The sequence below is a fragment of the Sinohyriopsis cumingii genome, chromosome 17 (assembly GCF_028554795.1).
Source record: "Sinohyriopsis cumingii isolate HCF-2022 chromosome 17, ASM2855479v2, whole genome shotgun sequence".
Classification (NCBI taxonomy): Eukaryota; Metazoa; Mollusca; class Bivalvia; order Unionida; family Unionidae; genus Sinohyriopsis; species Sinohyriopsis cumingii.
The window spans coordinates 5,748,281-6,036,638 of NC_142977.1; the positions used below are offsets into that span (position 1 = coordinate 5,748,281).

General features: G+C 36.3%; 2 protein-coding genes across 5 annotated transcripts; both read left to right on the forward strand.

The window, feature by feature from the left end:
* The first annotated feature begins 5,763 nt into the window (after positions 1-5,763).
* On the forward strand, positions 5,764-9,321 carry LOC149777686 (uncharacterized). Its single transcript, XM_089938237.1, has one exon. The coding sequence runs from the start codon at positions 6,227-6,229 to the stop codon at positions 8,249-8,251; it is 2,025 nt and encodes a 674-aa protein (XP_089794363.1). The 5' UTR covers positions 5,764-6,226; the 3' UTR covers positions 8,252-9,321.
* An 8,748-nt stretch (positions 9,322-18,069) lies between these two features.
* Positions 18,070-137,318, forward strand: LOC149777687 (ubiquitin carboxyl-terminal hydrolase 20-like). 4 transcript variants are annotated; one of them, XM_089938737.1, is made up of 23 exons: positions 18,070-18,236; positions 18,904-19,057; positions 44,074-44,168; positions 47,746-47,865; positions 53,917-54,017; positions 60,902-61,029; positions 61,986-62,055; positions 65,139-65,252; positions 74,023-74,101; positions 76,097-76,763; positions 77,352-77,443; positions 78,869-79,050; positions 82,419-82,523; positions 90,358-90,403; positions 93,252-93,363; positions 93,791-93,901; positions 95,634-95,760; positions 100,448-100,511; positions 106,226-106,331; positions 111,330-111,411; positions 114,916-115,024; positions 126,372-126,474; positions 132,409-137,318. In XM_089938737.1, exons 3-23 carry the CDS (start codon positions 44,085-44,087, stop codon positions 132,858-132,860), a joined length of 3,054 nt encoding a protein of 1,017 aa, XP_089794863.1. In that variant the 5' UTR covers positions 18,070-18,236; positions 18,904-19,057; positions 44,074-44,084; the 3' UTR covers positions 132,861-137,318. The 4 variants fall into 4 exon arrangements, with proteins under 4 accessions (XP_089794863.1, XP_089794860.1, XP_089794864.1 ...); XM_089938734.1 differs by lacking the exon at positions 18,904-19,057 and having other exon boundaries at positions 18,070-18,254; XM_089938738.1 differs by lacking the exon at positions 18,904-19,057 and having other exon boundaries at positions 18,070-18,254; positions 93,791-93,856.
* Positions 137,319-288,358: the final 151,040 nt, after the last annotated feature.

The window sequence follows — 288,358 nt, forward strand, 5'->3', positions numbered from 1 at the left end:
ACGAAAAATTTTCCCCATAATTGTGCTAAAAGAGGAAAAAATTAAATTGGCTATTTCATAGTGTTAATGATTTCTTGCCCGTCTCAGATCATACCTAACATAAAACTGTATTCATAAATGGTCCCGGTGCCTACTTGTACCCACCCTAATTCGTTGTAAATATGTAAACAGTGGCATGACCTCAAGCGATTACTCGACCTGCCCGAACATTATTGAGTCGCCAGATCACATGAAGTAACGAAGTTAGGAAAGGGCTGGTCCGGAAGAATCGATTAGTACATACATGGACTATATCTAATACGTATGCTTGTCTAAGATACAGCTTTGCTACAATTTATAATAAACCTTTGAAATGTGGATTTTATAGCACTATTTAAATTGACTAACAATCGAATTACACATACGCCGATTTTTTAAAGTCGGTCATACTGATGTGTCATGTACAATACGTATTAAACGGTATTTAGTATTTATTACTACACAGCGTTCTAAGTATTATCATCATTGACATCATTCACGTACCTGAAGCATTTAACAGTGGCGGATTTATAGGAGACCTTGTGGAGTTCGGTTGAAACGCCATTTTAGAGTTATTTAATAATTATTCAACTAAACTGAAGAGAAATCTAGCAATTATAAGTAAAACAAATCACCCCTTTTAAAACCGACCCCACCCCTTTCGCAGAATCCACATCAGATTCATATCTTGTGATTAGAGTCGCAAGTTTTGCTTTGAATCTTCGTTATTTCTAACGCTACATAAGATGCTGCTGCTGCTGATGATGATGATATTACAACTGTCGTAATCAAAATAATAATAATAATAATAATAATAATAATAATAATAATAATAATAATAATGATAATAATAACACATTATTTATGCGGATGATTATGATGACTAAAATTTCATCATCATCATCATCATCATTGTGAAGGGGCAAATTTCTGCCGATCTACGAAAAGCACATTAGTTTGGGCCAGAGAACAATTAATTAGATTTATGGAGACAGGCGCTTGTTAAATCGCTATACTGCAATGATTTCTAATGTCTGGTCGGTAGAGGTAGAGATTTTTAAATTAAGCATCCGTTTACTTAACCACGAGACGGACCATTAGGGACACGGCTAATTTCGATTTCATAGTGGAACTGTCAAAATTGAAATTTTCCAGAAACCCTTAGTCGAAACCTAGAAGGTCAAACTGACCCCAGATTTCGCGCCTTGTTATAAAAGGCAGTAAACATATTTAATCCTGATTGGTTACGCTAAAATAGGTGCGTGTTTCCCACACGAAATTTCCTAGTTTTAAATATCGCCTCATCGAAAAATCTAATTAGTCTAAGCTTTGCTGCAAGACTAAAGGTACAGGGGACTTCAAGAGTCAATTTGAAAGAAATTTTCTGGTAAAAGATTTGTCCAAACGACCGGATGTCTGGAAGGTCGACGGACACAATTTTGGCGGTAGAAGCGAGAAACGCTGGAAAGCACAAAAGGTATTTGCATCAACTTCATGAAATTTGCTGATACTAATGTAATGTTTTGGTTGAATTATTTGATAATATGTGCATGAATTTAGTTGTTTAAATTCGTAGATAAATTATCTTGATATGAGTATAAATGTGTTGAGTTTATATATGAATTCGTACAATAATCTTCTTTATATAAGGTTGTCGAATTGTTTGAATTAGTTTGAAATAGTCGTCTTGTTTTTACAGGAATTAGGTTCTAAGAATTTCATGTATTACTTTAGTTAATATGAGTTACGAGAATCCGTGTGAGTTCACCGACCTTAGGTAATTTCACGTATGATAAAAACTTGAGTACATATTGACTGAAATTAACGTTGTTTAGCCATGCAGTGTGATTTCATGTATGCTAAAGACTCGAATGTGTGTATTCGCTGAACATGACTTTAAGCCATGTAGTGAATTTCATTCATTCATTTGTGTAATTGGGACGAGAGCGGAACTGTTATATCTTGTGTGTGTGTTAATGCAAAGTGATTAACTTGCCATTAGGAAGTACATTAATCTTGTGAAACTAGGTTTGTTTTGATTTGCCAAGCTTGGGCCGACATAAACTTTGGTATCTGTTCAATGCCTATAGTAAGATCTGATAACGAGAGGGGAGTAATGATCTATCCCCATTATAATAACCGACAGCAAAGTTAGGTTGTTCTCTGTTTATTTTAAAAGGGGAAAATAGCTCTTCAGATGTATTCTCAGACGCATCCTCAGATGTACCTACGCACTGACATATCCAAATATCTGAGTATCTACATGCTTACCTATCTACCTACCCACACAAAGTTTCAGGGCCGAAGGGAGGCGAAACAGTAGGAAGGTTGGAGAGAAAAAGGAAAAGGAAAAGCGAAAGGACAGATAACAGCTACAGTGAAATTGGAGTGAACCAAAGATAAGCAGGTTAGACAGTTGTACAAGGCAAGGACATCGATTGTTCACTTGATCGTATGATGAACTAATTCTATCAGTAAACCAGATCGGCTATTTTTATAAATATAATTGTGTTTTGAAATTCAGTGAAAGATGTATTCCAAAAAGAAGTGTGTCTTCCTAATGAATTGCATTATCACCATTGTTTATATAATTGATTAAATTTTTATTTTTATGTACGGGGGCTCGAGTCTTTCTGTTATATGTATCTGCTCAGATCTCTATTTATTCTACCTATACGTTTACTCCATCCGGACAATAACACCGAGGGAGATCATCTCCTAGATAACGAGAAGCGAATAAAGCGGACACCTTGAAAGAAGGTACAATCTGCCAATCAACCCACACCCTTTACAAAGTGTGGTGCGTTAAGATCATCATCATCATCATCATCATGTATGACATTTGACACCAAGCACGTTATGGTTTTATGATGCTGTATATCTCGACATAGCTTGTAACGAAAAACTTGCGTTTGAGTAAACGTAAAAGCGTTTTCTCGCTGACGTTTGACGTCAGCCCCACTTAATTCTCAAACTGGGTCGCTTTCAAATAAGATGGCCAACATATAGAATACTTATCTAAAATATTTCTTTGTATTTTAGGATAAGAAAATCTTTTTTAAATGACTGAGCTGGTAAGAAGTCGGTGTCTGATTAAGATGTACACCAAGATAAGTGTTTGTTTTTTATTTATGAATTGAACTTAATAACCTAGTCTAATGATTAATGTGTGTAAACATACATGACCACGGAAGGTCGTGCGAAGCGGACTCCCACCTCTGATATCACACGCATTCAGTTTCCAGGTGGTAACAGACAATTTTCGTAGAAAGCGGGCCTGTTGTTCACCTTATGAAATATAAAGCAGGGTTTCAATGATTGAACTTTTTGCACTTGGTTTTATATCTTTGAAAATTTAAAATTCAAGAGTATGATAAAAATGTAATAAGGAGTATTTTAAAAAACATCGCAGGAAACCGTTTAAATCAACAAACGCACCTGTTTAATCGGACAGTAAATATAATTTCTGCTAAGTCAGAATTAAATGCTTTTGAAGAAGGCTCATCAATGTTTGTTATTATTCAACAACTTTTCAAATACGATTAGACTCAGTACATTTCTAACTAAACATTTCACAATACACGTTTGAAACCATACAAATACCTTTTACAGTTTTATGATCAGTGACTTTGAAAGCGGTGATTATTTTGCCAGTCACTGAAATCTTAACTATACAATGCCTTACATATCATTTGGCACGTATGCAGTTACACTGTTAATAATAACATTGACTATCAATCAGTAAAAGTTAGTCATTGGAACCATAAACTACTGTTACCTGTCGTACTCAAACGTGTGTGAGAACTCGGTAGGTACAAGCTAGAAGTGTGTGCGTGTGTGTGTGTGTGCTATTTGGATTTTTAACGTAGCTTTAACAATTAGTCATATCGATACGATGCCTGCAGTGTTACAATATACAGTGATGTCTAGCACTGGGGCATCATGCCGCAAACACGCAACATCATGTCACATTATCCTGACACCAGGCCGACCAGCCCTAACACTAACTTCTTAATGCTGAGCGCCAAGCGAGGCAGGTGCTGGTACTATTTTAATAAGTCTTTGGTATTACTCATCCGGTGTTCGAACCTGCGACTTCCCGCATCCGAAGCGGGCACTTTGGCCCCTGGGAGTGGTCACAAACTTAAAGGGCAAATAGCAATAAGACTCAAGTCGGTTGTGAAAACTCTTTTAATTGCCTCTGTATTACTTGGTGGATGCAGCTTCCTGCTGTAATACCATTGTATTATACCGATACCGATTTCCGCTCTAACAAGATTAAATTACGTCGATACGGATTCCTGTTGATAAACGGTTTTATTACACCAATATAGATTTCCGCAGTTACAGTACACTGATATAATTTCAGTTATTACAGTGATCCCGATTCCCCATGTGTCACGATTATATAACGTCCATACAGATTTCCGCAATATCATGACTATATTACATCGATACGGACTATCGCTCTATTCCTATACCGGTTTCATCTTTAACATAATTCGATTACACCGGTACTAAAGTCTGCTGTATCACGATTAAATTACACCGATACCGAAACCCATTGTAATGCTATTATATTACACCGGCGCGCCACTATATCTTATTATAACAATTATATCACGGTAGATAACTTGCTATAGGATTATTTTGATTTGTATGAACTACGTATCTGTTAAATACCCCTCAATCAATCAAGCCAAAGCAAACTCCGATATCTGTATCACGTCTACTGAATGCCTTTACATAAAGATAATCATAGAGGTAAACATCACTAACACGCACGCACGCACGCACGCACACACACACACACTCTCTCTCTCTCTCTCTCTCTCTCTCATCGATACATATCGATATATCCAGGGCCGGCGCTACCATATAGGCAAACTAGGCAGCCGCCTAGGGCGCTGATTTCAGGGGGCGCATATTTAAAAAAACAAATATTGTTTGTAAAGTTTGAAATTGATATTTTCCGGGGGGGGGGGGGCGCCAGAATCTAACTTTGTCTAGGGCGCCAGATAGTCTGACCGGGTCTGGCGCCGGCCCTGGATATATCCCATGAAGCCTCATAGTTTTGCCATTTATCCTCTAATTTATAATTTCAGTGACAAACACAACTATGTTAAATGAAATCACGTTGATTCTTTATTATACGAATTCCGATATGCTATAAATATACGCCTCCTTGAACCTGCTTATATTTTTGTAATTATTATAGTCGATGGTTGGTGTTCAGTGGGTGAATTAGTTGTGCATTTGTACTTGCAATACACAGTATAATGCTTTACGATTGGAATTAAATATAATTAAACGAGTGTGGTCTTCAATAGATACGGCTTGTTAGTCAATTTAATACCACTTAGTCTGTCAATCTTTAAAGTACATTGACTCTTTTTATCGTGTGATTGCAATGGAACTTTTATAAAGTAATGCTATTTTACAATCAATGACAATTTCTTCTTTATTAATTTTTCCAAACTAATGAGGTATAATCATTAATATAAGGCACTGAAAATTTCATTATAACTTTGTCCAGAGACCAATGCATTGTACATGAGAATTAGACTAATTATGTAGACTATACAGTGAGGTACGGCCTGTTTTTAAATCGCTGCATTGACAAAACCATTTGATCTTAAGTACCCAAACAGCTACAACGTGCTCAATGTTCTGCAATTGTGACCACAAAGAGATATTTAAAAATCTATTGGATCTAACACATTTCGAATGGAAAGCGATGACAATATGAAATGAAAATATCTCTATATGGGAACAATTTGATACGAGTATGATCGCACGGATAATTATATAATTTTGTAACCATTCATTCCAACGTGTTATGGCAGTCAGGTTTCAAAAGTTTCAAGTGGCCATTCATTCCAACGTGTTATGGCAGCCAGGTATCAACAGTTTTAAAGTGACCGTTCATTCGTATGTGATCTAACCGTCACGTATCCACAGTGTCCAGACAACTGTTTTTGGATACATTGCATTTAATTTAATTAATGGAAACAAAAGACACTGCTACTGTAACTAATTAGGCTATATTTTAGTAATACTGAGGATCTTGACACTATGTAAACAAAGTAGACTGGTCACGAGTTACGACGACAAAGTATTATTTATCGTCTGAATGTTATGGGACAAAATTAGTATACCGTGATAACGCTACGTGTTGCTGTGGACAGGTCTTCAGTTGAAAGAGAAAATGGAGTCTAGGTCCACGTACAGAGCGGACACATTGGAGTGCCCACTTTGCCTGGAAGAGTTCTCTGTACCAAGGACCCTGCCGTGCCTTCACTCCTACTGCCAGAGTTGCCTGCAATCCTACATCAACGACCTGCGTCAGAAGAACGAAGACCAGCTGACATTGTTTCCCTGCCCAGTGTGTACCAAAGAGACTAGCTCCCCATCGATAGGGAAGATGATAGATGAATGGGCATCATCGTTTCCCCAGAATTGCTTGCTTGTGTCCCTGTTGTCCGATAAGGCGGTCAGAGGGACCCCAGAGAGGGCGTGCGATCCTTGTATGTCCGCGGACAGTAATAACATACCCGCCACGGGCTTCTGCGCCACGTGTAACGAGTCCTTGTGTCCGGACTGCATCAAGGCTCACAAGAAAAACACACTTCTGAAAGCACACACCATCGTTGGACTCGATGACGTTTCTAGAAATCCTCATATGGCGGCGATGATGTCGAGTAAAATGAGCTGTACGGTCCACGTGGATAAGGAAATAGAGTTCTACTGCAAGGACCACTATGAGTTATCGTGTAATACATGCGCATTCCTTTTTCACAGAGGATGTGCAAATATACTGGAGCTGAAAGTGCATGCGCAGAGAATCATTCAGGACCATACCCCCGCCGACGTTATTGACAAAATGAAGGGGCTGGAGAGTCACCTGGGGCGTGTGATGAAAGCCAACGAGGGAAACCTAGAAGATATGGATAAACAGGTAAACCAGCTTCCTAAACAGATCCGCGGACTTCGCCAAAAGCTTGACAAATTGTTTGAAGACTTGGAATACAAATTGTGGATGCGGGGAGAGAAGCTGCACCGCGAAGAATCTGCCCTGAGAAAGGGGGACAACAAATGTATACAGTCTTTGCTCGCCGCCATCAAAAACTCGTACAGACTCCTGGAACGGATGATGCAGCACGGCAGCGACTCTCAGATCTTCATCACGCTACACAAAGTTGAGGAACAGCTGGCGTTCTACGAGAGAGAGGTCCGTCAGCACTTCTCTGAAACACATTCGTTGGATATCCAACTGCGCGTTAATGATATGGTGGAAAAAATTGCTGCGATGGAATCGTCGACAATAGCTCAACTAGAAGTTACTGAGAAGAGAATTAAGGTTCCTTCTGAATCTCTAAAGAATATCCAAGAACAACCACCCACCCCAAGGGGACAGGTTCAGTTTTCGTCAGAAGTGAAGTTGAAAACCCCAGACGGTCGTTTGCCTCTGTTTACAGGCGCCGCTTACCTTCCCGAAAACAAACTCATGCTCGTCGACAGCTGGAATCATCGAATATATATGTTTAGCTCTGCGCATGCGTACATCACGGATTACAAATTGCCGTCTCCTCCTACGGACGTTTGCCTACTGAACACACACGAGATAGCGGTGGCACTGCCTAAAGAAAACAAAATTCAATTTGCCTCGGTGGCTGGGGACCGGATTAAGTACACTATGACGCTCACAACACAGTATCCATGCTTTAGCCTAGCCCAATTGTCGGTCGAAGAACTGGTGGTCGCGGGCATGAATAAGGACAGGTACTACTGGGCCATACTGACCAGCAGTGGAATAGAGAAGTCCTACGTGGGGATTGAGAACCGGCCCGCCTGGTCCGACATTTCCTACCTAGCGCTAAACAAAAATAAAACCCGTCTACTCGTCTCGTGCTATGGATATAACGCTCTTTATTGTTTTAATCTGGACTCCAAGTTAAAACGACGGTTCATCTACAAGACGAAAGAGCTTGAGGGTCCCACGGGGGTGGGCGTGGACAGTGATGACACAATCTACGTGGCGGGTTTCATCTCCAGAAACATCCACCAGCTCACCGAAGAGGGAATCATGTTGAAGATTCTGTCATCAGACTCTGGGGTTCCCAGCAAACCTCGAGAACTTTGTTTTAACGAGAGCGGAGATGAATTCTTGGTCACTAACAGTGGAGAGACGGAAAAGGGTCACATCTTCAAGATCATCTGGCCAGATAATTGAACAGAGTACCGTGTATGCCTTTAATTTATAACTGTGTGCAACATAAGCCACTATAGACTACGTTAAGTTAATTATTTTGTTGTTGCCTCTAATTGATAGATGTTCGTCCAGTATTCAACCCACCACATTTGTTTTTGGAAATGTGACGCAGAAATAACAACTTTCTTGTTATAAGTGTTTTACCAAATCTTAAAGAACGGCGATGTAAGTAAAAAGGTTTAACATATTCACTAGAATCAATGAATTCAATTTATTTCGCCAGAAGAAAGAAAAACCTCACGTGATAAATCACACTTACGATGGGATTTTGATGTGCAATTTTGTTTGCCCTGGAAAGCAAACTTATTAAGTGCAAGCGTGTTCAAATTTAAAACAGAACGATCACCATTCTACAGGAAGTAGGAGCATAAAGCGTGATTTGATCAGATTAATTTTGTTTTCATCTTTCCTTTACATCGACCCAGACATTTCGCATCTTCTCATCTTATTACCATGAGGATATCAGTTTATTAATGCCATTAGCAGAATTAATACCAATTTAATTATATATTTCTGTACGTTCCTTGTATTAGTTCTTCGCTTTTATTATCCGTTATCATTGATATTGATGGAACCGAATTAGTGTTGAGAGGCACGATGAAGATACCATCTCTTGGGTGCCAGTTAACGACAACAAATTATATTCAAATGCACTCGACTCTCCAGAGGAACAGCCGTTTTGTGTGCAGTTATTTGTGACTGGTTTAGGGTTAGTAAATATTGCAGTATTGTTTAGAATGTTTAAATCCGTTTTTATGTCCATAATCAACACTTTTTGAGGTTTACAGGTTTTCACTGATATAGTAGAATAATATAACGTGTGTGTGTGTGTGTGTGTGTGTGTGTGTGAGAGAGAGAGAGAGAGAGAGAGAGATAGATTTTAAAAATAACAAATAATGACATTTGTTTTATGTATCCTTCAAAATGGCAGCCAAAGTCTATGCTTTGAACACTATATTTGTTTTTAAAACACACCTTTGTGTCCGAAAGAAAGATATGCAAAGAGAAAAATAAATCTGAAATATAATGAAGGGGACCTTACATCCTATTTAAATTATAGTAGAACTTGATTGCATCAACAACAGCAACAAAAAATGCTTTATTTCTTTCAAACCTAGTTTTTATTTAATTAAATTTTATTAAAGGAATTAGATTTACCTATAGAACACCTGTATATCTCGCCTGTATATCAGTAATTAGATTTACCTATATAACACCTATATAACTCACCTGTATATCACTAATTAGATTTACCTATAGAACACCTGTATATCTCACCTGTATATCACTAATTAGATTTACCTATAGAACACCTGTATATCTCCATGACTTCATTTTATAGCATATCACACAACGTAGATACCGTCAAGTACGCACGCAACGCTCTCAGTGGATTGACGTTTTCTTGCTACCCCCGTTATAACGAAAAAAAAAAAATCACAATTCTTTGTAACTATTTGATCTGACAAATAATTGACACACGATCGGTACAAATTTGTTGAGATGAAAAGGAAATAATAATGTATGACATGGATTATGGTAGTCCGAATCCGCAGTAATGTCAATGAGTTTAGGTTCAAAGAATTCAATTGTACTATAGACACATAAATTTTATTTAGTAATAAGAAAATAAAGTACAGGTATTCCTTGGTGATGAAACGTCGATCAGGTGGTTAATGACGTTAATGTGAATCATATACTTAGGTCATGCCGTCCTTATGTAAGACCGGTCATCCTGGAAAACAAAATATAAACTTAACAATAGGGGTGACAAAATCTCTCTATCTTTGCCTCTCTGTCTCTGCTAAAAGTTTACATACATACATACATACATGCATACATACATACATACCCTAAGATCTTAATCTAAGTAACAGTAAAATTCAACAAATAATTTACTTCTCTAAAAATACAAAGTCAGTTTTAAAAAGGACTTACAGTACTGTGAATCAAATCTCAAATATTCCTAAAAGTTTGACCATAAATCCAATGAAAGCAGTATTCCGAATGAATTCCAGTGGTTTTCCGAATGAATGCCGGTTTGAATATGCTGATGTGCACGTAGCCTCGACTGTGCTAATGTGTCAACAGTCTTGATGTATCACAATGATATAATCAAACTGTCCTTGAATGATTGTGCTAATTTGCCAACAGTCTTGACGTATCACAATGATATAGTCCACAATTTCCTTGAATGAGTCCAAAATAATCCCAAAATTGTGATTTAATCCGAAAATCAAAGAGTACTTTGTAATTCCAGTGAATAATTTAAATAAACGAACCATCTCATGCTTGGAATGAATTTTAAGTAAACAACATTAATATAAAAAGCTAAGTCATTACAACAGTGCTAGGATGAGGGTCAACTTCCCATTAGATTTGTAAACAACATGCTTCTAGAACATTCTTAATGTCTAAAAAAAATGTAAAAAAATAGAACCCCGACCGAGTCATACCAAAGACTTATAAAAATGGAATTAGCAACTGCCTCGCTTGGCGCTCAGCATTATGAGGTTAGCGTTAGGACGGGTCGGACTGGTGTCATGATAATGTGATTGAGTGGGACATGGTGCTACACATCTGCGGTCTAATGTGACAGTGCTAGACATCACTATAAACTGCCACAGTGCAAACATCATAGCTATATGACTGAATGTTGTTTAAGCTACGTCAAGAATCCAAATCACACACACACACACACACACTGATTTACTTATAACAAGCTACATTGTCTTTCAGACAGTTATTAGCTGAGCGACTGAAAATAAATATAATGTAATAACGAATGGGTAAGCGAGTCATAGTATAATTAATTACGGACATTTAAATGAAATATCTAGCTTAGCAAAATGAACATGAACAGAGCGGTCACCTAGGAGACTTGGTTGACAATTCTGGCGCAGGCAGGCAGACCTGCGCCGATGCCGAAGTGAAGATGTAAGTTGTCAGGACAGGAACACACGCTGTTATCTATCTGCACCGTTTGGCCGGCCGGCACAATCTGGCCATGAATCAGGCAGTTCGGACCTGTGTACAGAGATAGTCGTAGTCGTTTTTCATGTTATCTTAACAGCATGCAAGTTATTACGGTGTGGTGAGAACAATTTCAGGGAGCTGTTATTTCATTATGTTATAGGACATGTTCTTTTCATTTCTAATCTTGCTTCACGTACGGGCGAGTAAGTCTGCGTGCATCAGAATCGTATTGTCTTACATGAAATGTCTATAATCGGCACACTGTGGTGGAAGTCCGAAAACTTCCGAGAATTTCCGTCGCGTGTTTGTATAAGTCTGCGACGGAGGACATATATTCGTTACGTTACGTATGTCACAACATTCGTTTCTGCTAAAAAAAAAAATTGATAACTTTTGAGGGATTTCATAAATTGAAACGAAATTTGGTATCAGGTTTCACATTTAGCAGAACTAGTTCAAGTTTGATGTTGGCCATTTTCAAACAGTGGTTCACATAGTTATAGCCTCTGTTTCACTTAGAATGTTGCTCTTAAATTGTATTATATCACCGGGGCCATCACAATCGATTTTACACATTTAGTTGTCCTTTCTTTTATAATTAAACCATGGAAGCTGGATTCTATTCCGGACTCGTGAAAGAAAGCTTCCACCTGGCTGGAAGCCTATTGAAAGAAAGCTTTCACCTGGCTGGACACCTATCTAAGCACTATCTCAGATATATAACAGAGTACATTGCAGTAATGGTGAATAGCAGCTCAGACATGAAAAGATTTTACGTGGGACTGACAAACATGATATATGCTATGTCTACAATATTCCATTCAGTTATTAACGTACTTATTCTATATTCCCAACTGTGCCGTGCAGCAAAGAAAGCGAGAGAGAGAGAGAGAGAGAGAGAGAGAGAACATCGACATGATTTGTGTCGACACAGTAAAGCAATAAAGCCCCCTTTTGTAATGTATTTATATTTTGTCACTAGTATTAACCAAAGTTTTCAATCCAATATAAATGTGAAAACATAACAAATGGTTGCTGTAGAATATGGAGGGAAAAAAGGATATACTGTTAAGGAAGGCAAACGAACACTGACGTAATACAAACTTATACAGAACTCATAAATGCATAAAGATAGCACGAGTAAGGTGTGTTAGGTCACTGAAGCTGCTAAATATCTCTATGTTAGATATGTACCAAAATTCAGCGTCAGTGTGACAATGAATGTCCTTTTGAGAAAAAACGCTTTTAAAGTTTCTCTACGGTGTTAGTGTGAATTGATCTTTGTTCCGTTAATCATCGGTCACTGACAATCTGATTAAAAAAAAAAAAGATCAACTTATAATAAAATTGCAGTCACTCACATTAATTTTGTTTCTGTAACAGTAGTTTTCATTCTGCCTTAAGTATTTTTTTTTATAAATTTAGCCAAGAGCGCTCGTTACCGTTAGGACAAACCGGGCAGCATTTGGTTGGATCGTGGACAGCATCAACACACGGCGTTATAAAACAATCGGCGATAGCGCAGAACACTTCGCCTGAAGGGCTGCACGTGCAGTGTTCACAAGGACTCGGCTGGAAGGACTCATGCACAGCATAATGTTTCCCATCTCTTACACATCCTGGCGGTACTGTAGTAGGCACCGACAACACGAAATGAAACAAGGTACAACAAAGTACCGCTATCTTTCCACACGTATGCATACTCTTGTAATGGTCGTCAGAAGGGACAGCTGTGTGACTGGAATCCGCCTTTATATTATAATCATTACTAACATCTGGCAAATCTTATCGCGTTCACAAGGTCAGCTATGGCCATTTGCATCTACTGCCCTTACCCACCCCCACCCACCCCATATGAATACGAAATAACTGGACCGTTTCCTGTGGCAAGTTTTCTTTATAGTTACATTATTAAAATTATGTCTTAGAAACTCGTTAAATGCATTCTTTTTTTTTTCGGGGGGGGGGGGGGGCTTTGCTCTCTGTGCTTCCGACAGGTGGCCGTCCCACAGGCTCCTTGCCTACTTGTATACTGTCCTTCACCCTCGCCCTTTCCACCCTGCAAATATATTTTGGATCCCTTCCACGCCAGTTGTGTGTGTGTGTGTGTGTGTGTGTGTGAGAGAGAGAGAGAGAGAGAGAGAGAGATTTTATTTGTTCTGAGAGTATCTTCAGTTGCGCAAAAATAAGGAAGTACTTAGCAGACATTGTTCTGGTTGCTTGCCCACGTGACAATAGTCTAATACTATCCTATACATCTTGTGTTGTTACTTGCAAGATCACGTACAACGGCTTAGTACTGTGTATAATTATCTGCACGTGATTGATTTCATCGTGTTCGCACAGATAAGACATACCATGATGCCTGCTTTGTGGGGTGGGGGTGGGAGCGCGGGATTAACATCTTTTAACCTATTTAAGCCCATCATACATACATACATACATACCGTTACGAATCTATGTTCTTAAAATAAATAAAAGAATAGAGTGAAAGGCAACAAGCTTTGTAAAATTCAATAAATAATTTATTTGCTCTGGATACAAAGTGAAAATGAGAAGAAGAAAAAAAGAACTTACGGAATTAAATCCCAAAATAATCCAAGAATTACAGACACAAGTCCTAGTAAGTTGAAGTCCTGAACAAAGTTAAGTACAAGTCCAGAATAAATTTAAAAAAACTGACGGCGATGATGTGTAGCTTGTAGAGTGATGATGTGTCTGTTATAACTGTGTTTTTTTTAAAATCACAGTAATATAATTTCAGGTTTGAATTCACTATAATGTTCCAGCGAATGTTTCTGTTCAAGAATGTTATCAGAGCACTTTTGGATTTCAAGAGAAAATAATCACTTTAATAATTTGAAGAAATATATTTTTCAGCCCAAAAATAAAATAATGATCACAATATATAATACATTAAAAGTTCTAGGTCTTAAAGTACAACTGAAGAAAAAAAACTCTCAGTTACAAGATTATGTAGTTCTCTATTTGACCTCAGGTCAAAATTGGCATTAAAAAAATTATCCAATGGAAAATAACCTTCTAGAATGATCTTGATGTTTACAAAATAAAAACCATAACCTCGATTATACTTAGGAAATTCCAAAACATAGATCTAGACCCCAAAAAACATATTTACTTCTATTAATAATAATAATGATGATTTTAATCCTATACACAGATAATAATTTAGCTTTGTATTAGTTGTTTACACAGAATAAAATTTTAAAAAATCAATTTGGGTCAAACAGAATTGAACTCAGTTTTGGACAAGGTCAGGTTCAACATACAATACTACATTACAATAGCATATAATGAAATAAAAACTTAAAATAAAACTAACAACAAAGCAAATTAAATATGCATAACAGGACATACATACACGCATGCATGCATGCGTACGTACGTACGTACATGCATGCATACATACATACATATACACACACACAAACATACATACATACATACATACATACATACATACATACATACATAGGGTATGTGCTATTTGTATTTACACCTGTTTAAGCTTTGTTAGATTGTGTAGATTTTAGTGAGTGTTTGTTTGATTATGGGGAATCGGTGCTGGGAGATATTTCACAAACTGATTAATTAGAAAATTGCTTGGAGCACGCGGCATACTATATATTATTCAGTAGACTTTATGATAGCGCGGAATAGTTTCGTAAAATGGCCCCTCGCTACCTTAAGACCTCACTGGATAGTTTCGTACTTTTACGTCTCCAACCCTACTTTTTAAGGTAGAGGGCATGCGCCTAAGTATGAGTTTATAAATTCAGACAGAAGATAAATCTGCTGTTTGGGTTATATTTGCTCTGAGTTTGGCTTGCATGATGGGATTGTTTGGTGACTATCTTGGACATTTAGTCTAGAAAAGGAGATCAAATGCGTAACATGGGTTTCAAATGAACGCTCAGCATGGTTTACATGTTTATGTATGTTTGCTATAGATGTAAATCTCAAAACTGAGATGGTTGACGGGTAATTTATTAAAATGACTGAACTTCAATCATGCAGTCCGTGACTGTCGGAAATTAACACTATGAAGGAGGGGAGGGGGTAGTGTTGGTTCAGTGTAAAACACTATCGTTTTTACAAGTAATGCTAAAATAAGAAAGATGACATTATCAGTCAAGAAAAAAAACCAGTATGTCCCGTAGTCCTGGGCAACTAGTCTATTACACTGGCAGTTGTTACGAATATATGGTCTTAAGCTATTTAACAGAAAAAAATCAGACCAAGTTAAGTAAAATCGACAAATAATTTATTTCCGTAGAAAACATTGTGAAAATTAAAAATACACTATCAGTGTTGTGAACTGAATCACAAATAATCCCAGATGTTCTATCACAAATTCGAAAGTGTAAAATGTTCCGAATGAACCCCAATAATCTTGAATTTCCTGATGTTCCAAGAGTCTTGAATGTCTTGATGTTTCACTATGGTATAATCCATAATGTCTTTGAATGATATCTCAGTAATCCCAAAGTATTCTTTTAGTCCGAAAAGGCAATGAGCACTGTAATTCTAATGAATAATTTAAAAAAACAATTCCTCTCAAATTATAGCTGAACATAAGTATAAGCTCTGATAATAGATTCATAAAGACTGAAATTAAGCGGGAATGAAGACATTGCTTACAAAACTTCTACTTATAAACAAACTGTTCCCTGACCTATGACACAGCAGACTGTTCTGGAAAACTAATAATTTCACTTAGTCATAAACAAGACCATGTCTTGAACTTAATTCAAGTAGCATCTTTTATATAGCTGGAAATGACAAAAATCAGGTTGGCATTACATGACAAAATTGAGGTACACAGTACACGATATAAATTAAATAGACACAATACAACAATTCCTGGTTATGCCTGCCGTTGCCTTTTTATAGATAGTTGACAAGATTTTTCATGCCGAGTTCTTACATTGTCAGGAAATTAGTAGATACCATATTTTCTGCTACCACAACCGCCAGCATGTTCCTCCACCACCACCTATTACACATTTTACTAAATTTTGCAATATACACAAAAATAGTTGATATGGTCACACCTATAGCTGCAATACTGGTGGACACCGCAACCTCACTCTTTAAAGTAACGTTTCAAGTTTTCACATGATGGGTAATTTTTCTCTTCCCTATGAATCGATCTTTAATTTCAATTTGTTATGTGGCCTATTTGGTTAGAGCATCCGCCTCAGATGCCGGAGGTCGCGGGTTCGAACCTCGGCAGAGTCATACCAGAGACTTATAAAATGATACTAGCAGCTGCCTCGATTGGCTCTCAGCATTGAGAGGTAAGTGTTAGGACTGGTCGGCCTGGTGTCACGATAATGTGACTGGGTGGGGCATGATGTTGCATGTCTCGGGCGTGATGCCACGGTGTTAGACATCATATATAAACAACCACACTGTAGACATCGTAACAATATTACTAAATTTGTTAAAGCTACGTTAAAAAAATAATAATCGCACACACTCAACGCGCTTCCTGCGATAGAAGGCAAAAGCTGGATTGGAAAGCTGTGAAGAGCGTTAATACAATACAGTATGAAGACGGAGGAAAGTGTGTGTGTGTGTGTGTGTGTGTGTGTGTGTGATTTGGATTTTTAACGTAGCTTTAACAATTTTTCAGTCATATCGCTACGATGTCTGCAGTATAAAGTGTTAAGTGTCTCTTGTCGCACAGATATGTTTACAACTGTGTCATAGTGTAGGTTTAATCATGACATTTTGGAAAATTGCGTATTTTCTACTGATGTATTCCATCTTATCCGCTGTTAGAATACCATCTGCATTCAGGAAAGGGCGATTTTATATAGTGCATGAATGAGCTAATATACTCATATTGCCCCGGGGGTACTTCTTACATGAATGAGCTAATATACTCATATTGCCCCGGGGGTACTTCTTACATGAATGAGCTAATATACTCATATTGCCCCGGGGGTACTTCTTACATGAATGAGCTAATATACTCATATTGCCCCGGGGATACTTCTTACATGAATGAGCTAATATACTCATATTGCCCCGGGGGTACTTCTTACATGAATGAGCTAATATACTCATATTGCCCCGGGGGTACTTCTTACATGAATGAGCTAATATACTCATATTGCCCCGGGGATACTTCTTATCGGAAATAATTTGTTAAGCATCTATGTAATTTTAATAGTCATTGCCATACACTTCTTGCCATAAAGATGGGACAATTTTACCACGAAATATTGCTGATTTGTCTGAACTACCTTCCTTACACCAGCAGTCCGTGTAGAACCAGTTTCCTTACACCAGCAGTCCGTGATTTCTTTATGCTCTAAAAATGCATGTTGTTTTTGCCATCGTTTCTGATATTTTTATGATCATAAAATTAAGATTATCGCAACTCTATTCTTACTATTTTGCCTTTAATATTAACCCATAATAAGTATTCTTTCAAGCTGTTTTGTTTACAACAAGTGTTTCGCATAAGTTTTGAATAAACAGTGAAACAATTTTTATTTTAAAACTGTTTCTTCAGTTTTCTTTTTTTTTTTTCTCCGAAGAAAAATGGGGCAGTTTCATTTGCGTCTTAAATATGTTCAAGACAGCGTTCGAGGAAGATTGATTTGCTTAAATGTCGGTTAAAATAATAAGAAAATTAGTTGTATACTTATCTACAAAGTTTCGGAGTGTTCACGGCACAAACAATTGGTGGGATTAAATTAATAGAGGACATTCTAGTTTTACACCGGTTTTTGGGAATTATTCGGTCATTTTCGGCATTTTTCCCTACATCGAATTAGATGTAATGAAGTTGGAATTTTGACCAATTTAGTCTGTACGAGGTTTGGAAAACTGTTCATTGGTTTTCAAAGTCCCATTGAAGAAGTTTGTAAATAATTATACAGGGCTGCATAAAGCAGACAATTGACGTGTTTGTTGGCCAACTCTTGTGACATTGGTAATCCATGTGCCTACGGTATGGTTAATTAAATTGCATGCGAAACGTGTAGTCTTGCAACGTAAGACACATCACCCGATATTTTTTAGCACTAAAACAAAAGCAACACGTGCTATATCTTACATTGTAGGATTAGCGAAACGTGAAGATAACTGCAAACATTTCTGGGCAGAACTTTTGAATTATTTAGTGAATCATTTCGCCAGCAGCAGTACTGGCCTAATGTGTAATTCAAATTATTTGACAAAACCTAGTCTTACATAAGACCTGGACGCTAATATTTATGTTGTGGGCGTCGAGGTCTTACAGCCTAACTAACAGCGCTGTGTAGCGTGTTTTATGTCGACTAACATCGTTACGAAAGTTAAATTTTGAGGAATATTTCACACATCTGACAGCTAAAATAACGACGCTTTTCTACAAAGTAAAGTCATAATGTTTTAGCCAGACTTTACTTACTCTGATGTCTTTTCTCTAATAATTTAAAAATTCTCACAAAAGAAATGGACCTGTTTTCAAGTTTTGTTGACCTACATTTCAGTTGGCTGGAAAGCGATGAAAGCCAGAAATGCCGAAATATGGTTAAGTTGAAATATTAATCTTTAACAAAAAGAATAAAAATATATTATGCCTATTGGAACTGTATGCAATGTTTCTTTTCATTCAGGAAACATATCCCCAACATGTACCTACTTGAACTTACTTCGGCATACCTGGACTACTGCCACATTGCAACAAATTCAAATGTATATCAGTGAAACATGAAAATGCGTCCATTTGCTAGTATCATATTTTCTTTCCACCAGGATAAAGACAGCACAGTAAGTATATTAATTACACATAAATTAGTGGAAGAGTGTCTAAATAAGCTGCCAAGTGTGTGAGATGTTCCTGAAACTTTGATTACTCATTCCAATGTTAACGACATCGGAACGCGCTTTACAAGGCCATTATTTAGATAGTAAGACATAGCACCTAAACAAAATCAACATGTGCTAGTGTGCAATAGCAAGTAATAAATCAATCTTGTTGCTGCTGAAAGTTGTTGATAAATGTCGATTCATTCTTATGCTAATATATAGATGGCTTAGTCCTACATGTAAGACCTCGACGCTGATATTTATGTTTTGGGCGTTAGGGACGTAGTACTAAAATATATATATAATGGAGTATTTATCTTTGGATTGTGATAAGCATTTTTTTCTGTTCTCTAAGGTCTTAGCAAGTTCCATAGTCCGACATTGCGGACTATTCATTTTTTGAAGTTCAGCAAAGTAAAATTTTCAAATCACTAGTCTGAGACAAGTGCTTAGTTCCTATTTTAAAAGATTGTTGGCTTATTTTCATGCCATAATCACTTTTTGTCTACCTTTGTTTGCCCAGTCATGCCCTCTGGACATCACACTTGCTATTGGTCATTGTTGCATGAGCACATTTTATTACCGCTTGACTGCATATTGAGATAAGCAACTGATTTACTGGCCTGTTCAAATATGTACACCAGCAGCAGAGGGGCTGTACAGACCGAAACTTTTTGCACAATAAACCCCTCCAGGAAACTATTCCTCGATAGAGGGCTTATTTCGACGAAATAAACCCTTCTATTCAGAATACAGGACAAAAAAAAATGTCCCCCGAAAACTCGAAGAGTTTCCAGGGACAAACTCGTTGAGTTTGCACTGACAACTTGGGTTACTTCAATAAATCTGAAACAGTTTCCGTGGCGGGGTCGTTATTGAAAAATCCATGGGTCGGGTCCATCCCCTCTGCTGCTCTACGAAATGAGTTTCCAAGGAAAAACATTTTTATGTTGCAAATAGTGTATCAAGTCCAATACGGTATCTTGTTCTGGGATCGTGTAAATTTATTGTCACAAATCCGTGAGGTTTTCTTTGAGCATGACTGAAGAAATTTTTAAATTTATTTAAATCCATATCGCCACCACACCAGGTTTGATGAATATTTCTCAGTGTATGTGTATCAACTCCATTGAATATCGCAAGAAGATTACAATTATCCCTGATTACTTTAGGAATTTGTGTATAACGCTGAGTAACATAAATCACATCAGTGTTTTTGTGACGTCCCCGGGAAAATATTCTTGCGGGATTTTTTTGCTTGTCCAACATAACATCATCATACACTACTAGGTTGTTAATTGATTCATCAAGATCCTCGACGCTGGGGGCTTCTTCGATATCAGTGATAAATTCAACAACATCCTCACCGTCTTTACTCAGCGCGCTTGCACTCTCATTAAAATCTTTTATAACGTTATAGCATCGTTGATCATCTACAGATGGAGCTATCAAATACAGTTTATCCCATTTCATCCACTTCATTATCAAGTTCAGCAACAGCTGTGTTTTACCTGAACCGGATGGCCCAATTATAATCGCGCGGATAGAGTTTGGTAGCACTGAATTATGCTTAACTGGCTCTTTCTTTTTTGTCGCAGAAAAATCTGTAATTTCCATTTGTATATAAAGAATAATAATTATGGATCTATATTGTGTGAAGTGTAAGGCACGAACCCCTACGAATGATCTAACAACCATTACAACAAAAAATAACAGACAAGCACTTTCTGGTAAGTGTACGCGATGTGGCACAAAAAAATTTAGATTTCAAAAAAAAAGCGAGAATTTAGCGGAGGTGACATTGCAGCCAAACTTGGAAAGCTCCCCGGAACTCCCTGGGCAAAGTATCCCGGAGAAAAACATCTCCCAGGATACAATTACTGCGGTCCAGGGACCCGACTAGATATCAGACTTGATGAACAATCTAAACCAAAACCGGGAGAGTATCCGATAAACGCTATCGACGCAGCGTGTCACATACATGATGTTGCTTATCGAAGTAAAGATCTACAAGACAGGCATATCGCGGATGTGAAATTAATTCATGCACTAAGCGCCATAAAAAATAAATCATTTAAGGAGTCACTCGCTAATTGGTTAGTAAGATCAGCGATGAAATCTAAATTAGTATTAGGCGCTGGATAATTAAATAAAAATGCAAGCGATTTATTATTCCCCAATCGGATACTGGAGAGGTAACTCAGCAATTAATAAACTCGCCAACGCGGCATCAGTAACACGCGAGGTTGCCAAAAACTGGCTATCAAAACAAGCAATATGGCAAATCTACTTACCACCACCTCGACAAATCAACTTTGCACATTTTGATGTTAGTGTGCCCAATGAAGTTCATCAGGCTGACATACTATTCCTGCCTCATGATACTGTCCGTAGAAAAATATACAAATACGCGCTAACAGTAGTTGATGTTGCCAGTAGATACAAAGAAGCAGAACCGTTAGCGACTAAAACAGCGTCCGAAGTCGCCTCTGCGTTTAAACGAATTTATCAACGAGGACCTCTAAACTGGCCACGATTATTACAAGTTGATCCTGGCAAGGAATTTCAGGGCGCGGTGTCATCACTGACAAAGCAGCATAACGTTACCATACGACGAGGACATACTGAAATTCATCGGGATCAGGCAATTGTTGAGCGATTTAATAGAACACTCGCTGAGAGATTATTCGGATACCAGTACGCGAGGGAATTCATTTACGATACGAGATCTCGTGAATGGGTTGCAAGACTGCCAAACGTGATAGCCGCACTGAATAATGAAATTACCAGAACAACAAACATGAGACCTGTAAATGCAATCACAAAAAAATATATACCCCGCGTCAGTGAACGCGGACAACAGCAACAAAATGTTTCAACGCAGCCAGGGACGCTAGCGTCCCCACTGCTGGGTAATGTCACCGTTAGGTATTTATACGAACCAGGCGAACTAGAAGGAGGAAAAAAAAGAGCAACCGATCCCACATGGAGTGTTACTACACATAAGATATCCAGCATAACCAGATCAACTGGGAGAAACGCAATCTACAGATTAGATTCGACTGCTCCTCAACGCGGATTTAAACGCGAGCAACTTCAGGTGATTCCCGAGGATACACAATTACCACCCCGATCACTAAAGTGATCCGCACTGAAGTGATTCAATCATTTAAATAACTGCAGCAACACCTCTGCGTCGGTTACACTCAAGACAGGTCAACATCACATTTTCACGTGTATGACCGCGACTGCTATCTATTCTATCTACGGTGAATTGCCTTGGGTCGTTTTTCGAATACTGCCACAGCAATAAACAATTACAACTCGCACAGTGATTATTCTGCTGTTGTTGTAATTGTATTACAAATTCAACATCCAAACTTTGTTTGGGATCAAACTCTCTACCATTTTTTTTGTCGCTCTGTTTGTAACCGGCTAATTTCTTTCTTATTGTATCATCAGCGATTGATCTGTTGATGCTGTCGTTGATAACATCATCTAATACAATTCTTTGTAACTGAGCTATCCTTCTTACTCTTGACACGGCTAAATAAACTAAATTTGACCACTCGATGCGATCATCAACAATCCAAACTGTTGTATCTGAAATAGTTAGTCCTTGCGAACTGTGGATGGTCATAGCGTATCCTAGCGTCCACGGGGATTTGCTCATTTTCAGTGCCTGTTCGACAGCATCAACATCAACGATAACAATATCATTTAATACTAAATTTTGTTTTTCCGTCCCTGACGCAGTCAGGCGTCCTGGAATATCAACATCAATATTCTGCAATCGCGTATCAGCTGGTCTATAACACAACGGCACTGGCAACATGGGAAATTTCTTCTGATGTAACTGAAATAACCGCTGCTGAAGTGTGTCCCTGACTATCTTTCTACTTGCCACAATTAAATCACCTGGTTTCCACGTTTCCCAAAAGTCGCTCAGCGAAGTCTCTGGAATTATTTCACGCATTATCTCACACTGGACTTTATTGGTTTGTAGCCTGATCAGTGTCTTAAACTCTTTCAGCGTTTCATCGAGTGCTCTAACATCGTTAGTTATTTCCTCATAATAATCTACAAAAGTTTTCAGCCACTCGTGTGGAGATTCACCTGTAAATGGCGGTGGTTGACCATGATCGCCGCACATCACCACTGCGGTATTTTTCTTTAGCAACCAATCCAGAAACTGTTTTAATATATCTAACGGCACAGTGTCTATCTCATCCCAGATTATTTTCTCGGGAATATATTTCGTTCCCATTCGTTCAGGTGTCCACGTGCCGCCGCTGTATTTGAAAAAACTGTGATACGTGCACGCGTTAACATCCCGTTGTCTCATCTCCCTGGCAAGTCTGTGTGTGGGAGTCAGCACGACCAAGTCAGAACCGCGAAATAATTCAATCGCCCGAGTTGTCTTACCAGAACCACCAGGGCCGTTTAGATAAACTGTTTTGTGTCTTGTAACAGGATCGTGCACCGGCGGAGACAACGAAACCGTCGAAGACATTTCTGCGCTGCGATACTCATCCACGATTTCAACGTCAGCTGATTCACAATATCCTTGTAACATTTCATTCTTTATTCTCCACGAGCCCCACGATGGATCATCCGATATAACATTATCCAACAGCGCTGAGTATTTTTTATTAATATAAAATGAATCCGTTGCAACTCTCACTGCGACAACAGGGAATCTATTAATCATCGACAACAAATTTATGGATACATAAGCTAGCATCGAAGATCTCAAATGTGTGTACTGAGATGATTCTCCGTCGATATAACTAAAAACAGTCCCTAGTTTTTCCCCGTTTGACAGAAACACATCTTCGCGGTTACAGAACATGTTGTTCGTGGCTGCATCAGCGACAACAAGATCCAATTCAGTCTTGTCCATGATTAATCGACTGTGATGTTGTTTATGATCATACGCTCCACCTTGAGTGAATTTCCCTATTATTCTTCGTCCTAGATCTTTTGCTGTGCTTTCGTCATTTCTGAGTTTGTTTTTAAGTACTTCAGGAGCTTTCTTGATGATAGCGTCGATAGAAGTTTCTGGATATTCTCGTGACCAATCTTCGATGACTTCTTCTAACGTAACCGGCGTTGGAGTTGGCAACCAAACTTCGGTTTGACGACAATAACATATAATCGCTTCGCTGACCGTCAGCGACAACAGTATTCGACTGTCAAGCATGTATCGCAATAACACTATCGGTGCCCATCGCTTCTCAACGAAATGTCTGCCAAACCAAACATAACACACAGGATGTAAATCCTTAGCGAATTTAAACGACGACACACAAGCAAATCCGGTCAAGTCAAAATCAGGCAATGGTCCGTTTACAGCAACTCTTGTCATCGAGTTTGTAACGTGGCCAAATCGTTTAAAATATTCGCTGCATTCTCCACGCCCAAGGAAACTTCCTGGATAACACGCCGTCATGTCGACGGATATCATACCGCGGTGATCATATCGAGTATTCCACAAACCGCCGTGTCCGTATTCAACACAGCTCTGTTGGATATCCGCAAGAAAACTTTTCGGAGTTGGTCTCCATGAATTTCGTTCCCGGGCTACATGCGCGACAACACCCGGGACAGTAAAACAGTGTGTCAGTAACGTATCAGTGTTGCCAGCATGATATTTTTCTGCGAGTTTTTTCATTTCCTGCTGTAACGCCATTGTTCTGTATATTTCCCCGTTGGGTCTCACAAACTGATCATATTCTCCATCTTCGCTACTTCTGAATAACCACACAGACACTGGATCGGTTTTACTTATCTGATAAATAAAATCAAACATGCTCCCAGAATTGCTTTGCAATTCCGGATAATACTTCACAACACGGTCTTGCGGAAATATCCTAACCGAGTCAGTCCAGGCGTGACTGTTATGATCGATAATAGTTATTGGTGTTCCACGGGAATTGTATTTACACTCATACAATACCTCACCGGTTAACGATGAAACCGTTATAGGAAATTTTAGTAATCGCTCTAGCTCAGCAACATCATTTATTGACGCTCCTTTATCCGCTACTCGTGTCGCCCACGCTGTTATTTTAGTTTGTCTTAGCGGTGTTAGGCCGTTTCCTCGCATTGCATTTTTAAAATGTTCCATTACTCGCTCAGCTACACAATTCATCCTTGACTCTGTCAACGGCGACACCTTCATCGGTTTGAGTTTATCAACGCGTGGTTTCTTCATCGGATAAATTCCATAAACAACTGCGGTCACAGGATACGCTCTGGCATAATATGGTATATCAATCCCAACAAGTACTCCCGGTTTTGAGTCTTTACTTAACAGAACGGTTTTTCCACGAACGCCTCTGGCATCAAGAACAGGGTCTAGTTTGTCTCTGATAATCCACGTTCCCTCGCCGACTCCAACAATAAATTTTATCTGTACGAAATATCTTCTATCGTCGAGATACCCAATTATGTTACGCGCGATTGTATCGTTCATGGTAGCATCAATGATACGGTCACGAGAAATGCTCGCGTTTCCGAGGATAATTTTATACGAAGACCACGTGTGTGCGGCACCATCACGACGAAACTCTTCTTTGGCATTCTTGATAACACCAATTACCTCTGCTAACTCTCTTCGTCGTGGATCAGCGGTTAACCGGTCAAGATCGAATCTAGAACCTGATATGGGTTTTATTCTGGATAGTCTTTCAAAACCCATTATTATAATTAAGACAAATATTTAAATAGACAAAAATATTATATATAATGAACGGAAACTCAAAGAGTTTCTCATGCAAGTGGATCAAACTAAATTCATCAGCGCCGTGTAGCAAACCCTGCAGAGGCGAATACTGTGGACAACATGCTCAACAGGTCCGCGGTGGGAGTCTAGGACCGATACCGTGTATCAGATGCGGCATTGGAGTACGAGGAAAAACGCAATTATGTTCAGCGTGTGGGGGAAAACGCTATCGAGAACTAAAACGGTATTATGATAAAAAAAATCCAGACTGTGATAACGCTCTCTCGGAGCGTGATTACATAAATAAGTTTTCAGACAAATTATGAATTAGACAAATGATTTGCTTATAGTATAATGAATCAAGAATTCGTCCGACATCCAACTATTCCAAATTATGAGGCAAACCGAGATGGCATAGTACGACACTGCACGCGAAGACGACCAGTTGGTGGAGTTGATAATGGTGGTTATTCAAGATTTACTGCCACGTGCGGAAAGAGGTATTTATGTCATCGTTTTATTTACGAATGTTTCTTTGGAGTGATCCCTAAGGGTTTTGTCATTGATCACATTAACGGTAACATACTTGATAACTCTATAAACAATCTTCGCGTGGTCACTCAGAGCAAGAACTGCCTACTGGGTAACACAGGGCGTTGTAAAACAGTTGCAAGAAGAGCTATTAAATCTATAAACGCAATTACAGGTGAAGAAATTGTATTCCAGTCAATAAACGCCGCCGGTAGGTATTTCGGTATTTGTCCACCTTCTGTACAGCATGTCGCAGATGGGATCTACAAAACAGCATTTTCAAAGAAGCTCAAACAGAAGATTTCATTCTGTTATATAACTCTTATCGTTGACACAAACGACGATAACTCCTCCGAGAGTGTGTAACGCTTTGCAGAGTTGTCGTTGCTGGTCAGAGGATTTGCTCCCCCTAACAAAGCCACCTTGATAAAATATTTTATCGAGTTCATAACATGTAATCATTTATTTACCGTAGAATATATATTTTTTTACAAACAATATCCTCGTTTTACTGAATATATCCGACTGTTTTGCTCTTCTGTGCTTGTTATATGACCGCGCTTAAGAAAACATACAATTAAAATATTTTAAACAAGTCCCGCCCACTGCTAGAGCGAATTTCCAACTCGCAAGTAACAGTTGGGTTATATACGAAATCGCTCCCTAAGACCTTTGGGTCGATCGAAAGTCAGCACGCGCAAGCAAAACCATAAATTTAATCCGCCAATGGCGGGTGTCTTTTGTGCACCATCCAATGGTCGATTCAATGGATGGTTTTGCTCTGCTGCTGACCGTAGAAAATGACCCACCTGTGTATGTTTGTGTCGTCATAGGATAAGGTCTTAGGATAAGTTAGGATAAGATTACATGTTCATTGTGCCTTTACTTGCTGTCATACTCGAATCAGAGGTAAAGGTTGTCTGTTCTGTACCGTCTCTTAGGATAAGATTACATGTTCATTGTACCTTTGCTTGCTGTGATACTCGAATCAGAGGTAAAGGTTGTTTGTGTTGTCAAATAAATGTTTGCCGGGCCTGCTAGAGAACTCGATCCTAGAAGCCAGGGCTGTCTCGTCTTGTAAATAAATGTGCCTCTGAGTCACTTGGCAGTCAGAGGGGTCCGTCCTTAGGATAAGTTACGTGTTATATGTTTGTCCTTGTCAATTCACTAAACACGTCTTCTTGAGCCTATAGAACGTTATTTGACGATCTAGAGGCTTGCAGGGGATAAAGTGTTTCGTGTTACATGTTGTATTGTCATGTCGGAAGCAGTCCTCGTGGGGTTCTAGAACGTTATTTGACGATCTAGGCCCTTGCAGGGGATAAATGTTTCCGACTGTCTCGTTTTGTTTTGGAAAGCTAGCGTTTTTTATGCAAAGTGTTTGTATTAAAAATATAAAAATATATAATAATATGAATCACGAAAATATAAATACCATACTTGTTGAAATTAAAGAATTACAACAGCGAGGTTTTAATATTTTACTAGACACTGAAACAATTATGTCAGATTTTGAATCCTTGAATGAGCTATCACGCTTGGGGAAGAACAATCTCCCTGCTCGTTATAGGTTCATTAAGGGTTTGCAAGATCGTGTTTACAGATCACTTGCCGGGATAACTGAAAATCAGGTATCTGAATTTATTCCACTGTGCCGTGCAGTTGAGAAGATTCGTCTTGGATTGTCACAAGAGTATGAGACTCGAAAATTAATTAGCACCAGGGTGAGACGGTTAAAAGGTTATATAAAGAATCTAGACACGGAAATGCCTTGCATTTCTGACAAAAATACTAGTGTTTCTGACTACGAGGCCGACAAGGAAGTATAAACCTAGCATAGCGTGTGACTCACAGCACAAAGTGAAAGTAGAACCTGAGAACGCTAGCGCCCCCCCCCCCCCCCCCCCCCCCGCTTGGAGTGTAAAGCACATTTCCACGGGTAAAAAAAAAAGTGTATTATTTTTTTTGCCCTTGGAAACTCAAAGAGTTTCTCAAGTGAAGGGCGCTTTCAGATTTTCAGGATTTGCTTAAGCGTTTCAACATCAATACAGGAATGAGAATAGTTCATAATCTGTTCTCGTTGACACCAAACTATGATCATATGATTTTGCTGTAGCTCTGTTAATTGTGACGGAGTTAACAAGAAGTCTTCGTCACCATACACGTCAATAACTATTTTAACGGGGAAATACTGTTCTGGGAATGTCTGTATTTGAAATGCGGTTTTTATTGCCTCGTAAAGAATTTGCTTATCATGAATATGAACTCGTGCATGAATGTACTCGGGTTGATACATTATACACAACCGTTTTTTTTTAAATGCGTGCTAGCACTTTCAACGATAACTTATGCTGGTTTTGATAGGGTATTTGCACGATAAAATGACGAAAATGGATCAGTGCAGAAAAAAAAAAACTATTATAAATATTATGGATCCCTTGACTTAGGACTTCACCAGTAAGTTTATACTAACAGTCTCGTCACGCAGGTCCAACAAATTCCCCCTCTGGTCGGTGAGTTTGAAATTTATCGTTGACAACCACGGGTTATGACACCGTAGATAGACCGGATTGATTGGTTCTTGCACAATCAGAAAACCAGGGGGGTCTCTTGGTGTGAACGTATACAGGATAAACCCCTGTTGTGCCGTCGTAGTATCTGATGCGCTGTAACTGCCATCGATGACGTCACATACAAGATTGACCGCAATAACATCTGTGATATTTACGATCCCGGGTGAGATGTGTCTGCCATCGGATGCTGTACTGTTGTCGTGCTTGAGAATAACAGGTTGTGGTTTTATTCGTTCGTACGCGGCAAGAATATCTTCGAAAGATTGATCGATGAGATCAGAGACTGATTTTCTCAGCTCGGGCACGTTATATCCAGGAAATTTAAAATCTGAAATATCATTCACTTGAATACCATATTTAATTGCAAAATCTGCTCTGGCTATCTGTCTATAATTATCATCGATATAGTCTTTAAGATCCAGTAAAGCCTGAATTATTCTTAGATTTATAGTTTCCATGGCCGATGCGAGTTTGTTTAGTTTTTCTATGGTTGTGATAATATTATCACGCGGACTTGTTAAGTCAGAAATATAATCTTGGAAATATACTCGCAGGAGTTGTAGCTGTTGTTTATGTACTAGATTGATCGGAATAAATAATTCAGATTCTATATCATCTAGACGGTAAACACGGAGCTCCTGCCCCCCCTTAACACGTGGAGCTTCTATACTCCAAGTATCGGGCATTAAAGTACTTTTTCTTGCTAGTAATTGATCTGCAAGGAGTAAATAATAATTGTACTCGAGGTCGTGTAGTGCTTCTTTATAGGTCATAAAATCCGATTTTTCAGGTTTTGGTGGACGAGGTTTAACCTCGGGGGCCTTTGGCCATCCTAATAATGTTCGGATTGAGCTGTTATAAATATCCACGGCGTATCCTGGCGTTGAGATTTCAATGACCGCAGACAGCGTTGGTTCATGAGCTGTTATAGATATTTTGGCTTCCTTGCCGGTGATTCGTTTTATTTGGCGTTGTATCTCATTATTGATTTCTTCGATCTGATAACTCCCAGTGGGAAGTGTAATTGTATTCCAGTCAAGTTCACCCTGTTCGCCGGAGTCGGCTTTGCTTTTCCCGAACACGAATGAATTATTTGGCTGCAGACCACCAAATGATGCCGACCTAACATTGGGCCAGCTGTGATACACACTGAGCTTTGCTAACGCGATTTCACTCACTGGAATTGGAGTTCGAAAATTAATACCGAATTCTGGTGTCGTCGAGGACACTGAGATCATTGTGGTCCTTACCGGTGTTGTGTTTGTGACTATTTGTTGAAGCAGTTCTATTGACATTATTTATTTGTTTAGTTTTCAAATAGTCATTGTACGCATCTGACATTAGTTTGAATTCAGAATCTGATATCGTAGCGTCGCTACTTTGCACGTCTAACGATGATGATATCAGCGATGATAATTTCTGATATGCGGTCGTGGCTGTATTTAATTTTGTCGTGTAATCGTGTAATTTTGTGTTAGCACATGATGATATTTTTTTTGCTATGATGCCGAAAACTCCAGCTGTTGTTGTGGCCGCGGAAACACAGATCGTGGCGGCGACTGCTGCAGTTACCGGAGTGACCGCTGATAGTATTGCTCCGGCAGATGCAACAACGGCAGATACTGAATAAACCATAATATCCAGCACTGTTATGCGGCGCTTGTATTTTTTTACTTTTTGACTAGTTACTTCGATGACAGTTTTTAACTCAGATTGCCACTCACGGACTTGATTGTATCGATATTGTTGAGCATCTGGCGTCGTTGACATTATTCAATTACGCGGTAACCAATTGAGGCGTTGCAGCGACGAATTCCAAACAAAACCAGTAAGATGTTGCTGTTAAACTATCGTCCTCGGCTTCAAGCATAAATGTTTCCTCGGTTCCGCTGTTTAGTATTACAGTGCAAACCCCGGAATACTTATCGGTGGAATGTCTCCAAGGATATGTTGTGAAGATTTCAAATTTAGCGGCTGAAAACACAGACAACCTGTAAACACCGGTGGCTGTTGCTGTATATTTGATAGTGTTATTTTGTCGTGACCATGTTGCGAATCCCGATGATACCGTGAATACGATGTTGGTGATATGCCCCGGAGTAACTCCAGTGGGAACTTTAATCAAACTGGTTTTGTTAACGATATCAGGAATACCCGATACGATATCCTGCTGTGTTTGTTTGATCGTGTTAATGTCGGTCTTTACATCAGCGAGTTTTACATCGACGACTGGAGGAGTCCCAAAGAACTTATCCACGACCTCATCAGTTTTTACGAAGTTTCTTCGAAATCTTGTAAACGCGCCCACGTGAACATCATGCTCTGCACGCAGCGTATTTAGTTTACCGTTGACGATGTCCACGTATTGTTTGTTTGACGCATCCTGGTCGGATTCGGGATTCGCTAACGCGGTTATTTTGTTGCCGCTCATGCTGAGTTCGCCTGTCATCGTGTCACCGGCTTTTTTCACACATTTATCAACACCTTTATCAATACTGTCTTTGATGCTTGCGATTGATATATTCGAGTCCTTGATCCGGCCGCCATCACTAAATGCAACGAAGTTATCCTTGGTAGCTCCAAGAACTCTGCGAATTATATCATTCCACTTAATGTTGCTCGTTCTTAGTTTTCCTTGCCTGTCTTGGAAAATAGCAACTTCATCTGGGTCAACTCCAGCTATATTCAAAAGAATATCGACTTCATCTTTGGTCGCATATTTTGAGAGATCAGCATCTGTGCTTGGTTTACCTCCTCGTGTGAAAGGTCTTCCGTAAATATCCACCATTATTCTTATTGCTGTTTTTCAAATGCTAGCATTTCTCGATGCGGTATATTCATACACTACTTTATGAGGAGGAGTTGCTGGATTTCTTGAGATTGCATCAAGAACATTTAAAACCTCCCTCCCACAAATGGGCGGATCAATTAATGTTTGTGTTGGTAACGTCGACTGCCACACTGGAACATTAGAAAATCTGCTGACATACTTGAGAAACTCAACTGGCGGTGCTAAACCGTACGAATCAAAATAGATAATTCCACGTGGATCGATCGCGTAAGCAACCCAGTGAGTTCCCGGACCATCTTTGTTGTCGAGATTGATAATGCCAGTTTCTGGATTATTCGGTCGTTGCGGTAATTGATCTCGCATAAATACGCCTCTGAAATGTTTTACACGCAATTTTTTAACAGCATCGAGTAAATCAAAATTGCTCAACGGCGTTAGAATTTTTTTGGATACCATGATGGTGGAGTTCCTGGTAGTCTTAGACCGCGTCCCTTTTTTTTCTTGTATCCTTTTCCCGTTGCCTTTTTTAGTGCCATTCCAGCTGCAGTTCCAACTGCACCGAGTGCTGCGGCTTTTGCTACGGCTGGTGCTGCCGCGGCAATCAACGCCGGTATTGCTGCGAGAAGAGGAAATATTCCACCGGTTTTAGTCATGTCCTTGATAGCTGCAGCAGAGAAATCAAGTCGGACACCGGTTTTTGCTGTTAGTGCCTTATTAAAATGTTTAAGCTGAGTATTAGTCAACGACAATTTGTTTGGACCACCAGTAATCTGATCTCGTTTTAGTGTTATTGATGTCCCGCACGTGCTTGCGTTCTTTGATTGCAATTTCTTCGTTTGACCGGAAGTCAAGGTGACATTAACATGACTGTATGACATTATATCCTAAGTTTGATTTTAATTGCGTTACATATTCTCGATTGGAGCGTCGATGACCCTCATTCGTCCGCCAACACCTTCAAGCAGCATTGCTTTATCGGAGAGTATGACAGCAATCGCTCTGTAACCACCAGCAGGAACACCTACACGAGCTCGGAAATGTAGGTCGACAACAGATTGTTTAACCAGATCAAGATGTTCCAGCGAAAAGTAATAAATCGGATATAAACTCATAAAGTCTCGCTGTGATATTTGCAGGCCAGTGTCTACATTAAGGTCGCGCCCCATAAATGACATCAGACGATGATACGCGCGTGCGACACGATGATGTTCGAAATCTATTAATATATCCTCAGATGGCTCCTGATGCCCATTTATTCTCAACGAAACTTCAGAAACTCCAAGTGTATCAAATACCATTGGATTTCTTTCCTGGCTATCTGTTCTAGCACGGTATTGAAATGCAATGAAAATATGTCGTGGTGCTGATACTCCTTGTTGCGATGATATATGCCATGTAAACAACCCACCATTATCACCCTGAATAACGTCTGTGGTTGTTGTTTTCCAGGATAGCAGTGATTTACCGCCCGTGTCCATGAAAGACAACAGTCGTTGTTCTTCGGTGATTGACGGAGACAACACTGGCATCCACAACCACAGTTTAGTTAGTATTACCTGACCAGGGGCAACAGCAGCATCTCGCCAGATAGCGTCATTATCATCAGGTTTTCGCACAAGTACAACTGTGTGTTTGGCACCGAATATGACCTTGTGGACATCTCTGCAGAATCCAAAGATGTGAGACAATGGAATCACACCTGAGAACTCTTCATCTCCACTTAACATCGATCTACGTGTTGCAAAACCCAAATTAAAATTTTCGTTCATCGATGCAACTGCGTCACCGGCATTATTCATTGTTACATTCCTGTTCTCGGGGCTGTCGGTTATATCCTTTGCAAACATCATTGATGGTCCGGCTGATCTGGTGTAATCATCCGAGTATCTCGCCAACCCGAGAATTGTTGTGGCAACGTCGACGTTATCATGAATTGTTTCAATTTCTTTTCCATCTATCATGTAAATAGCGGATTTAAATAACGCCATGATGCCGTTGTTAACAAATCCAACTCGGTCGCCGATTCCGTAGTTAGTGTTATCATTCTTTAAAAGCCTACCTTCAACTTCGATGAAGGCCTCAGCGGGCAAGAAGTATCTACTTGTATCCTGGACCTGTAGTTCAATTCTTCCGCGTTGGTTAGGATCACGTGCTTCATAAGAATAATATTGAAAATCACGTACAGAATCATCTTTAAGTACTGGTTTGGACATATCAAACGCGTCATTGGATTTTCGTGCAAACATTATTATTATTTGTGATGATCTAATTAAAATGTTATCGTCACCGGAAACCACTACCAGCTATCAAATTAGCAGTTACACTATCTTGCAACGCTTTGGAGGTAATTCCTGCTGTTGCGATCTCAGCTAATTTCTGATTTACGGCCTTATTTACTACGCTACTAACATTTGCCGGCATAGCTTCAGTGGATGGTAGTTTTACTGGCACCAACCTCTCGACTGGGTTTTTTTTTCGTATCAGCTGTGCTAGTCGATCCTTGATTGATTGAAATGCTTTCCCGGCAAGACTACCAACAGTGCCAATGGCTTTATCCTTGACAACATCAGCGGCTTTCATCGCGAATTGTTTTGCTAACGGTCCAGCTTTCGGAGCGATTCTTGTGACTAAATCCCTAACAACATCACCGACTCCATCTCCGTAAACAACCTCGTATACTGGTAATCGTGAGTTTACTACTCTGACACTTCTTGGTCTGCGAAAAGAATCGTGTAGTATCATTTTATTTAATTATTGTTTATCTAACTGAATTTGCTAGCAAATTTAATTATTAGTCGCTGTGGTAACCGTCTGCGAGTTCATCAATGAGCCCCCGGTAGATGCTGATATCCATGATGCCACGCTGAAATAGTCTCTGACAGATATCTGCGGCTTCATTTATAATTTCCGGAGAATTGTTTCCGGCACGTCTTCCTCCGATGAGAACTTCCAACCGTGATACATCATCGATGATATTATTAGGGCAGGCAATAAAACCGGATCCTAAACCCTCCCCTGTTGATGGTACAATTCTTGGGGATAAAATGTCTTGAGGCAAACTTTCAGAAGATGTTGTTAAGCTAATTATCGGCGACCTAGTTTGTTTGAATTTTTGGCCCCGCGGACTTCCTTCAGATGCAGCCTCGTATTCACTTAACGGAGTTAGGTCAGGATCTATTGCTCTTCGCCGTGAAGGATATTGTTGTCGTTCTGTGTGTTGCAACGGTGATTTTTCTTCTTGAGGTTGCGATGGTGGAATTTCAAGTTTACGTATAGCATCTACAAGTCTATCGTATTTTGTATCGTCCCTGCTGATTTGTTTTTTATTTTCACGTATACGATACGAATATTTGATAAAATTATCATCTGTCATAGAACCGTGTTCTGGGTTTAAAGACACATCTCTTCTAATCAATCCTAACAGTATTGTCTCAGGTAATTTCTCTTCTGGTACATTTTTAAGAAGTTCAATATAATCCGGCGTAAATCTTTTGGCGGGGTCAGTAATTCTCCCTGTTACTCGCTTACCAGCAGGTACTGACACAACAACTTCATCGGGTGGAGGCGGGGGTTTAAGTCCAGCTGAAATATCCTGTAAAATTTTCCTTTGCTCTATTAAAGCCTCTTTGGTAACAGCTGCGGATTTTTCAGTAGCTTTGGTCACGGGTTTAAATAATTCCTCCGTAGTCTCTGCAAAGCCTTCCCGTGCTTGCTGTCTTAGTTGTAATTTTTGTCTGACACTATCACGGACAGGAAGAAATTTCTGAATTGCTTCGAGACGTTCTCGAGCTAATCTAGTCGTATGTGCTTCTCCAATATTTGCCATTATTTATTTGTCAATGATTTAATTCCGCTAACATAAAAATGTTTTTCCTTGGAAACTCATTTCGTAGAGCAGCAGAGGGGATGGACCCGACCCATGGATTTTTCAATAACGACCCCGCCACGGAAACTGTTTCAGATTTATTGAAGTAACCCAAGTTGTCAGTGCAAACTCAACGAGTTTGTCCCTGGAAACTCTTCGAGTTTTCGGGGGACATTTTTTTTTGTCCTGTATTCTGAATAGAAGGGTTTATTTCGTCGAAATAAGCCCTCTATCGAGGAATAGTTTCCTGGAGGGGTTTATTGTGCAAAAAGTTTCGGTCTGTACAGCCCCTCTGCTGCTACACCAAACAATGTCAGTATGGTTAATTATCAATCCTTTAATTGGCTTTGATGTATTGTTTACTCAAACCAGATGACTTACCCTTCAGTTGTAATCAAGGGAGTCAATGCACCTGGATAAATGAAAGACACTTTACCAACATTACTGTCAGAGTCCTTTATGAAATGGCAGTTTTGATTCTTTAATATTAGTTTGATTACATAGAGGATTAACTTTAACATCTGATTTCGTGTTTGAAGTGAAATAGTTACACTAATTAATGAACTGTCTCTGCTCATATTTAAAGGACAAAATACATGTTATGATGACTTTAAAAGTAGCTATCAAGTAAGGTGATATTTATTATGTGGATACATTGATTTGACTAAAAATTATTTTTGCAAGTAAGTAAATATGGAAGTTCAGAGAAGGAAAATTCATCTGAAATTGGTAGGGTAAAATGTAAGACTACCAATAATTGTGGTAACTATCCAAAAAGACTTAAGCCAGACTCAGTGGCAACAAGAAAAAATGTCAAATATAACAGTACTAAGAGACAGAAAATTTCAGCTGCATTGGACTGATAATTAACCATAGGCTTGATTTCCATGTTTTGCATTTATTGCAGGCAGTATCTCAGACTTGCACAGGTTGGAAATTCATTGGGCATGTTTGTGTTGTTGTTGTAGGGTTTAATGCCATTTTTTTAGCACACGATATGCTATACATGGCAGCCAGTATCAGTGGTGGAGGAAGAATCTGGGAAATCTCTAGAGAACCTACAAACCCACGAGGAGCTACTGGCAGGCTCTCTCACATACTCACATTGGCTAAACCTGAGACTCAAACCCATACAGGCAATGGTGAGATGGCCGTGATCTGTAATGGTGAGGGCTTTAGACCATTTGGCCACTAAGGGCCCCAGTATGTTTTTTGAATGGATCTGATAAATTCAAGATTGCTCCAATCAAGTCTGATGACATTTTTGGACCTCACAAGGCCTGCGTTCTGGCAGTACAATATACATGTAAATGCATGACACTAGACAGCATATACAGAATACCCCTCCTCCTTGAAGTTTGGTTTGCTAGTAGCAAGGGCCCTTTCAGAAGTAAATGAGTCTGAAGTGGGGAAAAAATAGAAGTTCAGTTTAACAATACATAGAGACTAGAACATCATGGAAAATCATTTTTTAGATGGAAATTCTCTGTGTGCTCCAGGAGGAGAATGGTTGTTGAATGTTGTGCAAATTATAAGAACCGATTCATGGCAAGAGACTTCATTCAATCTGTTGATCAAGTCTTCAGAGAAGAAGCTAGGGAAAGTCTGAATTCCAGTAAATTTGTTTCCGTTGTTGCTGAGGCCACTGCATTGGACCAAGAAAAACAATAGAAAACAGAAAATCTCTGAAGTACTAAAATATTGTTATATTAGTCTTTATTTCTGAAGCATTCATTTCAATAAAAATATATATTATACATTGTTTTATTTGTTCCTTGTATGGCTTAAACTGTATACATGTCATCAGATCCTGACAAATGCTTGAAATGTTTGGACATGTGAAAAGGTAGGTTGAAAGAGTGAAATTTCTGAAACCACTTGTCCTGGACAAGACAGTGAAAAAGAATTTGCTCATCTGTGTTTTCTTACATCCCATGAGAGGAGAACACCACTGCCACATTATGTAAATGGTGGCAGATTTTTACCTGGAGAAAACTGTGCTTTGATAATTGTATGACATTCAGTTTAGCTTATATTTTTGCTCCAGTGCAGAATTGAAGATTTGGCCAAATAGGAAAAAGTTGATTTATAATGAATGAAAGCATCAGTGTATATGTGTTCTCAAGTGCAAAATTAAGAGAGCTTTTTTTAATATGTAAAGAAAACTTAGCAGAACAACATGTAATGAAAACTTAGCAGAACAACATGTAATGAAAACTTAGCAGAACAGCATGTTTTCCTTCCAAGAATGAGTAAAAGGAACTTTTATTATTGTGAATTAAATCCCAAATAATCCTAAAAGTTATGTCACAAGTCCAAAAGTAACAAATATTTTAATTAATTTGAGTGGTGTTCCAAGTGAATTCCAGTCTTTAATATGCTTAGGTACCAGTAGTCTTGAAATATCACAATGATATAATCCAGAAGTTCTTGGTATGAGTCCTCAGTAATCCCAAAGTACATGTAGTGTTTTAGTCAAATTGTGAATGTGCATTTTGTAACTTCAATGAATAATTTAAATAAATAATCCATTTCAGATTATAACTTAATATAACTTAAAGTGATTCCACAAAGACTGATAATAAAAATATAAATTGTTTACTTGTTCTTATTTATATATACCGGTAGAATGACTTATGACCCAGGTAATTTCCATTAGAAATCGCCATCAGATTTGTAAACAAGGTCAGGTCTGTTTACTTAACAATAGAGTGGTTTAATGGGTCAGTTGGGAGGTATCTTTACTTGATGAGTATACCACCTACGTATCCTTGGCACTTAAAAAGTTTTCCCTTGTTGGACTCTGTGGCAGGTGGGTGAACATGGGTGAGACTATAAAACAAGACATAATGGAAAACAAAAACAAAAACCAAAACCAACTAAAATGATCTAAAGCTTTATCTGACTTGGATGATGAGCCATGTAGCATGGAATCATTCCCACACAAGATTCAACAAAACTGATTGCTTCACTGTCACCACTTATAGTTGGAAAAACTATACTTGGCCTAGTCGGCATGCCTTAAAGTGTGAAGAAACTCAAATCCATTAGCTTGCTCATTTAATGAGGATGCAAAATACAAACAGAAAATATTCAGACTTTCTATGATATTCCAGTTACTTCTTTTGCTCATTCAACACTTAACTCTTCCAAAGGTGTCATTCGATGCCGTGACCTCGCCCGGGTCAGCAACACTGAAATCATTAAGGGAATGAAGAATCATCGAATTCATATCAAAAGCGGTGCACAATTGCAGGACACCAATACCATCATACTTACCTTTACCACACCAACACTACCTTTGGTAGTAAAAGTTGGCTTTTTTCAGGTTAAAGTTGAAGTGTATATTCCAAATCCTCTCTGTTTTTTGAAGTGTCAGAAGTATGGTCACTACGAAGAGAGATGCTCCAGAAGCCCTGTATGTGGTCGATGCTGCGAAACCAGCCATCGAGAAGCAGATTGCAACGTGAATCCCCATTATGCAAATTGTGGCAAAGGTCACCATATGAATTCTAAAGACTGCGAGACCTGGAAACTAGAGGAGATCCAGAGTGTAAAATATACATCAAACATCCCCTTCAAACATTCCCAGAGGCCAGAAAGATGGTCGAATCCTGAACCCATCTACCTTCTCAACTGTTGTAACCTGATACAACAGCAACTACTAATGTTCCACATTACAAGGCAGAAAGAAATACAATCTCCATGCAGACGACTTTCAACACCCCCAATTACCTAAATCTCTGTTTTTACAAAGAAACAACAAACAAACAGGCAGTCTCATGACTCATGACCCCATAAAGCTGCACAATAGATTTGGCAACTTTGAGGACAATGGTGCAGATGAAACTGTTCCATATTCTCAGGGTGGCTCCAAACCTACTCCCTTTTTAACACCTACTTTAAAAGTGTTGATAGGGCCTCAGGAGGAGTTTCTGTTGTGAACAGTAGGGCCCCTTTTAACGTCATCCCGTTAAACACAAATTTGCAAGACATTGCTGTAAGTGTCACTGTACAAAAAAGTGATCACCTTTTATTCTATTTATATACCACAAAACACCAATCTAGTACCAAGCAAATTAGACTTGTTCAACAGGTTCCAGCACCATTTGTTTTGCTCGGGGATTTAAATGCCCATAAAAATCACATAAGTGACGGAGGCCACAAAGTAGAAGACTTCATTCCTAGACACAATTTGTGTCTATATAAAAACTAAATCGCCGACATATTTACACCCAGGAACAGGGTACATACATGTGTATCACTTTGACAATTTGTTCTCCTTCACTGCTTTTGGACTGTGATTGGAAGGATGCTGATGACCTTCACAGCAGTGATCAATTTCCAATCTCCCCTGAAAATATTAACTCTACAATTGATGACACAATTCCACAGTGGAATACAAAGAAAGCCGACTGGGCCAAGTTTGAAACACTCTGTAAAACTATGCTGAATGAAGATACCCTTTTCAACGTTAATGACCCTATTCAGCATTTTACTTCTGTTTTAATCGAGATAACAGAAGAATCCATTCCTAAGTCCTCACTGATCTGTAAAAGAACCAAAAACCTTGGGTCACTAAAGAATGTAAAGAGGCCATTAGACTGCTGAGAAGCAGAGAAAATTTAACAATTGTCTGATGCCCAAAAATTTAAGTAAGTACTGCATTCTCTGGGCTAAAGCTCGCCACTCAATCAAAGAAAGCAAATGAGCATCATTGAAGAAATGTTTCTTCTTTTAACTCCGTTCCTCTATTAAAAAAGTTTGGGACACAATCCCCAAAATAAATGGAAAGAGAAAACAATTCTTTCCGACATCTGAAATCGAAAAGTAACAATTTTAGCTCAAAACGTGACATAGCAAATATTCTTGCTTACAGTTTCTCGAAAAATTCCTCATCATCTAATTTTTCAGAAGCCTTAAGAAGATTGAAAAATCAAAAAGAAAATTCACAAATTCACATCCAGCAACTTGGAAGGTTATAACCACTGCTGGAGACACTGCTGGAGCTTATGCAGGCTTTAAACAAGGCCCATGATACAACCCCTGCACCTGACGAAATACATTTTTTAAACATCTTCCAGAATCATCATTAATATCTCTCTTGAAAATCTTCAATGATTTATGGATTACTGGTAATGTGCCTATGATTTGGAAAGAAGCAACAGTAATATCTGTTCCCAAACCAGGTAAAGATAGCACTGATCCTACCAACTATCAACCTATTGCACTGATGAGTTGTGTGTGCAAAACAGTGGAACGAATAATCAATTCTGGGCTTGTATGGTACTTGGAGACCTATAATAATTTAATATCTCCTTTCCAAAGTGGCTTTTGTTATGGCCGCAACACGAATGACCGTATGGTTAGACTGGAAACATTTATTCACGACACTTTTATCAAGAAGGAACATTTAGTAGCGGTTTTCTTTGATTTAGAAAAGGCATATGACAAGACATAGAAGTACGGGATACTAAATGACCTGCACGATCTCGGTCTAAAAGGCCGTCTGCCCTCTTTGAATAGCATCACCAAGTATTTGGATCCTTGTGTGGATTGCTCGCTATACGTTGATCATTTTCTATGTTATCGATCAAAGCACATGCATACAATTGAAAGACAACTACAACAAAATATAGACAAGATTCAAAATTGGACCAATACCAACGGTTTCAAATTTTCAAAGTAAAAAACAGTTACGAAGACATGATGACGAACCTAAACTCATGCTGGATGGAACAGCTATACCAGTTGTTGAGGAAACAAAATTTCTAGGTATTCGACAAAAAACCGACCTTCATTCCACACATAAAGAACTTGAAAGCTATAATCTCTAGATTACTTAAAGTAGTAGCACACACAGGGTGGGGTGCTGATAGAAAAGTCATCCTCAATTTATATAGAACATTTATTCGCTCCAAACTTGACCATGGTTGAATTGTTTATGGTTCAGCCAGAACGTCATGTTTGAAGATGCTTGACCCAATTCATCATCAAGGAATAAGACTCGCTCTGGGAGCATTTAAGACATCCCCATGTGAGAGCATTCTCGCTGAAGCAAACAAACCACCTTTAGCACATCGTAGAGAAATGCTTTCCATGCATTATGCTCTCAAATTAAGATCAAACATTCTGAATCCTGCTTTTTCAGCTGTTTTTCAATCCAAATACAAAACCTTATGCGAAAATAAACCAAACGCCATACCTTCCTTTGGCATTAGAATAACACCCAGCCATGACCATATAAAATTTGATCTAACATTCAGAAAACATCCATCTCTGAAACACCTCCCTGGCTACTTAAGCAACCAAATGTACTTTTTATAGTACACGATGGAATAAAATCGGAGACAAACCCTTCCATCTCCCATAGCTCTTATCATGAGATCCTCACCGAATTTAAAAACTACACAATAGTTTATACTGACAGATCAAAGGATGAGGAAAAGGCTGTTGTAGCCTTTGTTAGTGGGAAACAACAAAAGTTCGCTTACCAAATGATACATTGATTTCTTTATAGCTGAAATCAGAGCATAGACCTTGCTCTGCAATATATCAAAAGCATACATATTTTAAACAGCATTATCTATTCCAACTTGGCTATCAGTACTTCAGTCACTACACAATAGAAAACTGGAAAATCCATTATTAACCAATATCCTCATAAAAAATACTGAGCTGAGTACCTCCTACAATATAATATACTGTTACCCAGCCATATTGGTATTAAAGGCAATGAAAAAGCAGATTGCACTGCTAAAATGGCCCTATCCCTGGAACCATCTGATTTTAAAATACTGATTTATTCTGATTTTAAACCTAGTATCAAAGAGTCTTTATGTCAGAAGTGGCAGGCATCATGGAATGAAGCAGTGAATAACAAACTTCATGCAATCAAGCCAACCCTCGGAGAATGGACTCCTTCCTACAGAACCATTGCAAGAATCAAAATTGGTCATACTTATATAACCCACTGAAACATGCTAAAGGCAACCCCCCCCCAGTCAATTGCTTGAAATGAACCACTTAATGTTAAGTACTTTATGACAGAGTGTTTCGACCTACAACCTCTGCGCAATCAGTACTACAATGTACATGACTTTTTGATACAATAAAAGTCTCTTCTATTTTGGAATTTTTGAAAGAAGTAAACATTTATTCTAAGATATGACTTTTATGCTATCACTTGAGTATTTTTACGTAATATATATATATATATACCGTCCTTGATACTCAATACCCTCTCATCTAAATCTTCATTAACACACACCATTTACATTCCCCATTCAACGAAAAGCTTTATATATTACCCTTACCATCTTATCGTTTTACTTTGTAACTGTTTTATATTTCTATCGCTGGTCAATAAGAAACCTTTTATCTCTTTTAAATAATCCTACATATAACCTTTTGTATGGCGCCAAATAGCCTAACAATTCTGATACCCCGTAAAAATACAATCAATCAATCAATCAATCACTAAACTCATAAACATCCTATTTATAAACTACAATCATGGAAAAAAGTTAGCTATGTAAACATGTTTACAAATGACCATTATCTTGAAGTACAATCTACAGTCATGGACAGAAGTTAAGCACACAAAGTTAATTCATTAAGTTCACAAAGCTAAACAAGGTTGAATGCATGACTGTGAAATTGATAAGGCTGCTAAATAGTTCATACAGAAGCATCAAAAAGATTGAACTAATACATTTTTTTTTACCATTACATTGATAAAGTTTTGTTTCAACAACAATTAAAAATTGCTATCAGTTGCTCTAAAATATATAGTTGACGTTGATTTTATTGTTTTGTCGAAAGAAGTGGCACCATCTTGTATTGCATCCATTATTCAATTTTAAATTCAGTTTTGCTTTTAGCCATGACTCCACCTGAGTGGATGGATTCCACCTGTGAGCATGCTGTTTTCATGATTATATTAACTGTATGGAGAAAAATGACATCCATAAAAATACATCCTTTAATTTGGTTTGATATTTGAATAAAATTTGAGATTATATTAAGAAAGACTATGATCAGAGACTCATTTTGAAATGACTTGGAGAAGAAATTAAATAAGTAAATATGGTTGTGTACTGCAGGCTTTATGTCAAGCAGAATGTTTGCCGACAATTACAGTTACTGAGGCTGTATGGAATGAATGCTAATTTTATTAATGGTATATTGATTTGCTTTGTCTAAAGAGAAGTTGCACTGTTTTATGGGGATTGATTAATTAACCTAAATGTCAGTTGGAAAGATCATATGATTTTGTGTAAGAAAGAACCTAATTGAACAGCTGAAAAAATTGATAATTCTTATTGTAAAACTTCACCACAGCATCAGTCAGGAGTAAAGTTTCAATACAACTTTTTTTGTAAGGATACAAGATGAATGTTTTATTGTGTGTATTTTTGTAAACATTTAGAGTACCAAGGAAAAACATGTTATTTGAGTATTTGAAAAAGATCCATTTGTTTTCTTCAGTTGGCTAGAAAATGTCTGGTAAAATGTCTCGCTGTGCCCATGTGACAGCCATCGGTTCCCATGTATCATGGGAAGATCTGAAAGAAAAGCAGGAGGTAAGTTAATAACAGAAAATTTAATTTGATATAGAAAGGAAAATTCAATTTGATATAAAATGGAAAATTTAATTTGGTATAAAATGGAAAATTTATTTTGATATAAATTGAAGGAAGTTAATGGCATGCTATAGTTGAACTGAATTGGAACTGGTTTCTGAATCGAATCAAATTTGAAGTATGGGGGAAGTCAACTGCCCAGTTGTATGGCTAAAATAAATATTAACATTTTTGCATTGATAAGAAACCTGATGCACAATCGATACAGACACATACAGGAAAGCTAATGTTGTTTTTTATATATAAAAAATGGGTACATTGTTATTTACAGTATAGCCATAAATGGATATAAGAAGATTACACACATTTTAAATGGATATAAGACAATTACACACACTTTAATTGGATATGAGATGATTACACACACTTTAATTGGATATAAGAAGATTACACACACTTTAAATGGATATAAGAGGATTACACACACTTTAAATGGATATAAGACGATTACACACACTTTAAATGGAGCATAGCCTAGTTCTAATTATATACATTTATATTTAATTTAACAACAGTATGTTCTGTGCTTATATCTTTATGATGTTTGTACAAACATAACTGTTATGATTACTATCATGTTATTCATATGTCACAAAATAATTTTAAAAAGAAGCTTACAAAGAACATATCTGTTGGAGATTATTTTCATTCAGTTATCCTGAAAACAGTAAAAACCCAAGTTTTGAAAAGTTAATAAAGATTAAAAAATCCTTCAGTTGTTTTCATCAACATAATTTTTCATTCTCATTGAGAAATGTGTTTATTTGAAGATCGATGTTAATTTAAATTTTCTGTATATACATGCGTACAAGTGAGATCCAGTTCCAAACTGCATAGACCCTGATCTACCATTACATAATACACCATCCGGTCCATGCAGTTGTTAGAAGTGATCTGTAGAACTAATAACATAGACCCTAATCTACCATCACATAATACACCATCCAGTCCATGCAGTTGTTAGAAGTGATCTCTACAACTAATAACATAGACCCTGATCTACCATCACATAATACACCATCCGGTCCATGGAGTTGTTAGAAGTGATCTGTACAACTAATAACATAGACTCTGATCTACCATCACATAATACACCATCCAGTCCATGGAGTTGTTAGAAGTGATCTCTACAACTAATAACATAGACCCTGATCTACTGTCACATAATGCATCATCCAGTTCATGCAGTTGTTAGAAGTGATCTCTACAACTAATAGCATAGACCCTGATCTACCATCACATAATGCATCATCCAGTCGATGCAGTTGTTAGAAGTGATCTGTACAACTAATAACATAGACCCTGATCTACCATCACATAATATACCATCCAGTCCATGCAGTTGTTAGAAGTGATCTGTACAACTAATAACATAGACCCTGATCTACCATCACCTAATACACCATCCAGTCCATGCAGTTGTTAGAAGTGATCTCTACAACTAATAACATAGACCCTGATCTACTGTCACATAATGCATCATCCAGTTCATGCAGTTGTTAGAAGTGATCTCTACAACTAATAGCATAGACCCTGATCTACCATCACTTAATGCATCATCCAGTCGATGCAGTTGTTAGAAGTGATCTGTAGAACTAATAACATAGACCCTGATCTACCATCACATAATACACCATCCAGTCCATGCAGTTTTTAGAAGTGATCTCTACAACTAATAACATAGACCCTGATCTGCCATCACATAATGCTTCATCTAGTCCATGCAGTTGTTAGAAGTGATCTCTACAACTAATAACATAGACCCTGATCTACTGTCACATAATACACCATCCGGTTCATGGAGTTGTTAGAAGTGATCTCTACAACTAATAACATAGACCCTGATCTACCATCACATAATACACCATCCAGTCCATGGAGTTGTTAGAAGTGATCTCTACAACTAATAGCATAGACCCTGATCTACCATCACACAATGCACCATCCAGTCCATGCAGTTGTTAGAAGTGATCTCTACAACTAATAACATAGACCCTGATCTACTGTCACATAATACACCATCCGGTTCATGGAGTTGTTAGAAGTGATCTCTACAACTAATAACATTGACCCTGATCTACCATCACATAAACACCATCTAGTCCATGCAGTTGTTAGAAGTGATCTCTACAACTAATAACATAGACCCTGATCTACCATCACATAATACACCATCCAGTCCATGCAGTTTTTAGAAGTGATCTCTGCAACTAATAACATTGACCCTAATCTACCATCACATAATATACCATCCAGTCCATGGAGTTGTTAGAAGTGATCTCTACAACTAATAACATAGACCCTGATCTACCATCACTTAATGCATCATCCAGTCGATGCAGTTGTTAGAAGTGATCTGTAGAACTAATAACATAGACCCTGATCTACTGTCACATAATGCACCATCCAGTCCATGGAGTTGTTAGAAGTGATCTGTAGAAGTAATAACATAGACCCTGATCTACTGTCACATAATGCACCATCCAGTCGATGCAGTTGTTAGAAGTGATCTGTAGAAGTAATAACATAGACCCTGATCTACCATCACATAATGCATCATCCAGTCGATGCAGTTGTTAGAAGTGATCTCTACAACTAATAACATAGACCCTGATCTGCCATCACATAATACACCATCCAGTCCATGGAGTTGTTAGAAGTGATCTGTAGAAGTAATAACATAGACCTTGATCTACTGTCACATAATGCACCATCCGGTTCATGGAGTTGTTAGAAGTGATCTCTACAACTAATAGCATAGACCCTAATCTACCATCACATAATATACCATCCAGTCCATGGAGTTGTTAGAAGTGATCTCTACAACTAATAACATCGACCCTGATCTACTGTCACATAATGTACCATCCATTTCATTTAGTTGTTAGAAGTGATCTCTACAACTAATAGCATAGACCCTAATCTACCATCACATAATATACCATCCAGTCCATGGAGTTGTTAGAAGTGATCTCTACAACTAATAACATCGACCCTGATCTACTGTCACATAATGTACCATCCGGTTCATGGAGTTGTTAGAAGTGATCTCTACAACTAATAGCATAGACCCTAATCTACCATCACATAATACACCATCCAGTCCATGCAGTTGTTAGAAGTGATCTGTGCAACTAATAACATAGACCCTGATTTACCATCACATAATACACCATCCAGTCCATGCAGTTGTTTGAAGTGATCTGTACAACTAGTAACATTGACCCTGATCTGCTGGTGCATTATGTGGTAGTAAATCACAGTCTGTTTTGTTTGCAGTTGGACCAGACTTTTAAGTGAGTATATATTGTTCTTTTAAAAATAATTAGTTAATTACTTTAAGAATATACCAGTTATTTTTAATTGGCTTTCCTTATGTGCTTTGCATCAAAGTCAGGAAAAATTAATAATTTTGTGTCGAGTAACCACTGTAAAAAGTTGTAAGATATTCATAATTTTAAAACTACTTGACAGATTATGCATATGTTAAGCCTTTTCCTTTCACTGATTGCTTTAGAACCAGCAGTGCCACACATGCAAGATCAGTTCAGCAAACCTGTGGTTGTGTCTTGTGGGGCGATGTCATTATGTGGGCTGTGGGGAGTCAGTGGATGATCACAGCTCTCAACATGCAGAGGTAGGGACTTGTATGGGGGTGGGAGTGTGGTCTGAAGTGCTCATTGTTACATACTGCTGAAACCATGCCTCTGACTGTGGGTTTGAGTCTAAGGCTTGACCGGTGTGGGTATGTGAGAAAGCTTGCCAGTAGTTTTATGTGGGCAGTGGTTTTTCCCGGGGTTTTCGGGGTTCTTCCTCCACCAGCTGTACTGGCCACCATGTATAGCCTATTGTGTGCTGAAAAATGGCTATAATATGGTGGCATCATGTTTTTTAACGTATCATGTAACATGGAGATAGGCCAGTTAACTTATGAAAATGATGCACATGTACCCTCTACAAAAAGGTGATGATGAGGATGGGGACAATACAAATATCAGCCACAGGTACGATTTTTAGTTAATGAATATTATATGAGAAGTCATGTCAACATAGCATAGTAATTATATATTTAATGCATAATTTTCGGAAGCGAATCATGTATTTGTACATCTGTATTCATGTTGCCATAAAAATAGCATGAGTAGTTAAATTGCATGACTTTCATCATCCCAAGATAGATCATGATGAATTCAGAGTCAAAATTGTGTCAAAGAATCACAGAAGAAAAGATGTAATTATGTTCCAGTTTGCATATATGTACAGTGTAACTGAGCCATGGCAACCTTTCATTATAACATGAAATTGGATGTAACATGATTTGTATATTTGTTCATTTCTGAAAAGACTATTTTTCTTTTTTCAAACTACAAAAATCAATGTGTAAAAAGTTAATTATCATTTTTGGGGAAAAAATTGTGTACAAATCTGGATGTAACACAATCATAGTGTGGCTGAGGAGATTTAACAATAATTTATCCAATTTCTTGAAGAAATGCAAAGTTTTGTGCCAAAATAAGCCAGTTTGAGTTAAGAGTTTGGTTAGATGTGATGTATTCTTGAAAAAAAAATTGTCTTATGATTTCTTCTTTCTTTATATGAAAACAATGTTGAGAGTCTGCTGTTTGTTAATATTCACTTTAGATGTGTAATTAGTCAGATGTGTAAGTAATCAGATGTGTAAGTAGTCGATCACTGCCCTTTCAGCTTAGCTTAGGTTCGAAAGAAGTCAGCTTATTAAAAACTTGATTATTGTTAATCTTATTGTTATTGAACTATGAACAACAAAAGCCAGTAAATCTTTTCCTTTTACTTCACTAGGTTCTGTGTACAGTTTTTGCTCAAGTAATGTAAAGATTCCTTAACCAAATTTATAAATCAGTTAATTTACCAACCATTAGAATATTGATGCCTGCTCAATAAAGTTGTCATAAATTCCCACTTATGGACCAAATTATCAGCAGTTTTGGTCATTGCCACACACATGTAAAACAACCCCCACCCCTATCACATGTAAAACAACCCCACCCTCATCACGTGTAAAACAACCCCACCCCTATCACATGTAAAACACCCCCACCTCTATCACATGTAAAACAACAACTCCCCTATTGCATTTAAAACAACCCCCACCTCTATCACATGTTAAACAACCCCTCCCCCTATCACATGTAAAACAACCCCCACCCCCATCACATGTAAAACAACCCCTCCCCCATCACATGTAAAACAACCCCCACGACCTATCATGTTAACCCTTATTTTCTGGCTTCAGATCATTTGCATGTACACAGGAGACTGACCTTCCAGTGTCACCACTGATTTGAACACGGCTATTTAAGTTATATGGGTGGAGAGATTGGTAAATATAATCAAATATTCTACTCCCTGATTCTCAGCAGTGAAGCAAAGTCATAGTTAGAAAACAAATGTGTCAGTAAATGCTGAGTTTGTTTATTTCATTTTTTTGTATGTCCTTTAGAGAATGACTCAAGATTTTTGTAAGGAACTTGCTATTAATCCATTGAATAGTTTACTACCAAACTGGTTTCAAGCAGTTTACATGTACATACACCTGTTAACTTCCCATAGCATGAGCATTACCAGGTCAATGACTTTGACCTTTTTCAACTGAAGTACATGTACTATTCAAGCCAAACATTTTTCTTTTAATAACTCTTTGTCTGAATTATGCATTCTTTTGTTGGTCAGAAATCAAGACACTTTGGACTTGTCCAGCAGATATAAATGTGAAAGAAAAAATGCACCCTTTTCAATTTTTTCATAGTGAAGCATATTAATGCAGAATTTCCCACTAGTTATACAAAAAGCATGTTATAGGAAGCTTTCCCACTAGTTGCACAAAAAGCATAGTATAGCAGAGTTTCCCACTAGTTACACAAAAAGCATAGTATAGCAGGGTTTCCCACTAGTTACACAAAAAGCATAGTATAGCAGGGTTTCCCACTAGTTGCACAAAAAGCATAGTATAGCAGGGTTTCCCACTAGTTGCACAAAAAGCATAGTATAGCAAGGTTTCCCCACTAGTTGCACAAAAAGCATAGTATAGCAAGGTTTCCCACTAGTTGCACAAAAAGCACCATATAGCAGGGTTTCCCACTAGTTACATAAAAAGCATAGTATAGCAGGGTTTCCTACTAGTTACACAAAAACCACAGTATAGCAGAATTTCCCACTAGTTACACAAAAAGCATAGTATAGCAGGGTTACCCACTAGTTACACAAAAAGCATAGTATAGCAGGGTTTCCCACTAGTTACACAAAAACCATAGTATAGCAGGGTTTCCCACTGGTTACACAAAAACCATAGTATAGGAAGCTTTCCTGCTAGTTACACAAAAACATAGTATAGCAGGATTACCCACTAGTTGCACAAAAAGCATAGTATAGCAGGGTTTCCCACTAGTTATACTAAAAGCATAGTATAGCAGGGTTTCCCACTAGTTACACATAAGCATAGTATAGCAGGGTTTCCCACTAGTTACACAAAAAGCATAATATAGCAGGGTTTCCCGTGAGTTATGCAAAAAGCATAGTATAGCAGGGTTTCCCACTAGTTACACAAAAGCATAGTATAGCAGGGTTTCCCACTAGTGACACAAAAACATTATAGCATGGTTTCCCACGTCTTATACAAAATGCATAGTATAGGAAGCTTTCCTGCTAGTTACACAAAAACATAGTATAGCAGGGTTTCCCACTAGTTACACAAAAAGCATAGTATAGCAGGGTTTCCCACTAGTTACATAAAAAGCATAGTATAGCAGGGTTTCCCACTAGTTACACAAAAAGCATAGTATAGCAGGGTTTCCCACTAGTTACATAAAAAGCATAGTATAGCAGGGTTTTCCACTAGTTACACAAAAAGTATAGTATAGCAGGGTTTCCCACTAGTTACATAAAAAGCATAGTATAGCAGGGTTTCCCACTAGTTACATAAAAAGCATAGTATAGCAAGGTTTACCACTAGTTACACAAAAAGTATAGTATAGCAGGGTTTCCCACTACTTATATAAAAAGCATAGTATAGCACGGTTTCCCACTAGTTATACAAAGAGCACAGTATATCAGGGTTTCCACTAGTTACACAGTCTTTAGGGAGTGCCTGTTTACAATCATAGGTCATAATATATGGAGGTTGTATGTCATACTTATAAAGTCTTTAGAGATTCTATTGATGATCTTTAGAGATTCTATTGATGATCACAGCTCTTACCATGCAGAGGTAGGACATGTATTGCTTACTATTACTAAAGTTGTACAGTCTTTCAGGAAAGGCTATTGATAAGCTATTAAAATTCAGGTGTAGATTTGTACTTCTTTCTGGTACCTATAATTGTACAGTCTCATGGGAGAGTCTGTTGATGATCACAGCTTTTAAAATTTGGAGGTAAGGACTTGTGTGCCTCACTTAAAACTGTAGTTATAGTCTGTTAGGAGAGACCAGGGCCAATTAAAAAACTGGAATGGAGTCATCCTACTGTCCTTACCTAGCAAAATGCTGACCGTCATCTTCGGAAGGCTACATAGGCCAGTTGACCAGAAACTCTGCCCAGAACAATCTGGATTTAGAGAAGGCAGATCTGCACAGTCCTGGTAGCTACTCTCAGGATCCTCCCTGAACAGTCCCTAGAATAGCAGTCTCCCTTGTACTTGAACTTTATAGTCTTCTAAAAAGCCTTTGACATTGTAGACAGGGAGGACATATCATTTGTGTTCACCAACCTCATTCAGCAGTTTTACGATGATGAACCTGTTCAGTCATCCATAATGGAAACCTAACAAATGCTTTCCAAGTAAAAGCTGGAGTGTGACAAGACTGCCTCTTGCCTATGTTTTTCTCCATGGTAATTGATTGGATCATGTAAGAAACATTAAGCAAAACAAGACCAGCATCCAGTGGTCACTCACAAGCATCTTGGAAGACCTGGACTTTGCAGATGACCTTTGCCTGCTGTTACACAAAAGCCAACATATGCAGACAAAAACAAGTTAACTAATAGAGAAAACAGGAAAAACTGGACTCAAAATAAAAAGTTGGAAAACCCAGGTTAAGGATAATAATAAAAACGGAAAACCCAGGTTATGGATACTAAAAAAATAGCAAAATGAGGCAATCAAACTGTAGGGGAGAGTAGTGATGATCATAGCTCTCACAGACTTGATGTAGAGAGAGTATTGATGATCATAGTTCTCAGGCTTGATGTAGGGAGAGTATCGATGATTATAGCTCTCAGGCTTGATGTAGGGAGAGTATTGATGATCATAGCTCTCACAGGCTTGATGTAGGGAGAGTATCGATGATCATAGCTCTCACAGGCTTGATGTAGGGAGAGTATCGATGATTATAGCTCTCAGGCTTGATGTAGGGAGAGTATTGATGATCATAGCTCTCACAGGCTTGATGTAGGGAGAGTGTTCATGATCATAGCTCTCAGGCTTGTTGTAGGGAGAGTATTGATGATCATAGCTCTCACAGACTTGATGTAGAGAGAGTATTGATGATCATAGTTCTCAGGCTTGATGTAGGGAGAGTATCGATGATTATAGCTCTCAGGCTTGATGTAGGGAGAGTATCGATGATTATAGCTCTCAGGCTTGATGTAGGGAGAGTATTGATGATCATAGCTCTCACAGACTTGATGTAGAGAGAGTATTGATGATCATAGTTCTCAGGCTTGATGTAGGGAGAGTATCGATGATTATAGCTCTCAGGCTTGATGTAGGGAGAGTATTGATGATCATAGCTCTCATAGGCTTGATGTCGGGAGAGTATCGATGATCATAGCTCTCACAGGCTTGATGTTGGGGAGAGTATTGATGATCATAGCTCTCACATGCTTGATGTAGGGAGTATTGATGATCATAGCTCTCAGGCTTGATGTAGGGAGAGTATTGATTTTTATTGCTCTTAATATACATTTGGGGTAGATTTGTATACCTTTCTTATAAAAGTAGTTTAAAGTTTGTCGGAGAGTCTTCTGGTAATCACAAGTCTCCACACGAAGAGTTGGGACTTGTATAACTTACATAGAACTATAGCAATAAAGTCTGTAGTGAATGTCTGTCAAAAATTACAGCTTTCCAGACATGAAATAGGAACTTGTATGTAACTGATGACAATATTTGTTCAGTCTGTGAAAAGGAGAGTCGATTAACAATCATAGCTCTAAGCAAGCAAAGCAGGAACTTCTTATTTGTTCATGTGAGTACTTAGGGTGGTGGATTGGATATGCAAGAAACAGCATGTGGATTTGCAATGGAAACCATCTGAGTTGCCTTCATTATAGTGACATTGTTTTACAAGATTGAAATCCTATAATTTGGTGAGAAGTCTTGAAAACTTAATTTTCAAGTTCAACAAACTTGGTTTTGTCCTTTTAATGTCCTCATATTTGCCAAATTTATCAAAAGGCAGAATGGTAAAGCTGAATAAAACAAATGGCCATTTAAATTCAAAGGTTTTGTTATTTGTGCATTTTCCAAATATGATTAGTAAATAAATGAAATGACATGAAATTGGGTGGATACATATGATATTGCTAGTAAATAGTGTATTGGGAATGTTAAATTTCCATAAGACTATAGAAATCTTGAAAACTTCTGGAAGTTCCTTGAGGAAGAATTCTCCAGGGCTGAATGAATTAGCATTCACAAATTTCTGTTGAAGGAATACAAGCACTGCCTGACAGTGAACTTGACAACATTGCGGATATGGTGTTACAATTGTGAATCTGAGGTATACCCAGAGAAGAATGATCCACCATTTATGTAAGTAGTATGGGTGAATGTTGTATGTGTCTACCCAGGTAGGAATAATTAATTGTTTTATGTTAGTGGGATGGGTGAATGTTGTACGTGTCTACCCATATTATTATTATTACCTGACTGTAATCCATGTCTGTAGATTAAGAATATAAGATAATAAGCCCTGACTTCAGCTGTAATATCACCCATTCTCTGTATTATTCAGCTTCTTGAATGATATCTCTTTATGATTCAGCCTGTTGAACAATCTCTCTTAAGATTCAGTCTGTTTAATGATATATCTTTATAATTTGGACTGTTGTATATCTCTATAATTCAACCTGTTGAATGATATACCTTTGTAATTCATCCTGTTGAATGATATCTCTTTATGATTCAGCCTGTTGAACAATCTCTCTTAAGATTCATTCTGTCTAATGATATATCTTTATAATTTGGACTGTTGTATATCTCTATAATTCAACCTGTTGAATGATATACCTTTGTAATTCATCCTATTGAATGATATCTCTTTATGATTTAGCCTGTTGAACAATCTCTCTTAAGATTCAGTCTGTTTAATGATATATCTTTATAATTTGGACTGTTGTATATCTCTATAATTCAACCTGTTGAATGATATACCTTTGTAATTCATCCTGTTGAATGATATCTCTTTATGATTCAGCCTGTTGAACAATCTCTCTTAAGATTCATTCTGTCTAATGATATATCTTTATAATTTGGACTGTTGTATATCTCTATAATTCAACCTGTTGAATGATATACCTTTGTAATTCATCCTATTGAATGATATCTCTTTATGATTTAGCCTGTTGAACAATCTCTCTTAAGATTCAGTCTGTTTAATGATATATCTTTATAATTTGGACTGTTGTATATCTCTATAATTCAACCTGTTGAATGATATACCTTTGTAATTATCCTGTTGGATGATATCTCTTTATGATTCAGCCTGTTGAACAATCTCTCTTAAGATTCAGTCTGTTTAATGATATATCTTTATAATTTGGACCGTTGTATATCTCTATAATTCAGCCTGTTGAATGATATACCTTTGTAATTATCCTATTGGATGATATCTCTTTATGATTCAGCTTGTTGGATGATATCTCTTTATGATTCAGCATGTTGAATGATATCTCTTTGCGACTCATCCTGTTGAATGATATATCTTTATGATTCAGCCTGTTTGAATGACATCTTTTAAGATTCATTCTGTTTAATGATATATCTTTATAATTTGGACTGTTGTTTGATATCTCTTTAATTCAGCCTATTGAATGATAAACCTTTGTGATTCATCCTGTTTAATGATCTCTTTACGATTCAGCCTATTGGATGATATCTATTTATGATTCATCCTGTTTAACGATATTGCTTAACATTGTGACTATTGAATGATAATCCTTTGTGAGTCAGCTTATTGATTGATATCTCTTTATAATTCAGACTGTGGATTGATATCTATTTATAACTCAGACTGTTGAATGAAAACTCATGATGATTAAACTTGTTGAATGCTATCTGTTAAAAGTCTGCTTGTTGAAAGATATATCTGAATCAGCCTTTGAATGATACCTCTCTATGATTTAATCTTAAGATTATGCCAGTTGATGTTTTTGTTGTAGGGTTTAACGCCATTTTTCAGCACAAGATAGGTTATATATGGCGGCCAGTATAAATATTGCAGGATGAATGCAGGAAAACATCAGAAAGAACCACCGACTGATGAGAAGCTACTGGCAAGCTTTCTCACATACCCACATTGGCTGAACCCATATGCCAGTTGAATTATACCTCTTTATGATTCAATCTGTTGAATGACATCTCTTTATGGTTCAATCTGTTGAATGATATCTCCTTATGGTTCAGTCTGTTGAATGATATCTCTTTATGGTTCAGTCTGTTGAATGATACCTCTTTATGGTTCAATCTGTTGAATGATATCTCTTTATGGTTCAATCTGTTGAATTACATCTCTTTACGGTTCAGTCTGTTGAATGATGTCTCTTTATGGTTCAGTCTGTTGAATGATATCTCTTTATGGTTCAATCTGTTGAATTATATCTCTTTATGGTTCAATCTGTTGAATGATATCTCTTTATGGTTCAGTCTGTTGAATGATGTCTCTTTATGGTTCAGTCTGTTGAATGACATCTCTGTGATTCAGTCTGTTGAATGATGTCTCTTTATGGTTCAATCTGTTGAATGATATCTCTTTATGGTTCAGTCTGTTGAATGATGTCTCTTTATGGTTCAATCTGTTGAATGACATCTCTGTGATTCAGTCTGTAGAATGATATCTCTTTATGGTTCAGTCTGTTGAATGATACCTCTTTATGGTTCAGTCTGTTGAATAATATCTCTTTATGATTCAATCTGTTGAATGATATCTCTTTATGGTTCAGTCTGTTGAATGACATCTCTTTATGGTTCAATCTGTTGAATGATATCACTTTATGGTTCAGTCTGTTGAATGATATCTCTTTATGGTTCAGTCTGTTGAATGATATCTCTTTATGGTTCAGTCTGTTGAATGGTACCACTTTATGGTTCAGTCTGTTGATGACATCTCTTTATGATTCAATCTGTTGAATGACATCTCTTTATGATTCAATCTGTTGAATGATATCTCTTTATGATTCAATCTGTTGAATGACATCTCTGTGATTCAATCTGTTGAATGATATCTCTTTATGATTCAGTCTGTTGAATGATATCTCTGTGATTCAATCTGTTGAACAATGTCTCTTTATGATTCAATCTCTTGAATGATATCTCTTTATGGTTCAGTCTGTTGAATGATATCACTTTATGGTTCAATCTGTTGAATGACATCTCTTTATGGTTCAATCTGTTGAATGATATCTCCTTATGGTTCAGTCTGTTGAATGATATCTCTTTATGGTTCAGTCTGTTGAATGATACCTCTTTATGGTTCAATCTGTTGAATGATATCTCTTTATGGTTCAATCTGTTGAATTACATCTCTTTACGGTTCAGTCTGTTGAATGATGTCTCTTTATGGTTCAGTCTGTTGAATGATATCTCTTTATGGTTCAATCTGTTGAATTATATCTCTTTATGGTTCAATCTGTTGAATGATATCTCTTTATGGTTCAGTCTGTTGAATGATGTCTCTTTATGGTTCAGTCTGTTGAATGACATCTCTGTGATTCAGTCTGTTGAATGATGTCTCTTTATGGTTCAATCTGTTGAATGATATCTCTTTATGGTTCAGTCTGTTGAATGATGTCTCTTTATGGTTCAATCTGTTGAATGACATCTCTGTGATTCAGTCTGTAGAATGATATCTCTTTATGGTTCAGTCTGTTGAATGATACCTCTTTATGGTTCAGTCTGTTGAATAATATCTCTTTATGATTCAATCTGTTGAATGATATCTCTTTATGGTTCAGTCTGTTGAATGACATCTCTTTATGGTTCAATCTGTTGAATGATATCACTTTATGGTTCAGTCTGTTGAATGATATCTCTTTATGGTTCAGTCTGTTGAATGATATCTCTTTATGGTTCAGTCTGTTGAATGGTACCACTTTATGGTTCAGTCTGTTGATGACATCTCTTTATGATTCAATCTGTTGAATGACATCTCTTTATGATTCAATCTGTTGAATGATATCTCTTTATGATTCAATCTGTTGAATGACATCTCTGTGATTCAATCTGTTGAATGATATCTCTTTATGATTCAGTCTGTTGAATGATATCTCTGTGATTCAATCTGTTGAACAATGTCTCTTTATGATTCAATCTCTTGAATGATATCTCTTTATGGTTCAGTCTGTTGAATGATATCACTTTATGGTTCAATCTGTTGAATGATATCTCTTTATGGTTCAGTCTGTTGAATGATGACATCTCTTTATGGTTCAATCTGTTGAATAATATCTCTTTATGGTTTAATCTGTTGAATTACATCTCTTTATGGTTCAGTCTGTTGAATGATGTCTCTTTATGATTCAATCTGTTGAATGATATCTCTTTATGGTTCAGTCTGTTGAATGATATCTCTTTATGGTTCAATCTGTTGAATGATATCTCTTTATGGTTCAGTCTGTTGAATGATGTCTCTTTATGGTTCAGTCTATTGAATGACATCTCTCTGTCTCAGTCTGTTGAATGATGTTTCTTTATGGTTCAATCTGTAGAATGATATCTCTTTATGGTTCAATCTGTTGAATGATACCTCTTTATGATTCAGTCTGTTGAATGATATCTCTTTATGATTCAATCTGTTGAATGATATCTCTTTATGATTCAATCTCTTTAATGATATCTCTTTATGATTCAGTCTGTTGAATGATATCTCTTTATGGTTCAATCTGTTGAATAATATCTCTTTATGGTTCAATCTGTTGAATGATATCTCTTTATGGTTCAATCTGTTGAATGATATCTCTTTATGGTTCAGTCTGTTGAATGATGTCTCTTTATGGTTCAGTCTATTGAATGACATCTCTCTGTCTCAGTCTGTTGAATGATGTTTCTTTATGGTTCAATCTGTAGAATGATATCTCTTTATGGTTCAATCTGTTGAATGATACCTCTTTATGATTCAGTCTGTTGAATGATATCTCTTTATGATTCAATCTGTTGAATGATATCTCTTTATGATTCAATCTCTTTAATGATATCTCTTTATGATTCAGTCTGTTGAATGATATCTCTTTATGATTCAATCTGTTGAATGATATCTCTTTATGATTCAATCTGTTGAATGACATCTCTGTGATTCAATCTCTTGAATGATATCTCTTTATGGTTCAGTCTGTTGAATGATATCACTTTATGGTTCAATCTGTTGAATGATATCTCTTTATGGTTCAATCTGTTGAATGATGACATCTCTTTATGGTTCAATCTGTTGAATAATATCTCTTTATGGTTTAATCTGTTGAATTACATCTCTGTATGGTTCAGTCTGTTGAATGATGTCTCTTTATGATTCAATCTGTTGAATGATATCTCTTTATGGTTCAGTCTGTTGAATGATATCTCTTTATGGTTCAATCTGTTGAATGATGTCTCTTTATGGTTCAGTCTATTGAATGACATCTCTCTGTCTCAGTCTGTTGAATGATGTTTCTTTATGGTTCAATCTGTAGAATGATATCTCTTTATGGTTCAATCTGTTGAATGATACCTCTTTATGATTCAGTCTGTTGAATGATATCTCTTTATGATTCAATCTGTTGAATGATATCTCTTTATGATTCAATCTCTTTAATGATATCTCTTTATGATTCAGTCTGTTGAATGATATCTCTTTATGGTTCAATCTGTTGAATAATATCTCTTTATGGTTCAATCTGTTGAATGATATCTCTTTATGGTTCAATCTGTTGAATGATATCTCTTTATGGTTCAGTCTGTTGAATGATGTCTCTTTATGGTTCAGTCTATTGAATGACATCTCTCTGTCTCAGTCTGTTGAATGATGTTTCTTTATGGTTCAATCTGTAGAATGATATCTCTTTATGGTTCAATCTGTTGAATGATACCTCTTTATGATTCAGTCTGTTGAATGATATCTCTTTATGATTCAATCTGTTGAATGATATCTCTTTATGATTCAATCTCTTTAATGATATCTCTTTATGATTCAGTCTGTTGAATGATATCTCTTTATGGTTCAATCTGTTGAATGATATCTCTTTATGATTCAATCTGTTGAATGATATCTCTTTATGGTTCAGTCTGTTGAATGATATCTCTTTATGGTTCAGTCTGTAGAATGATACCTCTTTATGGTTCAATCTGTTGAATGATATCAATTTATGGTTCAATCTGTTGAATGACATCTCTTTATGGTTCAATCTGTTGAATGATATCTCTTTATGATTCATCCTGTTGAATAATATCTTTTTTTATTTCGTGTTGTTTTAATACTTTATAATATCAGTATTGTTTTAATACTATACAATGTTGATATTTGGTTAATAATTTACAATACTGATATTATTTTTAATGCATTGAAACATCAGTATTATTTTTAATACTTTACTATGTATTGTTTTTAATACTTTACAATGTAAGTATTGTTTTAATACTTTATAATGTCAGTATTGTGATTTTATACTTTGCAATGTCAGTGTTGTTTTTAATACTTTACAGTGTTGAAGGGTCCCTGAGTGGCTGAGTGGTCTAAAGCGCTCACCGTTATGGATCACTGCCATCTCACCTCTGTCTGCCTGAGTTTGAGTCTCGGATTCGGCTAATGTGGATGTGTGAGAAAGCTTGCTTGTAGCTTCATTTGGGTCGTTGGTTCTTTCTTGGGTTTTCCCGGGTTCTTCCTCCACCATTTATACTGGCCGCCATGTATAGCCTATCTTGTGCTGAAAAATGGCTTTAAACCCTACAACAACAACTACAGCAACAACAGTGTTGATATTGTTTTTAACACTTTACAATGTTGATGTTGATTTTAATACTTTACAGTGTCAGTATTGGTTTAATAGTTTACAGTGTTAGTTTTATTGGTTGTTTCTAAACAGTTGAATAGATTTCTGAGTGAAAGGGATTCACTATTTTCACATGTTTATTTTATGTCCAGGAATAATGGTCCTTGTGATATTTTATTGAAAATGGTACTGATATGGTTTTTGGGTATATTGAATGCCTTAAAATGGTACTGATATGGTTTTTGGGTATATTGAATGCCTTAAAATGGTACTGATATGGTTTTGGGGTATATTGAATGCCTTAAAATGGTACTGATATGGTTTTTGGGTATATTGAATGCCTTAAAATCATACTGATATGGTTTTTGGGTATATAGAATGCCTTAAAATGGTACTGATATGGTTTTTGGGTTTATTGAATGCCAGCCTTACAAACATCATTTATGTTCTTAATTGCAGAATCCCTGAGAGAAGAACCAGGCCAGTTCCTATTAGTGGAGACTCTTCTAATAGTTCTCCACGGAGGAGCGTATCAGGCGGGGAAGATTCAGAATCAGATCGGGATGATGAACACATTAAACCTAGAGGTGAACAATGCTATTTAGTGCGGATACAGTTGGCTCTTTTATTATTCTGGAATTTTCCATACAAAATGTCATTTAATTTGACCAATATGCATATAATTCTAATGCCATTTACAAGATGTGTTTTCTTTACATGGTGTGCTAGATATATATATATATATATATATATATATATATATATATGGACCTTTCGCTGACAGCAGGGCTTTGTTTCAAAAGTCCCACTTACACAAATGAGAAATATTTTGTCATTCCATAAAACTAAGAAAGAGAGATATTTAGCAAAGTAAACAATATTTGCATGGAGAAATGGAAAATTGCATGAGCCGCACTAGTCATAAAAAAATGTTGATGTCATTTTCTGTTAGTTATTATTCTTAAGGTCACTAGTTGATAAGTTTCACTCGCCAATTCTGAATATTTAGTTGCAGCATGACCCTTTTCCTTACAGCTTGGAGCACTACTGCTGAATGGCATTATGTCAACTGACCTATTTGTCTTTGTGGATGGAAACTTCAAAGCTTGATTTATGATTTACCTCAGCATTAAACTGTATTGATAAAAACATCATTTATGTGTGTGTGAGTATGTGATTTGGATTTTTAACGTAGCTTTAGCAATTTTTCAGTCATATTGCTACGATGTCTGCAGTGTGACAGTTTATAGTGATGTCTAGCACTGGGGCATCATGCCGCAGACATATAGCATGATGTCCCACCCAGTCACATTATCCTGACACCAGGCCGACCAGTCCTAACACTAACCTCTTAATGCTGAACGCAAATCAAGGCAGCTGTTAGTACCATTTTTGTAAGTCTTTGGTATGACTTGGCTGGGGATCGAACCCATGACCTTCCGTTTCCGAGGCAGATGCTCTAACCACTAGGCCATCATTTATACCATATAATAATGTCAGTTACCTTTGTGACTATCTCATTTCTCTTTCTATTCCTGACTAGGTCTGACAGGGCTCCAGAATTTAGGGAACACATGCTATATGAATGCTGCTTTACAGGCCCTGTCCAACTGGTAAGTTTACTTTTTCTAACCAGATATTGGGTAAAGCAGGATGATTCATTCTCATGAGATTCTACCATTTTATTTCATACTTTAGTTTCTTTGTTGAAATTCGGTGTTGACATCAGTGTCTGCACACATCTGTATTTCATACTTTAGTTTCTGTGTTGAAATTTGGTGTTGACATCAGTGCCTGAACACATCTGTATTTCATACTTTAGTTTCTTTGTTGAAATTCGGTGTTGACATCAGTGTCTGCACACATCTGTATTTCATACTTTAGTTTCTTTGTCAGTGTATCCCCCAGGGGTGTAAAATTGAGGGTACAAAAAAACCCTAGGTGTCAAAACTGGGGGTCAAATAAAAAATGTGGGGGTCAAAAATGTACTGACAAATTTTCATATGACTCGTCCTTTTTCAGCTTGAAATAGGATATTGCAACTTGCACAACATACTCTCTTTCTCTCTCTAAACATACAAATACACCAACATGCACAGTTAACAAACAAATGCATTGTCCATTCAAAGGATAATTTTATTAGTTCCATTTTTCTTTTAAAGTCGTACTTTTAACAGTCTCCTCAACAATATTATAGCCCAACACATTACATATAAAACAATACAAAAAGCCAAATAAATCTTTTTAACCAAATGGGAGTTAATTTACTGCCTTTCATCAAATGTGTACTATCATAAGTTTCATTGTACTTCATCCTAGAACACATTTATCCAGATATCAAGGAGGATACTGATTCATCTTCTTTCTAATAAGTTGCACTTGAACTTTAAGATCTTTCTTTTATTGCAGTAAAAGTTAAAAACCAACAAAATCTCCAATGACCTGCTGACTTTGTAATCCAAATAACGCATTTGTCTCTGCAAGTTTACTGATTTCTTTGTTGTTTTATATGTTCCCTGCGTTGCACTTTGCTATACGAATAGAGGAGCGCAAGGCAGGGAGCAAACAAAGCGGCGAACCAGTCAATGCCTATACGCGAAGTATATACAGTGCCATCCATCGTCCAATGCATTAGGTATTAAATAAATCATTATGAAAATCCTTTGCGTCAAAAAACACACGGTAACAAAATGTGTGCGTCAATTTTCTCCAGCGTGCGTCCCTGACGCACAAATGTGCGTAAAGGGAAACACTGCTTTGTTGAAATTCGGTGTTGACATCAGTGTCTGCTCACATCTGTATTTCATACTTTAGTTTCTTTGTTGAAATTCAGTGTTGACATCAGTGTCTGCACACATCTGTATTTCATACTTTAGTTTCTTTGTTGAAATTTGGTGTTGACATCAGTGTCTTCACATATCTGTATTTCATACTTTAGTGACTTTGTTGATTTTTGGATAAAATCATGTTTATTGGGTGTTGTTTTAATTATGAAACTTGAATGCCACTCTTACTACTGCACTAAGAGATGGTCACTGTGACCCACTTTGTAAGTTTTTATAAGATAAATACAAATACCAGCATAGTGAAATGCCTTAATTCCGAAATTGAGTGCTTATTTTACATTGAAGACTTTTTAATTTACTATAGCTCAAAAAGTTATGTATACAGTTGAATGTCAGCTACAGATGTGTCCGAACATACTATTTATGCTTATTAGACAACTCAACTGTAAGTTACCCCTTCCGCCTTTACTTAGAGCTGCAAAAGTACAATTGTACTTCAGACTCCAGTATGACAGATAGTCTGATGCATTGACTGTAGACACTCAAACATCAAGAGCCTCAGGGACAAATGTACTTCAGAGTCTAGTATGACAGATAGTCTGATGCATTGACTGTAGACACTCAGACATCAAGAGCCTCAGGGACAAATGTACTTCAGACTCCAGTATCACAGATAATCTGATGCATTGACTGTAGATCAGTTAAACATCAAGAGCCTCAGGGACAAATGTACTTCAGACTCCAGTATGACAGATAGTCTGATGCATTGACTGTAGACCAGTTAAACATCAAGAGCCTCAGGGACAAATGTACTTCAGAGTCTAGTATGACAGATAGTCTGATGCATTGACTGTAGACACTCAGACATCAAGAGCCTCAGGGACAAATGTAATTCAGACTCCAGTATCACAGATAATCTGATGCATTGACTGTAGATCAGTTAAACATCAAGAGCCTCAGGGACAAATGTACTTCAGACTCCAGTATGACAGATAGTCTGATGCATTGACTGTAGACCAGTTAAACATCAAGAGCCTCAGGGACAAATGTACTTCAGACTCCAGTATCACAGATAATCTGATGCACTGACTGTAGACACTCAAACATCAAGAGCCTCAGTGACAAATTTACTTCAGACTCCAGTATGACAGATAGTCTAATACATTGACTTTATAAAAAACAGTATGTGCATGACAAGAAACTAGTTAATTAAACTGTAAAAACTTGGAAATGGCAGCTGAAATGAAGAGAATTAAAAATGCCAATAATTTATCTCATGATGTTAGTGTGGCGAAATATGTTGTAGGAATTCAAGGTTTCTAGAATGGGAGAAATTTATTAAATAGTCCTTGTCATTGCACTTTCATACAGTCTAAAGGAGTATCATCATCAATCCCATAACCCAAGAGAGGTTGTTGGGTCACCAGAGATGACTTCACAATCAGTTCTCTCCATCTTTGCCTATCCACTCTTTAATCTTGTCCTCCTTTTCTGTCTGCCTCTTCTTTCACACCCCCACTCTGTACATTGCAAGATTGTTTTTGCAAGTCCAGATGATCTTGAATCATGACCGTACCACTTTACTTTACGTTTGTTCACAGTGTTCAAGAGGTCTTCATAAAAAGGTCAGATGGCTCATTGGAGTGTATAGGTACATAGAAAGATGATGGATGGGTTTCTTACTTTTATTTTTTCTGTTATCTTTTAAACGTGTTGTTTAGATTCCGTTATGTTGATTCTTTTTGAGCATGTTCAGGTAGGCATCTTTGCATGTGAGGTATGGCTCTACATCCATAGTGCCTACATTATTTCACTTTACAATTTTAAATGAACACTTATTTAAGACATTTTATTTCCTGTTATCTTTTAGAACCATCTAAATGCCGTTATTGCAATGTGATCTTTTTCAGCCCTCCATTGACAAGGTTTTTCTTGGACTGTGGAGGCTTTGTCCACACAGAGAAGAACCCAATGCTCTCCAGAAGTTACAAGAAACTTGTGTCTGAGATGTGGCACAAAAAGAGGTAGGTGTCCAAGATTTTTTTATAATTTAGAGTGACATTTTCATTGGATATAAACTTATTTTATCATACATTTCTCTAAGATGTTGATTAATTTTGTCCTGCCTGATACAAGTGTAACTTTCATCCAATAAGTTGTTGATGTTGGTGGAGATGACAACATTACTGTTACCTGTAGTCATGAAATTTGATTGGTGTATTAATTGCAAAGGTGTGACCTACTTTAAATGTTCCAGAAATTTGCTGGTGATTTGAAAAGTACCATGGAAAAGGAAACACTCTAGCATTCTTTAGAGATCTGTTATTTTCTCTAAAGATGTTACTCAAACTTAATACCTTACTGCCTACTGCCTACTACTTGAACTTAAACCAGTATTGGAGACCACTGCCTACTACTTGAACTTACACCTGTATTAATGACCACTGCCTACTACTTCTGATTGAACTTAACACCCGTATTGGAGACCACTGCCTACTACTTCAACTTACACCTGTATTGGAGACCACTGCCTACTACTTGAACTTACACCTGTATTAATGACCACTGCCTACTACTTCTGATTGAACTTAACACCTGTATTGGAGACCACTGCCTACTACTTCAGCTTACACCTGTATTGGAGACCACTGCCTACTATTTGAACTTACACCTGTATTATAGACCACTGCCTACTACTTGAACTTAAACCTGTATTGGAGACCACTGCCTACTACTTGAACTTACACCTGTATTGGAGACCACTGCCTAATACTTCTGATTGAATTTACACCAGTATTGGAGACCACTGCCTACTACTTGAACTTACACCTGTATTGGAGACCACTGCCTACTACTTCAACTTACACCTGTATTAATGACCACTGCCTACTACTTGAACTTACACCTGTATTGGAGACCACTGCCTACTACCTCTGCTTGAACTTAACACCTGTATTGGAGACCACTGCCTACTACTTGAACTTACACCTGTATTGGAGACCACTGCCTACTACTTGAACTTACACCTGTATTGGAGACCACTGCCTACTACTTGAACTTACACCTGTATTGGAGACCACTGCCTACTACTTGAACTTACACCTGTATTGGAGACCACTACCTACTACTTGAACTTACACCTTTATTAATGACCACTGCCTAATGCTCGAACTTACACCAGTATTGGAGACCACTGCCTAATACTTGAACTTACACCTGTATTGGAGACCACTGCCTACTACTTGAACTTACATCTGTATTGGAGACCACTGCCTGCTACTTGAACTTACACCTGTATTGGAGACCACTGCCTACTACTTGAACTTACACCTGTATTGGAGACCACTGCCTAATACTTGAACTTACATCTGTATTGGAGACCACTGCCTACTACTTGAACTTACACCTGTATTGGAGACCACTGCCTACTACTTGAACTTACACCTGTATTGGAGACCACTGCCTACTACTTGAACTTACACCTGTATTGGAGACCACTGCCTAATACTTGAACTTACATCTGTATTGGAGACCACTGCCTACTACTTGAACTTACACCTTTATTAATGACCACTGCCTAATACTTGAACTTACACCTGTATTGGAGACCTGGCATATTTGTGCCTTTTTCACATTTGGGGTGATTCTGAGAAGTTTCTCTTAGGAGAGTATACTTTATTTATAATTCTGTCCTATTCGAGTTGAAGAATTTATGCTTTATTAGGCCAACTTCGTCTTGCAAGATACATGTAGGTGCCATTTTGGTGACCTCTTTGGTTGCTAGTAGATTTAGTCGACATAGCATATAAATTCTGTTAATAACTATTCTGGTATTCCATTTTGTACACTTGTTCACGTAATTGTTGTGGGCATTTGTATTTATCACCAGCGGCTTCTTTACAGCATGTTCTTGCGATACTGGACTGATATCACCTGCATCGAATATCATTCTGCTCCTTACATACAGGTGACAGGACAATGCAAGATGCAAATAGTGCAAATGCTTTAATTGAAGAAAGATAACCGTGCTACATTCCTGAATTGTTTAAATCGGAATCTGGCAGTTTAAAGAAAATCAAATGGGCCATATGATCACGAGCATACAGCTCCAGCCTTGTCGCAAGATTAGAACAGATTTTATGTTGATACTGATAGATCTGCCAACCCTTACAATTGCCATAGGTCTTATGAAAACGGCATTTAAAATACGAACTTACGGAATAAAAGCAAACACTTTAGGAATATTATTGTTTTCGAAAAATTCCATGGTAATAAAAATCTGCCTATCAGATATCTCATACAGCACTGGAGAAGCTCAATTATATAATGCCTTACCAGTCCTTGTGAAGCCGCTTTCCTCATTGGACCCTTGACCTTAGGGGTATTACAGGACCCTATAATGGCTTTGAAGTGATTCCTGAAACTAAATAAACTGAAATAATACCTAACCAGTTTTAACATAGGCCGATCCTTTCAGCTGCCCAGCACTTACATTATAAACTGACAACATGCATATCTGAAGTATCAATGGGATTTAGTGGCAATTCCAATATCAAGGGGAGATCACTCCTGTCTGACTCAAGTTTGTGGGCAGACTACTTTTTGCTTTTATATAAACTTTAAAGGGTTGGATTTACAAGTTATCATACTCTGTATGAATTATGACTGGATAAGTATTATCAAAGAAAGATATTTTTCTTTCTTTGCAAGACACTACATGCTTTTTATTTACTTTAATTATAAATGCCATGTAAGACATGCATAAACAGTCCATTTGAGATGTTGTTGTTGTTGGGTTTAATGCCATTTTTCAGCACACGATAGGCTATGCATGGCAGCCAGTATTAATGGTGGAGGAAGAACCTGGTAAAAACCCGGGAAGAACTACCGACCCACGAGAAGCTACTGGCAAGCTTTCTCACATACCCACATTGGCCGAATCCTAGACTCGAACCCACGCAGACAGAGTGAGATGGCAGTGATCCGTAACAGAGAGCACTTCAGACCACTCGGCCACTCGGAGCCCCCCATCTGAGATGTAAATGAACAGTCCCTTGGAATTGAGTTCAGTGGGTCTAGTTTTTAATAGAATAAGAAAGATTTTTGTTCAGAGCAAAATTTAAGAAGAAATGGATAATGGAGACTGATCTTGACATCACCTTGACCTTCAAAAGAGGTTTTTAATGTTCTGATGTCATTAAAATAAATATTCTCCAATAAGACTAACTTTGGATAGACAAGTACGATTGGCAGGAAGTTTAGGAACGGTCTGCAGACTGTTATAAGAATGATATCCTTATAAACACTTAGACCGACATAAGAATGATATCCTTGTAAACACTTAGACTGACATAAGAATGATATCCTTGTAAACACTTAAACAGACTCGTATAAGAATGATATCCTTGTAAACACTTAAACACTCTTCTAAGAATGATATCCTTGTAAACACTTAAACATACTCTTATAAGAATGATATCCTTGTAAACACTTAAACAGGCTCTTATAAAAATGATATCCTTGTAAACACTTAAACAGACTCTTCTAAGAATGATATCCTTGTAAACACTTAAACAGACTCTTCTAAGAATGATATCCTTGTAAACACTTAAACAGACTCTTCTAAGAATATCCTTGTAAACACTTAAACACTCTTCTAAGAATGATATCCTTGTAAACACTTAAACACTCTTCTAAGAATGATATCCTTGTAAACACTTAAACAGACTCTTCTAAGAATGATATCCTTGTAAACACTTAAACAGACTCTTCTAAGAATGATATCCTTGTAAACACTTAAACAGACTCTTCTAAGAATGATATCCTTGTAAACACTTAAACACTCTTCTAAGAATGATATCCTTGTAAACACTTAAACACTCTTCTAAGAATGATATCCTTGTAAACACTTAAACAGACTCTTCTAAGAATGATATCCTTGTAAAAACTTAAACACTCTTCTAAGAATGATATCCTTGTAAACACTTAAACAGACTTATTAGAATGATATCCTTGTAAAAACTTAGACTGACATAAGAATGATATCCTTGTAAACACTTAAACAGACTCTTATAAGAATGATATCCTTGTAAACACTTAAACAGACTCTTCTAAGAATGATATCCTTGTAAAAACTTAAACACTCTTCTAAGAATGATATCCTTGTAAACACTTAAACAGACTCTTCTAAGAATGATATCCTTGTAAACACTTAAACATACTCTTATAAGAATGATATCCTTGTAAACACTTAAACAGACTCTTATAAGAATGATATCCTTGTAAACACTTAAACATACTCTTATAAGAATGATATCCTTGTAAACACTTAAACAGACTCTTATATGAATAATATCCTTATAAACACTTAAACTGACTTCTTGTAGCAATATCTTTACCTTGAAATGCAAATTATGTTCAGACCTTATGTCATTTAAGTGCTCAAAGCAATATAAGATGGGAATAAGTGAATCGAAGATAAAATGCATGCTTATGGGAATGTCTAAAAAATTTGCAAAGTGTAGGTCCCTTCCATCTAAATTTTCATAGCATAGTAAAATAAAAAGATCACTCTGGTGGCCTAAGGGGTTAGAGCTTCCACCTTTGATGCAGGAGTTGCAAGTTGGAACCCGGTGGAATCATACCAAAAACTTGTAAAAATGGTACTAGCAGATGCCTTGCTTGATGTTCAGCATTTGGAGTTTAGTGTTGGGATTGGTCTGCCTGGTGTCAGGATAATGTGACTGGGTGGGACATGATGTCACATGTCTGCGACATGATGCCACAGTGCCTGACATCACTATAAATTGCCACACTGCAAGCATCAAAGCAACATGTCTCAGATTGTTAAAGCTGAGTTAAAATTTAAAAAACAACACAAACACAAACATGCACAGAATAAAAGAAGTACCTGACACAAGACTCCCGAATTCTTCACTATAATGCTTATAGACTTCCAGTGATTGTCAGCATAGGGATATCGTGCTATCACAAGGACCGCAATTGAATCTTGATGCCCCTTTCGATGCCCAATCATGATAAGACTTATTCACAGAATTAAAATGTTTAAGAATAGAGAAACTAATAAATTTTCCAAAAGAAGTTTTGGTTTGTAAATGTTTCTAAGGACTAAATTATTTCACAGAATGCCTTCTGCCTGTAATCTAAGAATGAATTTTAACAACAATTTAGAATTACCAAAAATGAATTTTAGCAACAATTTAGAATTCCAAAAAATGAATTTTAGCAACAATATAGAATTACCAAAAATGAATTTTGGCAACAATTTAGAATTACCAAAAATGAATTTTAGCAACAATTTAGAATTGCCAAAAATGAGTTTTAGCAACAATTTAGAATTACCAAAAATGAATTTTAACAACAATTTAGAATTACCAGAAACCATGCATTGGGCAAGTCAAAAGAAGTCCATTGTATTCAGGGGCTAAAATAAGGAACTCACATCTTGCTCACATTCAATCTACCGATTTAGTTAAATCCTTTGAAAAAGTGTCCATGCAATATTTGAAACCTACATGTTAACAAAATATCGAGAAAATTGAGTAAAGTTCAAGACTGAGTTGTGGGATTTATTGCAACATTAGATTTATCGCTAGCTTGTTTTGTGTCTTTCATATTAGTATATTTATTAAAGTACACCACTCCCTCAATAATTTCAGGATAAATTACAGTATATTGAGGCGATCATCGAAAACATTATTCCACGTGGTTTCTGTTCGCTTAACATGTGTACCACTTCACACATTGTGTACTACATCACTAATTTTTATGTTGAATTGGATACATTCTAGTTTTATTGTTTGATCCAAATTAGACATTTTTTTTATATACAAAAGATCGACTCTTTTCGAGAAACAGTGTCGATCGAACGATGGATAGATAGATAGATTTGAATGCGATAGAAGTAAAATGGAAAACAAAAAAACAAGGGTTGATCAGTACTAACATATTTAATTGGTCTACAAATGTAAATTAGAACAAGTTAATACTTGCCATTTGTGCCACGCTTGACAAATATCAATTCACCTTTTTGAAAAAATCAGTAAAAAAAATATTTTTGTTACTCCTTGGTTTCTCTCCCGCCGAGCAAAATCCCTCAGATTTCTCAACTGCATGAGCTTTATGTAGTCAACATTTTGGGTCTCCAGCCACCTTATGGCAATATCAAAAGATTTGATTGCTTCCTGTGCAGAGGGGGGAGGTGGTGCAACATCTGCGCCTGCATCACTTTCAACACTTGTGGTACTCCAGTTAGAATCGTCTTCTGCTGAAAATTTGTTCGTTATAGAATTAATTATTGTTTCATCTGACGTATTCGGCTGGGAGGCAATCATTGTCAGCACAAATCCACTCCTCCATATCATCAAGAGAAATGCCCATCTCAGGACCATGAGTATGTACAAATTTTTCCCAAACAGCCTCGGCATTAATGACATCAGTTTCACTGAAACCGTCGAAGTCACTCTCATCGTCGCTGTCTCTGTTACTGTTTTGCTTTACGTCAAAGGCAGCTCCAAGACCCTTAATCCAGCACCCCCGATCTCCTGTAATTGATTTTTTAATGCAACAAACACTTTCCCAAGTTGTTGATCAAAACAAAGCCGGCATGTAATTAGGTTCTCACAGAAGTACTCACAGGTTTCGATGTGACGGTTGATTGACTCTTCATGTTTTCAATGAACAGAATATGTTGTGATTATAATGTTTACACTGAAACGGAATTAAAGGATTATAACGTGACTTTCACACAGGAAGACGTTTAACTGGTGTTTATTTCATTCTCTGTTGCCACCTGTTAGCATTTACCAGAAGTTTTAATTGATTGCTATTTCACCAGACTGTTTATTTACAGTATAATGACAACTATTTATCATAAAAACTTACATAATATATGATATCTTTAAACAGAGGTCTCACTAGGATTTTAAAACTGGGTCTTTCTGCCTCTGAATTCAATCACTAAAGCCTAAATATCAGTACATTTTCTCACCCGGCCGCCAGTCAAATCCTTTGAACTAGCCGCCTAGCTATTGCATTATGTTCTTTTTTTATGTACTCTTATAAAATGGCAACATGTATGTACATCAAAGAGTTTTTCAGTCACTGAATTCTGTCGTTGTAAATATCAGCACGGTTAACTGATCAACACATTTACTCATAAAGCAGGTGGCTGAAACAGGACCAGCAAATCTTTGAATTTTCCCGCGTACCTATTACATGCGTACGGAGGACTCCTGCCTCAGTGATTTTCTGCGACCCAGACCAAATACGCGTAATTAAGCATTTTCGAGATCTCTGAAATTAATTCTTATTTAGAACTTGCAAATTTCAAAATATGGATTATACTTTTATGGGCATTAATCACCATTTTCGATGATAAAACAAGCAATGTATCAAGGTTTAATTTATCAATTCTTATCGTAATTTTTTCATGTTTAGCATATTTTAAAGATATTTTAGATACATTTTCTCTGGAAAAAAATCGGGAGCCAAGACAGACACCACATTATAAGCGGGATCGCGAGTTAGGGCACGAGTTATCGAGGGAGCGGTGTATATATAAGGGTATAAACCTCTCAATTTTTGTATTTGATAATGTTTAATGACAAGTTATAGGATTTGTAATGTAACTTTAACAATTTAAGTCATATTGCTATGATATCTCCAATGTGGCAGTTTATGGTCATAAATAGCACTGTGGCGTCATGTCCCACCTAGTCACATTATTCTGACACCAGGCCGTCTTTATCCTGACACCAGGCTGGATATATCCTGACACCAAGCCATTAATATCCTGACACCAGGCTGGCTATATCCTGACACCAGGCTGGCTATATCCTGACATCAGGCCGACCAGTTCCAACACTAACCTCATAATGCTGAGTGCTTAAAGAGGCAGCTGCTATAAACATTTTTATAAAAAAATTATACTACTCTGTTGGGGTTTGAACCCATGACCTCCCGCATCCAAGCTGGATGTTTGTGCCACTTAGACAAGTTTTATGATGAAGTATAAAACTGATATAAATGCCACATTTTGTAGAATAGCCTAAACATTTATCTAAGTGATCATTAACTGTTATATATACATGAAGATCTTGCTTAAAGTGGGGGCCCCGAGTGGCCGAGTGGTCTAAAGCGCTCTCCGTCACGCATCACTGCCATCTCACCTCTGTCTTCTTGGGTTCAAGTCTCGGGCCCGGGCAATGTGGGTATGTGAGAAACCCTGCTGGTAGCTTCTCGTGGGTCGGTGGTTCTTTCCGGGGTTTTCCCGGGTTCTTCCTTCACCATTAATACTGGCCGCCATGTATAGCCTATCTTGTGCTGAAAATGGCATTGAACCCTACAACAACAACTTGCTTAAAGTCAATTACAGAACATAGTTATTGGAGAGACAAACCTAAAATTTATAACTAAATCCTACTTAATATGTTTTAGTATGGATTTGTTCATGTATTTGCTTGTACATAGATAGAGAGAGAAAAATGCAGGACAATGCTTTGCCCTAATACGACTGATAATTCTTTGTACTTGTTTTGTTTTTGTTTTTTCCTTCAGTAGAAGGCATCAAGGGAGATTACTTGTATTTAACTAATTGAGTTTCTCTCTTTAAATATTATTATTAGTAGTAATAGTAGTATTAGTATTATTAGTATTATTTTTATTGTTATCATTATTATTATTATTAGTAGTAGTAGTAGTAGTAGTATCATTATTATTATTATTATTATTATTATTATTATTATTTTTTGGCCTTAATTTTGTATATTACAGACCCAGCTATGTGGTGCCAAGTAATGTTGTAAATGGAGTCAAGGTGGTACATCCCATGTTTAGGGGATACTCACAGCAGGTGAGTGAATGTGGGGGTGGGGTTTTTAAAGTTTTTTCTGTCTACTTTACCCTTTGGGTGGGGTAGAGCTTAGATGCTGGGCACAATTCAGGCTTTATTCGGTTCTTAGTGTTGGGTTAGAAGTTAGAAGTTGGGCACACTCTACTTTTTAGTATCTGTTGTTAAACATAAGCAGGAAGAGCTGGTGAATGTCTATTTTAGCATGGGGGACCTGGAAGATCTGGTAAGTGTCCGTTTTAGCAAGGGAGACCTGGAAGATCTGGTAAGTGTCTGTTTTAGCATGGGAGGCCTGGAAGATCTGGTGAATGTCTATTTTAGCATGGGAGACCTGGAAGATCTGGTGAATGTCTGTTTTAGCATGGGAGACCTGGAAGATATGGTAAGTGTCTGTTTTAGCATGGGAGGCCTGGAAGATCTGGTGAATGTCTATTTTAGCATGGGAGGCCTGGAAGATCTGGTGAATGTCTGTTTTAGCATGGGAGTCCTGGAAGATCTGGTAAATGTCTATTTTAGAATGGGAGGCCTGGAAGATCTGGTAAATGTCTATTTTAGCATGGGAGTCCTGGAAGATCTGGTAAATGTCTATTTTAGCATGGGAGACCTGGAAGGTCTGGTAAATGTCTGTTTTAGCATGGGAGGCCTGGAAGATCTGGTAAATGTCTATTTTAGCATGGGAGACCTGGAAGATCTGGTAAATGTCTGTTTTAGCATGGGAGGCCTGGAAGATCTGGTGAATGTCTGTTTTAGCATGGGAGTCCTGGAAGATCTGGTAAATGTCTATTTTAGAATGGGAGGCCTGGAAGATCTGGTGAATGTCTATTTTAGAATGGGAGGCCTGGAAGATCTGGTAAATGTCTATTTTAGCATGGGAGTCCTGGAAGATCTGGTAAATGTCTATTTTAGAATGGGAGTCCTGGAAGATCTGGTGAATCTCAATTTTAGCATGGGAGGCCTGGAAGATCTGGTGAATGTCTATTTTAGCATGGGAGCCCTGGAAGATCTGGTGAATGTCTATTTTAGAATGGGAGGCCTGGAAGATCTGGTGAATCTCAATTTTAGCATGGGAGGCCTGGAAGATCTGGTAAATGTCTATTTTAGCATGGGAGTCCTGGAAGATCTGGTAAATGTCTATTTTAGAATGGGAGGCCTGGAAGATCTGGTGAATGTCTGTTTTAGCATGGGAGTCCTGGAAGATCTGGTGAATGTCTATTTTAGAATGGGAGGCCTGGAAGATCTGGTAAATGTCTATTTTAGCATGGGAGTCCTGGAAGATCTGGTGAATGTCTATTTTAGAATGGGAGGCCTGGAAGATCTGGTGAATCTCAATTTTAGCATGGGAGGCCTGGAAGATCTGGTGAATGTCTATTTTAGCATGGGAGTCCTGGAAGATCTGGTCAATGTCTATTTTAGAATGGGAGGCCTGGAAGATCTGGTGAATCTCAGTTTTAGCATGGGTGTACTAGGTAACTGATGTATTCATAAAGTATGATGTTTAGGTAATTATTATCAAAAGCAAAATGTCTCCCCAGACTTTGTATGATCAGATTGCCAATTGGTTTGCACTAGCCATTGCAGTCTGGAGAAAGTCTCATGCTGCTTGTTATTGATAACAGTGTCTATGTTACCTGTTTCACCTGTTGGAATCATGGCTCACCTGTTAGAGTAATGTCAGTGTTACATGTTTCACCTGGTGGAATAAAACAAAATGTCCACCTGTTAGAATCTTGTTTCACGTGTTAGTGTGTGTGTGTTACATGTTTCATCAGTTTGAATCACATGTCCACCTGTTAGAATCTTGTTTTGCCTGCTAGAGTAGAGTTACATGTTTCACCTGTTGGAATCACGTGTCCACCTGTTAGAATCATGTTTCACATTGAGAGAATCATGTGTCACTTGTTAAAATCACATATCCACCTGTTAGAATCATGTTTCACATTGATGGATTCATCAGTCCACCTGTTAAGTGGTTCCGACATGACTCTTATCAATTTGCAGGATACCCAAGAGTTCTTGCGCTGCTTCATGGATCAGTTACACGAGGAGTTGAAACAGCCATACTTGGACCATGACACAGAATTGGATATTAAGGAGAATCACATGATTGCTTCAGCATTGAGTCCAGTCAGTCCAGTGAATCCCGAGCACCAGCCATCATTGGATTCAATCAGCACAGCCAGCAGTCAGTCTGATGGGGAGTACGACACCTGTGACTCAGGTCTCAGCAGTGACAAAAATTCTTATGTTGGGGTGGACGATGTCAGTGAGAGAACCAGGCTTACACCAAAGTCAGTAAATAACTTTTCAAATTCGTCTCCAGTTGCAGTACACAGTCCAAGGCTGCAGTCCTCAGAGGTAGGAACACATAAAAGTATGGGTAACCTGCCAGGAACGAGGTCATCTGAGATGGGAACTCGGGCTGGAAGCCCCAACACGCCAGCGCAGTCTGATGAGGGTTGCGTTAGTGGAGATCAGGTAGGGGATGGGTCATCAGGTGAGTATTTGGATGCTATGTCAGAGATGGAGCCATTGTGCAATCCACGGTCTCGAAGAAAAGTGAAGTCACCCCCCAGGACTACTCCAACAGAGGCAGAGAGAGTAAGGACAGGACAGAGAACATTGTCTTCATCATCAGCATCAGTAAAATCCCATGTGGACACAACAGGTAACTTACAGCTTGGTCAGAAATGGATGTTGTCATCAGACTTAAGTTTGCATTTGCAGGAAATGGTGCTGCTTTGAATACATGTTTGGCTCATATTTATGTACCTGTTCAGAATGGACATAAAGCTTAACAAATATTTTTATCGATACGGGAAGCAGAATAGCTTGTGAATTGAATAATTATCCTTAGGTTTGATTTTGGAACAAAAATTTACAAGGAAATAACATTTTTAACTGTGTGCATGCTTGTGTTGAACGTTAAGTAAAAGCAGGGTTAGGTCACAACATTATCGAGTCCTCCACATTGTGTGTAGCAGAGAAACGTTTAAAAATGTTGTATTCTTCATTCTAACCATGCCATGAGTGCACCTCTTGTTAACTTGTATTCTATAATGTTGAAGTATTGATGACAGAATGACTTAGAATGAAAGAGATATTGCTTTAGTTCAGATTGCACTGATCTGCAAAAGATAATGGCCAAGAAATAACTGTTTTCTGGGTACAAATTTAAATATTTGTTTGTTTTCATGGAACAGTGGTACCTGACTTTACCCTGCTTTATATTTGAGAGTGTTTTCTTACTTTTCAGCTGTGAAGAAGAATACTTCATACCGCAGTGTGATATCCGATGTATTTGATGGCAAGATACTGAGTTCTGTACAATGTTTGACTTGTGAAAGGGTGCGTAAAAAATTTACATTATACTACAAGCTTTTAAGATGAAATTACAAACTAAAGAAGGTTTTTTATTTTATCTTCATCACAAAAGAAGTTGCAGTTTTATCTGTAATTGCATGTCATCAAGATGCAGGCTTGTCATAACCACATCAATCATTATTACACATTTCTCATGACCATGTCAATCATTATTACATAGTTGTCATAACCGTGTCAATTATTATTATAGATTTGTCATAGCCATGTCAATCATTATTACAGACTTGTCATAACCAAGTCGATCATTATTATAGACTTTTCATAACCACATCAATCATTATTATAGACTTGTTATAACCACTTCAGTCATTATTATAGATGTGTCACTACCAAGTCAGTCGTTATTACAGACTTGTCATAAACAAGTCATTCATTAATACAGACTTGTCATAACCAAGCAAATCATTATGATAGACTTGTCATGACCAGATCAATCATTAATACAGACTTGTCATAACCTGTCAATATGATTATAAAGATCAGAAACACAGTTATAGTCAAACCTGTCTAGTAGCATCTCAGTGAGACGAGGGGGTTACTTGTTTAACAGTTCATCTTTATGGTATGTTTAACTGTACATTTCTTTTTTGAAAACACAAAACTTTGCATTGAAACAGATTTTTGTTGAATCGTTTGTAGTAAGTTATCAGCTGGTGAAATAAATTTTGTTAAGGTTCTGGTGAAAGTTTTTTTATTTATCATTTCCTAAACCCCATGATTTTGTTAAGGTTCTGGTGGAAAAAAAATTATTTGTCATTTCCTAAACCCCATGATAGATTCAGGTCATATATTGTACAAATTATTCTGAATTTAAGACCATTAATTCTATGACATGCTTATTTACCTATTATATATTTGGGTCAAGGTTTGAGTCATAGAAATTTTTCATTAAAGCGTTTTCTTCTGTTAATATTTCATAAACCCCTTTGATAATAGTCTCATCATATTAACAGTATTTACGATAAGCTAAGATAATTCATTCTGTGACATGATTGCTCTTCCCAGTGACCAGGAGCTCAAAGTAGGAGTAAGAAAAATTGCCAGTGTTTTTTTTTTTTAAAATTTGCTTATAATTCCAAAACCCCTTGATGAATTTTATTGTATGATTTATTATATAGCTAAGACAGTTCTTTCTCTGACGTGCTTGTTCATCCTTTGTATCTTGGTGTGAAGGTCTCAATGTTTACCACAATGCTTGATTGTGTTTGATTTGTGTTCTTGGGCCATTTTGTTGAGTAATTTATATTTATTTCAGATCAGTGTTGCCTGTTGTTTTGCAACCATACACATGGATTCTTGTATTCAGATGTTCACTACAACAGGTTTGACTATATATTATGACTATATATTATACACGTTTAACAGGAAACATGACTATTTTTGCTGTAGGTTTCAACGACAAATGAGACATTTCAGGACCTGTCCCTGCCCATCCCAAGTAAGGACCATCTTCACATGATTCATTCTTCCCAGCATGCTGTGGCCACCACAGTTGTTGTGGGGTCCAAAGGGGGCACATGTAGCGAGGTTCATCAAACATGGCTTTCCTGGATGTTTACTTGGATGAAGAGGTATATTGGTTCCAGTCTAGGCACTCTGTTTTCCGAACATCAAAAAAAGCAATAAAGCTCAGGGTCAAAGTCCCTGAATTTGTTTTATTGAAAATAAGAATAAATTCAAGAAAATGATCATATCCAAGCTTAGGGACTCGGAGATTTAGTCTAAATATTATAGACATGGAATCTGCTATGCAACTTTTGAACTGTTACCTTGAGAAGAGTTACAGTGCTAAAACTAAAAATCTTTGGAACTTAAATTCCTTTTTAAGCATTCAAAAGTTTATTAGCATAAAATTAATTTAGGCCTCATAATCATGAAACTACTCAAGCTAAAAAAATTAAACTAGAACTAAAAACTCCAAAATTCAGAATAATACATGCAGTTGCTCAAAAACATTGACATGTAACCTGCACTAATCCCTAATGTTGTACCTTTCTTGGATTGACACGTAGCCTGCACTAATCCCTAATGTTGTACCTTTCTTGGAGTGACACGTAGCCTGCACTAATCCATAATGTTGTACCTTTCTTGGAGTGACACGTAGCCTGCACTAATCCCTAATGTTGTACCTTTCTTGGAGTGACACGTAGCCTGCACTAATCCCTAATGTTGTACCTTTCTTGGAGTGACATGTAACCTGCACTAATCCCTAATGTTGTACCTTTCTTGGAGTGACACGTAGCCTGCACTAATTCCTAATGTTGTACCTTTCTTGGAGTGACATGTAACCTGACTAATTCCTAATGTTGTACCTTTCTTGGAGTGACATGTAACCTACACTAATCCCTAATGTTGTACCTTTCTTGGAGTGACATGTAACCTACACTAATCCCTAATGTTGTACCTTTCTTGGAGTGACACGTAACCTGCACTAACTAATCCCTAATGTTGTACCTTTCTTGGAGTCTTACATATATCTGATTTAATTCCTATTTATTTTAATTGTTTGTCAGTTTTAAAGTTTTATTCTCTTATATGCTATTATAATGTAAATTTATTCACTGGAGATGATATTTTTCCAGAAAATCAGTTGACCTGAATCATTCTTTCGCAAACACCAGGTGTTGATCTAAATATTTACCTTTTTTCAGAATTGGTAGCAACCTTCATAAACAAGTTCTATTTTATTTTAAAATGATTGGTTTTTTGTCAGGGTCATTTTTGGTTTACTTGACATAAACATGATCACCTGACTCCCCCCCCCCCCCTTTCGATTTTGCAATTCCGGTTTTTCCATTACTGCGCATTTGTTAGTTTTAATAGAGATGCATAGAGATTTTTTTGTAGCCAGATTTTGAGTTATAATTTTCTTCAGATCAGTTGGATTTCAAAAGGATTAATTCTTTTTTCTCTGGAAATCTTTTGAGGAGTGCTCACACAGAAATTTTGGAAAGACATTGCTTACAAATTTAATTTGGATTTCCAACACCAGTGTCATTATTTGTATTTCTACTAGGAACTGTAGTTAAGTACGGTACTGACTACAGCATACATCATCATCATCCATCTTGGATTTTCCATCAGGATTCGAACTTGAAATTATTAGAACATTTATTACTAGGATTTTTGCAATTTAATTCGTGGATGATTCTTGAATTATTTTTGGATTTGATTCTTGAAACCATAAGTTCTTCTTCTTTTTTCATTTTTACAGAATTTTTCCAGGGAAATAAATTATTTGTTACATTTAAAAGGCTTGTTGTTTTCGCTCTTTCTTTGTTACTGTTTATTCAAGCCAAAACATGTACCAGGAGTGACATGTAACCTGCATTAATCCCTAATGTTGTACCTTTCTTGGAGTGACACGTAACCTGCACTAATCCCTAATGTTGTACCTTTCTTGGAGTGACATGTAACCTGTACTAATTCCTAATGTTGTACCTTCCTTGGAGTGACATGTAACCTGCACTAATTCCTAATGTTGTACCTTTCTTGGAGTGACATGTAACCTGCACTAATTCCTAATGTTGTACCTTTCTTGGAGTGACATGTAACCTGTACTAATTCCTAATGTTGTACCTTCCTTGGAGTGACATGTAACCTGCACTAATTCCTAATGTTGTACCTTTCTTGGAGTGACATGTAACCTGCACTAATCCATAATGTTGTACCTTTCTTGGAGTGACATGTAACCTGTACTAATTCCTAATGTTGTACCTTTCTTGGAGTGACATGTAACCTACACTAATCCATAATGTTGTACCTTTCTTGGAGTGACATGTAACCTGTACTAATTCCTAATGTTGTACCTTTCTTGGAGTGACATGTAACCTACACTAATTCCTAATGTTGTACCTTTCTTGGAGTGACATGTAACCTGCACTAATCCATAATGTTGTACCTTTCTTGGAGTGACATGTAACCTGCACTAATTCCTAATGTTGTTCCTTTCTTAGAGTGAAGTTTTGTAAGATCACAATTTCAGAGTTCAGATTTTATCATCCAATATGGCCACTGTTACTAAAAATAAAAAAACTTTATAAACAACTTTTCCTTTAAAGTCATTGAACAAAATTTGACCAGAAAATGTCATTGTATGAAGGGCTTCAGAATAATGTTCTGTCTTCAAAATACTTTCACTCTTAGTAAAACTAACAGCTTTTACAAAACTTCAGTAAAATATTTGATGGAAATCATCCTTGCTTACAAGGCTTTGTAGTTTTATGCAAATAATGTTGGGGGCCCTGAGTGGCCGAGTGGTCTAAAGCGCTCTCCATTACAGATCACTGCCATCTCACCTCTGTCTGCGTGGGTTTGAGTCTTGGATTTGGCCAATGTGGGTATGTGAGAAAGCTTGTCAGTAGCTTCTCGAGGGTCAGTGGTTCTTTCTGGGGATTTCCCAGGTTCTTCCTCCACCATTAATACTGGCCGCCATGTATAGCCTATCGTGTGCTGAAAAATGGCGTTAAACCCTACAACAACAACAACGACAAATAATGTCGGTTCACCTTTATGTGTGGCCAAGTGAGTTATGATATTATGCTGAGTCCATTGTGCATTTTGCATCATTCATAACCTGTTGTACATAGCCGTTGCTATTTCATCTTCTCACAATCTAAAATCAGTTTCAACCAAATTTGACAGGAGAATCTTTCAGGTATGGCTACCATTTCTAAGACTGGAAATACTTTGAATGGCGTGTCAAAAAATAATTTGACCAGATTTATAGAAACGTACTTGGTCTTTAATATTTATACAGATAATCCTCGTCTGAAATCAAATATCAAACGGCCACCGATATTTAATTAAAATATTGCCACTGTCACTAAATTTAAAACCTTTAAATCACTTTTTTAAAGAAAACATCTTAACTGAATTTGAATAAATTTGTATGGACGAAATTGAAATCAACTGTAATTATCCTGACTTTGTCTTTCAGCTGGTTTATGGGTCCCACCATTACACTCCAGGACTGTCTAGCTGCATTCTTCTCTGCTGATGAACTGAAGGGCGATAACATGTACAGCTGTGAGAAATGTAAAAAGTAAGGAGATGTGACATTGACTGCAGTCTCGTAAAGCATAATTTGACTTCTTTCCAGTTAGAGGAAATATATGGAAGTGTTTGCTACAAAGGGTACTTCATGAAGTGTGATAGAGATTGTGGTATGATTGGAAGGGCACTTCATGAAGTGTTGTAGAGATTGTGGTATGATTCATAGAAAAGGTGTTTGCTAGAAAGGGTACTTCATGAAGTGTGGTAGAGACTGTGGTATGACTGGGAAGGGCACTTCATGAAGTTTGATAGAGATTGTGGTATGATTCATAGAAAAGGTGTTTGCTAGAAAGGGTACTTCATGAAGTGTGCTAGAGATTGTGGTATGATTCATAGAAAAGGTGTTTGCTAGAAAGGGTACTTCATGAAGTGTGCTAGAGATTGTGGTATGATTCATAGAAAAGGTGTTTGCTAGAAAGGGTACTTAATGAAGTGTGGTAGAGACTGTGGTATGACTGGGAAGGGCACTTCATGAAGTTTGATAGAGATTGTGGTATGATTCATAGAAATGGTGTTTGCTAGAGAGGGTACTTCATGAAGTGTGGTAGAGAATGTGGTATGACTGGGAAGGGCACTTCATGAAGTGTGATAGAGATTGTGGTATGATTCATAGAAAAGGTGTTTGCTAGAAAGGGTACTTCATGAAGTGTGCTAGAGATTGTGGTATGATTCATAGAAAAGGTGTTTGCTAGAAAGGGTACTTCATGAAGTGTGATAGAGATTGTGGTATGATTCATAGAAATGGTGTTTGCTAGAGAGGGTACTTCATGAAGTGTGGTAGAGAATGTGGTATGACTGGGAAGGGCACTTCATGAAGTGTGATAGAGATTGTGGTATGATTCATAGAAAAGGTGTTTGCTAGAAAGGGTACTTCATGAAGTGTGCTAGAGATTGTGGTATGATGTATAGTATTACAGTGGAACCCCGCTATAACGCGCCCCGCCATAACGCGAATTCGGATATAACGCAGTCGTAGCATGGCTCCCGAAATTTCGTATATTCATTCACACATGGAGAAAAAAAATTTGGAGAAAAGTAAAAAAAACAAAACAAGAAATTAACTTCATTTTGTGCATGAGATTAGTTGTGACTTTTAAAATAATATGATCGTGGCATGGTTCCTGAAATTTGAAATTCATTTACACATCATTGGCATTACTCAACTTAAAAGAAGTATGTCACCTTGGAGGTAAAGCCTGGGATGCTATCACTGCACGCTGCATTGAACGATGCTGGATAAAGGGTCTTGGGCCAGCTTTTATGCCCTCGACACAAAATGATAGTGACGATGAGCCTGAATTTACAGGATTCACTGAAGATGACGTACGTTTAGCAGAAGAAGCACTCAGAGAATACGAGCACAGTCATCATGATATCCTTAACTGGTATTCAGTAGATGACATCTGCCCTATATACGAACACATATCAGATGACGAAATTGTTACAGATGTCAGCAGGAAGAATGAAGCTGCACAATCAGAACCTGAAACCAGTGACGATAATGATAACGATGACGATGGCACCCCAACTCCCCACCAAAAGTGTCTGAAGCAGTAGTACATTTAGAAGCAAGTTTAAGGTGGCTGGAAACACAAGATGTTGACAGCGTCAAAGTCCTTCAATTAAGAAACATTCTTGCCTTTGCTAGAACCCAACAGTTCGCAGCAAAGAAGCAAACGTCATTGGATATATTTTTCAAGAAATGATGAAATTTAAATTTGGAACCACACTGACTTTGCACTTTGCGCAACGATTAATTTAGCAGTTTTCACATGTTTCTTTTGATGTTCACAAAATCTGAAATAAAAGTTATTTGCACGCTGAAATCATGCGTTGATTGTTAATTATTCTTGCAGTTGTCGCATGATAAAATTTTAGCGGTATGAAATTTGTACCGACACCGTATGTAGACCCGGGAATAGCTGCATGCAATGACCGTACGATATCAGACGGCAAGTAAATGGTTTCAATATTTTGTTCATCCTATATTTTACACGACGAATTCAGACTATTACAAAATTATTGAATATTTTAAATCTGTACGATTTTCAATGAAATTACATCCATTATGGATGAACTGCATGCCACGACGGCACGGTAGCATACGGTGTTGATACCCTTTTCATGATATAGCGATAGTCTGGTATTATCGGTCAATCTGTATTATCGTTCAAACAAATAAAAATTAGTAAATTCTTTTAATGCACAGTAATAACCTATAAATATATTAGCCATCGATTATTTTGAATATATCTTAATTAATGCATTCCAGTTAATATTCATCTGATGATAAGCCGACTTTTGATCATTGTACATGTATACATGTATATGTTCTCAGAAAAAAAGTTAAATTTTGTAAAACCCCGCATTAACGCGACCCCGCTTTTAACGCGATCCGATTTTATGGACCCTGATCATCGTGTTATAGTGGGGTTCCACTGTATAACTATATCGTGTTAAACTAAGAATAGAAAAGAGTGATAAGCAACAAGCTTTGTAAAATTCAACATTAAATTATTTCCCTAGAATACAGAGGGAAAAATTTAAAACAAAACTTATGGTATTTAATAATAAATCCCAAATATTCCTAGAATATCCAACACAAGTCCTAATGATTAAAGTTCTGAACAAACAGTGGGTATGTGAGAAAGCTTGCCAGTAGCTTCTCGAGTGTCGATGGTTCTTTCCGGGGATTTCCCATGTTCTTCCTTCACCGTTAATACTGGCCGCCATGTATAGCCTATCGTGTGCTGAAAAATGGCGTTAAACCCTACAACAACTACAACTGAACAGACGTTGTTGGTATTCGAAAATAAATAATTCAATGCTGGAAGTGCTTGTGGTAGTATGTGTTGTAGTGATCTGCCAACAGTCTGATGTTCAATCACAATAATACAATCCAAGAATATATCCTTATCAAGTTTTCATAATTAATCCAAGTCTCTATTTCCAAGAATGGCTTTTTTTTTTTTTTAGCACTTTGTATTTCCTGAGAAGAATAACTCAAATAATTGGAATAAATAAATTCCAGCCCAAATGAAATAATACAAACGAGTCAGCTCAGATCTTACAGCATGAATAAATAACGTCTAGATAAACAAGATTTTATGCTCCACTATCTGACCTAAGTCACAATTAGCATTTTATATATATAAAAAATACCTAATGGAAAATTTCATTCAGCAAGGTTCCAAATGTTTACCAGATAAAATATTGGGTATAATGTATCTAAAATTATAATATAAGATGTAGTAAACAGCAGATAAACCCAGCATTTGATGGAGAATTTCCAATTCCTTGGACTTAGATTGAGATGAACATATTGTTTATAAAACTAAAATCAATGATTCAGGTCAGGTAGAAAATGAACTTGATTTTGGACATGGTCAAATCCAAATTACATGTATCCTTAGCAGATAATGAATAAAAAAAACTTAGAAAGAAACAATGCAAATCAAATATATATAACAATACAAAAGGTGTTTGTTGGGAAGGGCAGTTCATGAAGTGCGGTGGAGATTGTTGTATAATGCATGGAAAATGTACTTGTTGGGAGGGTGGAATACGAGTTCCATCATTCTTAATAAGACCACTCATGGGACTTTATAAAGAGTCTTGCTGCCAGGTTGGTTTTAGTTGCAAGATCTATTGGTGATTGAATATTTTGCTTTTAGCTCTACCAGTCATAGGGCAGAGGAGCTTTTCAGATGGCCTGTTGTGTAAAAATAAATTTATTATTGTAACTTCCACTAAACCACTTTGTGGATGGCTGCATTCATCCCTAAATCTGGTTGGTTCTGAATGAAAATATTGCCACTTTGACAGCCGAATATTGCCACTTTGACAGCTGAATATTGCCAGTTTGACAGCCGAATATTGTCACTTTGACAGCCAAATATTGCCACTTTGACAGCTGAATATTGCCGCTTTGACAGCTGAATATTGCCACTTTGACAGTCGAATATTGCCACTTTGACAGCCGAATATTGCCACTTTGACAGCCGAATATTGCCACTTTGACAGCTGAATATTGCCACCAGTTTTGAACTTGACAATCTTATCACCACTCCTTCGGAACATAAAATTATGATATTTACTCTGTCTAGTTGGCTCTAAATGAAAATTTTGCCACTTTGACTTCCAGTGTGGCTATCACATGAACCATCTTGAAAGTCTTGTTATCACTACTATTAAACAGAAATTTAAATCGATGAGAGTCGACCTCCAGTATGGCTGTTGAACAGAAATTTAAATCAGTGAGAGATGACCTCCAATATGGGCACCATGGCAGACATTTAAAATTGTTTGTCCTAAATGAATATGATGCAGATCTAACGTTCAGCATCGCCAGTCACCATAAGACTTGTTATGATGTCTGCTTCATCCTAAATGTCTGGTTAGTTTCTCAGGAATATTGAAGATGGTTTCAAAAGACAGCAGTTAAAAAGAAGATACGTCTCATTTCCTGGAAATTAGTAATGACCTGTTGAGCATCAGTCATGTCAATGGACTTGTGTTTGAGTTTTTGATAATTTTATTGGATTTGTCTTAAAACTGGTGTTCTTTAAGCAGGATTTTACTGCCATTGTTCTAATACAAGCATCACTGGCCAGTTTTAACAGTGTTTGGGATAGCCATCTGCCTGCTATCGCATGGCCACTGATTTGTTTATTGGGCTGGGCATTTTTGTTCTGTATTCCATCTGGTTATTTAAGTTTTGAGGATCATAAAATATTTTCTGTTTTATTTATATGTGATTTTTGAGTAAAAATCCACCAAAAGTTAATATCAGTTTCTTTCTAGTTTGTACATGTGACGGTTTTTGTGTGTATATGTGATATCATTAAATCTGGATTTACTTTTAAGAGTGATGCAAGCAGCAATGTTATAACTTAAAATGAACCAATCCAATTACGTTTTCTGATGTCATTTTTTACTGGACTTTCTTGATCATCTTTAGAATGTCAAATGTGGATCTGCCAATGTCATATGTGGATGTGCCATTAAATGGATCTGCCAATGTTAAATGTTGATATGCCAATGTCAAATGTGGATATGCCAATGTCAAATGTGGATCTGCCAATGTCAGATGTGGATCTGCCAATGTCAAATATGGATCTGCCGATGTCAAATGTGGATATGCCAATGTCAAATGTGGATCTGCCAGTGTCAAATATCAAATATGGATCTGCCAGTCCAAAATAAACCTGTTTCTTACAAATGCCCCACATTTTTAAATCAGAGAGAAAATTGAATGGCAATAGCATTTTTCTTGGCTTATATCAAATAATATTGCACAAATTCCTAAATGTAATAAATTACAAATCAACAATAAGTGCTTCATGTTTTAAATAAAATCATTTATTTTGAAGTATGTTACAGTAATTCAATTACATTGACACATGGGAAAATGACTTTCGAGACAGATCAGTAACCTTAGTAACTATCTGGCCTGTCTGGCTATCTGAATATCAAACATTAATAAAAAATTGGTTTTAACTTAACTGAATAAAGCAAAAATAGAATTTGTACTGAAAATCAGTTAGGATTTAGTGTTTCTGAATGCTGATGTTTGTAACTGTTCTACAGATCACTGCGTTCATAGTGAGTACTTAGAGTATAATTGTCCATATTGAGTACTTACAGTATACTTGTCCATTCATTGTGAGTACTTACAGTATACTTGTCCATTCATTGTGAGTACTTACAGTATACTTATCCATTCATTGTCAGTAATTACAGTATACTTGACCATTCATAGTGAGTACTTAGAGTATAATTGTCCATAGTGAGTACTTACAGTATACTTGTCCATTCATAGTGAGTACTTACAATATACTTGACCATTCATAGTGAGTACTTACAGTATACTTATCCATTCATTGTCAGTAATTACAGTATACTTGACCATTCATAGTGAGTACTTACAGTATACTTGTCCATTCATAGTGAGTACTTACAATATACTTGACCATTCATAGTGAGTACTTACAGTATACTTGTCCATAGTGAGTACATGCAGTGTACTTGTCCATTCATAGTGAGTACTTACAATATACTTGACCATTCATAGTGAGTACATACCGTATACTTGTCCATTCATAGTGAGTAGATACAGTGTACTTGTCCATTCATAGCATAGTGAGTACTTACAGTATACTTGTCCATGCATAGTGAGTACTTACAGTATACTTGTCCATTCATATTGAGTACTTACAGTATACTTGTCCATGCATAGTGAGTACTTACAGTATACTTGTCCATGCATAGTGAGTACTTATAATGTACTTGTCTATTCACAGTGAATACTTAGTGTACTTGTCCATTTACAGTGAGTATTTACATTATACTAGTCTTGTATAGTCATAGAGAGTACTTGCAGTATACTTGTCCATTCATAGTGAATACTTACAGTATACTAGTCATTTGTAATGTTACTTACATTTTATATGTCTAAAAATTATTGGATTACTACATGTAATTGGACATGATAATCAGAAAGAAATCAGGTATGTGTGTGTGTGTGTGATTTCGACTTTTAATGTAGTTTTAACAATTTTTCAGTCATATCGCTATGATGTCTGCAGTGTGGCGGTTTAGTGATGTCTAGCACTGGGACATCATTCCACAGACATGTAGCATGATGTCCCACCCAATCACATTATCCTGACACCAGTCCTAACACTACCCTCTTAATGCTGAATGCCTAGCAAGGTAGCTGCTAGTACCATTTTTATAAGTCATGTATTCGTCTTTGGTGACATTTACGGGACATGCAAGACAGAAGTGTTATCTGTGGTGACATTTTTAAACATGCAAGACAGAAGTGTTATCTTAGGTGACTTTATTAGAACATGCAAGACAGAAATGTTATCTGTGATGACTTTATTGGGACATGCAAGTCAGAAGTGTCATCTGTGATGACTTTATTGGATCATGCAAAACAAATGTTATCTGTGATGACTTTATTGGAATATGCAAAACAGAAGTGTTATCTGTGATGACTTTATTGGAACATGCAAGACAGAAGTGTTTACTGTGATGACTTTATTGGAACATGCAAGACAGAAGTGTTATCTATGATGACTTTATTGGAACATGCAAGACAACTATTATCTGTGATGACTTTATTGGAGCATGCAAGACAACTATTATCTGTGATGACTTTATTGGAACATGCAAGACAGAAGTGTTATCTATGGTGACGTTATTGGAACATGCAAGACAGAAGTGTTATCTTGATGACTTTATTGGAACATGCAAGACAGAAGTTATCTGTGATGACTTCATTGGAGCATGCAAGACAACTATTATCTGTGATGACTTTATTGGAACATGCAAGACAGAACTATTATATGTGATGACTTTATTGGAACATGCAAGACAGAAGTGTTATCTATGATGACGTTATTGGAACATGCAAGTCAGAAGTGTTATCTGTGATGACTTTATTGGAACATGCAAGACAGAAGTGTTATCTATGATGATGTTATTGGAACATGCAAGACAGAAATATTATCTGTGATGACTATTGGAACATGCAAGAAAGAACTATTATCTGTGATGACTTTATTGGAACATGCAAGACAGAAGTGTTATCTGTGATGACTTTATTGGAACATGCAAGACAGAAGTGTTATCTATGATGACTTTATTGGATCATGCAAGACAGAAATGTTATCTATGATGACTAATTTAAAATTTTGACATTTAATCCTTATGTACATTTTAGATAAACTAATTCAAAGCTACAAAAATGAATCACAAAATATCCTTTGTCCTAGATTATCAAATGCTAATTGGAGCTTAAATTTGTATTTTAGGCTGAGAAATGGGATCAAATATTCAAAAGTTATGCAGCTACCAGAGGTAAGGCCTTTTTCTTAGTTTGAATTGATATTTATGTAATGTGCATTAGTGCTTGTAATGTGTGTAGAAATGGGTATTTTTTCTTCAAAAAAAGAAACTTTTATAGTTATAGCCACATATTAAAGAAGTCTTGGTGTGAACATAAATGTAGTTAGTATTGAATGATAGTATAGTTCTTTTTTAATTATTGGACCCAGATTTGATATTCTTAGTTTTCACTGACACTCAAAGCTGAGATTTAAGTGGTTGCATTTGTGACAAAAAACTGAGAATTCGTGAGTGATAATTGTGCAGAGATTGTCCTTTTGTGACCTTTAAAATCACAATTCAATGCAGCAAATAAAAAAATGACATTGGCACTTAAAAATTACAAGTATATACCATGTCTTTTGACAAAAACATTCAGTGGATGAAATTTAATTCACAACTTACTCTTTTTAATTGTGAGACTAGTATATTAAGTCATCAGTCTTACATGTGACTTGTTCTTGCAGTCTATAAGTGTCAAATCTAACACATGACCCATGACTTGTCATGGTTACAGCCTATAAATGACAAGTCTAAGACATGACCCATGACTTGTCATGGTTACAGCCTATAAATGACAAGTCTAAGACATGACCCATGACTTGTCATGCCTACAGCCTGCAAATGACAAGTCTAAGACATGACCCATGACTTGTCATGCCTACAGCCTGCAAATGACAAGTCTAAGACATGATCAATGACTTGTCATGCTCATAGCCTATAAGTGACAAGTCTAAGACAGGATCCATGATTTGTCATGGTTACAGCCTATAAGTGAGAAGTCAGACACACGATCATTGACTTGTCTGCTCACAGCCTATGAGTGACAAGGAGACAAATGTGAAAAATATAATCAGCAGTAAAATTACTGTCAGTCAAACTTCATAAACAAAAATGTGACTAAGGTTTTAATAATAATAATAATAATAATAATAAATATGATGTTGATATTAATAATAATAATAATAATAATGTCAATAATAATAACTTTATTGGGTATACTTAACCAAATTCTTGGCTAATCTCACACGATGTCTTTGGGGGCAGACAACATTCTGTACCTGTACCTAATATTTAAGAACGAAAAAAATGAACATATTAATTACAGGTTAATATTTCACAAACAAGCATGTGTGGGGCTAGACTCGAAGAAAATTTTATAACGGACATGTGTGGGGCTAGACTCGAAGAAAATTTTATAACGGACGTGTGTGGGGCTAGACTCCAAGAAAATTTTGTTAACAGAAATGTGGTGCTAGACTTCAAGGAAAAATCATAATGTTCTAATTACACAACAGGCTCGTGTGATGGTAGACTCCAAGGAAATCATGATATTTTAATTAGACAATAGGTATGTGTGATGGTAGACTCCAAGAAAATCATGATGTTCCAAGTAGACAATAGGTATGTGTGATGGTAGACTCCAAGAAAATCATGTTCTAATTAGACAATAGGTATGTTTGTTGGTAGACTCCAAAGAAATCATGATGTTCTAATTAGACAATAGGTATGTGTGATGGTAGACTCCAAGGAAATTATGATGTTCTAATTAGACAATAGGTATGTGTGATGGTAGACTCCAAAGAAATCATGATGTTCTAATTAGACAATAGGTATGTGTGATGGTAGACTCCAAAGAAATCATGATGTTCTAATTAGACAATAGGTGTGTGTGATGGTAGACTCCAAAGAAATCATGATGTTCTAATTAGACAATAGGTATGTGTGATGGTAGTCTCCAAGGAAATCATGATGTTCTAATTAGACAATAGGTATGTGTGATGGTAGACTCCAAGGAAATCATGATGTTCTAATTTGACAATAGGTATGTGTTATGGTAGACTCCAAAGAAATCATGATGTTCTAATTAGACAACATTCATGTGTGATGGTGTTCTAGGCATATTTTAGCAGCTTCTTCCTTCCCACATAACATGCTAAGACCAAAACAGGTGTGTTTAGAAATTAATGGTTACAGATTGTGACAAAGAGATGGGTGTATGTTTGTAAGACATGTTAGGACCAAGACAGGTGTGTGTTAGAAATGGATATATTTTATATGAGTTGTGACAGAGAGAGGAAAGTTTGTTTGTAAGATATGCTAGTACAAAGACAGGTATGTCTAGAAATTGATAATTTTTACATGCATTATGACAAAGAGAGGGGGTTGCTTGTAAGACATACTAAGACCAAGAGATTTGTGTTTTGAAATGGATAGTTTTTATGTATGTTGTAACAGAATGAAAGCTGTGCACATATAGGACGTGATAGGGCTTAGACAGGTGTGTTTACAAATGGGTCACTTTTATGAGTTGTGACCGAATTACAAATGAGTGCCTGAATCAAGATAAAGGTTTTATTGTTGTTGTTGTTCAAGGGTTTAATGCCATTTTTCAGCACAAGATAGGTTATACATAGTGGCCAGTATAACTGGTGGAGGAAGAACCCTGGAAAACCCAGGGAAGAACCACCGACCCACGAGAAGCTACTGGCAGACTTTCCCATGCACCTCACTAGTCAAGCATTGGACTCAAACCCACACAGACAGAGGTGAGATGGCAGTGATCCGGAATGGTGAGTGCTTTAGACCACTCGGCCACTCGGGGCCCCGATAAAGGTTTTAAGAAATGGATAATATTTGTGCTAGTTGTAACTAGAAGTAGAGGTGTTTGTTCTTATAAGGCATGGCTGAATCAAGACAGATGTGTTTGTAAATGCATAGATTTTATGTAATTTGTAACAAAATGGAGGGATGTGCACTTATAAAGCATGCGTTTGTATTCTGATGAATAGTTCACTGCATATTTTGTTATCCTTCACAGATTCTGACGGTCCACCTGAAGAGGTTTCGTCATGAGTTTTATTCATCTAAAATCAGTACCTATGTGTCCTTCCCATTGAAGAATCTCGATATGAGAACATACTTACATAAAGGTAGTACCTGTATGTCCTCTGTACGTTTGCCATTAGATGTAAATTTTGGTTGAGTTACTTATGTTAACAACAGCAAGAAACTGTTGAAGGTGATTATTATTGTTCATTACTTTTTCGCGAAATAGGTGATTTGGGATGACTTGTCCACAGTTGACTTTAATCTGTAGAGATGTAGCTTTGGTATACCTTTTGCTTAGCTTTCCTTTAAACAGTTATATTGTTAAAACTAGTATGTTTCTGTCTATTTAATATATAGGAATTTCACAAGTACATCTTTAAAACAAAACTTTTTAATGATGTCAGTTATTGTCATTATGATACAAGGATGTTTGATGTGAAGATTTTTTTGGGGTGAGGGTTTCAGGTTGGGTGGTTGAATGTTCATAATCCCATCTTTCTTTTCATATACATTTTCTACCTCTTTCAGATCATAACTCCAAGATTACATCCTATGATTTGATAGCTGTCATTTGTCACCATGGGACTGCTGGAGGTGGGTCACAAGTATCATCTGATCACATATCAGTTACAAATATATGCAAGTATAAGGTTATTACTTACATATGGCACGGGCTTTACACTAATCCATGTGCAACTTTATGCTATTATCAGGTTATTTGATACAACTGGGGCTTTGCACCAATCCATGTGCAACTTTATGCAATTATCAGGTTATCACTTTGATACAACTTGGGCTTTACACTAATCCACGTGCAATTTTATGCTGTTATCAGGTTATCACTTTGATACAACTCGGGCTTTACACTAATCCATGTGCAACTTTATGCTGTTATCAGGTCATTACTTTGATACAACTCAGGCTTTACACTAATCCATGTGCAACTTTATGCTATTATCAGGTCATTACTTTGATACAACTTGGGCTTTACACTAATCCATGTGCAACTTTATGCTATTATCAGGTCATTACTTTGATACAACTCAGGCTTTACACTAATCCATGTGCAACTTTATGCTGTTATCAGGTCATTACTTTGATACAACTCAGGCTTTACACTAATCCATGTGCAACTTTATGCTGTTATCAGGTTATCACTTTGATACAACTCGGGCTTTACACTAATCCACGTGCAATTTTATGCTATTATCAGGTCATTACTTTGATACAACTCAGGCTTTACACTAATCCATGTGCAACTTTATGCTGTTATCAGGTCATTACTTTGATACAACTCAGGCTTTACACTAATCCATGTGCAACTTTATGCTGTTATCAGGTCATTACTTTGATACAACTCAGGCTTTACACTAATCCATGTGCAACTTTATGCTGTTATCAGGTTATCACTTTGATACAACTCAGGCTTTACACTAATCCATGTGCAACTTTATGCTGTTATCAGGTCATTACTTTGATACAACTCAGGCTTTACACTAATCCATGTGCAACTTTATGCTGTTATCAGGTTATCACTTTGATACAACTCAGGCTTTACACTAATCCATGTGCAACTTTATGCTATTATCAGGTCATTACTTTGATACAACTCAGGCTTTACACTAATCCATGTGCAACTTTATGCTATTATTGGGTCATTACTTTTATACAACTTGGGCTTTACACTAATTCATGTGCAACTTCATGTTGCTAAAATCTGGCAGGAGTTAGATTGCCAGTGTTTTACATTTTACAGATTTCTGGCCCTTTAAAAAGCTGGTTCTTTTTGCACCCATTCATAACAGCTCTTGTATATCTCTTGAATCCTAAAATTAATTTTGATATATTTGTGACTAGAAAAGTTTTGGTTGCCACTATGAAATATTTTGTGTGAAGAACTTGTAAATTTCTCAATTACTAATCCCTCTGGCTACAAAGAAATTTATCTTAAATTCTAGGTCTGCATGAAAAGTGGTTGCTCTGACACCATATTTGTATCACCTTTATCTCAAAGACCACACATATCCAATATATCTTGAAAGTGATGTGTTTGCAAAGCTAGAGGGAGGTATTGCCATAGTCTTTCATCTGGTATTGTATCCGACATATTTCATACATTCAGCAATGTTGAGTAATATTATGCTGTAGATAATAGGAGGAATACTTCATTCCAAGTCTATTTTCCTACCATTCCTAATCCTACATGTAGCACCTTTAGAATTGTGTTTGTCCTGCTGATTGTGCTAGGGATCTGGCTGTTTCTGACAGTTCATATTTACTATGGAGTCATGCTCATCTGTAATTCTTTTAAACCGAGTAAATGCTGTGCTAAAAATGTCTACCAAGCTTGATCGTGACATTGTTCTTTCAGGTGGCCACTACACCGCATATTGCCAAAACCACCTGACTGAACAGTGGTACGAATTTGATGACCAGTACGTGACAGAAGTGGATGTCAGCCAGGTTCTTAATTGTGAAGCATATGTTCTTTTCTACAGGTTAGTGCCCAACTTGCAGGATATACTGTTGGTATGCATGTCATTATTCACCACTAAACCAGGTCCTAAGTCATTTCTGTAAATGTAACAAGAGTTCCTTGGAAGACTGTCTTACAAAAGAAATCTGTGACATTGTTTTGACAGTGCAGTAACTAACATCAGCATTACTTTGTCTTGCATTTTTCTCCCATAAAGCAAGATAAAAACTGGTACATTGAGTATCCTACTTTCATGGATTATGCTGCTTACACACAGTATCCTACTTTTGTACTGACCACCATACCTTGATATGTACATTATATTGACATACAGAATTCTGTCTGCACATCATTTGGCTATGTGATGGTGTATGCATTGTATGTGTCAGTCTCTGTTTTGAAATCAGTAAATAATTTTGAAACTTTCTTTTGGTGAGATTTGTGGATCTTTGATCCTATAGCTATGTTGTACAGAGAAATGCTTTGTTACCATGGCCTGTGATGTTTTCCTCAGGGTCATTAGCTTCAGGCACTAAATTTCAATCTTATATTTAATATGTATTTTTATCGACCTGAAATGATAAGTAAACTTACATACTCATCTATGGCTACAAGGTATCAAGTGAAAAAATGTATAGATAGTTTTAGCTTTTACCACTGTCACCAAGAAATTATTATTAGGGCTCTGCATTGAGATGTCTACTCGTAATCGTCTTGTCCATCTGTCTATCTGTCTGCTCATACTTTTTGTAAAACACCAAACATGTGCAACCCTTTGACATAATTGAATGAATTGCCTATTACATGTAAGGTTCTGTAACATGTTTCCTCTTTTCAGGTTCATATTTGACAGAGTTATGGTCCTTACTCCATTAGTCTGAAATATCCACTAGAGCAGAACCTTGCTATCAGCGTAGCTCAGAAACAATTCAACATATTCTGTCTAATACAGTTTTGGTTTTTGCCTTGTCTTCTAGACCTTGCTATGCCTTTTATGGGTTTTGTCTTATCAACTCAACCTTGTATAGAGTTATGTCCCTTGACAATTAACTTCATGTTTTCACATAGGATGATTCTTACAATCAGCATAGCTCAAGAACCATGCAAAATATTCTGATGCCATTTGGTCTGTTAGACTTACATGCACCTTTTCAGGGCTTGTGTTTTGAGTAGTGTGATTGCCCTCTCATGCCATTGTGCTCCTTAAATTGCTTCCATTAGAGTGATCCATTGCTTTCCATAATCTTATTGTTAAAAAAAGATTCACAGATGTTTTCTGAGTGAACTTATCAATTTTTGCCCCCAGATTTCATGGCACTTGCCTTTCACAAATACTGATATGTTTAAAGGTTACGACATTTGGATATATGATGTCATGTGACATAAACGATGATATTGTAAACATTTTAGTGGCAGGAAAGTCTTTAAAATCTTAATTAATTTAGTTTAAAAATAAATTGACAGTGAAGAAATGTGACTTTAAATTTAATGGAATTATGTATCTTAGATCTAGATGTGCCTTTTATGGTCTTTGTTGATCAGCTTCATACCTTGACATGGATACTGCTTGCATTGTTGGAATTATGTATCTTGGATCTAGATGTGCCTTTTATGGTCTTTGTTGATCAGCTTCATACCTTGACATGGATACTGCTTGCATTGATGGAATTATGTATCTTGGATCTAGATGTGCCTTTTATGGCCTTTGTTGATCAACTTCATACCTTGACATGGATACTGCTTGCATTGATGGAATTATGTATCTTGGATCTAGATGTGCCTTTTATGGTCTTTGTTGATCAACTTCATACCTTGATATGGATACTGCTTGCATTGATGGAATTTTGTATCTATACATCTAGATGTGCCTTTTATGGCCTTTGTTGATCAACTTCATACCTTGACATGGATACTGCTTGCATTGATGGAATTATGTATCTTAGATCTAGATGTGCCTTTTATGGTCTTTGTTGATCTACTTCATACCTTGACAAGGATACTGCTTGCATTGATGGAATTATGTATCTTAGATCTAGATGTGCCTTTTATGGCCTTTGTTGATCAACTTCATACCTTGACATGGATACTGCTTGCATTGATGGAATTGTGTATCTATACATCTAGATGTGCCTTTTATGTCCTTTATTGATCAACTTCATACCTTGACAAGGATACTGCTTGCATTGATGGAATTGTGTATCTTAGTTCTAGATGTGCCTTTTATGGTCTTTGTTGATCAACTTCATACCATGACAAGGATACTGCTTGCATTGATGGAATTATGTCTCTTAGATCTAGATGTGCCTTTTATGGTCTTTGTTGATCAACTTCATACCTTGACATGGATACTGCTTGCATTGATGGAATTATGTATCTTAGATCTAGATGTGCCTTTTGTGGTCTTTGTTGAATTTACTTAATACCTTGACATGGATACTGCTTGCATTGATGAGATGATAAAGGGTTTCAAACTTTCCCTCTCTTAGTTGCAGGAGTTATGGCCTCTAATTGCCCTTTTACTCCCAACTTTGATATCCCAACACAGATTGCTCTGTTTTAGGCCCTAAGGACCAAATTGTAGTGAGAGGAGCCCTTTGCAGTGCACCCATCTCTAATAGTTCTAGTTCAGACACCCAACTCTAATAGTTCCAGTTCAGTCACCCATCTCTAATAGTTCCATTTCAGTCATCCATGTCTAATAGTTCCAGTTCAGTCATCCATCTCTAATAGTTCCATTTCAGTAATCCATCTCTAATAGTTCCATTTCAGTCATCCATCTCTAATAGTTTCAGTTCAGTCATGCATCTCTAATAGTTTTAGTTCAGTCATGCATCTCTAATAGTTTTAGTTCAGTCATCCATCTCTAATAGTTCCAGTTCAGTCATCCATGTCTAATAGTTCCAGTTCAGTCATCCGTCTCTGATAGTTCCAGTTCAGTCATCCATCTCTAATAGTTCCATTTCAGTAATCCATCTCTAATAGTTCCATTTTAGTCATCCATCTCTAATAGTTTTAGTTCAGTCATCCATCTCTAATAGTTCCAGTTCAGTCATCCATGTCTAATAGTTTCAGTTCAGTCATGCATCTCTAATAGTTCCAGTTCAGTCATTAATGTCTAATAGTTCCAGTTCAGTCATCCATCTCTAATAGTTCCATTTCAGTCATCCATCTCTAATAGTTCCATTTCAGTCATCCATCTCTAATAGTTTCAGTTCAGTCATGCATCTCTAATAGTTTTAGTTCAGTCATCCATCTCTAATAGTTCCAGTTCAGTCATCCATCTCTAATAGTTCCAGTTGAGTCATGCATCTCTAATAGTTTTAGTTCAGTCATGCATCTCTAATAGTTTTAGTTCAGTCATCCATCTCTAATAGTTCCATTTCAGTAATCCATCTCTAATAGTTCCATTTCAGTCATCCATCTCTAATAGTTTAGTTCAGTCATCCATCTCTAATAGTTCCAGTTCAGTCATCCATGTCTAATAGTTCCAGTTCAGTCATCCATCTCTAATAGTTCCATTTCAGTAATCCATCTCTAATAGTTCCATTTCAGTCATCCATCTCTAATAGTTTCAGTTCAGTCATGCATCTCTAATAGTTTTAGTTCAGTCATCCATCTCTAATAGTTCCATTTCAGTAATCCATCTCTAATAGTTCCATTTCAGTCATCCATCTCTAATAGTTTAGTTCAGTCATCCATCTCTAATAGTTCCAGTTCAGTCATCCATGTCTAATAGTTCCAGTTCAGTCATCCATCTCCAATAGTTCCATTTCAGTAATCCATGTCTAATAGTTCCATTTCAGTCATCCATCTCTAATAGTTCCAGTTGAGTCATGCATCTCTGATAGTTTTAGTTCAGTCATCCATCTCTAATAGTTCCAGTTCAGTCATCCATCTCTAATAGTTCCAGTTCAGTCATGCATCTCTAATAGTTTTAGTTCAGTCATCCATCTCTAATAGTTTCAGTTCAGTCATGCATCTCTAATAGTTCCAGTTCAGTCATCCATCTCTAATAGTTCCATTTCAGTCATCCATCTCTAATAGTTCTAGTTCAGTCATCCATCTCTAATAGTTCTAGTTCAGTCATCCATCTCTAATAGTTCCATTTCAGTCATCCATCTCTAATAGTTTAGTTCAGTCATGCATCTCTAATAGTTTAGTTCAGTCATCCATCTCTAATAGTTAGTTCAGTCATCCATCTCTAATAGTTCCAGTTCAGTCACCCATCTCTAATAGCTTTAGTTCAGTCATCCATCTCTAATAGTTTAGTTCAGTCATCCATCTCTAATAGTTTTTGTTCAGTCATCCATCTCTGATAGTTCCATTTCAGTCATCCATCTCTAATATTTCCATTTCAGTCATCCATCTCTAATAGTTCTAGTTCAGTCACCCATCTCTAATTGTTCTATTTCAATCACTCATCTCTAAAATTCCAGTTCAGTCACCTATCTCTAATAGTTATAACTCACTCACCCATCTTTAATAGTTCTAGTTCAGTCACCCATTCTAATAGTTCTATTTCAGTCTGGAAATGGGGATAAATGGTTGCTTCTTTATTTAAATTTTCTAGACAAGCATGTTACCCTTTGGAAAGGAATATCTGCACAAGCTGTGGATTAAGTTCTAATACTGTTAAGATATAATTAAGATATTTTAAGCAGAGAAATGTCTCTCCTACAGGATCTAAGTTACTTAATTGTTTGTTTCAGGAAGCAGAATGATCACATGATCTCTCTACGACAAAAAGCCGTGGAGATGATGGAGGCAAGAGAGGTAATTTTAGAAGGAAAATGTTCTTGTAAAAACTTGCAATAGAGTGTTTTCATCTTTTATGATAAGTAATAAATGTTTTAAAAGGTTTAAAACTTCATGGTTGATGGTTGTCTTGTCCAAGGTGTTGCCACTAATTATATAGCAGTTTCATAAGAATTGAAAATTTACATCTGATTTTGAACAAATAAATTGGTAATGCTTAGAATTACTTTAAATAAAATAAAAGTTGCAATTAAGAGAAAAAAATTGTTCATTTTATCTCAGTCGTAGCTTGTGTATAGTTTGTAAATGTAATAATCACCACAGTTACTTATTTTAGCATATTTAGTTTGTCATAATTATTTCAGATTCAAGTACCAGATATGTAAAGCATAGAATTAAACTTGCTGGAGAAAAAAACAAAACATTTTTTGAATCGATAAGTAAAGTTGTTGCATTTCCATTATTGTATGAAACTAGATGTTTCATTGATCACATGGAAATGTGTGCTTAGTTTAGTATAAGAGACAAGCGGCAATATGTGGGTGATACTTGGCTGATGGTGGCTTGAATGTAACCTGCATGGCAGTCTTATTTCTTCATGAGTGAACATTATATTTGGCATTACTATTTATACAAAGAAATTTCAAAACTCCATGTTTCATCCCTTAATTTGATATTAAGGGATGAAACTTCATACATTGACAAGTCATTAATAGAAGTTTTGTTTCATACCACATTTACGGTCCTATGATCAAGACCAAGGTCATGGCTCAGTAATTCACATTCACATCACACTTTCCCTTCCACTTAATAATTTAAGGGCTTATGAGATTGAGGATTGAAGCCTGTTTTTCTTAAACATCATAACTAGAATGTTGTTGTTGTTGTAGGGTTTAACGCCATTTTTCAGCACAAGATAGGCCATACATGGCAGCCAGTATAACTGGTGGAGGAAGAACCCTGAAAAACCCCGGGAAGAACCACCGACCCACAAGAAGCTACTGGCAAGCTTTCTCACATACCAACGTTAGCCGAGCCTGAGACTCGAACTCATGCAGACAGAGGTGAGATGGCAGTGATTCGTAACAGTGAGCGCTTTACACCACTTGGCCACTCGGGGCTTCCATAACTAGAATGTATGTTTTATATCACATATGGTGTTCTGTCTTCAAGGACCAGGTAACAATCTAGTATTTGATGTTTTCCATCACTCTTGCCATTCTGATTTTTAACTTTAAAGCCCTTTCCAATTAAAGGATGAAACTTGGTTGTGTCACATTGTGGACCACTCTTCAAGGTGGAGTTCACAGCTTAGTATTGTATTTTTTTCTGTCGAACTTTCTTTTTCACTATATAACTTTGGAGCTGTTTTGAGATTAAGCGATACAACTTGGTGAAACCAATTTACAAGATCAAGGCTGAGCATATCATGTTTTCTGACACTTTTTTTTTCCATTCCATAACATTGAAGCTGTTGAGATTGAAAGGTGTGGCTTGGAATAGATATATGTCTGTACTTGAACTGCTTCAGTGGCCTAGTGGTTAGAGCATCTGCCTCAGATGTGGGAGGTCGTGGGTTCGATCCCTGGCCGAACGATACCAAAAACTTACAAAAATGGTACTAACAGCTGCCTCGCTTGGCACTCAGCATTAAGAGGTTAGTGTTAGGACTGGTCGGCCCAGTGTCAGGATAATGTTACTGGGTGGGACATCATGCTACATGTCTGTGGCATGATGCCCCAGTGCTAGACATCACTAAAAACTGCCACTCTGCAGACATCGTAGCGATATGACTGAAAAATTGTTAAAAGCTAAGTTAAAAATCCAAATCACACACACACACACGTCTGTATTTGCAGGTATGTTTTTTGGCATATTTTGGGGTCTTAGCTTCAGGACTAGTGGCCTAGTGGTTAGAGCATATGCCTCGGATGCGGTAGGTCGTGGGTTAAATCCCCGGCTGAGTCATACCAAAGACCAAAAAAATGGTACTAACAGCTGCCTCGCTTGGTGCTCAGCATTAAGAGGTTAGTGTTAGGACTGGGTGGGACATCATGCTACATGTCTGCGGCATGATGCCCCAGTGATAGACATCACTATAAACTGTCACACTGCATACATCATAGTAATATGACTGAAAAATTGTTAAAACTACGTTAAAAATCCAGATCACACACACTTACCTTCAAGGCCAGTGTCATATTGTATGGCACATTATTGGTCTTAGCTTAAAGACCAGTGTCATATTGTGTGGCACATTTGTGATCTTTCCTTTAAGATGAGTGTCATGTGTGCCATATTGGGGGTCATACCTTCAAAACCAGTGTCATGTTGTGTGGCGTATTAGAGGTCATACCTTCAAGACCACTGTCATGTTGTATGGCACATTTGGGGTCTTAGCTTCAAAACCAGTGTCATGTTGTGTGGGGTATTAGAGGTCATACCTTCAAGACCACTGTCATGTTGTATGGCACATTTGGGGTCTTACCTTCAAAATCAGTGTCATGTTTGTGTGGCACATTTGAGGTGTTACCTTCAAGACTGGTGTTTTATTGTGTGGCACAATAGAGGTCATATATTTAAGACCACTGTCGGGGTCCCAAGTGGCCAAGTGGTCTAAAGCACTCTTCGTTACAGATCACTGCCATCTTACCTCTGTCTGCGCTGGTTTTAGTCTTGGATTCAGCCAATGTGGGTATGTGAGAAAGCTTGCCAGTAGCTTCTCATGGGTCAGTGGTTCTTTCTGGGGTTTTCCCGGGTTCTTACTCCACCATTAATACTGGCTGCCATGTATAGCCTATCTTATGCTGAAAAATGACGTTAAACCCCACAACAGCAACATCAACAAGACCACTGTCATGTTATGTGGCACATTTGGGGTCTTACATTCAAGACTGGTGTCATGTTTTGTAGCACATTAGAGGTCTTACATTCAAGACCGATGTCATGTTGTGTGGCATATTAGAAGTCGTACCTTCAAGATTAGTGTCATATTATGTGGCATATTAGGGGTTTTCCCTTCAAGATTAGTGTTTTGTTATGTGGCATATTAGGGGTCTTACCTTCAAGACTCGTGCCATGTTGTGTGGCATATTAGGGGTCTTACATTCAAAATTAGTGTCATATTGTGTTACACATTTATGATCTTATTGTCTAGACCAGTGTCATGTTGTATGGCATATTAGGGGTCTTACCTTAAAACAAGTTTCATGTTAAGTGTCACATTAGAGGTCTTACCTTCACAACCAGTGTCTTTGTGTGGCACATAAGGGGTCTTAACCTTTAAGACCAGTGTCATATTGTGTGGCACATGCATGTTAGGCGTGTAATCTTCAAGACCGACCAGTGTCATGCATTATATATATTGAATTTTTCTAAAACACTTTTCTATTTCCTTTCCACACTATAATCTTAGATCCGAATAAGATGAAGGGGTAAAGTTTAGTATATAACTTCACTAAATGGTCAGTTATATTTGCCCTTGTGATTTTTAGCTTGGCATCTGTTTAAAATGTAATGACGAAGCTCGGCATACGTATATATTGTCATTTGAATATGCGTCGCATTTTGCATGTTCAGAGTCTTATCCTCGGAGTCAAGATCAATATTTTAAGGTTTCTTTTGTTTCTACTTCATATTATAAAGATGTTTCTGGTAAAAGGATGAAATAGTACAAGTATATAATATCACAGCACAGCCAATATATATCACAGCACAGCCAGTATATATCACAGCACAGTCAGTATTTCATATCACTGCACAGTCAGTATATAATATCACAGCCAGTATATAATATCACAGCACAGTCAGTATTTCATATCACAGCACAGTCAGTATATAATAGCACAGCCAGTATGAAATATCACAGCACAATCAGTATTTCATGTCACAGCAGTCAGTATATATAGTACAGCCAGTATATAATATCACTGCACAATCAGTATTTCATATCACAGCACAGTCAGTATATAACAGCACAGCCACTATATAATATCATAGCACAGTTAGTATTTCATATAATAGCACAGCCAGTATATAATATCACTGCACAGTCAATATTTCATATCACAGCAAGTCAGTATATAACAGTCATTATATAATATCAAAGCAGTTAGTGTATAATATCACAGCAAAGTACATATCATCACAGCACAGTATATAATATCACAGCACAGTATATAATATCACAGCAAAGTACATATCATCACAGCACAGTATATAATATCACAGCACAGTATATAATATCACAGCACAGTATATAATATCACAGCAAAGTACATATCATCACAGCACAGTATATAATATCACAGCACAGTCACTGTATAATAATAAAGCACAGTCAGTATACAATATGACCTCGGTGATTAATAGTTTCTTTGGTGTAAATTATACTTTTGATGAGTCATATCGGTCAGCAGCCAGAATAGATATGGCAGAATTAGGAAGCTTTGCTAGCTGCTTGGGAAGATTTAGCAGAGTTCGGAGGCCATGAAAATGTTTAGCAGTGTTAAGGGGCCATGTTAGGAAACTGAGAAGGTTTAACAGGGTTAGGGGGCCATGTTAGGAGCCCTGGAAGGTTTAGTAGGATTGGTAGGCTGTGTTTTGAGCCTGAGAAGTAGTATGCTATGTTAATATCATGAGAAGGCTTAACAGGGTTAGTGTGCTGTGTTAATATCATGAGAAGGCTTAACAGGGTTAGTGTGCTGTGTTAATATCATGAGAAGGCTTAACAGGGTTAGTGTGCTGTGTTAATATCATGAGATGGTTTAATAGGGTTAGTGTGCTGTGTTAATATCATGAGAAGGCTTAACAGGGTTAGTGTGCTGTGTTAATATCATGAGAAGGCTTAACAGGGTTAGTGTGCTGTGTTAATATCATGAGAAGGCTTAACAGGGTTAGTGTGCTGTGTTAATATCATGAGATGGTTTAATAGGGTTAGTGTGCTGTGTTAATATCATGAGAAGGCTTAACAGGGTTAGTGTGCTGTGTTAATATCATGAGATGGTTTAATAGGGTTAGTGTGCTATGTTAATATCATGAGAAGGCTTAACAGGGTTAGTGTGCTGTGTTAATATCCTGAGATGGTTTAATAGGGGTAAGTAGACCATGTTAACAGTCTGAAAAGGCTAGGACACAGGTATTATATAGCAGGGTTAGTAGGCTGTATTAGGAGTCTGAGAAGGTTTAGCAGGGTTAGTAAGCCATGCTAGCACTCTTTAATAGGGTAGAATGCAGGGAAGGTCTAGCAGGGTTAGTAGGCTGTATTATTAACCTGAAAAGGTTAAGTAGGGTAAGTAGGCCATGTTAGCCTCCAGAGTTTTAGTGTGTTGGAAGGCTGAAAATGTTTAGCCAGGCAGGTGAACTGTGTTAGCAGCCTGAGAAGGTTTAGCATGGTTAGGGGGCCATGTTAGCAGCCTGAGAAGGTTTAGCAGGGTTAGGGGGCCATGAAAATGTTTAGCAGGGTTAGGGGGCCATGAAAATGTTTAGCAGGGTTAGGGGGCCATGTTAGCAGCCTGAGAAGGTTTAGAAAGGTTAGGGGGCTATGTTAGGAGCCTGAAAAGTTTGGCATTGTTATTATGCTGTATTAAATGCATGTGAGGGTTAAGCAGTGTTTGAAGGTCATATTACTGCCAAGGGGATCTGGTGCCACAGGACTGTACAGCTGTTAAGTTGGACTGTGGTGATCTCTGCTCTGCCACTGATCTTAGCCAGATTTGTGGTTTTCTTTCCAGCCCAGCTTGATGCAGTTCTTTGTTTCAAAGCAGTGGATAAACCGGTTTAACACGTTTGCAGAACCCGGTCCAGTCACAAATGAGGACTTCTGCTGTAGACATGGAGGTATGGAGAGAATTTAGAAATGAGTAGCATGGCATACAGTGTGTTGCAGTTTGTGTTGAATTCAAATGCAATTGGGTTTAAACCATCAAAGGTCTAGGTTAGTGTGACTGAAAGAAGAAAGATTGTTTCTGCAGAAAATTTAAGTTTTCTACATAAAATACCTTTTAACACAGGGTGGGCGTATGCTGTACCATTCATGGTATGCCTATCCGTCAGTAACCTGAAAATCTGTTTATGGTGCATGTTAATACCAGCTAGGTATTCACTTTTACTATGATGCAACTACCAAGTAGGAATTTACCTTTACTAAGATGGCTAAAGCAATTAGGAATTTACCTTTACTAAGATGGTAATAGCAATTAGGAATTTACCTTTACTAAGATGGTAAATGCAATTATGAATTTACCTTTAGTAAGATGGTAGTAGCAGCTAAGAATTTACCTTTATTAAGATGGCAATAGCAGATAGGAATTAACTTTACTGTGATGGTAATAGTAGTTAGGAATTTACCTTTACTAAGATGGTAAAAGCAATTATGAATTTACCTTTGCTAAGATGGTAATAGCAGATATGAATGAACTTTACTAAAATGGTAAAAGCAATTATGAGTTTACCTTTACTAAGATGGTAATAGCAAGTAGGAATTTACCTTACTAAGATGGTAAAAGCAATTAGGAATTTACCCTTAGATGGTAATAGCAGTTAGAAATTTGCCTTTACTAAGATGGTAAATGCAATTATGAATTCACCTTTACTAAGATGATAATAGCAATTAGGAATTTACCTTTACTAAAATGGTAATAGCAGTTAAGAATTTACCTTTACTAAGATGGTAATAGCAATTATGAATTTACCTTTACCAAGATGTACCTTTACTAAGATGGTAATAGCAGTAAGGAACTTACTTTTACTGAGATGATAATAGCAATTAGGATTTTACCTTTACTAAGATGGTAATAAGAATTATGAATTTACCTTTACTAAGATGGTAATAGCAGTTAGGAATTTACCTTTACTAAGATGGTAATAGCAATTATGAATTTACCTTTACTAAGATGTTAATACCAAGTAGGAATTTACCTTTACTAAGATGGTAATAGCAATTATGAATTTACCTTTACTAAGATGGTAAAAGCAATTAGGAATTTACCTTTACTTAGATGGTAATAGCAGTTAGGAATTTACCTTTACTAAGATGGTAAATGCAATTATGAATTTACCTTTACTAAGATAGTATTAGCAATTAGGAATTTGTCTTTACTAAAATGGTAATACAGTTAAGAATTTACCTTTATTAAGATGGAAATAGCAGATAGGAATTAACTTTACTGTGATGGTAATAGCAGTTAGGAGTTTACCTTTACTAAAGCGATAAAAGCAATTAGGAATTTACCTTTACTAAGGTGGTAATAGCAGTTAGGAATTTACCTTTACTAAAATGATAATAGCAATTAGGAGTTTACCTTTACTAAGATGGCAGTATAATTTTACCTTTGCTAAGATGGCAGTAGCAATTAGGAATTTACCTTTACTTAGATGATAATAGCAATTAGGAATTTACCTTTACTAAGATTACAGTAGCAATTAGGAATTTACCTTTACTAAGATGGCAATAGCAATTAGGAATTTACCTTTACTAAGATGGCAATAGCAATTAGGAATTTACCTTTACTAAGATGGCAATAGCATTAGGAATTTACCTTTACTAAAATGGCAATATCATTTAAGACTTTACCTTTACTAAGATGGTTAGAGCAATTAGGAATTTACTTTTACTAAGATGGCAATTAGGAGTTTACCTTTACTAAGATGCTAATACCAATTTGGAATAAGATGTTAGTACCAATTAAGAATATATCATTTGATGGGTGTATAATTTTGACAGTAATCAGGTTCAGTCCATGTATATAACCTATGAATGGAACTTATATTACATTAATGCACACAGCCTATGCAACATTCACAGTATAAATAAACCTGAATCTTCGTGTAAGTCTTATAAAGCTGGACTATAAATAAAGAGTGAAATGCTTCATATTTAAATCCTTTATAGAGCATAAGCATCAGATCAATAATTCTAGATTCGATTCCAGGTATTGAAATTATTCTGTATTGTCAGATATCTTTTAAAGTCAGCACTTGACTTTTTTAATTATTATTGAGCCCATCAGCAACCAAGGCATGCATGTCATCTCTTGAATACAGATGTTCTCCTAGGATCATGTGATGTTATTACATGACCTCCATTCAACCATTTTATGGCATACTTTGTTTTAATTGGTTGTTGATATGAACTTGGCAATAACCATGATTTATGAATGGAGAAAGTAGATACATGTACTCTTATAGTACAGGCCAGCCACAGAATTAAAGAATTAATGTTCTTGTTGTTCTAGGGTTTAACGCCATTTCTCAGCACAGGATAGGCTATACATGGCAGCCAGTATAACTGGTGGAGGAAGAACCCTGGAAAAATCCAGGGAAGAACCACCGACCCATGAGAAGCTACTGGCAGGCTTTCCCACGTACCCATGCTAGCCGAGTCTTGGACTCGAACCCACGCAGAATTAAAGAATTAAAAAAATGTCATTAAACAAATGACTCAAATCAAACTATCTTATAAAAATAATTTGATATGGATATCTGTAACAAATATTCTTAATTAATGTGCTACCACTCACTGATTGTTATGACTGATTTGTATATTAGTTGGTCATCAACATGTATCTTTTATTGGGTGGTAGCAAGACCATAACATAATTTTTGTTGTTGCATTTAACAGAACTTTTAAGACATTATTGGCTGTATCATGACATTATTGGCTGTATCACGACATTATTGGCTGTATCACGACATTATTGGCTGTATCATGCCAAAGGAATGTGAACTAAGTGTCCTTCTGAAATAAACACGGAAGCACCTGACCCAGGCTGTCCTGTCCTAGGTGGGTGTTGAACCTGCTACCCTTGGATTATTAGTCACCTTATAATGAGTACTGTGAAATTTGCATTATATTGAAGCTGAAATTGTACCTTTTTTTTGTCTGTGACATCCAGAGTGTAGACAAGTCATTTCATACATGCAGAATTTGGCATTTCGGTTGCATTCATAGTTGCTTATTGAGTTAATGACTGCCATTAAGTTTAAAACAATGTGATACAATACAGAACAGTGTGATCCAATACGGAACAATGTGTTACAATACTGAACAATGTGGTACAATACAGAACAATGTGATACAGTGTGATACAACACTAAACAACATGATACAATACTTAATGTGATATAATACCGAACAATGTGATACAATATTGAACAATGTGATACAATATTGACCAATGTGATACAATACGGAACTGAGGAGTATTTAGCTTTTTATTTGAACTCAGTTTAAGAAACTTAATGATTTTCCAACTTTATGATTTTCCATGGGAGAAACTCTTGGGACTTTTTCAGAGAATCCATTTTATATAAAAAATTTGACCCAGTATTTTAAAGTTTCATTTATTTTGTGTCCTGATTTTTTTGGTTATGTACCTTTTTCAGAATTTAATTTTTTTTTACATTTTATCTTGTAGTGCTTTATGTGATTGTTTATTTGGAAGGATTTATTCTCCTAATCGTTTTCCATTTTTTTATTTGCATTTTCATAATGTATCTTGTTTTTATTGGCACCATATAGCCAGTATTGAACCGACATGCCATTAAACATATACACAATGCCATTAAACATACACACAATACCATTAAACATATACACAATGCCATTAAACATATACACAATGCCATCAAACATATACACAATGCCAGTAAACATACACACAATGCCATTAAACATATACACAATGCCATTAAACATGAAAATGGTGCTGTTCTAACATCCAATCTGGCCAACAGTAGCCATCTTGAAATCTTCTTACTGCTGCTCCACCTCAATCAATGGTCATATTAACATGCGGGTTTTCATTAAAAGACATCTTTTGCTCCCAAGTTGATCCTAAATAAAACGGTGCCAATCTGATGTCAAACATGGCCAACATGGCAGTCATCTTGAAAATCTTGTTATCGCTACTTCTTCTAATTGAAAGTCTTCTTATAAACTCTACTAGGGCCTAAAACAAAATGGTGTTGGTCTGATGTCTAGTTACCAATATGGCCAACACAGTGTCCTTCTTGAAAATACTGTTATCACTACTCCTCCCAGACGGATGCTAATATCAGGATGGGATCCTAACCAAAACGACTGTGATACCTAATAGGACCCAAATGAATGAGGTGCCAACCTGACATCCAATATGGTGACCATAGCTGCTATCTTAGAAATCTTGACACTGCTACTCCTCAACACGGGGTTTTCACCTGAATGTGGTTGGTTCTAAATTAAAATGGTCTGACCTTGACCTTGACCACCAATATATCCAACATTGTGACCATCTGAAAATTGTTGTTGCTACTCCTCCTAATTAGATCGATGGTTGCATGATGTTTTCATAAGATGTCTAGCCGACATGCCATTAAACATATACACAATGCCATTAAACATACACACAATACCATTAAACATATACACAATGCCATTAAACAAACACACAGTGCCATTAAACATATACACAATGCCATCAAACATACACAATGCCATTAAACATACACACAATGCCATTAAACATACACACAATGCCATTAAACATATACACAATGCCATTAAACATACACACAATGCCATTAAATATACACACAATGCCATCAAACATACACACAATGCCATTAAACAGACACACAGTGCTGAACAGCATTCCACTTTGCAGTCCTTGACCTTACTGGAACAAATACAGTAATATCCCACAGTATGCAAATGTCATTTGATGTTCAATGATATTAGTATTCAGGTTTTACAATAAATGGTCAGAAAAAGATGTGCATGAATTCAGGTGTACTACTTGCAGGTGTCCCCCTTGCAAAAATAGATGTGCATGTAATCAAATCTTGTGTTCCTTGCAGGTGTTCCCCCACAGAAAGTGAACTTTATATATGAACTGGTGGAATCTTTCTCCCAGCCTCTTTGGGAGTTCCTACATGGAGAGTAAGTCTTAATCCTTATTTTCTAATTCTAGAACTTGTGTAAATTGATAGCAATTTAATGTAGCAATTTTTTTCATTCTGCACAGCAACACAAATGATACCTGCCACTATAGTTCAGTGAATTTTCAGGTCAGCATTATTAAATGTTGCTAAAAGTACTTCATTCATTTTGCGCACAAACTATTTCAACATCATTCAATTCTGTATACAGTGCAGCACATCTCATTAAATAAGTGCTAAAATAGGTGGTCTGTTTGCATCAAATTCTTCAATGCCATCATAGACCCGTGGAAGAGTTGATTTGTTTATTAGACCGCTCTGGTGGCCTAGTGGTTAGAAAATTCACCTCGGAAGCAGGAGGTCATGGGTTTAAACCCCGGCCAAGTCATACCAAAGACTTACAAAAATGGTGCTAACAGCTGCCTTGCTAGGCATTCAGTATTAAGAGGTTAGTGTTAGGACTGGTCAGCCTGGTGTCAGGATAATGTGACTGGGTGAGACATCATGCTACATGTCTGTGGCATGATGCCCCAGTGCTAGACATCACTATAAACTGCCACACTGCGGACATCATCACTATATGACTGAAAAATTGTTAAAGCTACATGAAAAATCCTAATCACACACACACATTTGTTTATTAAGGAGTAATCAGGTTTCAATTTGGCTATCTTTAATCATAAAATGCAGTTGCCTCCCTTGTGATTTCTTTGCATATGCATCCCAGTGCATGTATATGTGTGTAAATTATGTCAAACAACATGCTTCCAGCAGAAAGTCTTTTTATTCTTATAGAAATTAAGATTTTATTGTTCATAAGCCAAATCACAGTATACACAGACATTATATACAAATTTTAAAATGTTTATTCTTTTAAGGAAATACTTCATTTCAAATCAACATTCACAAGCAGTTACCTGTTTTCGAGGAAATGCATTACTATGGCATCCTTTATAGAAGTATTTAGATAGTACAGTAATTTAGCATTAAGACAACTTATTACAGAATTGCTAATTCATAGCATCATAATGAAAAATTTGTTTTAAAACAAATCATTATAACTGATATCAGCTTTAATGTATATTATTTTCCTTCTGAAGTTTTTTGGCAGAGACTATAATGTAAACAAATACAGCTGAAAAATCAATCAGAACTGGGACAGAGACCATGCAGATTCATTATATATATATATATATATATATATATATATATATATATATATATATATATATATATATATATATATATAGACATGCAAACACACATAAACCTGTCTACATCAGCAACCCATGGAAAAAACAAACTTGGCCTTCATAGACAGGTGACCTCTGAAGGCAGGTATAGCTTTCAATATGAACCGATTGGCATTATTATTAGTTGCATTATCCATAGCAGTTGATACATGTATTTATTTTAGCTTTTAGCAAAAAGAAAAATAACAAAAATGTAATAAAATTAGTCCCAGACAAGGATGCTTTATCCTCCATTTTCTTTTACCAGCCAATGACAATTGTGTTTAAGGGGCCCCCAATTAGCCGAATGGTCTAAAGTGCTCTCCGTTATGGATCACTGCCGTCTCATCTCTGTCTGCGTGGGTTCAAGTCTCGGATTCAGCCAATGTGGGTATGCGAGAAAGCTTACCAGTAGCTTCTCGTGGGTCGGTGGTTCTTTCTGGGCTTTTCCCAGGTTCTTCCTCCGCCATTAATACTGGCCACCATTTATAGCCTATCGTGTGCTGAAAAATGGCGTTAAACCCTACAACAACAACAACAGCTACAGCGACATTTGTGTTATCTTCACTATGAAGCTACTTTCCTTCTTGAGAAGTTGTGGCCTTATAAGTGGTTATGGCCTTATAAGAGCTTGTGGCCTTATAAGAGCTTGTGGCCTTATAAGAGCTTGTGGCCTTATAAGAGCTTGTGGCCTTATAAGAGCTTGTGGCCTTGTAAGAGAAGAGGTTATGGCCTTACAAGAGCTTGTGGCCTTATAAGAGAAGAGGTTATGGCCTTATAAGTGGTTATGGCCTTATAAGAGCTTGTAGCCTTATAAGAGCTTGTGGCCTTGTAAGAGAAGAGGTTATGGCCTTACAAGAGCTTGTGGCCTTATAAGAGAAGAGGTTGTGGCCTTATAAGAGGTTGATACTGCAAATAAATAAAAGTCTAAAGTCTGCAAACATAATTGTACACATAATCAATACACTAGGACTTGTACACAAGACTTATTGACTTGTCAGTGTAAGCAAATGCCACTTGTTTGATGGTGGTAGTCATTTTCAAGACTGTTCATATTTTTTCATTTAAGATTCTAACAGCCTTGTGACATGTACATTGCTTGCTGTAAAATCCTTATTGTAATATTACATTTAGATTAGTGTCGTTAGTGTGTTATTACTACATTAGTAAGGTCCTTAGTGTAATATTACCACATGATTAAGGTCCTTAGTGTAATATTACCACATTATTAAGGTCGTTAGTGTAATATTACCACATGATTAAGGTCCTTAGTGTAATATTACCACATTATTAAGGTCTTTAATGTAATATTACCACATGATTAAGGTCGTTAGTGTAATATTACCACATGATTAAGGTCCTTAGTGTAATATTACCACATGATTAAGGTCCTTAGTGTAATATTACCACATTATTAAGGTCGTTAGTGTAATATTACCACATGAGTAAGGTCCTTAGTGTAATATTACCACATGAGTAAGGTCCTTAGTGTAATATTACCACATGATTAAGGTCGTTATTATTATACTACCAAAATGATTAAGGTCCTTAGTGTAATATTAAAATATTAAGGTCCTTAGTGTATAGTATTACCACATGATTAAGGTCCTTAGTGTAATATTAGCATATAATAAAGGTCCTTAGTGTAATGTTACCATATGATTAAGGTCCTTAATGTAATATTACCATATGATTAAAGTTCTTAGTGTTATATTACCTGTATGATTAAAGTCCTTTGTTTAATATTACCATGTGATTTAGTTCCTTAGTATAATATTAAAGTATGATTAAGTTTAACACCCTGATTAATTGGACTTCAGTCTTAACACATTGATTTATTGGACTAAAGTCTTAACACCCTGATTTATTGGACTTCAGTCTTAACACACTGATTTATTGGACTTCAGTCTAAGGCAAGATGAATCTGACTTGAGCTCAAGGTTAACATTAATTTAAACCATGATAGCTAACAAATTTCTCCACAGTTATTGAAGTTCATGAAACTATACATGCTCCATGAGTAGTGCAATACATTCCTGGTAAAAGTAGGTCACCGTGTCCTTCCTTTTACAAAAGACTATGCTAAGCATTTACGTTTATCTTATTTATCTGTTTTATTTCTCTTGTGGAAGATAGAGTTGGAGTGACAAGATGGGTATTCATCTTATGAAATACAATCATTACTGGATAATGAAGTTAACAGTAGCCTGTGTTTTGCCTTCCACTAATAGCATTTCTCTCATGTCTGTATTTTTATATTGTTATTTTGCTAGGTTTGAAGGAGGTCCAACCTGTAACCACCTTTTCTCCTGTCCCACATGCTCATTAGAGTTAGAACAGCTGAGAAAACGACAAAAGGAGGAGATGGAAACCTTTGTACAGGTAACAAGCCTGGGGGGAGATGGGTTTAAAGATAGACTCACTCAGAAATGAGTTCTGTGAAGGGACTGATGTTCTACTGGCCAAAAGGAATTTCCAGATGTTCTGGATAAGACCATTTCTTCTTTTAAACTGCCGAGTGTTGAAACCATAGCCAATGTTTTTGACCAGTAATAGTGTGTTTTTAATTTAGCTACTATGGCAGTCATGTTGGATACAAGGTTGATGCTATTTTCATTTAGGACTATGAAGTCTTTGTTGAAGTCTTTTGGAGCAAAAACCATGTGAATATGGTCATCCGTTCAGGAGGAGTAGCGATTACAAGAATTTCAAAATGGCTGCCATGGTGGCTGTCTTGGGTGTTAGATCACTTTTATTTAGGACTCAGCTAGACATCTTATGAAAACATCATGCGACCATCGATCTAATTAGGAGGAGTAGCAACAACAATTTTCAGATGGTCACAATGTTGGATATATTGGTGGTCAAGGTCAAGGTCAGACCATTTTAATTTAGAACCAACCACATTCAGGTGAAAACCCCATGTTGAGGAGTAGCAGTGTCAAGATTTCTAAGATAGCTATGGTCACCATATTGGATGTCAGGTTGGTACCTCATTCATTTGGGTCCTATTAGGTATCACAGTCTTTTTGGTTAAGACCCCATCTTGATATTAGCAGCCATCTGGAAGGAGTAGTGATAATATTATTTTCAAGAAGGACACTGTGTTGGCCATATTGGTAACTAGACATCAGACCATCACCATTTTGTTTTAGGCCCTAGTAGAGTTTATAAGAAGACTTTCGATTAAGAAGAAGTAGCGATAACAAGATTTTCAAGATGACTGCCATGTTGGCCATGTTTGACATCAGATTGGCACCGTTTTATTTAGGATCAACTTGGGAGCAAAAGATGTCTTTTAATGAAAACCCGCATGTTAATATGACCATTGATTGAGGTGGAGCAGCAGTAAGAAGATTTCAAGATGGCCACTGTTGGCCAGATTGGATGTTAGAACAGCACCATTTTCATTGCAGACCAACTAGATCATGGGATGAATATATATATATATATATATATCAAGTTTCATGGCAATCCTCCAAGTAGTTTAGGATGAGTAGTAACAACAAAAATAAACTGGATGATGAATGGACAACTGACAATGGGTCATCCCATAAGCTCTTGTGGTCTGTGACCAGTAACGTTTATAAAAAAAATTGAGATACTTCCATGATATGATTTTGTGCCTTTCCCAGTGAATAATGTTGAAATTATTTTGATTAAAGGAAAAATGGGAGAATCCAAGCTGGCACCTAAAATATTGAGCAGACAATTGAACATTTAAATAAGGTGGGACGCTTCCCAGTAAATTGTCACTCACTTGTATCCCAGTATAACAAATTAGGTAACAAAATCATCTCTACACATGATGTCTCTCTGGCATATTCATCTGTACACAGTTGTCTCTGTGGCATATTCATCTCTATACAATCACTGTCTCTGAGACATATTTATCTGTATACAATCACTGTCTCTGTGGCATATTCTTCTGTATACATTCACTATCTCTGTGGCATATTCTTCTGTATACAATCACTATCTCTGTGGCATATTCATATGTATACAATCATTATCTCTGAGACATATTCATCTGTATACAATCACTATCTCTGAGATATATTCATCTGTATACAGTCACTGTCTCTGTGGCATATTCTTCTATATACAATCACTATCTCTGTGGCATATTCATATGTATACAATCACTATCTCTGAGACATATTCATCTGTATACAATCACTATCTCTGAGACATATTCATCTGTATACAATCACTGTCTCTGTGGCATATTCTTCTGTATACAATCACTATCTCTGTGGCATATTCATATGTATACAATCACTATCTCTGAGACACATTCATCTGTATACAATCATAGTCTCTATGGAATATTCATCTATATACAATCACAGTCTCTGTGGCATATTCATCTCTATACAATCACTGTCTCTGTGGCATATTCATCTGTATACAATCACTGTCTCTGAGGCATATTCATCTGTATACAATCACAGTCTCTGAGGCATATTCATCTGTATACAATCACAGTCTCTGTGGCAAATTTATCTGCATACAATCACTGTCTCTGAGGCATATTCATCTGTATACAGTCACTATCTCTGAGGCATATTCATCTGTATCCAGCCAACCTATAATTATCTTGAAGCCATGGCAAAGCAAAAGATACAGAGCATGTGCTGTTACTGTCCATGTGTGCCCAGATTGAAAAACCTGATCTGCATACACAGCCAACATCTCTGTGGCATATTCATCTGTACATAGTTGTCTCTGTGGTATATTCATCTGTACACAATCATTGTCTATGTGGCATATTCATCAATACACAGTTGTCTCTGTGGCATATTCATCTGTACACAATCATTGTCTCTGTGGCATATTCATCTTTACACAGTTGTCTCTGTGGCATATTCATCAGTACAAAGCCAAGGTAGCAAATTAAAGTGCAAACAGCATGTGCTCTTACTACCCAAGGATTACTACGAGAAGACAGTGGGTGCCAATCTAAAAAACCAGACCTGACTTCAAAAATGCAGTTGACCCTGTCCGAAATCAAGACAATAATTTGAACCCACTACATGTTTACAGTGTGGGACCAATATTTTTGTTACCAAAATCAACATGTAACCGAACTGGACAATAAAGGCAGATTTTGGTTGTAAGACTTATTAAACACCCTTATATGACGAACACAGTTTAATACTTAGTTCAGAATTTATTTTCTGAAGGAATGCATCTTTAATACCAGTCGGTGTGACTGCCATTAGAGAGGCAGGTTCATACCAGGCATAGCAGATTTATAACTTGTCCTTTGCTCATGGCAAGGCCATCATTATCATCATCAGAGAGATACTTCAATATGTACAAAAAGTATGATCAAAATTTGATATAATATTTAAATAAACCCCATTGTGTAGATTTTCTTCAGTTAATATGCTTTTATTAGCAGATATCACATACAGAAGCGATTGTTAATTAATTTTAATGAATGTCAAGTTGTATTTATATACTATAATGAAACTTGATGGGTACAATCATCCATGACGGTACTACTTATCACAGATAACAGTGACCTACTTTTCATGTTCCATTGACTTTTGCTGGGTATTTGGAATATAATGTAATGAAACTTGATGGGTACAGTCATACCTACTTTTCATGCTCAGTTGACTTTTGCTGGATATCTGAAATATAACTCTTTGTTTCAGGGCAAGACATAGCATTCTCTGAAATTCTTGTTAGAAGCATGAATTTCCCTACCACCACTTAGATCCAATTTATGACCAGTCTATCATGCTCATTTTTGTGGCTTATAGAAAGTGTCATATATAATGAATTAATCATATTGGTTTGGAGAATAAAAACAACCCAAAAGTTTCTTTTCATATTATATAATCATACAAAATAAAAAATATATATGTATTATATTTAATTGACAGGAGGCAAATCCATCAGTACCAGACTATCTTCTATTGAGACATTAATATACAATATTAATCTACACATATATACATTCAGTATTAATGTTCACATATATACATTCAGTATTAATGTTCACATATATACATTCAGTATTAATGTTCACATATATACATTCAGTATTAATGTTCACATATATACATTCAGTATTAATCTACACATATATACATTCGATATTAACCTACACATATATACATTCAGTATTAACCTACACATATATACATTCAGTATTAACCTACACATATATACATTCAGTATTAACCTACACATATATACATTCAGTATTAATGTTCACATATATACATTCAGTATTAATGTTCACATATATACATTCAGTATTAATCTACACATATATACATTCGATATTAATCTACACATATATACATTCGATATTAACCTACACATATATACATTCAGTATTAACCTACACATATATACATTCAGTATTAACCTACACATATATACATTCAGTATTAACCTACACTTATATACATTCAATATTAACCTACACATATATACATTCAGTATTAATCTACACATATATACATTCAGTATTAATGTTCACATATATACATTCAATATTAACCTACACATATATACATTCGATATTAACCTACACATATATACATTCAGTATTAACCTACACATATATACATTCAGTATTAATCTACACATATGTACATTCAGTATTAACCTACACTTATATACATTCAGTATTAATCTACACATATATACATTCAGTATTAATCTACACATATATACATTCAGTATTAATCTACACATATATACATTCAATATTAACCTACACATATATACATTCAGTATTAATCTACACATATATACATTCAATATTAACCTACACATATATACATTCAGTATTAATCTACACATATATACATTCAGTATTAATGTTCACATATATACATTCAGTATTAATGTTCACATATATACATTCAGTATTGATCTACACATATATACATTCAATATTAATCTACACATATATACATTCAATATTAACCTACACATATATACATTCAGTATTAACCTACACATATATACATTCAGTATTAATCTACACATATGTACATTCAGTATTAACCTACACTTATATACATTCAGTATTAATCTACACATATATACATTCAGTATTAATCTACACATATATACATTCAGTATTAATCTACACATATATACATTCAATATTAACCTACACATATATACATTCAGTATTAATCTACACATATATACATTCAATATTAACCTACACATATATACATTCAGTATTAATCTACACATATATACATTCAGTATTAATCTACACATATATACATTCAGTATTAACCTACACATATATACATTCAGTATTAATCTACACATATGTACATTCAGTATTAACCTACACTTATATACATTCAATATTAACCTACACATATATACATTCAGTATTAACCTACACATATATACATTCAGTGTTAACCTACACATATATACATTCAGTATTCATCTACACATATGTACATTCAGTATTAATCTACACTTATATACATTCAGTATTAATCTACACATATATACATTCAGTATTAATGTTCACATATATACATTCAGTATTAATGTTCACATATATACATTCAGTATTAATGTTCACATATATACATTCAATATTAACCTACACATATATACATTCAGTATTAATCTACACATATATACATTCAGTATTAATGTTCACATATATACATTCAATATTAACCTACACATATATACATTCAGTATTAATCTACACTTATATACATTCAGTATTAATCTACACTTATATACATTCAGTATTAATCTACACATATGTACATTCAGTATTAACCTACACTTATATACATTCAGTATTAATCTACACATATATACATTCAGTATTAATCTACACATATATACATTCAGTATTAATCTACACATATATACATTCAGTATTAATCTACACATATATACATTCAGTATTAACCTACACATATATACATTCAGTATTAACCTACACATATATACATTCAGTATTAACCTACACTTATATACATTCAGTATTAATCTACACATATATACATTCAGTATTAATCTACACATATATACATTCAGTATTAATGTTCACATATATACATTCAGTATTAATCTACACATATATACATTCAGTATTAATGTTCACATATATACATTCAGTATTAATCTACACATATATACATTCAGTATTAACCTACACTTATATACATTCAGTGTTAATCTACACATATATACATTCAGTGTTAATCTACACATATATACATTCAGTATTAATGTTCACATATATACATTCAGTATTAATCTACACATATATACATTCAGTATTAATGTTCACATATATGCATTCAGTATTAATCTACACATATACGCATTCAGTATTAATCTACACATATATACATTCAGTATTAATCTACACATATATACATTCAGTATTAATCTACACATATATACATTCAGTATTAATCTACACTTATATACATTCAATATTAACCTACACATATGTACATTCAATATTAACCTACACATATATACATTCAGTATTAACCTACACATATGTACATTCAATATTAACCTACACATATATACATTCAGTATTAACCTACACATATGTGCATTCAGTATTAACCTACACATATATGCATTCAGTATTAATCTACACATATATGCATTCAGTATTAACCTACACATATATGCATTCAGTATTAATCTACACATATATGCATTCAGTATTAACCTACACATATATGCATTCAGTATTAATCTACACATATACGCATTCAGTATTAACCTACACATATATACATTCAGTATTAATCTACACATATACACATTCAGTATTGATCTACACATATATACATTCAGTATTAATCTACACATATATACATTCAGTATTAATCTACACATATATACATTCAGTATTGATCTACACATATATACATTCAGTATTGATCTACACATATATACATTCAATATTAATCTACACATATATACATTCAGTATTGACCTACACATATATACATTCAGTATTGATCTACACATATATACATTCAGTATTAATCTACACATATATACATTCAGTATTGATCTACACATATATACATTCAGTATTAACCTACACATATATACATTCAGTATTAACCTACACTTATATACATTCAGTATTAATCTACACATATATACATTCAGTATTGATCTACACATATATACATTCAGTATTGATCTACACATATATACATTCAATATTAATCTACACATATATACATTCAGTATTGACCTACACATATATACATTCAGTATTGATCTACACATATATACATTCAGTATTAATCTACACATATACATTCAGTATTGATCTACACATATATACATTCAGTATTAATCTACACATATATACATTCAGTATTGATCTACACATATATACATTCAGTATTAATCTACACATATATACATTCAGTATTCATCTACACATATATACATTCAGTATTGATCTACACATATATACATTCAGTATTGATCTACACATATATACATTCAGTATTGATCTACACATATATACATTCAGTATTAACCTACACATATATACATTCAGTATTAACCTACACATATATACATTCAGTATTAACCTACACATATATACATTCAGTATTAACCTACACTTATCTACATTCAATATTAATCTACACATATATACATTCAGTATTGATCTACACATATATACATTCAGTATTAATCTACACATATATACATTCAGTTTTAATCTACACATATATACATTCAGTATTAATCTACACTTATATACATTCAGTATTAATCTACACATATATACATTCAGTATTAACGTTCACATATATACATTCAGTATTAACCTACACATATATACATTCAGTATTAACCTACACATATATTCATTCAGTATTAACCTACACATATATACATTCAGTATTAACCTACACATATATACATTCAATATTAATCTACACATATACATTCAGTATTGATCTACACATATATACATTCAGTATTAATCTACACATATATACATTCAGTATTGATCTACACATATAGACATTCAGTATTAACCTACACATATATACATTCAATATTAATCTACACATATATACATTCAATATTAATCTACACATATATACATTCAGTATTGATCTACACATATATACATTCAGTATTGATCTACACATATATACATTCAATATTAATCTACACATATATACATTCAGTATTGACCTACACATATATACATTCAGTATTGATCTACACATATATACATTCAGTATTAATCTACACATATATACATTCAGTATTGATCTACACATATATACATTCAGTATTAACCTACACATATATACATTCAGTATTAACCTACACTTATATACATTCAGTATTAATCTACACATATATACATTCAGTATTGATCTACACATATATACATTCAGTATTGATCTACACATATATACATTCAATATTAATCTACACATATATACATTCAGTATTGACCTACACATATATACATTCAGTATTGATCTACACATATATACATTCAGTATTAATCTACACATATACATTCAGTATTGATCTACACATATATACATTCAGTATTAATCTACACATATATACATTCAGTATTGATCTACACATATATACATTCAGTATTAATCTACACATATATACATTCAGTATTGATCTACACATATATACATTCAGTATTAACCTACACATATATACATTCAGTATTAACCTACACTTATATACATTCAGTATTAATCTACACATATAGACATTCAGTATTGATCTACACATATATACATTCAGTATTGATCTACACATATATACATTCAATATTAATCTACACATATATACATTCAGTATTGACCTACACATATATACATTCAGTATTGATCTACACATATATACATTCAGTATTAATCTACACATATATACATTCAGTATTGATCTACACATATATACATTCAGTATTAATCTACACATATATACATTCAGTATTGATCTACACATATATACATTCAGTATTAACCTACACATATATACATTCAGTATTAACCTACACATATATACATTCAGTATTAACCTACACATATATACATTCAGTATTAACCTACACTTATCTACATTCAATATTAATCTACACATATATACATTCAGTATTGATCTACACATATATACATTCAGTATTAATCTACACATATATACATTCAGTTTTAATCTACACATATATACATTCAGTATTAATCTACACTTATATACATTCAGTATTAATCTACACATATATACATTCAGTATTAATGTTCACATATATACATTCAGTATTAATGTTCACATATATACATTCAGTATTGATCTACACATATATACATTCAGTATTAATCTACACATATATACATTCAGTATTGATCTACACATATATACATTCAGTATTAACCTACACATATATACATTCAGTATTAACCTACACATATATACATTCAGTATTAACCTACACATATATACATTCAGTATTAACCTACACTTATCTACATTCAGTATTAACCTACACATATATACATTCAGTATTAACCTACACATATATACATTCAGTATTAACCTACACATATATACATTCAGTATTAACCTACACATATATACATTCAGTATTAACCTACACATATATACATTCAGTATTAACCTACACATATATACATTCAGTATTAACCTACACTTATCTACATTCAATATTAATCTACACATATATACATTCAGTATTAATCTACACATATGTACATTCAGTATTAATCTACACTTATATACATTCAGTATTAATCTACACATATGTACATTCAGTATTAATCTACACTTATATACATTCAGTATTAATCTACACATATGTACATTCAGTATTAATCTACACTTATATACATTCAGTATTAATCTACACATATGTACATTCAGTATTAATCTACACTTATATACATTCAGTATTAATCTACACATATGTACATTCAGTGTTAATCTACACATATATACATTCAGTATTAATCTACACATATATACATTCAATATTAACCTACACATATGTACATTCAGTATTAATGTTCACATATATACATTCAGTATTAATCTACACATATATACATTCAGTATTAATCTACACATATATACATTCAGTATTAACCTACACTTATATACATTCAATATTAACCTACACATATATACATTCAGTATTAACCTACACATATATACATTCAATATTAACCTACACATATATACATTCAGTATTAACCTACATTTATATACATTCAATATTAACCTACACATATATACATTCAGTATTAATCTACAGATATGTACATTCAGTATTAACCTACACATATATACATTCAGTATTAACCTACACTTATATACATATACATTCAGTATTAATCTACACTTATGTACATTCAGTATTAACCTACACATATATACATTCAGTATTAATCTACACTTATATACATTCAATATTAATCTACACATATATACATTCAGTATTAATCTACACTTATATACATTCAATATTAATCTACACATATATACATTCAGTATTAACCTACACATATGTACATTCAGTATTAATCTACACATATATACATTCAGTATTAATCTACACATATATACATTCAGTATTAACCTACACATATATACATTCAGTATTAATCTACACATATATACATTCAGTATTAATCTACACATATATACATTCAGTATTAACCTACACTTATATACATTCAGTATTAATCTACACATATATACATTCAGTATTAATCTACACATATGTACATTCAGTATTAACCTACACTTATGTACATTCAGTATTAACCTACACATATGTACATTCAGTATTAATCTACACATATATACATTCAGTATTAACCTACACATATGTACATTCAGTATTAATCTACACATATATACATACAGTATCAATCTACACATATATACATTCAGTATTAATCTACACTTATATACATTCAATATTAATCTACACATATATACATTCAGTATTAATCTACACATATATACATTCAGTATTAACCTACACATATGTACATTCAGTGTTAATCTACACATATATACATTCAGTATTAATCTACACATATATTCATTCAGTATTAATCTACACATATATACATTCAGTGTTAATCTACACATATATACATTCAGTATTAATCTACACATATATACATTCAATGTTAATCTACACATATATACATTCAGTATTAACTACACATATATACATTCAGTATTAACTACACATATACATTCAATGTTAATCTACACATATATACGTTCAGTATTAATCTACACATATATACATTCAATGTTAATCTACACATATATCCATTCAGTATTAATCTACACATATATACATTCAATGTTAATCTACACATATATACATTCAGTATTAACCTACACATATACATTCAGTGTTAATCTACACATATATACATTAAATATACAACTCTTAAACCCTTACTAAGGAAATAAATTGATGCATTCACTTCAGTTCTCAGATGCCTGACTCAGTCGTCATATGGTACTATGCTTCGAGTAAACATGATGCAGTGGATATGGCATTATTTCACTCTCTCTCTCTCTCTCTCTCTCTCTCTCTCTATATATATATATATATATATATATACACACACATTTCATGCTAGGCAGCAAAATACCCAATTTTATTGCATGTACTTTGTACTTGTTGCAGTTGAATGAGAAGTTCCGTGAAGAAGATAACCCCAGCAAAATCTATGCCATCAGCATGTCATGGTTCAGTGAGTGGGAAAACTTCGTCAGGATCAAAACAGACAGTAAGTAGTATGTCAGGTTTCAAGGAGTGGGGGAATTGGGCCAAAATCAGAACAGCCACAGAGTTGTATGTCATGTTTCAAGGAAGGGGAATTTGGTCAAATTCAGAACTGACACAAGGTTGTATGTCATGTTTCAAGGAGTGGGGGAAATTGGTCTAAATCAGAACAGACACAATCATGTATATCATGTTTTGAGGAGTGGGGGAATTTGGTTAAAATTAGAACAGGCACAAGGTTGTATGTCCTGTTTCAAGGAGTGGAGAATTTGGTTAAAATTAGAACAGGCCAATGTTGTATGTCATGTTTCAAGGAGTGGAGGAATTTGGTTAAAATTAGAACAGGCACAAGGTTGTATGTCATGTTTCAAGGAGTGGGGGAATTTGGTTAAAATTAGAACAGGCCAATGTTGTATGTCATGTTTCAAGGAGTGGGGGAATTTGGTTAAAGTTAGAACAGGCACAAGGTTGTATGTCATATTTCAAGTAGTGGTGGAATTGGGTCAAGATCTTGCATTTTTAAAAGACTGGGAGAGCATTGTCAGGATCAGAACACAATAACTAGTGTGGCATTGTTCATTGGAGAACATTGTCAGGATCAAAACACAATAAGTAGTGTGGCATTGTTCATTGGAGAACATTGTCAGGATCAAAACACAATAAGTAGTGTGGCATTGTTCATTGGAGAACATTGTCAGGATCAAAACACAATAAGTAGTGTGGCATTGTTCATTGGAGAACATTGTCAGGATCAAAACACAATAAGTAGTGTGGCATTGTTCATTGGAGAACATTGTCAGGATCAAAACAATAAGTAGTGTGGCATTGTTCATTGGAGAACATTGTCAAGATTTATACACGGTGGCATAGTTCATTGGAGAACATTGTCAAGATTTATACACAGTGGCATAGTTCATTCAGTTGGAGACCATAGTCAGGGGGGCCCAGAGGGGCAGAGTGGTCTAAAGCACTTTCTGTTACGGTTCACTGCCATCTCACCTCTGTCTACATGGGTTTGAGTCTCGGATTTGGCCAATGTGGGTATGTGAGAAAGCTTGCCAGTAGCATCTCGTGGTTCAGTGGTTCTTTCTGGGATTTTCCTGGGTTCTTCCTCCACCATTAATAATGGCCGCCATATATAAGTCTATCGTGTGCTGAAAAATGCCGTTAAATCCTACAACAACAACCATTGTCAGGATCAAAGCAGACAGTAAGTAGTATGGCTTGCTTCAAGGAGTGGGAGACCATTGTCAAGATCAAAGCAGACAGCAAGTAGTATGGCTTGTTTAAGGAGGGGGAAAACGTCAGGATCAAAACACTTTAATATGGCATGGTTCAGGCAGTGGAAGAACATTATCACGATCAGTACAGACAGTAAGGCTAAAAAAATTTGTTCCTGGTCGGTCAACCACCCGTTTTTCATTGCCAACCCAAGCACTTTTTCCCACAATTCAAGGAGTGGGGGAATTTGGTCAAGATCAGAACTGACACAAGGTTTTATGTCATGTTTCAAAGAGTGGGAGAATTAGGTCAAGATCGGAACTGACACAAGGTTGTATGGCACAATTCAAGGAGTGGGGGAATTTGGTCAAGATCAGAACTGACAGAAGGTTGTATGTCCTATTTCAAAAAGTGGGAGAATTTTGACAAAAATTGTCAAAGTACATTAAGACTGAATTCGCCATTAAGCATTTTGACAGAAAGCCTGCCAGTAGCTTCTCATGGGTCGGTGGTTCTTCCCAGGGTTTTCCAGGGTTCTTCCTCCACCAATTATACTGGCCGCCATGTATAGCCTATCTTGAGCTGAAAAATGGCGTTAAACCCTACAACAACAACAACAGAATGGAGTAGGCAGAAGAGAGATGGGTATTTCAGTGTTACATAAATGTTGAACTTTGGCTGTTTCCTGCTCCCTCTCCTTTTTTCTTCTACAGTGTCCTTAATTTGGTGACATGGGGGAAGCACCGCCTCGTTGATAAAATCCTAGCATCATCTCAGCATTCTGATAGAATTATTTTTGTTGTTACCTATCCACATATTGCGAAAGACTAAAGTACAAGTCACACAGGTCATGTAAGCACATTTACTGATAGTTTAAAAAATAAATTTATTTTTAAAATTTAATCATAATATAGTTATAACAGAGTTTATTCAGTCGTGATGTTTGAGTGATCTACACATTAATTGTCATAACAAAAATTCCAGATGAAAATTATCGATTGCTATGGACATTTACAATGGCAGTTTGACATTACACTGGATTGAACTTTTACTAGTGCAGGGGGAATCAAGTATATGATCGTGTGAACAAGACTTTGCGTGCATCTTCACTCATCTCCTGTATGGATGATCAACTGTGATAGAGGAGTAAACATACAATATGTTTTATTCTTAGCATAACTAAAATAAATCGGAATTGACAGCCATCTTTCTAGCCTTTTACATGTATGAAAGCACATACTTACTTGCATGGGCAAAATAGGTATTATGTGCAAATTGAAATAAAAGATATGACAAACCATACAGTAGATATAAATGAATTTACATAATTGCCTCTAATTTATTGGACTTGCGTACCAATTTTTTCATGACGGTGTTTCTCCAGTCTATGTTTATAAATGAAAACATTGTCATGTCTCTGTTTATGTTTGTATTACAACATTTTCCCTATCGCAGGCATGTTCCCGCTTATGTCATAAAACCGGTTTCAACAAGATCACCCTGCTTGCTTGACTATGCCTAAAATTGTCAAAGTACATTATCACTGAATTCACCATTAAGCATTTTCAAGGAATTTATACAATAATCTAAAATGGAATTTGGATGGACAAGGCATGAAGTAAATGACATTTAAAGGTATGTGTAATCAAATTCTCCAGAATGACACCTGTAGCTGCAAAAAATGACTTAGACCGTGTATGTGACTTGGACTATAAATTATGCTCTTCCTAAAATCTTCATCAAACCCACTGTCTTTTGACAAACATTTTTGCAGGGGATATAGATGCTTCTGTTTTTTTGTTAACATAAAAACAGCTCCTGGTTAATGTTATCAAATGATTTAGACCATAAACATGCATAAATTATAGTTTCAGTTTATCTTGTGTACCAAACATATAATGCATGAGGTAAAACTAATTTTTACATTAGTACAAAAGTTGTCATTGGCAGACTGAGACACTTGCTAGGAAAACAGAAAGTTATACAGTTTTATTAAATTTTCATCGCCATTACATTATTCCACCTCTCAAGTACATGATAGAGTTGCCAAGATTTATTACTGTTGTACAGGTACTGTCAGTGTACTGTATGATACAAATAATATCAATGTACTATGATACAAATGATGTCAGTGTACTATATGATACAAATATTGTCAATGTACTATATGATACAAATATTGTCAACGTACTACATGATAAAAATACTGTCAATGTACTACATGATACATATACTGTCAATGTACTCATTAAATACAAATACTGTCAATGTACTACATGATACAAATACTGTCAATGTACTACATGATACAAATACTGTCAGTGTACTACATGATACAAATACTGTCAATGTACTATATGATACAAATATTGTCAGTGTACTACATGATACAAATGCTGTCAATGTACTACATGACACAAATACTGTCAAATTTACTATATGATACAAATGCTGTTGAAGTACTATATGATACAAATATTGTGAATGTACTATATGATACAAATATTGTCAATGTACTACATACTGTCAATGTACTACATGATACAAATACTGTCAATGTACTGATACAAATATTGTCAATGTACTATATGATACAAATATTGTCAATGTACTACATACTGTCAATGTACTATATGATACAAATACTGTCAGTGTACTATCTGATACAAATATTGTCAATGTACTATATATGATACAAATATTGTGAATGTACTACATGATACAAATGCTGTCAATGTACTACATGATACAAATACTGTCAGTGTACTACATGATACAAATACTGTCAGTGTACTATATGATACAAATATTGTCAATGTACTACATGATGCAAATGCTGTCAATGTACTACATGACACAAATACTGTCAAATGTACTATATGATACAAATATTGTCAATGTACTATATGATACAAATATTGTCAATGTACTACATGATACAAATATTGTCAATGTACTACATGATACAAATACTGTCAAATGTAGTTTTCAAACAAATAAGAAAGAGTCATGCAAGGGTACTGTTGAGCAAGACTGCCTTTTTTAAGCAATGTTGGCATAATAATATTACCTTGATCTTGCAATATTGGCATAGCATTGGTACTTTGATTCAGTGGTATTGGAATACAGTTACTTGATCCAGCAATGTTGGCATAACATTTCATTTCCTTGGTCTTACAGTGTTGGCATAACATTGTTACCATGATCCAGCATGTTAGGATAACAGTGCCATTTTGATTCAGCAGTGTTGGCAGAACACTATTACCTTGATCCAGCAATGTTGGCATAACATTGTCTCTGTGATCCAGCAGTGTTGGCATAACATTTTTACATTGATTCATCAGTGTTGGCATACAGTTACTTATTCCAGCATTGCTGGCATCACATTGTTACCTTGATTAATCAGTGTTGGCATACAGTTACTTGATCCAGCAGTGACTAGTTCCATGGTTCCAGATGAAGCTGAAATCCACTCAACAGTTAACACGGAGGCAGAGTCTAGGGCTGGGGGTGAAAGGTCAGAATTGGAGCATTCCACCCAGCTGGGAGAAGCACAGGAATTAAAAACCTTGCAGCAGAAGATAATAAACCTTGAGGAAGTAGGAAGGAACTAGTTCTTATATGGATATTTAAATTGTTGAGATAAACCTGTAGTGAAGCAGTTTGTGTTTTAAAAAAATATGACTTTTTAAAAAACATTTATATAGTTGGCATACAGTTATTTATTCCAGCATTGTTGGCATAACATTGTTACCTTGATTCATCAGTGCTGGCATATAGTTACTTGATCCAGCAGTCTGCTCCAGTGGCCTTGTGGTTAGAGCATCCTCGTTGGATGCGGTAGGTCATGGGTTCAAAAACCCCAGCTGAGTCATAGACTTATAAAAATGGTACTAACAGTTCCATCGCTAGGCGCTCAGCATTAAGAGGCTAGTGTTAGAACTGGTTAGCCTGGTGTCAAGATAATGTGACTGGGTCGGACATCATGCTTCATGTCTGTGGCATGATGCCCCAGTGCTAGATATCACTATAAATTGTCACACTGTAGACATCATAGCAATATGACTGAAAAATTGTTAAAGCTACCTTAAAAATCCAAATCACACACACACACACACACACACTCTTGATCCAGCAGTATTGTATAGCATTGTTACTTTGATTCATCGGTGTTGGTATACAGTTACTTGATCCAGCAGTGTTGGCATAACATTGTTACCTTGATTCATCGGAGTTGGTATACAGTTACTTGATCCAGCAGTGTTGGCATAACATTGTTACCTTGATTCATTGGAGTTGGTATACAGTTACTTGATCCAGCAGTGTTGGCATAACATTGTTACCTTGATTCATCGGTGGTGGTATACAGTTACTTGATCCAGCAGTGTTGGTATAAAGTTACTTGATCCAGCAATATTGGCATAACAGTCTCCTTGATCCAGCCTGTGTACACAACATTGCTACATTGTTTTATTGGTTAGTTGTTTTGATGTAACAAGGTTACTGATATTCATTCTTGTTGGCATGGGACAGTTAGCTTGAGCCAGACAAATTAGTAAATAATCATTTGTATTCCAGGAATTCAACATTTTGTTCAATAAACTTCTGAATGTTATAAAATAGCATTTGAAGCTATTACGTTTTTGTTGTCAATTAAAGTCAAAATATTGTCTTAACGATGATGGAAAATTACAGATATTTTTTTCTTCTTCTGTAGATCCCCCAGGGTCTATTGACAACAGAGGAATTTGTATCACACGAAACAAACATGATGTTCTGAGGCCCAACTCTGATTATGGTCAGCTTTCAGAAGAGATGTGGAGTTACCTCCATGACACTTATGGTGGTGGACCTGAACTTGTCATCCAGTACTCTGTCTCCACAGCTACCCCCACCCCCAATCCAACTTCCCAGCCAGCAGGCCTAAGCAGTAGTTCATCCAATCAGATGCTAAACCAGTCTGCAAATGCTGCTGTTTCATCTCCACGAGGTGTACAGTCTAGCCTGGCTCAGACTGGTTCCATGGTTCCAGATGAAGGTGAAATCCAGTCAACAGTTAACACGGAGGCACAGTCTATTGCTGGGGGTGAAAGGTCAGAATTGGAGCATTCTACCCAGCTGGGAGAAGTGCAGGAATTAAACCTTGTAGCAGAAGATAATAAACCTTGAGGAAATAGGAATGAACTGGTTCTTATATGGACATTTAAATTGTTTTAGATAAACCTAATGTGAAGCAGTCTGTGTTTAAAAAATGACTTTTTAAAAAACATTTATGTGGTTAAAAGAAACTATGATTATGTACACAAAAATCTTTTTTTGGGATTGGACAATCAGTTTCATCAGTGGATAAGTTGGAGGTCCATAAGGGAGGAGGTGGTCCTATAGGGATGTGCAATATCAGATATCTGCCAATAAATTGAATATATATATTTAAAAAGAAGATATGTATAAGCAGAAGAATTTGTTTGGGATTTTTTACTTAATATTTTCTTGTTTGTGTAGCTAAACCTTTATTGCTTAATGAATCTACATTCTTTTTTTTATCTTTCTGTTAACATACATTAACTTTTATTTGTGACTTATAATGTACATTGACTGTAAATTTATACATAGTCTGTAGGGTTTTTCTGTTAATTCACAAACTGAGAGCACATAGTTCCCTAATTTAATTAATTATTTGACATTTTTCAGTGGACGTTGATATGAACGAATATGAAAGCTAATTGCAAAACCTTAAAACATGACTTAATGGAAATGCAGGTTATTTGACCATCCAAAAGTGACATTGTATGTGAAAATAGATAAATGTACAGAATTTATTTAGATTTAAAGAGTTTTTGTTTTGATTATTTTGTTGTTTTGTTTTTTGTTGTTGATTTTAATGGCACTTTTAACATATTATTGACTGAGGAAATGGGAGCTTAGCGCTTTTACCGAGAATACACCAAACCAGCCAAGCTGAGCTGGCCTGGGTGGGTATTAAACCTGTGATCCTTGAATTACAAGTCTTGATACTCCACCCTTGAATTACAAGTCTTGATACTCCATCAATTGATTTACTGCATCTCCCGGTTACTTCTGAAATGTTGGAGTATTTAACCGTTAGAAAAACTGATATCATTAGCTAAATAAGGACTGTATTTAAATAGATAAGGGTCTGTGTTTAGAAAGCTAAGGGTTGTGTTTAGATAGATAAGGGTCCGTGTTTAGACAGCTAAGGTTTGTATTTAGATAGATAAGGGTCTGTGTTTAGACAGCTAAGGGCTGTGTTTAGATAGATAAGGGGTCAGGCTGTAAAAAAATAACAAGAATGATATTATGTATGTGTATTTGGTTGAGTAAAAAATACTTTTACTAATTGCCCATAGAACAAGTACCCAGTCACTAATTGTCCTTGAAATAATTATCTTGTCATTAACTAAAATTTGTAATTTGTCTATAATTGTGTTTTGCTTCCTTACATTTTTGTGTGTTTTAATATATTCATGAAAATTTGTCAAGCCATGATAAATAGTAAATTCATAGTAAGAGACAAAAGTAAGTGAATTCATTGTAAGAGACAAAAGTAAGTGAATTCATTGTAAGAGACAAAAGTAAGTGAATTCATTGTAAGAGACAGAAGTAAGTGAATTCATTGTAAGAGACAAAAGACAAACATGGTAATTTACATCCATTCTCAGAGTTAACAGAATACACCTGGGTCAAAAATAAGATATTGATGATGTCATAATCGAATGATCTTGTAAGTTTGAGCTGTTTGGTAAGCACTGATTTTACCAAAGTGAACATACTCAGGTGATAAAATTAAATGAAGTTTTTTGTTTACTGTAACATCATCAATTTTTATCGTTTTCGTTGTTGCCCCAAATCATGAATTTAAATCCCCAACGAATAATGAGCCACATAGAATGATGCCCCCCCCCCATTTTCGTACAGTGTTTCATTCCTAGAGATTAACACAGCTACAGGTATTTGATAAATCAAGGTCAGTACTGTAATCTGGTAAGTAAATATTAGCTTTTACATGGTTTTTTTATTTTTTATTTTAATCTTTTGAAACAAGTAGTATAAATCATTTTATATTTTTTCAATGCACACATTCGATAATGAATCCGATAGCTGTAAATTTACAGTCACTGCCTTAAATCGCTGTGTGAGGTAAGTTAGGATAGAGAGAAAATAGAATAAAAGCACAAGGTTTTCAAACAATAGTAATACTGAAAATGAAAGAAAAAATACAAAATAACAGTGTATGAAAATTAAATTTAATACTTATTCAAATTGACCCTTCATTCCAGTACAACTGTTGTTGAAACATTTAAATCCTTATGAAAGCACATTTCATTTTATTCATGCAGTTTTAATCCAAAAGAACAATAACCCTGTAAAATAATATAACTGTTTCTTGAAACACCATTAATAATGAAACACTAATCTATGCATATGCACTAATTTCAGCAGAGTATTAAAGCTCATACTTCACAGATTTTTTGACAAAGCCACTGTATCAACATCATGTCAATCAAGTCTCATGGTACTCATAAATGCTTCTCAGGTAAATAATCCTCAAATTGCTGAAATAAACAAGTCCAGATTTCTATAAAAAAACCACTGATAATTAGGTCATATTTTTCACTCATTGTCGCGTGAGCTGCAATTATTCATTCCATGTGAATTGGCTTGATTAATGAGGTTGCAAGGTTTACTAATACTGTGCACTGATTGTCACCAGTAACATCTTTTTCCTTAATGGCATCCATGACCAGTTTAGCATACCACTCATGGAAGCGTGACTTTATTTTTCTTTAATAACCAATTGGCCTAGTTTTCAACTGATGTTATTCATTTGGTCAAAAACACGGTGTAAGTATCTAACTTGCCAGGTCTTTGATTTATTCACAGGTGGTAGTATTGCTTTAAACATTAAATTGACCACCATTTGTGTCGGCATAGTTTTATTCTTTTGTATTCTTTATTCTAGAGGTTAAACCATGAAATTAAATACCTACTAATATGCAAACTTTTACAGGCATAACCACGAATTTAAGTACCCACAAAAATGCCTTTTTTTTTACAAAACCGCAAAATTGAGCCCAATGAAAATAAATGATACTACAGTATTCAGAATTTTATAGTAGTACCCAACAACATCTGAAACCACAGAATAACATGGTTTTAAATCATCCAGAGTAATTTGTCAATATGCTTGTCACTTTCTTGCAACAATTATAAAGAGATTTCCAAATCAACTCCGCAGTGCATCAATCCATATAGTGTGTGTAGTTTTATGGATCTTGTGGTTCCCTGTCTCAAATTTTCTCAGCTAGCTAAGCTGTCTGAAAAAGAGAACCAGTCTTGTAGAAAACTTGTTCAATGTAGCAGCAGATAACATTGATAACCAAGTTTCGTAGATTTTGTACATTTTCTTTTCATTATTTAACTAAATCAAAACAGCAGTTATACATGTATATACATAGTTTGTATGTAAATTTTTGTTGTGTTGAGGAATTATTTTACAAAATGTAGAGCAGACATTTTTTCACTGACCTTTAATACTTGCTTGTAAATCTGAAACATACAAACTGTAAATTAATTTTTTGTTTTACACCAGCTGTAATTGGCCTTGAATGAAAACTTAAGGACAAACATGTTTGCCTGGAGTCTGCAAGTTAGCATCTAGTATGCCTGTAAAATCTTGATGAAATAATAAATTGTATTAGTCACCAGGTAATGTATTTAACATCCACATTGACTGTCTTCTTTCTCATATTTGTGGAGCAACATGTTATATTTATGTGATGAAAAATATCATCAGTAAAAATAAAATCTTGTTCTGTCAGTTCCCCGACATAGCCTCAGTTCCCAGACATGGCCTCAGTTCTGTGACATGGCCTCACTTCTGTGACATGGCTTCAGTTCTGTGACATGGCCTTATTTCTCAGACCTGGCCTCAGGTCTCTGACATGGCCTTATTTCTCAGACATGGCCTCAGGTCTCTGACATGGCCTTATTTCTCAGACATGGTCTCAGTTCTCTGACAAGGCCTTATTTCTCAGACATGGCTTTATTTCTCAGACATGGCCTCAGTTCTCATACCTGGCCTCAGTTCTCTGACATGGCCTCAGTTCTCAGACTTGGTCTCAGTTCTCAGACATGGCCTCAGTTCTCAGACATGGCCTCAGTTCTCTGCTTTTTCTGTTCATAGTGCCTCAGCAGTACTTGTTCCCTTGTATCTGATTTTTTCAAATAGATGGAAATTTGGCATGTGGTACAAGAGATAACACTACTTCACCATCTTCTCAATTTTAACCTCATGAAGAGAGACGTTATATGAGATGAAATTATTTTTGCAATTTTAGCACAAGTCCAGTTTTTGTGCTAAGTTTTGTGACTAACACCTTTCTGAATTATATAAATCCTAAGAAGACATATCTGATAGAAATTATATTTTGACCAATTGAAAACTACTCCCGTCAGACACTGAGTTACTGAGGGACCAAAAAAACATAAAAGGATCAAAATAGACGAATGAAGGTGAAAATATGTTGGATGGGTGGCAGGTTACACTGTTAAATACATGTTTTATAATCTTGTTGAAATTTAGTGTCAATAAATATGTCTTTTTAATGGTGTAGTTTGTTTTTCTTCATAAATTAACTTTAATTTCAGGATATTGAAGAGATTTTTAAAACATTATGCCACATGGTTTTCGTAGACAAAACGCATTGTGTATCATGTCATTGCTTTTTGAGTTGATATGGATACATTCTAGTTGTAATGTTTATTCAAAATCAGACAAGAGCACTTTTTGTATTTAAAAAGATTGACTTTTTGAGGTACAACTTTGTCAAAACTAGTGGTTTTCATTGTTTGATTCTGCTGTCAATAGATAATTGATTGATATATTTAGATACAGTTTAAACAAATAAATTCACGAAGGCTAATCATTACCAAACCTGAATTTAATGGGTGCAAAAAATTTTAAAACAAGAACTCAATAATATCTGCAGTTTTTGACACACTTATAGGTAGCCATGAAATAAGTGATTTCTTGTTAAAAACTTGCAAATTTAATGACGATTCTTACTGGATCCATGCCAAACACTGCATTTTAAGTTAGTTTGCAAGTTATCAGGGTGCAAGTTATAGCGAGAATGGTGTACAGAATAGAAAATCTTTGAATTTCACAAGGATGATCATAGTGGGTTTTGGTTTGGATCAGGAAAGAGACAAAACCGGTTATCAAATAACATGTTTGCAATGGATATATATTGGACCCAGTGTCAGATTAGGACTTTCCAGGACCCTAAGCACTGAAAATGCCCCCCTTACAATCTATGAAACTCAAGAAAAAACAATATTAAAAGCTAAAAAAGACATTAGAATATCGGTTTTGCCATCATTCCAAATCAAAATATTTGTACAGGCAGATTGAAATGGTGATATATAATTCATTCAGATTATCATCAACAATTTATTTGAAATTTTTCTGGTGCCGCTATTGGGCTGGTACCTTAAGCATTTGCTTATTGTGCTTAATGGGTAATCTGACTCCGATTAGACCCAAGGTGGCTGAGTGGTTTAAAGTGCCCACCTTTATTGATCGCTGCCATCTCACTTCTATCTGTGTGGGTTTGAGTCTTGGCTTGGCCAATGTGGGTATGTGAGAAAGTTGCTAGCAGCTTCCTGTGTGTCAGGGCCTTTTACCAGGGTTTTCACAGGTTCTTCCTCCACCATTTATACAGGCTGCCATGTATAGCTGATCGTGTGCAGAGAAATGGCATTGTGTGTGTGTGTGTGTGTGTATATATATATATATATATATATATATATATATATGCACACACATTCTGACCCTGCTATACGACACAGTGGTTGTGGTCCATTGAACCAGACCATGTTATAGACTGAACCATGTTATAACCAACAAAGTCAGTCAGCTGAAGAAAATGATGTATGTGCCTAAACAAACAAACGCTGAGGGGCAATAAAAGGGGGCACAAAAATATGTGCTTTTGATTAAATGTTGACAAAGTAGTCTGAAAAATACTTGTATATTGACAACTTATATCTGTGTTGGTAGAGACCATAGGCATAAACATTTTACTTTTTCTCCTGGGGGAAGGGCTACTCTCTTCTTGTTTGATCTTTTCAAACCAGTTAAGGGAGGCCCACCCGCCATACTGTTATAATTGCCTTTTTTCTTTAAGGTATATGTTGGTGCTATTGGTATATTTGTTCTGCATTATTGTGTAATTATGTCATTCAATTTTTTTTTTCTATTTTTTTTTCTGAGTCATGTTTTTTACCAAGTTAATTTTTTCCTGGCAGATCTTTTTTTCCGTTTATTTGCTTATTTGAGTTATGTTATTTATCAAATCCATTTTGTCTTTGGGGATCTTTTTTTAATTACTTCCTAAGTATTCGTCATTCTCCAAAAAGTACGTTTCCATAATTTTTTCTTCCTCTTGTCTTTTGCTTCTCCTTCTAGCTCTTATTCTCCGTTATTGTCAGCTATGTTGTTTCTGTTCTAGTTGTGGTGCTGTCTTTGCTATTGTTTATGTTGGTGGTGGTGGTTCCCTTTTGTTCCTGTTTATTCTGTTGCTGCTTTTGTTGCTCCATTGGTTTGGTACTTGATTCCGTTAATTTCGTTTTCTGTTGTTTATATTTTTCTTGTTGTTTGTGTTGTTTTTGTTCTTGTTGCTTTTGTTGAGTATTCTGCTGCTCTTGCTTCTGTTATTTTGTTGTTTTTGTCCCTGTTTGATTGTATGTACTGTTTATTGTTTTAATTTTACCTCTTTTTTATATAGGAATTTTCATTTCTGATACGTAGACTTGTTCTTTTTTCCCTTCTTGGTTCCCTTCTCGGGTTTGCTGGGCATTTGTGTAGAGTGTGCCCAGTGTTTCCACATATGTTAGATTTTGTAGTGCATAACATCCCTTGTACCAAACTGGTTTCATTTCCCATAATTTTTTCTTCTCTTTCTCCAGTATTCTGATTCCATTTAGAATTCGTCTTTAAGGATGGGTGCCTGTTCTTGTATTGATCACCTCTATGCTGAATTTACCTTTAAATCTTTCTACAGTAGCTTGTAAAGGTATTTCAAGTGGTACATCTGCTAAACATTTTACCAGCAAAAAGGAAATTTTATGGAATAATAAACATGTTCTGATCACTTAAAAAAATGTAACAATGCAAGTAACACCCATCCCCTGTCCACTATAGCGTGAAAATTGACCATGGGCCACTATAGCGTCAAGACAAAAGGTTACGTTTTATATAGGGACAATAGGAATGGAACAGTTGTGATAACGTCACGGTACTGGACATTGGCAACAATGTTGCAAGGGTCTGACCTGAATACACCTTACTTTAGGTAAAGACAAATACAGTAGAGATATAGACGTATATAACACATATACATATATTAATGAACATCATTCTAACACACCTAAAATAAAAAATCGACAAATATTTTTTTAGGCAACAATGTTGCAAATTCGTGCATAAAAAGAACTGGTTCCATTTCCCATATTTTTTCCTTCTCTTTCTCCAGTATTCTTATTTTATTTTTGAACTGGGCTTCTTGAATTGATCACCTTAATATTTACTTTGACTTTCTCAAGTTGTTTATCTCCATTTTGACTCGATGGCGACTGAAATAGTAATCATCGTCTAGTTTCACTAGCATCTCTTTCATCCCCGAATTCTGTAACTTCATCTTGTCGATGTGCTTACTCGCCATCTTGGTTTATTCAATGTTGAATGGCGCAAATGATGATGAGATTTTTTTTTAAATTAGCGTCGCTTGCTCACATAGTGCATGCACGACGATTTAAATCCGCAATAGCGGACTAATTAATTGTTTGAGGGGGACGGGAAAAGAGCCTCATCCCCCAACGCTGTAATGCACACAGAGTGTGCTACTTAGTTGTGTCCGATTTCGGGATAATGAAATCCCACAGGACAAACGAAGAGCGGGAAGAGAAGCACCCATGCTCATCGATAGTAGTCTGTATCAATTGCTTCGCTTTTGGGGGGATTACACCCCACTTATAGCGCTACACAAGTATCGTGATGGCACGTTGTTGTTTTTATGGGGTTAACGCCATTTTTCATCACACGATAGGCTATGCATGGCGGCCGTTATTAATGGTGGAAGAAGAACCCGGGAAGAACCACCGACCCACGAGAAGCAAGCTTTCTCACATACCTACATTGGCCGAATCCTAGATTAGAACCTACGCAGACAGAGGTGAGACGGCAGTGATCCGACACGGAGAGCGCTTTAGACCACTCGGGGCCCCGTGTTGGCACGTGAATCTGGCCAATAAGTTTAATACGTGGTAGCATAGTATGATTGAATGTCAGGTTGAGGGTAGGACGGTGGGGGTATAAATAGGAAGTGATCCAATTGTGACATCCAGAGTTAATTTGGATCCCAATTCCTAGAATAAATAGCGTATTGCTGAATTTTGAAAGATTTTATCTGTGCTTTTGGATATAATGAAAAGAAGAAGGGAAAATGATTTTTTTTAAAAAAAGTTGGTATTAAGTTTTACTTGATTTTCATAGGGTTTTTATTTGTATCATTTTGATAGTTTCTAAGTGGAGTGAGGGGATGATCATTACGGATTAAATCTTTCCTTGTTTACCAATTTCTTTCAGGAAAAGAAGCATATTATTATATGTGGAATTGATGTTAGGGTTACTGGACGACAGGATTTCCGGGTATGTCGTTGGGCTTCCAATGTGGTTTTGATTGGTCTTAAAGAGTTCCCGTTGTGCAAGATATTTGTTGCACTCATTACATACATGGTGTACATCTTCTGGGGTAGGACAAAGCGGGCAATTAACGCCTCTAACATTGTTAATATGAATGTATTTTCCGAAACTGCTGGCCAATAATGTATTTCCAGTTTTGATTCTGCTTGTAACTTTCTAGTTGTGTTTATTGGCCATAGTCGGCGCTTTTGTGTTCCTGGATACTTCCTTTTGTATGAGGTAGAGTGTGCGACCTTTTGTAGTATTGTCCCGTTCCTGCTGACATTTCCCTAGAATTGTATTCCTGATTATACTATAGTACTCTTTGCAGCTGTACTGGAGTATGATATGGTTGCTTTCTTGAAGTTTGTTTTTAGCTGCTTGGTCAGCTTTTTCGTTTCCTGGGATGTTGAGAAGGGATGGTACTCACATAAATTAGATTGTCCTGACATTGTTTTCCATTTGCCTCAGTAACAGGTTGGTCTCTTTTACGAAATTGTCACGGCAGGTGGAGATGCCGGATTTCAGTGATTTTAAGACACTTAGCGAATCACTGATAATTAGTACCTTGCGAATGTGTGTGGATTTCACCCATTTAATGGCTTCAATTATGATCCAGAATTCTGCTGTGTAAATAGAGTAGTTATCTGGGAGTCTAGCGCCAAGCTCTATATCTTTTTCAGGTACTACTATAGCGCCTGCTGTTTTGATAAGATCGTTTGTTTTTGATCCATCAGTGTAAATCTTAATATAATCTTGATACGAGGTTTCTATGTTCGAGAGTATTGTAGATCTTATATCTAGAGGTATGTCATTTTTGGGCCCAAGCCTGGCTGCGCTTAAATTGATATTCACTGTGTTGCATGTCCATGGTATGGGATCAAGGTATGCGGTTTGTTCAGCTTGTATGTTTGGAATTTCAAGACTTTTGGTTAATTCATGAATCTTTCCTCCTGGTAGCTCCGGGATTAACTTACGTCGGAAGGGGATTTTACACTTTGCTACACAGATCTTGGTTGAGTGTGAGTCTTCATGGATCGATAATCTGGAAGCATATCTTAGTAATATCATTGTAATATATCAAGAATGTTATCATATCGCCACATTCCAGATCACTAGCACACCAGCACATTCAATATTGAAATTCTTTCGGAACAATAATGGAAGTCAATAACTCTATGCATTCGGAATTTTGATAGAACTTTTAGTGTTATTTGGGGTTTAATTCACAGTGCTTTAGTTTTTTTTATATTTTCACTGTATTCTAATGACATACCTCTAGATATGATTCAAGATGATAGCTATCACTTAACCGGCTTGAAGCAGCTGTTCCGTTTTTGTGCTGTTTTCATGATATTGGTGCTTGTTGCCTGTCTTCGTCTACGTTATTATGTTCATTACGTACTAGCTGTTCAGTTCGTTTGTGTTTCTTCATCTCGTTGTTTTGGAAACGAGAACAATTAGACTTTTTCTCAGCTGTCTTGCTCTAGTGCTACAACTTCCATTTGAACAAATCGCCATCACGTGATACTAACCAGTCAACCCGTTTATGCTATGATGGCCACTCATTAATTTCTTTAAATGACCACCCCTTGGCTCTCCACACTACACTGTGCTCTAGACTTAACGAACTGGGACAACATTCATCATTACCTAAATGTAAACAGAAGCGAAAAAAGAAACTTTGTTTTAAAGCTTACCGCCTTAGAACAGGAAGAAGAATTCCAGTTATCTCCCTTATGCCCTTTCCGGCTCGACAATTTAAAAATTCGAACGTAATTCAAATCCCTATTAATTCGTCAACCTTCGTGTCAACTATCCAAGATATAGCTCTGCGTATTGCATTATTCAATGCCCAATCAGTAGGACCACCGGAAAAGCGCACAGAAATAGTTAATTTTATCAACGACCAGAATACTGACGTATTTTTCCTGACAGAAACATGGCTAAAAACATCAGGCGATGAGGCCAAGTGTGTGGATCTAACACCCACTGGTTAGTAGCATATGGGGATACTAGAGCCTCAATGGGAATTAGCATTACAGACACCACCCCCCCCCCCCGGGAACATATAGCCTCAATGGAAATTTGACATGGAGAAAAATCGTGGGAACATATAGCCAGTAGTGAAGGGGGATACTCTACGGACAATGGGAATTAGCATTACAGAACCCCTTGGGACAATCTACGGACAATGGAAATTTAACATGGCGAAAAATCGTGGGACAATCTACGGACAAGGGGAATTTAACATGGGAATAAATCGTGGGACAATCTACGGACAAGGGGAATTTAACATGGGAATAAATCGTGGGACAATCTACGGACAAGGGGAATTTAACATGGGATTTTTTTTAAAAAAAATTTTTTTAAAAAGGGGTAGGCAATTCAAAAGACTATCTCTTTTCGAGAAATATGGCTGGCCCTGAAAAGGGCCTTTGGGTTTTATGTTAATGTATTCATTAACATAAATGGCACCGCATTGGTCTTCTTCTTGTCCTTAGGCTGCGTCTTACTGTTGGTCCGTACATCAGCACTCTTTTCAGGCATCCTTGTCTTTCGACGTAGATCCTACGTATCCACAGGCTGGTGTTTGTCCTGTGGACAACGGTCCACTTCGATCGGACATACATGAGCAAGTCTGTCCGAAACATCATGGAAGACACAAGGGTGGATGACTCAACTGTAGTCCACATCTTGAAGCGACGAGAACAGGTGAATCAATGCAGTGAACGGCGCTTATTTATAGGCGGAGGAAGGATTGAAACGGATTGAGTTCATTTACCAATCCGAACACGCGTTACAGAATTCAGTCAGCTCGCATCCAATCCGAAGAGAGCAGTCTGTGACGTCACGTAGTCAATATAGATTCGCTAGCGCTTGTGTGCAGTCAATCTATGCGACAGTGATTCAACATGACGGAAACTCAGAAAACGATCCAGTGGGGTGCACCAGCAGGGGAGACTGCCCAAGGGAACCCGGACTTACTTTCAGAAGAGGTGAATTGGGATTTTGTGGATTTTCTCTCCTCGCAAGAATTTGTTCCGGAACCTTCGTTACTTTCTTCATTACCGCAAGTGGATAATTTTAGACAGAGACAGAAAGAAGAATTGGAGAAATTTATACAACGACAAAAGGAAGCGGAACAGGCTTTTCTCCTACAGCAACAGCAACAAGAAGAAGAGGTAAGAAAAAAACAACAGCAACAACAGCAAGAAGAAGTAGCAGCAAAGAAACAAGAGGGTGAAAATCAAACGGTCACGGTACTGTTGGACATTTTAGCGGAGTTAAGAAGTCTGAAACAAATGTATCAGACTTCTTTATCACGACCGAAGAGAATACGACCTTCCCGAGCCAAACATGTCAACCCTGTGACTAAGCCTACCGTACCACCCTTAGTGATTTCAACCCAATCATTATCATCATCAACATTACGCAGTCCAGAAGTAGGCCTTGGCCGTGGCAAAGGCTTAAGGCAGTTAAAATTGATTGCTTAAACTCACCCCTACACCTTAATTAAAAAAGGCCCTTTTCAGGGCCACCCACATTTCTCGAAAAGAAATACAATTTCAATTTGCCAATAACTCAAAAAAACTCACCCATGTTACCTTTTTAGTACGTGTCTGTGTATGAGTGCGTGAGTGTAGCTTCTTATTTTAAAATCACAACTCAAAGACACTTACCTTATATCATTCATTTATTCTTTTCTCCATTTTTTACAATCCAATTCACAATTTATAACACAACACTTTAATAAAAAAGTTCATTAATTTCTTCTTTTCTCCTTGTTTAGTCTCTCTGTTTTTTTAATTTCTTCACCGTCACACTCTTTTCCTCTTCTTCCTCCTCGCTTTCTTCCCTTCTTCTTTTTTTCTCCTGTTTCTTTTTCTTCACCTGTCTTCTTTCTTCCTCAGAAGAATCCCTCTCTTCCTCTGAAGAATCCCTCTCTTCTTCTGAAGAATTCCTCTTTTCTTCTGACTCCTCTTGTTTCTTTTTTGGGCAATCTGGAGACCAATGTCCTTTTTCTTTACAATAATAACAGGTATCTTGACTTTTGTCTTTTTTATCCCCTGTTTTTTTTCTTTTTTGACGGTCTGGACACTCTGAAGACCAATGCCCTTTCTTCTGACAGATATAGCAAGTATCTTGACTTTTATCTCTAAAGGAAGGAGAATAGTCCGTAGGCTGGTCTGAAGAGAATTTTCTAATGACCCCTCGCAAAGCTCTGACGAAACGTTCCATCTGGTCAGTCTCTTCCATCGTTGTGCTCGGCTTGAGAGTGAAATGAATAGTGAAAGGACAAGACACACACCCTTTTATATACGCTGGTCTGCTATGACTATAAAGTAGTTTATGGTGTTTGAACTTGAGTCATTTGACTTTTTGCTTTCAAGATGAAACGATCCCATTCATTCGAGAAGAAAGAAGAAGAAAGTAAGAGGCAGAAACGTGATCTATCGCCTCGTACCAGGGCTGAAATCTTGGCACAAATTCATGCCAGTGATTTTGAAGAGGACATGAGTGAACCAGAATCCGAACCCTCTAAACCAAGTTCATCACCCTTAGTTAACCCTGAAAATTACTATTCCATTCGAGAGACGGAAAAGCGCTCCTCTAGAAAATTTAGAACTACGGCTTACAAATACACGGTGAAGTTTAAAGATTTCAAGGCTGAAGTGCCGTTAGAGAAAGCAGAAGTGTTCATCACCGAGGTGTGGGATTCTTTGCTCACTGCACTCAAGCGACAATGTCAACCCAAAGAAGACGATCGCTTGAGACTTTCCATACAACACGACGGTTTGAAATCCCCTGTTTGGATCGAGTTTAGCACCCCTGCAGAATTAACTGCTTCCAAAGTCATGGACAAGATTCAACACGTACAACAATCTAATGATCAGTTTGACATCACCGATGGTAAAGCCACACTGGACATGACCCACGTCTCTCCTCCTCAAGGGACAGGGCGCAAAAAGATGTTATTGGTGGACGACCTTCGCAACACCAAAACAAGTCTCGTCCGAATTAAGAACCCTCATGACCAGATGTGTTTAGCCCGTGCCATCGTGGTGGGACGAACCTATGCCAACAAGAACGACACGGTAGAATGGAAAAGAACCTGGGACACTATTCAACGTTCCGACCGAGCCAAACAACGAAACGAAGCAGAACTCCTGTTACGACAAGCCGGACTGTCCAAAGACACACCCTGTGGCATTCCTGAGATGCAAAAATTGCAAGATGCCCTAGCTCCACGATACACCTTGAAAGTGTACCCTCAAGAAGTTCGCGGGTCTCTGTTGTTTCGAGGGCAAGATTTTAAGGACGGAAAATACATTCACGTTTATCATCACGATGACCATTTTGATACCATTACCAGTATCACCGGATTCCTGGGATACGGTTATTACTGTGAGAAATGTGACCATGGTTATAATAATCGAGAGCAACACAAGCATTGTGGATCGAAATGCTCAGGATGTTTGGCCTCTTCACCCTGTCTGAGCGAAGAACCAGTGCCTTGTTCCACTTGTCTGCGTACGTTTGTCAGCCCTACCTGTTACCAACAACATCTGAAAACGCAAGGTTCACAGAAGAAATGTGCTTGTCAACTCCTGAGATTGTGCCCTACGTGTGAACAAGTCATACGTATCAATAATACCAAGGCACACGTATGTTCAGGAAAGAAAAAATGTCACATTTGTCACCACATCGTGGACTTGGAACACCAATGTTACGTGCAAAAATACCAGCCCCCACCAGAGAAAGAGGACGGTCACAAGAAGAAAGGCAATTTCATCTTTTTCGATTTCGAATGCATGCAAGAAACCGGCATTCACATTCCTAATTTCTGCGTGGCTCATCGAGCGTGCGAGAAGTGCATTCAAGAACCTATCTTCAGTCATTGCCCTCACTGCAGCAAGATTCCCGGAGGGCGTGAAAAAATCTTTCGGGGACCCAACACGCTAGCCGATTTTGCCCAATGGGTCTTAGACCCCGTCGACAAGACGTGGAGCCAAGAGGACATCGAACGTTACGGAGATTGTCATCGTCATGCCACGGTGATGGCTCACAATTTCTCCGGATACGATGGACAGTTTCTTTTGAGGTACTATACAGAACAAGGCACCGAGCGTCCTAAAGTGACTTTGAACGGAGCCAAAATCATTTTCATGCAAGTGGGACAAGTGCAGTTTAAAGATTCGATGAGTTACTTGGCCATGCCTTTGAGTCGAATGCCTAAAACGTTTGGAATGACAGAAATGGCTAAAGGGTACTTTCCACACTTTTTCAATACGGAAGCCAATCAACACGCCGTTCTACCCCATTTGCCTGAGGCTCACTATTACGACCCCGACAACATGCGTACCGAACAACGAGAAGCTTTTTACGCTTGGTACCAGGCTCACGCCTCGGACCCTTTCGACTTTCAGGAAGAAATGCTAAAGTATTGTCGTTCCGACGTGGACATTTTACGGCGTTGCTGTGGAAAATTTCGAGAACTGTTCATGGAACACGGAGGGGTGGATCCTTTGAAAGAAGCTTGCACCATTGCCAAAGCGTGTTCCTTAGTGTATCGACAACGATTCATGCCTGAAAACACCGTGGCTGTCATCAGTCCTCAAACGACCCACTTTGTCAAACGTCAATACTCGGTCAAAGCCCTACGCTGGTTACATTACTTGTGCGACAAGGAAGACAAATGGATTCAGCATGCCCGCAACGGAGGGGGCGAAAAGACCATCGGAACGTATTCGGTCGATGGCTGGGACTTAGAAAACCCCAAGATCGTGTACGAATTTAACGGTTGCTTATTTCACGGATGTCCCGTCTGTTACCCTGATCGTAGCACTAAAAATCAGTTTTTACAACGAACCATGGAAGACTTGTACCAGGACACTTGTCAGCGACGCCTAAAGTTAGAACAGCAAGGATACCAAGTGGTGGAAATGTGGGAACACGAATACGATCACCGTTTGAAAACCGATCCCGAGTTTAAACGCCTCGTGGAAAGTTACCAGTTCATGGACCCGCTGAACCCAAGGGATAGTTTGTACGGAGGAAGGACCAATGCCACCTGTTTGCTGTACCAAGCCGACGAAGAGAACGGAGAAGAAATCAAATACTTGGACGTGTGTTCGCTGTATCCCTACGTGTGCAAATATTGTCGCTTTCCTGTAGGGCACCCGCAATTGCTGACGGAACACATCGACCTGAAAAACATTCGAGAATACGAAGGCTTGATCAAGTGCAAAGTTTTACCTCCCACGAACCTATACCACCCCGTCTTACCTCACCATTGTCAAGGCAAACTGATGTTTCCCTTGTGCCGTACTTGTGCCGAAACGTGCAACCAAGACCAACCTTGTCAGCACAGCCAGGAAGAACGTGCCTTGACGGGAACCTGGGTCAGCGTGGAATTGTTCAAAGCTCTGAACATGGGATACCAACTGTTAGAAGTGTACGAAATTTGCCACTTTCCTAAGACACAACAATACCACAAGGGTGACCCCACGCAGAAAGGCATTTTCGCCGACTACGTGGATGCCTTTTTGAAACTGAAACAAGAAGCCAGCGGCTATCCTTCCTGGTGTCACACTCCCGAAGACCAAATACAATTCAAAGAGAAATATTACGAACAAGAAGGTATCACTTTAGACCACATCGAGAAAAACGAAGGCAGGCGATCGTTTGCCAAAGTGATGTTAAATTGCTTGTGGGGCAAAATGGCACAACGCCCGTGTTTACCCAAGACGGAATATTTGACAGAACCTTCCCGCTACTTCCAGATGATTCACGACAAAACCAAATACATGAAACACGTGGACGTCGTTCGAGAGAATTTGATCTTGGTCAATTACGAAGAAGATCTGGACTTTGTGCAAGACGACCCTTTTGGAAACGTCATCATTGCGGCTTACGTGACAGCCCATGCTCGCTTAAAATTGTACGAAGCTTTAGAACTGTTAGAAGAACGCGTCCTGTACTTTGACACGGACAGTTGCATTTACATCCATCACCCGATTCAACATCACCCTGACATCGAAGGAGACCGTTTAGGAGCCTGGACAGACGAGCATCCCGACGACAAGATTCTAAGTTTCGTCAGTGGCGGCCCCAAAAATTACGGCTACGAATACCGGAACAAACAAGGAGAAGTGCACACGACGTGCAAAGTGAAAGGACTGACTCTGAATTATCGTACCAGTCGAGTGGTCAACTTTGGGGTATTGAAAGAAGCCTTGCAATCGGGAGAGGATGGAAACTTTAAAGTGACCACTCACCAACCGAACAAGATTGTACGTTTACCCACTCACCACATCGTCAGTCGACCCCTGGAAAAAGTCTATCAAATCGTGTACCAGAAGCGAGTGCGACTTCCCAATCATTTCACCTTACCGTACGGTCACGTCGGTATTGGTCTGTATATAAAAAAGGAACCCTAGGCAAGATCGATAGTTCATTGTGACTAGCAAGACCGAGCGAACAAGATGAATACTTTGAAAGAGACATCGTTCCAGTTTGGGGATTGTAAAAAAGCTGTATCTTTCTCTAGTGTGACTAATACTGGATGGATAAGACCCAGACATTGCGACGGAAAATGTCCGGAAGGAAACTGCGATTGTCCATGTGGTTACCATTGTAATTGCGTAACGGAGTTTGCAGACGAGTGCGATTGTGAGCCTTGCGATGGGACCGATGCTGTACGTTGTGACCTGAGCGATGCCGTAAAGCATCATGGGAACTTTAGTGCTCCTACCCCTGTCATGGAAAGTGATGCTGTGCGTGTCAGACCTGTGGGATGCGAAAGCGATGCTGCTCGTCCTCTTGGACATTTTACTGGGTTTCGTTTTAAAGGGGAATGTCCACCTTCACGTCTACCCCCTTACGGATGTCATCCAGCCCTGAGCAAACTCCTGTTCCTGTCACCCAACCCTCATCGAAACGAACCTGTGAAAGACGAATATTCGTTCCCTGTGCGTTTGTCGGAATACTGCGACTTTGAAAATCGTCTTCAATCGTTCAAAGGAAAATGGCCAAAGTATCTGGGAGGACCGACCCCCGAAGAATTAGCCAGAGCCGGATTTTTCTACTTGGGCGAAGGAGATAAAGTCAAGTGCTTCAGTTGCGGTGTGTCACTTCACCACTGGGAACCGCAAGATTCGGCCTACGTAGAACATGCTCGATGGTCACCGAATTGTCATTACTTACCTTTAGTGGGACCGAGACATTGAAGTAACTTCTTACCATAATCATTTGTTCATGGATACTTTACAAGAGAACATTCGTGCTTTGCCTGTGGAGTTGAGAGAACGCATTTACCGAGAGCTGGTCAAAATACAAGTGAAACGTAAAGAACAATTGCATCCGATACGTCACCGGTGTTTGAACCACTGGTACCTGAAGGCTATACAAGGACTGATTCAATTGAAAGTGTTCCATTGGACAGACATTGATCAACGACCTTCTGGTTATAAAAAGGAATGGTTTGGTATGGACGATTGTAGTTACTACATTGTAAACGTATTGCATCGAATTCCAGAGGAAGAGTTAACGAATTACAAACTTTTTGAACACAATGTCAACTTGGTGAAAGAGGAAACTTCTGAACGAATTGTCATGTGTAGATTAGTGACTCAACGATTTAAATTTGACACTGAAGTGAAACCATGTTTGTGCAAAGAGTACATTTCTTGTGTCAGACCAAAGAGGATTTAGTATGACCTATTCATGGATACTTTGCTAGAGAACATTCGTGCTTTGCCTGAGGAGTTGAGAGAAAGGATTTACCGAGAGCTGGTGAAAATACAAGTGAAACGTAAAGAACAATTGCATCCGATACGTCACCAGATCTTTAACCACTGGTACCTGAATGGTATAAGAGAACTGATTCGTCAGAAATTCTTTCAATGGTCAGACATTGTTCAACACTTTGAGGTCGCTAATGATCGACATGTTCATAATTATGGTTACTTCGAGATTCACCTAGTACAACGCATTGAGGAAGACAAGTTAAAGGATTACCAACATATTTTACGTGGAATCTACTTAGAGGAAGAGGAAACACCTAAACGAACTCTGACGTTTCGGTTACAGTATGCAAGATTTAGATTCCCTACTGGAGAACGAAGATCTCTGGCTAGAAAGTACGTCTATTGCATCCGAAAAAAAGAGAATATAAAAACAGGCTGCCATGCCACGGTTTATGTCACATGTCATCCAACAGATTCCGTGGAAGGAACTCAATGACCATATTCAAACCGTGGATCATTACCATCAATTATTACAAGAACTGTATCCATTCAATTTTGGACGACAAGTGGTGTGTGTCTTAGTGACTTGTTTTTTGGGATTTCGTTTACCAGCCGATTCTTTGTGGACTCTTTACGATCAGTACTTACCACCTCCATGGCCTTAAATGGTCACGAAAAACTCCTCTTGCTCAAAGCCTTGCGTTTTCATCTGGATACTTCTCGACCTCTACGGGAAAAAAAGATTCGTCAACTTTTAGCGACCCAAGACGTGTATGACGATGTGTGTGTAGCTTGTGACTTACATCCCCATTGGACAGATGTCCGTGCCTGGAAAGAATGGGATTTTGAGGCTTGGACCCAAGAAGTGGCCCAGTATGCACGAGAGTTGTTCAAGGAAAAAAGTTACTTTTCAACCCGTGTTAGTGACGGTGCCAGAAGAACCCGTCACCCAGGACAGGACTGTCGTGGACAGACCTGAAAGACCCTTTCGGGAGGACACTTGTGTGACCTTACCCCCTGTTGAACTGGTTAGAACATTACCCAAAAGATGTGATTGTTGTACAGACACTTGTGTTTATTCCACGTTCATCGTTATCATGTGCCTTTTATCCTTGTACTTAAGCCTTTGGCTTTTATGTATTTTTGTCTTTCGTATTCATGTTTGAAAAAAAAAACATTCAATAAACGTGTTCTGAAAAAGTATATAAACTCTTGTCTTGTTTGTTTTCGTGTCACAAGTGACATTTCTCACACCATGGCTACCTCTGCTGTCTCTGCTCCCTCTTCCTCTACTGTCAAAGTCATCGACGAACACTTAGATCGTGCCAGTTGGGAGGCTTTGTATCTTCGCCATCCCTTTAACATGCTCATTGCTGGACCTAGCGGTTCAGGCAAAACCGAATTCGTCAAACGTTTGATCGAACATAAACATCATTTGATCGATCGGCCCCCTCAACGGATCGTGTGGTGTTACAAAGAGTGGCAATCGGCGTACAACCTCTTGCGAGAAAGTCAAGGCGATTTCATCGTGTTTGTGGAAGGCATTCCTAAAGAAGACGATGGCATCGTCTCTGACTCCAGTCTAACCCATTTGGTCATTTTCGACGACATGTTAGGAGAAGACGAAGAAGAAATTAAATTGTGGTTCACGCGCAAAGGGCATCACCGTAATGCCAGTGTCGTTTACATCACCCAAAATTTGTTTCAACAAAGTAAAGCCCATCGCACCATCAGTCTCAATGCGCATTACGTAGTCTTGTTTAAAAGCCCTCGAGATAAATCGCAAGTGCAAGTCTTAGCCAAACAGTTAGGAACGCCTTGGCTAACTCAGGCGTACGACGATGCCACTCAAACGCCACACGCCTATTTACTCGTCGATTTGAAACCTACGACCCCCGAGGATTTGCGATTTCGTACCCACTTGTTTCACCACTGGTGCCAAGACGGAGGGCCTGTCCTGTACACGTCTCCGTCCTCGACTTCATTTCACTCCCCATGAAAAAAATCTATAAAAACCTCAGACCCTTTTTCGTCTGTCTCACACAGTGTGAACATGACGTCCCTTCAGTCGCATCTTCCCGTCAAATTGATTCGTGCCTTGTATGGCATCAGTCGAGAAAAAGATCCACAAACACGAGCCCGTGTCTTAGAAGCTAGTCTCAAAGAAGTCTTACGATGGTTCACGGTGACGGCACGTCAATTACTCCAAGGAATCATTCAGATTCCTCATCAAACCCAACGCTTTTTCGATCGAAACAAAGTCGCTTTGGTCCAACTGGCCGATCCCCGCATCGACACTCAAACCAAAAAACAAATCATTTTGAAACCTGGAGGGAGCGGTACTCTAGGAGGGGTCATCATTCGCTCACTCTTAAGATGGGATCCTAATGCCCCCAAAGTTATCCCCAAGACAAAAGTCCAACGAAGCCCCAAGAAGAAAAAGAAAAAGACCAAGTCCCCAAGAAGAACTTCTCCAGTGGCGGGACCCTCCTCTTACCAGACACCACCACCATCACCCCGGAAAAAGAAAAGAAGCCCCAAGAAAAAGAAACAGAGAAAAAGTCCCCAGAAAAAGAAAAGTCCACAGAAGAAAGCTAGTCGCAAGAGAGGCACTTCGGCCAGGACGCAACCTTACACTCGCAAGCCACGACCTGCCACAACGTCTCCGGCAGCCTCACGTTTGTCCACTTCTCCGTTGATGTCACCAGGAACTGAAGAGTACTTGGAGACGTTGATTACACCAAGAACTTCTCCGTTGATGACCCCCAAAAGAACTTCCCCAGTGGCAGGACCTTCCCATTTAGCGGCAGTGGCTGCTGCTCACAAAGTACCTTCTCCCAAAATCAAAGTTCAAGAAAGATCGGGCATGTTACAAAGTTTACTGGATTTGTCCAAGCAAGAACTGGCTCGATTTAGTCCGTTACGTACCCCTGCACGACGTGTCATGCCTGTCCTCAAACTGATAAAACGTAAAGACAATCAGTGGCGACGCGTTCCAGTATAAAAAAGGCCTGTGACCGAGTAGGGTATCAGTGTTTTTAGGTGCTCCTAAAGACTCAAAGATGTCACCCTCCAGAAAACCCCAAGGAAAGAAAAGAAAAGGACTACCACCACGTTTAGCCAAACATGGGGACCTGTTATCTGTCCTGTCCAAAGCTTCTCCACCCCTACGAAAAAAACTCATTCAAACGGCCTCCAAAGAGGTCATCGATACCGTGTGCGAATGTTGTTTGAACGTTTTGAAAGGCACGATCCCTTTGTCCAAACACCAGAAACAATGCTTAGGCAAACATCGTCACGTTCTTCGGAAAATGGTTCAAAAGAAAATTCCCATTCGTCAAAAAAAGAAGATGTTGGTCCAACGTGGAGGCATTTTACCTCTCTTGTTAGGCCCCATACTGAAAGGAGTCTTGGGAACCATGTTGGGAGGACTGATGGGAGCAAGATAAAAAGGCCTTCGGAAGTCCCAAGATCTCAGAATTCACCCCTGACAACCCCATGGAAGGACGAAAACTAGCTTTAGTGCCTTACAAACGATGGATGGAATACCATCGGTGGCAAGAACAACGCACCCCGCATTTACCTCCCAATCCCAATTTGAGCGAAATGTCCCAGTTGCAACACGAATTGCAATCCTTGCTGGATCGCCAAGATTTGTCCGAAACAGAAAAATCGCAAAAGTACGGTCAACTCTTGCAAAGACTGCAACTCTTTCACCAGAAAGCTTTAGACGAAACAGCTTTACCCACTCTGAAAGATTTTAAGACCTTGATGAAAAGTCCAGCACCATCACCAGTACCAGTACCAGTACCAGTACCACCAGTACCCGTGACCAAGACAGAAAAAGGAAAAGAAGAAGAAGAAGAAGGGTTTCAAACTCCACCAGAAAAAGTACGCAAGTTAACAACACCACCTACCTCCAGAATTGGATGGATTAAAAAGATGATGGCGACCCCTTCTTCCTCACAAGAGAAAAAGAAAGTGAAGACAGAAGTGAAGACAGAAGTGAAACAAGAACCGATATCCCCCGCTCAGACATCCTCCTCTTCGACACCTATTGCTGGCCGCACACGCAAAGCCTTGCAATCCAAGAAAATACCCCAAGAGAAAAAGAGTAGCCTCTTCCAAGAGTGGGTGCCTTATTAACACACCAACACAAAATAAAAAATGGAAAAAGTCTTAGCCAGCATTTACTACGATCCCTCCCATCCTGCAGGTTACGCAGGAGTTCAAAAATTGTATCGTGCTGCCAAAACGCGACTGAAAAGTCTCCGTTTACCTCAAGTGCAACGATGGTTACAAGAACAAGCTACCTACACTTTACACAAACCCATTCGACGCAAGTTTGCCAGAAGTCGCACCCGAGTGGAAGGCATCGATCATCAATGGCAAGCCGATTTAGCCGATGTCTCTCATTTAGCCAGCTACAATCGTGGCTACAAATATTTGTTTTGTGTCATCGACGTCTTTTCCAAATTTGCCTGGGTCGTGCCTTTGACTTCCAAATTCAGCAGCGAGTTAGTGCGAGCCCTGCAACGGGTATTGAAACAAAGCGGCCGTCACCCTCTTCGATGGCAAACGGACAAAGGCACCGAATTTCTGAACCAAGCTTTCCAAAAAGAATTAAAGAAACGTGACATTCATTTTTTTACCACCGAGAATCCCGAAACCAAAGCCAGCATCGTGGAACGTTTTCAACGCACTTTGAAAGAACGTATGTGGAAATATTTTACGCATCACCACACTCTGAAGTACATCGACATCTTACCGCACCTGGTGCAAGCGTACAACCAATCTTACCATCGAAGCATCGGACGTGCCCCGCAAGACGTGACTCCCGACAACGAAGTGCTGGTGTTTGAGCGCCTGTTTGGTACGTCCCCGACGAGGGCTGTCCCCAAGAAAAGTGGAGAGTTGACCGTAGGAGATTGGGTGCGCATTGGCAAAACCAAACGCACTTTCGACAAAGGTTACTTACCTAACTGGACGACCGAATTGTTTCGCGTCACTGGACGAGTGCATGGCCGTCATCCTGCCGTCTATAAATTGGAAGACATGAACGGAGAAGTACTCAAAGGAACGTTTTATTTGCCCGAGTTACAACGTGTCACCAAAAAAGAAGACGACGTGTACGACATCGAAAGCATTCTCGAACGCAGAACCCGTAAAGTGGGCAAACGACGTGTCAAAGAAGTCAAAGTACGTTGGAAAGGATATCCACCCAGTTTCGATTCTTGGATCGACGCTTCGCAAGTCATCGACTATAAAAAGAAGAAGTGACCATCATGCCCTTTCACACAGCAGCAGACGCAGCTACGTCGACCAGTCCTTCTTCCCCTAGTTCTTCTGTGCAAGATTTACAAAAACAACCCTTGTGGGTGTGGTGTGGAGAACGTGTGCCTAAAACGCAAATCGTCTTTTTCTGCCAAATCTTCGTGGTGTATTGTGTCATCGGGGCAGCCATCGCCAATTTGAGTTTGCAACAAGGAGACAAACAATTGTGGACCATTTTATTGAGCAGTTGCATCGGTTACCTACTTCCCAATCCCTCCCTCAAATTCTCCTCGAACGGGAACGTTGTGTCCAGTGCCAGTGCCAGTCACCAGTCCAACCACAATCAGAACCCCATTTTGGGCGGAGACACACCTCTGACATCCACTAATATTCCCTCGGACAGCCACAGAACTCTGGAATTATGAGTCACCAAAACCAATTTTACTTAACCTTACCCAGTGACAGTTCCATGGAGGTGTTTCCCAACAACACGTTGTGCTGTTACACGGCCAAATTACCTCAAGCCATCCCCTTAGATCACGAAGCCCATTGGGAAGTGGCTTTAGTGGAAATGATTCACCCAACCCAAGTCCTCAATGTCCTTCCCAATCAAAATTTTTTTGATGTGGAAGTTCATGACGAGCAAATGCAACAGTGGATGGATAGCAATGTCAAATATGACAAGAAAACCCGTGCACAAAAGTACACCATCTATCACTTGTTCATTCCCCCAGGCTATTATTTTAGTGGTCAACATTTGGTCAGCACCATAACCTCCAGGTTTAATGTCGTGTTTCTGAAAGCTTTAGAGCATGTCAACAAAAGTGTCACCCTGGAGTATCACAAAGCAGCTCGTCGCTTCTTGATGAAATTTGAAAGAAGTAAAATCCTGTCCATTTTATTTTGTCCTGAATTGTTTGACATGTTGGGCGGAGACATGGACATGAGAAAGGCCATGCTCAAGAAAAACGAATTACCCATCGTTTACGACAACGAGTCTTTTAGCAAGTTATTTCGTGCCCCGGTAGAACTGAACCAAGGACTGAATTTGATGTTCGTGTACTCCGATGTGGTGGAGTACAACGTGGTGGGACACACCTCCGTACCGTTACTGCGTGTCATTCCTTTCAAAGTGGATTCTGCCACGAACGCTGACGAAGAAGGTGGAAACACTTATCACGTCCACCGCGAATTTGTCCATCCTCACTATTTGCCCGTCAGCAAGTCGTATTTGGACACGGTCAACATTGCTATAAAAGGAGATTTGGGACAAAATATTCCATTCACCAAAGGAAAAGTCACGGTGAAACTCCATTTTCAAAAACGGTTCTCTCACGATTCGTAAGTAAGTCATGTATCCAGTGTACCGAGGGGTTGCTCGACAGCGAGGACACGGTTTAGGAGACATGTTAAAATCGGCCTTTCGTTCGGTGGCCCCGGTGTTGAAACCGATGGTGACACGCGGATTGCACGCCTTGAAAGATGCGGCACTGACGCAAGGCAAAGAATTTCTCCAAAATGTCATCATCGACAAACAAAACCCTAAAGAAGCCTTCATGAGGGCAGGCAAAAATGTCTTGCTGCAAACGGGTAAAGACATTTTGGGCCGACGAGACACACCTATAAATGCCCTGCACGATACCGAGTCAAGCATTCAGCAAGGACAAGGCAGAAAGAGACGAAGAAGAAAACACCCCTTCACCAGACTTCAAGCGAGAAAGGCCAAGAAAAGAAGAACCGTACGAGACTTAGACGTTTTCGATTATTGAGAAAAGAGACAAAAAATGATGCACCGAGAATCTTGCGCCTGTTCCAAGACGGAACTGGATCTGTTTGCCATGCCCCCCACCATGATGACCATGCAAGAATCCCAATGGGTGGAATTTCACCCCGTCTCCTCATTGACAGCCTCAGCTCCCATCGAGTTTGAAATCAAAGGACAGCCCGAAGATTACATCGATCTGAATAGCAGTTACTTGTACTTGAAAGTCAAACTTGTCGATGAGGACAATTCGACCCTAGATGGCGATGAGGTAATAGCTCCCGTCAACAATTTCATGCATTCCTTGTTTAGCGGAGTGGACTTGTACTTGAACAACAAACTGGTCAGCAGCAGCATGGATACTTACCCTTATCGAGCGTACCTGGAAAATCTCTTGACGTACGGAATAGACGCCAAGAACACTCATGTCAATGCCTGTGTGGTATGGGAAGCTGACGAAGCTGAAAAGTTTGAAAATTTAGAAACTGATGAAAAGAAAGAAAACAATGACGGATTTATAGAACGAAGAAAGAGAATCAAAGATGGACAGAGTTTAGAACTGATGGATCGTTTACATCTGGACATGTGGTTGCAAGAGAAATATTTACTAAACGGGGTCAATGTCCGCCTGAGACTGAATCGGAGCAGTGCCGCTTTCCATTTGATAGGTAATACTGTTTGCAAAACTGTCATCGAGGAAGCCAGGCTCTACGTACGTCGTGTGGAAGTGTTACCTAAAGTGGGTAACGACATCAGTCAAACGTTGAGCAGAACGACAGCCAAGTATCCCATACGACGCGTGGAAGTGAAAACCTTCACCATTCCCAAGGGACAACGATCCATGATCGAAGATCATCTGTTCCAAGGACAGCTACCCAAGCGTTTAATCATTGGTATCGTCGAAAATGAAGCCTTCAACGGAGCTTTGGCTAAAAATCCTTTCTACTTTCAACACTTTGGCGTGTCCAAGATCGAAGTCAGTCGAGATGGCAAGACCTTGTGTACCCGACCCTTTGAGCCTAACTTTGAGAAGAAGAATTACTTGAGATCGTACTTGTCCCTGTACGAAGCCACCGGTCAGTTAGGAACCAACACCAGTCACGGTATTACGTACGAGGATTATGTAGGAGGCTATGCTTTGTGGGCTTTCGATTTCACTCCAGACCAAGGCAGCGACGAGGGACATTTCCACCCTATAAAATCAGGCCAGATTCGTGTGGAAATTCAGTTTGCAAACCGAGACCCTGATGTAACGGTGAACGTCATCCTGTATGCAGAATTCGATAATACCATAGAAATCAACAGTTTGAGAGAAGTCATCCTAGATTACTAGAAAGCCATGGAAGACTGTTGTCCCTCTTTACCTAGTGAAGAAACTTTGGAGATGGAATGTAAGGAGACCGTGGAAGGAGAAGAAGATATCATGATGAAGTCGAGATGGCCAGAACAAGAAGCCCATTTAGTCTCCTGTTTTGCCAAACACTTGGTCGACAAAATAACAGAATTGATCAAGAAAAATTGCTATGGATGTCAAAACGATCATCCCAGTCAAATTCAACACGATAAATGCCTGATGTTGAGTCAAGAAGAAAAATTGGACGAGTATCTGGACGAAGCTTGGAGTCTCATCTCGAACAAAGACGTGTTGCACCAGTGGTATAAAGACTTGCGTGAACATTCTTGTCCAGCATTAACCACTCAAGAGATCCATCGTATCGAAGCTCTTCTGAATCAGAGTGAGGAAACAGAACGAATAACCGTTTATTCGTCAGACATTTTCAAGCAAAAAGTCAGGATCGAATTGACGACGTATTATTACCTGTGAAGAAGAAAACAAACACAAAAACAATGGATACCTGGGAACTTTATTACCTTTTGAACCACAGTTCGTATACGTCTTCTTGGAATCCTGTCGTCTGTGCTAAAGATGAACTCCCTCATCGCAAACCTAAAGACCATCAAGCTTACGTGATCAACACGGACGATAGTCATCTCCCAGGAACCCACTGGGTAGCCGTCTACTTTCCTCAAGAAGGCTGTGTGGAATATTTCGATTCGTACGGATTGCCCCCTTTGGAAGACGATATCATCGACTTTATGAGAAGAAATGCTCAAACCACCCGATTCAATAACGTGAAATTACAAGGCACAGATTCCTTGGTGTGTGGACAATATTGTGTGTATTTTCTGCATCATCGCAGCCTGGGCTATTCCTTAGAACATTTAGTGACTCATTTTGATCCTCGTTCTTCTGCTAGAAACGATGTGAAAGTAGATCGATGGTTTTGTGACCATTATGCTTATCTTTTGTCTCAAGCTAGGAAACGTAGTGTCCATCAATGGCCTAATGATTTCCAACAGTGGAAATCACAATTTCATTCACAACGTTGTCAGCCTTGTTTAAAGTAGTTAGTATTTGAAGAAAAAAATGTTTGTGATTTGAAAAAATTGTTAAATGTTATCATGTTGGATTATTGTTAGAGTTGTTATTAGTTAGTGTTAAGTGATTTTTGAATAAAAAATGTTGTGTTTTGAAAAAAATGCCTTTGTCTTTTGTTTAGCTATAAGAATGTTGGATTGATGCTCTTTCATTTCTTACTATCCCTCTCATGAACGTTGCGGCTCGAAAAAACCGTGTGTGGGATGTTTTCCTTCACGTCCGCGCTTTAACTTTAAGAACCGGTTTGTTCCCAGTCTAACCATCCATTGTCGACTCATCCTCCTACGAAGATGTGCTCCAAACTAGCTAAGCTCAACGAAGCCTACGTGAATTTGCATAGGGTCAGACACAGTCTGATACCGAAGCCAGAAGAAATAGAGAATGTGAGAATGTTAAAAATCACTGAAGACCTGATAGAAGAGCTCTTCAGAGAAGAAATGAACAGGGAAAAAGAAGAATGGACAGAGAAGTACAGACTTCAGAGACAGCAGCAACAGCAGCAACAACAGCAACAACAGCAGCAGCAGCAACCTGAAGCTGACAGAGGCTTTGTCGATTGCCGTATCGACACCAAAGAGTTCTTCTTCTCTTTCCGAAGAAGCAGACCTATCGCCAGAAAGTCTATCCTCAGAGGACATCGCATTCTTAGAAACTAAAAAAAGAATGCCATAGCAAAACAAAAAAACAGCCCTTTTCAGGGCTACCCAATACTCTAGAAAAGAAATAACTATTAATTTGCCAATGTGTGTGTGTGTGTGTGTAGGTAGAGTAGTGTGAAAATAAACACTAACTCTTTCTTAAAGAATGTGAGGGTATGAGTTTGTGTGTTTGTGTAATTGTGTTTGTAAGTGAAAAAATAGATTGATGTGTATAGTAGATTAAAATGATGTTAGTTTTTTGGCTGTTTGAGGTGTATATTTGGGGTTAGATTGGATTGCCTTGCGTATGTGGATAGTCTATTGAAGTGATGGGTAGCATAAAAACGTGAGTGAGTGTTTCTTTTAGGTCCGCGCGTTGTTGTTGTTTTTTTTGTCATGATCTAGGTAAGATGAATTTTATGTTTTTAGGGGATGTTTTCCTTCACGTACGCGCTTTCAGTATAAAATGAAACTCGTTCGGCAGTCCAGCTACCCTTGTTGATTGATCAACACCAAAAATGAACACGAGACTGGAGAAACTGTTGGAACTTCATGTGCATCTGGAATATGCCAGGCGCATATTAAATGAACTGGCCGCTGAAGCCATTGTCGAGGAGGGAAGGATAAGAGAGGAGGAAAGAAGAAACAAAGAAGAGGAGGAGAGAAGATATAAAGAAGAAGAGGAAAGAAGATATAAAGAGGAGGAGAGAAGATACAAAGAAGAGGAGGAGGAAAAGGAGAGAAGAAAAAATTTCAGAATCCCAGAGAGTGAAAATTGGGATTCTGAAGCGACATATCCTGCCTCTGCTCTCTCCCCCCAAAAGGTAAAAAGTAATTGGGGGATAAGATGTGTATGTGGCGCCAGGCCTGGAAGGTGCCACCATTAACCAGGTGCCCATGAAGTTCCAAAAAAAACAGCCCTTTTCAGGGCTACCCAATACTCTAGAAAAGAAATAACGATAGATTTGCCAATGTGTGTAGGTAGAGTAGTGTGTATATAAACACTAACTCTTTTTTAAGATAGTGTGAGGGTATGCGTTTGTGTGTTAGTGTGTTTGTGTTTGTAAGAGCTCAGGTATGTTAGTGTGAATAGTAGATTATGGGTTTCTTAGCAAATGTGGAGAGTATAGTTAGGGTTATATTATATAAAATGAGAAAGTAGGGGGATGTTTTCCTTCACGTACGCGCGATGTTGGGCCATGATCTAGGTAAGATCCATTTTATGTTTTAGGGGGATGTTTTCCTTCACGTTCGCGCTTTTCGTATAAGAACCCACAGTATTCGTCGTTCAAACCATTCTTCATAGAAGATGGCTTCAAACCACCTGGATAAATTTCAATCATTGCAAGACGTCCTTGACAATTTGGGAATGATAGAACAAATGCTCGTACGACTAGTTGAAGATCACTATTCTTATAGTCCGCATAGAGTAAAAATGGAAATTAATAATTTAAGAAAAGCAAAGGATATGATAAGTGCTGTAATGAAGGAAATAAAGGAGGAGAAGGAGGATGAAGAAGAAAGGACAAGGATGAGAGCATGGAATGAAAAAATTGAAAAAGAAGAAGAAAATGAGAAGAGGAAGAAAGAAGAAGAGGAGGAAGAGAAGAAAGAAGAGGAGGAGAAAAAAAAGAAGAAAAAGAGTGTAGGTGAGAAAATAAGAAGTTGGTGGAGGAAAAGAAGAAATTAGAAGCAGAAGAAGAAGAAAACCCAAAGGCCCTTTTCAGGGCCAGCCATATTTCTCGAAAAGAGATAGTCTTTTGAATTGCCTACCCCTTTTTAAAAAAATTTTTTTTTAAAAAAATCCCATGTTAAATTCCCCTTGTCCGTAGATTGTCCCACGATTTATTCCCATGTTAAATTCCCCTTGTCCGTAGATTGTCCCACGATTTATTCCCATGTTAAATTCCCCTTGTCCGTAGATTGTCCCACGATTTTTCGCCATGTTAAATTTCCATTGTCCGTAGATTGTCCCAAGGGGTTCTGTAATGCTAATTCCCATTGTCCGTAGAGTATCCCCCTTCACTACTATAGCCTCAAGGGAATTTAACATGGAGAAAAATCGTGGGACGATATAGCCTCAAGAGGAATTGAACATGGGAATAGGGACTGTATAGCGTCAAAGGAATTTAAACAGGGTGGGACTGTATAGCGTCAAGGGAAATTGAACATGCGAATAGAGTGTGGGTCTGTCTAGGGACTAGGGGAATTTAACATATGGAAATTGAACATGGTGGGTCTGTATATCGTCAAGGGGAATTGAACATGGTGGGATTGTCTAGGGACAATGATGGTAGAGGGTCAAACACAACAGAGACAGAAACATACATACACTAGTACAAGCGTGAGATTTATATATAAAGCATTACCAAGACATGAAATCTTGCTGGGGTGTTCAAAAATTTGCATAATTGTAATGATGCTATAAATAGCTATAATCAAGGAAATGCTCAACGACAAAATGGATGTGACTAAAAGTAACGCTAAAATGACGAAATTGTCCCAGAATTTAAAGGAAAATAAACATATCCCCGAAAATTAAGTTACAATGGTTTAGACTAAAATGGATAAAATTAGTAACTACTTACAATATCAACTTGTGTGACGATCGTGGATAAATACCTATGTATCTATAATCAGCCGAAATTCCTATGAAATCCCACTATCTATTTATAGCTCCAACTTGTGGGTTATTCCTTTGGAAAATCCCACTATCTTTTTATAGCCTCAGCTTGAGTGACGTTCCTGTTTATGAACTCTAGCATATATGTATAGCTACAAAATGTGGAAATCCCCAAGTCCATATTTATAGTCTCAAAATTTCCAGCGTCAGTGACGTCACTGTACTGAACACTAGGGGATAAATGGCAACAGTGTTGCAAGTGGCTGACCTGAATACGCGCTACTGTAGGTAGGTAGGTAGAGTGTAACTGATAGTGATAAAGTGAGTTTTATAGGGACAAACAGAGACCAATACACACACACACACACACACACACACAACATACGCGCGCAGACACACGCACACACACACGCACACACACACACACACACAGGGAAGAGGAAAAAAACAAACCCCAAATATACTATCAACACAGAAGGGAGATAATACAAACCCCAAATATACTATCAACACAGAGGGGAGATAATACAAACCCCAAATAAACTATCCACACAAACGTACGCGAACGCATACAAACCCTAAATATACAATCCATACAAACGTACGCGAACGCATACAAACCCCAAATATCCTATCCACACAAACATACGCAAACGCATAAAAACCCCAAATATACTATCCATACAAACGTACGCGAACGCATACAAACCCCGAATATACTATCCACACAAACGTACGCAAACGCATAAAAACACCAAATATACTATCCACACAACGTCGCTAACGCATACAAACCCCAAATATACTATCCACACTCGGGAGAAGAAGAAAAAACAACCAAATATACGATCTACACAACGTACGCGAACACACACACACACACACACACACACACACACCATACACACACGCACACCACAGAGGGAAGAAGAAAACCATTATACACTATCCACACGGAGTGAAGAAATAACCCTTTATATATACTATCAACAGAGAGTGAAGAAAATAACCCATTATATTCCATCAACACAGAGTGAAGAAGAAAAAGTTTTATGAAAGCACCTAAGCCCTCACCTGCAATGACCAACTCTGCCAAACACCTACACCCCACCCCCACTCCCAACACTACAAAACCCATTTAACCCGTTATTTTATGGCATCAGTGTGTGATTTAGGAAACATCAAGACACAAAATGATGGATGAATAGACTAACTATTGTTTACGGACTTGCATGCCTAAAGAGCGTGCGTGAAGGAAAACATCCTTCCATTTCAATTGTAACTAAAACATGATCCAGAGGGATAGAGAGAGGTGAAAGAGCACAATTTCATAAAGTGTGAGTAACAACAAAACACGCCATCCTTATTATACAATATCAAGACCAAGAGACACTTACGTTTTCTTTCTGGTCTATTCTCTTTTAGAAGGTAGTATGAAATTTCACATCAGGGCCAACGCATCGGCTCACATTGTCAATTTTTCCATTTCCATGTCTTTACTGGCACAAGATCTTCATCATCTTCAATTTCTTCTTCTTCTTCTGAATCCCTCTTCTCTGTTTCGTCTTGTTTCTATTTCTTCTCTTTTCTTGTAGGGCACTCTGAATTCCAGTGTCCTTTCTCCTGACAACGATATTAGGTATCTTGACTTTTGTCTCTCTTTCTTAGACGAAGCAGGTATTCTGGAGACAAATACCCATTTACCTTTGCAGATATAGCAAACTTCATTAGCACTTACACACTTTCGTATGACTCTCATCAAATCAACGACCAAAAGAGTAAGTTTTGTTGCCACTTTCGCCTGTGAATTATGCTTTCGTATGACTTTTAGCAAATATTTGACCAGCAGGTCGATCTGTGCTGACTCTTCCATCTTCTTGATCGTTTGAGAGTGGAATGAATACTCTGACGCTAAGACACTCTCCTTATATACAGGGACCTGCTGCGTATGAAACCTAGTCAAATGTAATTTTGCAATAAGATGAAATGATTTCATTGAGGAAGTAAAAGGCAATGATGTACCGTATCGCCTCACACAAAACCTGAAGTGTTAGCTCAGATCCGTGTCAGCGATTTCGAAGACGACATAACTGAGCTTTCATCAATGCTCTCCAATTATGCCACAAAACCACGAGTCCTGATTCACGCCAAAAGAAATTTCGTTCGGTCCATAAAAAATAGTATCACATCTGAGAAACGCAAAAACGAACTTCCAGAAAACTGAGAACGACGGCTTACACTACACGTGAAATGTATGAGTTCAAGTAGTGCGTAAAACTTAGTCAAATTAAATTTTTATAGTCAAGACGAAACGATCTCTTTTCGAAGAAGAAAGCAGACACCAAGCGACAATGGCGATCCGTGTCACACAACACTTTTCAAAATGTATATGATCAGAGGTTTGTTCTAGCGATCTGCACGGTTAAATTAAATGTTGATGTATTTTGCAATAAGACGGACACAATTTCCATGGGATCGCCCATGGAACCATTGTTCGTGCATTAGTTTAATTTTTTTAAATATTTTTTTATATAAATCGCCTATAGGATAGACCCAGTAAAGCATGGCCATTCTCGTCACTGTGTGAATAGCTACTCAAGTCAATTCGAAGTGAACGCGGTAAGAAAATAAGTATAGCCAATGAAATGGCTTACAACGGGTGATGCATTGTTTTGTTCTAGGACTGTGTGGCATAATAATCCCTATGTTCTTGCGTTGTTACTATTACAGTGCAGACAGACTGAAATGTGAACTTACAAGCCCTCTTTGTGTGTGTTGTACCATTTCTTCTTACCACATCAAAATACTGAGCGTCACAGTATTGGTTCGCGTTTTCAAGCTGACCATTTTTTTTTTATATCTCACTTAAACATTTTAACATAAACACTCACACTCACATCGGTAGAGTCAGAACAGACGTGTTACAGTATTGAGGGGCATGTTATCTTTTTTTTTTTTCAAACTAATAAATTTGGGGTTTGTATGAAGTAAAGAACCGAAAGTACAGTGAAACTCAAGGATGATGACCCAATCTGTCTGTCTATTGATGCGTGTATTTACTTAAGAAGAAATATGACCTCTAAAACACAAAGAGATACGGCAAGCATGATTAGAATGAACATAACGATGTTTTCCTTCACGCCCGTGTAATTTAGAGTTTCAATCCTCTTTGAAGACAAACTTGGTCTCATTTTGTAGGGCTTGAAATAATAAAAAACCTGAAAAAATCTTAAGCACTTTGCTATAGATAATTTCATCAACAGACTAAACAACATAAATACCGTTACAACACTAGAAAGCCTTAAATCTTCTATCAAAAAGAAATGCATCAAAAATTAAAGATTAACGATAACTAACCAATGAAACCGAATTTAACAAAGGCAGTGACATGTGAAGAAATGTCTCTCACTTTGGAAAGGTAGGCGAATGTACTCTGTCATGCACCATCAACTTGAAAAAAAATTATAAACAGAGAGAAACCTGAATTCAAAATTCAGTTGTTTTTTTCTTCAAAATTGTTTCGTTTCTTTTTTCTTTTTTTTGGAACAAATCTAAGCTCTAATATAGAGTGGAAAAGGGAAAAAGTCACATACAAGCTTTGATATTTCTGAAAAAATGAGGGGATATTCCTAACGTTCATAACCACCTATGGACCTGGACTTGTCTGTGACTTATCCACAAAACAAGATGTACATATTTCTGGTCAAGCTGCAAGTGTGTGCGTGTTTTTGAAAATGGTAAAAATTGGATATACAATTTTCTCGTGACACTTATAAAGTGAAGAGTCTGTGCAAGTGTCAAAAGCCAAAGTCATATAAGTTTTGTATTTTGTACGGCTTGTAAAGATTTCCACTTTAGAAAATGTGAAGTATCACAAGTTATTATCACAAACAGAAGTGGAACATAGGGGCTTGCAAGAAAGAAAATAACCCAGACAGTTGGTGTCATCAAGAGTGCTAGAGACGGTACCCGAACTTGCTTGCTTTCTTACTTGAATTAAAGTGATTTTCGCTCTAATGGAGCATATATCACTGGTTTAATAACGCACCGCGTGATTTTTAATTACTCCTGGGGAAGGAAAGAGAGCCTCATCTCCCAGGCTTTTATGTACTCACAGACTACTTTTAAATTTAGCCACTCAGGTGTAGGACTAACTAGTCCTTAACAACCTGACTGAAAGGCTTTACACATGAGTGGGAATAGTCTCACCACACACTCATTTTTCTGTCCGAGCGTGGTAAAGGAGGAAGAAGGTGCTCAAAAAGACAGCCATGGGTGTTAAGTACTCAACAAAACGCTAGCCCGTACTTATTTCAAATCAAGTCCCGTTTTTTGTTAATGAACAGTAAAAAGTACCAATAATGTGTTAACCACTTGTGCAATTAGTGCAAATCTAACGAGTCTGTTAAATTTCCTACTTCCTAACATATCTATCTAATATTAGTACTTAGTGTACATAAAAATAGCCATACTGATCTTATTTAAATTATTATGTCTAAGAGACATATACCAGTTTGGTCACTGTTAGGTTTAAAAAGTAAAGTTTGTTGCGGTGTTCCAATGGGTCAAGTTTGTTTCGAGAATAGTTTAGTCAAGGAGGGATACCAAGCCAAATATGGTTCCCTAGTTAATAAAAAGCAATCTTTTGGAGCCCTAAAAAAGGCTGTTTTTTCTGTTAGAAGGTAACACTTCTCTCTTTTGCTTTCACGTTCTTTCCCGCACTCCTAGTCTCATGATTCTTGTTATTAGGAAATGCGTAGCCATGATGGGCGGCAATGTAAGCAGCGGCTTCTACCAGTTGACTGAGGGGGTATCCAGTGTAGGTTTGTCTGCAGAATTGGGGAAGAACTCTGACCCTAATCCCCATTGAGAAGGTCTTGGTTTAAAGGTGTCTAGAGATTTGTAGGCAACGTATTGTATGGCTCTAATAAACTACCCTGCTTTGTTGAAGTCATACAATGCTTGATCTAGTCCCATTTCGGTGTACTTCTCAACGAGGGTCAGCGTCCCCCTCAATTTCCTCTTCTGATTCTGATACTAATTCTTTAGTTGAGGTAGATAGTTTCAAATCCGCTGCTATGGTATCTGTCGCTGTTATTGTTGTTGTGGTTGTTCTTTCAGCTGAGATTGCCCGTAGTATCGGAGTGAGAAAAGAACGTTGTTGTTGTTGTAGGGTTTAACGCCATTTTTCAGCACGCGATAGGCTATACATGGTGGCCAGTATTAATGGTGGAGGAAGAACCCCGGAAAAAACCGGAAAGAACCACCGACCCACGAGAAGCTACTGGCAAGCTTTCTCACATACCCACATTAGCCGAATCCGAGACTCGAACCCACGCAGACAAAGGTGAGATGACAGTGATCCGTAACGGAGAGCGCTTTAGACCACTCGGCCACTCGGGGGCCCAGAAAAGAACGTAGTGCCTCCGATATTTACATTTGAGTTTGCCATACCGTTTGTCTAACATAATTGGCCCTTTGTTTTGCCACCACTCTTTCCGGGGCAGGTTGTTTGTTAGGTATAGTCGGCTGTTGACTAGATGTTATTTGTGTTCTCGAGGTAGGTGGAGTGCTAACTGGCTAGGTCTGCATTTCTTGCTCCCGCTACTGTTGCGTATATTTCTTCCCTCCACACCGAGTTCTGGGCCTAATTCTTTTAATTTCTTTGTACCCGAACTTACATTATCCATATTATCACCAACAAAAAAAACGTACAAACCTAAAAGAAACACTCACTCACTTTTTTACAGAACATCACTATTTTTAAAATTTTGATAAGCGACGGAAACGAAGGTCTTAGAGTCGCACTTTCTAACCAAGATAAAGAAATCATGTGCTGATAGACTCACTTCTGTATTTTTTCTTCTAACTGACTAACATATCATAGGCAATGGAATGTTATTTCTTTTCGAGAGTATGGGATAGCCCTGAAATTTTTTTTTTGGAACTTGAAGCTATGGCGATCGCTTAGGTTATAAGATGGCGGCCTCCTCTGACGACAGGCTTTCTCACAGGATAAGGTCTGCTTCTTCGGAAAAGAGAAGAAGAACTCTTTGGTGTCGATACAACTGTTGACAAAGCCTCTGTCAGGTTCATGCTGCTGCTGTTGCTGCTCTCTCTCTGCTGTTTATGAAGTCTGTACTTCTCCATCCATTCTTCTTTCTCCTTCTTGAATTCCTCCTTGAAGAGCTCTTCTTTCAGGTCTTCAGTGACTTTCAACATTATGATATTGTCTATCTCTTCAGGTCTCGGTATCAGACTTGTCATGACCCTATGCAAATTGACATAGGCTTCGTTCAACTTGGCTAATCTTGAGCACATCTTCGTAGGAAGATGAGTTAACAATGGATGGGCAGACTGGAGACTGACCCGTTTTTATGGTCAAAGCGCGGACGTGAAAGAAAATATTACTACACGGTTTTCGAGCCGGAACGTTCAAATAGTGTTATGGGAGGGATAGAGAGAAGTCAAAGAGAATGAATCAAGATTCCTATAGCCAAACAAACCACAAAGGCATTTTTTTCTTCAAAACACAACATTTTTTTTATTCATACTAACAAACAACTCTAACATTTTTTAACAATAATCCAACACTATAACATCAAACATTTTTTTCAAATACCAAACATTTTTTTCAATTCACACTCTACTTTAAACAGGGCTGACAACGTTGTGAATGAAATTGTGATTTCCACTGTTGGAAGTCATTAGGCCATTGATGGACACTACGTTTCCTAGTTAGAGACAAAAGATAAGCATAATGGTCACAAAACCATCGATGTACTTTCACATCGTTTCTAGAAGAATGACGAGGATCAAAATGAGTCACTAAATGTTCTAAAGAATAGCCCAGGCTGCAATGATGCAGAAAATACACACAGTACTGTCCACACACCAAGGAATATGTGCCTTGTTATTTCACATTATTGAATCGTGTGGTCTGAGCATTTCTTCTCATAAAGTCAATGATATCGTCTTCCAAAGGGGGCAGTCCATAGGAATCAAAATATTCCACACATCCTTCTTGAGGAAAGTAGACGGCTACCCAGTGGGTTCCTGGGAGATGACTGTCGTCCGTGTTGATCATATAAGCTTGATAGTTTTAAGGTGTGCAATGAGGGAGTTCATCTTTAGCACAGACGACAGGATTCCAAGAAGCAGTGTACAAACTGTGGTTCAAAAGGTAATAAAGTTCTCAGGTATCCATTTTTTGTTTTTGTCTTCTTCACAGGTAATGATAAGTGGTCAATTCGATCCTGACTTTTTGCTTGAAAATGTCTGACAAGTAACCGTTTCTTCGCCTTGTCTCCCAACTCTGATCCAATAGAGCTTCGATGCGATGGATCTCTTGAGTTGTTAATGGAGGACAATAATGTTCACGCAAGCCTTTATACCACTGTTGTAACACGTCTTCTTCCGAGATGAGACTCCAAGCTTCGTCCAGATATTCGTCCAATTTTTCTTCTTGACTCAGCATCAGGCATTTGTCGTGTTGAATTTGACTGGGATGATCGTTATGAGATCCATAGCAATCTTTCTTGATCAATTCCTTAATTTTTTTCTGTCAAGACTATAGCATAACAGGAAACTAAATGTGATTCTTGTTCTGGCCATCTAGACTTCATCATGATGACTTCTTCGTCTTTGTCTTGGGGTTCTCCTTCCTCAGGATCTTCACATTCCATGTCCAAAGAATCCCTACTATACAAACATTGATAAAAGTCTTCCATGACTTCTAATAGTCTAGAATGACTTCTCTCAAACTGTTGGTTTATATCGTATTGTCCAATACAGCATACAGGATGACGATCACCGTATTATCTGCGCGTAGATTTTCTGCCAACTGAAATTCCACACGCATCTGGCCGGATTTTATAGGGTGAAAATGTCCCTCCTCGCTGTCTTGACTTACAATTCGTTAGAGAACCGTTTTCGAAAATGGAGTTTCACTGTAACTTTCCCTTTGGAGAATGGAATATTTTGTCCCAGATCTCCTTTTATAGCAATGTTGACAGTGTCTAAATACGACTTACTGACAGGCAAATAGTGAGGATGTACAAATTCACGGTGTACGTGATAGGTGTTTGCACCTTCCTGGTCATTGTTTGTGGTACTGTCCACTTTGAAAGGAATGACACGCAGTAACGGAACAGAGGTGTGTCCCACCACGTTGTACTCCACCACATCGGAATACACAAAGATCAAATTAAGTCCTTGGTTCAGTTCTACCGGGTTTCCAAAAGCTCTGTAAAAATCCATATTACTTTTGATCTTGGGGCTCATATTGTTTGCGACCATTTCTGCATGTCCACCCAAAATTTCAAACAAACTACCACTGAACCTGAGGGACAGTGTGTCCGTATCTTGAAATTTGATCACGAAACGATGAGACACTTTATGGTACTCAATCTTCACACTTTATTTGGCTCTGTTCAGTGCTTTGCCAAAGGCTAAGTTGAACCTTTCCGCAATAGTGTCCACCAAATGTTCACCACTAAAATAATAACCTGAAGGAATTTTCAAGGTGTAGATAATGAAGGCTGGATTGCTGGCTGGTCTTGTGTCCCCTAAAAACCCGATTTTGTTGATTTCCTCCTACAATTGGGCATTCAGGATTTCCACCTCGAAAGTGTTTTGCTTTTCGGTGATGTTTTTGATTTGTGTTGGGTGAATGATTTCCACTAAAGCCACTTCCCAATGGGCTTCGTGATCTAACTGGATGGTCTGAGGTAATTTGACCGTGTAACAGCACAACGTGTTCTTGGGAAACACCTCCATGGAACTGTCACTGGGTAAGGTTAAGTAAAATTGGTTGTTATTGCTCATAATTCCAGAGTTTTGTGGCTCTCCGAGGCGATACTGGAAGTTAGAGGAGTGTCTCCGCCCAAAATGGGGTTGTTGTTGGAGTGGTGACTGGCACTGATACTGGACACAAGGTTCCCGTTGTTCCCGTTCGAGGAGAATTTTAGGGAGGGATTAGGAAGCAGGTAACCGATGTAACTGCTCAATACAATGGTCCACAAGTCTTTGTCTCCTTGTTGCAAACTCAAATTGGCAATGGCTGCACCGATGACACAATACACCACGAAGGTTTGGCAGAAAAAGACGATTTGCGTTTTAGGCACACGTTTTCCATACCACACCCACAAGGGTTGTGTTTGTAAATCTTGCAGAGAAGAATTGGGTGAAGGAGTGATCGCAGTAGCTGAATCTGTGTGAAAGGGCATGATGGTCACTTCTTTTTATGGTGCTAAGCGTCGATGCAAGAATGAAAACTGGGTGGATATCCTTTCCAACGTACTTTGACTTCTTTGACACGTCGTTTGCCCACTTTACCGTTTCTTTTTTCGTGACACGACTTGATTTGAAATAAGTACGGGCTAGCGTTTTGTTGAGTACTTAACACCCATGGCTGTCTTTTTGAGCACCTTTTTCCTCCTTTACCACGCTCGGACAGAAAAATGAGTGTGTGGTGAGACTATTCCCACTCATGTTTAAAGCCTTTCAGTCAGGTTATTAAGGACTAGTTAGTCCTACACCTGAGTGGCTAAATTTAAAAGTAGTCTGTGAGTACATAAAAGCCTGGGAGATGAGGCTCTCTTTCCTTCCCCAGGAGTAATTAAAAATCACGCGGTGCGTTATTAAACCAGTGATATATGCTCCATTAGAGCGAAAATCACTTTAATTCAAGTAAGAAAGCAAGCAAGTTCGGGTACCGTCTCTAGCACTCTTGATGACACCAACTGTCTGGGTTATTTTCTTTCTTGCAAGCCCCTATGTTCCACTTCTGTTTGTGATAATAACTTGTGATACTTCACATTTTCTAAAGTGGAAATCTTTGCAAGCCGTACAAAATACAAAACTTATATGACTTTGGCTTTTGACACTTGCACAGACTCTTCACTTTATAAGTGTCACGAGAAAATTGTATATCCAATTTTTACCATTTTCAAAAACACGCACACACTTGCAGCTTGACCAGAAATATGTACATCTTGTTTTGTGGATAAATCACAGACAAGTCCAAGTCCATAGGTGGTTATGAACGTTAGGAATATCCCCTCATTTTTTCAGAAATATCAAAGCTTGTATGTGCATTTTCCATTTTCCACTCTATATTAGAGCTTAGATTTGTTCCAAAAAAAAGAAAAAAGAAACGAAACAATTTTGAAGAAAAAAACAACTGAATTTTGAATTCAGGTTTCTCTCTGTTTATAATTTTTTTTCAAGTTGATGGTGCATGACAGAGTACATTCGCCTACCTTTCCAAAGTGAGAGACATTTCTTCACATGTCACTGCCTTTGTTAAATTCGGTTTCATTGGTTAGTTATCGTTAATCTTTAATTTTTGATGCATTTCTTTTTGATAGAAGATTTAAGGCTTTCTAGTGTTGTAACGGTATTTATGTTGTTTAGTCTGTTGATGAAATTATCTATAGCAAAGTGCTTAAGATTTTTTCAGGTTTTTTATTATTTCAAGCCCTACAAAATGAGACCAAGTTTGTCTTCAAAGAGGATTGAAACTCTAAATTACACGGGCGTGAAGGAAAACATCGTTATGTTCATTCTAATCATGCTTGCCGTATCTCTTTGTGTTTTAGAGGTCATATTTCTTCTTAAGTAAATACACGCATCAATAGACAGACAGATTGGGTCATCATCCTTGAGTTTCACTGTACTTTCGGTTCTTTACTTCATACAAACCCCAAATTTATTAGTTTGAAAAAAAAAAAAAGATAACATGCCCCTCAATACTGTAACACGTCTGTTCTGACTCTACCGATGTGAGTGTGAGTGTTTATGTTAAAATGTTTAAGTGAGATATAAAAAAAAATGGTCAGCTTGAAAACGCGAACCAATACTGTGACGCTCAGTATTTTGATGTGGTAAGAAGAAATGGTACAACACACACAAAGAGGGCTTGTAAGTTCACATTTCAGTCTGTCTGCACTGTAATAGTAACAACGCAAGAACATAGGGATTATTATGCCACACAGTCCTAGAACAAAACAATGCATCACCCGTTGTAAGCCATTTCATTGGCTATACTTATTTTCTTACCGCGTTCACTTCGAATTGACTTGAGTAGCTATTCACACAGTGACGAGAATGGCCATGCTTTACTGGGTCTATCCTATAGGCGATTTATATAAAAAAAATATTTAAAAAAATTAAACTAATGCACGAACAATGGTTCCATGGGCGATCCCATGGAAATTGTGTCCGTCTTATTGCAAAATACATCAACATTTAATTTAACCGTGCAGATCGCTAGAACAAACCTCTGATCATATACATTTTGAAAAGTGTTGTGTGACACGGATCGCCATTGTCGCTTGGTGCCTGCTTTCTTCTTCGAAAAGAGATCGTTTCGTCTTGACTATAAAAATTTAATTTGACTAAGTTTTACGCACTACTTGAACTCATACATTTCACGTTGTAGTGTAAGCCGTCGTTCTCAGTTTTCTGGAAGTTCGTTTTTGCGTTTCTCAGATGTGATACTATTTTTTATGGACCGAACGAAATTTCTTTTGGCGTGAATCAGGACTCGTGGTTTTGTGGCATAATTGGAGAGCATTGATGAAAGCTCAGTTATGTCGTCTTCGAAATCGCTGACACGGATCTGAGCTAACACTTCAGGTTTTGTGTGAGGCGATACGGTACATCATTGCCTTTTACTTCCTCAATGAAATCGTTTCATCTTATTGCAAAATTACATTTGACTAGGTTTCATACGCAGCAGGTCCCTGTATATAAGGAGAGTGTCTTAGCGTCAGAGTATTCATTCCACTCTCAAACGATCAAGAAGATGGAAGAGTCAGCACAGATCGACCTGCTGGTCAAATATTTGCTAAAAGTCATACGAAAGCATAATTCACAGGCGAAAGTGGCAACAAAACTTACTCTTTTGGTCGTTGATTTGATGAGAGTCATACGAAAGTGTGTAAGTGCTAATGAAGTTTGCTATATCTGCAAAGGTAAATGGGTATTTGTCTCCAGAATACCTGCTTCGTCTAAGAAAGAGAGACAAAAGTCAAGATACCTAATATCGTTGTCAGGAGAAAGGACACTGGAATTCAGAGTGCCCTACAAGAAAAGAGAAGAAATAGAAACAAGACGAAACAGAGAAGAGGGATTCAGAAGAAGAAGAAGAAATTGAAGATGATGAAGAACTTGTGCCAGTAAAGACATAGAAATGGAAAAATTGACAATGTGAGCCGATGCGTTGGCCCTGATGTGAAATTTCATGCTACCTTCTAAAAGAGAATAGACCAGAAAGAAAACGTAAGTGTCTCTTGGTCTTGACATTGTATAATAAGGATGGCGTGTTTTGTTTTTACTCACACTTTATGAAATTGTGCTCTTTCACCTCTCTCTATCCCTCTGGATCATGTTTTAGTTACAATTGAAATGGAAGGATGTTTTACTTCACGCACGCTCTTTAGGCATGCAAGTCCGTAAACAATAGTTAGTCTATTCATCCATCATTTTGTGTCTTGATGTTTCCTAAATCACACACTGATGCCATAAAATAACGGGTTAAATGGGTTTTGTAGTGTTGGGAGTGGGGGTGGGGTGTAGGTGTTTGGCAGAGTTGGTCATTGCAGGTGAGGGCTTAGGTGCTTTCATAAAACTTTTTCTTCTTCACTCTGTGTTGATGGAATATAATGGGTTATTTTCTTCACTCTCTGTTGATAGTATATATAAAGGGTTATTTCTTCACTCCGTGTGGATAGTGTATAATGGTTTTCTTCTTCCCTCTGTGGTGTGCGTGTGTGTATGGTGTGTGTGTGTGTGTGTGTGTGTGTGTGTTCGCGTACGTTGTGTAGATCGTATATTTGGTTGTTTTTTCTTCTTCTCCCGAGTGTGGATAGTATATTTGGGGTTTGTTTGCGTGAGCGACGTTGTGTGGATAGTATATTTGGGTTTTTATGTGTTTGCGTACGTTTGTGTGGATAGTATATTTGGGGTTTGTATGCGTTCGCGTACGTTTGTATGGATAGTATATTTGGGGTTTGTATGCGTTCGCGTACGTTTGTATGGATAGTATATTTAGGGTTTGTATGCGTTCACGTACGTTTGTGTGGATAGTTTATTTGGGTTTGTATTATCTCCCCTCTGTGTTGATAGTATATTTGGGGTTTGTATTATCTCCCTTCTGTGTTGATAGTATATTTGGGGTTTGTTTTTTTCCTCTTCCCTGTGTGTGTGTGTGTGTGCGCGCGCGTGTGTGCATGTGTGTGTGCGTGTGTCTGCGCGCGTATGTTGTGTGTGTGTGTGTGTGTGTATTGGTCTCTGTTTGTCCCTATAAAACTCCCTTTATCACTATCAGATACACTCTACCTACCTACTTACAGTAGCGCGTATTCAGGTCAGCCACTTGCAACACTGTTGCCATTTATCCCCTAGTGTTCAGTACAGTGACGTCACTGACGCTGGAAATTTTGAGACTATAAATATGGACTTGGGGATTTCCACATTTTGTAGCTATACATATATACTAGAGTTCATAAACAGGAACGTCACTCAAGCTGAGGCTATAAAAAGATAGTGGGATTTTCCAAATGAATAACCCACAAGTTGGAGCTATAAATAGATAGTGGGATTTCATAGGAATTTCAGCTGATTATAGATACATAGGTATTTATCCACGATCGTCACACAAGTTGATATTGTAAGTAGTTACTAATTTTATCCACTTTATAGTGTGTGTGTGTGTGTGTGTGTGTGTGTGTGTGTGTGTGTGTTCGCGTATGTTGTGTAGATCGTATATTTAGTTGTTTTTTTCTTCTTCCTCCCGAGTGTGGATAGTATATTTGGGGTTTGTATGCGTTAGCGACCTTGTGTGGATAGTATATTTGGGGTTTGTATGCGTTCGCGTACGTTTGTGTGGATAGTTTATTTTGGGTTTGCATTATCTCCCCTCTGTGTTGATAGTATATTTGGGGTTTGTTTGTTCTTCTTCCCTCCGTGTGTGTGTGTGTGTGCGTGTGTTTGCGCGCGTATGCTGTGTGTGTTTGTGTGTGTGTGTGTGTGTGTGTGTGTGTGTGTGTATTGGTCTCTGTTTGTCCCTATAAAACTCACTTTATCACTATCAGATACACTCTACCTACCTACCTACAGTAGCGCGTATTCAGGTCAGCCACTTGCAACACTGTTGCCATTTATCCCCTAGTGTTCAGTACAGTGACGTCACTGACGCTGGAAATTTTGAGACTATAAATATGGACTTGGGGATTTCCACATTTTGTAGCTATACATATATGCTAGAGTTCATAAACAGGAACGTCACTCAAGCTGAGGCTATAAAAAGATAGTGGGATTTTCCAAAGGAATAACCCACAAGTTGGAGCTATAAATAGATAGTGGGATTTCATAGGAATTTCAGCTGATTATAGATACATAGGTATTTATCCACGATCGTCACACAAGTTGATATTGTAAGTAGTTACTAATTTTATCCATTTTAGTCTAAACCATTGTAACTTAATTTTCGGGGATATGTTTATTTTCCTTTAAATTCTGGGACAATTTCGTCATTTTAGCGTTACTTTTAGTCACATCCATTTTGTCGTTGAGCATTTCCTTGATTATAGCTATTTATAGCATCATTACAATTATGCAAATTTTTGAACACCCCAGCAAGATTTCATGTCTTGGTAATGCTTTATATATAAATCTCACGCTTGTACTAGTGTATGTATGTTTCTGTCTCTGTTGTGTTTGACCCTCTACCATCATTGTCCCTAGACAATCCCACCATGTTCAATTCCCCTTGACGATATACAGACCCACCATGTTCAATTTCCATATGTTAAATTCCCCTAGTCCCTAGACAGACCCACACTCTATTCGCATGTTCAATTTCCCTTGACGCTATACAGTCCCACCCTGTTTAAATTCCTTTGACGCTATACAGTCCCTATTCCCATGTTCAATTCCTCTTGAGGCTATATCGTCCCACGATTTTTCTCCATGTTAAATTCCCTTGAGGCTATATGTTCCCACGATTTTTCTCCATGCCAAATTTCCATTGAGGCTATATGTTCCCGGGGGGGGGGGGGTGTCTGTAATGCTAATTCCCATTGAGGCTCTAGTATCCCCATATGCTACTAACCAGTGGGTGTTAGATCCACACACTTGGCCTCATCGCCTGATGTTTTTAGCCATGTTTCTGTCAGGAAAAATACGTCAGTATTCTGGTCGTTGATAAAATTAACTATTTCTGTGCGCTTTTCCGGTGGTCCTACTGATTGGGCATTGAATAATGCAATACGCAGAGCTATATCTTGGATAGTTGACACGAAGGTTGACGAATTAATAGGGATTTGAATTACGTTCGAATTTTTAAATTGTCGAGCCGGAAAGGGCATAAGGGAGATAACTGGAATTCTTCTTCCTGTTCTAAGGCGGTAAGCTTTAAAACAAAGTTTCTTTTTTCGCTTCTGTTTACATTTAGGTAATGATGAATGTTGTCCCAGTTCGTTAAGTCTAGAGCACAGTGTAGTGTGGAGAGCCAAGGGGTGGTCATTTAAAGAAATTAATGAGTGGCCATCATAGCATAAACGGGTTGACTGGTTAGTATCACGTGATGGCGATTTGTTCAAATGGAAGTTGTAGCACTAGAGCAAGACAGCTGAGAAAAAGTCTAATTGTTCTCGTTTCCAAAACAACGAGATGAAGAAACACAAACGAACTGAACAGCTAGTATGTAATGAACATAATAACGTAGACGAAGACAGGCAACAAGCACCAATATCATGAAAACAGCACAAAAACGGAACAGCTGCTTCAAGCCGGTTAAGTGATAGCTATCATCTTGAATCATATCTAGAGGTATGTCATTAGAATACAGTGAAAATATAAAAAAAAACTAAAGCACTGTGAATTAAACCCCAAATAACACTAAAAGTTCTATCAAAATTCCGAATGCATAGAGTTATTGACTTCCATTGTTATTCCGAAAGAATTTCAATATTGAATGTGCTGGTGTGCTAGTGATCTGGAATGTGGCGATATGATAACATTCTTGATATATTACAATGATATTACTAAGATATGCTTCCAGATTATCGATCCATGAAGACTCACACTCAACCAAGATCTGTGTAGCAAAGTGTAAAATCCCCTTCCGACGTAAGTTAATCCCGGAGCTACCAGGAGGAAAGATTCATGAATTAACCAAAAGTCTTGAAATTCCAAACATACAAGCTGAACAAACCGCATACCTTGATCCCATACCATGGACATGCAACACAGTGAATATCAATTTAAGCGCAGCCAGGCTTGGGCCCAAAAATGACATACCTCTAGATATAAGATCTACAATACTCTCGAACATAGAAACCTCGTATCAAGATTATATTAAGATTTACACTGATGGATCAAAAACAAACGATCTTATCAAAACAGCAGGCGCTATAGTAGTACCTGAAAAAGATATAGAGCTTGGCGCTAGACTCCCAGATAACTACTCTATTTACACAGCAGAATTCTGGATCATAATTGAAGCCATTAAATGGGTGAAATCCACACACATTCGCAAGGTACTAATTATCAGTGATTCGCTAAGTGTCTTAAAATCACTGAAATCCGGCATCTCCACCTGCCGTGACAATTTTGTAAAAGAGACCAACCTGTTACTGAGCAAATGGAAAACAATGACAGGACAATCTAATTTATGTGAGTACCATCCCTTATCAACATCCCAGGAAACGAAAAAGCTGACCAAGCAGCTAAAAACAAACTTCAAGAAAGCAATCATATCATACTCCAGTACAGCTGCAAAGAGTACTATAGTATAATCAGAATACAATTCTAGGGAAATGTCAGCAGGAATGGGACAATACTACAAAAGGTCGCACACTCTACCTCATACAAAAGGAAGTATCCAGGAACACAAAAGCGCCGACTCTGGCCAATAACACAGCTAGAAAGTTATAAACAGAATCAAAACTGGAAATACATTATTGGCCAGCAGTTTCGGAAAATACATTCATATTAATAATGTTAGAGGCGTGAATTGCCCGCTTTGTCCTACCCCAGAAGATGTACACCATGTATGTAATGAGTGCAACAAATATCTTGCACAACGGAAATCTTTAAGACCAATAAAAACACACAGGATTCCCAGTAACCTACCCGGAATTCCTGTCGTCCATTAACCCTAACATCAATTCCACATATAATAATATGCTACTTTTCCTGAAAGAAATTGACAAGCAAGGAATAATTTAATCCTTAATGAGTATGTATGCATGTATGCATGTATGTATGGAACAATAGTGGATAGTGAGAAACTTCTCTGGTTTTGATTTTAACAAAGTCTTAAAGAGGCGCCTTCAGTCGGTAATAAAGACTAGTATATCGTTTAATCAGTCCTCAGTATGGTTTAGTTCTCGTGCAGCAATACGAGGGTCTAGTTGATCTAGGCCACTGTTATTGCTTGCGACCACGATATGGAATAGCTATAATTTCGCACTGATAATCACTGAAGAAATGTCCATTTGATATTATCAGTTAAACAGTATTTTTAATAATTCGATAAGGGGATATCTGTCGCAAGCATAATTATTATTCAGCGACACTAGTTCAAACGATACAACATAGGGTTATTGGTATTACACAGATGGCCCTGAGATTAATATTATAACTAGAAGTATATTAGGATTGCACAGATGGCCATGCAATAAATTCTGTACCTAGAACGATATTAGCATTACACAGATGGCCCTGCACCAAATACTGTAACTAGAAGGATATTGTGAGTACACAGATAGCGCTGTAGTACATACTGTAACTAGAAGAATATTGGGATTACACAGATGGCGCTGCAGTAAATAGTGTAACTAGAAGGATATTGGGATTACACAGATGGCTCTGAAGCAAATACTGTAACTAGAAGGATACTGGGATTATACAGATGGCCCTGCAGTAAATACTGTAACTAGAAGGATACTGGGATTACACAGATGGCCCTGCAGTAAATACTGTAACTAGAAGAGAGCAAAAAGGGGTGAAAAGAGAAATGCAACAGCTTCCAATATGCTAATGGATTTATAAAGCATATATTATTCTGAACTATAAGCCAAAATACCAAATCTATAAAGGGACATAAATCTAATATTCTTCTCATACTGCTCATGGATACTTGTCTCCCTTATTTCAGAAACCAGGGCACAAAATTAGGACTGGTACATGCATTCAGTTGAATCTTACCTCTATCTACTATTTCCTTGAGAGCATCAGGGGGAAGTAATTTACACAGAAATATCTTCACTGGAAAGAAAATATGAAAAACTGCTAATAACTATCAATCAAATTTAAAAAGTTTACAACAGTAACTATATCGCTTGTTAATGCGTTCATGTGGAACATTAACTCAAGTATTAATCGTTGTTCTATAATTAATTACTAATATAATTTAACCAAAGTCTATCCAGTGCTAATTATTGAACACGCTGCTCCATAACTGTCATCAATAAACTTCCAGACAAAAGTTTATGGGTTGCTATGGAGTTTTACAATACTGGTCAGGTACTAATCTGGGTCAAGAAGGAGTATCTCAGGTCCAATCATAACAATACTGGGTAAAATAAATTCATTTTCAACATGCATAACTTTCATAGTGACATCACAACATGCAATATTCAATCTCGTTTGTACTGGATCACATATTTAGGTTGACCTCATCAAAAATTTCCACGTACCTTTTGACACTGAGTTTTGATTTGTGTGTTTATCATAGTGTGTAAATAATGAAGGAATATGGATGAAAGAGCATCCAAATTAAGTAAATAATCAGCATTTAAGGGTATGTAATCTAATTATTAAAAGTGACACCAATTGCTGAAATAGTCGGTACTGAATACAAACATGACCTATATGACTTTTACCTCAGAGATATAAACACTGTTCAATTCAGCTGAGAGACAATTCAGCCTTTTTCAAGTTAAAATATTGCCATGTCTGGAGGGAAAATATTTTAATTTGATTCTGAATGATTTATTATGTTGTCTTGCCCTTTTGTGCAGACAAAATCTCCATGGGCCAAAATCCCTAATGGCTGAACTTAAAATGAGTCAAAACCTCCATGGGCCAAACTTCCTAACAGCTGAACTTAAAATGAGCCAAACCTCCATGGGCCAAAATTCCTAATGGCTGAACTTAAAATGGGTCAAAACCTCCATGGGCCAAACTTCCTAACAGCTGAACTTAAAATGAGCCAAACCTCCATGGGCCAAAATTCCTAATGGCTGAACTTAAAATGAGCCAAAACCTCCATGGGCCAAACTTCCTAACAGCTGAACTTAAAATGAGCCAAACCTCCATGGGCCAAAATTCCTAATGGCTGAACTTAAAAGAGCCAAAACCTCTAGTAACGTACACATAATGGTGCTATGGTAATGTAATGATAAGCAGACAAAGAGGCACTTACTTTTTGAAATTTTCATGCTGAAAATAAAATGTCATCAGAGTTAATCCTGCAACGAGTACTCAAGTAGTGATTTGCAGGTCAGGTATCCAAATATGGGACTTGAATATTAAACAAAAAAATAAGATGACCTCCAATGACAATTTGGAAGATGTGTTTTGCAATTATTGTGCCAATAATGTAATATGTATAGCTTACCGTAAATAAGGTGATTACGTTTTATCGTATATGTCCTTGTCATACATATTACACGGTGTTAGGTGTATTTTCAACTGATCGGAGTCGCAGCTGTCCAGCTGATAGGAGTCGACGTGGTAACAGGTGTAGAGCTAACCATAGAAGTTGACTATAGCAGCTGTAAAGCTGAACCATAACAGTCGTAGAGCTGAGTGGTACACACATCACTTTCACATTAGATAAGGACACAAAGCATGTGAATGAAGGTATTCGCCTTTGTCACGGAAGCGTGTGAACAAAATAATTAAGTCACATGCCACCGCTACATGCTAATACCGGACGTCCCTAGCTGGAATTAATTTTTTTCTTACATAGGAATCCTCATAACTAAAGACAAATCTAAATATAAATGAGATTATAGAGCCAGTCCCTACAAAAAAATAAAGCAAATGGGACATACAGTACATATAGCATACGCGTATAGCATGCACTGGACAACATAGATCCCTGGGAAGGATCACTAAGGTAATTAAAACTCCGAAACAAGCCATGGTTAAGGAGCTATATAAACACTAGAGTAGGACAACCGCTCCGGTGGCCTAGTGGTCAGAGCGTCCGCCTCGGATGCGGGAGATCGCGGATTCGAATCCTGGCCGAATCGTACCAAAGACTTACAAAAATGATACTAACAGCTGCCTCGCTTGGCGCTCAGCATTAAGAGGTTAGTGTTACGACTGGTCGGCCTGGTGTCAGGATAATGTGACTGGCTGGGACTTCATGCTACATGTCTGCGGCATGTCCCAGTGCTAGACATCGCTGGAAACTGTCATACTGCAGACATCGTAGCGATATGACTGAAAAATTGTTAAAGCTACGTTAAAAATCCAAATCTCACATCCACACAAAATTATATTTGAAAATACACGCACTACATATACCATTGAGGCAACAAAACACAAAAAATCATTCAAATTTCGCCCCTAGGGGGCCTGTCTATGATGGAGCCTAAGAGGGACCACATCAATAAATTTAATGACTTGCACATCTTCAGCTGTAGAGGTATGTGAGTTATTCATTTCTTGTGCATAAGTTATAACTATTGTACTACCACGTTTATTTTTGTATATTTTCTATGTAGCTTCGGCTTACGTAGTATAATGCAAATATTTTCTATTCTTGTTTGTGACTTAGCAAGAGATTTATACTAGCAAAATAAAGTTGCATTTTTAAGAAACGCTTAGTACCATGGGATTCTTATCGGGCACGGGTAGGTTCACTTCTGAACCTGTGTATTGTTTTGTAATTATTGTGCCGATAATGTTACCTGTATAGCTTACCGTATATGGAACGGCTTTACGTTTTATCGTATATACCCGTGTCATACATAGTACACGGTGTTAGATGTATTTGCAGCTGATCGGAGTCGCTGTTATAGAGCTGATCGGAGTCGGTGTGGTACCAGCTGTAGAGTTAACGACAGAAGTTGATCATATCAGTTAGAAACCTGAACCATAATAACCGTAGAAGAGAGCGAACAATGTTTCTGGTCGAGTAGGAGGTGAAACAGCGTTGCTGACCGATTGGTGGGCACCGATTGCTTGATTGACCAAGGAATTGAATGGTGGTCGGTGACTACCTGGAATACTGACTGCTTGATTGACCAGTGTGACTGGTAGCCAAGTGTGCTGTTGATGGAGTGTGTAACTCCATACATGTACTCTTTTAGCCGTGGGCTAATTTTTTTAGGTTTGTAATACCCAGTGTTTTGGGTTTGTAAAGATATTTCATATGATATATGTCCCTTTGTTTTCATCATTTTACTATCTGAGTAAAATACCTCATTTGTCACTATATGAGTGAATTCATTTTTATTATTTGAATAAAACACACCATTCTTTTCGTCGTGTTAAACTAATGTGAATCATTCACCTTTGTCCGTGTACTGTGTAAATGTCATTGATTTGTATTTTCATTTGTTGCATTATTAGGTTCGTGCAGATGATGTTAATTCGTCCTTTATTTGGATCTTATACCCGCACGTATTAATCATAATTATTTTCTCATTCAAGTCATTCATCATTAAACATTGTATTTGTATCACCATCAAGTGTTCTGTTGTAAATCCGAAATCCAATCCGGATATCTTGTTATAGTATCATTGTTTACTGGACTTGACCTTGCCTATAATTGAGTTCATTTCTGTTAGAACTGGTAAAATTTTCAAAAACAAATTTGTTTATCTGTCTCAGACTAAGAATCATTAAGTTGAATCAAGGTCATACCTGGACTACGTGATATTTTATGATGTGCCAAATGGTAACAAGCTTCAATTTTTTTTTCCAGACGAATGAACTTTCGACCCTCATCCGTGAATCTATTTTGCGTCTTAATTAGTTTTGTAACTGATATTTTGATAAATATTAGTCCGTTGTGTTTTAACACTTAGCACGTTAAGTTGTATTATGTTGTGACCAGTTTAGGCTGAATTTTCTTTTCTTCATATTATTGTACTCGAGTGATTATTTTCTCTGGAAACACAAAAGTGTTCTGACAAAATTCCTGAATAAAGACATTGACTGGAATTTATACTGAATACAAAACTGGAATAAGATTTTCTGTGATTCAACAATTTAGGATTTCATCGGGACTCGAACTCATTTTCATTCAGGACATTTTATTACTAGGACTTCTAGTTTTTGATTCTTGGATTTTTTATGGATTTAATTCGTAAAACCGTAAGTTATTTTTTCTTATTTTTCACTTTGTCTTCTAGGAAATAAATTAGTTGCTAAATTTTACAAAGCTTGTAGTATTCACTCTTTTCTGTTACTTATTTTAAGAGTATAGACTCGTAACATTACATAGATATATACGTGTTATGCCCAAAGGTTACACTAACCTTCTCACATGAGGCGAGTTTAATCAATGCCGGATCAGTTTTGATATAAATATACTAGCAATAAATGAATAGATACAGAAGTTATAAGTAGATCCGTCCATGGTTGGATAGATGGAAATACAAGTATATAAACAGAAAGGGAGAAGACAGATATATAAATTAAGAGAAAGAGAGAAATAAAACGTAAATATGGATTGCTACCTTTGAATTTATCCTGGTGTTTGCTAAACAAAATGATAAAAAGTTTCAGATAAGAAATATACAGAAACCAAGATAAAATTGTACACTAGTAGGGATAATGTTAAACCGTGGTTACATTTCAAAATTAATGTATACTCCTGCTGTGTACAGTTCCATTTGCTCTCAGATGATCGTTTCTACAGTTTGTACTCAAATGATCGTTTCTACAGTTTGTACTCAAATGATCGTTTCTACAGTTTGTACTCAAATGATCGTTTCTACAGTTTGTACTCAGATGATCGTTTCTACAGTTTGTACTCAAATGATCTTTACCACAGCTTGTATTCAAATGATCAATTCTACATCTTGAATTTAACGACCATTTCTACAGCTTAAACTGAAACTATCTTATATACAAGTTAAACCGAAATGATCATGGTACAGCTTGTACTGAAAATATTTAGACAGATATTCTGGGGTTTCTTTTTTGCAGTCATATGTTTAAAAATGCTCATCCATCCTAACACATAAATTTCTTTTGGTTCCACCTATATACTTATTTTAGAGTTCGAACAATACCGAACGCCGAGAGAGAATCGTTTTATTGTGCTATTATACGTCATATGAGAAGAAGTCAGAACAAAAACAAACGTCAAAAAAAGTTATTTTAAATAATTGTACACATCGGCGTTAATGACACTAGAAAGACTGATGTCTAGACTAGCATTGCAGAACTTCAAAATCTTAGGCTGCTTTGGCAAACGGGAATTTAAATGCTAAATTATTTTATTCAAAAAAATATTTGATTGTATGTCTGGACTAGAAGACTCAAAGTTCAGTGCAGGCATTAACAACATACACTGGACGGTCGAGACCGTGACTACATACACTATGTATTGAGGCCCATTTTGTTATAGGCTTGCAATCCGTACTCGGATCTTCAGAGGCAAATCTTTCTAAATTCTACGTTTTAAATTCCAAGGTGCACGCTTTGCTTCCAACATAAACACTTTTAACAAATTTACTAAAGCGATTCTTTTTGGACACTCAAAAACGAAATATACAACCCCGTGAATCCAAATTGAGTTTGCATACTGCTTCTATGGCTGCTATTAATGGAGTCCATTCCTAACATTAGATACAAACGTATTATTTTGGTTTTATTCAAAATTCAACCTTCAGTATATCAGAAATTTGTGTTTTGTAAAATTTATATCAAACCAATGTTTGTTAATAAAGAAGGCTGATAAGAGAAATGCTACTGTTGACATGGACAATCATGATTATATTTTGTTATTGGAGCGACAATGAATTAGTTTGAAATTCTATTAGCTTCTTTAAAATCCACTTTATCTTGTTACTATGGAAACCAAGCGCGAACTTGACACGTTACATGAAAGCAAAATTTTAGGGTTTAAAGGAATTCTACTACTTAATTACGACTAATTCAGGGCCAATGTGTTTTTATTTTCTTCCTAAGAAAACTAAATATACCAAGGCTAGTTCCGCCAGATAGGCCCTTTGTTTGAGATTGTTCAGGTGAGACTGAACTTGCTGCCGAATAATTTTATTTCTATTCAAGTGAGACTGAACTTGCTGCCGAATAATTTTATTTCTATTCAAGTGAGACTGAACATGCTGCCGAATAATTTTATTTCTATTAAAATGCTCTGAAAGAGTTAAAGATACAAATTATTTTCTGGATTTAGATAAATGTCCGATCCTTCAAGCTGTATTCTGGCTACACTTGCTGATACTGATAATCTTTGCACTAACCATGATCCTAGACATGGTTTGGCTGCTTGGAGAAAGGTCATACTTGATAACCTAATCCAAATTGATCGCAAAGGTCTGCTGTCGTCAACGAACCTTTGGCTCTCCAGGGTCAATTCATATCTACTCAAATGTATATTGACGTTCGAAAACTATGATCCTCACAAGCAATGATCAGGGATCAAATATTTTCTCCCAACTTTTATGATCAAAAATCACTTGATTCGGTAACTGGACATAAACCAGCATGTCTGGATCTACATCACAATCAACAATCACAGAATGTGCATCAGTCATTTTATGGATTGCTAACTTGACAGAAATGCATATTTTTGACATCGAAAGGTCAAAGTTGAAAGATTACTTTCAAGTCATCATATTTTTTGCCATGACTAAGTAAAAAGTGAAACAAATCTTAAACTGAACACCTTTGCACGACACTAAAGTTCACGATCTAGTATGTTGTTGTTGTTGTTGTAGGATTTAACGCCATTTTTCAGCACACGATATGCCATACATGGCGGCCAGTATTAATGGTGGAGGAAGAACCCGGGAAAATCCCCGGAAAGAACCACCGACCCACGAGAAGCTACTGGCAAGCTTTCTCACATACCCACATTGGCTGAATCCGAGACTCGAACCCACGCAGACAGAGGTGAGATGGCAGTGATCCGTAACGGAGAGCGCTTTAGACCACTCGGTCACTCGGGGCCCCTCTCTAGTATGTATGTATGTATGTATGTATAGATGTACATTTCGAAATAAATGTTAACTAAATGCAAACATTAAGTACAACAAGAAAAATATAGCACGCAAAGATAGTGACGTTGGGCAGAAAACATGTCATATGACATTTGCTGACATTTAAAGCCGAAGCAGGATATAATTCATATTGTTCATTAACATAATTAAAAAATTCTGAAGTCAGATTCACAATAATCTAGTGTGCTATCACATTTCTGGGATTCATCAGAACAACGCCAATAAATAAAGTATATAAATTTCAGCATTTAAAGTGAAGTTTATAAATAAATATAAGTAAAAGTAACAATGGTGAAAACTCCATCAAACTCTGTTATGAATGTCTAGAAACATTTTAAAATCACAAACTTTATGGGAAATATCTAATCAATATTGACAATTTTGATGATGTCATGGTAAGATTGAAGATTTTTTAAAAACAAAATTGACGTCTTCTAATACAAGATAAAGACAATGTTGTATTATTTTAACGAAAAGGATGGAAGATTGTACTACACGTATTGACTATTTGGATAATTCTACCAACATTGAAAATTTAAATTTAAATGATTTGTGTGTGTGTGTGTTTTATTTGGTTTTAACGTAGTTATAAAAATTTTTCAATCATATACCTACGATTACTGCAATGTGGCAGTTTATATGATGCATAACACTCGGGCATCATGTCTCAGAAATGTAACATGATATCCCACCCAGTTACTTTGTCCTGACACCAGGCCGACCAGTAGCGATGCAGTAAAATGGTTTAAATAAACGTTTAATGTAAGCACATCCCGTAATATTATGAAGATATGCACCAAGCAGTACACCATTCTTTGTGTTTTCGAGCATGAGTAATAGCATTAGTGTCTAAAGAATTGCAACGCTGACAATTTGGATATAATGTTTGACAATGCGCTCTCAGATGATTTTGCAAAGTGACACCAAACATGAGAAAGACAAATGTTTAAAAATCTATACAAAAATGACAAAGACTCTGGAGTCATGCCAGGTTAGAAATGCCCTAGGCTTTGAGAAAACTACCCATGCTTAATTCCCATTATACATTCTACAATGAAAATTATCTGAAATAACAAACTTAGCTAAAATCAATTTTCGCTTCAGAGTTTCAAAAGTATAGGCTGCGATATTACATTTTTAAGGAGCAATTTTAAGTAGGGGGACTGGCAATTTATTAATCATCATTAACGAGGAATCAAATTTGTCTAGTAAATCCGAGGATAAAAATGACTAAGATTAGGAACATAAAGGTAAATGTATCACAGACAGCAGCAGCTTTTGATTGTGACGCAAATCTAAAAGAATTGTAAACTCTTGCGACTGTACAAGTAGAAACCAAAGAAGGAAACTACACAATGTTCTTTTTAGGATTATTTGTTAAAATATATCCAAAGAAATATTAAAGTTCTAGCCCGCATATTAGAAAGAGATCGATGGTTTGATTTGGTAAAAAATATATACTTAGATATCACCTACGTTCAATGAATCAATGAAAACATAAACATGGAGAGTTTGAATATACTGTAAATTGATGAGTTTTCTGCATAAAAATGAATTTATTTAATTACTGTTAGTCTGTAAAATTTGCTCTGAAAGCAAAAGTAGAATGTCTATTTAGTAAGTAGAGTCAAAGCAAGAGGGTTTGTGTATGTATGTGATTTGGCTTTTTAACGTAGCTTTAACAATGTTTCAGTCATATAGCTACGATGTCTGCAGTGTGGCAGTTTACAGTGGTGTTTAGCACTTTGCCATCATGTTGCAGACATGCAGTGTGATGTCCCACCTAGTCACATTATCCTGACACCAGGACGACCAGTCCTACCACTAACCTCGTAATGCTGAGCGCCAAGCAGGGAAGCTGTTAGTACCAGTTTTATAAGTCTTTGGTATGACTCGGCTGGGGATCGAACACACACCCTCCAGCATCCGAAGCGGACGATCTAACCACTAGGCCACCGGAGCGGTGCAAGAGGGTCTCTTACTGGTCCAAAACTTATATTCCATTTGGGAAGTAAGGATGAAAAAAAAGACTTACCTGTGACTGTAAATTAAATCCATTCATATGTCCTATCCGATATCTTTTTAAAAATTTAAAGCTAAAAGTATATCCATATCTGTAATACAGATAGACCGATAACACAACTGCTCAGGATATATTTAGGATTAGGCCCGGTGCATCAGGGTTGTACAATATCTTTCATAAAACGATAAATGGATCATTCATTTTCTAATGTATGTATTAAACATTATCAGAATGAGTGAGCCAAAAGCGGATATGTAATAAATACTGTAATAAATTCTGGGTATGTACCATCCGTATATACATTTATCGTTTAAGTATTTTTTAGATTTTCGTGATTACTTGTTTGATTCTGGGATGTCGGTGCTGGGGACGTAGTTCTCAGCCCGAATAATTAGCCAGGTGCCATGGGCAAACGTAACAATGCAATTTTGATGAGATTTCATGATGGCGTGGCTTAATATCTTAGGGAGTTCATTCCAGAACCGCATAAGTGTCTGAGGATTGAGACAAGTAATCCCTATTAAAATATAATTGTGTGGATTGATTGTGTGTCTCCGTATGGAATATTTGTGATAGGGACTGATAAATGGTACAGTCTAATAATTGAGAAAGGACTGTTACATTATCTGGAGACGCCTTTTATTGTTCTACGACGGTCGAGTAGGAAAAATAGTTCTCTGTATTTGGTGCTTGAGTTGTATATTTTCACGGCGTGAAATACTGGCGCTTCGTTACGGAAATGTAGTAAGAAGAAATCATGTTGCGAAGCTGGCAAGCAATAATGAATTCGTGATGTAAATGTGTTATTGTGATATGTCTGGTCATGCACTGATTAGAGGAAAAGTCTGTATAGTTTGGGCACGTTAGGACTTCCAATAGACGAAGACTGTTGTTGAGAAGTCCTTGTAAATAAAGGGAGAACAAGTGACTTCTAGCAGGATTCACGCCAGGGTTGAATTCGTTCGGTAAAGAGACACCTTTTAGCGTGTTACAGTACAGAAGCGCAGAAGTGTTTTGTTCCGTGTCGGGGGAAATAACTCATTTGATTCGCGTAGGGAACATACGTCTTGACCTGACGGCTTCGACCGTTCTACCGTGTATGTATGTATGTATGTATGTATGTATGTATGTAACATTAGTGGATAGTGACAAACGTCTCTAGTTTTGATTTAACAAAGTCTTAAGGAAGCACCTTCTATAGGCAATACAGACCAATATATCATTTAATCAGTCCTCAGTATGGTTGAGTTCTCGTGCAGCAATACGAGGGTCTGGTTGAACAAGACCATTGTTATTGCTTGCGACCACGATGTGGAATAGCTATAATTTCGCACTGATAATCACTGAAGAAATGTCCATTTGATATTATCAGTTAAATAGTATTTTTAATAATTCGATAAGGGGATATATGTCGCAAGTATAATTATTATTCAGTGACACTGGTTCAAACGATACAACATAGGGTTATTGGTATTACACAGATGGCCCTGAGATTAATATTATAACTAGAAGTATATTAGGATTGCACAGATGGCCATGCAATAAATACTGTAACTAGGAGGATGTTGTGATTACACAGATGGCCCTGCACCAAATAATGTAACGAGAAGGATATTGTGAGTACACAGATGGCGCTGCAGTAAATACTGTAACTGGAAGAATATTGGAATTGCACAGATGGCGCTGCAGTAAATGTTTTAATCCCTAGAACGATATTAGCATTACACAGATGGCCCTGCACCAAATAATGTAACGAGAAGGATATTGTGAGTACACAGATGGCGCTGCAGTAAATACTGTAACTAGAAGATATTGGGGTTACACAGATGGCCCTGCAGTAAATATTGTAACTAGAAGGATATTGGGATTACACACATGGCCCTGCAGTAAATACTGTAACTAGAAGGATATTGGGATTACACAGATGGCCCTGCAGTAAATACTGTAACTAGAAGGATATTGGGATTACAGAGATGGCCCTGCAGTAAATATTGTAACTAGAAGGATATTGGGATTACACAGATGGCCCTGCAGTAAATACTGTAACTAGAAGGATATTTGGATTACACAGATGGCCCTGCAGTAAATACTGTAACTAGAAGGATATTGGGATTACACAGATGACTTTGAAGCAAATATAGTACCTAGAAGCATATTAGGATTACACGTATGCAGCGACACTAGTTCAAACAATACAACTAACATGTTCCCCTTACATCTCGTTTAGTAGCAGTCGACGCGTATTAATTTTAATATTCAGTTAAATCTATAATACTGGATAGCTTTTATCGGTCTTTTATTTACAAATGGTTTTATCGTAAGTAATTTTAATCTCACATATAACGAAAACAACATATAAACATTTTAGCGTGTCCATTTGATGGAAAATTTCTAAAGTTATTAATGAGTTTTGACGACTAAGCTGCAGCCTAGCTTAAACAAACACTTATCTTTAAATGTAAAGGTTTTCAGGTAAGGTAAAGTTTAACAGGATAAATCAGACCATTAACAATAAATTGCTAAGAAAAAACTAAATATGAAAGTGTTACCCTATCAAATTAGAACCTGGACACATAGAGATAAAATGACTTAGATAGTATTCAATGGTACTTATGATAGTTTCGCATGTGCCCTGAATGTGTAGTTGGTGTCCGATGCTGACCATATACTTTTTTAGCCACACGAGATCACAAGTGCACATGATCTGGTCAGTTGGAACGATGATGACTCTTAGCTGAGGAGTGTTTGCGATTGCCTCTGGCATTTCGGTCAACATAGTGTTTTGCAGGTTCAGATACGTCAAACTGTACATCCCGATAAAGGCGTCAGGAGCAATTTTAGTCAGTGGATTCTCGGATAACGTAAGATTCGTGAGAATTCTCATGTTCGTAAAATCGTTCCGCTCAATTGTACGGATGCTGTTCGCCGAGAGGTCCAATATAAGAAGGTGTTGCAGTGTCCGTATAGAAGCTGGAATGGTAACTAAATTATTATGACTCAAATCGAGCTTGTTTAATCGATCATCAATTCCGTAGAAAGCTCGATCATCAATTGAGTTGATACGATTGTACCTCAGTACAATATTTGACACGTTAATGCCAATGATATTGGGGATATTGCTGAGCCTATTATGGTCTAGACGGAGTGTTTGAAAGACAGTGTATGAGGGTGCAAATCTTGGGACATTTATCAGACCTCGTCCGGAGCAATCCAGTAAGTCGAATGCGCATGTGCATTCAAGTGGATTTGGACAATCAGTAGCAGCTAAAGTCAGCATTAAACACTGGCAAAAGATGAGTCCACTAAAATATCCATCTGAAAGTAACAACAAAAAGTGTGTCAATCCATATGCAATTATAAATTCAATGCAGCCAGTTAAATTTCTGTTCCAGGAAGGTCAATTACATTTAATGTGATTTTATGAGATCTCATGCATTGGGCGATACCTATCTCAGGCTGAGAAAGTCAAGCTGGTATCTCTCTGGTAACTTGTAAACATCAGCGCCTAAAAACTAGAGTCTGGTAAATTATCTGATTGTTTTAAGAGTTTAACGCCATGTTCAACATATGATAGGCTATGCATAGTGGCCAGTATATTTCCTGGAGGAAGAACCCGGGAAAACACCGAGAAGAACCACCAACCCACGTGAAGCTACTGGCAAGGTTTCTCACATAACCAAGATGGCCGATCAGATATTCGAACACTCGTGATCAAAGGTGAGATGCAATTAACCGGAAGTGGCATTATATAGATTTTGAAACACACCGGATAGTTTTGTATACAATCACTCTGCGCCACTGTCTCATAATAAGCGACTCTGCTATCTGGCGATTTACTATCCAATTGTGGATATTATCCATACACTGACCAACTCTGCGGCCCCATTACATTGCTACTTTTGATGACTTACTTAAGCAAGTATAATACATCTACTGGAATCAATTGTAAACTAAGCTCATTTCTTTCAAAATAGTGTGTTAATATGTTTTTTTTTGCTAAGCGTAAAATAAATGATGCTTATTGGAGCACTTCCGTCGTCAAATCTTCATTTTCTGGGAATGCGAAGTTTGCACGCCGTAAAGCTCTTCAGTTTCGGAGATCTTACTTGAAGTTTTGCACTCCCATAATGCCTAAATAGAAGTGAGTTTTAAAATATTTTTAGAAAAACAACATCCCCCACCCCTCACACCCCTACCGGAACTTGTAAGGTTTGGTCTACACTAACACAGACGTTACCCAAAACTCATGGCAAATGCTTTATAATTCCTTTTGACTCTGGTCAAGATGATTTGTACCCGGTAATCACCACCATACTATCGGTATTTCTTGCGATATTCGAAACCATTATGAGTTCATGTATGTACATTCATCTTAACGAATCCACATCTTTGTGTGTGTGCTTTGATTTTTAACGTAGCTTTCACACAACAACTGACACAAACACAACAACTGAGCTTGTTACTGCATCACGTGCCTGCAAGAGACGACATAAACCGATTTTTTGATGGTAGCCTTTACCGTCTGACCGACAACAATATCGAGCGCAGCCAAGAGATTTGCAGATCAATAAGCGACCTACATACCAGGTTTAAAGAACTCATCCTATGGTTAGGTGGCTATGCGAAGCTTTCGGATATAAGCAAGACTACTGAGTACATAAAGGGACATAACTACTCTATCGCCATAAACCAAACATTCATTAACACAATCATTTTAATGAGGATGCGTACAAGTAGTTGACTTTCCTACAAGGCTAGAAAATACACTCATCATCCTCCCAACTGCCCGTTTTTTGTTGTTGAGATATTTGGAGATGTAAACAGTTCAATAAAAGGAAACGATGATAGCCGAGTTTCCTTTTAATAATAATAATAATAATAATAATATATATATATATATATATATATATATATATATATATATATATATACACACACACACACACACACCCAGTGGTATATAAAAAAATACGGCTTACATACTGCACATATATTTTTTATATCACATACAAATTCACATGCATTTACAACCGAGCTAAGTTTGACTGCAGGAAAATGTATACTAACGGAGGGAATGAACTGCTCAGTTAATTTGATTAAATGAATTTTTTTAAGTCACGGTTGATTTAAACATGAAATCATATATAAAGTATATTTAAAAGAGTGGAAATAAGGTGAACAGTATAGATAAGTACCGTACAAAGGGTATACATGTCGTCACGACAACCCATGTTCTTGTAGGCTCAATGTTCAAAGTTCAAAGGTTTCATCCAGGCCAAATTCTTTTATATCTCTCAGTGCATAGATTTTCACGGATTTTTGTACTTTATGAATGAGAGAGAGAGAGAGAGAACAAGGAACGCTGAGGAAATTTCGATGAAATTATGTACCATGTTTGAATCGTTTAGAAAATGTGGATTTTTAATACTTTCCTCGCACAGTACTTATATCAACGATGATTAATAAGCATAAATATATCACTTTATAGAGAGTATAGAAGCAATAGCTTACTGTTGAAACATTATATAAAGAAATATACGTATACATACGCCATGGGTTGGTCACAATTGGGTATATCTACAATATTGTTATATGTCATTTTTAATGTGTGTTGATTTCATTAACAAGAGTAAACGGAAACTAAAAGTGAAAATTAAACTTTTTATTTTTTAATTTTTTTCTTTTAATAACTATTCTCCAGCTCTTTTCGCTTTATATTAAATGAACGTATAACCATACTGTTGATTGTATGCTATTAATTTTATAGGTTTTCTTTTCTCGATGAAAGATTGCTAATATAAGGAGATAGATTTATAAATCAAAAGTGTTTTAAAAAAAGGTTTATAAGAGTTCAAGAAATGTTTACACATGCATACATGCCATTGGTCATAATGTTAGAATTTAAAATACAGCACCATCAATCGGTTTCTGGGCCTTAAAAAAACAGCACCAGTTTCTGAGCCAATAGACTTGACCTTTTTAGACTGATAAATATGCACGCGCACTATGTATGTATATTACAGGCGAACAACTGTTTGAGATACTGGCATGAACTGAATATTGATAATGGCACTCGGCAGCTTTCGCTTGGCATTTCTTTCGCAGATGGTGTTCTTACATATGTCAAATCTACAGATTTAAATTCGCCATTGATACTCAAAGAACGTGGCGCTAGATTAAAGTACTTTCAAACTGAAACCATGAGATAAGACGAAGGAAACTACTTTTTAACTAAATTCCTCTCCGTGCGTACGTGTAAACCAATTTTTGAAAGCAAATGCAATGTCAGCCTTTCTCTTATTTCCTCAGCGTTATTCACGTTGCCTATCCTTGGAGTTGGACGACAAAATCTATTTTCAAGTTTAAAGTTAGTGAAATCCAATTTCTTTTGAGATTGCCAGAGTTCTATTTAATATCTAATCATTTTCAGTGTCGGAAATCACCAATGAAAAGTTGAACTAAACAAAAATAATTACTGTATTCAGTTTTGACACGAAATCCTTCCAAACTGTGATAAGCGTGTATGGCGACAGTAAAACCTTGACTTAGGTAAATGTTTTGGTAAAGAAAAAGGTTCATACTTGGTCTAAACTACGGAATATATACTTGCCTTAGTGTCTGAAAGTTTTCAAATGATCAAGTTGGTGCCCTGGCCTTATCTTTATACAGACTGGTCAATTTGCCTACTAAATATAATCCCATGCGAGTAATCACATGTCATATTCACACCATTTTCCTGATAAGAACTATTATAAAGTAATTGCTTTTCAGAAAATGACCAATTACATTTACTTTGTAAAGCTTGTCAATTAAAATTTATTGATTTTTTGAGTGCTTCATATGTTCATCATTATAACGTTAGGGCAGATTTTCAGTGACGACCACAGCTGTCACAGAGTGATAGTGGTGGTGTTGTTGGCTCATATTTTCTTTTGCAACATTGATCTTGGGTTTAAATTATTTTATCAGCTTTTTGTATCCAATATTCTTTTTCCAGCAGTGTATCAAGCTTTAAATGACATGTAGTTGGTAAAGGTTCAATGAATAAGGAGCTGGTGGCTGTCAAGGTTGAAGGGACAAGATGTCTGTGACTGCCAAGGTTATCGGGGAAGAGAAGGAGTAAGTGTGTCTCAAGGTTAAATGGATAAGGAGCTGGTGGCTGTCAAGGTTGAATGAACGGTTATTTGGTGACTGTCAATGTTATGGGGGAAGAGAAGGGGTTAATGTGTCTCAATGATAAAGGGATAATGGCTGGTGGCTGTTAAGGTTGAAGGGACAAGAAGTTTGTGACTGTCAAAGTTATCGAGGAAGAGAAAGAGTTAGTGTGTCTCAAGGTTAAATGGATAAGGAGCTGGTGGCTGTCAAGAATGAAGGAACGGTTATTTGGTGACTGTCAAGGTTAAGAGGAATAGAAGCTGGAGGATGTCAAAGTTAAATGGATAAGGCATTAGTGGGTCTATAAATTAGAAGGATATGGAGTTGGAGTGATTAAGAAAACAATCTTCATCAAGGGTAACATTGTAGGAAAATATTTATGTAAATTTATTTGTTTATTCCTCTGACGATTATGGGTTTATTCCCACTTTACATGATTTTTGTAAAGCTGAACTTTTCTAATAAATCTTGTATGAATGTCAAAATCGAATCATTTCGTCTTGCTGGCTGACTTCGCGTTTGAATTTTTCCAGATTTTATGGATTTTCGGCGTTGTTGAAATATTCGGAAAGATAGTGCCTACCACGCATGTGCGATCGTGCGTGTGTGTGATTGTAGCAAAGTGTGACATTGATCTGAAATCTTTCATACATTTGAGGGGAGTAAAGAAACATTGCAAATTGTCTAAAATAAATCACCATCTGTCGATGGGTGTTCGGTTGACTTGTGGATAACTGCAACAGACAATATGCCAAGCATAACGTATCATCTGGATATTGTATATTGTTTTATATGGATCTCGAAAACCACTTTGCAGAGAAAAACAAAGGTCAGTATTTGAATCATTTTTGCTAGATCTTCAAAGTACAGATGCTTATATAAATATCAATCCGTCGTGTGACAAAACTGAACGGGACAATTCAATAAATTGACCTGTGGCAGGTACATATTATTGACATGAAGCATACAGTGAAGGATTTAAATATATTTTGATTGTGTCTTCTCAATGCTCACTCAAGATGAAGAATTTAAAGAACAACATTAAGATGGTAGAGCTGTCAATGATATCTTCAAAGAGCGGAAACCTTAAATGACATATTTTGATGAAGGAAATGAGTTGTACCACAATAAATGTTAAGTATTTCTTGCAAAAGGAAAATATCCCCCTGCGGGTCCTGGGTTGTGTCCTCAAAACGTGTCGTAGGAGGGGACTAAGTAGAGGCAACCTGTTTACTGTGGGTTGCGTCCCTTGTCGTGGGAAGAAAGGATCCTGGTATTTGAGTAGAGGCTTCCCGATGCAAACACACTGCTTTGGCCTCTACTTCTTCTAGATGGGCGTCCCCCTGCGGGTCCGGGATTGTAGAATTGGCCTGACGTGTCCTCATTACATGTTGTAAGAGGCAACCTGTTTGCCGAGGGTTGCGCCCCGTGTGGAGGGGAATAAAGGATCCTGGTAGTTGAACAGAGGCTCTCCGATGCAATGCACTACTTTGGCCTCTACTTCTTCTAGACGGGTGGTCGGGAGGGCCAGGTCTCGACAAATCGGCTGCTCACGCCAATCCCTAGGCGGTCTTTATTTATTTGCTCACTTCTCTATTTTCTCCCTGTATCTCTCTTCATACCACCATTGCCCCTACTGTCGACCCCTTTATTTGTCCTTTCTCCTATTCTCAGAAGACTTCCTAGAAGGCGGTGGCTTAACGGGTCAATCGGAAGGTAATCTTACCTACTGAGTATACCACCTGTGTATCCCTGGCATTTGAAAAGTGTCCCCTTGTTGGACTCCGTGGCGAGTGGGAGAGCACGTGTGACGAAATAACAACAACAAATAAAAACAACATCGAAAATCCAAGAAAAGTCAGCACAAGATAACAAAAACTATTTCAGTCTCTGACGATGATCCATGTGGCGTGGAACCTTTTCCTCGCTTCATGGTCATCCAGTCCAATGAGGAAGCTAAACCACTTGTCACACTATCGCCATTTATAGTTGAAAAGAATATACTTAGATTAGTCGGCAAACCCAAAAGTAAAAAAAAAAGAAATCCGATGGTCTGCTTGTAGAGTGCGAACATAAAGCACATACTGAGAATATCCAAAACGTTAAGACCTTTCATGACATTCCAGTAACATGTTTCGCACACATATCACTTAACACATCATAAAGGCGTCATTCGTTGCCGTGACTTGGCTGGATCAGCGACAATGAAATCATGAGAGATTTAAAAAAAATTAATGTGTCATTGCAGTCCTTAGAATTCGTATCAAACATAACAACAGTATACTCACCTTCAACAAACCAACAGTACATAAAGTGGTCAAAGTTGATTTTTAGGGGTCAAGGTTGAGATATATGTACCAAATCCCCTTCGATGCTTCAAATGTCAAAAAGACGTCCATCATCAAGACAGATGCTCGAAAAGCCAAGTATGTGGTCGAGGCTGAGACCCTTCTCATCGGGAATTCGAGTGCAGAGTCATTCCGCATTGCGTCAACTGTGAAAAAGAACAACATGCTCATTCAAAGGATTGTGATACCTGGAAAGAGGGTTAAGAACACTTCTATCCAGATGCCAGAAAGCTTGTACAAGCTAGAACTTCCCTCACCGGCCTGGCCTTCTCAACTGTCGTGAAAAGCAATCAAAAAGCAATGAAAGACGCCAAAACACAAACAAATCCACCTGAATACCCGTCCAGCTCAAATATCCCGCATTATAAACCTCCGAAAAACTCCGTATCTACTTAAACAACATTCAATAACACTAGACCTCCAAAATAACCAAACAGTCAGAAAGGTCACAAACAAATAGGCAGCAAAGGGGTCTGATGACCCTATTAAGCTGCACAACAGGTTTGGAGACTTTGAGGATATGAATGAAGAAGAAACTGATCCATGCCCTCATCAGCTCCGATTTAAAAAGATCGATAATGAAGAATAGCATCATACAATGAAATTGCCAAGGACTTAAAACCATCTACATTGACATTCTTTTGCTTTTAAAAGAACATGATCATGCAGTGTTATTCCTGCAAGAAACATTTTTAAAAGATACTGACAACGTCACACTTAAAACAACTTCTTTTTTTAATACCTTCTTCAAAACTGGTGACAGGGCCTCAGTAGGAGTTCCTGTTGTTGTAAACAATAGGGTTCCTCATAGCGTCATTCCCTTAAACACAAATTTACAAGCCATAGCTGTAAGCGTCAAACTACATCGAGTGATTTTCTTTTGTTTTATTTATATACCACCAAACACCAACCTAGTACCAAATGCCTTAGACAACCTTGTTCAACAACTGCCCTCTTCATTAGTTCTAATTGGGGATTCTAATGCCCATAACATTTTATGGGGATCAAACTACATAAGCGACAGGGGCAAAAAGGTTGAAGATTTCATTTCTGGACACGACTTGTGTCTATATAGCACCGCATCACCGACATATTTACATGCAGGAACAGATAATACGCGTGTATCGATTTGACAATTCGTCCTCCTTCGCTACTTTTGGATTATAATTGGAAGGTCGCTGATGACCTTCACAGCAGTGACCACTCTCCAATCGATCGTAAGTTAAGAACACCAACGTTACAATTGATGAAGCAATTCCACAATGGAATTTAAAGAAGGCCGACTGGACCAAGTGTGAAACACTTTGCGCATCTGGGCTTAACAGCAATACCGTTTTTAAAGACCATGACCCAATTCAGTATTTTATTTGTCTTAATAGAGATTACAGAAGAATCCATTGCCAGGTCCTCCTTTTGGACTACGAATGGAAGGTCGCTGATGACCTTCACAGCAGTGATCACTTTCCAATCTCTCTTAAGAACACCGACGCTACAACTGACGAAGCAATTCCACATTGGAATTTAAAGAAGGCCGACTGGGCCAAATTTCAAACACTTTGCAAAGCTAGGCTTAACAGGGATACCGTTTTAGACGACAATAATCCTTTTCAATATTTTACTTGTTTTAATCGACATTGCAGAAGAATCCACTTCCAAGTCCTCACTAAACTGTAAAAGAACCCCAAAACCGTGGTTCACCAAAGAATGTAAAGAGGCCATTAGAGAACGCTGAAAAGCACTGAAATAACTTAATAATCGTCCAATGCCGGAAAATTGAAATACGTACCGTATTGTTCGGGTCAAAACTCGCCGCACGATTAAAGAAGGTAAAAGAGCGTCATGAAAAAAGTATGTTCAGTTTTAAATTTTCTTTCCTCTATAAAGAAAGTCTGGGACACGATCCAAAAAAATAAATGGAAAGGGAAAACAATTCTTTTCGACATCTGAAACTATACAACAAGAGTTTCAATTCCAAACATGACACAGTTAATATATTTGCTGATCGTTTCTCTAAAAATTCTTCATAGTCTAATTATTCAGAAGCCTTCCAAAGATTAAAAGCTCAAAAAGAAAAGACTGTTGAAATTCACATCGAATAACTCAAAAAGTAATAACCATCCATTTTCACTGTTGGAGCTTATGGAATCTTTGAATAAGGCCCATGATACATTCGCTGGGTCTGACGAAATACATTACCAGCTTTTGAAACACCTATCAGAATCACAATTAACAGTTCTTCTGGAATTTTTCAATGATTTATGGATTACTGGTAATGTACCAAACATTGGAAAAGAAGCAGCAGTAATACCAATTCCTAAATCAGGCAAAGATAGCACAGATCCTACCAACTATCGTCCCATTGCTCTGGCGAGCTGTGTGTGCAAAGCAATGGAACGATTGACCAATTGTCGGTTTGAATGGTACTTAAAAACTAACAATTTAATATCTCCTTTCCAAAGTGGCTTTCGTTATGGTCGTAGCACCAATGACCATCTGGTTAGACTGGAAACATTTATTCGCGATGCATTTATCAAGAAGGAACATTAAGTAGCGGTTTTCTTTGATTTCGAAAAGGCCTATGACGCGACATGGAAGAAAATGATATTGAATGACCTCCACGATATGGATCTAACAGATTGTCTGCCCTCTTTCATATTAAACTTTGTCTCAGACAGAGAATTCAAGGTATGAGTGGGCTTGAACCTCTCTGATATGCACAAGCAAGAGATGGGTGAGCCCCAGGGCAGTATTTTATCTGTAACGCTTTTCAACATCCAAATCAATAGCATCACCAAGTGTTTGACTTCTAGTGTGGATTGCTCCTTATACGTAGACGATTTTCTAATATGTTATGGATGAAAGCACATGCATACAATTGAAAGACAACTACAACACAATATAAACAAGATTCAAACTTGGGCCAATACTAACGGTATCAAATCAAAAACGGTATGTGTGCATTTCTGACAGTTACGAAGACATCATGATGAACCTTTACTCACGCTGGATGGAACACCTATAAACGTTGTTGAGGAAATAAAGTTTTTATGTATTATCTTCGACAGAAATCTGACTTTTATTCTACACCTAAAGAATTTGAAATATAAATGCTTGAAATCTCTAGATTTACTTAAAGTAGTAGTTCACACTGACTGGGGTTCTGATTAAAAAAAGTCATCCTCAATTTATATAGAACGTTTATTCGCTCTAAACTGGACTATGGTTGCGTTGTTTATGGTTCAGCGAGAAAGTCACCATTGAAGATGCTTGAAGATCCTTGACCCAATTCATCATCAAGGAATAAGACTGGCTCTGGGAGCATTTAAGACAACCCTATGTCAAAGCCTTCTTGCTGAAACGAACGAACCACCTTCAGCACATCGTAGAGAAATGCTCTCTGCACAGTATGCTCTCAAATTAAGATCAGTCTCTAAACCCTTTTCTGGCTGTATTTCAACCCAAATACAAAATCGTATACGAAAAAAACCCACGCCATACCTTCCTTTGGCAATATAATATCATCCAGCATTGACAGTATAAAATTTGATCTTTTTAAATTCAGAAAACATCCATCTCAGAAACACCTCCCTGGTTACTTAAACAACCAAAAGTACTTTTTACATTACACAATGGGAAAAAATCTGCGACAAAATTTTCATTCTTCCACAACTCTAATCATGAGCTCCTCACCAAATTTAAAAACTACACAAGAATTTATACTGATGGATCAAAGGATGAGGAAAATGCTGCTGCAGCATTCGTTAGTGTGAAACCCACAACAACAGTTCGCTTACCAAATGGTACATCGATATTTTGAGCCAATATATCGAAAACAAACGTTTATTGAATAGCATCATCTTCTCCGACACACTATCATTACTTTTGTCACTACACAACTTAAAACTGGAAAATTCATTATTAACCAATATCCTCATAAAAAATACAGAGCTCCCACAATATAGTATACTGTATACTGTTGGTTACCCAGCCATATTGGTATTAATGGTAGTGAAAAAGCAAATCGCGCTGCTAAAATGGCCCTATCCCTAGAACCATCTGATTTTAAAATACTGTATACTGATTTTAAACCTAGTATCAAAGAGTCTTTATGTCAGAAGTGGCATGCATCATGGGATGATGCAGTGAATAGCAAACTTCATTCAATCAAGCCAACCCTAGGAGAATGGACTCCTTCCTACAGAACCATCCGTAGGGAGGAGGTAGTCATTGCGACAGTTCGAATCGGTCATACTTATATAACCCACTCCCACATGCTAAAAGGCGAAGAAACACCAGAATGCGTTTCTTGCAATGAATCATTCTCTGTTACGCGCTTACTGAGAGAGCCTTTCGACTTCCAACCTATGCGCAATCAGTACTACGATGTGCATGACATGAAGGAACTTTTTGATAGAATAAATGTCTCTTATATTTTAAAATTCCTGTAAGCAGTAAACATTTATCCTAAACAATATTTTTATGCTATCACCTTGACCATTTTTATGTAATGTATATACCGTCTTTTATATTCAATAAATTTTCATCTGAATCTTCATTAACATACACCATTTACATTCCCCATTGATTGGGATATGGCGCTAGATAGCCTAACAGTGCTGGTGCGCCGTAAAAATACAAACAATCATTCAATCGATCCCCGTTGATTGAGAAGTTTTACATATTACCATTACCAGAGAATCGGTTTGCTTTGATAACTGTTTGATTTTTTTTATCGCTGGTCGATAAGAAACATTTTATTACTTTTAATTAATCCTACATATAACCATTTGTATGGCGCTAAACAATCTAACAGTGCTGATGCCCCGTAAAAAAAATGAATCAATCAAGCAATCATTAAATGTGATGTTATCCATATCTTTCAAGAACGTTTCCTGAAGGCATTAGTACTGTATAGTCATGTTCGTTTAAAAGGAGAAAAATATCATTTAAGTCCTTGACAATTCCATTGTATGATGGTGTTCTTCGTTATAAATTTAAAGTGAAGATTGTGGAGCTTGGTTAGACCTTTCGCGAGGGGGGGGGGGTGTAATCTGTGTCGTTATTTCTCTGGAGGAAGTACGGGAATTAATTTTTTGGTGGTAGGTCTGGAGCCACCTTGAGCAGTTGGAGCAGTATCTTTTTCTCAAGAAAGTGTATGAGCTCTTCAATAATAACAATAATGACACCAAAACCATCCACAACATTTCATCTCAATGAAGGGGTTAGTAATCAGTAATACCATTTTTCATACTATCAACAGCAAATTAATATGTATAGCCCACTTGTTTGTTACACGTAAATCATGGCGTCCTTCGAACCCTTTAGTCAGTGCCATTCAATCATCCAAATAAAACTAAAGCATTCATTATATCAGCAGAGCGAGTGCAGTAGGTTTCGCAGTAGGATGCAGTTCATTGTAAAATCGATCCAGTCATATTCATAGAAAAGATGAAATGTGCTTTCCAATATTCACACTGCAAAATGATTGATTGGAATTGTTTTGTTTTAAGTAATGGTGACCTGATGTGTAATGTGCACGAAAAGTGGGTTCATTTAGAGAGGTACTGGAAGCCTAATATGGGGACAAAATTCAATATTAAAAATTAAACATCTACAACAAATGATGATATGATAAATGAATGGAAATCTGGATACGATAGACCCAAGTTCCAGAATCGATATGCTGAAATAAACGATGTGCAGAAGGGTGTAGACATAATTTTTTCTTCCCAAGCAAATGACTTAAGAGCAAAAACAAACGGAGTCTAAACTGGAATGCATTTTCATTCAGAAACCATTAGCGACCTGGAGAGATAGCAAACGTATGTGTTAGTGGCCAAAAAGAAAAATAACATTAAAGCTAGAAGAGGAAAATAAATAGCAGCAGAAGTAATAGAAAGCCACCAAAACAGACTGCAAGACACAGCAAACATTTTGAATGGTACACATTATGAAGAATCCCACTAGCAGCCAGCTGAAAATATTAACAGACTTATGATATATTTTATGTTATAGTATTTGCAATTAGGATCCGAATATCTTCAAATGGTGTCCTCTGTATTATGCATCTAAAAACAAGAACAAGAAACAATTTCTAACATTCTAAAACTACACATTAAATTTTGTGGGGTGGAGTACACTGTTTTTTCCAGAAGAAAGAGTATTTTTTCTTTGACCTCGAGATCATTTATTTTTAAGAGCCTAAACAAATTGTATTTCATAAAATCAAATCAAATCAATAATATGTTTTTCAAATCTATATAGGAGGCTGAAATTTAATTGATTTTAGCATTAAAACCACAACTCATGTATGGAAACAAAAAGCCACGATGTAGACAGTTATAATCTATTTATCACATAAATTCTCTTAACTATAAAGACATTTAGACAACAATCTTTGATTCATGCGGTTTTAGATTGAGGGAAAAGAAAATAAGTTTTGTGTACTTTGCATAGATGCAAATATACATTTAAACTTTTGAACTTGTTACCGAATTCAGTACGGAGCCTCCTAAAATTAGTTTATTAGATCATGAACATTTCGCATGACCAGAAATGTGTTTGATGGAAACCTACGTTGCTTCAAACGTAAAAGAACACACTCAGTCGATGTTGACGGCCTATGCTATAAAATGTTTTAATTAAACAATGGTTTACTTTAGCGTCTTTATTTTTGGCAGAGCAGCAGATGTATGTTATTTAATTCGACATCGAACGATTCAATGGCAGAATTCGAAACCACGACCTTTTGGTCGCGAGTTCGCAACGCTGATCACTAATTCAAGGTGTCTTCTGCCTCCATAAGTCCGACATTAATTTGGCCAATGAAACGTACATCCTTGGGCAAGCAAAGAGGGATGAATGAATGACGACCAAACTAATAATAATAATAATAACAACAACAACAACAACGGCAATACAAATTATGCATTCATTCATATATACAATTAATTGTGCTTATAGACGCACAAACGATTAAAAAAAGTAATTTAACGTAAAGAATATATTTTCAAAGATCTGAATTATAGCCTATGAGATAGTGTTGGTTGTTTATTTTCTCATTGATCATTCTGAAAAACTAAATTATTGATCATTTATACTCAGGGTAATATTGAATGCATTCAAGGGAAAACAGTGCATTTCGAAAATGGATTTGTTCTATTTCTGTCAACATGACAATACTTTGCTATAGAAAATTATGCAAATAACACTTGACCTTTGTCATAAATGCAAAGATGTCAAGCACATTCCATTTAGCACTAACTTGCAAGCACATTCAAGGCCTAGGTGTTTTCATTTCATAATACTAGCACTTTTACAATTCAAAAGGATTTGTATGAACTGTGCAATAAGAGCAAAAATGAGCGCTATAACAACTTCCATAGTATTTGACCACGTTAAAGGAGTTATTAATCAGTTATACGTTTTTTGTCATATTATCAAGAGCAAATTAATATGTATAGTCTGCTTGTTGGCTGCACGTTAACAATGTCGTCGTTAGAAATCTTTAGTTTGGCGCAATAGTCAGTGACCTGCATGTCAGGCTATCGATAGCCTACTAATATGAAACATTAAAGTCTAGTCTTCAGTCAATACCTTCAATGCATTAACTAACGTTGTAGTCCAATAATTAACCCATAATTAGTAAAGGAGATCTTTTATGTTTTTGTAATAACCTTAATCACCGTTATCCAATATGCTAGCAGGTCTAAAAATTACTATATTGCATTGTTATATAGAACTGTTTCAGTCTCAATATATGTATGTCTCTCAATCAGTCAGTCAATCAAATTAAACTAAAATACATAATATATCGGCAGAATGAGAGTAACAAGTTTTACTAGATGATGTTCCCTTTGACAAAAAGCCAGTCATTTCTATACAACAACTAAAATCTACAAAAACATGTGTATTTTAAAAATGTGTAGGACAAACGGTTTCCCCAACCCAGACATTTAGAGTGATATAGGAGAAGAGACGAGACCGATGGATGTATTTGCACTCGCTCAAACATGATATTTGAAAACGAGGGCTCCGTGTAATACTTTCCGTTATTTTATACTCTTTAATCAAAACCTATTGCAAAACTTGAAATCGAACAAGTTTCATTATCTTCCTTTCATGATTGTTTGACATAATTGCTTGCAACAAATCTGGTCGCATTTCAGCCGCTGCCACAGACAAACAGAATTAAACTACTTCTTAAATTTTATTTGAGGTTTTGCTGTTTCAAATGTAGTACATCAGCTTCAGTAAATGTTATATGCAAAAGACTATAAGGCCGCAAATTTTGAACTGAATTGAATTGTACGGAAATTACACTATTAGAAATTAACATATATCAAATTATGTTACTAATAAAGTTCTAATGTAGATAACCGCTCCGGTGGCCTAGTGGTTAGAGAGTGCGCCTCGGATGCGGGAGGTCGTGGGTTAGAAAGCCGGCCGAGTCTTACCAAAGACTTACGAAAATGGTACTAAGAGCTGCCTCGCTTGGCGCTCAGCATTAAGAGGTTAGTGTTAGGACTGGTCGGCCTGGTGTCAGGATAATGTAACTGGGTGGGACATCAAACTACATGTCTGCGGCATGATGCCCCATTGCAAGACATCACTATAAACTGCTACATTGCAGACATCGTAGCGATATGACTGAAACAGTGTTAAAGCTACGTTAAAAAGCCACATTGCAGACATCGTAGCGATATGACTGAAAAATGTTAAAGTTACGTTAAAAATCCAAATCACATCACATCACACATCTAATGTAGATATCACACTGCAATCAAAAGCCTAAATGAAGTGAACTATATATTTCTCATTATCTTTTCAACGCATACATATAAAAGAAATGTCAATTTAAATGACTGATTATGCCGACGGCATTGAATAATATTATTTTGTCGTTATCTTTACAAGTCTATATATTCGTTGACTACCACGTGTAGATATAGTTCACTGAGATGGCTCTGGGAGACAAATGAACATTTTTGCGAATGAAATCCATATGAATCTATTGTTAAAAATAATATAAAATGATTATAAATATATTTTCAAAATAAAAATAAAATGTCATAAAAATTAACTTTTGTTTAGTCACACAATGTTTAAAATTTCCGAAAAAGAACCTTCAAAAGAAACAATGAATGACGAGTGTATGTATTCTTTTTCCTAGGAAGGCATTAGAGTGTAAATGCAGAAAGATTGTCTTTTCTGAGGCTTGTTCATACAGCACATACGTAGCAAACTAAGAGTAGGATTTATTATACAGACTTGCGGACACAATCAAAGGGTTCGGGGTAAGCGATACCATTAACCTGAGATTGAGGAATCGTGATACTCATGATCGGAATAGATTAATTGGAACATTTGCATGCAAATACGAATACAGTACTACAACTGTCTTAGCTGCAAAATTGCACGTTTGATAATAAAAATAGCTTTTCTCAGTAGAGACAGCATTCATTTATCGAGTAATACATCAAGGAAAATATTTACTGTAGCGTTGCCGTATGGCGCTTCGACATACTATTATCAGAACCTTGTTTGTCCTCTGTAATTTAATAAGAAGTTTTTGCTGTCCAATATTCACCCAGGAAAATGATTGATTGACATTGTTTTGTTGCAAGGAGTAGTGCCTAGATGTGAAATGTGTAACGACTCGCCAGGGTACTGATGACGGGCCACCCTGTTTACCTTCAGCGGTCCCCACAGTGTTACATAGGAGCAAAATTAGAATTCTCAAAGAGTCGACCATGAAAGATATTTACATTTGGGTCAACGAACTTTGCCTACCTTGGTAGTTACTAATGTAGTTGCTGGGCTATAACGACAGTGCGAATGTAGTGACCTTCATTTCAATATCATGCATAATAAGATTTCGCTATTTCAAGATTATATGGAAATATTCCACATACGTTTAGGATGTCGACATATAATCCTGTGGTAACACGTATGCATAGTATAGTCAATAAAGACATTTTGAACAGGTTAAATTATAGCCATTTTGTTTCCAAATTCTGCATCTGTAATGTTGACGGTCGTTTTACACTTTGGGATGCTGGATATAGGTACTTTTAATCTACTGCATTTGATCATACATATAAAAGCACGTTAAATATACGGTCTTGATGTCTGGCAATATGAATGTTAATCCTTTGCTTTGGGAGGATAGGTCTATTTTTTATTGTTTCAACCACTGGAAGATATCTTATAGAATCACATAGCCATCCGAGCTCAAGGGGCAATTTAAAAGTCAAAAACATAGCTTTAAGAATTATCACATAAATTAATACACCACATACTCGAAAATTTAAGTTATAGTCTAGACCAATTACTCTTTAAAGTTTGGAATTACGGATTAGAAATTTAGGAGGCTTGGAAAATTGAAAATCAATATAATAGAGAATGTCAAGACCCAAATGTGTCAAAGAGACTTCGGGTTTGCTGTGGCCCAACATGGCGGAGCTTTCCTGGTGCAGCTAAATTTTTGTCTACAGCCAATGACTTTGGTTTATAAATGGTTATAAAGCAACAAAGAAGGGTATAGACATGCTAAATGTTTGACACCTTAGATAATGTTTGATGTCATTACCGCATATTACCATTCAATGTATAAATTATTTTGGACGCCATTGCCGTGACCATCGGATTGGTTAACGATTGTGTTTGTATTGTAAATGTAAACTTTAGTGATGTGAGGTAAAGGTAATGCAAACAAAGGTCAGTCGCTGTATAACCGGTACAGGAGTGTAATCATACAACAATCTTATCACGCCAATTGGGTCTAACTGCAGTGAGATATTGGAGGCCACAATGAGGAAAGTGTAATCAATGTTAAAATAAAAGAAATAATAGTTAAGATGGACAAAACATAGATGATATGAAGGTATTCAAATAATCAATTCTTTATTGTATAACTTTTACAATATCTTCATTTCCTCCTGTAGAATTATATAGCAGTATCTGGTTTTAAATACATTTGCATATCTGGTATTATGATTGTATTTTACCTATTCCCTTTATCAGTCTTGCACTACAACATTTCTAACATTCTAATACTGCACATCAAATTATATGGCGTTGTGCGTATTGATTTTTCCAGAAGAAAAGATTATTTTCCTGAAAGAAGAGATTAGTTTTTTTTTTAAGAATCTAATAATGCCTATTTTATAAAATCAGATCAGAAATATATTTTCTCATGCTATCCAAAAGCGTGAAATTTAATTGCTTTTAACATCAAACCCACAATTCGAATCCAACCTCAGACAAAGTAAAACCTTTTGTCACATATATTCCAAACTCCCAAAGATTAATAGAACACAACAAATCACATAAATATTGGCAACTTACATCTTCACAATTCTCTAAATTTAGTTTTGTCTAAATTGAAATTAATTATGGCAATTAACATGAATTTAACTACTGTCAATTACCACTTCCACTCCATCTGACAGATATATAAAACGATATAAACACACACGCATGAACCCCCATGTATGTTTGTATATATATATATATATATATATATATATATATATATATATATATATATATATATATATATATATATATATATATATATATATATCTATATATATATAAATATATATATATATATATATATATATATATATATATATATATATATATATATATATATATATATATATATATATATATATATATATATATATATATATATATATATATGTATATATATATATATTAACAAAGAGAAGGAGAGAGAGACAGAGAGAGATCCGTACAGAGTGATAGAAGGATGATTGTGTCAATATATTGTATAAGCAAGGAAAACATCTCCTATGATGATTAAATGTATCAACAAACTGCTGTAGAAAGTCGTTTTTTGTCGTGTCTAGATCAACATGATCTTGATTGTGAGTGCTTAGAAAAACCTCCGGCATTATTCAATGAAGGCAGGGTCTTTGATAATAAGAAATCATTTATGAACCTAAAAAGCCATAATGCAGACAATTGTTTTCTACTTATCATATAATGTCCTCTTCAATATAAAGACACTTCAACATCAGTCTTTGAATGATATGGTTTTGAATTTGGCAAAAGAAACTCTGCTTATGTAGTTTTCATATCTGCAAATACATATTTGAACTTAAAATTCAGAACCGAGCAACCTAAAACTAGTTTCTTAGATAATCAACATTTAAATGACCAAAACTTTTCCAGATGTCAATGTACTTTATTTCAAATGGAAAATAAACAAAACCCAGTCGATATTGAGGCCCAATACGTTTTATACTTTCAATTAAATAATGGTTTACTTTAGATGGGTTGTTTCTTGCACAACAGCACGTTTAAGTTATTTAACCGATATGGAATGACCCGATGGCAGGATTTGAAACCACATCTTTTGGTCCCGTGTTTTGAATGATAATATCTAAGTAGCCGTGCTTTCTGTCTCCATTAGTCCGACATCAAGTTAGTAGTATCGGACCTGCATCTTAGGGCACTTAAGTTGGGATAAATGAATGACGAACAAACTGACAATATGTTTGATCACTCATCTGGAGAAATATAAACAATTCATGTCGGAAGGTCCTATATCCCTTATTAGTGATTCTGCCAAACCTATCTGTATTAAAATAATAAGTGACACAGGAGCTTCTCATTCGTTTGTTCTCAGATTTGTTGGTTTTGGACCTTACGGCACGCAAGCACTTTAAGGCTATATAGAGATACAAAATATGGTCATATGATAAATAAGTGCTATCAGAAAGGTTTATTACCAACGAACGATAACAGTAGAAGAAAAAAAAAACGCAACGATGATAGGGTGACAATATATGAAGGTCATCAATCAAGTAGGAATGTAATGGTGAATATAACCGGTAATTCAATAATAAATGATCAATTATTGCGATTAATAGGACAAATGTTGCTTAATAATGCTCAATGAAAACAGAGTTGCATACAAACATAATTTTTAGAATTGATGTGACCTTCTGACACGGAATTGTACAAGACCCTTTATTTATTAAAAATATCTACTCGAGTTTCGTTTTATATTTACAACAATGCCCGAGGGTGATTTGTGTACACTGCATACATTTTGTGACTGTAAAGATAATTTGTTTGAAATATGTCTTGTTGTTTTCATAATTTTACTATTTGAGTAAAGTACCTCATTTTTCACTATTTGAGTTAATGCATTTTGCCATATGAGTAAAGTACATCATTTTTATTATTTGAGTAAAACACATCATTCGTTTCGTCATGTGAAATTACTGTGAATCAGTAACCTTTATCATTGTACTGTGTAAGGTCATTTAACTGTATTCACATATATTTTACATTATTAGGTTCGTGCGGATTTTGTTAACTTTGCCAATATTTGGATGTTATTCATGCACTTATTAATCATTATTCTTTTTCCATTCACGTCATTCATCAGTAAACACTATTTATATCACAAAGTGTTCTGTTATAAATCCGAAACCCAAGCCGGTTATCTTGCTACACATTCTTTCAAGCAATTTAAAAGACAAGACACATTTATTGTATAAAAAACGATTATTCCTGTGCTGAACATTGTAGAAGCGATCGCGTGTAGGTTGGAGATCAAAACAATGTATCATAAAGTGCTTCTTAGCCTTTAAACTTAGTTTCGGGACCCGTAAATGTTGCAGCAGTGAGTTTTGTTTCCTATTGAGGGTAGCCGTTTAATACTAGGCAATGACCTATCTGGAGATAAGGTACTGGTTAATTCACTTGTAACATACAGGACTTGTTTGGATCAATTGATAGAGAAATGCCTGATTTGTGTCCTGCTTGTGCAGTTAACAGATAAGTGGTAAAAAGAGATCCAGATAATGGTGTTGATGATGAAATTATTGCTTTAGCAGACAATGATCCTGCTTTTACTACTCATTGTCTCTCTTCGAATGTGGGTGACAGAAGACAATCGCTCATAGTTTAACAGAAACAAGAGACCGAATATACCGTTTGTTTCAGACAGTGTTTTAGTGAAGCTGAAGCCACACTAATCCAGGTTTGATATTATGTGAAAAATGGGGTCCTTATGAGATACTGTCACATAGTTTAAGACCTAGAGTTGTACCAATACGTGAATTCGAATAATGTCCTTAACTACTGTGTAGCTGCTGTGCATTAATCTATTAACCCAAATATATTATATATAATAACCTTAAGTACACATTTAAGTGATGTACTTGCATGCTACTTAGAAATTCATCCAACATTACGATATGGCAACTATATATTTAAGTTCCCGACTTAAAAATTACTGGTAAATATCAAAGCTCGGTTTCGGGACGAAAGAAAGCCAGACAACATATTTTTAGGAACTTGTTCCTACAAACGAGAAATTATGCACATTATTGGCATATGCCCACCTGACACAATCGGGAAGGATAAATGCCATCGCCTGGTCGAGGTAGGAACCTCTGTCATTAAAGAAGATACTCATATGTTTCTTATGGAAGCCAGACTGAAATGGAGACAGGCAGAAAATAATTCATCAAAATGGAAATGTTGAACCAGACGAAAGACAATTTAGACGCGGAGATCATGTATGCCTTGCATTTATTGTTCCTCTGTATAAACGATATATATTCGAAACGTGAATCAGGCTGTCATATCATTGGTAGACTCAGTTGCTGGAGAAACTGATAATGAATGAAAAATGAGCTTGATTATTGCAACAATAAACACGGTCAGTAACTATCAATAAAGTCTGGATCCAGATGTTAAGCGTACATTGAATCAGATTGTACAAATATTAATTTTCTTTCTGGGCAAAACTGCAGATATGCAGCCAGCGATCTACAAACTCCAATAATTAACACAAATTAAAGCAATGCAAGCTGATTGATCACCAATCATACAATGGGCAGATGATACCAAAGACACAAAATTTAACAGTACAGTACACCTGTTTTTCAACATCTTTCCACCAATTCCACTGCACGAAAACCTGGCTAACTTAACAGTAAACAATAAATGCTAAAATCCCTAACTAAAAGAAATTGAAGACACACTGTGATCTTAACTCATCTCCAATTTAGGCCGCCATGTTGCACTAAACGTTCAAATAAAAAGAAACACAAAAGGTCGTTTTATTTGTTGCTTGTGCTTTCTTCAACTGTCTGACATTCAAAGGTCGACTGTCATTTGCATGCAGGATAGAATTCCTGTCTTTTTCTGAGTGAGTGTTTGGACTGTCTGTTCTTAATATGAATATTGGGGTTATGACAGTTAATTAAAGAAGATGCGCATGAAGGCAGTCGAGCCACGATAACAACAAACAGCAGCTTATGGTATTATCTTATTAACAGGGTCTGAAGTATAAGGAATGATGATATAAATAACGATTATCGTGTATATTTATCTTGCCTTTATGATTTTCAATAGGAGTTATTATTTTAACTTTTCAGAAGATATTTTACCGTGGTATGAATTCACAATCTTCAACTCTGACAAACATCATCAGAATATTAAATAATAATTTGTATTATTCACATACAAGCTATAGAGAAAACAACATTGTAAATATTTAACATGCATCATTATTCGTTTCCGATTTAAGGAATCATTCAGTACACAAAAAGCGAAAACTGAACTAGATATCAAATTTATTGCAGTTGTTTCCTCTACAAATTTATGCAAGAAAGGATTATATTGCACAATTTTGAATTTTACTGTTTAATTCAAAGATATGTAGACATGTATAATGTATTAGTCGTCTTGTGGGTTTATTTATTATTTTTGGAGGAATGTTGCTGTTGTTATTTTGATTTTTTTCTTTCTTTTTATTTGTTTTTTGTGTTTCTTGTGTTTTTGATTTTGTTTGACGGAGTTTATAATTGGGGGTGGGGCATATTTTGTATTATCTGAAGGTAAGATAGTAAACATATACACTTTTGGTTCTACCAAATAGAAATGACTATCCGCACAGCTACCAGTAAGTGCATTAGGGACAAGTCCAAAATATTCCTGTTAATAAAAGATATATGCATCAATTCCATTAAAAGATTGGCAACGCATTTATTAAACTACAAAATACCACAAAAATGGAAATCGTTCTATAGTATCTATTTCATATAACGGCTGTGTGCTACGTTTAACAAAGACTATTCGCACATCTCTCGTTCGCCAATAATATTCGCACTGATACGATGTCTGTCTCACAGTTCGGATAATAAATTGTATGATATGGTGTGACAGTTTAGTCAAAGAATTACTGGTTTTCCACAAGATACCAAAATGTTGATAATTCAATTCTACTTTACAGTCCAGATTATTTGACAAAAGACACCTATAGGTAAATAAATATCCTCCTTCAACACAACAATCACGGATTTAGAGTGGAAACATGTAAAGATGTAACCCAAAATCCTGTGTCTAATCTCAATCGGAGCTTTTTAAGAAAAAACTATTTAATGGATGATTTATCTTGAATGAAGACAGAATCATGTTACTCGGATTTACTGTTGGAATGTACGTCTTCAGTGTATTTATTGTTAACTTGAATGATAACAGAATTACTTTACACTGATCTACAGTGTGAATGCAAGTTTTCAGTGTATACTTTGTTATCTTGAATGAAGACAGAATTACGTTATTCAGATTTACTGTGTCCATGTACGTTTTCAGCGTATACTTTATTATCTTGAATGAAGACAGAATTATGTTACTCATAGTTGCTGTGCAAAGGTAAGCAATACACTTCAGAATAATAAACACTAAACAGCTGACATTATTATTAAAGAAATCAGGTACTTCAAGATTCTCCATAGACTTGAGCTAGCCAACTCTCTTGAGCAAATTACTAAAAGAAAACCTGTTTCTTCTAAATCAATAATGGGAAAGTTCAAGGAATAGGTGACAATACTGGAATGGATCAACCACTAGATTCACTCTTTGTTAGAAAAGTTCTAATTTTACCGGAGGTGAAGGAGTATAACATTGTACAAGTTTTAACAGCAATGACTTGCAAATACGGAATTAAACGTATTCAGTAGCGAAAATGAGTATTTTTCACGGATTATGTATGCGCCATTAGTAAGAGTGAATCATATGTAAATTATAAATAATTTTTCTAGATCAGTTACAAAGAAGTTGTACGGTGGCCGTGCGAATAGCCTCGACCTTATTTTCATTTCGTTGAGTGATGTATGCTTGTTCCTCTTGCACAATCTCTTTATCTCTGTCTTTCTTTTGTCACAGAATTTAGATGAATAACAAACGGTAACCTATCAAAGGTATCTGGAATCTGTTAAAAACTAGTCAAAAAGCAATTTGATTTATAATACTGTAATGAGAAAAACCCATGGATAGCAATTTTCATTTCATATCAGCTCATTTTCGTGTCGTTAAAGTTTGTCTGATTTTAAATGTTCGCGTGCTTTGTAGTGCCATTTATTATATTAGTTTGGGTCACGTGGTTAGACGTAGGAATGAATATATATATATATATATATATATATATATATATATATATATATATATATATATATATATATATATATATATATATATATATATATATATATATATTGGTGCCAACAGTAGCTACACTGAAAAGTCCCCTTGCAAATGAAGCTGTATCATGTATCACCACGCAGCAGAGCCAGCACGTTGTGTTGTAGTTCACCTAACACAAATGGCATGGCATGGGATTTTAAATAGTGTAGCGACTAGGTCTCTTGTTATCCAAGATGCGGGCGCTTTAAGGCTCGTCTGAGAAACGCAGAAACCTTGCGATAATACACATTTTAACTGAAGATATCTCTTCTCTCATCACTTCGCACTGTTGGTCTCTCTCTCTCTCTCTCTCTCTCTCTCTCTCTTGATCGATTAACGACGAGAGACCACGATTTTGTCGGCGACACTGTCGACAATTCTACGGCCCAATTTGCGACCCAGTACACGTTAGTCAGCGACACAGTCGACCTCTCTGTAAGCACGTCGGCGACACAGTCGACGAATCTATGATCCAGTCAGTGACATAGTCGACGATTCAGCAAATAAAGCAGCCAAAAAATCCATTCCCCCTCTTATACGCCTATGCTTTATAATTTTAGTTTCTATCACTTCTATCATCTTTATTTCAGCATACTTTCTGATATACTTTCTCACTCATCAGTTGCAACGTATTATCGTTTTCATCCACTGCATAATTTTAAGAGCATCGTTAAATTATAAAATAGTGACATTACGCCATATATGAATAATAAGCAAGACTTCTGCGGCGCTTGTTGATTACATTTGAAACCATTGCGACCAATAGGTTACACAAAGAGGAATGTTAGGAAAATCAAATTTGATATTTTGACAAGAATACATGTTTCAAAGCAATATACACAAATGAGCCTTATATTGATTATTTCAATAGACATTGATTATCTGCACCAAAGGATTGAAGAAAACTGTTGTAGTTTGCAACAAAAGATTTATGTATCTTTCAGAACATTCGTGTTGGTTGCTGCTTATAAACGTGGTGAGAACCTAGATGATATTATTTTCGGGTCCACGCTATCAAGTATCCACAAACACGAACGGCGTAGTGCATAGCTTGAACTGATAAATGCAGTATGTAGGAGAAACCAAAAAGAATTTCCTCCTTTCAATTAATAGATACATTTTGAGGGTGGTTGACACTGAGAAGAGCATCTACTTATCTAAGCAGCATGGCAGAAAAAATTTGGAATTCAGGAATATAACATGATTTCAAATTATGTATAAAGAGACAGACATAGAGACAGACAGAGAGAGAGCGAGAGGAGGGAGGGAGAGAGAGATGGGAGAGGTATATTTATCCCTATGAAAACTTTATTCATGTCCATCTATTTTACCTTGTTATATTAAATAATTCTTTAAACGATTGATATGGCGCACATAATATGTACACCTGAACAATTCTTGCAGAGACTGACACAATCCATATATAATGAAAGATGACGCAGACTAATTTCAAAAAGACGGAATTCCATTTTCAGTGTGTACATATTTAATAATGTTCACTAGGTTTTGACTCAACGACAGGACGCATCATTCCTCTTTAGGGTATGTGGTTTCTGCAAAGTAAAACGAATAAACGAGTTTATATTTTCCCATACAAATGCAGCAATCTTTGTATTATATGAACATTTTCTTATTCTACCTAAGGCTTAATTATATTAATAAGCACAAAACGTCACCCTGATAAATTTGAACTTAGTCGCGTAACACATAACTCTTGAAAGAAAATATCGTTTTGGTCTACTTAAATTTGATAGTTGGAGTCATATTGTGAATGAAAGCACATTGCAACAACTTTTCTCTATTTGATCTGGAATGAATAGATTTGCTATTTTTGTCGATTCTACGAAATGTCGTGATTATGGACTGGATTTATCTGTGCTAATTCTACATGAAATACATCGGATTGAAGCACCAGGGAGAAGCGTGTTGACATCTGCAAGTATTTTTCTGTTCTGTCATTGAACGTTTGAAATCATAATGTGATAAAAATATGAAGTCTTTCATTTGCAATTATCAATGTAATATTCATTTCATTTTGAGTGCAGTAAAGAGGGTGTAATTGCACTTGGAATATAGTCGAAATTAGAGCGCAATATCGAAATGTGTAATAAACCTTGAGAACTCATGACATGGTTCATGTAATTCGGATTTGCAGGACTAAGAAATTGCATTCTGAGGAAATTCAGGGTGTAAAACGATAAGTATATTTGTAGTCATTCTTATTACCAGCTAATGAAGACAATTTATACCTTGTCACTTGCATGTTATTTGCATGTACCGTGTAATTTTATGAAATATAGGGTCTATCGCCCACATAAATCCAAAACATTGTATCAAAAATCTTATTGCGGAATTTATAAAAGCAGCTGGTATGTGGCTGAGCACAAATCATCTGCTTTAGTTCATTCAAAAACAAATTTAATCAAACAACATGTATAGGGTCTACTACGTGAGTTTACATCATCTGTTTACAAATCAAAAGTGTTGGCGTCTGCATCCATTGTTTGTTTAAAATAAAAAGTAGTTCTTTTATGAGTAGGATATGAAGTGCGCTCGAGTTCAATAACGTAAAACACTGAACGATTCTGACAATGTAACATTAACCGAGAAAAAATGAGCATATGATAAAATATAATATAATATAATACCTGTTGTGGTTGTGTAGTCGTAATCATCCAGGCAATTTGGACTTTCTTCATCAGGATGAGGATAGTCGACATAGAGAGTAAGATTATCAGGTTTACACCAGCTGGCACGAGTACACTGAAACAAGATATATTCACTTTTTCATTTCAGTCATTACTGAAGAAACGAAGAGTCAAACAAGCGTATAAAATACATATCAGATCACCCCTTGTGCTTATGGTGTATAGGAATAAGTAATATGGTACACTAAAATAAAAGATCCGTATTTTATTCCAGAGAGAGAGAGAGAGAGAGGAGGGGGAAAGAGGAAGGTAGCGAGCAGACAATCATACACTTAAAAGCCTGGCTTTTATTATTTTTATTATAACTTACCAAATATGGTTTCAACTTAGTCGGAATCCCAGCATGGGTACGTTTGGAGATAAGAAACCAATACCATTCTAATATTTTCAAACTATGTCAGAGTTTTTGCCTCCTCCTTAAGAGACATTCGTGATAAGATAATTCACAAAAACAAATCTTACAGGAAGCGAGATTATCCTGGCGATGTGATTGGAAATCTATGATTTGCAGGAAATAGATGCATTTTATAGGTCTCACTCCACTAATTGATTTCCTTGAATATTTACTTCATACTTCAATTCCCCCAGCGCATTAGATATAAATTCAAATTGATCAAAGTTATATTAATTATGTTAGGAGCTTTCTCTAACCACAATCAATAACGGCATTTGTTACTGTTTGTTGTCTTCAAGAATTTATATTTTAATCAAAAGACTAGAAAATGATATGGGAGAGAATATACGTCAGACAGTATTAACGGTCGAACTAAGCTGACTTTCTATTGTTAGAATCAGACGCAACTCTTAATAGCAATGTCAGTATCCATTTGGGCATCGCCATGTACACTGCACGCAGACCAATTGTATGTGTTAATATGGCAACAAACTAAATATGACATTTTTTCTGTATTTATTCTACTTTGATGTTCTCTTGTGGGTGTTACGGTATGTTCATTTTTGTAAACCTTTCGTGTAAAACGATAGCAAAACGTGTTGTTACTTACAACTGCTTCTCCATCAGTTGACTGGTCTGAACACCGGCAATAATTACAGTAAATTTTATCGTTCTGTCCCCGAGTCAGCATTCGGTCAAATACCAGGCATCCTGTAAGAATAATATTGATGATGATGATCATGACGATGATGATGGTGATGATGATTTTTGTACCTGTGATAATAATGATAGTGGTAGTCATTGCGATGGTAGTTATAATAATAATCATCAACCTCGTCATTGAAGATGGAATAATAGTGCTAGCATTAGTTTTCGTGTTATTATTAGTACCTCCAGTAGCAGTAGCAGTTAGTAACGAAAAAACATTAGTAATGGACTGATTTGTAGCAGTAGAGCTAACGCTATCCTCATGAGCAAAAATAGAAGATGAAAGGAAAGGTATTTAAACAACTAGCAAAGCGAAATATTTGTAGTACCCTCTCTGCACGAGCATTCCTGATCATTGTTACTGTTGCACCATGTGTTGTTGCTGTCAACACAAAATTCACCACACTCGCATCCGCTGAAGGAGAGGAAATTGTATATTAAAAGTTGAATTATGCAGTGAGTGTCTACAATATGCCTATCACAAATGGAAACCATATAGCTATCAATATACCCATAACGTCCGAAGTTAATTGTTTTATAATCAATCTGATTATATATGTATCAATAAATCGTTATATATATATATATATATATATATATATATATATATATATATATATATATATATATATATATATATATATATATATATATATATATATATATATTTATATATCTATATATCTATATATATATATATATATATATATATATATATATATATATATATATATATATATATATATATATATATATCCATTTGTCTGTACCTATTATTTATATACACATGTATCCTTCAACCTATATTTCTCTCTATATATAACCATACATCAATTTATCACCCATCTATACCACTTTATATTGGAAAATATATCGATATAGCGCTCCATCCAAATGCATATCTATAAAAACTGTAGGAAATTTGATTTATATTATGAAATAGATGCATTCATTAGTAAAGACATAGGTTTTTAGCTGTTCGCGTCGAACATTATATCAATATAAGGTGCACATTTCCAAATTCCATTATAACAAAACAGAAAAACACTGTCTCCTATATTCGGTAGGTTCGTAGTTTTCAATGGATTCTAAATGCCCACATAAGCTATTTTTTATTATTCGTTATCATCAGAATTGTAGTCTTGACTATAATCAGTTTGTTTAAATAGATAATTCTATTAAAAAGGAATGAACAAACTACAAAGTAATTTACCTTGGCGGACAAACCGATATCGCGTTCTTTACGACGAACGTCAACGCAGTCACCGCTGTTAAAGCAAACAACTTCATTTTCTGAAATACAGACAGTCTGCTCTGATGAACGTTATAACAGATACATTTCAACAATTGTGTTTCAGAACTCATCTGTAGCATTAATAAATACTCTGGGGGGTGGTGGAGCGAAAGAGAATGGAGTGGAAAAAGATGTACCAACCTGTTTGATGATCAAATTCGGTGTTGCTAACTGTCTAACAGTTGACTTACTTCATGCTCACAATCCTGGATCACACCTTTATATGAATAGCTGTTCAAGGTCATTATACACCTGTCTTTGTAACTATGTTGTCTGTGCCCTTTTCACCCTATTCTCGCATCCTCGTAGCTCAGGTTTAGCACAGCCTCAGGGACTTTTCTGAGGCCGATGTTCGTCTGAAATTGTAACTATCAGCCTGTTTTGTTACTTTTAATACAAATGAAATGCATCATTTAAACAAACAGGAAACTGAGCCTACCCGGTTTCGAAATGTATTATTCAGACATCATGCACTGCTTTCATGTTCGTTTCATTTAATTTTTCTTGCCTACGAGAGACATAGAGAGAAGAGAGGGGATTTTAATTCATGTAGGCATTACATACAGAAAATTACCTACATGGGTACAAATATTTAAGGGCTCCCCCACTTCCATTTTGGACTCTGTTCATTTTTACATGTACTGTCTTATGTTTCATGCACAATAGCTGTTACACGTCAATTGCTATTACCAAGGAGTTTGTCAAAAGGAGATGTACCGTACTCTGTTTATTTTTACATGTACTGTCTTATGTTTCATGTACAATAGCTGTTACACGTCAATTGCTATTAACAAGGAATTTGTCAAAAGGAGATGTACCATGCTGCCGTGTCCAAAACTATTGAGTTTCCGGAATGTGGGAGGTAGATTTGGAAATGGGCAAAATGCATAGACTTACATTCTTTAAGATATCTCCTTAGCAATTCATTTACATCTTAGAGGAGTACAATAAATGTACACAATTTTATTACTTTTGCGTTTGAAATACCTTCTGAAGTAAGAGAAATGTTCCACGCCGGGAAAGGAGGAAAGAAATACGTGTATAGATATAGAATATCTGTATAGTATGTAACCTGTATTAATGATTGTCTACGAAATGTGAACAGTTTTGGTATATCCTTGATATTGCGTGCATGCTATAAATATATTTCATTTATATCACATGCAAATACATATATTAGCCATTTGAATGGAGTTGAGAAGTACTACAGGCAGCTGTGTACTGACCGAGTGAATGAATTCCTCACATCGCTGCCGACTGTGTCCAGTACATAGAGTGTGTCTATTCCTTTTGTGGCTATTAACAATCACCTTTGCATATTTATAAGTTGATTGTTTTCATTTTTGAGTTTCGATTTTTCTTCACATTGATTCAATCGATATAAGATATACTAATGGTTCAAACATGACGGACGGTTTTACTAAAGAAAGAAAGGCGAAATAGACACATGGTTAATTACGCCATTCAAATGAACGAATTATCGCATGGAAATAAATGTGGAATAGAAACTAAGCAAAATGACGAACCAACAAGAGGTAATTAATATATTTTAATATATGAACAATTGATCAAGATCATTATACCGCTTTAATAATAGTACTACTGACCCTAAAACTAATTCTCCCTCTCACGCACTTTAGTCGATTTGACTTTGAAACTTGCGAACGCTCTATCTCTCTCACTCTCTCTCTCTCTCTCTCTCTCTCTCTCTCTCTCTCTCTCACATCCTTTGGTCGGTTTGACTCAACTTCTACCATCATTCATAAGTCCCGAGCCATCGTTAGATACCATAAGCAAACATCCTCTACGCTCCTCTGTGCATAGATTTTCCATTTATTTTCCTACGATAGTGCAGAAAGAGAGAGAGAGAGAGAGAGAGAGAGAGATAGACTGACAGAGACAGACAGACAGATAGAATGAAAGAGGAGGGCCTTTACAAACTTAATTCATACTTCTTTAGAATGTTATAACAGGTTAAAGAAACAACGACAACAACAACAAAACATTAAACACTTCACGGTATGTGTACCCCGTAACCGAGAAATTTGTCGGATAATGTCGACATAGTTGGTAACTTTCTATCATAAATATTACATAAACGTTGTAGATAAATTCCAAGAAAATGCACATATACGACGAACCATATTCTTGTAGGTTACTTGGTGTAAGTTCATTTTCAAGGTTTTCATCCACCACACAGTATTTGTCTCAAACTCCAGATTTCTACGTAGTGTTTTCCGTAATGCATGAGAACAAACGGGGCAACATAAAGAAGATAGTATTGGAATGAAATTATGTACCATATTATCAACACTTTTTATTGTTATTTTTCTATGTCACTAATGATTATTGTGTGGAAATTCATCGTTGATCTAGAATCAATAGCACACGGTTGCGAGAATGTGTATATATACGTATTATTGCATCATGGGCGGAACACAATTTAATATACCAATATTATTGGTATATCAATTTTGCTTGATACTTACACTTTAAATGCCATGCTAATTGTGATGTAGATGGTATAAATAAGAATCTTCTAGACAAGACCTTATACAGAGATACAACTTACCTCAATTTTATAAATAGCATATTGGAATGCAGAGAATGTTAAAATCTAATGACGCTGTCTAACAGACCATGGCCACGAGATTTCTTACTTTGTCAGTTATCCACCAAATTTGACGTTGCTTGACAGACTCGAAATTGGAAACTTCTGTGGTAAAACTAACTGTAACACATGGGGCATCCTTTATTGGGAATAGCAAAACAAGAATATTCGAAAAGGATATATGAATGAAGTTTGCATTAGAAACCTTTGCGTGCAAGTTAGCTTTGCTCAAACTTGCATGAGCACATTTATACTCTTGTTTTGTCCTTGAATAGCGAATGGACAATACTCCGTTTACATTGCAGACTCTCAGTAAGTCACGGAGGAATGAAACAAACCATCTATTTATGATTCTTTTCAACGGCATAGGAAACCTTACATATTTGAAACTCTCAGCAACGTATGCATACCAATTCAGACCCTAGCACGACAAGTCTGGTTTTTCAGAGAGGTACTGGAAACCTAATACTGGGAAAAAATCAAGCTGGAGAGAAAACGTAGGTTTGTGTTAGTGGTCAACGAGAAAAATAGCATTAAAGCTAGAAGAGGAAAATAAATATATAATCAGCAGCAGAAAAAAATATAAAGCCGTCAAAATAGACTGTTAGACACAGTAAAAATGTTCACTGGTACACATCTTAAAGTATCCCTCTAGCAGCCAGTTGAAAAGTTTAAGACTTATGATATACTTCATGTTAGAGTATGTGCAATTAGTGTCCGAATAAGTTCAAAGGATTTCGTCTGTACTATGCATCTACAAACAAGAACATGAAACTATCATAGCGAAAATGTACATATTTCAAGACAAGGAAGCAATGTTGAGAATGGATGGCTACAAATTTACCACTATTCATCAAAACCGCTAGGGTAGATTTGACAAAATATGCATTTATTTAAAATAATAATAATAGGGAAGGAAGGTCCAGAATGAAATCAAGAGTCGGAGACAAGGGCTTGACCATTGATTTAGAAACAAGAAATGACGCTCCATCTTCGTTGTAGAAGAGGAAATGCACAAGGATTTCATGTTAGATTCAGTTGTGAATCAAACATACATTTGATAATATACAGAATAGTATTTATCCTACATCTCTGGCATTGTGCATTCAGTTTTCATATCTCGTTTAATAACCTTGCAATATCATATTTCTAACATTCTAAAACTGCACATTAAATTTCGTGGGATGGGGTGCACTGCTGCTTCCCAGAAGAAACATTATTTTTTCCTTTGACCTCGATGTCATTTTTTTAAGAGCCTAATAGAACATATTTCATAACATCAAAACATATCAATAATATTTTTCATAGCTATCTAAGGGGCTGAAATTTAATTGCTTTTAACATTAAAATCACATCTCATTTACGAAAATAAAAAGCCACTATGTAGACAGTTATATTATATTTATCACATACATTCTCTTAACTATAATTACACATAGACAACAATCTTTGAATCATGCGGTTTTAAATTGGGAAAAGACAATAAGTTTTGTGTACTTTGCATAGATGTAAATATACATTTGAACTTGTAAACTTGTGAACTTGTTACCGAATTCAGTACCGAGCCTTCTAAAATTAATTTATTAGATCAACAACATTTCGCATGACCAGAAATGTTTTTGATGTAAATGTACGTTGCTAAAAACGGAAAAGAACACACTCAGTCGATATTGACGGCCTATACTTTACATAATTTTAATTAAACAATGGTTTAGTTTAACTTTCTTATTTTTGGCAGAGCTGCCGATCTAAGTCCTTTACTTTGACATGGATCGATCCAGTATCAGAATTCGAAACCACATCCTTTTGGTCGCGAGTTCGGAACGCTAACCACTAATTCATCGTGTATTCTGCCTCCATAAGTCCGACATCAATTTAGCCAATGAAACGTACATCCTTGAGCAAGCAAAGAGGGATGAATGAATGACGACCAAACTGATAATTTCATTGACCATTCAGTGAAAGAGCAGTTAAGCCTTTTTAATATAGTTAATAAACAGGTATTTTCGTGATAATGTAACCAATCTCCAAATCGCAACGTGAGCAAACACTTGATGAATGATCTGTGAGTATGTAATCCTAATACTACTACTACTACTAATACTAATAACAACAACAACAACAACGGCAACACAAATTATGCATTCATTCATATATACAATTAATTGTGCTTATAGACGCTTAAGCGATTAAAAAAGTAATTTAACGTAAAGAACATATTTTCAAAGATCTGAATTATAGCCTATGTGATAGTATTGGTTGTTTATTTTTTCTTTTGATCATTCTGAAAAACTAAATTATTGATCATTTATACTCCGGGTAATCTTGACTGCATTCAAGGGAAAACAGTTAATTTCCAAAATGGATTTGTTCTGTTTCTGTCGACATGACAATTCTTTGCTATAGAAAATTATGCAAATAACACTTGACCTTTGTCATAAATGCAAAGATGTCAAGCACATTCAATTTAGCACTAACTTTCAAGCACATTCAAGGCCTAGGTGTTTTCATTTTATAATACTAGCACTTTTACAATTCTGAAGGAATTGTATGAACTGTGCAATAAGAGGAAAAATGACAGCAGGAACAACTTCCATGGCATTCGACCACGTTAAAGGAGTTATTAATCAGTAATACGTTTTTGTCATATTATCAAGAGCAAATTAATATGTATAGTCCGCTTGTTGGCTGCACGTTAACAATGTCGTCGTTAGAAATCTTTAGTTTGGCGCAATAGTCAGTGACCTGCATGTCAGGCTATCGATAGCCTACTAATATGAAACATTAAAGTCTAGTCTTCAGTCAATACCTTCATTGCATTAACTACCGTTGTAGTCCAATAATTTACACATAATTAGTAAAGGAGATCTTTTATGTTTATGTAATAACCTTGATCACCCGTATCCATTTGCTAGCAGGTCTGAAAATAACTATATTGCATTGGTGTATAGAATTGTTTCTGTCTCACTATATGTATGTCTCTCAATCAGTCAGTCAATCAAATTTAACTAAAATAATACTATATCGGCAGAAGGAGAGTAACAAGTTTTGCTAGATAATGTTAGCTTTGACAAAGAGCCAGTCATTTCTATAGAACAACTAAAATCTATAAAAACATGTGTATTTTAAAAATGTGTAGAACAAACGGTTTCCCCAACCCAGACATTTAGAGTGATATAGGAGAAGAGACGAGGCCGATAGTGTCAAAAATGTATTTGCATTTTCTATAACATCACATTTGGAAACGAGGGTTCCGTGTAATACGTTCCGTTATTTTATACTCTTTAAACAAAACCTATGGCAAAACATGAAATCGAAAAATTTCATTATCTTCCTTTCATGATTATTTGACATAATTGCTTGCACCAAGTCTGCTCTCATTTGACGCCGCTGCCGCAGCCAGACAGCATAAAACTCCTTCTTAAATTTTATTTGAGTTTTTGCTATTTCAAATATAGTACATCAGCTGCAGTAAATATTATATGCCTACGACTGTAAGACCGCAATAATTGAACTGAATTTAATTGTTCGGAAATTACACTATTAGAAATTAACATATATATCAGATTTTGTTGCAAATACAGTTCAATGTACATAACCGCTCCGGTTGCCTAATGGTTAGAGCGTCCGCCTAGGATGCGGGAGGTCGTGGGTTCGATCGCCGGCCGGGGTAAGGGATACCATTGACCTGAGATTGAGGAATCGTGATACTCATGATCGGAATAGATTAATTAGAACATTTGAATGGAAATACGAATATAGTACTACAACTGTCTTAGCTGCAAATTGCACGCTTGATAATAAAAATAGCTTTTCTCAGTAGAAACAGCATTCATTTATCGAGTAATACATCAAGGAAAATATTTGCTGTAGCGTTGCCGTATGGCGATTCGACATATCATTATCAGAACCTTGTTTGTCCTCTGTAATTTAATAAGAAGTTTTTGCTGTCCAATATTCACCCAGGAAAATGATTGATTGGCATTGTTTTGTTGCAAGGAGTAGTGCCTAGATGTGAAATGTGTAACGACTCGCCAGGGTACTGATGACGGGCCACCCTGTTTACATTCAGCGGTCCGCACAGTGTTACATAGGAGCAAAATTAGAATTCTCAAAGAGTCGACCATGAAAAATATTTACATTTGGGTCAACGAATTTTATCTACCTTTGTAGTTACCAATAGAGTTGGTGGGCTATAGCGACAGTGCGAATGTAGTGACCTACATTTTAATATCATGCTTAACAAGATGTCGCTATTTCAAGATTATATGGAAATATTCCACATACGTTTAGGATGTCGACATATAATCCTGTGGTAACCCGTATCCATAGTATAGTCAATAAAGACATTTTGAACAGGTTAAAGTATAGTCATTTTGTTTCCAAATTCTGCATCTGTAATGTTGACGGTCGTTTTACACTTTGGGATGCTGGATTTAGGTAGTTTTGTTCTACTGCATTTGATCATACATATAAAAGCACGTTAATTATACGGTCTTGATGTCTGGCAATACGAATGTTAATCCTTTGCTTTGGAAGGATAGGTCTATTTTTTATTGTTTCAACCACTGGAAGATATCTTATAGAATCATATAGCCATCCGAGCTCAAGGGGCAATTTAAAAGTTAAAAACATAGCTTTAAGAATTATCACATAAATTAATACACCACATACTCGAAAATTTAAGTTATAGTCTAGACCAATTACCCTTTTAAGTTTGGAATTACGGATTAGAAGTTTAGGAGGTTTGGAAAATTGAAAATCAATATAATAGAGAATGTCAAGACCAAATGTGTCAAAGAGACTTCGGGTTTGCTGTGGCCCAACATGGCGAAACTTTCCTGGTGCAGCTAAATTTTGTCTACAGCCAATGACTTTGGTTTATAAATGATTATAAAGCAACAAAGATGGGTATGTACATGCTAAATGTTTGCCACCTTAGATAATGTTTGATGTCATTACCGCATATTACCATTCAATGTATAAAATATTTTGGACACCATTGCCGTGACCATCGGATTGGTTAGCGATTGTGTTTGTATTGTAAATGTAAACTTTAGTGATGTGAGGTAAAGGTAATGCAAACAAAGGTCAGTCGCTGTATAACCGGTACAGGAGTGTAATCATACAACAATCTTATCACGCCAATTGGGTCTAACTGCAGTGAGATATTGGAGGCCACAATGAGGAAAGTGTAATCAATGTTAAAATAAAAGAAATAATAGTTAAGATGGACAAAACAGAGATGATATGAAGGTATTCAAATAATCAATTCTTTATTGTATAACTTTTACAATATCTTCATTTCCTCCTGTAGAATTATATAGCAGTATCTGGTTTTAAATACATTTGCATATCTGGTATTATGATTGTATTTTACCTATTCCCTTTATCAGTCTTGCACTACAACATTTCTAACATTCTAATACTGCACATCAAATTATATGGCGTTGTGCGTATTGATTTTTCCAGAAGAAAAGATTATTTTCCTGAAAGAAGAGATTAGTTTTTTTAAGAATCTAATAATGCCTATTTTATAAAATCAGATCAGAAATATATTTTCTCATGCTATCTAAGAGCGTGAAATTTAATTGCTTTTAACATCAAACCCACAATTCGAATCCAACCTCAGACAAAGTAAAACCTTTTGTCACATATATTCCAAACTCCCAAAGGTTAATAGAACACAACGAATCACATAAATATTGGCAACTTACATCTTCACTATTCTCTAAATTTAGTTTTGTCTAAATTGAAATTAATTATGGCAATTAACATGAATTTAACTACTGTCAATTACCACTTCCACTCCATCTGACAGATATATAAAACGATATAAACACACTAGCATGAACCCCCATGTATATATATATATATATATATATATATATATATATATATATATATATATATATATATATATATATATATATATATATTTACAAAGAGAACGAGAGAGAGATAGAGAGAGAGCCGTACAGAGTGATAGAAGGATGATTGTGTCAATATATTGTATAAGCAAGGAAAACATTTCCTATGATGATTAAATGAATCAATAAACTGCTGTAGAAAGCCGTTTTTTGTCGTGTCTAGATCAACATGGTCTTGATTGTGAGTGCTTAGAGAAACCTCCGGCATTAATTCTATTATCGCGCATCAATGAAGACAGGGTCTTTGATAATAAGAAATCATTTATGAACCTCAAAAGCCATAATGCAGACAATTGTTTTCTACTTATCATATAATGTCCTCTTCAATATAAAGACACTTCAACATCAGTCTTTGAATGATATGGTTTTGAATTTGGCAAAAGAAACTCTGCTTATGTAGTTTTCATATCTGCAAATACATATTTGAACTTAAAATTCAGAACCGAGCAACCTAAAACTAGTTTCTTAGATAATCAACATTTAAATGACCAAACCTTTTCCAGATGTCAATGTACTTTGTTTCAAATGGAAAATAAACAAAACCCAGTCGATATTGAGGCCCAATACGTTTTATACTTTCAATTAAATAATGGTTTACTTTAGATGGGTTGTTTCTTGCACAACAGCACGTTTAAGTTATTTAACCGATATGGAATGACCCGATGGCAGGATTTGAAACCACATCTTTTGGTCCCGTGTTTTGAATGATAATATCTAAGTAGCCGTGCTTTCTGTCTCCATTAGTCCGACATCAAGTTAGTAGTATCGGACCTGCATCTTAGGGCACTTAAGTTGGGATAAATGAATGACGAACAAACTGACAATATGTTTGATCACTCATTTGGAGAAATATAAACAATTCATGTCGGAAGGTTCTATATCCCTTATTAGTGATTCTGCCAAGCCTATCTGTATTAAAATAATAAGTGACACAGGAGCTTCTCATTCGTTTGTTCTCAGATTTGTTGGTTTTGGACCTTACGGCACGCAAGCACTTTAAGGCTATATAGAGATACAAAATATGGTCATATGATAAATAAGTGCTATCAGAAAGGTTTATTACCAACGAACGATAACAGTAGAAGAAAAAAAAAAACGCAACGATGATAGGGTGACAATATATGAAGGTCATCAATCAAGTAGGAATGTAATGGTGAATATAACCGGTAATTCAATAATAAATGATCAATTATTGCGATTAATAGGACAAATGTTGCTTAATAATGCTCAATGAAAACAGAGTTGCATACAAACATAATTTTTAGAATTGATGTGACCTTCTGACACGGAATTGTACAAGACCCTTTATTTATTAAAAATATCTACTCGAGTTTCGTTTTATATTTACAACAATGCCCGAGGGTGATTTGTGTACACTGCATACATTTTGTGACTGTAAAGATAATTTGTTTGAAATATGTCTTGTTGTTTTCATAATTTTACTATTTGAGTAAAGTACCTCATTTTTCACTATTTGAGTTAATGCATTTTGCTATATGAGTAAAGTACATCATTTTTATTATTTGAGTAAAACACATCATTCGTTTCGTCATGTTAAATTACTGTGAATCAGTAACCTTTATCATTGTACTGTGTAAGGTCATTTAACTGTATTCACATATATTTTACATTATTAGGTTCGTGCGGATTTTGTTAACTTTGCCAATATTTGGATGTTATTCATGCACTTATTAATCATTATTCTTTTTCCATTCACGTCATTCATCAGTAAACACTATTTATATCACAAAGTGTTCTGTTATAAATCCGAAACCCAAGCCGGTTATCTTGCTACACATTCTTTCAAGCAATTTAAAAGACAAGACACATTTATTGTATAAAAAACGATTATTCCTGTGCTGAACATTGTAGAAGCGATCGCGTGTAGGTTGGAGATCAAAACAATGTATCATAAAGTGCTTCTTAGCCTTTAAACTTAGTTTCGGGACCCGTAAATGTTGCAGCAGTGAGTTTTGTTTCCTATTGAGGGTAGCCGTTTAATACTAGGCAATGACCTATCTGGAGATAAGGTACTGGTTAATTCACTTGTAACATACAGGACTTGTTTGGATCAATTGATAGAGAAATGCCTGATGTGTGTCCTGCTTGTGCAGTTAACAGATAAGTGGTAAAAAGAGATCCAGATAATGGTGTTGATGATGAAATTATTGCTTTAGCAGACAATGATCCTGCTTTTACTACTCATTGTCTCTCTTCGAATGTGGGTGACAGAAGACAATCGCTCATAGTTTAACAGAAACAAGAGACCGAATATACCGTTTGTTTCAGACAGTGCTTTAGTGAAGCTGAAGCCACACCAATCCAGGTTTGATATTATGTGAAAAATGGGGTCCTTATGAGATACTGTCACATAGTTTAAGACCTAGAGTTGTACCAATACGTGAATTCGAATAATGTCCTTAACTACTGTGTAGCTGCTGTGCATTAATCTATTAACCCAAATATATTATATATAATAACCTTAAGTACACATTTAAGTGATGTACTTGCATGCTACTTAGAAATTCATCCAACATTACGATATGGCAACTATATATTTAAGTTCCCGACTTAAAAATTACTGGTAAATATCAAAGCTCGGTTTCGGGACGAAAGAAAGCCAGACAACATATTTTTAGGAACTTGTTCCTACAAACGAGAAATTATGCACATTATTGGCATATGCCCACCTGACACAATCGGGAAGGATAAATGCCATCGCCTGGTCGAGGTAGGAACCTCTGTCATTAAAGAAGATACTCATATGTTTCTTATGGAAGCCAGACTGAAATGGAGACAGGCAGAAAATAATTCATCAAAATGGAAATGTTGAACCAGACGAAAGACAATTTAGACGCGGAGATCATGTATGCCTTGCATTTATTGTTCCTCTGTATAAACGATATATATTCGAAACGTGAATCAGGCTATCATATCATTGGTAGACTCAGTTGCTGGAGAAACTGATAATGAATGAAAAATGAGCTTGATTATTGCAACAATAAACACGGTCAGTAACTATCAATAAAGTCTGGATCCAGATGTTAAGCGTACATTGAATCAGATTGTACAAATATTAATTTTCTTTCTGGGCAAAACTGCAGATATGCAGCCAGCGATCTACAAACTCCAATAATTAACACAAATTAAAGCAATGCAAGCTGATTGATCACCAATCATACAATGGGCAGATGATACCAAAGACACAAAATTTAACAGTACAGTACACCTGTTTTTCAACATCTTTCCACCAATTCCACTGCACGAAAACCTGGCTAACTTAACAGTAAACAATAAATGCTAAAATCCCTAACTAAAAGAAATTGAAGACACACTGTGATCTTAACTCATCTCCAATTTAGGCCGCCATGTTGCACTAAACGTTCAAATAAAAAGAAACACAAAAGGTCGTTTTATTTGTTGCTTGTGCTTTCTTCAACTGTCTGACATTCAAAGGTCGACTGTCATTTGCATGCAGGATAGAATTCCTGTCTTTTTCTGAGTGAGTGTTTGGACTGTCTGTTCTTAATATGAATATTGGGGTTATGACAGTTAATTAAAGAAGATGCGCATGAAGGCAGTCGAGCCACGATAACAACAAACAGCAGCTTATGGTATTATCTTATTAACAGGGTCTGAAGTATAAGGAATGATGATATAAATAACGATTATCGTGTATATTTATCTTGCCTTTATGATTTTCAATAGGAGTTATTATTTTAACTTTTCAGAAGATATTTTACCGTGGTATGAATTCACAATCTTCAACTCTGACAAACATCATCAGAATATTAAATAATAATTTGTATTATTCACATACAAGCTATAGAGAAGAACAACATTGTAAATATTTAACATGCATCATTATTCGTTTCCGATTTGAGGAATCATTCAGTACACAAAAAGCGAAAACTGAACTAGATATCAAATTTATTGCAGTTGTTTCCTCTACAAATTTATGCAAGAAAGGATTATATTGCACAATTTTGAATTTTACTGTTTAATTCAAAGATATGTAGACATGTATAATGTATTAGTCGTCTTGTGGGTTTATTTATTATTTTTGGAGGAATGTTGCTGTTGTTATTTTGATTTTTTTCTTTCTTTTTATTTGTTTTTTGTGTTTCTTGTGTTTTTGATTTTGTTTGACGGAGTATATAATTGGGGGTGGGGCATATTTTGTATTATCTGAAGGCAAGATAGTAAACATATACACTTTTGGTTCTACCAAATAGAAATGACTATCCGCACGGCTACCAGTAAGTGCATTAGGGACAAGTCCAAAATATTCCTGTTAATAAAAGATATATGCATCAATTCCATTAAAAGATTGGCAACGCATTTATTAAACTACAAAATACCACAAAAATGGAAATCGTTCTATAGTATCTATTTCATATAGCGGCTGTGTGCTACGTTTAACAAAGACTATTCGCACATCTCTCGTTCGCCAATAATATTCGCACTGATACGATGTCTGTCTCACAGTTCGGATAATAAATTGTATGATATGGTGTGACAGTTTAGTCAAAGAATTACTGGTTTTCCACAAGATACCAAAATGTTGATAATTCAATTCTACTTTACAGTCCAGATTATTTGACAAAAGACACCTATAGGTAAATAAATATCCTCCTTCAACACAACAATCACGGATTTAGAGTGGAAACATGTAAAGATGTAACCCAAAATCCTGTGTCTAATCTCAATCGGAGCTTTTTAAGAAAAAACTATTTAATGGATGATTTATCTTGAATGAAGACAGAATCATGTTACTCGGATTTACTGTTGGAATGTACGTCTTCAGTGTATTTATTGTTAACTTGAATGATAACAGAATTACTTTACACTGATCTACAGTGTGAATGCAAGTTTTCAGTGTATACTTTATTATGTTGAATGAAGACAGAATTACGTTATTCAGATTTACTGTGTCCATATACGTTTTCAGCGTATACTTTATTATCTTGAATGAAGACAGAATTATGTTACTCATAGTTGCTGTGCAAAGGTAAGCAATACACTTCAGAATAATAAACACTAAACAGCTGACATTATTATTAAAGAAATCAGGTACTTCAAGATTCTCCATAGACTTGAGCTAGCCAACTCTCTTGAGCAAATTACTAAAAGAAAACCTGTTTCTTCTAAATCAGTAATGGGAAAGTTCAAGGAATAGGTGACAATACTGGAATGGATCAACCACTAGATTCACTCTTTGTTAGAAAAGTTCTAATTTTACCGGAGGTGAAGGAGTATAACATTGTACAAGTTTTAACAGCAATGACTTGCAAATACGGAATTAAACGTATTCAGTAGCGAAAATGAGTATTTTTCACGGATTATGTATGCGCCATTAGTAAGAGTGAATCATATGTAAATTATAAATAATTTTTCTAGATCAGTTACAAAGAAGTTGTACGGTGGCCGTGCGAATAGCCTCGACCTTATTTTCATTTCGTTGAGTGATGTATGCTTGTTCCTCTTGCACAATCTCTTTATCTCTGTCTTTCTTTTGTCACAGAATTTAGATGAATAACAAACGGTAACCTATCAAAGGTATCTGGAATCTGTTAAAAACTAGTCAAAAAGCAATTTGATTTATAATACTGTAATGAGAAAAACCCATGGATAGTAATTTTCATTTCATATCAGCTCATTTTCGTGTCGTTAAAGTTTGTCTGATTTTAAATGTTCGCGTGCTTTGTAGTGCCATTTATTATATTAGTTTGGGTCACGTGGCTAGACGTAGGAATATATATATATATATATATATATATATATATATATATATATATATATATATATATATATATATATATATATATGTATATGTATATATGTATATATATATATATTGGTGCCAACAGTATCTACACTGAAAAGTCCCCTTGCAAATGAAGCTGTATCATGTATCATCACGCAGCAGAGCCAGCACGTTGTGTTGTAGTTCACCTAACACAAATGGCATGGCATGGGATTTTAAATAGTGTAGGGACTAGGTCTCTTGTTATCCAAGATGCGGGCGCTTTAAGGCTCGTCTGAGAAACACAGAAACCTTGCGATAATACACATTTTAACTGAAGATATCTCTTCTCTCATCACTTCGCGCTGTTGGGCTCTCTCTCTCTCTCTCTCTCTCTCTCTCTCTCTCTCTCTTGATCGATTAACGACGAGAGACCACGATTTTGTCGGCGACACTGTCGACAATTCTACGGCCCAATTTGCGACCCAGTACACGTTAGTCAGCGACACAGTCAACCTCTCTGTAAGCACGTCGGCGACACAGTCGACGAATCTATGATCCAGTCAGTGACATAGTCGACGATTCAGCAAATAAAGCAGCCAAAAAATCCATTCCCCCTCTTATACGCCTATGCTTTATAATTTTAGTTTCTATCACTTCTATCATCTTTATTTCAGCATACTTTCTGATATACTTTCTCACTCATCAGTTGCAACGTATTATCGTTTTCATCCACTGCATAATTTTAAGAGCATCGTTAAATTATAAAATAGTGACATTACGCCATATATGAATAATAAGCAAGACTTCTGCGGCGCTTGTTGATTACATTTGAAACCATTGCGACCAATAGGTTACACAAAGAGGAATGTTAGGAAAATCAAATTTGATATTTTGACAAGAATACATGTTTCAAAGCAATATACACAAATGAGCCTTATATTGATTATTTCAATAGACATTGATTATCTGCACCAAAGGATTGAAGAAAACTGTTGTAGTTTGCAACAAAAGATTTATGTATCTTTCAGAACATTCGTGTTGGTTGCTGCTTATAAACGTGGTGAGAACCTAGATGATATTACTTTCGGGTCCACGCTATCAAGTATCCACAAACACGAACGGCGTAGTGCATAGCTTGAACTGATAAATGCAGTATGTAGGAGAAACCAAAAAGAATTTCCTCCTTTCAATTAATAGATACTTTTTGAGGGTGGTTGACACTGAGAACAGCATCTACTTATCTAAGCAGCATGGCAGAAAAGATTTGGAATTCAGGAATATAACATGATTTCAAATTATGTATAAAGAGACAGACATAGAGACAGACAGAGAGAGAGCGAGAGGAGGGAGGGAGAGAGAGATGGGAGAGGTATATTTATCCCTATGAAAACTTTATTCATGTCCATCTATTTTACCTTGTTATATTAAATAATTCTTTAAACGATTGATATGGCGCACATAATATGTACACCTGAACAATTCTTGCAGAGACTGACACAATCCATATATAATGAAAGATGACGCAGACTAATTTCAAAAAGACGGAATTCCATTTTCAGTGTGTACATATTTAATAATGTTCACTAGGTTTTGACTCAACGACAGGACGCATCATTCCTCTTTAGGGTATGTGGTTTCTGCAAAGTAAAACGAATAAACGAGTTTATATTTTCCCATACAAATGCAGCAATCTTTGTATTATATGAACATTTTCTTATTCTACCTAAGGCTTAATTATATTAATAAGCACAAAACGTCACCCTGATAAATTTGAACTTAGTCGCGCGTAACACATATCTCTTGAAAGAGAATATCGTTGTGGTCTACTTAAATTTGAAAGATGGAGTCATATTGTGAATGAAAGCACATTGCAACAACTTTTCTCTATTTGATCTGGAATGAATAGATTTGCTATTTTTGTCGATTCTACGAAATGTCGTGATTATGGACTGGATTTATCTGTGCTAATTCTACATGAAATACATCGGATTGAAGCACCAGGGAGAAGCGTGTTGACATCTGCAAGTATGTTTCTGTTCTGTCATTGAACGTTTGAAATCATAATGTGATAAAAATATGAAGTCTTTCATTTGCAATTATCAATGTAATATTCATTTCATTTTGAGTGCAGTAAAGAGGGTGTAATTGCACTTGGAATATAGTCGAAATTAGAGCGCAATATCGAAATGTGTAATAAACCTTGAGAACTCATGACATGGTTCATGTAATTCGGATTTGCAGGACTAAGAAATTGCATTCTGAGGAAATTCAGGGTGTAAAACGATAAGTATATTTGTAGTCATTCTTATTACCGGCCAATGAAGACAATTTATACCTTGTCACTTGCATGTCATTTGCAGGTACCATGCAATTTTATGAAATATAGCGTCTATCGCCCACATAAATCCAAAACATTGTATCAAAAATCTTATTGCGGAATTTATAAAAGCAGCTGGTATGTGGCTGAGCACAAATCATCTGGTTTAGTTCATTCAAAAACAAATTTAATCAAACAACATGTATAGGGTCTACTACGTGAGTTTACATCATCTGTTTACAAATCAAAAGTGTTGGCGTCTGCAGCCATTGTTTGTTTAAAATAAAAAGTAGTTCTTTTATGAGTGGGATATGAAGTGCGCTCGAGTTCAATAACGTAAAACACTGAACGATTCTGACAATGTAACATTAACCGAGAACAAATGAGCATATGATAAAATATAATATAATATAATACCTGTTGTGGTTGTGTAGTCGTAATCATCCAGGCAATTTGGACTTTCTTCATCAGGATGAGGATAGTCGACATAGAGAGTAAGATTATCAGGTTTACACCAGCTGGCACGAGTACACTGAAACAAGATATATTCACTTTTTCATTTCAGTCATTACCGAAGAAACGAAGAGTCAAACAAGCGTATAAAATACATATCAGATCACCCCTTGTGCTTATGCTGTATAGGAATAAGTAATATGGTACACTAAAATAAAAGATCCGTATTTTATTCCAGAGAGAGAGAGAGAGAGGAGGGGGAAAGAGGAAGGTAGCGAGCAGACAATCATACACTTAAAAGCCTGGCTTTTATTATTTTTATTATAACTTTCCAAATATGGTTTCAACTTAGTCGGAATCCCAGCATGGGTACGTTTGGAGATAAGAAACCAATACCATTCTAATATTTTCAAACTATGTCAGATTTTTTGCCTCCTCCTTAAGAGACATTCGTGATAAGATAATTCACAAAAACAAATCTTACAGGAAGCGAGATTATCCTGGCGATGTGATTGGAAATCTATGATTTGCAGGAAATAGATGCATTTTATAGGTCTCACTCCACTAATTGATTTCCTTGAATATTTACTTCATACTTCAATTCCCCCAGCGCATTAGATATAAATTCAAATTGATCAAAGTTATATTAATTATGTTAGGAGCTTTCTCTAACCACAATCAATAACGGCATTTGTTACTGTTTGTTGTCTTCAAGAATTTATATTTTAATCAAAAGACTAGAAAATGATATGGGAGAGAATATACGTCAGACAGTATTAACGGCCGAACTAAGCTGACTTTCTATTGTTAGAATCAGACGCAACTCTTAATAGCAATGTCAGTATCCATTTGGGCATCGCCATGTACACTGCACGCAGACCAATTGTATGTGTTAATATGGCAACAAACTAAATATGACATTTTTTCGGTATTTATTCTACTTTGATTTTCTCTTGTGGGTGTTACGGTATGTTCATTTTTGTAAACCTTTCGTGTAAAATGATAGCAAAACGTGTTGTTACTTACAACTGCTTCTCCATCAGTTGACTGGTCTGAACACCGGCAATAATTACAGTAAATTTTATCGTTCTGTCCCCGAGTCAGCATTCGGTCAAATACCAGGCATCCTGTAAGAATAATATTGATGATGATGATCATGACGATGATGATGGTGATGATGATTTTTGTACCTGTGATAATAATGATAGTGGTAGTCATTGCGATGGTAGTTATAATAATAATCATCAACCTCGTCATTGAAGATGGAATAATAGTGCTAGCATTAGTTTTCGTGTTATTATTAGTACCTCCAGTAGCAGTAGCAGTTAGTAACGAAAAAACATTAGTAATGGACTGATTTGTAGCAGTAGAGCTAACGCTATCCTCATGAGCAAAAATAGAAGATGAAAGGAAAGGTATTTAAACAACTAGCAAAGCGAAATATTTGTAGTACCCTCTCTGCACGAGCATTCCTGATCATTGTTACTGTTGCACCATGTGTTGTTGCTGTCAACACAAAATTCACCACACTCGCATCCGCAAGGAGAGGAAATTGTATATTAAAAGTTGAATTATGCAGTGAGTGTCTATAATATGCCTATCACAAATGGAAACCATATAGCTATCAATATACCCATAACGTCCGATGTTAATTGTTTTATAATCAATCTGATTATATATGTATCAATAAATCGTTATATATATATATATAAATATATATATATATATATATATATATATATATATATATATATATATATATATATATATATATATATATATATATATATATATATATATATATATATATATATATATATTTATATATATATATATCCATTTGTCTGTACCTATTATTTATATACACATGTATCCTTCAACCTATATTTCTCTCTATATATAACCATACATCAATTTATCATCCATCTATACCACTTTATATTGGAAAATATATCGATATAGCGCTCCATCCAAATGCATATCTATAAAAACTGTAGAAAATTTGATTTATATTATGAAATAGATGCATTCATTAGTAAAGACATAGGTTTTTAGCTGTTCGCGTCGAACATTATATCAATATAAGGTGCACATTTCCAAATTCCATTATAACAAAACAGAAAAACACTGTCTCCTATATTCGGTAGGTTCGTAGTTTTCAATGGATTCTAAATGGCCACATAAGCTATTTTGTATTATTCGTTATCATCAGAATTGTAGTCTTGACTATAATCAGTTTGTTTAAATAGATAATTCTATTAAAAAGGAATGAACAAACTACAAAGTAATTTACCTTGGCGGACAAACCGATATCGCGTTCTTTACGACGAACGTCAACGCAGTCACCGCTGTTAAAGCAAACAACTTCATTTTCTGAAATACAGACAGTCTGCTCTGATGAACGTTATAACAGATACATTTCAACAATTGTGTTTCAGAACTCATCTGTAGCATTAATAAATACTCTGGGGGGTGGTGGAGCGAAAGAGAATGGAGTGGAAAAAGATGTACCAACCTGTTTGATGATCAAATTCGGTGTTGCTAACTGCCTAACAGTTGACTTACTTCATGCTCACAATCCTGGATCACACCTTTATATGAATAGCTGTTCAAGGTCATTATACACCTGTCTTTGTAACTATGCTGTCTGTGCCCTTTTCACCCTATTCTCGCATCCTCGTAGCTCAGGTTTAGCACAGCCTCAGGGACTTTTCTGAGGCCGATGTTCGTCTGAAATTGTAACTATCAGCCTGTTTTGTTACTTTTAATACAAATGAAATGCATCATTTAAACAAACAGGAAACTGAGCCTACCCGGTTTCGAAATGTATTATTCAGACATCATGCACTGCTTTCATGTTCGTTTCATTTAATTTTTCTTGCCTACGAGAGACAGAGAAAAGAGAGGGGATTTTAATTCATGTAGGCATTACATACAGAAAATTACCTACATGGGTACAAATATTTAAGGGCTCCCCCACTTCCATTTTGGACTCTGTTCATTTTTACATGTACTGTCTTATGTTTCATGCACAATAGCTGTTACACGTCAATTGTTATTACCAAGGAGTTTGTCAAAAGGAGATGTACCGTACTCTGTTCATTTTTACATGTACTGTCTTATGTTTCATGTACAATAGCTGTTACACGTCAATTGCTATTAACAAGGAATTTGTCAAAAGGAGATGTACCATGCTGCCGTGTCCAAAACTATTGAGTTTCCGGAATGTGGGAGGTAGATTTGGAAATGGGCAAAATGCATAGACTTACATTCTTTAAGATATCTCCTTAGCAATTCATTTACATCTTAGAGGAGTACAATAAATGTACACAATTTTATTACTTTTGCGTTTGAAATACCTTCTGAAGTAAGAGAAATGTTCCACGCCGGGAAAGGAGGAAAGAAATACGTGTATAGATATAGAATATCTGTATAGTATGTAACCTGTATTAATGATTGTCTACGAAATGTGAACAGTTTTGGTATATCCTTGATATTGCGTGCATGCTATAAATATATTTCATTTATATCACATGCAAATACATATATTAGCCATTTGAATGGAGTTGAGAAGTACTACAGGCAGCTGTGTACTGACCGAGTGAATGAATTCCTCACATCGCTGCCGACTGTGTCCAGTACATAGAGTGTGTCTATTCCTTTTGTGGCTATTAACAATCACCTTTGCATATTTATAAGTTGATTGTTTTCATTTTTGAGTTTCGATTTTTCTTCACATTGATTCAATCGATATAAGATATACTAATGGTTCAAACATGACGGACGGTTTTACTAAAGAAAGAAAGGCGAAATAGACACATGGTTAATTACGCCATTCAAATGAACGAATTATCGCATGGAAATAAATGTGGAATAGAAACTAAGCAAAATGACGAACCAACAAGAGGTAATTAATATATTTTAATATATGAACAATTGATCAAGATCATTATACCGCTTTAATAATGGTACTACTGACCCTAAAACTAATTCTCCCTCTCACGCACTTTAGTCGATTTGACTTTGAAACTTGCGAACGCTCTATCTCTCTCACTCTCTCTCTCTCTCTCTCTCTCTCTCTCTCTCTCTCTCACATCCTTTGGTCGGTTTGACTCAACTTCTACCATCATTCATAAGTCCCGAGCCATCGTTAGATACCATAAGCAAACATCCTCTACGCTCCTCTGTGCATAGATTTTCCATTTATTTTCCTACGATAGTGCAGAAAGAGAGAGAGAGAGAGAGAGAGAGAGAGAGAGAGATAGACTGACAGAGACAGACAGACAGATAGAATGAAAGAGGAGGGCCTTTACAAACTTAATTCATACTTCTTTAGAATGTTATAACAGGTTAAAGAAACAACGACAACAACAACAAAACATTAAACACTTCACGGTATGTGTACCCCGTAACCGAGAAATTTGTCGGATAATGTCGACATAGTTGGTAACTTTCTATCATAAATATTACATAAACGTTGTAGATAAATTCCAAGAAAATGCACATATACGACGAACCATATTCTTGTAGGTTACTTGGTGTAAGTTCATTTTCAAGGTTTTCATCCACCACACAGTATTTGTCTCAAACTCCAGATTTCTACGTAGTGTTTTCCGTAATGCATGAGAACAAACGGGGCAACATAAAGAAGATAGTATTGGAATGAAATTATGTACCATATTATCAACACTTTTTATTGTTATTTTTCTATGTCACTAATGATTATTGTGTGGAAATTCATCGTTGATCTAGAATCAATAGCACACGGTTGCGAGAATGTGTATATATACGTATTATTGCATCATGGGCGGAACACAATTTAATATACCAATATTATTGGTATATCAATTTTGCTTGATACTTACACTTTAAATGCCATGCTAATTGTGATGTAGATGGTATAAATAAGAATCTTCTAGACAAGACCTTATACAGAGATACAACTTACCTCAATTTTATAAATAGCATATTGGAATGCAGAGAATGTTAAAATCTAATGACGCTGTCTAACAGACCATGGCCACGAGATTTCTTACTTTGTCAGTTATCCACCAAATTTGACGTTGCTTGACAGACTCGAAATTGGAAACTTCTGTGGTAAAACTAACTGTAACACATGGGGCATCCTTTATTGGGAATAGCAAAACAAGAATATTCGAAAAGTATATATGAATGAAGTTTGCATTAGAAACCTTTGCGTGCAAGTTAGCTTTGCTCAAACTTGCATGAGCACATTTATACTCTTGTTTTGTCCTTGAATAGCGAATGGACAATACTCCGTTTACATTGCAGACTCTCAGTAAGTCACGGAGGAATGAAACAAACCATCTATTTATGATTCTTTTCAACGGCATAGGAAACCTTACATATTTGAAACTCTCAGCAACGTATGCATACCAATTCAGACCCTAGCACGACAAGTCTGGTTTTTCAGAGAGGTACTGGAAACCTAATACTGGGAAAAAATCAAGCTGGAGAGAAAACGTAGGTTTGTGTTAGTGGTCAACGAGAAAAATAGCATTAAAGCTAGAAGAGGAAAATAAATATATAATCAGCAGCAGAAAAAAATATAAAGCCGTCAAAATAGACTGTTAGACACAGTAAAAATGTTCACTGGTACACATCTTAAAGTATCCCTCTAGCAGCCAGTTGAAAAGTTTAAGACTTATGATATACTTCATGTTAGAGTATGTGCAATTAGTGTCCGAATAAGTTCAAAGGATTTCCTCTGTACTATGCATCTACAAACAAGAACATGAAACTATCATAGCGAAAATGTACATATTTCAAGACAAGGAAGCAATGTTGAGAATGGATGGCTACAAATTTACCACTATTCATCAAAAACGCTAGGGTAGATTTGACAAAATAAGCATTTATTTAAAATAATAATAATAGGGAAGGAAGGTCCAGAATGAAATCAAGAGTCGGAGACAAGGGCTTGACCATTGATTTAGAAACAAGAAATGACGCTCCATCTTCGTTGTAGAAGAGGAAATGCACAAGGATTTCATGTTAGATTCAGTTGTGAATCAAACATACATTTGATAATATACAGAATAGTATTTATCCTACATCTCTGGCATTGTGCATTCAGTTTTCATATCTCCTTTAATAACCTTGCAATATCATATTTCTAACATTCTAAAACTGCACATTAAATTTCGTGGGATGGGGTGCACTGCTGCTTCCCAGAAGAAACATTATTTTTTCCTTTGACCTCGATGTCATTTTTTTAAGAGCCTAATAGAACATATTTCATAACATCAAAACATATCAATAATATTTTTCATAGCTATCTAAGAGGCTGAAATTTAATTGCTTTTAACATTAAAATCACATCTCATTTACGAAAATAAAAAGCCACTATGTAGACAGTTATATTATATTTATCACATACATTCTCTTAACTATAATTACACATAGACAACAATCTTTGAATCATGCGGTTTTAAATTGGGAAAAGACAATAAGTTTTGTGTACTTTGCATAGATGTAAATATACATTTGAACTTGTAAACTTGTGAACTTGTTACCGAATTCAGTACCGAGCCTTCTAAAATTAGTTTATTAGATCAACAACATTTCGCATGACCAGAAATGTTTTTGATGTAAATGTACGTTGCTAAAAACGGAAAAGAACACACTCAGTCGATATTGACGGCCTATACTTTACATAATTTTAATTAAACAATGGTTTAGTTTAACTTTCTTATTTTTGGCAGAGCTGCCGATCTAAGTCCTTTACTTTGACATGGAATCAGAATTCGAAACCACATCCTTTTGGTCGCGAGTTCGGAACGCTAACCACTAATTCATCGTGTATTCTGCCTCCATAAGTCCGACATCAATTTAGCCAATGAAACGTACATCCTTGAGCAAGCAAAGAGGGATGAATGAATGACGACCAAACTGATAATTTCATTGACCATTCAGTGAAAGAGCAGTTAAGCCTTTTTAATATAGTTAATAAACAGGTATTTTCGTGATAATGTAACCAATCTCCAAATCGCAACGTGAGCAAACACTTGATGAATGATCTGTGAGTATGTAATCCTAATACTACTACTACTACTAATACTAATAACAACAACAACAACAACGGCAACACAAATTATGCATTCATTCATATATACAATTAATTGTGCTTATAGACGCTTAAGCGATTAAAAAAGTAATTTAACGTAAAGAACATATTTTCAAAGATCTGAATTATAGCCTATGTGATAGTATTGGTTGTTTATTTTTTCTTTTGATCATTCTGAAAAACTAAATTATTGATCATTTATACTCCGGGTAATCTTGACTGCATTCAAGGGAAAACAGTTAATTTCCAAAATGGATTTGTTCTGTTTCTGTCGACATGACAATTCTTTGCTATAGAAAATTATGCAAATAACACTTGACCTTTGTCATAAATGCAAAGATGTCAAGCACATTCAATTTAGCACTAACTTTCAAGCACATTCAAGGCCTAGGTGTTTTCATTTTATAATACTAGCACTTTTACAATTCTGAAGGAATTGTATGAACTGTGCAATAAGAGGAAAAATGACAGCAGGAACAACTTCCATGGCATTCGACCACGTTAAAGGAGTTATTAATCAGTAATACGTTTTTGTCATATTATCAAGAGCAAATTAATATGTATAGTCCGCTTGTTGGCTGCACGTTAACAATGTCGTCGTTAGAAATCTTTAGTTTGGCGCAATAGTCAGTGACCTGCATGTCAGGCTATCGATAGCCTACTAATATGAAACATTAAAGTCTAGTCTTCAGTCAATACCTTCATTGCATTAACTACCGTTGTAGTCCAATAATTTACACATAATTAGTAAAGGAGATCTTTTATGTTTATGTAATAACCTTGATCACCCGTATCCATGTGCTAGCAGGTCTGAAAATAACTATATTGCATTGGTGTATAGAATTGTTTCTGTCTCACTATATGTATGTCTCTCAATCAGTCAGTCAATCAAATTTAACTAAAATAATACTATATCGGCAGAAGGAGAGTAACAAGTTTTGCTAGATAATGTTAGCTTTGACAAAGAGCCAGTCATTTCTATAGAACAACTAAAATCTATAAAAACATGTGTATTTTAAAAATGTGTAGAACAAACGGTTTCCCCAACCCAGACATTTAGAGTGATATAGGAGAAGAGACGAGGCCGATAGTGTCAAAAATGTATTTGCATTTTCTATAACATCACATTTGGAAACGAGGGTTCCGTGTAATACGTTCCGTTATTTTATACTCTTTAAACAAAACCTATGGCAAAACATGAAATCGAAAAATTTCATTATCTTCCTTTCATGATTATTTGACATAATTGCTTGCACCAAGACTGCTCTCATTTGACGCCGCTGCCGCAGCCAGACAGCATAAAACTCCTTCTTAAATTTTATTTGAGTTTTTGCTATTTCAAATATAGTACATCAGCTGCAGTAAATATTATATGCCTACGACTGTAGGACGGCAATAATTGAACTGAATTTAATTGTTCGGAAATTACACTATTAGAAATTAACATATATATCAGATTTTGTTGCAAATACAGTTCAATGTACATAACCGCTCCGGTTGCCTAATGGTTAGAGCGTCCGCCTAGGATGCGGGAGGTCGTGGGTTCGATCGCCGGCCGGGGTAAGGGATACCATTGACCTGAGATTGAGGAATCGTGATACTCATGATCGGAATAGATTAATTAGAACATTGGAAATACGAATATAGTACTACAACTGTCTTAGCTGCAAATTGCACGCTTGATAATAAAAATAGCTTTTCTCAGTAGAAACAGCATTCATTTATCGAGTAATACATCAAGGAAAATATTTGCTGTAGCGTTGCCGTATGGCGATTCGACATATCATTATCAGAACCTTGTTTGTCCTCTGTAATTTAATAAGAAGTTTTTGCTGTCCAATATTCACCCAGGAAAATGATTGATTGGCATTGTTTTGTTGCAAGGAGTAGTGCCTAGATGTGAAATGTGTAACGACTCGCCAGGGTACTGATGACGGGCCACCCTGTTTACCTTCAGCGGTCCGCACAGTGTTACATAGGAGCAAAATTAGAATTCTCAAAGAGTCGACCATGAAAAATATTTACATTTGGGTCAACGAATTTTATCTACCTTTGTAGTTACCAATAGAGTTGGTGGGCTATAGCGACAGTGCGAATGTAGTGACCTACATTTTAATATCATGCTTAACAAGATGTCGCTATTTCAAGATTATATGGAAATATTCCACATACGTTTAGGATGTCGACATATAATCCTGTGGTAACCCGTATCCATAGTATAGTCAATAAAGACATTTTGAACAGGTTAAAGTATAGTCATTTTGTTTCCAAATTCTGCATCTGTAATGTTGACGGTCGTTTTACACTTTGGGATGCTGGATTTAGGTAGTTTTGTTCTACTGCATTTGATCATACATATAAAAGCACGTTAATTATACGGTCTTGATGTCTGGCAATACGAATGTTAATCCTTTGCTTTGGGAGGATAGGTCTATTTTTTATTGTTTCAACCACTGGAAGATATCTTATAGAATCATATAGCCATCCGAGCTCAAGGGGCAATTTAAAAGTTAAAAACATAGCTTTAAGAATTATCACATAAATTAATACACCACATACTCGAAAATTTAAGTTATAGTCTAGACCAATTACCCTTTTAAGTTTGGAATTACGGATTAGAAGTTTAGGAGGTTTGGAAAATTGAAAATCAATATAATAGAGAATGTCAAGACCAAATGTGTCAAAGAGACTTCGGGTTTGCTGTGGCCCAACATGGCGAAACTTTCCTGGTGCAGCTAAATTTTGTCTACAGCCAATGACTTTGGTTTATAAATGATTATAAAGCAACAAAGATGGGTATGTACATGCTAAATGTTTGCCACCTTAGATAATGTTTGATGTCATTACCGCATATTACCATTCAATGTATAAAATATTTTGGACACCATTGCCGTGACCATCGGATTGGTTAGCGATTGTGTTTGTATTGTAAATGTAAACTTTAGTGATGTGAGGTAAAGGTAATGCAAACAAAGGTCAGTCGCTGTATAACCGGTACAGGAGTGTAATCATACAACAATCTTATCACGCCAATTGGGTCTAACTGCAGTGAGATATTGGAGGCCACAATGAGGAAAGTGTAATCAATGTTAAAATAAAAGAAATAATAGTTAAGATGGACAAAACATAGATGATATGAAGGTATTCAAATAATCAATTCTTTATTGTATAACTTTTACAATATCTTCATTTCCTCCTGTAGAATTATATAGCAGTATCTGGTTTTAAATACATTTGCATATCTGGTATTATGATTGTATTTTACCTATTCCCTTTATCAGTCTTGCATTACAACATTTCTAACATTCTAATACTGCACATCAAATTATATGGCGTTGTGCGTATTGATTTTTCCAGAAGAAAAGATTATTTTCCTGAAAGAAGAGATTAGTTTTTTAAGAATCTAATAATGCCTATTTTATAAAATCAGATCAGAAATATATTTTCTCATGCTATCTAAGAGCGTGAAATTTAATTGCTTTTAACATCAAACCCACAATTCGAATAGAACCTCAAAGTAAAACCTTTTGTCACATATATTCCAAACTCCCAAAGGTTAATAGAACACAACAAATCACATAAATATTGGCAACTTACATCTTCACAATTCTCTAAATTTAGTTTTGTCTAAATTGAAATTAATTATGGCAATTAACATGAATTTAACTACTGTCAATTACCACTTCCACTCCATCTGACAGATATATAAAACGATATAAACACACTAGCATGAACCCCCATGTGTATATGTATATATATATATATATATATATATATATATATATATATATATATATATATATATATATATATATATATATATATATATATATATTTACAAAGAGAACGAGAGAGAGATAGAGAGAGAGCCGTACAGAGTGATAGAAGGATGATTGTGTCAATATATTGTATAAGCAAGGAAAACATTTCCTATGATGATTAAATGAATCAATAAACTGCTGTAGAAAGTCGTTTTTTGTCGGGTCTAGATCAACATGGTCTTGATTGTGAGTGCTTAGAAAAACCTCCGGCATTAATTCTATTATCGCGCATCAATGAAGACAGGGTCTTTGATAATAAGAAATCATTTATGAACCTCAAAAGCCATAATGCAGACAATTGTTTTCTACTTATCATATAATGTCCTCTTCAATATAAAGACACTTCAACATCAGTCTTTGAATGATATGGTTTTGAATTTGGCAAAAGAAACTCTGCTTATGTAGTTTTCATATCTGCAAATACATATTTGAACTTAAAATTCAGAACCGAGCAACCTAAAACTAGTTTCTTAGATAATCAACATTTAAATGACCAAAACTTTTTCAGATGTCAATGTACTTTATTTCAAATGGAAAATAAACAAAACCCAGTCGATATTGAGGCCCAATACGTTTTATACTTTCAATTAAATAATGGTTTACTTTAGATGGGTTGTTTCTTGCACAACAGCACGTTTAAGTTATTTAACCGATATGGAATGACCCAATGGCAGGATTTGAAACCACATCTTTTGGTCCCGTGTTTTGAATGATAATATCTAAGTAGCCGTGCTTTCTGTCTCCATTAGTCCGACATCAAGTTAGTAGTATCGGACCTGCATCTTAGGGCACTTAAGTTGGGATAAATGAATGACGAACAAACTGACAATATGTTTGATCACTCATTTGGAGAAATATAAACAATTCATGTCGGAAGGTTCTATATCCCTTATTAGTGATTCTGCCAAGCCTATCTGTATTAAAATAATAAGTGACACAGGAGCTTCTCATTCGTTTGTTCTCAGATTTGTTGGTTTTGGACCTTACGGCACGCAAGCACTTTAAGGCTATATAGAGATACAAAATATGGTCATATGATAAATAAGTGCTATCAGAAAGGTTTATTACCAACGAACGATAACAGTAGAAGAAAAAAAAAACGCAACGATGATAGGGTGACAATATATGAAGGTCATCAATCAAGTAGGAATGTAATGGTGAATATAACCGGTAATTCAATAATAAATGATCAATTATTGTGATTAATAGGACAAATGTTGCTTAATAATGCTCAATGAAAACAGAGTTGCATACAAACATAATTTTTAGAATTGATGTGACCTTCTGACACGGAATTGTACAAGACCCTTTATTTATTAAAAATATCTACTCGAGTTTCGTTTTATATTTACAACAATGCCCGAGGGTGATTTGTGTACACTGCATACATTTTGTGACTGTAAAGATAATTTGTTTGAAATATGTCTTGTTGTTTTCATAATTTTACTATTTGAGTAAAGTACCTCATTTTTCACTATTTGAGTTAATGCATTTTGCTATATGAGTAAAGTACATCATTTTTATTAGTTGAGTAAAACACATCATTCGTTTCGTCATGTTAAATTACTGTGAATCAGTAACCTTTATCATTGTACTGTGTAAGGTCATTTAACTGTATTCACATATATTTTACATTATTAGGTTCGTGCGGATTTTGTTAACTTTGCCAATATTTGGATGTTATTCATGCACTTATTAATCATTATTCTTTTTCCATTCACGTCATTCATCAGTAAACACTATTTATATCACAAAGTGTTCTGTTATAAATCCGAAACCCAAGCCGGTTATCTTGCTACACATTCTTTCAAGCAATTTAAAAGACAAGACACATTTATTGTATAAAAAACGATTATTCCTGTGCTGAACATTGTAGAAGCGATCGCGTGTAGGTTGGAGATCAAAACAATGTATCATAAAGTGCTTCTTAGCCTTTAAACTTAGTTTCGGGACCCGTAAATGTTGCAGCAGTGAGTTTTGTTTCCTATTGAGGGTAGCCGTTTAATACTAGGCAATGACCTATCTGGAGATAAGGTACTGGTTAATTCACTTGTAACATACAGGACTTGTTTGGATCAATTGATAGAGAAATGCCTGATTTGTGTCCTGCTTGTGCAGTTAACAGATAAGTGGTAAAAAGAGATCCAGATAATGGTGTTGATGATGAAATTATTGCTTTAGCAGACAATGATCCTGCTTTTACTACTCATTGTCTCTCTTCGAATGTGGGTGACAGAAGACAATCGCTCATAGTTTAACAGAAACAAGAGACCGAATATACCGTTTGTTTCAGACAGTGTTTTAGTGAAGCTGAAGCCACACCAATCCAGGTTTGATATTATGTGAAAAATGGGGTCCTTATGAGATACTGTCACATAGTTTAAGACCTAGAGTTGTACCAATACGTGAATTCGAATAATGTCCTTAACTACTGTGTAGCTGCTGTGCATTAATCTATTAACCCAAATATATTATATATAATAACCTTAAGTACACATTTAAGTGATGTACTTGCATGCTACTTAGAAATTCATCCAACATTACGATATGGCAACTATATATTTAAGTTCCCGACTTAAAAATTACTGGTAAATATCAAAGCTCGGTTTCGGGACGAAAGAAAGCCAGACAACATATTTTTAGGAACTTGTTCCTACAAACGAGAAATTATGCACATTATTGGCATATGCCCACCTGACACAATCGGGAAGGATAAATGCCATCGCCTGGTCGAGGTAGGAACCTCTGTCATTAAAGAAGATACTCATATGTTTCTTATGGAAGCCAGACTGAAATGGAGACAGGCAGAAAATAATTCATCAAAATGGAAATGTTGAACCAGACGAAAGACAATTTAGACGCGGAGATCATGTATGCCTTGCATTTATTGTTCCTCTGTATAAACGATATATTTTCGAAACGTGAATCAGGCTATCATATCATTGGTAGACTCAGTTGCTGGAGAAACTGATAATGAATGAAAAATGAGCTTGATTATTGCAACAATAAACACGGTCAGTAACTATCAATAAAGTCTGGATCCAGATGTTAAGCGTACATTGAATCAGATTGTACAAATATTAATTTTCTTTCTGGGCAAAACTGCAGATATGCAGCCAGCGATCTACAAACTCCAATAATTAACACAAATTAAAGCAATGCAAGCTGATTGATCACCAATCATACAATGGGCAGATGATACCAAAGACACAAAATTTAACAGTACAGTACACCTGTTTTTCAACATCTTTCCACCAATTCCACTGCACGAAAACCTGGCTAACTTAACAGTAAACAATAAATGCTAAAATCCCTAACTAAAAGAAATTGAAGACACACTGTGATCTTAACTCATCTCCAATTTAGGCCGCCATGTTGCACTAAACGTTCAAATAAAAAGAAACACAAAAGGTCGTTTTATTTGTTGCTTGTTCTTTCTTCAACTGTCTGACATTCAAAGGTCGACTGTCATTTGCATGCAGGATAGAATTCCTGTCTTTTTCTGAGTGAGTGTTTGGACTGTCTGTTCTTAATATGAATATTGGGGTTATGACAGTTAATTAAAGAAGATGCGCATGAAGGCAGTCGAGCCACGATAACAACAAACAGCAGCTTATGGTATTATCTTATTAACAGGGTCTGAAGTATAAGGAATGATGATATAAATAACGATTATCGTGTATATTTATCTTGCCTTTATGATTTTCAATAGGAGTTATTATTTTAACTTTTCAGAAGATATTTTACCGTGGTATGAATTCACAATCTTCAACTCTGACAAACATCATCAGAATATTAAATAATAATTTGTATTATTCACATACAAGCTATAGAGAAGAACAACATTGTAAATATTTAACATGCATCATTATTCGTTTCCGATTTGAGGAATCATTCAGTACACAAAAAGCGAAAACTGAACTAGATATCAAATTTATTGCAGTTGTTTCCTCTACAAATTTATGCAAGAAAGGATTATATTGCACAATTTTGAATTTTACTGTTTAATTCAAAGATATGTAGACATGTATAATGTATTAGTCGTCTTGTGGGTTTATTTATTATTGTTGGAGGAATGTTGCTGTTGTTATTTTGATTTTTTTCTTTCTTTTTATTTGTTTTTTGTGTTTCTTGTGTTTTTGATTTTGTTTGACGGAGTACACAATTGGGGGTGGGGCATATTTTATATTATTTGAAGGCAAGATAGTAAACATATACACTTTTGGTTCTACCAAATAGAAATGACTATCCGCACGGCTACCAGTAAGTGCATTAGGGACAAGTCCAAAATATTCCTGTTAATAAAAGATATATGCATCAATTCCATTAAAAGATTGGCAACGCATTTATTAAACTACAAAATACCACAAAAATGGAAATCGTTCTATAGTATCTATTTCATATAGCGGCTGTGTGCTACGTTTAACAAAGACTATTCGCACATCTCTCGTTCGCCAATAATATTCGCACTGATACGATGTCTGTCTCACAGTTCGGATAATAAATTGTATGATATGGTGTGACAGTTTAGTCAAAGAATTACTGGTTTTCCACAAGATACCAAAATGTTGATAATTCAATTCTACTTTACAGTCCAGATTATTTGACAAAAGACACCTATAGGTAAATAAATATCCTCCTTCAACACAACAATCACGGATTTAGAGTGGAAACATGTAAAGATGTAACCCAAAATCCTGTGTCTAATCTCAATCGGAGCTTTTTAAGAAAAAACTATTTAATGGATGATTTATCTTGAATGAAGACAGAATCATGTTACTCGGATTTACTGTTGGAATGTACGTCTTCAGTGTATTTATTGTTAACTTGAATGATAACAGAATTACTTTACACTGATCTACAGTGTGAATGCAAGTTTTCAGTGTATACTTTATTATGTTGAATGAAGACAGAATTACGTTATTCAGATTTACTGTGTCCATATACGTTTTCAGCGTATACTTTATTATCTTGAATGAAGACAGAATTATGTTACTCATAGTTGCTGTGCAAAGGTAAGCAATACACTTCAGAATAATAAACACTAAACAGCTGACATTATTATTAAAGAAATCAGGTACTTCAAGATTCTCCATAGACTTGAGCTAGCCAACTCTCTTGAGCAAATTACTAAAAGAAAACCTGTTTCTTCTAAATCAATAATGGGAAAGTTCAAGGAATAGGTGACAATACTGGAATGGATCAACCACTAGATTCACTCTTTGTTAGAAAAGTTCTAATTTTACCGGAGGTGAAGGAGTATAACATTGTACAAGTTTTAACAGCAATGACTTGCAAATACGGAATTAAACGTATTCAGTAGCGAAAATGAGTATTTTTCACGGATTATGTATGCGCCATTAGTAAGAGTGAATCATATGTAAATTATAAATAATTTTTCTAGATCAGTTACAAAGAAGTTGTACGGTGGCCGTGCGAATAGCCTCGACCTTATTTTCATTTCGTTGAGTGATGTATGCTTGTTCCTCTTGCACAATCTCTTTATCTCTGTCTTTCTTTTGTCACAGAATTTAGATGAATAACAAACGGTAACCTATGAAAGGTATCTGGAATCTGTTAAAAACTAGTCAAAAAGCAATTTGATTTATAATACTGTAATGAGAAAAACCCATGGATAGCAATTTTCATTTCATATCAGCTCATTTTCGTGTCGTTAAAGTTTGTCTGATTTTAAATGTTCGCGTGCTTTGTAGTGCCATTTATTATATTAGTTTGGGTCACGTGGTTAGACGTAGGAATGAATATATATATATATATATATATATATATATATATATATATATATATATATATATATATATATATATATATATATATATATATATATATATATATATATATATATATATATATATTGGTGCCAACAGTAGCTACACTGAAAAGTCCCCTTGCAAATGAAGCTGTATCATGTATCACCACGCAGCAGAGCCAGCACGTTGTGTTGTAGTTCACCTAACACAAATGGCATGGCATGGAATTTTAAATAGTGTAGCGACTAGGTCTCTTGTTATCCAAGATGCGGGCGCTTTAAGGCTCGTCTGAGAAACGCAGAAACCTTGCGATAATACACATTTTAACTGAAGATATCTCTTCTCTCATCACTTCGCACTGTTGGGCTCTCTCTCTCTCTCTCTCTCTCTCTCTCTCTTGATCGATTAACGACGAGAGACCACGATTTTGTCGGCGACACTGTCGACAATTCTACGGCCCAATTTGCGACCCAGTACACGTTAGTCAGCGACACAGTCGACCTCTCTGTAAGCACGTCGGCGACACAGTCGACGAATCTATGATCCAGTCAGTGACATAGTCGACGATTCAGCAAATAAAGCAGCCAAAAAATCCATTCCCCCTCTTATACGCCTATGCTTTATAATTTTAGTTTCTATCACTTCTATCATCTTTATTTCAGCATACTTTCTGATATACTTTCTCACTCATCAGTTGCAACGTATTATCGTTTTCATCCACTGCATAATTTTAAGAGCATCGTTAAATTATAAAATAGTGACATTACGCCATATATGAATAATAAGCAAGACTTCTGCGGCGCTTGTTGATTACATTTGAAACCATTGCGACCAATAGGTTACACAAAGAGGAATGTTAGGAAAATCAAATTTGATATTTTGACAAGAATACATGTTTCAAAGCAATATACACAAATGAGCCTTATATTGATTATTTCAATAGACATTGATTATCTGCACCAAAGGATTGAAGAAAACTGTTGTAGTTTGCAACAAAAGATTTATGTATCTTTCAGAACATTCGTGTTGGTTGCTGCTTATAAACGTGGTGAGAACCTAGATGATATTACTTTCGGGTCCACGCTATCAAGTATCCACAAACACGAACGGCGTAGTGCATAGCTTGAACTGATAAATGCAGTATGTAGGAGAAACCAAAAAGAATTTCCTCCTTTCAATTAATAGATACATTTTGAGGGTGGTTGACACTGAGAACAGCATCTACTTATCTAAGCAGCATGGCAGAAAAAATTTGGAATTCAGGAATATAACATGATTTCAAATTATGTATAAAGAGACAGACAGAGAGAGAGCGAGAGGAGGGAGGGAGAGAGAGATGGGAGAGGTATATTTATCCCTATGAAAACTTTATTCATGTCCATCTATTTTACCTTGTTATATTAAATAATTCTTTAAACGATTGATATGGCGCACATAATATGTACACCTGAACAATTCTTGCAGAGACTGACACAATCCATATATAATGAAAGATGACGCAGACTAATTTCAAAAAGACGGAATTCCATTTTCAGTGTGTACATATTTAATAATGTTCACTAGGTTTTGACTCAACGACAGGACGCATCATTCCTCTTTAGGGTATGTGGTTTCTGCAAAGTAAAACGAATAAACGAGTTTATATTTTCCCATACAAATGCAGCAATCTTTGTATTATATGAACATTTTCTTATTCTACCTAAGGCTTAATTATATTAATAAGCACAAAACGTCACCCTGATAAATTTGAACTTAGTCGCGTAACACATAACTCTTGAAAGAAAATATCGTTTTGGTCTACTTAAATTTGATAGTTGGAGTCATATTGTGAATGAAAGCACATTGCAACAACTTTTCTCTATTTGATCTGGAATGAATAGATTTGCTATTTTTGTCGATTCTACGAAATGTCGTGATTATGGACTGGATTTATCTGTGCTAATTCTACATGAAATACATCGGATTGAAGCACCAGGGAGAAGCGTGTTGACATCTGCAAGTATTTTTCTGTTCTGTCATTGAACGTTTGAAATCATAATGTGATAAAAATATGAAGTCTTTCATTTGCAATTATCAATGTAATATTCATTTCATTTTGAGTGCAGTAAAGAGGGTGTAATTGCACTTGGAATATAGTCGAAATTAGAGCGCAATATCGAAATGTGTAATAAACCTTGAGAACTCATGACATGGTTCATGTAATTCGGATTTGCAGGACTAAGAAATTGCATTCTGAGGAAATTCAGGGTGTAAAACGATAAGTATATTTGTAGTCATTCTTATTACCAGCTAATGAAGACAATTTATACCTTGTCACTTGCATGTTATTTGCATGTACCGTGTAATTTTATGAAATATAGGGTCTATCGCCCACATAAATCCAAAACATTGTATCAAAAATCTTATTGCGGAATTTATAAAAGCAGCTGGTATGTGGCTGAGCACAAATCATCTGCTTTAGTTCATTCAAAAACAAATTTAATCAAACAACATGTATAGGGTCTACTACGTGAGTTTACATCATCTGTTTACAAATCAAAAGTGTTGGCGTCTGCATCCATTGTTTGTTTAAAATAAAAAGTAGTTCTTTTATGAGTAGGATATGAAGTGCGCTCGAGTTCAATAACGTAAAACACTGAACGATTCTGACAATGTAACATTAACCGAGAAAAAATGAGCATATGATAAAATATAATATAATATAATACCTGTTGTGGTTGTGTAGTCGTAATCATCCAGGCAATTTGGACTTTCTTCATCAGGATGAGGATAGTCGACATAGAGAGTAAGATTATCAGGTTTACACCAGCTGGCACGAGTACACTGAAACAAGATATATTCACTTTTTCATTTCAGTCATTACTGAAGAAACGAAGAGTCAAACAAGCGTATAAAATACATATCAGATCACCCCTTGTGCTTATGGTGTATAGGAATAAGTAATATGGTACACTAAAATAAAAGATCCGTATTTTATTCCAGAGAGAGAGAGAGAGAGAGGAGGGGGAAAGAGGAAGGTAGCGAGCAGACAATCATACACTTAAAAGCCTGGCTTTTATTATTTTTATTATAACTTACCAAATATGGTTTCAACTTAGTCGGAATCCCAGCATGGGTACGTTTGGAGATAAGAAACCAATACCATTCTAATATTTTCAAACTATGTCAGATTTTTTGCCTCCTCCTTAAGAGACATTCGTGATAAGATAATTCACAAAAACAAATCTTACAGGAAGCGAGATTATCCTGGCGATGTGATTGGAAATCTATGATTTGCAGGAAATAGATGCATTTTATAGGTCTCACTCCACTAATTGATTTCCTTGAATATTTACTTCATACTTCAATTCCCCCAGCGCATTAGATATAAATTCAAATTGATCAAAGTTATATTAATTATGTTAGGAGCTTTCTCTAACCACAATCAATAACGGCATTTGTTACTGTTTGTTGTCTTCAAGAATTTATATTTTAATCAAAAGACTAGAAAATGATATGGGAGAGAATATACGTCAGACAGTATTAACGGTCGAACTAAGCTGACTTTCTATTGTTAGAATCAGACGCAACTCTTAATAGCAATGTCAGTATCCATTTGGGCATCGCCATGTACACTGCACGCAGACCAATTGTATGTGTTAATATGGCAACAAACTAAATATGACATTTTTTCGGTATTTATTCTACTTTGATGTTCTCTTGTGGGTGTTACGGTATGTTCATTTTTGTAAACCTTTCGTGTAAAACGATAGCAAAACGTGTTGTTACTTACAACTGCTTCTCCATCAGTTGACTGGTCTGAACACCGGCAATAATTACAGTAAATTTTATCGTTCTGTCCCCGAGTCAGCATTCGGTCAAATACCAGGCATCCTGTAAGAATAATATTGATGATGATGATCATGACGATGATGATGGTGATGATGATTTTTGTACCTGTGATAATAATGATAGTGGTAGTCATTGCGATGGTAGTTATAATAATAATCATCAACCTCGTCATTGAAGATGGAATAATAGTGCTAGCATTAGTTTTCGTGTTATTATTAGTACCTCCAGTAGCAGTAGCAGTTAGTAACGAAAAAACATTAGTAATGGACTGATTTGTAGCAGTAGAGCTAACGCTATCCTCATGAGCAAAAATAGAAGATGAAAGGAAAGGTATTTAAACAACTAGCAAAGCGAAATATTTGTAGTACCCTCTCTGCACGAGCATTCCTGATCATTGTTACTGTTGCACCATGTGTTGTTGCTGTCAACACAAAATTCACCACACTCGCATCCGCTGAAGGAGAGGAAATTGTATATTAAAAGTTGAATTATGCAGTGAGTGTCTACAATATGCCTATCACAAATGGAAACCATATAGCTATCAATATACCCATAACGTCCGATGTTAATTGTTTTATAATCAATCTGATTATATATGTATCAATAAATCGTTATATATATATATATATATATATATATATATATATATATATATATATATATATATATATATATATATATCTATATATATATATATATATATATATATATATATATATATATATATATATATATATATATATATCCATTTGTCTGTACCTATTATTTATATACACATGTATCCTTCAACCTATATTTCTCTCTATATATAACCATACATCAATTTATCACCCATCTATACCACTTTATATTGGAAAATATATCGATATAGCGCTCCATCCAAATGCATATCTATAAAAACTGTAGGAAATTTGATTTATATTATGAAATAGATGCATTCATTAGTAAAGACATAGGTTTTTAGCTGTTCGCGTCGAACATTATATCAATATAAGGTGCACATTTCCAAATTCCATTATAACAAAACAGAAAAACACTGTCTCCTATATTCGGTAGGTTCGTAGTTTTCAATGGATTCTAAATGCCCACATAAGCTATTTTTTATTATTCGTTATCATCAGAATTGTAGTCTTGACTATAATCAGTTTGTTTAAATAGATAATTCTATTAAAAAGGAATGAACAAACTACAAAGTAATTTACCTTGGCGGACAAACCGATATCGCGTTCTTTACGACGAACGTCAACGCAGTCACCGCTGTTAAAGCAAACAACTTCATTTTCTGAAATACAGACAGTCTGCTCTGATGAACGTTATAACAGATACATTTCAACAATTGTGTTTCAGAACTCATCTGTAGCATTAATAAATACTCTGGGGGGTGGTGGAGCGAAAGAGAATGGAGTGGAAAAAGATGTACCAACCTGTTTGATGATCAAATTCGGTGTTGCTAACTGTCTAACAGTTGACTTACTTCATGCTCACAATCCTGGATCACACCTTTATATGAATAGCTGTTCAAGGTCATTATACACCTGTCTTTGTAACTATGTTGTCTGTGCCCTTTTCACCCTATTCTCGCATCCTCGTAGCTCAGGTTTAGCACAGCCTCAGGGACTTTTCTGAGGCCGATGTTCGTCTGAAATTGTAACTATCAGCCTGTTTTGTTACTTTTAATACAAATGAAATGCATCATTTAAACAAACAGGAAACTGAGCCTACCCGGTTTCGAAATGTATTATTCAGACATCATGCACTGCTTTCATGTTCGTTTCATTTAATTTTTCTTGCCTACGAGAGACATAGAGAGAAGAGAGGGGATTTTAATTCATGTAGGCATTACATACAGAAAATTACCTACATGGGTACAAATATTTAAGGGCTCCCCCACTTCCATTTTGGACTCTGTTCATTTTTACATGTACTGTCTTATGTTTCATGCACAATAGCTGTTACACGTCAATTGCTATTACCAAGGAGTTTGTCAAAAGGAGATGTACCGTATTCTGTTCATTTTTACATGTACTGTCTTATGTTTCATGTACAATAGCTGTTACACGTCAATTGCTATTAACAAGGAATTTGTCAAAAGGAGATGTACCATGCTGCCGTGTCCAAAACTATTGAGTTTCCGGAATGTGGGAGGTAGATTTGGAAATGGGCAAAATGCATAGACTTACATTCTTTAAGATATCTCCTTAGCAATTCATTTACATCTTAGAGGAGTACAATAAATGTACACAATTTTATTACTTTTGCGTTTGAAATACCTTCTGAAGTAAGAGAAATGTTCCACGCCGGGAAAGGAGGAAAGAAATACGTGTATAGATATAGAATATCTGTATAGTATGTAACCTGTATTAATGATTGTCTACGAAATGTGAACAGTTTTGGTATATCCTTGATATTGCGTGCATGCTATAAATATATTTCATTTATATCACATGCAAATACATATATTAGCCATTTGAATGGAGTTGAGAAGTACTACAGGCAGCTGTGTACTGACCGAGTGAATGAATTCCTCACATCGCTGCCGACTGTGTCCAGTACATAGAGTGTGTCTATTCCTTTTGTGGCTATTAACAATCACCTTTGCATATTTATAAGTTGATTGTTTTCATTTTTGAGTTTCGATTTTTCTTCACATTGATTCAATCGATATAAGATATACTAATGGTTCAAACATGACGGACGGTTTTACTAAAGAAAGAAAGGCGAAATAGACACATGGTTAATTACGCCATTCAAATGAACGAATTATCGCATGGAAATAAATGTGGAATAGAAACTAAGCAAAATGACGAACCAACAAGAGGTAATTAATATATTTTAATATATGAACAATTGATCAAGATCATTATACCGCTTTAATAATAGTACTACTGACCCTAAAACTAATTCTCCCTCTCACGCACTTTAGTCGATTTGACTTTGAAACTTGCGAACGCTCTATCTCTCTCACTCTCTCTCTCTCTCTCTCTCTCTCTCTCTCTCTCTCTCTCTCTCTCTCTCTCTCTCTCACATCCTTTGGTCGGTTTGACTCAACTTCTACCATCATTCATAAGTCCCGAGCCATCGTTAGATACCATAAGCAAACATCCTCTACGCTCCTCTGTGCATAGATTTTCCATTTATTTTCCTACGATAGTGCAGAAAGAGAGAGAGAGAGAGAGAGAGAGATAGACTGACAGAGACAGACAGACAGATAGAATGAAAGAGGAGGGCCTTTACAAACTTAATTCATACTTCTTTAGAATGTTATAACAGGTTAAAGAAACAACGACAACAACAACAAAACATTAAACACTTCACGGTATGTGTACCCCGTAACCGAGAAATTTGTCGGATAATGTCGACATAGTTGGTAACTTTCTATCATAAATATTACATAAACGTTGTAGATAAATTCCAAGAAAATGCACATATACGACGAACCATATTCTTGTAGGTTACTTGGTGTAAGTTCATTTTCAAGGTTTTCATCCACCACACAGTATTTGTCTCAAACTCCAGATTTCTACGTAGTGTTTTCCGTAATGCATGAGAACAAACAGGGCAACATAAAGAAGATAGTATTGGAATGAAATTATGTAGCATATTATCAACACTTTTTATTGTTATTTTTCTATGTCACTAATGATTATTGTGTGGAAATTCATCGTTGATCTAGAATCAATAGCACACGGTTGCGAGAATGTGTATATATACGTATTATTGCATCATGGGCGGAACACAATTTAATATACCAATATTATTGGTATATCAATTTTGCTTGATACTTACACTTTAAATGCCATGCTAATTGTGATGTAGATGGTATAAATAAGAATCTTCTAGACAAGACCTTATACAGAGATACAACTTACCTCAATTTTATAAATAGCATATTGGAATGCAGAGAATGTTAAAATCTAATGACGCTGTCTAACAGACCATGGCCACGAGATTTCTTACTTTGTCAGTTATCCACCAAATTTGACGTTGCTTGACAGACTCGAAATTGGAAACTTCTGTGGTAAAACTAACTGTAACACATGGGGCATCCTTTATTGGGAATAGCAAAACAAGAATATTCGAAAAGTATATATGAATGAAGTTTGCATTAGAAACCTTTGCGTGCAAGTTAGCTTTGCTCAAACTTGCATGAGCACATTTATACTCTTGTTTTGTCCTTGAATAGCGAATGGACAATACTCCGTTTACATTGCAGACTCTCAGTAAGTCACGGAGGAATGAAACAAACCATCTATTTATGATTCTTTTCAACGGCATAGGAAACCTTACATATTTGAAACTCTCAGCAACGTATGCATACCAATTCAGACCCTAGCACGACAAGTCTGGTTTTTCAGAGAGGTACTGGAAACCTAATACTGGGAAAAAATCAAGCTGGAGAGAAAACGTAGGTTTGTGTTAGTGGTCAACGAGAAAAATAGCATTAAAGCTAGAAGAGGAAAATAAATATATAATCAGCAGCAGAAAAAAATATAAAGCCGTCAAAATAGACTGTTAGACACAGTAAAAATGTTCACTGGTACACATCTTAAAGTATCCCTCTAGCAGCCAGTTGAAAAGTTTAAGACTTATGATATACTTCATGTTAGAGTATGTGCAATTAGTGTCCGAATAAGTTCAAAGGATTTCCTCTGTACTATGCATCTACAAACAAGAACATGAAACTATCATAGCGAAAATGTACATATTTCAAGACAAGGAAGCAATGTTGAGAATGGATGGCTACAAATTTACCACTATTCATCAAAAACGCTAGGGTAGATTTGACAAAATAAGCATTTATTTAAAATAATAATAATAGGGAAGGAAGGTCCAGAATGAAATCAAGAGTCGGAGACAAGGGCTTGACCATTGATTTAGAAACAAGAAATGACGCTCCATCTTCGTTGTAGAAGAGGAAATGCACAAGGATTTCATGTTAGATTCAGTTGTGAATCAAACATACATTTGATAATATACAGAATAGTATTTATCCTACATCTCTGGCATTGTGCATTCAGTTTTCATATCTCCTTTAATAACCTTGCAATATCATATTTCTAACATTCTAAAACTGCACATTAAATTTCGTGGGATGGGGTGCACTGCTGCTTCCCAGAAGAAACATTATTTTTTCCTTTGACCTCGATGTCATTTTTTTAAGAGCCTAATAGAACATATTTCATAACATCAAAACATATCAATAATATTTTTCATAGCTATCTAAGAGGCTGAAATTTAATTGCTTTTAACATTAAAATCACATCTCATTTACGAAAATAAAAAGCCACTATGTAGACAGTTATATTATATTTATCACATACATTCTCTTAACTATAATTACACATAGACAACAATCTTTGAATCATGCGGTTTTAAATTGGGAAAAGACAATAAGTTTTGTGTACTTTGCATAGATGTAAATATACATTTGAACTTGTAAACTTGTGAACTTGTTACCGAATTCAGTACCGAGCCTTCTAAAATTAGTTTATTAGATCAACAACATTTCGCATGACCAGAAATGTTTTTGATGTAAATGTACGTTGCTAAAAACGGAAAAGAACACACTCAGTCGATATTGACGGCCTATACTTTACATAATTTTAATTAAACAATGGTTTAGTTTAACTTTCTTATTTTTGGCAGAGCTGCCGATCTAAGTCCTTTACTTTGACATGGAATCAGAATTCGAAACCACATCCTTTTGGTCGCGAGTTCGGAACGCTAACCACTAATTCATCGTGTATTCTGCCTCCATAAGTCCGACATCAATTTAGCCAATGAAACGTACATCCTTGAGCAAGCAAAGAGGGATGAATGAATGACGACCAAACTGATAATTTCATTGACCATTCAGTGAAAGAGCAGTTAAGCCTTTTTAATATAGTTAATAAACAGGTATTTTCGTGATAATGTAACCAATCTCCAAATCGCAACGTGAGCAAACACTTGATGAATGATCTGTGAGTATGTAATCCTAATACTACTACTACTACTAATACTAATAACAACAACAACAACAACGGCAACACAAATTATGCATTCATTCATATATACAATTAATTGTGCTTATAGACGCTTAAGCGATTAAAAAAGTAATTTAACGTAAAGAACATATTTTCAAAGATCTGAATTATAGCCTATGTGATAGTATTGGTTGTTTATTTTTTCTTTTGATCATTCTGAAAAACTAAATTATTGATCATTTATACTCCGGGTAATCTTGACTGCATTCAAGGGAAAACAGTTAATTTCCAAAATGGATTTGTTCTGTTTCTGTCGACATGACAATTCTTTGCTATAGAAAATTATGCAAATAACACTTGACCTTTGTCATAAATGCAAAGATGTCAAGCACATTCAATTTAGCACTAACTTTCAAGCACATTCAAGGCCTAGGTGTTTTCATTTTATAATACTAGCACTTTTACAATTCTGAAGGAATTGTATGAACTGTGCAATAAGAGGAAAAATGACAGCAGGAACAACTTCCATGGCATTCGACCACGTTAAAGGAGTTATTAATCAGTAATACGTTTTTGTCATATTATCAAGAGCAAATTGATATGTATAGTCCGCTTGTTGGCTGCACGTTAACAATGTCGTCGTTAGAAATCTTTAGTTTGGCGCAATAGTCAGTGACCTGCATGTCAGGCTATCGATAGCCTACTAATATGAAACATTAAAGTCTAGTCTTCAGTCAATACCTTCATTGCATTAACTACCGTTGTAGTCCAATAATTTACACATAATTAGTAAAGGAGATCTTTTATGTTTATGTAATAACCTTGATCACCCGTATCCATGTGCTAGCAGGTCTGAAAATAACTATATTGCATTGGTGTATAGAATTGTTTCTGTCTCACTATATGTATGTCTCTCAATCAGTCAGTCAATCAAATTTAACTAAAATAATACTATATCGGCAGAAGGAGAGTAACAAGTTTTGCTAGATAATGTTAGCTTTGACAAAGAGCCAGTCATTTCTATAGAACAACTAAAATCTATAAAAACATGTGTATTTTAAAAATGTGTAGAACAAACGGTTTCCCCAACCCAGACATTTAGAGTGATATAGGAGAAGAGACGAGGCCGATAGTGTCAAAAATGTATTTGCATTTTCTATAACATCACATTTGGAAACGAGGGTTCCGTGTAATACGTTCCGTTATTTTATACTCTTTAAACAAAACCTATGGCAAAACATGAAATCGAAAAATTTCATTATCTTCCTTTCATGATTATTTGACATAATTGCTTGCACCAAGTCTGCTCTCATTTGACGCCGCTGCCGCAGCCAGACAGCATAAAACTCCTTCTTAAATTTTATTTGAGTTTTTGCTATTTCAAATATAGTACCTCAGCTGCAGTAAATATTATATGCCTACGACTGTAAGACCGCAATAATTGAACTGAATTTAATTGTTCGGAAATTACACTATTAGAAATTAACATATATATCAGATTTTGTTGCAAATACAGTTCAATGTACATAACCGCTCCGGTTGCCTAATGGTTAGAGCGTCCGCCTAGGATGCGGGAGGTCGTGGGTTCGATCGCCGGCCGGGGTAAGGGATACCATTGACCTGAGATTGAGGAATCGTGATACTCATGATCGGAATAGATTAATTAGAACATTTGAATGGAAATACGAATATAGTACTACAACTGTCTTAGCTGCAAATTGCACGCTTGATAATAAAAATAGCTTTTCTCAGTAGAAACAGCATTCATTTATCGAGTAATACATCAAGGAAAATATTTGCTGTAGCGTTGCCGTATGGCGATTCGACATATCATTATCAGAACCTTGTTTGTCCTCTGTAATTTAATAAGAAGTTTTTGCTGTCCAATATTCACCCAGGAAAATGATTGATTGGCATTGTTTTGTTGCAAGGAGTAGTGCCTAGATGTGAAATGTGTAACGACTCGCCAGGGTACTGATGACGGGCCACCCTGTTTACCTTCAGCGGTCCGCACAGTGTTACATAGGAGCAAAATTAGAATTCTCAAAGAGTCGACCATGAAAAATATTTACATTTGGGTCAACGAATTTTATCTACCTTTGTAGTTACCAATAGAGTTGGTGGGCTATAGCGACAGTGCGAATGTAGTGACCTACATTTTAATATCATGCTTAACAAGATGTCGCTATTTCAAGATTATATGGAAATATTCCACATACGTTTAGGATGTCGACATATAATCCTGTGGTAACCCGTATCCATAGTATAGTCAATAAAGACATTTTGAACAGGTTAAAGTATAGTCATTTTGTTTCCAAATTCTGCATCTGTAATGTTGACGGTCGTTTTACACTTTGGGATGCTGGATTTAGGTAGTTTTGTTCTACTGCATTTGATCATACATATAAAAGCACGTTAATTATACGGTCTTGATGTCTGGCAATACGAATGTTAATCCTTTGCTTTGGGAGGATAGGTCTATTTTTTATTGTTTCAACCACTATAAGATATCTTATAGAATCATATAGCCATCCGAGCTCAAGGGGCAATTTAAAAGTTAAAAACATAGCTTTAAGAATTATCACATAAATTAATACACCACATACTCGAAAATTTAAGTTATAGTCTAGACCAATTACCCTTTTAAGTTTGGAATTACGGATTAGAAGTTTAGGAGGTTTGGAAAATTGAAAATCAATATAATAGAGAATGTCAAGACCAAATGTGTCAAAGAGACTTCGGGTTTGCTGTGGCCCAACATGGCGAAACTTTCCTGGTGCAGCTAAATTTTGTCTACAGCCAGTGACTTTGGTTTATAAATGATTATAAAGCAACAAAGATGGGTATGTACATGCTAAATGTTTGCCACCTTAGATAATGTTTGATGTCATTACCGCATATTACCATTCAATGTATAAAATATTTTGGACACCATTGCCGTGACCATCGGATTGGTTAGCGATTGTGTTTGTATTGTAAATGTAAACTTTAGTGATGTGAGGTAAAGGTAATGCAAACAAAGGTCAGTCGCTGTATAACCGGTACAGGAGTGTAATCATACAACAATCTTATCACGCCAATTGGGTCTAACTGCAGTGAGATATTGGAGGCCACAATGAGGAAAGTGTAATCAATGTTAAAATAAAAGAAATAATAGTTAAGATGGACAAAACATAGATGATATGAAGGTATTCAAATAATCAATTCTTTATTGTATAACTTTTACAATATCTTCATTTCCTCCTGTAGAATTATATAGCAGTATCTGGTTTTAAATACATTTGCATATCTGGTATTATGATTGTATTTTACCTATTCCCTTTATCAGTCTTGCACTACAACATTTCTAACATTCTAATACTGCACATCAAATTATATGGCGTTGTGCGTATTGATTTTTCCAGAAGAAAAGATTATTTTCCTGAAAGAAGAGATTAGTTTTTTTAAGAATCTAATAATGCCTATTTTATAAAATCAGATCAGAAATATATTTTCTCATGCTATCTAAGAGCGTGAAATTTAATTGCTTTTAACATCAAACCCACAATTCGAATCCAACCTCAAAGTAAAACCTTTTGTCACATATATTCCAAACTCCCAAAGGTTAATAGAACACAACAAATCACATAAATATTGGCAACTTACATCTTCACAATTCTCTAAATTTAGTTTTGTCTAAATTGAAATTAATTATGGCAATTAACATGAATTTAACTACTGTCAATTACCACTTCCACTCCATCTGATAGATATATAAAACTATATAAACACACTAGCATGAACCCCCATGTGTATATATATATATATATATATATATATATATATATATATATATATATATATATATATATATATATATATATATATATATATATATATATATATATTTACAAAGAGAACGAGAGAGAGATAGAGAGAGAGCCGTACAGAGTGATAGAAGGATGATTGTGTCAATATATTGTATAAGCAAGGAAAACATTTCCTATGATGATTAAATGAATCAATAAACTGCTGTAGAAAGTCGTTTTTTGTCGGGTCTAGATCAACATGGTCTTGATTGTGAGTGCTTAGAAAAACCTCCGGCATTAATTCTATTATCGCGCATCAATGAAGACAGGGTCTTTGATAATAAGAAATCATTTATGAACCTCAAAAGCCATAATGCAGACAATTGTTTTCTACTTATCATATAATGTCCTCTTCAATATAAAGACACTTCAACATCAGTCTTTGAATGATATGGTTTTGAATTTGGCAAAAGAAACTCTGCTTATGTAGTTTTCATATCTGCAAATACATATTTGAACTTAAAATTCAGAACCGAGCAATCTAAAACTAGTTTCTTAGATAATCAACATTTAAATGACCAAAACTTTTCCAGATGTCAATGTACTTTATTTCAAATGGAAAATAAACAAAACCCAGTCGATATTGAGGCCCAATACGTTTTATACTTTCAATTAAATAATGGTTTACTTTAGATGGGTTGTTTCTTGCACAACAGCACGTTTAAGTTATTTAACCGATATGGAATGACCCAATGGCAGGATTTGAAACCACATCTTTTGGTCCCGTGTTTTGAATGATAATATCTAAGTAGCCGTGCTTTCTGTCTCCATTAGTCCGACATCAAGTTAGTAGTATCGGACCTGCATCTTAGGGCACTTAAGTTGGGATAAATGAATGACGAACAAACTGACAATATGTTTGATCACTCATTTGGAGAAATATAAACAATTCATGTCGGAAGGTTCTATATCCCTTATTAGTGATTCTGCCAAGCCTATCTGTATTAAAATAATAAGTGACACAGGAGCTTCTCATTCGTTTGTTCTCAGATTTGTTGGTTTTGGACCTTACGGCACGCAAGCACTTTAAGGCTATATAGAGATACAAAATATGGTCATATGATAAATAAGTGCTATCAGAAAGGTTTATTACCAACGAACGATAACAGTAGAAGAAAAAAAAACGCAACGATGATAGGGTGACAATATATGAAGGTCATCAATCAAGTAGGAATGTAATGGTGAATATAACCGGTAATTCAATAATAAATGATCAATTATTGCGATTAATAGGACAAATGTTGCTTAATAATGCTCAATGAAAACAGAGTTGCATACAAACATAATTTTTAGAATTGATGTGACCTTCTGACACGGAATTGTACAAGACCCTTTATTTATTAAAAATATCTACTCGAGTTTCGTTTTATATTTACAACAATGCCCGAGGGTGATTTGTGTACACTGCATACATTTTGTGACTGTAAAGATAATTTGTTTGAAATATGTCTTGTTGTTTTCATAATTTTACTATTTGAGTAAAGTACCTCATTTTTCACTATTTGAGTTAATGCATTTTGCTATATGAGTAAAGTACATCATTTTTATTATTTGAGTAAAACACATCATTCGTTTCGTCATGTTAAATTACTGTGAATCAGTAACCTTTATCATTGTACTGTGTAAGGTCATTTAACTGTATTCACATATATTTTACATTATTAGGTTCGTGCGGATTTTGTTAACTTTGCCAATATTTGGATGTTATTCATGCACTTATTAATCATTATTCTTTTTCCATTCACGTCATTCATCAGTAAACACTATTTATATCACAAAGTGTTCTGTTATAAATCCGAAACCCAAGCCGGTTATCTTGCTACACATTCTTTCAAGCAATTTAAAAGACAAGACACATTTATTGTATAAAAAACGATTATTCCTGTGCTGAACATTGTAGAAGCGATCGCGTGTAGGTTGGAGATCAAAACAATGTATCATAAAGTGCTTCTTAGCCTTTAAACTTAGTTTCGGGACCCGTAAATGTTGCAGCAGTGAGTTTTGTTTCCTATTGAGGGTAGCCGTTTAATACTAGGCAATGACCTATCTGGAGATAAGGTACTGGTTAATTCACTTGTAACATACAGGACTTGTTTGGATCAATTGATAGAGAAATGCCTGATTTGTGTCCTGCTTGTGCAGTTAACAGATAAGTGGTAAAAAGAGATCCAGATAATGGTGTTGATGATGAAATTATTGCTTTAGCAGACAATGATCCTGCTTTTACTACTCATTGTCTCTCTTCGAATGTGGGTGACAGAAGACAATCGCTCATAGTTTAACAGAAACAAGAGACCGAATATACCGTTTGTTTCAGACAGTGTTTTAGTGAAGCTGAAGCCACACCAATCCAGGTTTGATATTATGTGAAAAATGGGGTCCTTATGAGATACTGTCACATAGTTTAAGACCTAGAGTTGTACCAATACGTGAATTCGAATAATGTCCTTAACTACTGTGTAGCTGCTGTGCATTAATCTATTAACCCAAATATATTATATATAATAACCTTAAGTACACATTTAAGTGATGTACTTGCATGCTACTTAGAAATTCATCCAACATTACGATATGGCAACTATATATTTAAGTTCCCGACTTAAAAATTACTGGTAAATATCAAAGCTCGGTTTCGGGACGAAAGAAAGCCAGACAACATATTTTTAGGAACTTGTTCCTACAAACGAGAAATTATGCACATTATTGGCATATGCCCACCTGACACAATCGGGAAGGATAAATGCCATCGCCTGGTCGAGGTAGGAACCTCTGTCATTAAAGAAGATACTCATATGTTTCTTATGGAAGCCAGACTGAAATGGAGACAGGCAGAAAATAATTCATCAAAATGGAAATGTTGAACCAGACGAAAGACAATTTAGACGCGGAGATCATGTATGCCTTGCATTTATTGTTCCTCTGTATAAACGATATATTTTCGAAACGTGAATCAGGCTATCATATCATTGGTAGACTCAGTTGCTGGAGAAACTGATAATGAATGAAAAATGAGCTTGATTATTGCAACAATAAACACGGTCAGTAACTATCAATAAAGTCTGGATCCAGATGTTAAGCGTACATTGAATCAGATTGTACAAATATTAATTTTCTTTCTGGGCAAAACTGCAGATATGCAGCCAGCGATCTACAAACTCCAATAATTAACACAAATTAAAGCAATGCAAACTGATTGATCACCAATCATACAATGGGCAGATGATACCAAAGACACAAAATTTAACAGTACAGTACACCTGTTTTTCAACATCTTTCCACCAATTCCACTGCACGAAAACCTGGCTAACTTAACAGTAAACAATAAATGCTAAAATCCCTAACTAAAAGAAATTGAAGACACACTGTGATCTTAACTCATCTCCAATTTAGGCCGCCATGTTGCACTAAACGTTCAAATAAAAAGAAACACAAAAGGTCGTTTTATTTGTTGCTTGTTCTTTCTTCAACTGTCTGACATTCAAAGGTCGACTGTCATTTGCATGCAGGATAGAATTCCTGTCTTTTTCTGAGTGAGTGTTTGGACTGTCTGTTCTTAATATGAATATTGGGGTTATGACAGTTAATTAAAGAAGATGCGCATGAAGGCAGTCGAGCCACGATAACAACAAACAGCAGCTTATGGTATTATCTTATTAACAGGGTCTGAAGTATAAGGAATGATGATATAAATAACGATTATCGTGTATATTTATCTTGCCTTTATGATTTTCAATAGGAGTTATTATTTTAACTTTTCAGAAGATATTTTACCGTGGTATGAATTCACAATCTTCAACTCTGACAAACATCATCAGAATATTAAATAATAATTTGTATTATTCACATACAAGCTATAGAGAAGAACAACATTGTAAATATTTAACATGCATCATTATTCGTTTCCGATTTGAGGAATCATTCAGTACACAAAAAGCGAAAACTGAACTAGATATCAAATTTATTGCAGTTGTTTCCTCTATAAATTTATGCAAGAAAGGATTATATTGCACAATTTTGAATTTTACTGTTTAATTCAAAGATATGTAGACATGTATAATGTATTAGTCGTCTTGTGGGTTTATTTATTATTTTTGGAGGAATGTTGCTGTTGTTATTTTGATTTTTTTCTTTCTTTTTATTTGTTTTTTGTGTTTCTTGTGTTTTTGATTTTGTTTGACGGAGTACACAATTGGGGGTGGGGCATATTTTGTATTATCTGAAGGCAAGATAGTAAACATATACACTTTTGGTTCTACCAAATAGAAATGACTATCCGCACGGCTACCAGTAAGTGCATTAGGGACAAGTCCAAAATATTCCTGTTAATAAAAGATATATGCATCAATTCCATTAAAAGATTGGCAACGCATTTATTAAACTACAAAATACCACAAAAATGGAAATCGTTCTATAGTATCTATTTCATATAGCGGCTGTGTGCTACGTTTAACAAAGACTATTCGCACATCTCTCGTTCGCCAATAATATTCGCACTGATACGATGTCTGTCTCACAGTTCGGATAATAAATTGTATGATATGGTGTGACAGTTTAGTCAAAGAATTACTGGTTTTCCACAAGATACCAAAATGTTGATAATTCAATTCTACTTTACAGTCCAGATTATTTGACAAAAGACACCTATAGGTAAATAAATATCCTCCTTCAACACAACAATCACGGATTTAGAGTGGAAACATGTAAAGATGTAACCCAAAATCCTGTGTCTAATCTCAATCGGAGCTTTTTAAGAAAAAACTATTTAATGGATGATTTATCTTGAATGAAGACAGAATCATGTTACTCGGATTTACTGTTGGAATGTACGTCTTCAGTGTATTTATTGTTAACTTGAATGATAACAGAATTACTTTACACTGATCTACAGTGTGAATGCAAGTTTTCAGTGTATACTTTATTATCTTGAATGAAGACAGAATTACGTTATTCAGATTTACTGTGTCCATATACGTTTTCAGCGTATACTTTATTATCTTGAATGAAGACAGAATTATGTTACTCATAGTTGCTGTGCAAAGGTAAGCAATACACTTCAGAATAATAAACACTAAACAGCTGACATTATTATTAAAGAAATCAGGTACTTCAAGATTCTCCATAGACTTGAGCTAGCCAACTCTCTTGAGCAAATTACTAAAAGAAAACCTGTTTCTTCTAAATCAATAATGGGAAAGTTCAAGGAATAGGTGACAATACTGGAATGGATCAACCACTAGATTCACTCTTTGTTAGAAAAGTTCTAATTTTACCGGAGGTGAAGGAGTATAACATTGTACAAGTTTTAACAGCAATGACTTGCAAATACGGAATTAAACGTATTCAGTAGCGAAAATGAGTATTTTTCACGGATTATGTATGCGCCATTAGTAAGAGTGAATCATATGTAAATTATAAATAATTTTTCTAGATCAGTTACAAAGAAGTTGTACGGTGGCCGTGCGAATAGCCTCGACCTTATTTTCATTTCGTTGAGTGATGTATGCTTGTTCCTCTTGCACAATCTCTTTATCTCTGTCTTTCTTTTGTCACAGAATTTAGATGAATAACAAACGGTAACCTATCAAAGGTATCTGGAATCTGTTAAAAACTAGTCAAAAAGCAATTTGATTTATAATACTGTAATGAGAAAAACCCATGGATAGCAATTTTCATTTCATATCAGCTCATTTTCGTGTCGTTAAAGTTTGTCTGATTTTAAATGTTCGCGTGCTTTGTAGTGCCATTTATTATATTAGTTTGGGTTACGTGGTTAGACGTAGGAATGAATATATATATATATATATATATATATATATATATATATATATATATATATATATATATATATATATATATATATATATATATATATATATATATATATATATATATATATATATATATATTGGTGCCAACAGTAGCTACACTGAAAAGTCCCCTTGCAAATGAAGCTGTATCATGTATCACCACGCAGCAGAGCCAGCACGTTGTGTTGTAGTTCACCTAACACAAATGGCATGGCATGGGATTTTAAATAGTGTAGCGACTAGGTCTCTTGTTATCCAAGATGCGGGCGCTTTAAGGCTCGTCTGAGAAACGCAGAAACCTTGCGATAATACACATTTTAACTGAAGATATCTCTTCTCTCATCACTTCGCACTGTTGGGCTCTCTCTCTCTCTCTCTCTCTCTCTCTCTCTTGATCGATTAACGACGAGAGACCACGCTTTTGTCGGCCCAATTTGCGACCCAGTACACGTTAGTCAGCGACACAGTCGACCTCTCTGTAAGCACGTCGGCGACACAGTCGACGAATCTATGATCCAGTCAGTGACATAGTCGACGATTCAGCAAATAAAGCAGCCAAAAAATCCATTCCCCCTCTTATACGCCTATGCTTTATAATTTTAGTTTCTATCACTTCTATCATCTTTATTTCAGCATACTTTCTGATATACTTTCTCACTCATCAGTTGCAACGTATTATCGTTTTCATCCACTGCATAATTTTAAGAGCATCGTTAAATTATAAAATAGTGACATTACGCCATATATGAATAATAAGCAAGACTTCTGCGGCGCTTGTTGATTACATTTGAAACCATTGCGACCAATAGGTTACACAAAGAGGAATGTTAGGAAAATCAAATTTGATATTTTGACAAGAATACATGTTTCAAAGCAATATACACAAATGAGCCTTATATTGATTATTTCAATAGACATTGATTATCTGCACCAAAGGATTGAAGAAAACTGTTGTAGTTTGCAACAAAAGATTTATGTATCTTTCAGAACATTCGTGTTGGTTGCTGCTTATAAACGTGGTGAGAACCTAGATGATATTACTTTCGGGTCCACGCTATCAAGTATCCACAAACACGAACGGCGTAGTGCATAGCTTGAACTGATAAATGCAGTATGTAGGAGAAACCAAAAAGAATTTCCTCCTTTCAATTAATAGATACATTTTGAGGGTGGTTGACACTGAGAACAGCATCTACTTATCTAAGCAGCATGGCAGAAAAAATTTGGAATTCAGGAATATAACATGATTTCAAATTATGTATAAAGAGACAGACATAGAGACAGACAGAGAGAGAGCGAGAGGAGGGAGGGAGAGAGAGATGGGAGAGGTATATTTATCCCTATGAAAACTTTATTCATGTCCATCTATTTTACCTTGTTATATTAAATAATTCTTTAAACGATTGATATGGCGCACATAATATGTACACCTGAACAATTCTTGCAGAGACTGACACAATCCATATATAATGAAAGATGACGCAGACTAATTTCAAAAAGACGGAATTCCATTTTCAGTGTGTACATATTTAATAATGTTCACTAGGTTTTGACTCAACGACAGGACGCATCATTCCTCTTTAGGGTATGTGGTTTCTGCAAAGTAAAACGAATAAACGAGTTTATATTTTCCCATACAAATGCAGCAATCTTTGTATTATATGAACATTTTCTTATTCTACCTAAGGCTTAATTATATTAATAAGCACAAAACGTCACCCTGATAAATTTGAACTTAGTCGCGTAACACATAACTCTTGAAAGAAAATATCGTTTTGGTCTACTTAAATTTGATAGTTGGAGTCATATTGTGAATGAAAGCACATTGCAACAACTTTTCTCTATTTGATCTGGAATGAATAGATTTGCTATTTTTGTCGATTCTACGAAATGTCGTGATTATGGACTGGATTTATCTGTGCTAATTCTACATGAAATACATCGGATTGAAGCACCAGGGAGAAGCGTGTTGACATCTGCAAGTATTTTTCTGTTCTGTCATTGAACGTTTGAAATCATAATGTGATAAAAATATGAAGTCTTTCATTTGCAATTATCAATGTAATATTCATTTCATTTTGAGTGCAGTAAAGAGGGTGTAATTGCACTTGGAATATAGTCGAAATTAGAGCGCAATATCGAAATGTGTAATAAACCTTGAGAACTCATGACATGGTTCATGTAATTCGGATTTGCAGGACTAAGAAATTGCATTCTGAGGAAATTCAGGGTGTAAAACGATAAGTATATTTGTAGTCATTCTTATTACCAGCTAATGAAGACAATTTATACCTTGTCACTTGCATGTTATTTGCATGTACCGTGTAATTTTATGAAATATAGGGTCTATCGCCCACATAAATCCAAAACATTGTATCAAAAATCTTATTGCGGAATTTATAAAAGCAGCTGGTATGTGGCTGAGCACAAATCATCTGCTTTAGTTCATTCAAAAACAAATTTAATCAAACAACATGTATAGGGTCTACTACGTGAGTTTACATCATCTGTTTACAAATCAAAAGTGTTGGCGTCTGCATCCATTGTTTGTTTAAAATAAAAAGTAGTTCTTTTATGAGTAGGATATGAAGTGCGCTCGAGTTCAATAACGTAAAACACTGAACGATTCTGACAATGTAACATTAACCGAGAAAAAATGAGCATATGATAAAATATAATATAATATAATACCTGTTGTGGTTGTGTAGTCGTAATCATCCAGGCAATTTGGACTTTCTTCATCAGGATGAGGATAGTCGACATAGAGAGTAAGATTATCAGGTTTACACCAGCTGGCACGAGTACACTGAAACAAGATATATTCACTTTTTCATTTCAGTCATTACTGAAGAAACGAAGAGTCAAACAAGCGTATAAAATACATATCAGATCACCCCTTGTGCTTATGGTGTATAGGAATAAGTAATATGGTACACTAAAATAAAAGATCCGTATTTTATTCCAGAGAGAGAGAGAGAGAGAGAGGAGGGGGAAAGAGGAAGGTAGCGAGCAGACAATCATACACTTAAAAGCCTGGCTTTTATTATTTTTATTATAACTTTCCAAATATGGTTTCAACTTAGTCGGAATCCCAGCATGGGTACGTTTGGAGATAAGAAACCAATACCATTCTAATATTTTCAAACTATGTCAGATTTTTTGCCTCCTCCTTAAGAGACATTCGTGATAAGATAATTCACAAAAACAAATCTTACAGGAAGCGAGATTATCCTGGCGATGTGATTGGAAATCTATGATTTGCAGGAAATAGATGCATTTTATAGGTCTCACTCCACTAATTGATTTCCTTGAATATTTACTTCATACTTCAATTCCCCCAGCGCATTAGATATAAATTCAAATTGATCAAAGTTATATTAATTATGTTAGGAGCTTTCTCTAACCACAATCAATAACGGCATTTGTTACTGTTTGTTGTCTTCAAGAATTTATATTTTAATCAAAAGACTAGAAAATGATATGGGAGAGAATATACGTCAGACAGTATTAACGGTCGAACTAAGCTGACTTTCTATTGTTAGAATCAGACGCAACTCTTAATAGCAATGTCAGTATCCATTTGGGCATCGCCATGTACACTGCACGCAGACCAATTGTATGTGTTAATATGGCAACAAACTAAATATGACATTTTTTCGGTATTTATTCTACTTTGATGTTCTCTTGTGGGTGTTACGGTATGTTCATTTTTGTAAACCTTTCGTGTAAAACGATAGCAAAACGTGTTGTTACTTACAACTGCTTCTCCATCAGTTGACTGGTCTGAACACCGGCAATAATTACAGTAAATTTTATCGTTCTGTCCCCGAGTCAGCATTCGGTCAAATACCAGGCATCCTGTAAGAATAATATTGATGATGATGATCATGACGATGATGATGGTGATGATGATTTTTGTACCTGTGATAATAATGATAGTGGTAGTCATTGCGATGGTAGTTATAATAATAATCATCAACCTCGTCATTGAAGATGGAATAATAGTGCTAGCATTAGTTTTCGTGTTATTATTAGTACCTCCAGTAGCAGTAGCAGTTAGTAACGAAAAAACATTAGTAATGGACTGATTTGTAGCAGTAGAGCTAACGCTATCCTCATGAGCAAAAATAGAAGATGAAAGGAAAGGTATTTAAACAACTAGCAAAGCGAAATATTTGTAGTACCCTCTCTGCACGAGCATTCCTGATCATTGTTACTGTTGCACCATGTGTTGTTGCTGTCAACACAAAATTCACCACACTCGCATCCGCTGAAGGAGAGGAAATTGTATATTAAAAGTTGAATTATGCAGTGAGTGTCTACAATATGCCTATCACAAATGGAAACCATATAGCTATAAATATACCCATAACGTCCGAGGTTAATTGTTTTATAATCAATCTGATTATATATGTATCAATAAATCGTTATATATATATATATATATATATATATATATATATATATATATATATATATATATATATATATATATATATATATATATATATATATATCCGTTTGTCTGTACCTATTATTTATATACACATGTATCCTTCAACCTATATTTCTCTCTATATATAACCATACATCAATTTATCATCCATCTATACCACTTTATATTGGAAAATATATCGATATAGCGCTCCATCCAAATGCATATCTATAAAAACTGTAGAAAATTTGATTTATATTATGAAATAGATGCATTCATTAGTAAAGACATAGGTTTTTAGCTGTTCGCGTCGAACATTATATCAATATAAGGTGCACATTTCCAAATTCCATTATAACAAAACAGAAAAACACTGTCTCCTATATTCGGTAGGTTCGTAGTTTTCAATGGATTCTAAATGGCCACATAAGCTATTTTGTATTATTCGTTATCATCAGAATTGTAGTCTTGACTATAATCAGTTTGTTTAAATAGATAATTCTATTAAAAAGGAATGAACAAACTACAAAGTAATTTACCTTGGCGGACAAACCGATATCGCGTTCTTTACGACGAACGTCAACGCAGTCACCGCTGTTAAAGCAAACAACTTCATTTTCTGAAATACAGACAGTCTGCTCTGATGAACGTTATAACAGATACATTTCAACAATTGTGTTTCAGAACTCATCTGTAGCATTAATAAATACTCTGGGGGGTGGTGGAGCGAAAGAGAATGGAGTGGAAAAAGATGTACCAACCTGTTTGATGATCAAATTCGGTGTTGCTAACTGTCTAACAGTTGACTTACTTCATGCTCACAATCCTGGATCACACCTTTATATGAATAGCTGTTCAAGGTCATTATACACCTGTCTTTGTAACTATGTTGTCTGTGCCCTTTTCACCCTATTCTCGCATCCTCGTAGCTCAGGTTTAGCACAGCCTCAGGGACTTTTCTGAGGCCGATGTTCGTCTGAAATTGTAACTATCAGCCTGTTTTGTTACTTTTAATACAAATGAAATGCATCATTTAAACAAACAGGAAACTGAGCCTACCCGGTTTCGAAATGTATTATTCAGACATCATGCACTGCTTTCATGTTCGTTTCATTTAATTTTTCTTGCCTACGAGAGACATAGAGAGAAGAGAGGGGATTTTAATTCATGTAGGCATTACATACAGAAAATTACCTACATGGGTACAAATATTTAAGGGCTCCCCCACTTCCATTTTGGACTCTGTTCATTTTTACATGTACTGTCTTATGTTTCATGCACAATAGCTGTTACACGTCAATTGCTATTACCAAGGAGTTTGTCAAAAGGAGATGTACCGTACTCTGTTTATTTTTACATGTACTGTCTTATGTTTCATGTACAATAGCTGTTACACGTCAATTGCTATTAACAAGGAATTTGTCAAAAGGAGATGTACCATGCTGCCGTGTCCAAAACTATTGAGTTTCCGGAATGTGGGAGGTAGATTTGGAAATGGGCAAAATGCATAGACTTACATTCTTTAAGATATCTCCTTAGCAATTCATTTACATCTTAGAGGAGTACAATAAATGTACACAATTTTATTACTTTTGCGTTTGAAATACCTTCTGAAGTAAGAGAAATGTTCCACGCCGGGAAAGGAGGAAAGAAATACGTGTATAGATATAGAATATCTGTATAGTATGTAACCTGTATTAATGATTGTCTACGAAATGTGAACAGTTTTGGTATATCCTTGATATTGCGTGCATGCTATAAATATATTTCATTTATATCACATGCAAATACATATATTAGCCATTTGAATGGAGTTGAGAAGTACTACAGGCAGCTGTGTACTGACCGAGTGAATGAATTCCTCACATCGCTGCCGACTGTGTCCAGTACATAGAGTGTGTCTATTCCTTTTGTGGCTATTAACAATCACCTTTGCATATTTATAAGTTGATTGTTTTCATTTTTGAGTTTCGATTTTTCTTCACATTGATTCAATCGATATAAGATATACTAATGGTTCAAACATGACGGACGGTTTTACTAAAGAAAGAAAGGCGAAATAGACACATGGTTAATTACGCCATTCAAATGAACGAATTATCGCATGGAAATAAATGTGGAATAGAAACTAAGCAAAATGACGAACCAACAAGAGGTAATTAATATATTTTAATATATGAACAATTGATCAAGATCATTATACCGCTTTAATAATAGTACTACTGACCCTAAAACTAATTCTCCCTCTCACGCACTTTAGTCGATTTGACTTTGAAACTTGCGAACGCTCTATCTCTCTCACTCTCTCTCTCTCTCTCTCTCTCTCTCTCTCTCTCTCTCTCTCTCTCTCTCACATCCTTTGGTCGGTTTGACTCAACTTCTACCATCATTCATAAGTCCCGAGCCATCGTTAGATACCATAAGCAAACATCCTCTACGCTCCTCTGTGCATAGATTTTCCATTTATTTTCCTACGATAGTGCAGAAAGAGAGAGAGAGAGAGAGAGAGAGATAGACTGACAGAGACAGACAGACAGATAGAATGAAAGAGGAGGGCCTTTACAAACTTAATTCATACTTCTTTAGAATGTTATAACAGGTTAAAGAAACAACGACAACAACAACAAAACATTAAACACTTCACGGTATGTGTACCCCGTAACCGAGAAATTTGTCGGATACTGTCGACATAGTTGGTAACTTTCTATCATAAATATTACATAAACGTTGTAGATAAATTCCAAGAAAATGCACATATACGACGAACCATATTCTTGTAGGTTACTTGGTGTAAGTTCATTTTCAAGGTTTTCATCCACCACACAGTATTTGTCTCAAACTCCAGATTTCTACATAGTGTTTTCCGTAATGCATGAGAACAAACAGGGCAACATAAAGAAGATAGTATTGGAATGAAATTATGTACCATATTATCAACACTTTTTATTGTTATTTTTCTATGTCACTAATGATTATTGTGTGGAAATTCATCGTTGATCTAGAATCAATAGCACACGGTTGCGAGAATGTGTATATATACGTATTATTGCATCATGGGCGGAACACAATTTAATATACCAATATTATTGGTATATCAATTTTGCTTGATACTTACACTTTAAATGCCATGCTAATTGTGATGTAGATGGTATAAATAAGAATCTTCTAGACAAGACCTTATACAGAGATACAACTTACCTCAATTTTATAAATAGCATATTGGAATGCAGAGAATGTTAAAATCTAATGACGCTGTCTAACAGACCATGGCCACGAGATTTCTTACTTTGTCAGTTATCCACCAAATTTGACGTTGCTTGACAGACTCGAAATTGGAAACTTCTGTGGTAAAACTAACTGTAACACATGGGGCATCCTTTATTGGGAATAGCAAAACAAGAATATTCGAAAAGGATATATGAATGAAGTTTGCATTAGAAACCTTTGCGTGCAAGTTAGCTTTGCTCAAACTTGCATGAGCACATTTATACTCTTGTTTTGTCCTTGAATAGCGAATGGACAATACTCCGTTTACATTGCAGACTCTCAGTAAGTCACGGAGGAATGAAACAAACCATCTATTTATGATTCTTTTCAACGGCATAGGAAACCTTACATATTTGAAACTCTCAGCAACGTATGCATACCAATTCAGACCCTAGCACGACAAGTCTGGTTTTTCAGAGAGGTACTGGAAACCTAATACTGGGAAAAAATCAAGCTGGAGAGAAAACGTAGGTTTGTGTTAGTGGTCAACGAGAAAAATAGCATTAAAGCTAGAAGAGGAAAATAAATATATAATCAGCAGCAGAAAAAAATATAAAGCCGTCAAAATAGACTGTTAGACACAGTAAAAATGTTCACTGGTACACATCTTAAAGTATCCCTCTAGCAGCCAGTTGAAAAGTTTAAGACTTATGATATACTTCATGTTAGAGTATGTGCAATTAGTGTCCGAATAAGTTCAAAGGATTTCCTCTGTACTATGCATCTACAAACAAGAACATGAAACTATCATAGCGAAAATGTACATATTTCAAGACAAGGAAGCAATGTTGAGAATGGATGGCTACAAATTTACCACTATTCATCAAAACCGCTAGGGTAGATTTGACAAAATATGCATTTATTTAAAATAATAATAATAGGGAAGGAAGGTCCAGAATGAAATCAAGAGTCGGAGACAAGGGCTTGACCATTGATTTAGAAACAAGAAATGACGCTCCATCTTCGTTGTAGAAGAGGAAATGCACAAGGATTTCATGTTAGATTCAGTTGTGAATCAAACATACATTTGATAATATACAGAATAGTATTTATCCTACATCTCTGGCATTGTGCATTCAGTTTTCATATCTCCTTTAATAACCTTGCAATATCATATTTCTAACATTCTAAAACTGCACATTAAATTTCGTGGGATGGGGTGCACTGCTGCTTCCCAGAAGAAACATTATTTTTTCCTTTGACCTCGATGTCATTTTTTTAAGAGCCTAATAGAACATATTTCATAACATCAAAACATATCAATAATATTTTTCATAGCTATCTAAGGGGCTGAAATTTAATTGCTTTTAACATTAAAATCACATCTCATTTACGAAAATAAAAAGCCACTATGTAGACAGTTATATTATATTTATCACATACATTCTCTTAACTATAATTACACATAGACAACAATCTTTGAATCATGCGGTTTTAAATTGGGAAAAGACAATAAGTTTTGTGTACTTTGCATAGATGTAAATATACATTTGAACTTGTAAACTTGTGAACTTGTTACCGAATTCAGTACCGAGCCTTCTAAAATTAATTTATTAGATCAACAACATTTCGCATGACCAGAAATGTTTTTGATGTAAATGTACGTTGCTAAAAACGGAAAAGAACACACTCAGTCGATATTGACGGCCTATACTTTACATAATTTTAATTAAACAATGGTTTAGTTTAACTTTCTTATTTTTGGCAGAGCTGCCGATCTAAGTCCTTTACTTTGACATGGATCGATCCAGTATCAGAATTCGAAACCACATCCTTTTGGTCGCGAGTTCGGAACGCTAACCACTAATTCATCGTGTATTCTGCCTCCATAAGTCCGACATCAATTTAGCCAATGAAACGTACATCCTTGAGCAAGCAAAGAGGGATGAATGAATGACGACCAAACTGATAATTTCATTGACCATTCAGTGAAAGAGCAGTTAAGCCTTTTTAATATAGTTAATAAACAGGTATTTTCGTGATAATGTAACCAATCTCCAAATCGCAACGTGAGCAAACACTTGATGAATGATCTGTGAGTATGTAATCCTAATACTACTACTACTACTAATACTAATAACAACAACAACAACAACGGCAACACAAATTATGCATTCATTCATATATACAATTAATTGTGCTTATAGACGCTTAAGCGATTAAAAAAGTAATTTAACGTAAAGAACATATTTTCAAAGATCTGAATTATAGCCTATGTGATAGTATTGGTTGTTTATTTTTTCTTTTGATCATTCTGAAAAACTAAATTATTGATCATTTATACTCCGGGTAATCTTGACTGCATTCAAGGGAAAACAGTTAATTTCCAAAATGGATTTGTTCTGTTTCTGTCGACATGACAATTCTTTGCTATAGAAAATTATGCAAATAACACTTGACCTTTGTCATAAATGCAAAGATGTCAAGCACATTCAATTTAGCACTAACTTTCAAGCACATTCAAGGCCTAGGTGTTTTCATTTTATAATACTAGCACTTTTACAATTCTGAAGGAATTGTATGAACTGTGCAATAAGAGGAAAAATGACAGCAGGAACAACTTCCATGGCATTCGACCACGTTAAAGGAGTTATTAATCAGTAATACGTTTTTGTCATATTATCAAGAGCAAATTAATATGTATAGTCCGCTTGTTGGCTGCACGTTAACAATGTCGTCGTTAGAAATCTTTAGTTTGGCGCAATAGTCAGTGACCTGCATGTCAGGCTATCGATAGCCTACTAATATGAAACATTAAAGTCTAGTCTTCAGTCAATACCTTCATTGCATTAACTACCGTTGTAGTCCAATAATTTACACATAATTAGTAAAGGAGATCTTTTATGTTTATGTAATAACCTTGATCACCCGTATCCATTTGCTAGCAGGTCTGAAAATAACTATATTGCATTGGTGTATAGAATTGTTTCTGTCTCACTATATGTATGTCTCTCAATCAGTCAGTCAATCAAATTTAACTAAAATAATACTATATCGGCAGAAGGAGAGTAACAAGTTTTGCTAGATAATGTTAGCTTTGACAAAGAGCCAGTCATTTCTATAGAACAACTAAAATCTATAAAAACATGTGTATTTTAAAAATGTGTAGAACAAACGGTTTCCCCAACCCAGACATTTAGAGTGATATAGGAGAAGAGACGAGGCCGATAGTGTCAAAAATGTATTTGCATTTTCTATAACATCACATTTGGAAACGAGGGTTCCGTGTAATACGTTCCGTTATTTTATACTCTTTAAACAAAACCTATGGCAAAACATGAAATCGAAAAATTTCATTATCTTCCTTTCATGATTATTTGACATAATTGCTTGCACCAAGTCTGCTCTCATTTGACGCCGCTGCCGCAGCCAGACAGCATAAAACTCCTTCTTAAATTTTATTTGAGTTTTTGCTATTTCAAATATAGTACATCAGCTGCAGTAAATATTATATGCCTACGACTGTAAGACCGCAATAATTGAACTGAATTTAATTGTTCGGAAATTACACTATTAGAAATTAACATATATATCAGATTTTGTTGCAAATACAGTTCAATGTACATAACCGCTCCGGTTGCCTAATGGTTAGAGCGTCCGCCTAGGATGCGGGAGGTCGTGGGTTCGATCGCCGGCCGGGGTAAGGGATACCATTGACCTGAGATTGAGGAATCGTGATACTCATGATCGGAATAGATTAATTAGAACATTTGAATGGAAATACGAATATAGTACTACAACTGTCTTAGCTGCAAATTGCACGCTTGATAATAAAAATAGCTTTTCTCAGTAGAAACAGCATTCATTTATCGAGTAATACATCAAGGAAAATATTTGCTGTAGCGTTGCCGTATGGCGATTCGACATATCATTATCAGAACCTTGTTTGTCCTCTGTAATTTAATAAGAAGTTTTTGCTGTCCAATATTCACCCAGGAAAATGATTGATTGGCATTGTTTTGTTGCAAGGAGTAGTGCCTAGATGTGAAATGTGTAACGACTCGCCAGGGTACTGATGACGGGCCACCCTGTTTACATTCAGCGGTCCGCACAGTGTTACATAGGAGCAAAATTAGAATTCTCAAAGAGTCGACCATGAAAAATATTTACATTTGGGTCAACGAATTTTATCTACCTTTGTAGT

Coding starts and splice junctions, on each gene's coding strand:
- LOC149777686 (XM_089938237.1), top strand. CDS start 6,227: ATGGAGTCTAGGTCCACGTACAGAGCGGACACATTGGAGTGCCCACTT.
- LOC149777687 (XM_089938734.1), top strand. CDS start 44,085: ATGTCTGGTAAAATGTCTCGCTGTGCCCATGTGACAGCCATCGGTTCC. Junction 44,169..47,745: donor ATCTGAAAGAAAAGCAGGAG/GTAAGTTAATAA, acceptor TGATTGCTTTAG/AACCAGCAGTGCCACACATG. Junction 115,025..126,371: donor AGATGGAAACCTTTGTACAG/GTAACAAGCCTG, acceptor TACTTGTTGCAG/TTGAATGAGAAGTTCCGTGA.